The sequence below is a fragment of the Pseudopodoces humilis genome, chromosome 2, assembly GCF_049639895.1.
Source record: "Pseudopodoces humilis isolate 2021_Gansu_Grassland_sample_001 chromosome 2, ASM4963989v1, whole genome shotgun sequence".
In the NCBI taxonomy this organism is placed as follows: Eukaryota; Metazoa; Chordata; class Aves; order Passeriformes; family Paridae; genus Pseudopodoces; species Pseudopodoces humilis.
This window is the reverse complement of record NC_142201.1, coordinates 88298926-88547798: the sequence shown is the minus strand read 5'-3', so window position 1 is coordinate 88547798 and position 248873 is coordinate 88298926. Positions and strand designations below refer to the sequence as shown.

At 40.0% G+C, this 248873-nt stretch overlaps 3 protein-coding genes and 1 long non-coding RNA gene across 7 annotated transcripts; 2 read left to right on the top strand and 2 right to left on the bottom strand.

Annotated features, from left to right (window-relative positions):
- The first annotated feature begins 79561 nt into the window (after positions 1-79561).
- Positions 79562-91220, top strand: HAO2 (hydroxyacid oxidase 2). Its single transcript, XM_005523863.3, has 8 exons — positions 79562-79653; positions 81273-81423; positions 82200-82351; positions 83127-83410; positions 83789-84004; positions 85720-85878; positions 87558-87627; positions 89346-91220. Exons 2-8 carry the CDS (start codon positions 81293-81295, stop codon positions 89399-89401), a joined length of 1068 nt encoding a protein of 355 aa, XP_005523920.2. The 5' UTR covers positions 79562-79653; positions 81273-81292; the 3' UTR covers positions 89402-91220.
- A 2543-nt stretch (positions 91221-93763) lies between these two features.
- On the top strand, positions 93764-104093 carry LOC102101526 (3 beta-hydroxysteroid dehydrogenase/Delta 5-->4-isomerase-like). Of its 3 annotated transcripts, none has more exons than XM_088051516.1 (4): positions 93764-93862; positions 94158-94373; positions 99112-99276; positions 103102-104093. In XM_088051516.1, the coding sequence occupies exons 2-4, from the start codon at positions 94220-94222 to the stop codon at positions 103914-103916; spliced, it is 1134 nt and encodes a 377-aa protein (XP_087907642.1). In that variant the 5' UTR covers positions 93764-93862; positions 94158-94219; the 3' UTR covers positions 103917-104093. The 3 variants fall into 3 exon arrangements, with proteins under 3 accessions (XP_087907642.1, XP_087907641.1, XP_087907643.1); XM_088051515.1 differs by having other exon boundaries at positions 93800-93894; XM_088051517.1 differs by lacking the exon at positions 99112-99276 and having other exon boundaries at positions 93800-93894.
- An 11094-nt stretch (positions 104094-115187) lies between these two features.
- On the bottom strand, positions 115188-248662 carry MAN1A2 (mannosidase alpha class 1A member 2). Of its 2 annotated transcripts, none has more exons than XM_014253391.2 (13): positions 248079-248662; positions 219239-219494; positions 204398-204494; positions 188275-188393; positions 185844-185924; positions 162783-162877; positions 161247-161370; positions 160742-160835; positions 142740-142855; positions 136746-136965; positions 129650-129822; positions 122209-122324; positions 115188-119382 (listed from the first exon to the last, which is right to left on the bottom strand). In XM_014253391.2, the coding sequence occupies exons 1-13, from the start codon at positions 248384-248386 to the stop codon at positions 119211-119213; spliced, it is 1971 nt and encodes a 656-aa protein (XP_014108866.2). In that variant the 5' UTR covers positions 248387-248662; the 3' UTR covers positions 115188-119210. The 2 variants fall into 2 exon arrangements, with proteins under 2 accessions (XP_014108866.2, XP_005523918.1); XM_005523861.3 differs by having other exon boundaries at positions 119248-119733; positions 248079-248652.
- LOC148184912 (uncharacterized) lies at positions 234230-239696 on the bottom strand. The gene is made up of 3 exons (XR_015771846.1): positions 239641-239696; positions 235134-235377; positions 234230-234406 (listed from the first exon to the last, which is right to left on the bottom strand). It is a non-coding gene; the product is annotated as an uncharacterized LOC148184912 (long non-coding RNA).
- Positions 248663-248873: the final 211 nt, after the last annotated feature.

The window sequence follows — 248873 nt, the reverse complement described above, 5'->3', positions numbered from 1 at the left end:
ATACAAATTTTTTTCATAATTTGCATCATCACTATAAATATTTTTCTTAATTGGAGCTGAAAACTTCTATGTGTGATGTTCATCTTTGATGTTTTTATTGTTTCAGCAAATATGTGTCAGCCATTTTTGAGAACATAGCTAGGCAAAAATGATGTGAAGCTCGAAGTGGGAAACATCAGGGAAGATGCTGAAAAATTGACTATGTTTTGAGATTTTCTAATTTTAAGACCATAAAAATGATTGGACAAAACCTTGTGGCTGCTCCACTAATGTGAGACTGAAGATATGATCTGAGTGGCAATTCTGATGATGGAAAGGATGGGCAGCTCCCTACCCCCTGCCTCCCATATAGAACTGTTCTCTTTTGGAGACTAAAGGCAGCAGGTAGACCTGTCTTAAACTAATGCCATGCAGAGGGGGATGCTGGAAACAAATGGGTTATACCTTCAAAAAGTTGCAAAGAAAATTGATGGAATGTGATAAGAAAATGTTAAGACAATTTTTCACTTGCAAATAATTTAAACCAAAAACCCTTTCTGGTATGTTTACCAGGGAGAAATCTTTCAGCATCTAATAAATATCAGTATTATAATGTGGTTATAAATCAGTAACTTAAACATTGGTTTGAGTCAAAATGATGAAGGAAAAAGGCTGTGTAGAATTCAGCAATAAAAAGCTAAAGAATGAAGATGAAGTTAATACTACTGAAAAAGCATTAGTGTGCATTTTCAAGGTTATTAGAATTTGAGTTAATAAATGAAAAGGTGATGCTTTTTAGACTTGTAATACCTTTGACTTAGTATCACAGAGAATTCTGATAAACATCCATGAAATGGCTAAGGGCTGATCAGATGACAGGTCTTCAAAAGTACCTGTAATAGTAGAGTTTTAGGGTGACTTGTGCTTTTTCCTGCTTGATACTGCTGCTGGTAATCTGGAAATAGATTCTGAATAATTCAAGTTGAAATATGCTGCTGATAAAAATATTGACAGACTTGTAAATAAAACTAAAGCATCATGTTCATACAGATAATAGGAATCTATTAAAGCAAAGTATGTTTTAAAATCAAATTGAAACAGAAGTAAAAAGCTGAATTAAAGTTGGATTTTTTTCTTTAACCAGAACTGAGCCTGTGTTACTATTTTTAAGTCTTTAACCCAAATTTAAGCTGAACCAAAAAAAAAAAAAAAAACCACCACAAAATTTAAACAGTTCTTTAACACAAGAAGAGCCCACTGCTATGGCAGAAATCTAGCAGGGGCAGAAGAATAAGCATGGGATATTCTTGATGCAGGCAGAGAGGCAGAGTGGTATGAATGTGCAAGGCAGGTGAGATGAGGAAGAGGTTGGCTTGAGAATCCCAGAGAAGATGACATGACTTGCATCCTGAGAGATAGCCAAGTTAAGAGAGGAGAAGGATTCACTGCAAATATTTATTGTCCTCTGAAATCTCCTGCTGATGCCAAAACACCTCTGACCTCTCTCGTGTACTATTCCTAGAGACTTTCCCCCTACCCTTATTATTCCAATGCACATTATGAATCCATTCACGACTACTGAGATGTGAGGAATTTGCTACAGAGCCAAAATTAGGAAAATTTGATAAACCAGAACTTGGTTAAAATATCACCAGTGCAATTTGCTGATCTTAATACTACCAAACTGACTGTGGATTTAGAAACAAGAGTTTTAAACCAAATCTTTCAGATCAGTGTGCATCCCATGGGACATGGTGATTTTGCAAGAGATCTAGAGATTGTGTTGGACAAGTAAATCTATTTGCTAATGATGTCCTGTAGCTTATAGAGTCAAGTTTTTAGTACTGGGGTACCAGTCAGAATTCGCTAAGTCCACTTCGGATTTCCGTGCTTGAAAAGAGATATTGCAAAATCAGGGCACATGATAGCTGTAAAATTATTTAAGAAAAGACTAGGTACATGCATAGTTCAGTAATCAGTGAAGATGCAGGAAGTCCTAGAAGCAGAACAGGAAGCCTGTGATTCTTTTTCCAGGTAGGAAGACCTCTGTAGCTGGGTTACAGTCCACCAAACTTTTATTTTCATGAAACCTTCATGAGACAGTGCTTTCCACAGGAGTATGTAACATTCTGTGATGTGAACAGGGTTCTGGGGATCAGTTAGGGATGTGTGGAAGGTTTTTATGCACAGCCTTCTTGTCTTGCCTAACATAGAAATTAGAAGTTTGGGTTTTGGCAGCAGAGTGTAAAATGGATGAATTGTTCAAGAAGCTGAATAAATTTTGAAAACCTGGGTTTATTCCTTGCTACTGTGAAAAATCATGTGCACTAAAATTTTTTGTTCCTCACCTGAAAAAATATTAGAAATTCTCTACACTCCTATCTAAAAGCTATTTTTTTTGTTACTCTGTTTTCAATGTACCACATGCTAAAAACATGAAACAGTCTAAAATATTAGAACCTGTTAATTTAACGTGTAAGATTTATGTTTTATGCTTGATCTATTTGCACTTTATCTCCCATCTTTAAGACAGAGTAACAGTTATTCAGCATTGTCAAAATAATTGTCAAAATAATTTCACTTATACTTGAATCATTCACATCTTCTGGTTGAAAAAAAAACGTAGAAGGAAATTAAGGAAATTAGTAACTTTCTACTCAATGAAGGGATTATGACAGGAAATCCTATGTTAAGAAAGATTTGGACACCATTTTGGATCAAAAACGTATTTTAAAAAAATCAACAAAACTCAATAAAGCAAGACCTTTGCAGAAAAAGTAGCATACTATGATATAGCTAGAGACAGTATCATCATATTTATACAAGAGAGGGAAATTAATTAAATCACATCACAGGGTTGATGCTGTCATTTTTCAGTTTCTGAGTGATCATGTATTTTAATGTAGCTTGTGAGAGGGGTAATTATAATTGTTTTTATTGTTTGCTGCAGCATTGCTCAGATATTGTCTAAAACAGGATGCCTTTGTGCTGTGCATTACTCAAGTACGCACCAGATGACAGCCTCTGCTCCAAATAGCTCACAGTTGAAAAAAAAGTGAACACAGATCAAAGAGTGCATGACACACAAGAGTGGTAAATTAATTTGCAGAAATCAATATTCAAATATTGTTGTTTTTCAAGTGAAGGTTGTCGTTAGCAAGGTACTACTCGAATGAAAGAGCAAGGAAAGGGGATTTAGGCAAACTGGAGAAGGCAGAGAAAGGAGACCAGGGAGGTTGTGATGTGAAGAAGAGTGAGAGCAGAAGTTTGAACAGGCAGCCAAACAGCACAGGAAAGAGCCCAGGCAAACCCTTCACACTGTCATACGTAAAGAACTTCACTTGAGATGTGTAGATTAGTGTAGTTTAAAAAGCACATCTTCAAAATTCTTGAGAGCCTAGAGGTTAGCAGCAAGACTGGCTGAAGAGGGTGAAGCAATTACTCTTACCTGTTTCATTTTGTATTTTACACATGCTATGGAAGAATCTTTTGGCCATTTTTATACATCTGTCTGTTCAGTGAAGCTTTAGCAGGGTAGTCACTTGGAAGTGCCGAAGATATGGCAGAGAGCAGGAAGAAGAGTTGTACTGTCTCTTGTATGCTGAAACTGTTGGTGGTATCAAACCATTGCTGAGAGCTATATCCTCTGAAGTTACTGGAAAAACACTGTTGGTAGCCACTGAGAAATAAAAACACCTAGAATCTTCTGAAATCTGTAAACCTTTTCTCTATATTGGGGAAAAGAAATCTTTCCTACGTGTTCTTTTGTATTATCATCAGTTATGGTGACTGTGTTCTTTACATTCATTTTGAATCTGTGTTTCCTGTCATGAGCAGATTAAAAACAGAAGAGAGTGGAGTGAAAGTTTTCTATTGCAAACATCTGTTTCTGAAAAAGGATTGTATTTCCATGTCCTGGAACATCAAGGGGAAAAGCTTGCCTCCCCAGACACACACCTTTGGTTTGCAGCAATAAGGAGTTTATAGACAAGGTTGCTTTACTACAGTAAATAGAAAACCCATTTCTGCTATTATTTCCGGTGAGTAATACAGCCTGGATATCTGAGGAGACCTTCAATTGTTCCCAGCAGAGAACTATCTTATTCTATATCTTTAAAATGCTTAACAAATTTTTGCTCATAACATAAGCAATGCTTTTAATAACTCCTGTCTTTTGTATCTGAAACTGTTTTATATGCAAATATTGCTGTCCAGGTAAGTGTTCTTGGAGAGTGTCATTAGAAATGGTGAATGGACATACTTACCCCATGTAAGTCAAATGAAATCCACAGGAAAAAAATCAAAAACTAAAATGTCAACAGACTTCACAAAGAAAAAAGAAAAATGATGCTGATGTATCATCCTTATCTGTCTCCTTTTAAATAACACAAGGTTGAAAAGGAGAGAAAAGATGTAAGAAGCACTTGAGGCCAGATATACAGTACTTTCTTGTACTTTGTGGTATTCTTACATGAATTTAGCCCTGGAAAGGAGGAAATTTATTTGTTTAGAAGCTACCCTGAGAACTTCCTGTCTCCTGCATAAATGCCCTCCTTTTAAAGATACTAATACACATCAGTGAAAGTATCACCCAAAATATATTGCACTAGATTGATGTACTCCCTCACCCCATTGAACCCAGAGATCCGTTGCTTGCAAAACTGGAACAAATATGGGAAACAGTTTGATAGAATCATCATCTGGGCTGGTTCCCCATTTGTGATTGTCTCAGGCATCGAGGAGGCTTTTGCTGGTATGCAGCAGTGATTCTTCCTTTCCAAAGTGGAAGCACATCTTCAAGTAACAGTTTTACTTTGGGCAACATTATTAGTGAGGCTGGTCTTCTGCCTCCTAATAATTTCCCTCATCTGCCAAAATCTCCTTCATATATATACACAACTGATATTTCCGTTTTAATATGTCTGTGAACATATTAAAAACTCAAGGTGTCAAATTAATTAAATTAATTAATTAATAGTAATCCTAGAATTAATAGAAAAAAAATGAAGAAAATGTAAACCTTTAACGTTTCAAAACAAGATTGGCAAAGTTGAGAACTTGCTTGTTAGAAAATTCTTGTAAGCAAACATATTTGGAAAATTCAGGAATCAGTAGGAATTCACAGTCTGAACCTGTGCTTTTTAACTCTGGTTGTTCAGTTTAGTAAGAGAACTCACAGTTGGCCATTTACAGTGATTAATATGTAATTAATGTATAATGTAATTAATATGACATCTCTCTCACTTTCTCTAGAGGATATATTATAGTGTGAACATCTGCCTGTGACTTACGTGGCTGTCCCAGATACTCAGAAGACAACCTAGAAAGTATAAAGAAGTGAATCCTTCATCCTGCCTGTTGGAATAAGGATCCTTAAGATGTGAGAGTAGGGTACAAAGAGAGCTGTTCGTGAAATTTGCGTTTATATTGGGGGTCATCAGGCACCAGACACTTATGTAAATTGATGTCAACCCTATTATTTATTTTTATAAACAGTCCCAGTTTCTATTAAGTATACCATATTTCCAATATAAATTAGTCTAATTTTACTTTCCAGTTTTAAATTGTGTAACCTCATTGCGTTTTAAGCTAAAACACATTTTCGTTTAATAAATCTTCTCCTCTTATAATCAAAGAATGTTTTTATTTTTATTTCTTAAAGAAACAGCATGGACTTCCACCCCCCCCCAACTGTTGTAAAATAGGCTTTACACCTTTTAAATTACAATGTGACTCCTTAATCTTTTCAGCTTTTCAAGATCTTCTCTTCAGCTTAAGCACTAAAATGTGCTATTGCTCTTCTCATTATCATTCATCTGCTTCTACTCAACCATTTGCTAAAAACAAAATAAAAATAGAAGCTTTACTGAAAAAAATTGCAGATGATACACAGATTCATAGAACAATAAATAGCATTTGTGTATTTGAGAATAGGGTTAGTTGCTGCACCAAACTGAGCTCAATTTTTTTATCTAATCTTTATCAATTTCAGTGTCAGTGTTTTCCACAGTACCACAATTTGTAAGGGTGACAGGTATTTTAGTTTCCAGGTGTGTGACCTTCCCTATTTATGTGTTCAGACTCATTGCTTGAATGAGTTCCCCTTCCTGCCAAATAACCCAGCTGTGTATAACCAGCTCAGTGCAGTTTATCGTTCCACCAAGCTGTGTATCATCTGCAAACTTTATTAGCAGCACTTTCCTATTTTCTTCTTTGTGGTTAATAAAAATGCTAATTGCTAAACTTAGGCTTAACACCTATTGAACTGGTAATGATTTAACATCTAGTTAATGTACAATTCAATATACAGTTTACTGATTATTTTATGTTAATCAAAAAAATAAGACTATCATGAAGTACCAAAATAAAATCTTTCAAAAAAAATGTTGCTATGGCACAGCCAAGTGTATTTCTAGAAAGAATGAAGTACGTAAAATGCAGAGTTGTTATAATTATCTCTAAAAAGATCACTTGCATGTGATTATTTAATAACATTCCTAGACAAAGTTTTTCAAAGTTATTTTGTTTTCTATTTTGCCTTTTATATGCACTTTTGTGGCTATGCTCTGACTATTGTGTTCCCATCTGGAAAATGCAAACCACCTATGTTTTATGGGACACTTTGACTGGGTATGCAGCTGCTTTGTTTCATTAGAGCAATGAGAGGCTGCTGAAACAGGTTCTAGAACCCTTTGCTTTCTGCTCTCCAAATTCCTCCTGACTTGCCACTCCCACCATCAATAACTCTTCATACCCCCTTGTTTGCATTCCCTTATTTTGGCTTAATCCTGCGAATGTGACAAATTCCCCTGGCTCACATGATTCTTTTCCCCTTGTATGCCAAACTGGTACTTAATTCTGGTGGAGTGACTAGCTGTCGAGAGTTTGTTGGGGCTGACAGCAAAACCTCCCTGTTCTGCCACCTTCTTATCTTGTGCCCTAGACTCAGAGAGTGCACGTGTCCACTTTCCTCTTCATCACTCCTCCAGGGAGAGGGCTCTTGGTATCCCCTTTGATGCAGAAGACAAGCATGGTGCCTCCCACCTTCCCCTCAGCTTGACTAAAAAGAGGGCTTGGCATGATAGGTGCATTCCTTTCAGAGGCTTCATATGAATGGCCATACTTGCTGTTAGTTTTTGTAACTAAAAGTTGTTTTGTTGTTGTTGTTGTTTTTTCCCCCCATGCAGAGTTGTTCCCTTTTGGACTGGCCACCATCATCCATTGTTCTCCATGAAACAGAAACTGCCATTGCCCTCAGGGGAGATAGTGGCTGCCTATACTGTGAGGCATCATAAAACACAGACCCCATTGGGAACAATGGGGAAAAGCCTTCTCAACGTGGCCACCAGCTGAGGCCCACGCCGAGCACTGGGGAGCAGCAGCCACGCTGAGGGGAGGCAGTGGTCCACCAAGGAGCCTCTTGGCCCTGCCTGAGGGAAAATGAGATTACACACAACAGGAAAAATATCCAAACCAAACCAGCTTAATTACAAGAAGCAAGTGAAATAAGGTCTTTGTGCAAGGTTACAAAGAGTTGTACTTCTATGTGAGCTAGCAGAGCTCTTAGCCAGTTTTGTAGAGGAGGTTTTAGATCTTTTTGCTGCTTTTTCTTTTGGTTGCCTTGACTCCCCCTTAAAAACTAAGTGAACAAAACTCTTATTAGGCAAGAATTTTTGTCACAGAATAATAAGAATTTTGTCTATGAAAATATGATATTTTTCCACCCTCCCTCCCTTTTTTCCTGGGTAGCCTTCTTCCTCATAAACTCTTGGCTCTATGGAGTGTGTATTATTTTTTAACAAGATCGGAGATAAAGAAAGGTCTAATAATGTGTCGTTCATTTTCAATCTCTAAGTAAATCTACATATTCAAATACATCTTTCAAGTTACTGTAAAATTTATAACCAAACCATATGCATTGTGCTGCTAAGGAGAGCACTCTGTATTTTTTTCATGGAGAGTAAGCAATCAACAAAGCATGCCTGAGTCTGAAAATTCTGCCTAATTCTAGAGTATTTTATTACCTCTGAAACATGCATTTAGTGAGAGAAAATATTTTAAAAGATGAAAAAGGTAAGGGCAAACATCAACAATTTTGCCCAGGCCATTTTGTAGGAATGTTGTGATTATTTTTGAAAAGAATCATTGTGAGTCAGGGAAATAAATTAGAAAATAAAAAGGAATTCAAACTGTTCAGGTAATTAAAATCACAGCATATTCAACCAAGTCAAACAGTAATCCGTTAAAATATCTTGTACATAAGCCTCCAGATCTTCATTCTTGTACATTTACAGTTCCATAAGATGAACAGTCATTTGCTGCCATTATTCTTCATAGCAGAAAAATTCCTCTTCAGCAGAAATCTTAACCCTGCCACAGAGTGACACTTTATGATTATGCCTATGACTATTTCAGTATCCTTGTAATTCAGTTGATAAAGTTGATCTGTAAAGATTTAGTATATGATCTCTGCTCTGCAGAGTAGGTACATTAATTACTTTGAAGGTAGTGATTGATCTAGAATGAAGAAGCTGCAATCTCAACAGAAACAGTAAGTTACTGGTATTGTACACTAATTAATGTGACTTTGGGAGCTGAAAGGCAGACTTTTGGTTTTAAACCACCATGAATCCCACTCAGGGTGATAGGTGTGCTGGTCACCTTCCACACTGACTAAGAGAGTGTTTAAGAATGGCTTAAACAATGGAGTCTGCTGCTCATGTTAGAGCATTGAGTGCAGGACTGGAGGATCGATTAGAGTGATGGAAACAATGGAAAGTAGGAGGAAGCAGGAAGGGAGCAAACCAAAAAATCATGATACAAGAAATGAAGTGAATTCACAATGGTCTTGAAAGAAAGCCAAAGAAATGAGTTTTTTGAGCAGAGCCCTGACGGCAAGCAGATCTGGGATCATGAGCAAAGCAATACATTCTTGTTCAATCTTACTGTTATTTCAAGAAGTGGGACTTTTTTTTGTAGTAAAACAAGATTACTTCAAAGAAATACCTGGCTCTTGTAACCAATTTCTCATTCTAATGGAAACAGCCTGCAATCTCTTGCATACAGGCTAACTGCTCAGGCCATGGTGGAGTTAGACACTAAAACCAGAGAGGGGAAAAAATGAAGAAAAACAGGGAAAGAGACGGAGGGGAATTTTAGAAAAGGACATGGCAAAGTGGGAAAAAAATGAAAACTTGCAGGAAATTAACCCAAGGCACAGAGATATAAAAGAATGTAGTCAGGATTCAATCTTCAGCATGATAGTAAGTCAACCAAGAGATGCTAATTCTGGGGGAAAGAGTAAACCCTAAAGTGTACCCATGTTCAAATTTCTGATAAAACAGAGCCTGTCCACCCCTTTACCATTTCAGAAAAGCAGCCCTGTCTGACAAGCAGCCAGGCATCATGATGGAGGGCTAAAACACATGAAGCTGCTGCCCATTTGGAATACACTGTCTCCTTTCACATCTGCAGAGCATTTAGCTGCTTGCATCTGGTTGTGTTTGCGCAAATATAATTCCATATTCACTAATAATTCCCGAGGCTAAAGGCCCCTCTCCTGTAACCTTGTTAATATTCTCACAAGGCCTGGTGTGAACGCCTCACAGCATTTGGATTAGAATTCAGTCTGGTGGGTTTCCCCCCCGCCCCCCGTCTCTTACTCTTTCTCTCGTTCGTACTTTTCTGGCCTCCAGTTTCCTGGCCACCCACATGACGAGACACTCTCCCTCCCGCTCTCTCCCCATTCTCAGTTTCAAGGAATTTCCTTTTGTCAAAGGCGAAGTGTGATTGACATATTTTCCCCCTCTTAAGTGCAGTCTTCTTAATACTTGATTTAACTATGTCCTTATGGGGCTCGTATAATCATTACTTAGGTGAGAAAGAGACCCCCTGCTCCCTCACTAGCATCCAATCTTGGCCTTCAAGCACCAGACAACTGGCTACTTAGCTCTTTTTACATGGTTTTTATTCACTTTTTAAAGACATTTTTATTAATTTGGTGGTGATGAGGTGTTCCAGATTGACAGCATTGGAAACTGAAGTAATTTGTCCACAAAACAGGTACCACCAAAGCAGCAGAGCTACTGGCTCCATTACTGGTGTTCATGGGGATCCCCTTTCAGAGCACCTCACCAAAGTCAGAAAAATTGCCTTCTCCTCTGGAGAGAAGGCAATTCAATTTTCTAGTCAATACTCAACCATGATGCTAAGACTGATAAAAAACTGTGCTGTTGCTTACCCTGACCAGAATGAGCATTTTGCTGGTCTGCTTGTGGTTTCTGTGCTCTTTAACGTGAGAAATGGTTTCCTGTTGTTCTCCAGATTATTTTCTATGTGACCTGCTTAGCACATTGTGGACAAATGTCCACCCCAGGTAGAGTCCAAGGTGTGTTAGGGTGGGGACAAAGGGTTGAAGGAGAATGGGATTTGGGAATGTAGATGGGCTCCTGGCAGACTAAGAGGAAGGTGAATCCCCAGGCTGGTAGTTTGGAGTCCGTAATGTTTCCCTGGTTAATCTGTGTTGGGCACCCTGCTGCTGTGCTCTGTTTTCATCCATGTCTTGTATACAGGAAAGTAAAACTCTGTGTTACGATATCCGTGGGTTGGCTGTGGGAATGGAGAGGTTGCTCTGAGACTGAACCAAAAATTTTCAATACAATGTAGCAAGGGTTACTAATGAGTTTTTGAATTAAGATTGCAAGATTGCAAGATTTTAGCACACTTTTGAATTCGTGAGAGCCAACCAGAGATTTGTATTGAATTTAACAGTTAATAGTCCTGAAAACTGATTGTTTTAACCAACATATAAGGAAATGTTTATGAAAATGTATGTTGAAAATTTATGCCACACCATTGTAACACCTTGTTTTCAGTTTTGTGTGAACTTTGCTACATTAGAAATAACTACATTGAAATTTCCCATATCAGGGTTTAATCTCTCATCCTTCTTTTCCCCCTTCTGTTAAAAATGGAGGAAAAAATAAGCAGTAGAGAGTCCCTCTGATGTCAGGAATGAATTCTTGCCTGTTTCCACAAAAATTTTCCCATCTTTAGTCAAGTTGTAAGCCTCAGGAAGTCCCACTTCACACAAAGACATTAGAAATGCATGTTCTATGAAGGATTTCTGCCCGTTCTCAACCCCAGAGGTGGATGGCAATCTTCTCTCCCAATGGAGCAGTGGGGTACGTGTTGTGCCCATGCTGTCTCAAGGCAGAGGAGATGAACAATGCTACTCCCTCCACTGTGGTTTCAGTGTTTGTCTGACAGACCACGGGAGAGAAGGAGGAGGACAAGGAACCTTTCTGACAAGACTACAAAAGGTAGGGACCTGTGAATGAAGGCATTGGGACACAAAGCTGCTGAGCCAAATATCTTGATGTTCTGAGAAAAGGGTGGGGGGCTTACAGGCAGCACTGCAAGCATGATGAGGGAGAGGCATGGACCTTAGATACTGGTCTCCAGAAACAGAACATGAATTTCTACACATTGGAATTTCATAAATTAAATATAAGAGGGAAAAAACACCCCGAACTAGAACTAGAAAAGTAATGATTCAGGCTTCAGAGCAGTTTTTGGATGATATACAGTGTAAAACATGAGGCACCTATTGAACAATGAGTATAAAAGATGACCTTGAATACACAGAATCCTCAACAGAGATCCAATGGAAAATTGTTGTGTGGTTATATAAATGAACATGTAAAGTATGTAAGGTATTATGTAAGGTAGCTCACAGGTAGAGCTGAAATAAGTTCAGGCTTATTACTGATGATCCTTGATATCTGAGTGTTTGACTTTGCAACGTGAATAGTTTGTCAACATGTAATTATTCATACAGTACATTGACTTGGTATAGCCTGTAGGCAAGGAACCCACTGCTGCAAAGTGAGTTAGGTTCTTTATCTCATTAACAGCTTAAATTAAATTAATTAACAACTGTTTACCTTAGCTCTGGCTTCAAGTCATAAGGATTCAAAAGAACACATCCTTTGCAAAGCCAGATTCTGTGTATTCTGCAATGAGACAGGACCAAATGGTAATGATATAAAAAAAAAAAAAAATCCTTTCATTCTTGTCTTCCTTTCTTCACACAAACATGTGCAGCTGTGGCCCATATCTGCTGAAAATAGTCATCACCACAATATGGCAATGAATATTTTCAACCATTCTTTTAAGAAAGCTTTTATCTTTTCTTGGCTTCACAATGTCTCCAGGCAATCTATCTCCATTGTCAGGGCCTTGTTTTGTGAAGTATTGTTTCAAGAAGCATAGCCCAGGACTTTTTTTTTCTGGTATGTGCCTGGGAAGGAGTTAATTTGTAGATGGCTTAAGCAGAGTATCAGATCACAGTCCTCAGCCTTGCTGCTGCCATGTGCCAACTGCTTTCCTTGCCACAAAGACCTATGACCTGTTTTGCCCTGGATTTGCATGTATTTAGTTTGCAAACTGGCCAGAAACTCACATTAGGTACCTGACTACAGCTATTGGTGAAATACTGTGTTTATGAGTCAGGGGAATGTGCCAAATTCCATTGCTATAGAATAAATGTGTCAATGCTTCTAGAAGGTGATGTGAGAACTGTTGTTTCCAGCTCCAAGTCAGCTCTGCATTGCTGCAATGGTTTGCCCCTGATTCACGTTCTCACAGTTATTTACATAACTGCAATAGTCAGAGGTGTTTTTTAAATCAAAGCAGCAATTTCTACAGTTTACAGTAAGTGAATTGTTCATGGGCTGCAGAGCTTGGGAAGCAGAGTCTCTGAGTGTGCAGCAGAGCAGGCTGTGCCCCCAGACCAGCTCACACCACACAGGATTGCTGCTCTGCCTTTTCCTCTAAGAGATTTCTGTTGAACACCTTATACCACACACTGTTGTGCTGTGAGATGAATTCTCCACCCTTGTGTCCTGTTGGGCCAGTCTTTTGTCTAACATTAGGGAAAGCATGGCTCACCTTCCTACCCACTCAGCCTCATGGCTGTGGTGTGGTGTTTGGAGGGGTTCTCAGGCTTACAGGATTGCATTGTTAACAACAGTTCTTTAGGGGAAAAAACAGAAAAACAACTTCTGCAAACTGTCAGCCATCTTTGGCTTTCAGAATGACCCAATAGCTGAGGAGACAAGTGATCTGAAACCTGCTAGAATATTTATATACTCTGGTTTTGCTGAAGAATATCCTCTCTGGTCTCTGTTGTCAAAAAATGTCAGTGATAATATCTCTTCTTTTTAGTTCAAAGTAACAAATAATCCTGCATCTTCCTTGCAAGATTAAAATATCTTTAAATCTTTTTATTTTCTGTCTGTTTGAATTGCTGATGGAGTGTCTTGATGTGTCAGATGTTTTCCAGGTATATATGCAATAGTATATGTTACAGCTATATGTAAAATGGCGCTCTTCAGTATCCAAGAAAGGGTACAGAAATTCTGGAACTGGAAATTGGAAATGAGATGAGGCTAGTGGCAAGTAGCATCATGGTCCTGGAGAACAGGCCTGGAGGAGTCTATCAGCACCAGGGTTCAGTTTGGGGTATGAAATGCGGAAAGCACTTGAATCACTCCATTGTCATCAGGTAACTGTGAAGCCCACAGGTGAAGTACACCTCACTTCCTTTAATGGCCAGGCCAAGTATGAAATGGCAGGCTGCTGCTTCTGCTTGCAAATTAAGAAACAAAGACCTTTCTGTCCCATCATTCCTCCTTAAATAAAGAGCAAACATGAGGGATGCTGGGCCTTCTGTTTTTGAACCAGTAGTTTGACAACTACACTGTGAACACTGAGTAATAGCAAGGACAATTAAGCTGTGGAATAAGAGAGCAAGGGAATCCCAAACTCAGGATATCCTCTAGGAAGAGGGAACACTGGGATATGGCAACTGGTGTTTCTGTTGAGACGTGAGCTCCCTTCTGCATCTGATTTTGAGGATTGCCTGCAGACATGTAAGATGCTGCTGCGGGCTGAGGTGTGAGACAGGGTGCCTCCTTTAGGCTTTTCAGAGGCAGCTCCTGTTCCTATGGATGTTTTGGACAGTGAATGGCATTGTTCTGTGGGGCTGCAGCTCGCAACGTGAGGATTTATACACCATGTCAAATCCCTCTTGTCTTGACCCCTCCTGACTCCTGGACATCTGTAAGGGAACACCCCTGAGAGGGTATCTGTAAAGAGCTGTTTATTTTGCAGTGAAGGGTAATCTCATAATAACCAGGGAGTTCCTCCAAGTTCCTGGGAGTACCGAGTGAACTTTGCCCAGTGATGCTGGCTGAAATGTTGCAAACACCAGTACAATGGAGGCTCTGAAGAAAACAGAGGATCTCAGCACCCAGAGCCCATGTTTATTTTCTCCAGAGATGAAGAGAGGACTGCAGGTCAGCCAGAATTGTGCATTTTGACTGGTATTTATTGACTCAGAAGGCCTTGCTGACAGACAGACAGACAGTCAGGCAGGGAAGGGTTCCATTACAGTGACGTAGTTTCTTTCCCTCTTCTCCCTGGAGGCTCTCACTGCTGGCACTCTTTACACATTGCTGTGGCTTCTCCAGCTGGTGCTGGGACAAATGGCAGCTGCCTTTCACCTCACTGGTGCTGGAAGCCTGGCTGCCCCCAGGGAACACGACTGCCAGGCTCTCATCTATCAGAGATGTGGCAACTGCACAGAGATTGGTGCTCAGCCTTCCCTCTGAGACCTGGGTGATGGCTGGAGGTCTGGGTCAGATGCTGAAGGTGATCCCTGAGTGGCTACAGGGGGTCAGTGTATGGGGTCTGTCTGAAAGAGAAATATATTCCTGAGCTGTGTTCAGCCTTATTGCCATCTTCCATCCCTTGATGCCGTCACAGCTAATTAATAGTGCTGACTGCCCATCTCTAATATTGTGTTTTAAGAGATATTTGAGTCTTTTCTGTAAGTGACAGTAAGGCAGATCTACAGACAGCTATATGCAAGGATGCTGTGACATTGAGCAGCCTGTGTTCATGCCAAGGGTCATGGCTTTAATCCTTTTGATTCCTAGTATGGATCCCCTAAGTGTCCCTTTGGATTTAAGACCATGCTGGAGACTCATCTATTGCAAGCAGTACAGTTGCCTATGCTTTTAGCCATCAAGAGAAACTTTTTTTGATGAAAGTGTAAAATACTGTATTCTTCATCCTTTGTCAGAATTGAGAGGCAAAATGTGCATGTTTAAATAGCATGAATTGTTTCTCTTGTTCCCACAACCTCCATGGGTTTTTTTAAGATGAGTTATCATTTTGAGTCCATTAAACCAAAAGGTACAGCAGGCTGGGACAGGAGTGGTTGGGGCTGGAAGGGACCTTTAAGATCACATAATTTCAAACCCCCTGCCATGAGCAGGGACACTTCCCACTAGACCAGGTTGCTCAGAGCCCCATCCAACCTGGCCTTGAACACTTCCAGGGATGGGATGTCCACAGCTTCTCTGGGCAACTCATTCCAATGTTTCATCAACCTCACAGTACAGAATTTTTTTGCAGTTTCTAATCTAAACCAACTGTCTTGCAGGTTGAAGCTGTTTCATCTTGTCCTGTCACTCCAAGCCTTTCTAAAAAGTCCTTCTTCAGCTCTCTCGTAGCCCCTTCAAGTACTGGAAGGTGCTATAAGATCTCCCTGGAACCCTCTCTTCTCCAGGCTCAACAACACCAACCCCATCAGAACTGTTTGCATCAAAGCAGTGCCATATAGATCTGGTGAGAAGTTTTTTATTCACTTCAAAAGCGTCGTATCAGCAGCATAGACAAATGAATCACACTGATCTCTTGGTTAGTGAAACTTACATTATTAGGGATGCTACAAAGTGACAATGAGGGTGCCCTTTCAGATTCAATCTCTATGAATATGGTGCTTCTACAAATACAGATGCATATGAATGAGAACCCAAGCATCAGATAATTCAGGCCAGTTTTTAATTGCCAATGCAAGATTATGTGCAATAGTACAAGTTTTGTCTTAATAGTTTTTAATGATGAGGTATCTTCAGTGTTTGGATTCTGGATGTTTTTTCTGTAATTTGATTCATGCAGTGAGGCATGGTTGCAACACTTTCTGTTCTGTGACAGAATGCTTCTTACATCACCTAACATATATGGAATTCTTTTCAGGCTCTGCCTCATTAAAACACAATGCTTAGATCTCCTGCCTCTATAATGTACAGAGGCAGATCTAGGCATATTTTCACTTTGAAAAGATTTCCTCTCCTTTTCATTAATGACAGCTGTACAGCTGTCTAAAGACTGTGAAGATTTCCCTCTACACTGCTGTGTTTACTGTCTTTGTAATCTGTTTTGGAGAGCCACATGCTTTTGTTCCCCCAGTAAAGCTCCTTTAAGTAGAACCTTTTTTCCCTAGTGTGGCCTTCCCTAATGTGGCCCTCCCAGTAAACAGGAATAAAGAGGGTGAGGGGTTCAACATGTGTGTGGTGGATGCCAATGATGGGATGGTACTGCAAGGAAAAGGCTTTCCTGGCTATGTCTTAACCACTGAGAATGCCTCATGTCAAGGGGCTGAAAAAGTGCGTCTCTCTGTGAGGGTGCCTATGGAGCACCTTCAGGGTACTTAGAGGTTCACACCAACCTACAGGGCTAAGTATTGAAAGACCAAACCAGTCCCCAAGCATTTTATCATCTAGTCTTGCTGAGCTTTATGTCTAGCAGAGCAAAATGCATTACAAGTACTTGGTAGAGTTGTTAGCTCTCTAATGGCCTTCCATGCCTGAAGAGGGAGTAGCTTGACCATAGAGTTTCACCTGTGGACTGACTTACATAACTAGGATGTCCCAAGTTAATTGCTGTTTGAATAAGAGCACAGACATAGAAACAAAGCCTGATTTAAGAGCAAACTAGGTGATTAACAGTCTATTGACTATGACTATCACTCTGCAACATTTTTATTTCCTCTATCTTTAATCCACTGCTTTTCTCAACTTTTCCCATGAGGTGAAGTGTCTTTATGACAGTGGCTTTCAATTTGTGACCACAGAATTCTGGAAGTAAGGGGTCTGCTAAAGGGTGTGAGAAATAAAAGCAGTGTACATGCACTGTGCTGCAATTAATGAATGTGAAATATCTAAAGTAGATGTCTCTGTGCCCATTGGAATGGTCAGGAAAGTAAAATGAAAAGTTTTTCTCATGGAAAGAAGCAGGGTATTTGAATCCCAAGTTTATGGCAGTTTTGTAATCTGTAGATTCCTTTAGTTCTGCTTTGTTTCAAGAGAGGCATGATACTTTGTGCTTGGCACCTGGTACTTCACTGGTACTTTGTAGATTGATGCCACCTCCCAGGAGTGTTCTGTACATGCAGAGCGAAAGGATACACAGTGCAGGGGGTGTTCACATGTGATTGTAATAGGTTCCATGCTACAGAGATCTATACTGTATCTGTCTCAAAATTCTGTGTGAGGAAATCTTGGACATGACACCTATGCACAGGGAAGATGCTGGCACCGAAGAGTGAAAGTAATCTCTTTAATAAATGCAGGCACAGATGCAAACCTGTACTGGACTTGGAGGTGAAAAATTTTTGATCCTGTGCAAATGACTATAAATCAGTTACCTTTGATCTCTAATTCAGATCTTGTTTAGTCCCTTTCAAGGACACCCTTGTGTTCTTCTCCATTTCTTCTACCCTTGCCCGAAGTACTACCATAGCCCATTTGGCCACCGTGTTATCTTTGATCCTGGTTTTGCTCAGCACCTCAGTGTCCCTTTTCTTCAGAGCCTGTGGGGTTGCATCTGTTTGTGTCAGCTGTTTCTAAGAACAGATATTTTTTGCTGTTTATGTTTGCCCTCCAAAGCAAGTGACAGTCAGGCACAACGGATGCAGCAAAAGCTTGTACCCATCATTACTTGTAGTTTAGCTCTTAGCTTTTCCTTGCAAACCTCAGTCCACTCCACTTAGCTTGGCTGTCTTTGTCACTGCAGAAGGGGAAAAAGACTTTGGTTTTTTTGCCTTCTACCAGTGAGCCTGCAGCACAGAATGGTACTTACAATATAGAAAATCTACCCACATACTGCAGATCTGCTGTCTTATTGTCTTTGATCCATGGCTTAGGCCTAGGAAAAACTAACTTTGGCAGTGTGGCTAGAGGCAGATTAAATATATATATATATATATATTTTTTTCTTTTTTAAATAGCAGATCTCTGGGTTCTTTGACATTCTCCTTTTCATTTTTTTTTTCCCCAAAACATCTTGTGTTTTTCTGCAGACAAACAGAATTACATGACGTATTATGTATACCTAATTTATACATAACTTCTATACAATGCAATGCACATAACTGATTCTCCACAGAAATATATACTCACAATCCTGTAGTTTTATAAGTTTAGATACCTTAATGGATGCTGGATGTTGTGTATACACAAAATGAGCCTAAAATTTCATTAGCTGGAAGCTAATGAAATTTTGTTGAATATTTAGGGCATTTTGATATACATGAGGATGGAGGAAAAATGATTAATTGAGTATTATATTGTCTAAAGTAAGCAAGGGTGCACTTACCTAGTCTGGAGCAGAAATGAAATTTTTGTCAATGCCGCTTGAAAATATGTATTTAAATTGGAAGACCTTAGCTTTTGGATTCTGTTTTCTTTGCAGCATGGATCAGTTGTATTATGAACTGGGAGTTATGAAAAATTAAGTGGGAGAGGGTGCTTTTCTTTAAAGGCTTCACTGGTTCTACTTTTGTCAAGTTTTTTTTCTGTGTTTTGCCTATGTCCCTCTATTTCCATGTCTCTCCACTGCACCTGGAATGCCTGTTATTATCATGTACTGCAAACTTAATTTTCAGAAGCTCAGCACAAAACCAATAGCAGTTGCCTTTGGCCTCAGCTGGAATCCAGCACCTCTGAAAATCAGGCACTCCTGTTTTTCAGTTGGAAGAACTTATTCTCATCTCATTCAAATGCTTTGAATTTACAATTTAAAGAACTTCCAATCTATGTAGGTTTTAAAACACTGTGTACATGCTATGTTTGTACAGGAATCTGGCAGCCATTTCTAGGGAGCATTAAGCAACAAGATCTTGTAGTGAGCAGCAGAAATATTTTTTATTTAGAGATTACATAACTCTGACAAAATGTAAACCAGCCCCTGTGCTTCACTGTAGACCAGAACTTTCTCTTCCCAGATGGAGGGTGACCTTTAATTGTGTCAGTTCCACCCCACATCCTCAGAAAACAAGGACAGCTGCTTCACACATGAAGGGAAGCATGGACTGAAGCAACCATGCCGATCAAGGATAGATCAAGACTGAGGTAACCTTACAATAGCCACACAAATCTGTCTCTGCCCATCAGTCAGGTCTCCAAGAGCATCCAGGTAAAAATAATTGGTCTTAAATGTCTCAAAATGAATTAGCCCACACCTACCTGTGTCCTGTTAGCAGCCAGTGCTCTGGCAGTAGTGATGCAGCCAGCAAAGCTGCCTGTCACCGCTAATCCATGTGGGATGGATCAAGTAGTGTTTGATGCTAGCAGTACAAAGAGTGACACTGAGCTGGAGTGGGAGGACTGGGCAGACGGGGAGCTGATGGTGCCCTCGGGCTCAGTCTGCTGGAGGAGGAGTTCTCATGTGCACTTCATGTGACTGGGACTCATAGCAAAGAGAGAAACTGGAAACACACCGAGTGTTCTGTCCTGAGTTAATCAATCTGAACTCTTATACCCCTTATAAATAATTGTCCTAAAAAATCCACCACCAGCTATGTTCCCCTATCTTTCACTCCTTTTGTTCCAGACACTCTGCTAAACATTCAGGTTTTGATTCTCTTTCCCTGTTCCTTTAATGTCTTCATGGTGTGGAGGGGGTGGGTAGGCAGGAGGTGCTGGGACCCCTTCTGTGGAGCAGCTGTGATTGCTTGCCGAGGATGTGTGAGAGTTGGGAAAGATTGTGAGGTATGATTTTTTACTGTACGTTGAAAGGCTTTCTCCATCACCCTGAAGAAGGACCTGAGGAGTGGTGAAAAGGTATAGAGTTGTCAGCCCTGAAACAAAAGCATTTGCACAGTTGGGAAGTAACTGGACAGTGTCTGTGTCCTCTGATGAGCTGAGACAATTCCATTACCCACAGCTTGCCATAAATCAGTGAGTTCCCCTCTCTGAAATAAATACTCAGTGTGCTCCCTGCTATTCCTTAAAGTTCGGGGCTCTTGGTCAGAGAAATGACTTCAGTGCCATGGTGACGTGGAGTCATAGCAGTAAAGACTTTATCATTTCTTTAGACAAAGCTGCCACTGAAGGCAGTTGCTTGCTAAAACACAATTTTGAAACAGGAATTCACTCTGTGTTTATGTTAACTTTCTGTGAACAGTCAAGCTATTTACTTTTATTGACAAGAAAATCTGTAAAAAGTCAGTGTCAAAGATACATATGTGTGCATTTAAGTAAACTAGCTTAAAGTTCTCATGCATAAGCATTCAGTTTTGAAGTGCTTACACATTCCCTGAGCCAAAGGAATGGAAACAATACAATGTGATTTATCTGACCAATCAAACCTAACCCAGACAGCTGTGGTGCAGGCTCTCCTGCTGGCTGCTATTTTCATGCCGGCAGAAGAAGAGGGTAGATGCCTCACATGACTGTGTTTTTGTTGTGATCTTGGCATTCTGCTCTTCTTGCCGATGACTCAGAAGCCAGAAAAAGGACAACTTGCCTCGAAGGGTCAAATGGGAAAAGCCCAGGAAACCTGGTGCCCACCAAGCACCAGGCCTACCCACGGTATTCACTACGTTTGACCTTTCTGTGTTTGAATGTGAATATGTTGATAGGGAGCAGTTCACATGCTGTGCTGGTTATGAAATATCACCCCCCCATAAATGATCCAAAATCATTAAAGGAACTGTGGACAAATTCTATGTAGCACATTTGGACAAAATACACTGACATTTTGTGTCACAGTGTTGTTCTCATGTAACGTGGGGGAAGCATGAGATCGTCACTGAAGTAACAGCTTCAGGCTATACCTTGTATCGCTCCTGTTGTGTATTATCCCTGTGAACAACTCAGAAATAAAATACAAAGGTCTCATTAAAAAGAAAAAAAACAAAACACTAGCACCAAGAACAAACATCTAGATTGCTCAGGGACATGCCAAAACACCAGCAAACTTGCTGCCAAACCTGAAGATGTCTAAATTCCTTGCAGGGCTATTACATTGCCAGCAAAACTTGCAATCTTGAAAGTGCTGCTGAGCACTTTCAAGTTAAATCTTGACTGCATTAGGTAGCACAGGATGTAACCTGCAAGATCTCTAGAAGAAAAGCAGAGAGGTGTGAGCAGGATTTCCCTGCACACCCCTCAGGTCTCTATGACACTGCAGAAATCCATGCCTGGGATTGAGGCAGGTTATGTGCATGCTTGTGATGTGCTGGTGAACCCACCCGGCAGCATGGATTAGTTCATAGCTCCCTGTCCATGCTAGTTCTTGGCAGGTCTCTTACTTGTCTTTCTTCCATCTTAATCCATTACAGGCAATCTTTGCAAAGAACTTGGGAGAAAAGGTAATGGGAGGACAGGTCTGAATTTTCAAAGGGCACATTTTGACTGGGGCGTCACTTGGAACAAAATGACTCTCAGAATACAGTGCTCCTCAAATCAAATACTTAATTAGCTGTAGTAGCATGACCTGTTTACTGTCTAAAGTCAATTGTGAAACAAAAATCTCCTTATAAAAAGATAATTTTGAAATCAGAAAAATGGAGCATTTTTCCCTTTTCAAGCTAGAAGTCAAAGACAGATGGATATATAATGTGTGAATGCTACCATTTTTGGTTTGTTGCTGATCCCTCCCATGCTTTCAGGCGAAACCCCTGTGGCTTTCAAGGTGTCTATGGCTGTGAAAGGACCATTTTCTGAGGGGAGGCTCCTGGTGGGAGCTTTTGGTGGCCTCCACAAAGGCAGGAGCAGCAGACATCTGCTGCGCAGGTTTTATGTAGCTCTTGTTTGCAGCAGCCGTGTAAGCAGCGTGGTGCATCTCACACATTTTCTCAATCTGTATCCCAAACAGGTAGGATTGACAGCTGGAGAAAACCATATATTCTGGGTGCTAAATAGGTTATCCGCCATCCATAAGAAAGAAAAGCAGTGAGCTTTGCAGCCATGCCTCCCAGCCCTGCCCTTGGTTGTGACTTTGCCACTGGCAAGGCTGAGTGCCTGACCCCTGCTAACGTGCGGCGCCTTTAATAAGGAGAAGGAGGGAAGTAATTTTATACTCAGCATGCAAGTGATTCATGTTCTCAAAGGGGATAAAAATGTTATTAGGAAATTCTCCTGCCAAATGTGTGGCAAATGAAACCAATTTATTAATGCTGTGAAGCCAACGTGTGAAATTGGGATAAAAGGTGAGGTGCGGTCTCGCCCCTGCGCTTACTGCGGCAGAATGTGTGCCAGACAAAGGGCTCTTGTCCACAGGAAGGGGATGCTGCTGTTGTGACCACACACACTAGCAGCAAACAAACACAGCAAGTTCTCTTCAGCGCAGATGCATTTCAAAGTGTTGGGGTGAGAGATGCCAAGACATAAAGAGCAGACCTTGATCATGGGTGATCAAGCTCCTGCTTGGAACCTCCAAAATGTTGTCAGGGCATCTTTGAAAATGCTTTTATTCATTTCATAGTTCAGGGCTTCCCATTCATTTAGGGTTATTTATTTTATTATGTGTGAAGAAGTCTCAGTGTTCTCTGTGTCTCCAAAGACACGAAACAAAATCAGTCCCAGGCCCCAGAATACCCCTGACCTGAAATGAAGTCTGCACAAGCAACGCTTGGGTTTGGATCCAAGAGGCCCCAGACATGGCCCATGCTTTGATAATAATGTACTTTACATGGGACGACGATGAAGTGACCATAAGTTTATGAAATGCCTGTAAAGCAGGTGCTGTACTATTGACAAAAGCAAGGTGAAGGAGGTTTATAAAGTGACTCTTGAGAGGTCAACAGCCCTCTGCCTTGGTGCCCTTAAGCTGAAAAGCTTTGTGACTCTTCCTGCATCCCCCTGGTTTTTGCTCTCTCTCTCTGCCAACACCATGCTTGATGTGACTGAACGAGACTGAAACAGTATGGATGAAGCTAGTCTTAACTCCACTTCTTTTTACCTCATATGCAAATAGCATCATCTGCCTGTTTTCAGTGCCTGGAAAACATCAGCATCTGGACAAGGAACAGTCATCCAGAGACTGTCAGGACAAAGGAAATCTGTGGAGGAATTTCTGCCTTGGAAAGCTTATCTTCTCCAGAACAGTATTTGACTTCAAATTATCATGTAAGTAGTCATACACATTTCTTCTGGATTCCTTTCTGTTCCTGAGCATCCCCCAAAGCATAGAACTCCACTTTTTAAGCTGCAGGTATCTAAAAATCTGGACCTTATTTAATCAAATTCTGATTTCACTGGAGCAATCATCATCTCCAAGGTGGCTTGTTGTATGATTTCAGAGTCAGAAACAAGGCTGAGGAATGTTCTGATCAGTTTCTAGAGAGCTTTAACCCAGGCATCAGCTCTCTTAGCCCATCCAAGACCAACATTTCTGCTCACATTTCATTCAAGAAATCACTTGCCATATTATCTCCACACTCTGGCAGTGGGAGAGAAGGGTCAAGCTTTTAACAAAGAAGTGAAATGGATTCTGAATATTCCTGGACAAGAAATGTGAAGTCTTCCTGTTATTCTTTTATGCTAAAGAGGGACACTTAGGAATTTGCTGTAAGATTATAAGGCATAAAATTTAGCAGCTCTAGTCAAGCACATGTTGAGTATGAGTAACTGGATTTGACCTAGAAATAAAGTTTTTCAGATTTAACTGTTCTTAAAAAAATGAGGTTTGTTTTATTTTCATCCTATCTTCTCCCTCCCTCCCAAACTATCTTCTATTAATGAATCCTGTACTGGTAAATTTCTTCAGATATGGAATTTCTTCAAGCTTCTTTCAGCTTCCATTGTATGACTTTTCTGCCTGCCATCAAACCAGCAACCTCATTCCACAAGATCTTAACACTATTTGTATTTTGTCTAAAGAAGGGATAAATCAATTCGTTTCTGGCATAATATTAACATTTTATTAGCATAAGTCACAAAGCCGAGTGATCCAGGATCCAGATTAATTGTTGGGATTAATATAAAGTACCCACTGTCAGGTAAGTGTCTCCATCTGTCTGTGTTATGGCTGGATTTGAAAGGTGAAGTTTGAAGAATCAGTAGCTCAATTCCTCACCTTCATAACATCAGCTAACAGCACTCAGCTTTTCTGCCACTAAACAAGAGTCCTTCCAAGAGTGAGGTAACCACAGCTGATGCTCAGGACACAGTATTCTCAAGCAGAGTCCAAGGTCTCTAACACATAAAAACCCATAAATAAATAAAACCTACCACTGATTAGCAGAAAAAAAAATATTCAAGCTCCATATATGTTTCAGAGTTCCCAGATTCATGAGAGAGTCCAGTATCATACTCCTAATCCAAGCCTCACAGGGTTTTCACCTTCACAAGCTGCATTTTATTGTTGCAAGTTCTTAGTTCCAGTGTCTCTTAACTTTGTGAGTGAGCTTCTACATGCTCCATGTTTCAAGAACGTGTTTGAGACTCAAAGCTTAATTCCAGCATTTGTCCACCCTTTTTATGGAAGTGACCTCAGAAATACCTGGCTGTGGGCTCGCTCAGTTGTTAAAGCCAAGGAAAATCTTACGCGTTTGTTGCACTTTGAAATAAATTCAAGTATGCACTTGTCTGGAGTATGGATGTACTTAGTATGTTCTGTCTGATGAGTTGATTCCATGTGCTCTTTGGGCTCTTAAACAGCACTGAAAACCCAGTACATTCAATTCAGGTACTTTCTTAGAAGAACCTCCAGGGCAGGTAGAACCTGTAGACAACTTAAACAAAGGACACCTGTGCCTAGATTAAGGCAAGAGGAGCACCTGAAGCTGCATCTCAGAAGGTGAAGCCTGAGATGAATAGGCTGGTCAAACCATTCTCCAGCAGTCTGCCAATTGTATTCCCACCATTTTTTTTCTTCTCTCTCTCTCATTAGCACAAAAATATTACTACAATCCCTTCAACTATCTAGAAAGCCAGGAAATTGTCCCTCCCTGAAGAAGTCTGCTCCATGGGATCCATGGAGAACAGCGCACTGCATTTCAGGAGACCTAAGAGTTTGCAGTCTGGAGCTAATTCTGGAAAAGCATTCACTAAATAAAGACTATTATTTGTGCAGTTCTAGTTTGCAGACCTGTTATCTGAATTGGCTAATCCCTTGCTAAAATCTATCATGGGTCAGTGATTACAGAAAAATATAGTCTGACTATCACTAAGCAAAATAGAAGACAACTCTATTAATTATGGAACTAAGAGAACATGGATGGCAACTTGTGGTATTCATGTGGCATCCACCAGAATTTTGATGCCTAATAGTGACATCAAAGAACTGAACCTCTTTCTCTAATTGTCTTCAAGAGCGGCTTCCTGAGTGGATTCTCTGGGGTCAGTGAAGAGCTAATCTTGCTTTTCCACCTCCCCATCAGCAGGGAAACACTTGTAAGGGCTTTCCACTACAGGTAGTGACTGTCGTGTTGACTATCTGGAGTCAATATCTGTGAAATGTGTCTCTTGTGTCAGATACAGTTGAGACTGGCTAACCTGTTCAAGCAGCTTGGTGAGAAGAGAGAGAATAGAAAGGAAATTCTAAGCAAATGAACATCCCAGTCTTCCATTTTCCCCTTTGACAGCCCACATGTCTTTATAAGCCTTGCTTCCTCAGGAAGCAGTTTCATTTACTCTCTGAGCAGAAAAAGCATCCAACAGGCTTTTCTGCCACAGTTTGATAATTTTGTGTCCTGAATAGAGATTTAACAGTTAAAATGATGGAAAGGACAATTATCCAGTTTCTGATGTCACCTGTGCTGGTGTGGCTGTCCTTTGGAACTCTGTTGAAGTCACTGGGATTACTCTGTATTTCCACTGATGTGAGCAGATTAAAGCATAGGCTCATTTGTGCTGTAACTAACTGTTTTAGGGAAGCATAGGATTTTCCATGTTGTATTACAATACTTAATTGGGAGTTGTTTGTTATTGTAGCATTATTGTCATGTGGCCTAAGTGTTAGTGGGCAGAGTAGTTTGTCAGTGTAATTTTGTACTTCCTGAAATCCCAGATCCTTGGATGTCTCAGACACAGTGCTCCAGCCAGTAGCAGCATAGATGTGATTGAGCTGTAAGAAGCTCTTGGTATTGCCTTGCCACATAAGCTGTGATTTATAGCTGTGTATCTCATTGTTTGTATTTGTTGCTGTTTGCAGCTATACAGCATCAGTGCTCTTCACAGTGAGCCAGAGCTGTATTTGCTCTTGGATATCAACATTTCCACAGCAGCACTGTGAGATTTTGGCTGTGCCTAGTTAGCATATACGAGTATATTCATATGCACACCCTCTTGTGCCTGCTCCACTGCTCTGTGAATGTGTTTGATGATGGTCTTAGGATCATAGAATAGTTTGGGTTGGAAGGGACCTCTGGAGGTCATCTAGTTCCAATCTCCCAGCAAAGAGCAGGGATGCCTCCCACTAGGTCAGGTTGCTCAGAGTCCTGTACGACTTTGATCTTGAATGTTTCCAGGGATGGGGCACCCACTCCCACTCTGGGCAACCAGTTCCAGTGTTTCACTACCTTCATTGTAACTATTTTCTTTATTATAGCAAGTCTAAACTGACTCTCAGCTTAAAACCATTACCCCTTGTCCTAATCCATAGGCCCTACTAAAAAATTCAGCCCCATCTTTCTTATATACTCCCTTTAGGTACTGAAAGGTGCTATAAGGTCACCCACAACCTTCTCTTCTTGAGGCTGAACAACCCCAGCTCTCTCAGCCTTTCTCCATAGCAGAGGTGTTCCAACTTTTTTGACTATCTTTGTGTCCCTCCTTTGGACCAGCTCATAGTCCGATGTATGTAATATTTAAGCGTTACAGTGTTTATCACCACAAAGAAAGAATGTCCCAATAAAGAGCTACACTGACATTTCCCATTGCCTGGACTGCAGGACCCTGACTAAGAGATGGAGGTTGGAGTAGAACACGTAGTAAATATATGTCTTTACAATGGAGGGTGTCTCAACAGCCTGTGTAGTCACAGTTGGATTAATTTACCTAAAAATTGGAAAACACATTCTTGGAGAGTTCTCTTCTTAGTAGCTAAGTGGGGGGACAGTGAGGGCATGCTGGTTTTGGCTGAGGTAATTTCCATCACAGTGACTAATATGGGGCTGTGTTTTGGTTTTGTGCTGAACAAAAGGTTGATAATATAGAAACATTTTTGTTATTGCTGAGCAGGGCTTGCACAGCTCCAAGATTCCTTCTGCTTTCCAGACTGCCACGCTGGCAAGGAAGTTGGGGGTGCATGGCAAATTGTGAGGAAACAGCCAGGATAGGTGACCCAGACTGACCAAAGGGATATTCCAGATAATGTGACATCATGCTCAGTATATAAAATAGGGGGAGGAAGGAGGAAGGGTGGGATGTTTGGAGTGGCAACATTTGTCTTCCCCACATGTGATGGCCCCTGCTCTCCTGCAGAAGACTGAACAGAAGGCCTGTCATGGGAATCAGTGAATTGATTCCTTGTTTTGTTCTGTTTGTGTGTGCAGCTTTTGCTTTCCCTATTTAACTATTTCTATCTCAACTCATGTGTTTTCTCACTTTTACCCTTCCGATTGTCTCCCCAGTCCTGCTGGTGGGGGAGTGAGCAAGTGGCTGTGTGGGGCTTGGCTCCTGGTTGGAGTTAAACCATCACAGAGGGCCAGATGCTCCCTAGGGGCTGGAGACCTGGAAGCCAACAACAGTAACATTCCTGGCAGGCCAGTGGGTTTACCAGGCTAGGTTTACTTCCACCATGTCTAAATGATGTAAGAAGAGTTAGACCAGAGTCAGCTGCAACCAAGAATCCAGATCATCAGGCAATCTTGTGATGATGAGGCAAGTGCAAGCTGAAGACAGGAAGTCAATCCATGGGATGGAGTCCGTGATTGTGGGGAAGGTCTGTAGTGACAAGACACATCCAGGAACAACACCCAAAGCGTGGGGTTCAAAGTCAGGCACAGGCAAGGCTGTGGCTTCTCTGGAGACCAGTAGCCCTACAAAAAAGGTCAAGCAAGGGCTGTAGTTAGCTCAGGGCTGAACTGATAGGAACCTCCTGGGCCCATGGTCAGGGTGATGGGAGAGTTCCAGGTGTAAGGCTGGTCAGAGAAACTAAAGCAGGTCAGTGCAGTAAGGGCACTGACATCTTTAAACTGAAAATACTGTAGAAATAGTTAGAAATGTGGCTCGTTATTTAGATGAATTTTTCCTCAGTACTAAGTTCTCTTTAAGTATCCTTTCTATGTGCTTGAATTCTGATTGAATTATCCCATATGAAAAAACATTTTCTATCTAAATTGATTATGGTCTAGAGCTAATGTGAGCTCTAGAGCTTGCAGGAGCTCATAGAGGAGCTTTAACTGCAAGAGTCAATGCATTTCCAGGAAATATGGCTAGTGTGTGTTCATCAAGTTTTTTCTTAGTCTATTAGTGTCATTTTATGTGAAAGGGAGTCAAGGGCATGCTCTCTTAATGAAAAACAGATGTTGTGCTTTCAGTTTGGGGCAGTATTATATTATTATATTAACAAAAATACTCAGCTGAGAGCAAGTCTCCAAAAGATACTTGTTCTGCAAAGGAGAGAATTGTATCTTCGACTTCTCCAAAAGACCTGTAGGCCAAGAGATTTAGCTGCATTGTGGGAAATTGCCCACAGTACTTGATCCACACTTGGAGTCCTTATTTCACGTATTCCTAAGTATACTTCTAAGTAAGAACTTAGTCCAAAGATCTGTTGAATCTTTTCTGGAAATCCAGCAGTTCATGTGGCAAATGCCACTTTTTATGATTATTAATTGGAGCAGGGACTTAAATCTTGTTTTCACCACACTGGACAAGTGGCATATCTGCTAAATATGCAGAATCAGTCACTTGGAGTCAATAGGAGTAATGCTGACTTGCATTTTGGCCCACCAAAATTGTTTATTTGAAGTGGAATCCTGACAATAGAAGAAATCAAAATGAAGAAGGCTCATCTCAAGTTATTGGTCTTTACATAGGTAAAACTGAAATCTACAGTTCTGGTCAGGAAAATGTGTCTTCAGCAAAGAGTCCTACTATAAAATTGATATAATTGCTACTCTTAGTGATTGCCATCTTTCCTAGCACCAGACTACATGGTGTTAGAATCAATACTCCACAACTGAGTGGAAGGAAAGAATGCAAGATAATAAGAATAACATGTTTCTGTCTTGATAGGATGCTGAGCACTGTAAATCAGTGTGGAGTTCAGCCAGAAAGAGTCTTCAGCTCCTGCTGAGAGAGTCAGCAGCAGAGAGTTCCCGAAGTTTATATCCCTTTGCACAAAATTTGTGCAAATTCGAGCTCTTCCTCTCTGGTCTAATAAATTCTGAAATAGATCTTCATTCTCCATTCCTGGAACTTGTGATTTCAGTCTCTAGGGATTTGGCTTTTCTGTGTATTTTCCCCTTAAAATGTCTCTGGTTGAATGAAATAAAATTGTTTTTTTCTACAGTGTATTGGCAGAAGTAATAGAACATCAGTCATAGAATTCCAATATATTTTCAGCCAGTGTCTAAATTCCTGTTCAGATATGCTGAGAATGGACAGTCAAACCCTGGCTTTATGCTGGCCTTAACCAGCTTAATTAGCTAGTAGCACATTGTGTTCAGATGAATTGCATTACCTTACCCTGGGGTTAAATAGGGTATTTGGAGGGCAGTCTCTTTATGCTTTTGCTCTTGTTTTGACAGAGCATGCCCTTTGTGGTGAGCTCTTTGAGTGAAATTCCACAGTCCCCAGCAGGAATGTAAATACTAGTGGAAATTCTTAGGTGGTGAAAAGTGTTGTATCTCTAGCTGGCCAAAAGTCAGGTGAATAAATACAACTTCCATGGCAAAGATAACCCATAGTAAATGAACGGCATGGCTGAGTGCTATGGGGTCAATTTGTTTTTCTCTGTGTGTAGATGAGCTATCAAGTGGGATTCTGTACCTAGAAATAACTCACACTGGGATCCCTCTTAGACTTCTCATAGTTAGGTTTCTTCCTTTTAGTTTCATGTCCTATTTCCCTCCCTTTCAGGATGCAAATGGTGCATCCCGAAGAATTCTTGCTGAACTGTCACACAAAGGATATTCCTTAAATAGCAGGAAATGCAACTCAGATACATGGTTTGGAAAGGAACTGGTTGCTTCTGTTACATCCCACAGTTAGTGCTGTGTTGTAGGGGTGAGCTGTGTCACTGTGAAATTCTGTGTGAGGCTGACACAGAGTGCCACACCCTGCTGGAAGAAAGTAATTTTTTTTCTGCCTTTTTGAAGTGAATGGAATGCTATACACTGGCAGGAGAAAGGAAGCAGGTATTGCTGCTGCTGAAGCCTATCAGCTGGGAGGGAGGCAGTAACTCTGAAAGTGCAGCTTGTGGCAAATGACTGAATATGACCTTTTGGTGCAGGGCTATGGCTGAGTGAGCCCAGTGAGTGATGGCTGGGTAATCACTGGGTATATAAACAGACAACACTGAATAAAGGGATCAGATGTCCTCTGCAAACAGCACTGGTCATATGTATCTGGCACATGATCTGTGCCTGGTTCTGCTGTCCACACTTCAAAAAGGTGATGAAAAAATAATGAGTTTAGAAACTACTGCAGATACGACCCGCAAAGGGAGCCTTAGCAATGAGAAAGCAACCCAACAATGGCCTGTAGGTAACTATACAGACAAGATTTTGATTGAACAGCTCTGGCAAAGGCAGAAGTCACCAGGAGTCTGGAAGTTTATACATTGAGAGACAGATGAAACCAAACAGAAAATCAAATTTGGACACATGGTGAGGCCAAAGAGTTGCTGGAAAAAAAACCATCAGCAAATGCAGTGTATTCCTCTTTCCTAGAAGTGACTAAGTGAATTTACATTATGGCTGGCAGTTTGCCTGTGAGATGTCCTCCAGCTCAGAGAAGTTTCCAGGATTTATATAGGAATTCTGTGCCTTGTATTTCACCGGAAGTGAAAATAACCTCCTATTTTTCTCTTTTAGCCATAAAATCTATGTCTACCTTCTCACCTGCTTTTTTGGCCTGTGGGATTGCTTATTCTCCTTTGTGGTGGGCTTTGAGCACAATTCTGAAAACTGAGATAGTTTATATTCCTAATCTACAGGAAGGGTGGATTAAATTCACTGGGATCATTTTTCAAATTCTCATCATAAACAAAGAAGCTTGCCTATGCTTTTTTCATTTGTGTTATTGTATGAAAATGTCACGTTTAGCAAATAACTGGGATCTTACTGCTGCTGCTGATGCTTGTGTCTTCACCTCACTCCTCAGCTTCTTCGGGCCAAGTGCAGCTGTTGTGTTGGTGCTGACTGGCTGGGAAAATAATGATCTGGAACTCTGCAGCATATTGTGTGCAAGCAACGAATTTATTGCCAAGAGTATGTATAAAATAAATTACTGCCACAATCCTTTTAGAAATCCTCACTTTCCTTAGCTCCATGGCATCTCCTTGGACTGTGCTGCTGGGCTGGAGCTCTGGCAGGGACTGTGTGTACCTGGGCAGGAGGTTGTGATTTGGCACGTGGCAGTGGGAGGGTGGGAGAGGGAATCAGAAGGAGCTGGTGGAAAGGCTGGGGTTAATTTTATGCTTTGGGACCAAGGTAATTTTTCTGAGACAGGCACCTGGATAAGGAGAGCAGTACCAGGGTGAGGAAGAAGCAGGATAAAGACACATAGTAGGATTGGTTAAGAGGACCACATTGGGAGGAAAAAGAAGGACCATCATTCTTTTCCAGGCTCTGGATGGAAAACTGAGATTCATTCATTTTTGGTTTTTATTCACTTACCTAAGAACCATACTGTGAGGGGGTTTAATCTTTATATATATGATTAAAAAGGTTGACAGTTGAATATTTCTCTCTGATAAAACAACATAGATCTGTCTTATTTGAAAAAATTCTGTGTCCTGTTGTCTGCCATACATTGCCACTAGTGTGCCATATTTTTGTGTTTGTGATTTTCAGGAAGCTTTTAAAGAAAATGTATCATATGGTTGTGCACTTAAGGGTTGAACCGTAGTGTGCATCCACAGGAGAGCCTAATTAATGTAGGCAGCATAAAACCCAAGCACATTGGATTATTTCTGATTTGTGATTATCTGTCATTGCAGTGGCTAGCAGCGTTTTCATAATTTAATTTTTCTGTTTGTTGAATTGTACTGTTCAACCAAGTAGAGAACTCCCTAATCTAGAAGGCACTGACTGCTTTTTGCAATTCCCATGCTTGTGCACAATGGTGTTCCAGCCCAGACTCTGCTGAAATCCCTGGTCTGCCTTCATTTTCTCCTACTCTTATCATTCTATTTCTATGGCTTCCCTGAGTCCCAGCTGTCCAAACCAGCACATACCAAATTCTGCTGCCCATCTGTTCATCTACACAGAGAAGCGTGACCACATCCCCACAGCCTCAACCAATTTCATTCACTTCCTGCTGTCTTTGGATTCCAGATAAAGCTATTTTTTTTTAAAGAAACCTTCCCCTAATGTGTCCACTGACTGATGTTAGTGTGCATGCTTTCATTTAGAAGGAGGCTTTATCATAATGGTTGCATTGCTTTCTTAACAATGTTTGCCTAAATGGGTTTGTGAGTTGAGACCATGGGAAGAGCAGGCATTTCTTTGTGTTCCCATTAGGCATTCAGTGCTGGGTGGCTCCACATTTCAACTGTCACCTGGTTTCCCTAGGAAGTTCTTGTATTAAAAATGTGCATTTATCCATTGCTGTCAAAAGCCCCAGTCACTAATATGTCACTAAACCCTGCCATTTTTGGTGTTATATGAACACATGAAAATACAGCCTCTTTGCCCAGTTGTTTACAGTGTGAGAGCACCACACAACACATACCCCCGCAGCAAACACTTCTCTTGTTATTCCCTGGTATGGATGCCTGTAAAATTAACATCATCTGGAAGCAATGGATCATTTTACCTGGGCCACCAAACATGTGTTTGTTGCTAATAACTTTGGTTCTCTATTCAAGCATGTCCAAGCAAAATGAATGGCCTGGATTCAGAAGCCTTTGTATCCCACCTCCACTTTCCCCCACACATTATTCTGTAAGTCCCTGATCTATGGACTTTTGTTTTATAGCCCTGTGTAAAGTACCATGTGTTTTACAGAACAGAACAATAGTGACAGCCACATTTTCAATCAATATGGTTTGGGATTTGGATGTCTTTGGGTCACTGTATTATTTTCGGAACTGGCATATCTCAGCAATCAGCAAGTTACATATGTCTGGGCTCTGCTTTACCTGCAGGCTTCTTGAGTCCTGTGCCATGAGTCTGTCCCAAATTTAAACATGCATTTTCTAGAAAAGATAATCCCAGCAAAGTGGTAATATTTAGCTTCTTTTTTGCAGCCATGACATCCAAGCAATGAGTAAGCCCACCAGAATACCTGTCTGGCAAGGCACATGCCTGTTGTGCCGGTCTGTAAGCCAAAGCACTTCAGGTGATGACCAGTGAAAGCAGGACACCATTGCCTGGGAAACCAAATAAATAGAAACACACAGCCATCCATCACTGCCATCTGGAAAAGATTGGGCTGAACGTCTTCCTGTCAGGATCCGCTACAGTATTTATTTGTGTAGCTGAGCTTTGACTTTGGGGGATTTCAGCAAAATATTCCTTTCAGCAATGACTCAAAGAGATGATTTGAGTCTGATTATCAGGCTAGTGCTAATTCCTCTGTTCAGTTTTGCAGAATTACAGCTGTAGTCAATAGCTGTGTTTCTTGTTTTTTTCACAGGTATAGACTTTACATATATGGAAACAACATGTAAGAGATGATCTTATTTTGATATTGTGTACATGTGTTACCAAAGCAGCATGAATGACCTTGAGCTGGTGACAAGTACAGGTGCAAATGATACATGATAGATGGTTTTGTTCCTCTGGTGCCTGATAAGAAGAACAAAGTTTTGCTTAACACAAATAGTCTGGTGAGTTCTCCTAACACAGCTGAAAAATTGAGTTATTTTAAATGTTAAAAATAGAACCATCTGAATTTACCTAGTGTACGAGGAGCTTGTGGGTCAGGTAAGTAGTTCAGAGGATAAGGCTGTACTAAGGAAAGTATATTGCAATGTAGTAAAACAAACCTTGAAATGTACTAAAGCCATACTTAGTACTGGAAGGACAACATGAGGTGTACAAACTATACAGAGCAGAAGAGGGTAAGGAGGAAGTTTTATGGATTCATTTCTCTAAGTGAGGACACAAGAAAAGGAAATAAATTGAAATGGGCTTTTTTTTTTTTTTTCTAACCACAAGCCAGAAGGAGAATACAAGCAAAATCCTCTCAAACCAGAATATCACAGAATCATAGAGTCATAAAATCCTTAAGGTTGGAAAAGACCTCCAAGATCACTGAGTCCAACCTTTGACCAATTACCACTTAGTCAACTAAATCATAGCACTGGGTGCCATGCCAGCTGTTTCTGGAATACTTCCAGGGATGGTGCTGGGTACAGGACCAGTCACTGTCCTGCTCCTGCTGCCACACTATTCCTGACACAGGCCAGGTGCCATTGGCCTTTTTGGCCACCTGGGCACAGCTGGCTCATGTTCAGCTCTGTCACCAGCACCCCCAGGTCCTTTTCCTCTGGGCAGCTTCCCAGCCACTCTGTCCCCAGCCTGTGGTGCTGCCTGGGGTTGTTCTGAGTGAAAAGCAGGACCTGGCACTTGGCCTTATTGAACTTCACACAACTGGTCTCAGCCCATGGATCCAGCCTGTCCAGATCCCTCTGCAGAGCCCTCCTGCAGATCAACGCTCCAACCCAGCTTGGTGTCTCCTGCAAACTGACTGAGGGCCCTGGATCCCCTCCTCCAGATCACTGATAAAGTTTTTACTCAGGACTGGCCCCGTACTGAGCCCTGGGAACCCCCCTGGTGACCAGGTGGATGTAACTCCACACACCCCCACTCCCTGGGCCCGCCACACAGCCGGTTTTTAACCCAGCACAGAATGCACCTGCTCAGGCTGTGGGCTGCCAGCTTCTCCAGGAGAATGCTGTGGGAAGTGGTGTCAAAGGCTTTACTGAAGTCCAGCCCACAACATGCAGAGCATTTCCCTCACCCACTATTTGGGTCACCTGGTCATAAAGGAAGGTCAGTTTGGACAAGCAGAATACCACAATATGTCAAGGTTAGGGAGGAGCATAAGCTTTATGTATGCCGATACCTGTCAGAAATTCTCTTTAGTCAAAGAAGAGTAAAATAATTTTGTAAATTGAATAGAAAAATTAGTATTATTGTTCAGAAGAGAGGGAGTGTAGTCAGGGAAGGCACAATCTGGTATCTGCTTAGCCATCTGAGAGGGCTGGAGAGCACGTGAAAGGCACAGAACAGTCTGACACCAGGACTTGGGGTTCCGCCGACAGAGAACATGGAGTGAATTACTGAATTCACAAATACACTGAAGAGGTAGAAGAAAGAAAAGGAAAAAGTTAATTAAAAATAGAGAGGACAAAAGAAGAGGGAATTGCAGTGGGCATATTTTGTGGGAAAAGAGGCAGACGTTTAATTAACACATTCAGAGAAAGAGCTAATAGTCAAGAAAAGTCTAAAAATCAAGGTTAATAGCCAAGAACCGAATGCAGGAGTCCAACACTCTGCTCTGCAAAGCTGCAGTGAACGTACCTGAGAGTAAGAGCTACTATTAAGCTACTATTAAGGGAGAGTATGATGCTGAAAATTTCAGTCTGGCCAAAACCAATGCCGGAAATATATTCAGAATAGTTTTGGTCCAGAGAAACCAAACCTCAGAGCGTGCACAGACAAGGATCGTCCTTACCTTTCAGCTCTTCACTTGAAGTGCTGTTCTTCTCAGCTGAGTGAAGTATGTTTTGCCAAGTAGTTTGCAAGAGCAGTAATACATAGATGAAAAAATAAGCACTAAGTGAAGGTGAAATTATCTGCTTTCAGGGATCAAGCAATATGGTGTGTAGTTTCTGTACTATTTTACAGCAAGTCATGGGAAACGGTCTTAGGCCTGAGAGCTGAAGAGGAAAATTTCTCAATGACTGGCTTGCTTTCCAGTGAAGACGAGACTTTGGCATTCTGTAAATAAAATGTATAAACTCCTCTGTTCAGTGAAGTTTACATCAACACCACCACCACCAACAACAAATAGGAGAGTGGAAAATGAGGAGAAGAAATAAAATCAAAAATTCCCTAAGCTGCTGGACCATGGCTTTATGCTGTCGGAACAGTAGCTCTGGGATTTCTATGTATCACGGTGATACAGGTTCTTCCAATGCTTAGATATTTAGATGGACAGATGTTGCAGAGATGCTACAATAATCACACCTGCTTTCTATATCCAGCATCTTGCTTACTTAGGACTCACTCTAGAGATGTCAAACAGCATTGCTTCTGTGCTCCTCACATCTGCTCCCTTGGAGCAGGCAGTGGTTTTATTTTCTGCCTGGCTCTCTAGAGAAATCATGACGCACAGTTGTTTGGGGATGGCTGCATTGTGAGCATGTCCCCAGTGAGTTCAGCTCGCCTCTCTTCCTGCACGGTGGTGCCTTCCTTGGCTGCTTTACTGGCATGGAGTAGTGAGCTCAGAGTCCTGCCAACATGGAAAGCATGACTGAGTATTCTGAGAGCAGATGTCTTTTCATTTTTGATGCCTTATATTCTGTAACATAACTTGGAAAAAAGGGAGCATTGGTGTTTTCCTGAAATGGGAATGAACTTCTACTGTGCCTTTTCACCTTGTTTCACGCTGCTAATTCACACTATTTACCTGTGTGTCCTGTGACAGGACCAATATTTTGGTTTGTTTTGTTTCTTTTGCTAAAGGGATTGTGTATCTCGTCCTTTGTCCATAAAGATAGCATATTTGTATATTAAGAAGGCCTTAATATTAAGGCCTTATATTAAGAAATGTGAACAATCTTCTTGCATTTGAATTGTGGTTTCTGAACTTTCTGATGGACAATGAATGCCTGAAGCTAAAGGGGAGTTTTTTCTGTTGGCCTTTATAGGTAGGAAATAATACCACCATGTGTAGGACGTAAGGAGGGACGTAAGGAAGGACGTAAGGAAGGGAGGGAGGAAGGGAGGGAGGGAGGGAGGGAGGGAGGGAGGGAGGGAGGGAGGGAGGGAGGGAGGGAGGGAGGGAGGGAGGGAGGGAGGAGGAGGAAGGAAGGAAGGGAAGGAAGGAAGGAAGGAAGGAAGGAAGGAAGGAAGGAAGGAAGGAAGGAAGGAAGGAAGGAAGGAAGGAAGGAAGGAAGGAAGGAAGGAAGGAAGGAAGGAAGGAAGGAAGGAAGGAAGGGAAGGAAGGAAGGAAGGAAGGAAGGAAGGAAGGAAGGAAGGAAGGAAGGAAGGAAGGAAGGAAGGAAGGAAGGAAGGAAGGAAGGAAGGAAGGAAGGAAGGAAGGAAGGAAGGAAGGAAGGAAGGAAGGAAGGAAGGAAGGAAGGAAGGAAGGAAGGAAGGAAGGAAGGAAGGAAGGAAGGAAGGAAGGAAGGAAGGAAGGAAGGAAGGAAGGAAGGAAGGAAGGAAGGAAGGAAGGAAGGAAGGAAGGAAGGAAGGAAGGAAGGAAGGCTAGATTTTTCTTTGATGAAGCTGCAAAGAATATGAGTACATATGGAGAACATCTTATGAAAGTTTTTAGAGTCCAAATAAGACAAACTTCACTTCTTAAAGCAATGCCACAGAGCAATCCCTCATGTCCCATTTAGTACATCAGCCACAGTGCATCAGGCACCTTCAATTTATCACTCTGGCGTCTCTCAAGTACCTTCTGTTCAATCCCCTCCTTCAGCCTAGGCAGTTGTCTTTATTCTATCACATCTTTAAATGCAGGAAGACTAGGAAGGCAGAAGAAGGACAAAAAACACTGCAGCTTATATCATGCTACTGACAATTATTTTAAAGTGATAGAAAATGAAGGACGAAGCAGAGACTGAGTGAAAGCAAATGTAGAGCCCGTCATCAAAAAAAGGAGCAAGATTGATGCTAGTGAATGCTGTGGCTGTCTCAGATGGCATGCAGGCTACCAGCTGGACTGTTAGCTGTGATATAAATACTTTGTTGAGGTTTTATTTAAATATTCATGGTAACGTTTTGAAAACATTTTTCTCATTTCTGGAGTCACACTCTATGAACTGTAAAGTCACAGTAATGTACTTGTAGGCCAGGAATTGTTTAGAGTCAGGAGTAGAGCTGGTAGATATTTTTCAGTTGAAAACAATTTTTTGATGAAAAATGGCCTCTTTTGTGAAACCTTCGGTATTTAATGAAAAACAGAAAGCAAATATGTTCTTTGACTCTAAGTTAAGAGTAAATATCATCCCAAGGCAGTGTGAGCTCCACATGAAGGGGGAAATCAAAGAGTGGGAAAGTGCACACACTCCCCAGAGCTTCTTTCACTCAGAACCTGTCATTTCCTCCATAGGGGTGCTTAATTGAAACTGGTGCAGGATACGAATGTTGAATACAGAGGAAAATATCACTTGCAGGAGGAGGACTGCAGTTGTGTGCCTTATCAGAGAATATCAGCTAAGGGCTGATATTGTTGTCCTCAGATTCAGAGTCCATGGTCTACCTGTTTGAAAGATTTACCCATGCAACGATACTTTCTGGTAACTTTTCATTTTAGTGTTATTCATAGTCTTCCAGTGATTCTGAAATATTTATGGTCTGATGTGGGTTCACAGAGTGAGCCACAGCTAAGGCATTTTTCACTCTAAACATAATTACCTTCAAGTTGTCCTCATTTCCTAATGTGCCTAGTCTCTGCTCTGAGCTGGTAATAAGCTGGATTCGTCTTCATCATATAAGTATTTAAGTAGTAAATAATTTTGGAGTCATATGTCATTGAACATCCCTGTACTTAAACATATGTGAACTCTTGAGACTAAATTTAATCCCCAGCCTCTTCCTCTGCAGGGAGTGCCAGCTTTGTGTGCTACAAGGGAGCTCATTTATTGATTAACTTGGTGCTTCATTCCTTAAGCACATGGCACAAGACTGATGCTGTGACTTGTTGCATTTCACTGATGTACTTCTATAAACTGATGTCTTAATTACATTTCTTGTCAAGATAAAGGGTTACAGACCCCAGAGACAGATATTTTGAACAGGAACTCTGTGACTTGGGTTTTCTTATGGGAAGCTTATTCCAGATAAAGGTCCTTCTTTGGAGGAGCAATGAACAGAGGCCGTGGATCACCCAGGAATTCAGCTGGCAGCTCTGAGAGCTGTGAAATTGTCCTATCAGCAGTGTCATTGAAGGGAGTACCACACAGATCTTGAAACAGAGCTAAATGACTGGGAATTGCCTTTTAATATTTTCTCATGGTGCTTCACACCGGAATAAACTTTACGCTTTTCCCTTAAATCTGACTGGTCAGAGAGCACTGAGAGCCCTCTGTGTGCAGAAGTGAACATAGGGAGGGTGTGGTCCCTTAGGGGCCATCCTGTGCCCACTGTAGAAGGTTCTCACTGTTCTGCAGGACTGTGTCCCACTGAAAAGCAAGGAACCAGATACACTGTGTCTGGGAAGTCTTCCTTGGTAAGCTGTATTCACACCTCGTGTGCAAGCAAAAATCCTAGAAAAGATGTAGCAGCTTGCCATTGCCTTAATTTTTTTCTTGATTCCTAGATCAGTAGCACTTATGATGCTCCAGGCTGTTTCTTCTGCACCAAGGTAAGTGTTAGATAGACAGGGGAGGAATAGGGCCTTATAACAGATGTGCTATTACACATCTGTGCTCATGCTCCATGACAATTTTAGTTCAAATTGGCTTGAGTGTCATGTTATTTTAATTTTTTTTCCTTTTATTTATGCTGCAATTTGAAAGAAAAAAAAAGTATGTTGTTTATTTCTAAAGAAAGAACAGTTGCAAATAAATGACAAATCTTATCAATCAAGCGGGAATGATTGCTGAAGCTGAACATGCAGAATTTTTTTTTTAGTTCAAAGGCTCTCTCTGATTTGTTCATGACTGTCTGTAATTTTCACCTATGAGATATTTTCAAGTCTGACCACTGGTCACATTTTTTAAAACAGTGTGAGAAAAAAATGATTTAGTAATTCCTAAGTAGGAGGAAAAGTGCAAACCTCATGCTTTCTGGGTAAAAAGGGATGGAAATGTTCTTATGGTAAAATAGCTACAGACAAAAACTTCAAAATAGGCAATAAAAAGTGTCTTCACTGAAGAAAAAAGCTTGTGGAAGTCCTGGTGAAAACTGATTTGCTTTTGCCTGAATAACAAGCACTCAGGGATCACACTCAGCCTAGGCTCAGTTTGTTTTAAAGTGCTCTTGTGGTACTCTTAAAAACAAATGCCCACTGGAGCTTTTACTGTGTCCATGACGTTTCCTGTACATAAATTATTTTTGTGAACTGTTTGTCTGGCACATGCAGTGGTGGAGGGCACTGTGCATGTCTATTTGAAGGAGAGAAAATGGTATGGCAGAAGTAGGCCGGTTTCATTGGTGCTGTAGCATTATGATCGCTTTAATAGTTGCCTTGGCATTCTGAAAGATCAAAATGCTATGGAAATACAAATTATAATGTAGTTATATAAAATTAGAGCGGCAGTAAAAATGAGAGTGGGCTAGAGCCAGGAGAGGATACATGAGAAAACAGTTCCTAAAGTGAAACATGGATTAAAGGTTCATTTAAGCAGGTTGCTGTGTAGCTCTGGACTGACCACAAGCATGTTAAGGCAGCATTCAGCTCTTCTGTATAACATTTGCTGGTCCACAGGAAGAGTTTGTTGCATTAAGTAATTTATGGGGTGCTAAGAAGTTCCTTAAGCTATTATTAAAAACATACAAAATCTTCCCTGGTTAGGGCTCTTGTAACTCAGACTTCTAACTAAGCAGAACTGATAGGGCAGTCCTTTTGATGTTTAATGAGTTCTGAAGCAGATGTGAGATGTGATAGACAGGGGAGCCAGGGTGATTTAGTGCTCATGGAACAAAATGATGAGATCCCCTCCTGAAAAAGAAAATGTAGCTAAAAAGGACAGGTTTTCTGGTTTTTTGTTGTTTTTCAGGTTTTTTCTTCTTCTTCCCCCCTTCTTCCTTCGTGGTGCATGTGTTTTTGATTTCCTCACCCCGTGCCTCTCAGTGCTGGCTTGTTTCCATTCAAACACACACAGAACACTGAAAACTAATTAGCCCTGGATGCAGCCACAGGAAGTTAGCCTGCCAAGTCCCCTTTCCCCCACAATTCCTCAACTTTCTCAGCTTGCCTCAGGCCAAGGGCCTTGCACTGGGCCTCTCTGTGTAGGTTGCCAGGTCTAATTTTACAATTTCCCTTCACCTTATCAAGTGTGCCCCAGGCCCAACAAGGGGGAAAGGATCAGAGCCAATGTTGTGTTGTGGGCCTTTCTCCCCCACACCCAGTCCCCACCCACCTCTTTTCTTTTCTGCATCAGTTTTGGGAGTCTTGGTCGTATCTAGTTTCGGTGTTGACTTGTTAATCTGACCTTGGCTAATGCTTTTTAAAGGAACTAAAGGGAACTTCACCATCTTGTAAAACTTGAAAGTCCCTCCTCTCCAAGAACTTTTCTTGAAGGTTAACAAATTTTCCCGAGAGCCAGAGGAGTACAGGTGTCAACCATTTTCAGGCATCTCATTTCAAAGCAGAGCCCACCACAATCCCAATGCGAGAAGCCAGAGTCTGATTAGAGGAACGCAGCAGGCTGGATGCCAGCCTACAGCGGGCAGAGTCGTGACATGTGCAACTCAACTAGAAATTACCAGCCTGGCTGCAAAGTTACCAAGGGCTGGAAGCATATTGGGGTTCTCTTCTTGATTCTCATGCTTGGTTGCTGTGGGACATTTAGCAAAAGTCCACTTCAGCACTTTTGACATGCCTTTCTAAGCTGGTTATACCAGGACATAACCCCTACAGAGGGTACTTTGAGTTTTGTGGATGAAAGGCACTGGAATACGATGCCTATTATCAAACCACAGTGGAAAGAGCTGGAGAAGGAAAGACATCAGGGAACTGAAGCTCCCCTTCCTTCTTCTGCAGTATAGAGGAGTGGAAACTCCTGGCCCTGTTGGACTGTTGCCCATCCAATCCAGTGTCCAGAACCCAAAGTCTTCAGAGGAAGATTTGAGGATCCTGTGGTACAATAGCTGAGTAAAGAGAAGGGGATAGTTTGACCTTGTGTCCCAGTGCCATTCAGATCTCCAGGAGCTGGGCAGTGGCAGAAGCCCTCAAGTACAAAATGTTTGCTATTGTTGCCTGTGGCAGCTGTGGATGTTCTCGGTTTTTTCTCATTGTTGTTAGGTTTTGAGCTGTGCCCATTTCCTGAAGCAGTGAGTTCCACAGTGTAATTGTGTGTTGTGTTAACATCCTCTTTCCATTGATGGGCTCTGTGAATATATGGAGAAACTCACACAGCATCTGCTGGTGCAGCACCTGCTCTGTAGACAGAGAATTCCAGCAGGCATGGCTGAGAGAGGTGGGTCATCTGGGAACCAGCTCTAAATCAACTCAGAGTTTGAAAATAACCTGAAGAAAAACATTAAGTACAGTGCTAGGAACGGCTGCTGTAGGAAAGGAAGAATATCCTATTCTTATTTCATTATTCCCTGATGCAAGACTTGAGAAGAGTTTTGTAGTAAAGTTGCATTTTAAACACATTTACCATCTTGCCTTCAATTTCTATAAATGCTCTTCCTGTAGAGCAGGTGGTGGCTTCTGACACGGAACAATGTGTGGGGAACCATGCCTGCTGCCAGCCTCTTTTTACAGTCAGCAAAATGCCTGTTTTGCTGTTTTATTTAACATTTCATAACATTTGTAAGTGTTAGAGACAACCTGGTTACAGAGAAGTGACTTCACTGCACAGATACACTGTTCTGGAGTGGAGACCAAGCAGGACCACTAAAGTATTATGTTCTAGAGTCCAGTTTGGAGCATTCTTAAATGTGTGGTATGTAACATGTAAGTAGCCTGTAAAAATGAAAAGGACTACTCTGGTGACTGCTGTAATGCAAAGTTGACACAGCTTAGTGAGCTCAGGCAACCAAGATAATTTTTAAGGAAAAAAACCCTGTCTTCTTTGGGTACAGATAATTCTGCTCATCTGATGTCAGAGTTATCAGTGTACCATAAGTTGTGTCGGGCAGTCTATTTTTATCTCTGCATCTGCACCTGGCACAAGTGACCACCAGTGTGTCTGGCCTGTCCCTATTACAACACTGACAAACGTAAATTTGGCAGGGTAGTAGAACTAGCAGCTCACTAGCTGACCTATATGCTCTCCCTCTGGCTCCAAGTTTTAACACTTCTTGCAAGAAAACAGACTCTTAGTTTTTTGATCTCTGCCTGAGTGTCAGGACTCTTGGCCAAGATTATCACATCACTATTGGTTGCTCTGAAGGAATCTCTAAACCCCAGTGAGAAATAAACAGCAGGACCACGTGTGTCTTAAAAGAACAAAACAAAGAGCAAAGCACTTTCTATGCAAACATCCGTATTTTTTTTAGCAGGAGCAGAGAAGTGCAAAATGGAACACTTGATAAGGATTATTTCTGATTCTTGCTTTGAAGTTTTCTGAGAGGTATTGCTAGTTATAATGACCTATAATCCTGGAACCACAACACACCTGTGTTGTGTCTATCTTCTGAGATTGGATGCCTCTTGCTCAGCTCATTTTTCAGAATTCTTCACTTTTCCTGAAAGGCAAAAGAAGGGAAACAAAAGTCCAATGTGAGTATTTGTTCTTTCATATCTGTGACTTCAAAGAAGAGCTAATATTTTATGAGAGTTCTAGCAAAATGAGCCCATGTGTCTGGTCCTAGAGCTATGATTAGCAAGTAGAATAAGCTAAGAAATTTCTATCCGAACTTTAGTTTGTAAAACTAAAAAAGGGTTTTTAACTTAAAATGGAGGATTACTCAAAATAATCTTTATTTATTTAAGTTGTTCACTTTTTCTTCTTAAAACCTAAACAAAAAAATTTCAGAGAACCATTTCTGAGTTCTCTGTAGCTAGGATTTATAACATTTTGTCAGTTGTTAAAAAATGTGTGCCGTGCCTTGCCTTCCCTTTCTAGTTTGTCCTCTTTCTTAGTGACAGGCTTTTAAAAAGTTAATGTTTAATGTTCTCCTGTCAAATTTCTTCTTCAGAAATCTTCACATTTCTAAAGGTATTACTGCAAAAGCTGCAGTCTGTCCACTTTTGATAATTCTGTGAAGGAGAAATACAAGTGTAGCCATTGGTGATGCCTGAGCATGGTGAACAGCTTCAAGTGAGTGCACATGGTTGGGTTTGAGGAGAAGAAATTGCCAGATTTGAACTGTCAGCACAAAAATCAAATTTTAAAATGTATGAGGAACTGATCTCACATCTCTGACTTTGTGATCAACAATAGTCTCTCTCCAGTTAAATAGGCCTGAATATACAAGATCTTAATTATCTTTCTGTGTGGTCTTGTAAATTAGTCCAGGTTTCTTCAAGATTCTTCTTGTCTAATACAGAAGATCTCTGAAGACCTTTCCCTGGAAACTGCATTTGTGAATGTGTTTACAGAGACTCACCAGAATAAAATTTCAGCTACATTTTGCCATTAAAAGCAGTGTAGGAATGGTCTAGATCAGGACTCCAAGCCTAATGAACGCCCTCACCTGCTGCTACTGTGTCTTGGAAGATAAAAGGAACAGGAAGAAAGACAGACAAGTTTGATTGCTATCCCCCATGCTCTCCCCATCACCTTTGGTGATGTCTTCAGGCTGGGATGTTCAGAGCTTATTTTCTGGGTGTTGTTTGAGCATTGAAAATTAGCAGCCTTCTCAATTTCTCTGCCCTCTTTATCTTGTTCCTTTCCTCCACTCAATTTCTGTGCCATCTTTCCTTCACATGTCCTCAGGGTTTGATCCCCTTATACATCCTGCTGTTTAACACAGGGAAGGACAAAATTCATATTCCCCAAACTTATCAATTCCTTTCCCCCAAAATCAAGAAAATTAGATAAAAATAAGCATAAACCACTTTCAAATTGCTGTAGTTGGATGTATTTTCTTTTTTCTCACCCTCTCATTTTGGTTGTATACTAGGGCTGGTTGAGTTTTGAATTTTATTTGATTTGGGCACTTTCCCAAGGAACTTGGATTCTTTAAGTAAAAAATCAACATGTGCACAGAAAATAAGACTTGAAATGCAAAAGTACTGGTTTACGTGGTTTGGTTGATGCCTCTCCCTGCTTTTCAGATTTTTGTCTCTTACAGCATCTGTCTCACCAGCAGCCCTTTCCTGGTGCATGATTGTGGCAGAGCTTTAGGGAGTTATCACTTTAGGATTCCACACTAGAGAGGCACAGGGGCCTGAGTGACCCAACACAGGTAAAAGCCAACACTGGTCAATAGAACTGTCATTAATGATAATTCTGATATCTGATATCCCACTGTGGTACACAGGTGAATACATTCTATTTCAGGTACTTAATCAGTCACAAAAGAACAATTGCATGGTGTACAATGTGGCAGATAGGAATGAGTGAGAGAAAAATCTTTAAGCTGGTATATGAAAAACAAATAAATAAAACCAGTATCTCTCCAGAAAGTGAAATAAAAAGATTTATTGCTACTACTCTGCCAGTGGAAAACAGAGACCTCTCTAGTGCAGCTGACATCCTTAGAAAGTCTTTGATGTCGGTGTCATCTTGGGTTTCCATTTATGAGAAGCTATCTGTCTAACTCTCAAATATATCCATGCATATGAACATGGCTTTTTATTTTTGAATCACATGAAATAATTTAGTATAAACTAGAAAATAACTTCCAAATAACTTCCAAATGCCCTTTCTTGCCTGCACTCTTCTGAGAACATGTGGGGAAGATAGTACATACTTTTCTTACAAAGAAAATGAAAATGTCATTGTTTTCCCCAAATGAATTTGAAAAATTGATTTTGAAAAAATGTATCTTTGAGATCAACCCCTCCCATATCAATACATCAGAGGGGTAACCAGTCACCTCTGCAGTAACATTTATTAGTTTTTGTCATGTTGCATTGTTTAAAGATGAGGCAGCACACTCTGCAGAGGGCAGAACTTCCTCTCCTCTCCACTTTAATTGCATTTCTGTTCTCAGTATTACATAACTTTAAAGGCATGTTATAAATATTGTTCTGCATCACAGATCATGTCTATAATTTATACAGCAGTTTCACGTAGACATAGTCTCCTAAAGAACAAGTTAAACATGGGAAATTAAAATAAAAGAGGCCAATGTGCCCATTTGAAAGACATTTGGTGCTTTTTCCCCCCCAGAAGTTAATTTGATGTATTTTGCATGGCATTCATGGTAATTCTTCAAAGTCAGATTAGAAGGGTTTGATAATTTTGTTGGAGTGAGAAAAAGATTTTTAATGAAATTCCCCCCTCCCCATGTCCATAATTTCATGTAATTATTTTTGTTGTATTATTCCAAATTCAAGATGAAATCATGTCTGATTCCCACCCACAGTGAGGTAACCAGATTAACAATAGTGGAAAGCCACACTAAAAAAAGGCAGATGTGTGAGAACAACCAACTTCGTTCCTTGAGCTTTACATGTAGAGCAAGAAAGAGGGGTGCTACAGGTACAGACATTTGCTCTTTTCACAAGGTAAGGTACCAGCAAGGTAGAAGTTAAACTTCTATGGCAAAGAATAGCGTTGTAATCCAAAGACATCTTTCTCCTCATTACAAATTCTGCTCACTGGCAACCTTGCAATCCGGCCTTCATTTTCCCATTTGTTTATGAAAGTATAGCTATGCAAACTGTCACTTTTATCATTCAGTGTATGAATATGTTGCCATTTGTCTTCCAGTTGAACGTTTTTAAGTCTACCGTGGATGATTCACTGTAATTTTGAAAAGAAGTAAAAAATGGAAATATGTAAGTAACAAATTTATTTTCTAAAAATAGCCTTACCATTAGCATATCAAATGCTCAGACCATGCACTTTCCTGCGGAGTGGGAGTTCTGAAAAGCTTTATCCAGGAAGACAATTTTTTTGACATCTTAATTTCTAAAACACATTTCAATATCCCTGAATTATGTTTACTTTGGGGTTTTTGTTGGTTTTTTTTTTAACCATATTTAATTATTAAAATCAGTTTGTGTACTGCATAACAGGCTATGTTGTTCAAGTTCCTGTTCTCTCTTAGGCGTTGAGTTCCCTGGCCAGGCAACATCTTTCCATGATGTGCTCAAAATCTAGTGATTCCCAGGACAAACTTTCTCAGGAAAGGAGGAGAATGGGAGGTACACGTGGAGATGGGATGGATCTCATCAATGGTTTCAGTAATGTACAAAGCATAAGAAAACAATGATGGCTTTGTTGATGGCATAGAGCTGGGGACATCGTGAGCACAAAAAAGGTTGTGTTCTACACAGGAAAAAGCAAATGGCCAATAAAAGTTGGTGCATGGATAGGGGAGGGCAAGGTTGTTTCAGAGCAGGATAAAAATTGAGGGTTTACTTGATTGCAGGTTGGCTGTGAGTTGCCAGTGGGATATGAATGTGGAGAAAACATATGTTATCCTACAGTGTACTGAAGCATTTCTACCAGATGTTGGCTTTTAATATCATGATACAAGAGTTCGGTGAGAACACAGCTCATGCCTGGCAAAGCCTAAACTGGAAGTAAAATTGCAGAGGGTGTCTTGCTGGCAAGCATGGCTGTGAGTAGAAAGCCAGTCTTATGTGTGGACACCAAGATAATTTGTCTTTTTAACTGAGTTTTCAGAAGACCAGGAAGAAAATGCTAATATTATCTGTGCATAATCCAGGCTGAGCAGCCAGGGTACAGAAGAGCCATATAAACAGAGTGACCATCCTGGCACAAGAACAAATGGCTCTGAGCAAACATGTGCTGTGAATTGGAAGAGTGAGAAAAAGCATCAGTAGGAATAATGGAAACTGGAAGCTGAACAAACTCTAAGATGGAACTGGTAGATATTTTAAAAGGATTACATGATGTGATTGCCTGCTTTGGTGACTGGGGAGGTTCATTATGGTTCTACTTTCTGCTTCCTTTCAGCCAGTGTAACCCTTTCCTGGACATCAGCCCTTGGAAACAAAGGCTGAGAGTTCATGGTGTATCTGCCCACACATCAGTCGTGTGGGCTGTGCCAGAGGTCCCTTTGCACATCTGAAAGGATGGAGAACATCCTGTTGTGTTTCAGCTTCAGGCAGTCAGGCAGCATCTGCCCCAGGTTTGCCAGGAGCTGGGTAGAAAACTTCCATTTCATGTTCTCCATACGGCTGCTGCCTAGCAGATGACATCACCTAAATGCCCACAGTCCCAGCTCTCCCCTCGAAAAGCAGAGTGATAAGGGAAAAAAAAAAACCAAACCTCCTCCCTAATCCCCCTCATCCCTAAAAAAAGTGCAGAAGTCAAAAGTCTTAATGAATTTTGTCAACTGAGGAGCAGCAACCCATCCTCAGGCCTCGTAATTTGTTATGGATGCTTAATTACGGGGTTGGTTTTCTGTGTTTTTGTTTGGGTGGGAAGTCTGCAATTCCTCTTAAGGCCCTGTAATGTACTTTGTGACATGTGGTAATGCTGGGGAGAATAAAGACCAGGAAACATATGTGGCTAGACAGGCAGGGCCAGTCCTCCTCCTCCTGCCAAAGTAGGCTGCCTTCATATGTGTTTCTGGCAGGGAGCTGCATGACACCTCTGGTTCCCTCCCATGTCTTTCCAAGAGTAACAGAGATTTTCTTCTTTGCAAAGGAAAAATGAAATCATGACAAAAAGTAATAAAAGCCATCGTCCCAAGGCACTCAAAGGAGTTTAAGACAAGAGTTGGTGGGTTTCTAGCAGAGAATTATTTCTTTGCAGATTATTACTGGTAACTATATTTTATCATTTTGTATTTTATTTTGAAGCATTTAATTTCTTTAAGGTGGTGACCTTCAGCATGCTGAAAGCATAAGTGGATGATCTCACCCTGTTTCGTATGGTCCAGTCATCCTTATGCATGCTTCAAACACTATAAGCTGATCGTAAGCTATTTTGAGACCATATTTTACTAATTAAATTTTTGACTAATTAAATGTTGACTTTTCCCGTTAGCAGTGCTTGCCTGGGTGCACTCAGGGGAGCAGTGGTAGTTTCCCTGCAGTAGAGGAGCTGGCAGCAAGGTGGGTGGTGGTGTACTAGAGCTTTCCTGCAGTACAAATCTGGGAAAGATGGATATCCCAAGCCCTCAAAAGTGATCAGCCCATTCACTTTTAAATATTTATGGATGTATGATTCTTGCAATGGCATAAACTGTCTTTCCCTTCACTCTGTTTTGTGATGTCTCTAGTCATTAAATCCTCTCTGAGAAAACTACTTTTTATTTCTTTCTCTTTCCTCTGAAGGGTCTTCACCTCCCCAGCCTCTCAACATCTCTTTGTTCTTTCTCTTCTGACCTTTACAGAGCCCTATGGTCCTTAAAATCCTACTACACCAGAGAGTCCCCTGAGACCCCTGTCAGCCCTTCCTTGCACACAGCATGCACACAAGTTTTTGTAACTACTTTATTCTCTGTGGTCTCCCTACACACCCCTATTTTCCTTATGTCTCATCCTCCTCTTCCATGTTTTATGATCTCTTTGCCAGTGCTAAGTAGTCCCCAGTAACATATTCACCACTCTTTTAATAATTTCTAATGATTATAGTGTCGTGAAAGGCAGGACTTGCCTAAATAAGTGATAATTCAAAGATGAGACCCTAATTCCCTCTTTAAAAGTACAATCCAATTTGTCTTCCTCCCCTGCTTTGCCAAAACTACAAACCAGCCTGTCTTACATTTCATATATATGATCTCATGTCAGAGCAGAAGTTTTCTGGAAAATTTGAGACAAATTGGATGAGGCATTTTTGGACTTGTACAGAAACTGAAGCATTCTTTTAAATGGATTTTTTTTTTTCCACAATATTTTGGCATGTCATGACTCAAAAGCACGTGGGCTGGAAAATTCCAGATCTGCCAAAATCATGGGTTTTCTCCCCAGAGTCTGTGTTTTCAGGTTCTTCTTGGGTCCCAAAGAGTAAAAACAATCAAAGGGGCAGCTCTTTTTGGTTGGTTGTCCTTTTCCCTTCCCTGACTGAGCTGTGGTGTGTACCAAGGGACAGCCTTCCACATAATTACCCATCACCTCTCAATTCCAGAAACTGAGGGTTAGGGAAAGACCTAGGCCAAACTGAGCCAAGCACATGGGTGTTCAGTGTCAGCTTTTTTTATAGTTATTGAATGCTAGTTTTTGAATACTTTATCAATAGGTGGTTTTTCAGCTTGAATTCTGAGTCAATAGCACTGAATTTTGTTTTTTTTTTACTGACACAAATTTATTTGTTTCTCCCAGCAAAATAAAACATTTTTTCAAGATCCTTTTCTTTTTCTTCAATACTAAAGCAGAGGATTCATTTAAATTTCGTGAATTGCTTTTTAGTCTGTAGGCAAATTTCAAAACAAAATATTTTGTGGAAAAATCAAAATGTTTATCAAGAAAATATCAAAATTATTTCTTTCCTGTCTCGCCCCCGCCTCCTCACTCCCTACCACAAAATTTCTCTAGATTTGCTAAATTCAGTGTGGATTTATGAATAGTTTTGATTAACCCCAAATGATATTTTTCTGGGAAAATACATTAATTATTTGCACCAATGTATTTTGTAGCTCCATTTTACAATCTTATTCTCTGATGATCTCATCACTGACTATTGCCTATGACTACTTTGGTTAAAGTCTGAAGTTGAAATAAACCTATGGATGCCTTTAGAAACTTTGCTTGCTGATTTTAATGAGCCTGAAGAAGCCCACCCCAGCCAGCTATGACATATTTAAGTTCTTTTGTAGCTTCCCTTTTTTGGATACAGCATAGGTTGAATTCTCAGTGGATATGGAGGGGATTTACCCAAGCAGTTTTAAACACAGAGAAAGTGACTGGGAGCTGTGTATTTCCTCTGTCATAGTGCCGTCATCCAAAGATTCAGAGGGCTTTGTCTGCTGTAGTTGAGGATCTCAGCTGCTCTCTCCCTGTGCAAGCAGCAAGCTATTAGTATGGTTTTTATTCTTGCCAAGATCAGTTCCTACCAGAAGTAGAGGAAATGTTGCATGGAATGCTAAAAAATAAAACATAAAATACTATAAAATGTGCATTGTTTTATCTTTGGAGTGAGAACAGTGGAGAGGAAACTCTCCATCTTTTCTTTCTCCCTTTTCCTCCTCCTCTCTTGTATGAACCCTGGGATAACTCATGAGTGGCGTGGGTATGGTCTGCCACGAGTGCCAGAGCTTTGTGGAGAGTAAAGATGGAAGGAAGGCTTGCATTAATTTTTTATTACACACAATATTACAGTGTATTTTATTACAGTGTGACTATCAGGGCAGCACATGATCACAGCTGCCAACACAGATTTCATGTCCTACCCTGGTGTATAAATCAGGTCTTGCACTGGCCTTTTGCATAAGATTAATTTTATTCTAGAAAGAACTGACATTTCTTCCACAGAAAAATGAGCACTCCAACAGTCTAAATTAAATTAAGATTAAGAAAATACCATTCATGTCTGAAGAATGAAAAATAATGGTGAAAGACTAGAATTTAAAGTAAGTAGGCTTAATGGAAATTTAGTGAGGTAACGTACAAATCTAAAACCTCAGCAAGTTCAAGGCCTCAATAATTTGTGGCCTGTTTTCCTCTTGTTGCACGACTTCCCTTTGCAATACTGAAAACAACCCACACAGATCTGCAGTCCCTGTGTACATGGACAAGATGAGCCATAAATGTGCATCGTATGTGATTTAAGAACATCTTAAGCTCCCACCCAGGACATGTGGACTTCTACACAACCAGAAACTCTCTTCCAACTCTTGTATCTATGGCAAAATCTTGACCTTTACAGCTCAAAAAACTAAAAAAGATTCCCAGGTTCCCATTTAAATTGCCCCTTCCATGCACTGAAAATATTAAACCAATTTAATCTCCTTACAATTCCCAGTAGTGCCCTTTAAATCAGCTTTTCATTGGGAACTGAATACATACTTTCTGTAACATAAACTGAAATCTGGGAATTGTAAGCTGCCAGCAAAATATGAAGGTATGCTGCATTTGCTTAGATGTATATGATATGACAATATTTAATATGTATTAAATTTAACAGGTGCTATGATCTCCTGCGTAGATACACAATATTTAAAGGTGTACTCCAGAGAACTCTACATCCCCTGCTGGTTCTGCATTTCTGTCCTTTCCAGCATATTCTTATCTCTAATCTTACCTCCCATTTCTTACAATCCAGCTTCATTTTATTTAAGCAACATTATCCATATTTTTATCAGGTTCCTAAATTACAGGCAACACATGCAACCTTAGCTCTGGCTTCCCAGAGGTGTTAGTTGGGGTAATTGCAGACTGTTTAGCTAAGCTTTGAGTGAAACAGAATGGAACTTGGATGTCACATTTCTCACCCGGCCAGAAAAGCTGTTTCTCTCACATACTTACTGTTTGAAACTTATGTGGAGAAATTATTAGGGAAAGGGTGGATGGGAAAAAAGGATACTTTTATTTTTGTGCAAGGTCCTTAGACAGTGAAGAGTCATCCATTGCTACCTCCATCAGAGATGTAAAGCATGTCAATGTGTCCGCATTCTAAAATTTACACAGTCTAAAAATTACAGGTCTTTCTGGGAAGACATGGTTCTTGATTGCCTGTTACAGCACCCACACATTGATTTCACTGGTGCTGCAGGCTCTGTGTCCCAAACAGTGACCTTTAGTTTGTTTAATGTCTCACCCACTTGGGCATTAATAGAGACATCATCCCCACCCGCACACACACGTTCCATGTTTTCTGGACGCACGATACACACCCTCATTCACTCAGCACTCCCACATCCACCAGTCCTTCTGCAGCTCAAGGAAGTCACAGGGAGCTTTGCAGGCCAGTTTTCAGTGGGGATCTGCCAGCTGGTGAGAAGCAGGGTCTCTGAAAGTTTGTTTTCCCTTTTCTGTCAAAGGAGGATGTTGAAACATCGCTTACTAGGAACGCTATGTGAGAGGAAAATGTCATCATCTCAGTGAGCTACAAAGAACTATATTTTGCTCTCTGCCTGGCTCAGTATTTTTAAAAAGGGGCTACATTTTCCATTGATGATGCACTGTACACAGAAGGAAGGAGGCTTCTCAACACAAAAAGAGAGACACTTTTAGACATAAAGAAGCTGCATGAGGTTAAAAGCTGAAAATGAACCGATTAAAAACAGAAACGGTAAAATAAAAACTAAACCCCTGTAAACACAAGACACTGATGATGTTCCCAGAGATCTTAAAGCCCACAGTAACTCCTTCAATATTTGTAGCGTAGGCTTTTCCATAAGATAGGCCAAGGAATTGCACCATCATCAATAGAATGGTATCCTCTGCTTTATCTCTAAATTAGCTGTTAGAAATACATTCCAATTTTTATTTAAAGTGTCAGCTGATGAAGTGTTGCTTGGGTAAGTGCCTTAAATGGCTATTTTCATGGACAAGAATATAGATTATATTTATACTCTGAGATGATCTTCCTCCAGTTTCCAGTCGCTCAATTTCCTTTTGCTTTTATCTGTCTTTCACTGGGTATCTTTTCCCCATCACCACACTTCCAAGAATTGCATGACATTTAACTTCCACTTTTATAAATTGGCCAGGATGATGTTTTCTTGCTTCAGAGAAGACCATGTCACCTTGCTTGTATGAAAGATGATGGAAATCACTGAGTTTCCTTTCCAAACCTAACTTCCTACAATTCTGTGGTAAACAGAACTTCAGGTGATATCTTTCTATCAAGATGCAGTCTCATTCTGAAACACCAAAGTGTCTTTCTAAGTGATATCTTGAACACCAGACAGAACCTGTTCTTAAACCTACAAGCAAACAGGAATTAAGCACTTTTGAAATATGTTAGATCATGCTCCATGGTCAGAATGATACCTTAAAACAAGTACTCCCAAATACCTCCCACCCCACGTAGCTGTCCAGCAGAGGGCCTGGGTACAGCTATCACTTGTTGCCTTGAGAGGAGAAAAATGCTGATCTGAGAATGCACATTATATGAGGAGTGTGGAGGTGTATAAATTCTGTATGTTGGATGCATAACATGTTTCATCAGGATGCATGGATGCTTCAGGCCTCTGCAATCCTGCTGGGAAAGGTGTCACATATATTAACTACCAAAAAAGAAAAACCAAAAAAAGTTCAAGATTCCTTAATACTGGATCCAGCCAAGATAATTTCAGAATCATCAACAATATTGCTAGCCATCTGTGGAATAGACACACCTCTGTCAGGCAGAGGTGCACTGGTACAATCATGTTCCAGATTTAGGAAGCTTTTCTCTAGAAATATGAGTGTTCCATAAAAGTTTCTGTTAGCATTTTGTAATAAGGCACCAACCTCCATATATACAGCAGAAGTGCTAAACCTTCCAAGGGATTAGCTTAAGCTGAGCCAAAGTAACTCCATTTAGATTTTAAAAATCAATAGGGCATGTATTTTAAGGAATGTATGTTGTAAGATAGTTTGCAACTCTGGCATGAGAGGCCTGGTGCTTGAAAGCCAAGTCTGGTCCAGTTGAGATTGGGTGTGAAGCAGGTGCATGGCTGTGGAGTCAGTTAACTACTGATGAGATTTATTTAGGCACATGGTGGAGTTTCCAGTAGTTGGAGACTTTAAATCAAGCCTTTGAGCACATGGAAAGGTTGAGTATCAGGACTGGTGTAGAGAGAAATGTTTTAGATAATTTGTTTTGTCTTTACATTCTAGTAAAACCAACAAGAGAAAAGGATGACAGGAAATCGAGCTAGCCTCATTTGCTGGGAAAACATGTTTTGCACAGAATGAATAAACATCCTGTGGTTATGAAGTGGAAGAAGGAGAGAGAGTGAGGATAAAATGTGGAGCAAAATCTTGCTTTTTCTTTTATTATTTTGGTGGGGTATGCCTAGGCAGCATGGGGTGCCTACTGCATAAAACAAATAAAATTAAAGAAAGTATGGTATAAACAGCTGTGTCCAGTGTGGTGCATATCCCTGCAATGTGCAGAAATTAAATTTATGTTCTGTGATATAACTTGTTTCTGTCAGGTGGTTGCACTGGTTTTGGAGCTTGAGGAGATGTGTGGACATGGCACCCACAGCCCTGATGCCTGACAATTCCCTCTATGGTTAGCCCTGAAATCTGATTCTCACTGTTGCAGCATATCCACGTTGTGATGCTGCCCTGTCAAATATCTTGTCTCTAAATTCTACACATATTTTTTCACAGTGAATTTTTTATGCTGCAAATTATGCATCTTTCCATCCCAGAACTTGTTAGTTAATTGAAAAACAATTAGAATACCTTGGAGCTACACAGAAAATGGTGGCAAAATTGAGGGAGAAGCTGAGATTACTGGAAAAACAAATATCTATGGATTGAAAGCCTTCCTGAGACCCACAGTGAATATATTACTCTGTCATCTTGAGCAACATTTGGCACTTCAAGACCTACCAGTAATTGCCTGAACGAAAAATGGGAGTGCTGCATGCAGGGAACTCTAGGATATGGCCAGAGTGCTGGGGGAAAGACAGGAATTTTACTAAAGTGACTACTTCAGAAAAACCTTCCTAAGGCAGAAGAAAATGTCACATGAGAGGCTTATTAATTAAGAAATTGGATGTCACCAGAACAGGAAATGTAATGGAAACTGGTACACCACTTCTTAATTAAAAGTAAACAAACAAATGCATCTACAAGAAACCCATATGAGGAGAAAGTTTTGTGGTTGGTATTCTGTTACACCTATCAGGACCCACAGAAGGCATAGATGTAGCAAGTCACAATGTAAATCTAGAGACAAATTCCCTGTCTGAGGAGCACGGGTAACCAATTAAGAAACTTTACTGTATTGCCATTAATTATGAATGACTTGATGGCTGTTTTCTGGACTCACTTGCAACAGGGATATGTAGAAGAAATGTTTGTTAGCTGGTATTTTTGGTGTTCCCATTGTCTGCCTGACAACATATGTTAAAGTAGGAGTAAAAATTACAGAATCATCTTTGGTTGATCTTGAATATTACCTAGCACAGAGACTGCCAACAAGCTAAGAGGTTATTGGCAGAGTTACAAAAAACTGTAGGCTTCTACAGGATTTAAGATCAAAGTTGTAAACCTAAAGGGTTTAGAATTTTTTTTTCGGTGACTTTAGTAGCCTGTGGTTGAGTTATAGCATATCCTTTTCAAATCTTTTCAGTTTTGATGTAATGCATTTTTGTAATGGAAAATCCCTCATGTCTCCCAGTAAGTGATTTCATTGTTTAATTAAAAATCCTTTCCAATCCAAATTTGTAACTCTCATAGTCTTTTCTTGCTAAACTAAAGAGCTCTTTCTTATAAGATGCCTCTTCCCCAAATACAAATTTGTAGTTAAGGTCGAAATCTCATTTCAAAACATCTACTGGATAAGGTAGGTTTGCATTTCTTCCTCTCTCACTATACAGCAGATATTCGTGACCTCATATTAGTCATTAAATTATCTTTTGAATTTTTTTTGAATCCTTTCCAATTCTGACCATTCTGTCATGGGCATGGACACCAGAACCTAAATCATTGGTCCAATCACATTACTTTAGCTGTGGGTATGAATTGTTCAGCTGCCCATTTCTGTGCAGAAATTAGAAAGATGAGAGACACACAGTTGTGTAGGCAGCTCCAGGACGCAGTGCAGAAGTGCCTAATCTCCAGTCCTCCAGTGTGCCTCTGGGAAAAGCCATCCTCTTGTCAAAGATGGTAGAGGGAGCCTAGAGCTTCCCTAAGCTGAGGTTAGCCTTAGTAGGAAACCTCAGAGCTAAGAATTGCTTTGCCCATATTGTCACTACATGATTATCTAGCAGTGTGTAGACAGATTTTCTCAGGCAGCTGATTCAGACAGAACCAGATTTACTCTTTGGCCATGAACCAGGTTCCTGGTTCAAGAACTTTCCTGACAGTTTTCCATGTGGGATGTTATTCTGATTCATGTTTGGTCTGCAGCAATAATTCAGTCCCTCCATACAGTAATTTTATGCTTTTCTATCTTGTTTTCTTGGAAGATCTCAAAAATGCTATAAATATTCATTGATTTACATTCAGGATGATGCAAGGAAGAAAGTAAATATGACTGCCTTAATAAGATTCTTCTGAACCTTTTTTTAATATAACATGTGAGGTCAGTTTCCAAGAGGGAAATAGAGCCAGTTTCTCATGCAAACTACTGAGTCCATCATATCTCTCTACTTGATATTAGAACTATTGTGCTCTGCACTGAAAATTGTCTCCTCCTTTGTCTGTGCAAGTAGCCAACCCTATTGCTGTGGTACACAAATACTTGGCTATATGCTAGAAAGGAACCCCCAAGCATGTGTTGAATGTGGCCCCTTTTTTCAACAGCAGGGTTTTTTCCGCTCAGCATTCAAAAGAAGAAGAAAATGTGGAAATAACTTCCCCAGAAGCATAATGGAATATTCCTGCTTCATACATTTATCTTTCTGGACCAAGCCCCCTTGGCTTGCAAAGGAAAAACTTCAAAAGGAGAGGCTAGGGAGCTCTTTCTCAGTATGTTTGTCTAAGTTGTGGTCCTTCGTGCTATGAGAAACCTCTCAAGCAGCTTCAGCAAGAATCTTTCTGCTCCCTTCCACATCCTCCTTTATTCCCAGGTCCTCCTCCCCCTCCTCACTTTCTTTCATGTGGATCAAGGCCTGGAAAATGACAAGCCTCTTGATTAATAGATACAGAAAGTCTTCTTATGTAATTTATTTGCTTTCTGCACCTGACTAGAATCACTAGGTTTATCTGGAAAGGAAAATATATCGTCCTTCCTGACTCCGAGTGGCAGCAGAGAGAGCTGAGCATGTGATATCAAGCTGCGCATGGAAAGCAAACAAAACGCCATTTCTGTATTTTGTAAGCATCTCAGGTCATAAAAGTGTCAGCACGCTATATTTCTTGCTGGGATCCTCTCTGTTTTATTATCTGAGCCCTTTCCATTGTGTTAAATGTGCAAGGAGAGTCTCCAAAGCAGGCAACATCTGTTTCCCTGCCATGTTTTTGATTATCAGCTCCATATTCCTTGCAAGTCTCTCGCTCACATATTCCAATCAAACTCAATGGGGGCTTCAACAGTGAGGACATTTCCTTATCTCCCTTCCCCCAGACTCTCCATCCATCATTCTCACATGCTGGCTCACTAAATGCTGATGCAAGAGGCCTGTTCTTACACTTAGGTAACACACTCATGACCTCTCCAATTTGTTTTGTTTGCTTAAGTCTAATTGCAGTGAGGATGCCTGCCTCTTGGTCCTTGGTGGGGGAGAGGTCAGAGGAAGGAGGCAGGTGGGACATCTTACTGATTTTTGCTTTGGACTTTTGGAGAACTGTTTTCCAATGCAGTTTTAGATGTGTTTCCCAGTTTTCTTCCCTCAAGAGGGAGTTTCTTCCCCTCTTTCTCAGTTCCCAATTGCTAAATCAATCTCTCTGTCCTTTGCCAAGAAGAGATCTGTTTTACCATTTATGCAGGAATTTCAATCTGCAGATGGGGACTCTGCCAATAAGAATCAATTAAATCAATTGTCTTTTGCCTATGGTATAGCACTCACAGAATATATCCGTCACACTGAGATTTGGGAATGCAGAAATGTAAGTTACACGGAACTATGAGCTGTTTCTCCAGTGATCTTTTGTATTCATTTTCACAGGATCTGTTTGTGTCCTTGTGCAGAGCAGCATTGAACAGTCATAAGGTGATGCAACCAGTGCTGCAGTTAAGATAAAGAAATGACATTCTGTACAAGAGAATTGTATTTATTTATTTAAACTGTAGATTTCTACCACCACGGGTAACCCATCCATCCATCCATCCATCCATCCATCCATCCATCCATCCATCCATCCATCCATCCACAACAAAGCCATATTGTGAACCCCCATGGCAAAACATCCCAAAGTATCTCCTAGATCTAGGGGAGAGACTTGACTTCATACTTGCCTTGATTCTTGACAGCTCCTCTTGCAGCTTGATTAATAGGTGTGTGAAAGAGATCAAGGGTTCGACAGGCCAATAACAGCACCCAACTGACTCCATGATGAAAGGCAACGAGGACTGAATAAAGAAAAAAAACCAAAAGAAAGTGGCTCCTTGCAGAGTACCTGTCACTAAAGAGACCTGGAGGAAACAGAAGATAAGGGTGAGGAAAAGTGGGGAGAAGAGATGGATGGACATAGCTCAGGTAGAAGGCAGACATGGAAGACCTTAGTCTTTGTTGGTGGGCCCACAGAGCAAACTGTGAGTGCAAAGACAGACTGTTGTGAGAAATTGCAGTGCTCAGGCAGCTGCAAAACAGGAGTGTCCTAGAAAGGGGGTAGGAATTCCTGAGGAAATAAAAGGTGGGAGAGAAGAAAGGGAGCTGCAGTAAAGTGGGTTACTGGGAGAGTCAGAAGGTGCAGGGTATGAATAGCCTGAACGGAAATCATGGGCAGGGACAGAGAAATAAAAACAAGTGATCAGGAGGAGAAGGGAGCACTAGAAAATTGTGGTGGGGGGGAATCACGGAGTGCTGTGTAGGAAAAAGAGATAGGACAGGTGAGGAAAGAAGATAAAGAGTGTGAGTGAACATGGGCTGCCCGTGAAAGGCAGAAAGAGGAGGGGGAGCAGAGATCACAAACAGCAGAAACTTCCTGTCAGGGATCCAGGAACAGAACATACAATACCACAGCTAAGGCTACTCATCCACAGCCTTTGCTTATGTTTCATACACCCTTTATTTATTAGATTATTTCTTTTTTTTTTTATTATTATTATTTATATGAATGCTACCTTCCCTACATTCATGATCAGAAATGTGTTTACCTAATGTATTATTTCCTATTTTTCTAAACACCGTATATAATTTTTGTGTTATTTTAGTATTTACTGCATACTTATGTAAGATTGGAGCTAGCTAAAATTATTTCCTAGGCTGTCTTCTTAATTCCAATTCCACTACATGAAAGTGTGAATGGCCTCATTAGTTTTATTGGTATAATTTGCCATAATGTTTTTAATAAGTTCATTGGGAAATTTCTAGTATTAGATTGTCCTATTTAATACAGTATTTTTTTAGAGGCATAATATTCAGCTTTACTGTTTAACAAAATACACAGCAGCAAGTTTGCATTAATGAAATCAAATATTTCAGTTTGAAAGTGAATTGTCCCCTAGAGAAAGTGCCTAAAAAAAGCATTTCAGTGATCTTGAATTAAAATTTGAGATGGAAGGGGAAAGGAATGTCCTGCCCTGCTCCTTTAAAATGTCAGGATAGGAAAAACAGCATGAAAAACCTCAGACTGGATATCTGGGCACCAAAAAAACATTTGGGAGGACACCGCACTTCTAAAATGGGAGATGGGAGAGAAGGTGGCTGCATGTAAAACTTTCTTCAAGAAGAGGCTTTTGAGCATGAATTAGTTAAATTTGTGAAGGCATTCACTCTCATTGTAGAGGAAACCACATATCTAGACCTTATCAGGAACTGAATGAGATTATAGGGAAATGTGTATCCTGTTACTGTGAATTAGTGACTTTGGTTTTCATTCGTGGATATTTCAGATGTGCTCGCCAGGAAACACAATCCAATAAAAGGCAATGTTCTGTGCAGTGGTACAAGGAGAGTGGATTGCAAGACAGATTGACTCATGGCTTAGCTCTGCAATGGGTGTAAAAGCAAGAGCCAAGGTAAACTGCAACTCTAAGTGGAGTTTGGCCTCAGCTTGCTATGTGGTCTCCTACACAATATAAAGGTGCCACAAGTTTTTGCCCTGTCTCAAATTCATGTGCTTGACCTTCCCAGTTTTCTCCCCCATGCTTTGACAACTCTTCTGCCCTTTCTGCTGCGTTTGGGAACCTCTGTCTTACCCCTCCCTTCCACACAGCCCTTTTGCAATGCTCCTCCCCACCCAGGAATTTACAACCTTCCTGTACAACCTTCCTTCCTTCCTTCTTTGTTGTCCCTTCATCTTTCCATCCTTTATGGGTTTCTACATCAAGTTTGCACTGAGGGGCAGTAGAGCAGTGCTTTAACTGTGAGATGTCAGATCACCAGTTCTACTGTCTGGGCCTGGCTATTGATTAATATTTAGGGTAGATGCAGGCTATGATTTTTTTTGCAGGCAAGTTCCCATTCCATTTGAAAATGAAGTTTTTATTGAGTATGCATGATTGATAACAGCAGAAACAAATCTGGAAAACCTGACAAAAGCAATCATAATGTCGTTAAAAACAAAGAAAGTGTTCTTTGTGTCTAATTTCTATTCTGTTTAAAAATATTTCCTCAAAAGTCCTATGTGCCAGTCATTTGTGTTGCAGCATCACAACATCTGCAGTTTTACACTCCAGGCAAAATAATTCAGGCTGGGAGAAAAGTTCCGGCCATGTTTTGCAGTTGGGAGTGTGCCACCCTATGACCTGTGCCACTTTATGAGGGGCTCCTGGCAAACCTTCTCTGCTTGATCTTGCCCTCTGCTGCAGCTGCTTCCCCACAGTACATCATTTGACTTCCTAAATCCAGTGCTGTCTTTGAGCCTTGATGCTGTGCATCTGATCTCACCTGTCAAAGGATAAGTAGCAAGATCTACAGTATGGAAGCATGAAGAGAAAGTAGACTTTGTCTGACAGAAGCTTTTAAAATAGATTTCAGCAGTGTGTGAGATGAATAGGAAGAGGGAGAGCAGTAGGTGGAACAAATATGACATGAGAACTTGAACACAGAGCCAGATTCAAATGTGCTTTTCATGGCCCCCTGAGTAACCCCTGTTCCTGTCCTGAACTGCAGGAAGCCAGTCACACTGCCTCCTCCTATTTTGTCCCTTCTCCAGGTCACCAATGCAAGCATGTCACCTTCATATTCCTCCTGTCCTCACCTCCTCTGGCTTCCACCTGCCTGAGATCAGTGAGGCGAATCAGAGTAGCCTTCAAGCAGTTTCAGCTTTTAGGAGGCGCTTGCAGGCAGTCAGACTGGGAAATGCTAAGAGTGCTTTGCTGCTAAGGTTCCACAGAGCTAAGCTGCTTTGTCCTGTCTCTTTTGTTCGGTTGTGTCAGTCATGTTGCAACTCTAAACTCGGGCCTTTGGTTTTAGTAGCACAATTTAAAATGCTTTGTCAATTACAGGCAGTCTGAGAATTGTCTGGAAACTGGCTTACAATCTATAGCTCTCCAGAATTTTGCAGAACACATTGCACACTGAACAATAATGTTAATATTTTCTAGATCTTTCAGGTGTGAGGGTGAGGCTCAACTTTCTCATGTCTGCAGGCATGAGGGTACTTACCTCAGGGTGATAGGAAAAGAGAAAAGCCCCAAAATTAGAGAGTATGTCACTGGGTGACAAAATGAAATCCTACTTGGGAGAAGATAAAAACCAATACATATGGGGAAAATTATCTGAAACACATTATTCACCAAGGGAGCCATGGAAATACGTCGGCTAAGAAAAAGACCTAAGTTTCAGAGAAGTCCATAAATTAGACATGAGTTTCCAGTGTGTCAGCAATGGAGTTTGGGATGCATACACAAAGGGCACCACATGAGAGAACATGATAGTAAAACCCCTCTCTACATGCCTGGTGTGCCCACACCTGAAAGTTTCAGGGACTTTGAAGTCAGTGGAGTTGTGCCAATGAACACCAGCTGAGTGTCTCTGCCTGTTGGGTTTGGTTATAGTGGCATCATTAGAGATTGTTATTGACAAATTGGGTGAATCCAGTCAAAAGGAACAAAAGTTATGACTCAGATGGCAAGGCCCACATCTGTAAATGTGTGTATATATATAGATATATAGATATATATGAGTTATAGAGATATATATGTGTATAAATGATGAAGTAAACTCTATATAATTAATGTTTAAATGTTAGGGAAGGGTCATTTATTCAAATTCCAAACAGCTGGCTGGTTTGGCTGCAGCTATGATACACTCTAGGACACATTCCCTAAGGATGTTTGTGTAATAGTTGATCTTTACATAGATTTGCATAAGAACAAAGGTCTGTGAACAAACATGGGTATGGGAGCAGTGTTGGGGCAGTGCCCTTGGCATGCCTTTTGCAGTTGCAGTATGCCTGGAGCTCTGGGCTTTGTGTTTTTTCCAAGCCTAACACTAAGCAGAGCAGTAAAAGCAGCCTTTTGCTGAAGTGCCCAGCACATGAGTTGTGCCAAGAAGAAAGGTGTGGAGGCAGCAAGCTTTGGACAGTGGGGTGCTCTTTTTTTGCATTGAAATGGGCTAATCCTTGCCAACATGATACTCATTGAAATCCTGAAATCAGGGAAAGAAGTGAAACAAAGAGACTGGAGAGAAATTGATGAAATTTAATGCTAAAAAAAATAAAATTTAAAAAAAATCAGAAGTGAAAACAGTAAAAAGGAATGGGATGACACAAAGTGCAGGGAAATGTGCCAAACCATGCTGAATTGATCCTCATTGAAATCACAAGATTTAATTTCCTTTCACAAAATAAAGAATTTCATTTTGTGAAAGGAAGTGAAATCTCAAAGTCAGAGGAAAAAATGAAACAAACTGACCAGGATGGACTTAGAATGAAAGGAAATTCAATGGAGAGAAATACAAAAAAAATTCTCAAAAGAAGTGATTGTAATCAAATGTAAGGAGATGACATGAAATGCTCCTGTTTGGATGCCTTCTGTAACTGCAATGCCCATGGAGCTCTAGGCTTTGTGCTTTTCTCAAGGCTAAGCCTAATCCTAAGCCTAACCCTAAGCAGCCTTTGGTAAGGGTGAGGTTCCAAGCGCATGGGTGGTGCTGGATAGAAAGGTGTGGAAGGAGCAATGATGGGGCAGTGCTGTGCTCCCCTTTGCATGCCTTTTCTAGTTGCAGTGTCCCTGGAACTCTCAGTATTTGAGTTGCTAAATCCTAACAGTGAGCATTACCCTAACCCTAGGTGGAGCAGTGAAACCAGGCTTTTGGGGAGGTGAGGTGCCAAGCACATGGCTGGTGCCAAATAGAAAGCTATGGAAGGAGGGAAGCAGGTTGGGGCAGTGCCGTGCTCCCCTCGGCAGGCATTTCACAGTGTCAGTGTCCCTGGAACTCTGGGCTTTGCAGTTTTAAGTGTAACCCTAAGGGTAACCCTAAGCCTACGTGCATCATTAAATGACACCTTTTATTGAGGTGCCAAGCACATGGGTGATGCTGACCAGAAGGGTGTGGAAGAAGCAATACTGAGGCAGTGCCATTCTCCCCTTGGCATATTTTTATAGTTGCAGTGTCCCTGGACCACTAGGGTCTTTGCATTTCTCAAGCCTAACCCTATAAACTTGTTTTCTCTCCATATCTATCTAAGTTATATAGAAGTTTAGTTTAGATGTATACATCTCAGTATAGGTGTCTAAATTTTTGTTGCTTAGTGTACGACAGGCAAAGTTGCCCTGAAGTTTCAAACATTTTCCATTTAATTTTTAAAGATACACTGGCCTTTACAGCTAGTCAAGGTCATTTAATGCCATGTCCCTTGAAATGAAATCCTGAAGATGAAAGTTCCCTGTCATTCTGCATAAGACTATCCAGGACCTGATTCAGAGCTCTGGAATTCAGTGAAAATCTTTCCATTGACTTCAAAGTATTTTCAGTCGTTCCTAGATAAGAGCACAAATGTCACTTCTTTCTTTCTTTCCAATTGGGTTGTCTGAAACTGCACAGTGTATGATTGAATCCCTATGTCCCTTGCATATCTCGCATGCCAGCTCCCTTTAACACCTTCTGTGAAGCCCGTGATATTAAATGACACACTCAGTTGCTGTAGGCCTCTTCTTTCCAATCTGGACCCCAGCTGCCTGAGGTCTAACAGATCATTCTCAAAGGACAATGTGAAAGCAACATTTGATGTACCTACTCAGTTTAGCTAAACACCTCTAAAGAGTTGACTGTGGAAGTTGGAGATTTAATCTGAGGCACCGAAGCCTCAGCAGCAGACAAGTGATTACAAACTTACCTATTCATTTAGCTTAATAAGGGTAGATATTTTTTTGTTTTCAGTGATTATAATACAGAAGAGTCATGTGACTGAAGTGCCTACAGAGAATTTAATCACTTAAATTAAATTTAAGACCCAGATGACCCACATCACATACACAGATGAATGTGAATACATGACCAATTCTACAGAGAGGCATTTATACACAGAAAATGACAAACCTTATGAAGTCTGCACCCAAAAACCCCCATGTTAAAGACACGTAAGCTTCATAGGTGAAAACTCTTTGAGTTTCTGTCAGGTTTTGTTGCCACCAGATGATGCCAGAGGTCAATATAGGATTATTCATCTTTGTATGTGAGATGGGAAATAAAAATCCTGGAGTCTCTGATGCCCCTGAAGCTGTTCAGTTTCTCCACCACCTGACTGATGCAAACATCCTCCAGATAGTATTTAGCTCCTATTTAGGTCCTATTGTTAGTTAGTTCTTAGTTCTGGAAACACAAAGCCTGCTAGTTTCATTAACATTTGGTATCTTTATATCAAGAACTTGCAGGAAGTGGAATTATCTATCACAAATAAATGATGTAAATGTTTTTTTCAGGGGATTCAGTCCCATCCCTGAAGCTGGTCTAACCTGTGGATAGTTTCCCTAAATTCACAGACACTGTTTCTCTCTAACAGTGTACAATCCACCTTTTCTGTCAGCCTCCTCACTTGGACATTTCTATTGCATGTGACAGTGCAAAAAGACATCACTAACTAATGTTGATGCCTAATGAATGCAAAGAGCTGAAGTGGAGAAAACACATAGAAGAGGAGGCAAGGCTATTTGCCCTTGTCATGCCAGCTGATTGGAGATTGGAAAAAGAACAAAGTTGAGCAAGGCAGATGAGAGGTCAGTGTTCATAGGGGCAAAACAGCAGCATTCCTTATTAATAAAACCTGCAAATAAGAAAGCCCTCATATGTTGAAATGCAGTCCAAATACCACAAGCGCTGATGGAGAGGAAATGAGATGATGGGCAGGTGGAATGGAGGAGAGCACTTCTGGCAAATCAAACAATAACTCTCCGTGTTACCCAGACACAGATTTTGGACTCCAGCCTGCAGTTTGGGCACTCTCAGAAGCTTCTCTGAGCATGCCAGACAGGCCTGCTTTTGTGCTTCCATGTCAGTCCCAGACATGTGTAGGCAGGTGGAGTATTTACTCTGTCACAGCTTCATATGCTCTTTCCTGAACTAATCCACATCTCTTTGAGACATGCTTGATCCCTGCTGTGCCATAATTTTCACTGTCTTGATGAAACTGAGTGCCCAGTCTTCCAATGTGAAATCCTCTCTCAGAGGTAATAGGAATTATGAAATTATTATGAACTATGACCTGTGGTGAACCAGGAACACCCTCCATGACTGAGGACTTGGAGGTGGACATCAGACAAAATCATGTATAATCTTTTGCAGACCAGAGCAGAAGAGAAGAGAACAGACAGCAGTGGAATGCACTTAAGAGAAATAGATACACACATGAAAGAAAAAGGCCTTGATATTTAAAATATTTATTGTCTTAAAAGGCATGAAAACTGATACTAGCCATTAACTAATAGACGTTCTGCCTTTGTGATGCAGCTTACATCCCTAACTAAAACCACATCTCTCTTCTGACTTTGTCTGAAGCCAGGTGCACAGATGATTAAATTCTGGTCCAGCTGTAAGGAGAGTGTCTCCATCCTGTCCTCTCCTCTAAGCACACACCATCTGTGTGATACTTATTCATCTCCTTTTGCTGAGCTGACATACTGAGCCCATATTCTTCCAGCATCGGTTGTCCTCATATTGTCAAGCTGTGCAAATGGAAGGGATCTAAGCCTAAGGGAGTAACAGGCTCTGGGAGTAGGCTTCTGCTGTGTTAAAGCAGTATTAACTGCTCTGCTTTAACCTTGATGTTGTTCATATGTGTTTTCACAAAAGAGATTTGGGGCTCTCACTATCCATGTTGCCAGCATGACTTACACATCTGTATCCACTATATTGAAATGCTGTGCTGCTGTGAGTGCCCTCTGTGTGAATCAGAAAAGGGAAGAGGTTGGCTTTGTATCTCCAAGCATATGGATTCCTTGTAATGAGTGGAGGGTAGATTGCTTAAAGCATTTTTGTTTTATTTTCTGAACATAATTTTTGAGCCCCTGTTCCTGTGTCATAGACCTGCTTGTAGCAGGAAATGATAAACCCAGACCCTGCCTCTTTGGGGAAAGGATAGGTGGAGAAAAGAACTTCAAATACATGTATGTTTTTCATAAAAAGATAAGACAGCTACTTTAAGTGTGCTGTACATACCAGAGAATAGAAAGAGACTCCATTTATATATATATATATATACTTTTGTTTAGTTCTTCTTCTGCTGTAAGCCATGGAGCCTAACCAGATCAAATATATGCAATACCTTTGACCCACATGCAAATGTGATTCAGACCTGGATCCAGTTCTATCACCCAGGTTTTCCATTCTGGCAGATATGGAGCCACACAAGATTCATTCAAACTTCCATTTCAAGAAATTCCTCCAAAGCATGTCACTATTGACTGATCTTACCCTTTATTCTCTCTTCATTTCCTCTAAAATGCAAAAAGGCATTTTCTTCCTCATCTTTCACAAGGCATTAGGATCTGTTTTCTGTTGAAGATGGTGCCTTCTTGGTGTGATTCTGCCCTGTACTTCCCAAGTTTATTTCAGGGATGATGGACTTGGACTGCACAGGGCACAGCCATAAGGACTGAGGCCTCAAATGCATAAACTTTGAGAAGAGAGCAGGTAGAGAGCAGAGAAAATACTTGATGGATTCCACAGACAAAGAAGCTGATGGTAGAGATTCAACACTGCTTGTTGAATATGTCTGGTCAGGAAACAACATCATCCTTTACCTCTCATCACACACAACTGGTGTCTCTCCAAGGCACCAGAACAATGCTCAAGAACCCAGAAAGACGAGGATATCACCCACCAGTACTGAAGCAGTTTCAGTCTGATTAGAATCTAGGGTGTGCTAGGCCTAGACCAGGCCAGACAGACGTGCCAAAATTCCTAGGGATAAGGAGAAAAAAATTAGCATGTTGACAGGAAGGCGACTACTTGTCAATAGCATTCTGTCAACTGTCCTACACCATTATTTGGATGCCATAAATAGCATATTCTGCAGGACATTGTCCCTCCATAAAAATAGGATAGATAAAAATAGAAGCCCTAAGTGAAAGAACATCCAGAAAAGTGAAGTGCTAAAGGTGAGGTAGAGGAGAGTATAGAATTTATGAACAAGCCACTTCTTAGCCACAAAGTCCTTGCTTTCCTCAGCCACCTAAGAAAGTTTGTAGGGAATAACTATAGTTCAAGTACAACTACAAACATAGGACATTAAGGATAAAAATCGATCTTGATTTGATCTAAAATTTTTATTTTAGGGTCATTCTTGCAGTCTGACCTTAAATTGCTCTGAGAAAGGCTGTATATCCTCCTCTCTCCCACATGGAGCTGGGTGAAAAATGTGAAACCACTGCAAGCTAATTAAGAATAATGAGATATAATAACTTTATGTTGACATTATGAGTGAGATGATTTACTATACTTGAGATTATATTGCTTTTGTGAGGGAAAGAATTGGCCTTGCTGGAGAAAAAATAAGCAGGAGAGCAATGCAGTAGCCAACAAGTAAGCAACATTTCCCACCAACATCCAGACTAACAGGGCAATGGCCAAACTTCAGGCTTCAAAAACAGCACAGCTGAAAAATCCATTGAACATTTATAAAGCCCTCGAGACAGAGGAAGGGAAAGAAGATGAATGTACAGGACTGTCAGTGGGTTCTCTTTGCAAGCAGCTATGTTGTTCTGCTAGGTTAAAACCTGTTTACTCTGTAAGTTTTTTTACTCTCAAGAAATAATCCTTTTCATTGGGACACACACTTGGAGGATGGGATTGTCCTTGCTTCTGGAAGGAGCCGAGCGGGAAGTGCTGCAGGGAATCAAGGCACAGCAAGGAAGTTCTGGTGTCCTTCAGGCCAGCCTGAGGAACCCTTTCACAGGCACCTGCCCTTCACACAAACCTTGCCAAGGCTCTGGACCACCATGAAAAGGCATTGAAAGGGGCTGCTTTTAAAGCTTCTGCCATAGACTCTTCTGGTTAATAGGAGCCAGCAGAAATGACACTCATGAAATCTGTGTAAATGGTGAAAGAATGCTACATTTGAAAAATAATGATTCAACTTCATTGTAAGTATTCTATCTAAAGGAGACTTCTTTTCTCAACAGGCTGAGAAGACTGATAAGAAATTGATTCCTAGAGCAACCACATATATTATTTACAGCATATACTTCTCTTTGTTACAGAAATTCAATACTTTGTTATAGAAATTTCAGAAAAAGCAACCAGTATACAAAGCTTATTCCCTCCACTATACCTCAGTTAGCATAGTACTGCATCTTCCCCTGCTGCAGTAAAATAAAAGATAAGACCAACACTAAAGAGCTGGAAAAAGAGCTGGAAATTTAATTCACAGACAAATTAGCTGCATTGCATTTAATATTCCCAGTGAGGAAATGAAGAGAAATTTATTCTGTTCCTTCTCTCCACAAATTCACCAGAGGGAATGATAACCCTTAATTAAAGAAGACTGATTGCTTTTCTTTTTTTTCCCCCAAGCTTTCGTTTGCCCTAAAATAAAATGATGAGAAATAAATGGTGCATATAAAAAAAAAAACCTCACTGGAAATGCTGCAGTCATTCAAATTTCTCATTGTAGCAGATACTACATTCTAAAGAGCTCTTTAATAATCTAGCAGGAGAGGAGCTCAAATTGGACGAATTCATGCCCAGTGGAGCAAATACATTCAAGAAAACAAACAAAACCCAAGGAATTATTTCTGTTCATTCAGGGCTTATAATTATGAATGGTTTGAAAGTATACAGCCTTTTTTTTTTCTTTTTTTTCATAAAGACTATTTAAATATGAAGAAAACAGGAACATCTGGATGAAGAAGGAGATGGATTGTATGGATTGTAAAGCAGAAAGGAGCCTAGAACTATACTGATGACACCTTGGCATGGTCAGACAAAATTGAATAGGAAACACAGGCTGAACAGCAGAACTTATCTTAATGCAAGCTTAAGAAAGAACTGTTGTTGTGCCTAGAGAGCTGCAAGCTGTTAAAATATTTGTCAATGTTTAAGGAATGATATGTGAACTAAAACCTTTATTTGCAGCTTATGTTTATAAGGAATGTTAATATTTCCATTTATTTAAAAATGCAAAGCAGAGGAGTTGGAAAGTCTAGTTGGAGAGGAGACATCTCAATGCCTTCTATTGCACACTTAGACCACGAAGGAGCTCTGAAGAGTCTGATAGCTAGAGGGCCTTTGATAATGGGTTGGTAAGGTAGAGATGACTCTTGCATGGCTTGTTTCTCCTGACCTGAGTGTAGCTGTGGTCTACCTTAGACTGGTCACTCAAAGGACTAATGACACCATATTGACAGTCTTTGACCCATTTCCCACAGCATTGTACTGCAGGAGCTGTTACAGATCCTTTCCAACCCAAACAATTCTAGGATTCTGTGTAAGAAAGAGGTATATGAAAACTGTTTTCCTGTTTTGGTCAAGGATACTCTTAGCTCCAGTGCAGATCCTTGTGCAGCTTCTCTAGAGACATCTGTTCTGAAAAATATTTATTGCTGCTCTCTATTTTCTTTATTTCAATTAATTTTTTTTCATGAACCTCCTTTTTATACATTGGCTATTTAGAGTACTTAGCAGGCTTTGGTGAGGCACATATCAAGGCAGATTCTGTCTGCAGGGCCATCTTTGACAATCTGCTGCTGAACCTTTCAGAGACATCCAAGGAAAGCTCTCAGAGAAGACTTCTCTTTACACAAAGATTTTGACTCACTTGAAGTATATTCTATTTCTTCACATGTGAAGAATGAATTCTCTACTGAATGCTAATGATTTGTCAACAGCAGAATTTGCCCTCTGACACAAGCATGCCCTGGTCTTCTGGAGTTGTGCTGTTCACATTTCTAGGTTTAAAAGATACTACGAAGCATAAGAACTGTGTTTCCCTGGATGTCCCCCAGGACCTTTTTTAAAGGTTGGCTTCATAAATGTCACCTTTCAGTCTCCAGATCCCAAAGAGGTTCCAAATGGAAGGCTGTGAATACTAATTGAGGGTTTCCATCCTTGATTTATGGTAGGTATCATCTGACTCCAGCAGCTTGTAATATTTCACTTTGTCTAATTGAAACAAAATCTCATCCACAATTACTTTGATTTCAGACATATCTTCTGCTTTTTCCCCCATATTAAAACTTCCCCTTTTCTTCCTAGTGGAAAGCACTGCAAAATGGCTTAATTGTCTTTGATTTTTGCCTAATCACTAACTGTCTGTGCAGAGCCCCTAGCAAGACTTTTCTCCAGACATTTTTGATGAAGTACTAGTTCTGATTTCTTTAGCTAGTTCTTCTCAAACTCTTTTAGGATTTTTGCGTTTAATCTGCCTGACAACACTATTCTTTTCATTTTATTGGTTTGGATACAATAGACATCTTTTTGGAAATTGCCTTTTTACTGCTAATAAACTTGCTTACTTGGCTGTTCATATGTGCTGGCCTCCTTCAATCCATTCTCCGGCCTTTCTCAATAGGTCATACGCAGCGGTGTTATGCTTCCAGTCTGGTGTTCTTCAGAAGTTTCCATGCTGTTTGCTAGGATTTCTCTTTGCTGACCTTTCTAGACTCTTTTTAACAAGCTCCCTCATCCCTGCATAGCTTTTCTTGAAGCAGAGGACAATGGCACTGGCGTATTTGGCCTGCAGTGCTCCAGTAGAGCTGGTGAAGCTGAGCCCTCTGTGGTCACTGTCACAGAGTGGAGCTTCCATTAGAAGGGCTAGAGCCGCAGAGCTGAGGACTGCCTTTGCTCCTGTGGGCTCAGACCAGATGCTCCATGGAATAATTGCTGACAGAGCCCCAAAATGTCATCTCTCTTTCATCTGCTGGTATGACATTTGTCAATCTACAGGAGGGCTGTCGAAGTCTCCCATTGCTACTGTTTTTCCTGCTTCTCTGGTTTCTTGCAGTGTATTGAATTCAAGGCATTTTTCTATCCTGAGTCAGTAGCATTATCTATCATAACAATAATCTTCCGTTTTAGGCCTCGAATTTCAACCAGTACAGACTTCATGTAACTTGAGATGGTGAACTTGTAAATTTGTTTTGATGATGAGCTTTCGATGAGGTGAAGCAATGCTCTGCCTCCTGCACAGCTTACCTCTGTATTTTATATCCTGTGTTTAGGGTCCCTTTTCTCCAGGTTTCCAACATGTATGGTTGATCAGTGTCTGCATTTTGGATCAAACATTCTGCTTCCCTGTGTCCTTTTCAAGATTTCAAATGTTATGTAGAAATGAGTGTACCACAACTTTGTTTCTTTTATTGGCACCTTGTATAAAATTCATTATGTTTGTTTTCCTTTGCCTGCTGGATTACTTGCATCTTCTGGATTGTGATTTTTCTTGAGGACTCAGAACTTTCCCATTTTTTACCTCATAAAGATATTTATGTTGGGCCTGGCCTTTCCCACACCTATCAGCTGGCTCCAGCTAACCAGGGTTTTCCAGCCTGTTGGGGTATATTTTAATTTCAAAATTGCTGTCTGAGGCCTTCACTTTTGCTAAGAATGTCTGAGAATGTTTTCAATTTGCTGCAAGACCAAGCAATATCATGAAAGAGACTTTGGATGTTTTCAAATCAGCTGGACTTGATGAAATTCCTGCTAGGATACTGGGAAGATTGTCTGAAGCAATGCCAGCACTATTAGCTGCTATCTTTGAGGAACTGTGAGGTACAGAAATAAATGTGTTGCCTCTCACATTTTTTTCAATACTGAGGGGGCAAGGGAAGCAATAGTTGAGCCTCCAGAAGTCAACTACAAGGTGAGTGGCAACCAGGGTGAATTTATTAAGAACAAGTCATACCAAACCAATCTAATATGTTCCTTTGATGGGTCTTGTGGCTAGGGAAGAACAGCAAAAATATTATTTTAACTTTAAAGAGGCTTTGAATATTGTCTCATATGACCTTCTAAGGAGCAAGCTAAGGAAATATTGTCTGTGTACAGTTTTCAGGAGTTGAGAGCAATATTGACTGAAATATATATATATATATCAAATAGGCCTTGATATTCAGACTTAACTTGGTGATTGAGATCTTTATTGCTAACTTTTTAATTAATCAAATAACACAGGAAAAACATAGCACAGAATATATTTGAAGGGTTTGAAATGACTTTAAATGATCTTGACGACCTGGAGAAATAAGCTTTAAAAACTAGCATGCAGTTTTGTGAGGAAAAAAACATCTTCTGCCTTTAGCTTTCAATCACCAGCTGTTCATGAGCTGGACAGCAGCATTGCAGGCAGGAATCTGGAGGTTGCAGTGTGTCCCAAGCTGAAAGCTTCATGCAAAGCTACTGCAAAACAAAGAAACCCCTCAGTGGATCATTGCCGCAGGTCAGTGGGCAAACAGGGTCACACTGCCTCAACTCAGCTGCTCCCCCACTCTCAGAGTCAGTGCCAGCCAGAAGAATGCCTCTGCAGTGGGCTGGTGGGGATTGGGGCAGCAGCCTCTGATCCCAAATTGTGGCCTCTTGAGAGCAAATTCTCTTTCAAGAGAGACCAAAGCTCTGCTGGGAGTCCAGACATTAGCAATAGTAGACAAACCAACTTGAAATACACCAGTGGAGGTTTGCTTTCCTGAAGGCATCAGTTCTGGTGTTCCAGAGCCCTAGGCTCAGCTTAAGCACTAGTTCAGTCTCAAGGGTAAAGGCAGCCTCTCATTTGTATTTTTGAGTCCACAGTGTCGTTTACGCTGAGATTCATGAAAATCTCCTTTATTTTCTGCCCTTCCACCACCACGAAATCTCAAGGCTGAGCTGGATCTTTCACGATAGAGATTGTTCTTGGCACTGTTGCTCAAAGGCATCCTTTATACCATATCAGTTTTCTCTGTCTCTTTTTCTCTGAGGTGACTTCCTGGATGCATTAGGGTGTCTCTGTCATGTATTTGGGATGGAGTCTTTTTATGTCTTCTGCCACCTCTCAACATTTTTAGCAAAAAATGAGAGTTCTTTGCTAGGTGGTTGATCTCTGAGATTTGAGACTTCTATTGCCCTTACCCTGACTCTTATCTGAGTTGAAGAAGAGATGAGATGAACAAAACTGTTTCCTTGCTTCATCTCAGGATGGAATGGCACATCTGAAGAAATAAGGAACATACTGCTGAGTAATGAACACAAAAATACTATCTATCATCACAGCTGAATAAACAGTAGTATTGGCAAAATCTGCCTCCTTTGTTCCATATGAGGGCCAGGAGAGGACTCAGCTGGAAGATCATGTCCAGTTCCTGGTGCTTTAATTAAGGGAGGATGTTGAACAGCTGGAGAGTCAGAGGACAGAACTGGGGATGACCAGAAGTCTAGAAAACATGGCTTATGATGAAAAGCCAGAGGAATTGGATAACTTGGTTTAGAAAAGAGACAATAGAGGGGTGGTCCATTGCTGAACTTTAAATATTTTAAAAATAGACATAAAGAGAAAGGGACTGAATCTTTTTGTGTCCATTATGGATGGAAAATAACCGAAATTACAGGAAGGGAGAGCCAGATGAAGCATCTGTAAATTTCCCTTGTATAGTCAATCAATGAAACTGGTTTTCTTTGGAGGAAGTGGCATCTCCATGAGTGGAAAGAGAGTAGCTAATTCTGAATTCAGGAACAGGAGTGGACTAGATGGCTTCTCTTCTCCAGCCTACTTTTCTATTCTTCTGTGAATGTTATCCAGTGGCTGATGAAGACTTAGTCCTCACTGATTCCCAAATGGAAGAGAGGGACCACTCCTACTGCAAGTAGAAGCTATCAGACATTTTCCAGCTGATAAAATGGAAGTGGGACATCAAGAGCAGAGCGCTCTTCGATGCAGATAGGGGCAGGTCCTTCTTGTTCCTATTTTTACTGTCCTCTGTGGACTTGAATGAGCTACTACTTTCACTGCCAGCACCACGGTACTTTAAAAACAAGGTGAAGAAGGAAGGCCACAGCTACAAAAGCCTAACTGGCCCAGCAGGCCAAAATAATCTAGCTAAACCTACATAAGGGTATACCATGATCAATGTCATATCCAGCTGCCTCTGACTCCGTGGCTTCAGGAGGGACAGCTGTCCATGGAAATCAAGGGGAAAACCCCAAGCTGAGTCATGTCTGAGCGCCTCTGCTGCTCCACCCTGTGTGAGCTCAATGTCTTCAGAGACAGCTTTGGCAGCAGCTGGTGAGAACCAAAGGGTTTTCTGGGAAACAGCTTCTGTAGACCTTCCTCTAGATGTACTTGCTCACCTCACACTTTACCCTTATTTTTCATAATTGCTATAAGTTGTACTTATTTATGGAGTTCTTTGCCTGACACTAGTCTTAGATATTTACCTGAGGGGTGCTGTATGTTTTTGTACTGAGAATATGCAATCACTGCCCTCCCTCCTTCAGCATTTCCCAGCAATAGTTCAATGGCTCTGCATCTGCTCTCTGAAATCCATTTTTTGATGTTTTGTTATGGTGTGCTCAGCCTGTGACTCTGCTTGCACACACGTTCCCTGCTACCTGCAGGTCATCATTCCTCACATGACCCAACTGGGTCTCCTACATCAAACACTGATGTGATCTTTCTTCACAGTCTATTGGACTTATCCAAGCATTGGTGGTGTCAGAGTTTACAGCTCCAGGTCTTTTATGAAGAGAGGTAAGCAGGGGAATAGTGCATTATCTCTCTTCAATGACACAAAGCACTTTGGATCTTCCTCATCTGAAGAAATACAATGGAACAGACTTCCATGGCAGGACACAGAAGCATGCTCCCGAGTTCTTCTGGGTTTTTTTGGGGGGGAGGGAAAGGAGGAATGAAAAAATAAATTGTAAGGATGAGATGAAAGAAAGGATACCACAAAAAATTCTGAAGAATGCCGAGCACAAGTTCTCTTCTGGTTTTTGGAGGCAGAGTTTTTTGCAGAAAGAACAGCCAAATGCTTGGTAGTCTCCTAGAACACTAGAAAAACGTGTCACAGGCTGTCCCCTTCTGCCTCTTTCCTAAATTTATCCCCTTCTCTTGATCCTTCTACCCCTCTAAAACCCTGCCATCCCAGGACATCTTTGCCTGCTTTGCTCTCACCTGCTCCGTCTCTGACTTTGTTGCCTCTGCATATCCCTCCCTGTGTGTTCCTGGATGCTGCCCTGTAGGTCCATTTTTGAGCCATTATTTTTCTCCTTTTCCTCCCCTTCAGTGCTGTTTAAGGCTGTATCCAACTCTGGGTGGAACAAGGTGAGGGAGAGGGGGGCACAGCCAGCTCTCTGCCCTCTGCTCATATTTGGGGCTGAGCTCCTGTGGCAGAAGCGTGCTCTGCACCAGGCAAGTCTTCAGCAAAGATAACATCTGGATTTCAGACAAGCCCTGCAGACCATGTGCAAGTGGAAAGCAGTGATTTACAGCTAGGTCAGATCTGACAGGATTTTCATATGGCCACCAAGTACAGGCTGATGTCTCCAGGGATCAACCCCCGCTAATTTCGAGCCCCTGCATGAAGCACTGAACTGCAGTGAAACCACTGTAAGATATTTTCAGCGTGGGCCAACCATATTTTGCACTAACCTCATTCTTGGAAGTCGCTGACCAACTTTCAGTGAAATGTTCCCAAAATAAAATTCAGCCCAACACAGAGAGCAAGGATGGAAAATTTCAGCCTAGGATGATTAAAATATGAAGTTAGAAGCAACCGAAAAACAGATCTTATATTCAAAACTGTTAGGCAACATTAAATATAAGATTTGTTGCCCTCTCCACCTGTAACAGAGGGATGGCTATTTAAGTATTCAATTTGGGAAAAACTTTCTTGCATGACTGACATGCAAGGAGAAAGCATTTTCCTTCTGAACGTGAGGCATATGCCCAAGAAAGACATCTGATAAGGAGAAGCAGTGGTGACTGTATGCAAACTGTTAAGTGATCTGAATTATTTACCTTGCTTGGAGTTCACCAGATTCTTCACCAAAGTGTTTTAAAGTCCCAGACTTAACTGAGCACTAGTGGATGCATCAGGGAGAGAGATGTCAGCTTGACCCACGGTGATTTGCCATCTGTGAAAAGCAAACAAATACAACCAACTGGAGGAAGGAGCATTGTGACTGTAATAGGAACTGAAGCACAGATTTACAGAGGATTTTTGTGTTTGGGCCCACGAGTCTTTGACTATTTTAGCATTGAAAAGTAAGCAGCTGCAAGAACCCAGCACAGATCTGTGCAAAAATCAAGCTTTGGCTGCTGGCTGCTTGACATTCTACCTGCAAGGGTGGACCAGATGTGTAATTATTTCATACGCTACTTTCTTTAGTTTTCAAAAGAAGACAGATAGGTTTCCAGCAAAGTTTTTAGAGGGTCTTGTTAAGGTTTTTCCTGTACTCCAATGAAAAGGCTTCAGGATGTAAAAAATTGTCCACTTTTTTCAAGTATATACAGGGGTTATAATAAAGGATATCTCTGTGGCAAATTTTGACTTCCTCAGATTACAGCTTCACAACTGAATCAGGAGGTTTACTGCTATCAGAGAAAACACCACTTTTGGAACAAGAAGTCACTGCTACTTTGAATTGAGTCCATTTCTGAAAGAAGAAAATACATCTAGATGCAAAGTACAGCCTCTTAAAAGCCACAGCATAAACACAGAGATTTTTCTCCTCTCCTGATCCAAAATACAGTAGTCACAGACTATTTTTAATTCATGTAAAATTATGATAATCATGAAAGCATAAACTTCATGGTTTGTTGAATTGGCTACAATGTGCATCCCTAAAGTAGGGAAGTACTGAGATCAGCATAATGAGAAATATGACAGAGGACCCTGCAGACAGCTTGTAGGCTGAAACAAAGATCAGCCCAGACCAGATGTAACTACATTTATTGCTGTGCTGTGCACCAGAAAATGTTAAAAATAAAGCACAGGGAGTGAAGATTTCCAAACATATTAGCAGACCTCTGGTGATGTGATCCTAGTGGTTTTAAGGCCATAGTGCCTTGAAGGCCAGCAAATACTGGGCTCTTTTTATTGCTTTTATTGCATAGATTGATATATGTGACCCAAACCTGACATCTAGTGGAGGAAGAACGAGGGCAGGATTTTCCTTGCCTTCCCAGGGATGCACTGGGCTGTGAGCACCCAGAGAGAGCACTTTGCTCTTCTCCTCTGAAGTGACCCGAAGGCCGTCCGCCGCACGGCTCGTCCTGGCCAGGGAAGCAAACCAAGGGGCTTGTGGGCACTCCAGCTGATTGTGCACACCTTGTCTACTTCATGACACCTGAATCCACAGCTATCCATGCCAGAAGCCAGCTCCACAGTGCTGTCAGCAGGTAATGAGCTCTGAAGGCTGAATTTAAAGAAGTTTCAAAAGACAGTAGTAGAGATGGCCATGTCTGGTTGAATTTGGGCAGGGTCTTGTGAATGCATCTAAGAGAAAGAATAGGTGATCACTACAGCTGCACAGATGGCATCACTGACTTACAATTTCTGCTGTCACAAATGTCAAGTCTGCACTCCTGGACCAGACCAGTCGGTTCAATGCTAGGTTATGAGGCTGCAGCTCTGATTAGATTCCAGCTTTTTCCCAGTGCAGTAGTTCATTCACTGCCCCACCTGGGCTGCTGGAGATGGGAGGTTAACAATACTTTGGGGAAGTTTCAACAAGTTTCTGCCTCGTCCTCTTCACCTGCCACCGTAATATCTCATTTCTCAGTTAGCAATAATCAAAACTTCAGGCTCTCATACTTGCATGGAAATGCTGAAGGCGTGAACCCTAATGGCTAAAAAAAGCCAAATGCCAAATAAAACTGTCCAGTGCTTATTTTTAATATCTTGCAAATTTAAATAAATATCTTAAATTTGTTAGTACCTCAGTCCTGATGAGAGCCCTTACAGGCCATTTAAAATGGCAGAAGACAAAGGGTGTTTTAGTTGTTTATACACTGCAGGAAGCAAAACACATCTCCCAGGTGCTAGTAAAGAGTCCAGGCTTTGTAGCTGGGAGTTGTAACTATTCATACTGTCTGTGAATCATCATTTGGGAGGATGAGGCAGAGATTTATTAAAACCTCTGACATACTGTTGCTTGCCTTACTGAATCCACAGCCATCAGTCACTGCCAAAGAGCTCAGCTACAGGGCTCTGTCCCAAGCAATCGCAACACTGATGAGGTGATGCATGGTTTTAGAAGGGATTTTTAATCTCCTGATAGCAAAACAAAGTTAGTGTTATACAAACAGTACAAAGTTTACCACAGGATTGAGCTTTAATCTCTGGTGGTTGCTTATTGACTGCAGAAGAAGCAGAAGCTACTCAGTGAAAAGACTTCCTCAAAATCCTGTTTGCAGGCAAACTTGAAGGAGAAGCTCTCACCCCCTGCAGCTTTCCCTGAAACCCAAAGTAAGTCTAAACTGAGGTCTGAATTGGAAGACAGGACTAGATCTGGGTTGTTTAAAATTCCTCTTTATTCTGACGCAAGAAGATTTGGTTTATCTTATTGTGCTTGATAATTCTGACCTTTCTAAAAGTTAGAAAAGCAGAAGTTGTGATAGATGGTTTAAAGAATGTCAGTGTATATACGAAGACTTGTGCTATCAGCACAATTCTTGAAGTCAGAGAAAGCAGGCGTGGGATACTTGCACGCCCTGCTACCTAATGCCTGGAGGAGCAGATGGAACAATACAGAAGAAATCAGTTGCATTTCCTCTTCCTCTTCCAATGAGTTCCTCATCTTGGGCTCTTTACTAGTAGAGAATTGTGAGTCCTAATTTTCAAATGCAGTACAGGTACTTCAGTCAGTGAGAAGCAGTTTGACAGGTTGTTTCTGTGTACATAACCTGCATGTTTATCTGTGCCAAAAGTGACCAACATGGGACATATGGGGCTGATTTTGGAGAAGCTTGAGACCCTTTCTAATCTGCTGTGGGAGGTTAATCCTGAAAATTAGGATATTTACTTCTTCCTGTACACTTTTTTAGAGAAGTCAGACTGAGTCACAGCTGTTTTAAAATTTCATGTTTCCACATACCTATTTTAATCAGGACTGCAGAAGTAATTGCAACAAACAATTTAGAAAATTGACTTTGTCTGTGTTTTGTACATGTTTCTGCACACACGGGCTTGGTTTGCTAAAACATCAATTTGCATAGCTTTCAGTTCTTGCTACTTCAAAAGTATGTAAGTGCAGGCATTTTCTGGGCAGCACTTATGTTGGTTTGATTAGACATCTGGGTCACACCACTTCCATTCCCTGAAAGGCTGAGTTAGTTCTCAGAAACATGTTTCATATTGTGGAATTTGTTTTTCTCCAGTGTTTTCTCATGATTTGTCCAAATTCTGTATGTTCCTTTTATGGTATATATCAGTGCTCCAGCATGTAATGCAAACACCAAGAAGATATTTGTTACAGAAGAGAAAGGAAGATCTGTAGAAAATGCTTTGTTTTTGCTACAGCACTGGCCTTGACAGAGACTTGCTCTCAGGGTCTGGACATAGTTTTACAGTGTGTTCATGCTGGAGCAGGTTAGATGCAGAATCTGTATTTACTGGTTTCCAGATTTCATGATCTTGAATTCTGTCACTGGGCTCCATAACTAATTGTTCAGTCATGGAGTCGTCCTTAGGGGTAATCTAACAAATGATGTTCTGGGACAACCCTTGAGCAGAATTAGTGTAACAAATAACACAGCCTGTTTTAAGATGGAACTTATGACCAAATTACACAATTGAAATAGCAGAGGATCTAAAATGTTCTCTTCAGGCTGCTGTTTAAAACACAATGAAGAGAGGCACAGAGATCCAAGCTTCCTCCTACTCTTATGGCTGCATCTGCAAGTTTTCCTCATACTGGGGTAGAGGATTCATAGACCAATGTGCAAGGTAGACTGAGACAACTATCAGCAGCTCTTCTGTAAAACAGATGGCTCCAAGTTTTGCATTCAGTGACATTAGAGCCAATGGAAGGGAGAATGAACAGTTCAGGGATCTAATTTCTGCTCCATGTTATTCTTCTCTTCAAGGTTCCCTACACTCTTCAGCAATGGCTATGGTGTGTCTTTCTGACTTCGAAGCTTATGCTAAGAAGTATTTACCCAAGATTGCTTGGGATTATTTTGCAGCTGGAGCAGATGACTGTACCACACGAGATGAGAACATCCTGGCATATAAAAGGTAATGTGAGAGGGAAATGAAGGGGGTTGTACCGGGATCATTCAAACTGGTTTTATGCAAGTGTTTGGACTTGACAAGCAAGGGCACCTAAAACCTTGTCCTTTCCAGGGGGGGTCCCCAAGCTAAATGCAAAACCTGAGCGACATGGGCTGTATGCTCTGGTACCAGACTGAGTATGGCATGGGTTGTATGAGGCTTCAGGGATGCTGAGGGTACAGGCAGGTGCTAGGGCTGGGTAGGGTACAGGGTGCTGTGGTGTGTGTGGCATTACAGGAAAGGGCATGAGTAGCTCTAATAGAATGAGATGGAGCTCCTGGTGAACAGCAGGAAGCCTTTGTACAAGTAGGGTGGGATTTAGGGAAGGTGCTGCAAAGCCTGAGGGCAGGAACACTGTACAGGGAGGACAGACACACAAATGGTGGAGTGGAAGGACCCAGCCTGGCTGCAAGTAGAAGGAACCCAGGGGAGGACAGTGGGAGAACAAGACACAGTGAGCCTAGGTGGTAGATGCAGAAATTATGTACTGTGGCCGGTAAAGCAGGATTAATGCAAACTTGAAGTGACTGAACTGCTGGCTGAATTGACCTCTAAAAGCAAACAGAAAGGACAAAGAGCCTTTGCTATATTTTCATTTATTATAATTCTATTATTTGCTGTTTTCTTCATTGGCTCAGATTCCTGCTTTGCAATTGGTGAATGAAGACCTGGAACTTCCATGAAACGTCAGAAAACTCACTGAACATCTACTGTCCTGAAGGGTTTTCTTTGCCTTACAGAATTCGTTTCCGGCCACGTGTTCTGCGGGATGTATCTGTGATGGACATTAGGACTAAAATCCTGGGTTCTGAAATCAGCTTTCCTGTAGGAATTGCCCCTACAGGCTTCCACCAGCTAGCATGGCCTGATGGAGAGAAAAGCACAGCCAGAGGTACTCTTCTGCTCTGGTGCTATGTAGCAAAAAGGGGGTTGTAGAAAAGCCTCAAGAAGCTGTTAAGATGACCTGAAGTGTGACTGAGAAAAATCTTTGTTGGCTTGAGGGGGTAAACTCCATTCCCCCTTTCTGACACCCTGCATAGGAAGCTGTATAGATGGTGCTCTTCTTCTCCAGCTACAGCCTTACAAAATCAGCCCCATGGAGTCTGCTGCAAACTGAAAACAAGGGCAGTGGACACATTTCTGACTCATGCCAAAAACCACATAATGTTTTCAGTCCTGGGGGCTCTAGATGGGTTGTAAAAGTGGTGGATGGGGCTCAGACTGTGAATTCCTTGTTACTGGTTAAGAAATGTCTCCCTTGGAGAAAAAGATATCTCCTTTTCACAAATCCCATGGTGAGTTTGGAGACCTGACCCCTAGAAATGTTTTTTCCTCTGTGTACACTGAGTAGATTTAACAGTACATTCCTGAGAGGACTCAGTCATAAAGATAAAATTCATGTTTTTTCTAAAAACATAGCTGCAAAATGAAAGCACAGATCAGTTAATTACCTCTTCCTTTTCTGCTTTCTTAACCATGGGCTAACAAGAGTGCATGGTAAATACAGTCATTGCTAATCCCGGGGCGTAGCTGCCCTGTGTTTTGTAGGACGCTCTTGAAATCGGGGGTTGGGGTGGTCTCTGCAAACAGTGCATGGTTTTGTATCTGACATCTGGCAAGACCCTTCAAATGCCTTTGTTTCTGATTCCTTTCCAATGCCTCCCAAGCGGCCAGGGCAATGAACACCTGCTACATTGCCAGCACCTACTCCACCTGCACGCTGGAGGAGATCTCCGCGGCCGCGCCCGGCGGGCTCCGCTGGTTCCAGCTCTACATCCACCGCAACAGGGCAGCTTCCCAGCAGCTGGTCCAACGGGCGGAGGCCTTGGGCTTCCAGGGCCTCGTCCTCACCGCGGATCTGCCCTACACAGGCAAGAGACGCGACGATGTCCGCAATGGTTTCCGCCTTCCTCCCCACATGAAAGTGAAGAACTTGGAACGAGCCTTTGAGGTTTGTAAAATGAGCCTGTCCTTTCATTCCCTGCCCTGGCATGTACCACATGAGACAAAAACCACTGCGTAACTGCTGCCTTGGCATTTGCTCTGCCGGGGCGTATCTTCTCCCCTGCTGGTTCTGCAGCATCCTGGCTTGACCTCCTGCCAGGCTGGGTTCTGTCTTCAAAATCCCCATCCAGCTGCCCTAGAGACACTGATCTCCACCTCCATTGTAATTATTCTCCTCCAGAGACATGTGACATTTCTGGAGCTGATGAACGTGTCTGTTGGCAAGTTTGATCAATCTGTTCTAGGGCAAGGAAAGACACCAAGGGACCTGTGCATTGTTGCAGCTTGGATGAGTTTTCCTTTTGTTGTTTCATTCTGGCTGTAGGGAGATGACTGGTCTGAGTACGGACTGCCACCCAACAGCTTGGATCCTTCGGTCACATGGAATGACATCTACTGGCTGCGGAGCCTGACACGCCTGCCCATCATCATCAAAGGCATCTTGACAAGAGAAGATGCAGAGATGGCAGTGAGACATGGAGTTCAGGGAATTATTGTGTCCAATCATGGTGGAAGGCAACTGGATGAAGGACCTGCCACTGTAAGTGGGAAAATGGATGTCCCACATTTTCCCTGTTTACAGGTTTGATAACCTGGGTGTCTCTATGCCCAGGTTTGTGTGTACACTTCTGGTGTACCTGAGTTTGCCCAGTGGCCATGGATGTGTGCAGATGTACTTTAGCTTTGAACTGGTGAGCTCCATGCCTTGGCATGGGTAAACACACTGAAGTGTTTTTTCAGCTTCTTGAGAGGGTTCTGGAAGTACCACAGAAGCCACATAAGTGCAGATAAGCTACTGGCCTAAGTCAGGAAGAGTTCCTGCCCGTGTCTCCATCAGCTGGTGCAGCACACTCAAACTCTATACACTGCAGCAAAAAGAAAACAAAGCTCTGGAACCAAAATTGTACAAATGACAGCATAATGTATTCTCATTGTTCACATCTGTCAAAACATGCAAAACAACGCAGCTAGATTTAGTGAGAGGTCTGCTTGCGTATTTACAGGCTCAAGTCTAAATGGGAATTTATTGACTTACATGAGCCAGAAAAAGGATAACTTATCTGGAGAAAAATTCCCCTGCTTTTTAATTTGTAAAAAGAAATCATGCATTGTTTGGACATGTGTGTATTTCACTGGCTTAATTTGGCTTCTGTCAGTTTTTCCAATTGCTCTTATTTTACGGTTCTGCATTGCACAGTATCTTATGAACTTTCTTTTCTCAGTTTTCTTTTGTTAAATATAAATAGGTACCAGGGAATTCTCTTCTATTGTACATCAAGGCTGACAATAATGAATAAAAAAAAATTAATGAACTCAATGCTAAAGGCATAATAACAGAAATGGCATCCACATTAAACTGTTCTTCTGCCTTAGAAGTTGTTTTACATACACAGACAAGGCAGTAGGTACATAGTTGGGCTCTGCAATTCTTCTGGTGCCAAGCCTGCCTCTTGCTGAGCTAGTCCTAGAAAATTTCAGCCTGAAAGTTTTCAGTTTGAAATTCAGGAAAAAAAAATATTAAAAGAAGGCAAAAAGGTATAAGACACTGCAGAAAAGAGCCTTTTTTGATTTGCTCTGAAAGAGAGTTAATGATGTCCAGTGAAATGTCCTGCCCCTGGTTGTACTGCCTTAGGGGCCCGAGCCAGCATCTCTGTGTGGTGCTGCCCTGCAATGACATCTGAAGCTCTACTCCATGCTAAACTCTACAGAAAAGACCTTAGGGAATCAGGAGACCTAACCTGGAGGAAATAATTGACTGTACCACATAGCAAATGAAACCCTTCGAAGATGCTTTAGAGGGAGGCACTCAACAAGTGGTCACCAGGATTAAGTTGAAATGTGAGGTTAGGTAGCATGAGCAGTAGAAGTTTGATATCAGCCTTTTTGCAAACAGATGTATTATTCATCATTGTCTCAAATTAAAGTAAAATATTGATGACAATTATTCCCATTGAAATTTATATTTATAAACTTCCATAAATCTAGTGAAAATGTTACTTTTTCACTAATGAAAAGTGATATCAAAGAATACCAGTATAAGCAAAGCTCTGGAAAATGGCAGTATCTGGAAAGCAGAACAGGCAGCTGTACATTATTCTGCAGCTCCTGGCACTGAGCTGTTTGTGATGCATCGTCACGTTTCATTTTGAGAAGGTATCCTACTAAAGCACTGCATCCCTGCCTGTCTCTTTGGAATATAGCCTTCTCTTGGAACCAAAAGCTGCCCTCAAGGTGAGACTGGCTTCTTTTTTTCAGATTGATGCTTTGGTTGAGGTTGTGGAGGCAGTCCGAGGCAGAGTTGAAGTTTACGTAGATGGTGGAATACGAAAAGGAAGCGACGTGTTAAAAGCGCTGGCACTGGGAGCAAAATGTGTCTTTATTGGAAGGCCAGCTTTATGGGGCCTGGCTTACAAGGTGAGTAAGGAGCTCTGAGTTCATATGCCTGCTTCTCACACTCTCCAGAAGTCCTGCAACTGAAGTCACAGAGTTTTCACTAGTGGAGACTTATTTTTAAATTTTATTTTGCTGAATTTGAAGTGGAATAACCCCAAATTGAATGAAACCCTGACATTTCCTCTGATTTTAAAAAACACTGAATTTCACAATTTCCTGGGATTTTGAAGGTGATAGCATTGTTTCCTGGGATCTGATTTCTTGTTGTTGCAGTTTGGTGCTAAAATACTTTAGGACTCAGGATCATCAGTGCTTTTGAAAATTTGAGCTAGGCTTATTTGCCAGAAAGATGAGTCTGACAATTTAATTTTCTTTCAGCAAATACTTGGGAACAATGTATGGTTTTGGTAGAACAGACTCACAGCAGTGCTCTGAATTCTTCAGATATAAATACAGAACTCCATCCCACGGATGGCTGAAACATTTTGACAAGGCTGAGCAAAACAGTGTCCTGGAGGTACCTGGGCTTTCCACTGCTATTTCAGTTCCAGCTTTGCTGCTTCTCAACCCTGGGCATATTTCTATGATCCAGAGTCATGAATTAAACCTCTGATGCAGGAGGTAAACTTAAGATAACTAAAATTAAAATATAATTATACCAGTTGGGGTTTCTTGCTAATTTTTTTTTTTCTTTTTACATTCTGGATGAAATATTTAAAAACTTTTCTCTAGAAGAAAAGATACTTTCCTTAATGGTCTAGACACATTTACTTTCTCTTAAATGGCACTCTTGTCCAGTGGTGTAATTGCTGTGGGTTCCAGTAGCAAGGCTTTGAGAAAGAAATCACCTGAATCTCCTGAAAAAACCTGCAAAAATTGGCAGTACTGCTTCTTTTGCCAGTAAACATCAAAAAAGGGCCTAAGATGAAAAAGATGCTCCTGCTAGTTGCCTGCACTTTTTCCACAATGGAAACAGAAAGGAGATGGGCTTTTGGGGGGTTTAATTGTGCTTTGGTATTATATTCCATAGAGTATTCCTAAAGATGTACCTCAGTAGCATTACCAAAGTATACAACAGAGGAAGGACATAAACAAGTGCTAACATTGTCTGCACCCAAAGCATTCATTATTGCAAGACATAAAAAGAAAACTAAATAGAAAAAAAAATTTAATCCTCCAGTATTTTATACTGGATCAAAAGATCAAAATAGAAGATCGAAATCTTCTATACATTATATTGGCTTTTGAGCTTCTTGGTGTCACACAGATAAAAACACATAGTCTATTGTTTTTAAAGATTCAGTCCAGTATTTGAGTAAACTACAGTTTCTGAAGTGGTAACATATGTAAAGCTCTCATTACTTCATTAAAACCTGTCAGCATTGACATTTTAAATAGCAAGCCCATTGGCGGGGGAAAACTGAAAGCTAAAAAAAAAACAAACCGTCTACAAAATGTCAGAAGTGAAAAACAGCTTTGTTTTCTTTCCCTGTTCAGTTGTATCCCAAAAGGAAAAGCATCTAAATTAATCTGAGATGAACTGAGCACATCCATCATATCATTTTAATCATTCATCTCCATGAGAGACTGGAATTGGCATGGATTTGAGGGACTATCCCAGATGTCAGGGTGCAGGCATCTTGCAGTACTGCTCTGTGCCAGAGCTCCTCTTCCCCTGACTGCTTTCTCTGTTGGTGCAGGGTGAAGAAGGTCTTCAGGATGTCTTGAGAATTCTGCAGGATGAGTTTCGCTTGTCTATGGCCTTAGCTGGTAAGGATTTTGTTTGTAATGGGTGTTGCAGATGTTTCTGCATGCAAGCCCTGTATGATCAGGAGTGTGATGGATGAGTCACAAAAAGGGAATCCACAGGAGCTGTGATGGTTCCAGTTGCTATACTTGAGATTACCTGCTTCCTGTGAAACAACTTGTCATTCCAGGTGTCACAGCAATGAAGATTTTATGGAGGGAGTAGGTTAGAGCAGCTTTGTGACCCAAGTAAAGATATGCAAAACTGCTAAGTACAGCCAAGCAAAACTTGGAATTTCTGTTCTCCTCGGACTGGCAGCATATGTGTTTCAGTATTTAATTATTATTTATCAAGGTAAAATGCAACTAATTTTTTTTTTCTGCATGAAGATTTCATTAAAAATGTATGCAGAATTTTTCTCTGTGTGTTAGAGAATAGTCTGTAGGTGATTACACATTTTAAAAGCCTTTCTGTCTTCTCCCAGCTTTTGCTCTCACTCTGAGTTTCTCGTTCCTGCTCGAGCTGTAGCTGCCCTTTTAGAACCCCTCACCAAACAGCAGATTTGCAGAGCCCAGTGCAAGCTCCAGTTTTACTCTTGAAAAAGAGGGCTGTGGGTGCTGGAACAGGCTCCCCAGGACAGTGGTCAAAGCACCAAGCCTGACAGAGTTCCAGAAGCATTTGGACAATGCTCTCAGAAACATGGTGTGATCTTTGGGGTGTCCTGTGCAGGGCCAGGAGTTGGACTTGATGATCCTTGTGGGCTCCTTCCAGAAGGATGCAGAATATTCTATATATTATGACATGTAGACCTCAAGTGGATAGCAACACTGACTGGGAGACTGGAACTGAAATGCCGCTGGCCATCGGGTGGTTTTATGGGTTACTTTTTTCAACCAGTAAAGATTCCTGGGGTTTTTCCCCAGCAGACTTCTACAGTTCTCTTCATGCAAAAGGGCACAGGATTCAGCAAGAGTGGCAGGTTGGGATCCTTTTGCTGAGGCTGTGCAATTCATTGAATCATACAATCTTTTAGGTTGGAAAAGACCTTTAGGATCATCAAGTCCAGCTGTTAATCCTGCACTTCCTATTCTGCCATGAAACCATGTCCTTTAGTGCCATATCTATGTGTCTTTTAAACACATCTAGAGCTGGTGGCTCAACCACTTCCTTGGCAGCCTATTCCAGTGCTTGATAACAATTTCTGTGAAGAAATTCTTCCTAATATCCAATGTAAACCTCACCTGAACAGAGGATTCAAGGTGCATCCTCAGCAGTGCCCAGTACAGGGGACAATCACTGGCCTGGTCCTGCTGCCCACACCAATGCTGGCACGGGCCAGGATGCCTGAATCACACCTGGGCACACAACTGGCTCATTTATGTTCAGCCAGCTGTCAACCAGCACAACCCATACTTGTCCAAATGAAATGGCAATGTAAATCTTCACCTCTGGCCATTTGGCACACAGCAACCCTTGTCTTTTCTCTGTGTTTTTCTGCTGACTTGACTGGATCAGATTGCACACTGCTCAGCTTGATATAAAAATAGTTTTTTCATGTTTCTAACTTTTCTTGTGGGGGGCTGAACCTCGAGGCTGAAGATGCCACTGAGGAGTGGAGAGATTGAAGTACCAATCTTTCCCAACCTGGCTTGTACAAGACTGTGTTTCAGAGCAGGGGGGCTTCCAAGCTTCATCCACATCATTCATCCTTTCTCTCTCACCAATGTTTCATTTATTGCAGGCTGTGCCAGTGTCTCAGAGATTGGCCAACACCTGGTTCAGTTCTCAAAGCTGTGATCAGCCTCCTGCCATGCTCACCAAACAGAGACACTTGAAGCTAAGGTTCCAACCAGAGTGAAGATGAAAAAGGAGATGCAATAAGTATCTGATAAGGCCTTCTGGAAACTTCTGAAGAGATTAGGAAAGGCTCTGTGTTAGCAAAGGCTGTGCTCTGCTTTTACTGAGACCAATGAATTCCTTAGCAGTTCGTGTAATTGTTACTTGCCTAAATACATTTGCTGTAAATTGGCTGTTCCACAGCATTACCTATGTTGGGTCTTCCTCCAAAGTTCTGCTACATTGGACAGCCAGACATGGAAAATCCTGTGCCTTGCTTTTTCCACTTGTCCTGCCAAGTCTCACTGCAGCCCAATCTGCACACCTCTCTTGCTCTGGGACAGTGTGTGTTGTGGCTGCTATCTTCCACAGATCTGCCTTCTCCTGGGTGTATTCATAGCAGACATAGAAACAGGATGAATCAGCTACCAGGCTCCCCAGCTACCCTTCGAAGGCGGGGGCAGTTCTCACACACTGCTCCTAAATGCAGTGAAGGAGTGGAGCAGAGCACCACTCATGGGGCAGAGCCAGCTCTCAGTGGTGCAAACCTCCTGCCTCACCCCACTTTGGAGCTGGCAGATATCCTGATACCCATTTCCCTGGCATGGGCAGGGGGAGCCACGCTACCTAAAGGTGACCTCTTGCAAAAAGCCTACTTTAAATCGGCCCAAAGGAGGCAGGAGGAAGAAGCTAACCCTGTTAGCTCACTGTGCAGACTTTAATTTCTCTCACAGATAACAGTGTCTGCAGTGATCTTCCAGAGGCCTTCACACGGAGGCCTGCCTCTGTTCCAGGGACAATGAACCTTGTGGGCAGACTGACAGCCGGCAGATAAGACTTGGGAATTGCACCACATAGCGTGCATTGATGGATTTCAAGGATGCACAAGAAGAGAATGAGACAACTGGGAATGCTCAGTCCTACGAAGGCTGAAGGCAAGGGGAGGGGAGATCACATCACTGCCTTTTACTACTCCTTTGGAGAAGATCCAGGACAACTTCTTGGATGTGTGCAGTAAAAGGGTGAAAGGCATTGGGCACAAGTTGCAATGAGGAGAATTCCAAGCAGAAATCAGTGGAGGAAGAAATCACCATGAGGGCAGTCAGACGCTGCAACACAGGGTTTGTGAAACCTCCATTTTTAGAGATATTCAGAGCTTGCCTGGGTAAGGTCCAGAGAAACCTCTCTGACGCTGCTGTGAGAAGAGGTTGGCACAGAGACTGACTTTAATCTGAATTGTAGGAGGATATCACAGAATCGTAAAATAAGAGCTGCACGTGAGATCTGTACCCTGCTGCTGCCGTGTCCAACTACATGGAGCTGCAGAGACAGCACATGCAACTCTGTGACAGGCTGCAAGAAAGCATTTTCTGAGTGAAAAACAAAGATATTTGTTGAGTGAAATTAAAGTGAGAAGTCTCAGGGTTCAATCAGGATGGGAGTCTATTTTTTAGAAGCCCAGTTTTTCCAAGACATTGAAAGTTTTCTATCATTTGGATTAGGCCTAAGCCAATGCATACCAAAGTTTCATGTCCACTGTCTGCACCCAGTTCTGCTTTAGGTACTCACTTGTTGCATCTCTGATACACATACAAGCAAGGTTACATGTTACAAAAAAACTCTCCTCAAAGACTGTAAACATGTAGATTAAGGACTAATCAAACCCTGCTGCTTCCCAGCATCCCTGGAGGATGGGACAAAGAATCAGTCTACTTACAAGGGTAGTTTATCTACAAAATGGATCCAAATATAAACATTTTTCTTTGGCATATGATGCAAATTTCTCCAGCCCTTAAATATATGAGTCATTCATCAATTTCAGCTGAGAAATAAAGTTCTTCCAAAAACTAAAGGAAAAAGGAGACTGAATGTTTGTTTCTAGTTAATTACTGAAATCATGTGCTGTCTAATATAGCAAAGACTACTACAAGAAGGCCTTTTTGATCTTGGAGATAATGTCAGAAATGTTTGCAGTCACCTTCTCCGTCCTACTGGAAGAATTTTGGTATTACTTAAATAGGAGATATTTTCTTTGTCAGGTTTGAGGACACAGAAACACTGAGACCTCTTAAGGTAGTTTCCTACATACCTTGATTGACGTGATTGAAGGGTCTTGCAACTCTTCTCCACTGTGAGAAGTTGTATTTATTCAGAGACCAGCACAGGGCAGTTGTCCAGAAGTTAATTATTTAAATATTTTTTTCCTTCTTGTCAATGTATAACTAGAAAAGAGGGAAATGTTTCCAGCATTCTACAGCAAAGTATCACATTGTGGAGGCTTCATTTGACAAAGAAGTCGAAGAGAAGGAAGACATCAACATAGTTAAAAAATGTCTGTGCCTTGACACAGAATGCATAGTTGGTAAACTTTTCAAATGCTGCTCAATTATGTTTTAGTCTGCAGCAACTCTTGCCTGTGCAACAGCTCTGGATTGCTCCTGGTGGTCGGGTGGACTTTGGCCCTGTTGCTCCTTGGCACCGTTCTGGGTGTACAGCCCACTCCAGCATCTGCCTCCGTGCCCTTTGGGAGCACCAGAGCTGCTCTTGTCTGCACAGGAGGAGCTGCCACGCCACCCAGCAGCCCCAGCAGCAATGTCAGCAAGAAACAAGAGGTGAAAATGCTGTCTCTAGGTGAGACTGCAGGAAGCACCAGTAGGTCTGAGCTGGAATTGAGCAAATTGCTGCTGTCTGATCACTGACACTCACACACTGCAGTTCAGATGAAGGCTGCTGTGCAGGGATGTATAAAATTCCCTCAAAGGGAGCCAAGCATTTGTCTGAGTAGTCCCTAAGAGGACAAAGCACAGCAGCAGTAAATCTCCCTGCAGTCCCCTATGAGGCACTCATATTCTCATATAAACATTACCCTTGCTAAGCTTGGTCATTCTGATAGGCAAGCTTGGTGTACAAGACTGTTTTCTATCCTAAGAGTCTGTGTGGCTGGTTTTATAATGCCTCTTTAAAGCATTTTATTTCCTTTTTGAAAGCAAAATGGAAGCCCTCTTACAGAGAATGCCGCCTGGTGCAGCAGGATTTGGCCAGTTATTTTTCCTTGCAAAGTGCACAAAATTAATTTGCAGCAGCTTCTGATAAGAATATACAATGTCAAGGTCCTGACTGTGAAAAGCCAAGGAAAGAAGCACTGATAACAATTTTTTTAAGCTTTGTTGGGGTACAGAACAGATTTTCAAGGACGCTGGGAATGAAACATTTGCCAAAGCTTCGTCATCTGTGTCAGCTAGAAACATTTCTCCTCCAACAGAAATGGTTTTTCTTTCCTCCTGTCACTTGCAAGCTCAGTTTTGCTCTAAAAAACTAACAGTGTGGGGATGCTTCTTCTACAGTTTTTCTCCAGGGTTCTCTTTAATGAGTGAACAAAACACATGATAGAATAAAAAAAGCACTTAGTGGCACGAATGGAAACAAAGCATTTTTAGAGATCCATTTCAGCTATGCCCCAAATCAGGAATCCCTTTTCCAGTGATTTCAGCCTAATTAGTTGTGTTGCTGGACTTCTTTGTAACTTCCTCATTGCTCAAGGCAGCTCCCTATTTATTACCCTGCTTCAGCAGGGATGCCAGCCTATCCCTGTGTGTGTGAGAGAGAGAGAAAATAGAGCTGCAGCCAGCCAGCATGTCCTGACAGACCCAGGAGGGCAGTGCTGGCATCAGGAGGTTCAGGCTAATGCCTTACCCTGGTCTCACACCACAATAGAGTTTTGCTAGAACGGGAGTGAAACCCCAGGGAGAAACACCTGGGTATTTTCCCTGTGCATTGGAGATGTAAAGTAGTAATGACACAGATCACTGCAGCACAAACAGCCTTATTTTAAATAGGTACTCTTGCACAAGACATTTCCAGGGGTGAATCTTTCCCTCCTGCAGCTTGAATTTAACTTTGATGGTACATTAAACAATTTCATCACTTCAAATGCCTGCAGTATACTGAACAAATACAAAATCCCCAGGGTTAGTTTCTGATCTTGCACAGAGAGAGTGAGAAACCCACATTATAATGGGGGAGCCCAGTATCCAGAAAATATACAGCAGCAGACTGAGGTTTGAGGAGTACATTCCTCAAACCACTCTAAATAGCTTGTCCTGCTATTTACATTTAATTTAAATCTTCTCTACCTTCAATATTGGCACAATATTGGCACTGTATTACACAAGCCAGTGCAGCTAGAGAGAATTATGAGCATGAGGGTTTATTTTCTGGGGATTTAGGGCTGCAGAACCACATCTAGGCTCAGACCTCACTGCATCCAGAGCCTTCCTCTTTGGTGGGAGTGGTGTGGAAGCATCACATTCTTTTGCAGCACAGGAGGCACTCAAGAGGGAGGGGAGCAAAGTGACCGAGGTGGTGCCCTGCAGGATATAAATACAGGCAAATCTCCCCCACAGTCCTCTGAGCGCTAGAGAGGTGGGACCGAGACCCGAGGCAGACTTTGTGGGGTTTGTTTGGCATTGAAGCTGATTTTGAGCATTTTCAGATTTGTTAATTGAATTGGTTTGTAATGATTTGTAAGAATGTTTTCTTTGCATGGAAAAAATATGTAGACTACTTCTGAATAGGAATAGCTGGGAAAAGTAAGACACGCTTAAAAAAATGGTTTGATGTAGGGATTAAAGTTTGTTTTTCAGTAGTCTCTCCTTCTGGTAACACCCTTTGATTTGTAAAGTCTCCAGAGGTTGATGTCATATGTTCATTCCCTCAGGCAGGAGGAGAACCAAGCTCAAGAGACAGCGAGTTCACCACTCACAGGAGCAAGCCAGAGCAATGTCCCTGGCTGGGGTGAGCTGCCTGGTGACAGGAGCAGGAGGATTCCTTGGCCAGAGGATTGTGCGCTTGCTGCTGGAAGAAGAGGAGGCGCTGGCTGAGATCCGCCTGCTGGACAAAGCCTTCAGCCATGAAACCCTCAGGAGGTTTGATAGTAAGTGCCATTTCATGAGGACTGTGTGTTGCATCTGTAGGTGTTGCTGTCCCACATGGGTAGCTTGGAAACCTTTGCCCCTCATCCAAACCAGCTTTGCAGACAGAGGCTTTATGCCAAGGAAGCTTTGCTTTATCCACCCCCTCCCTCCAGCACAGAAATCAGATGTAAAATGTGAAAACAAGAGGGGTTTTTGTCAGGCCCTGAGGCTTCTGTATACTGTTCATGCAGTAAACAGGCTGCCTTCAACCTGACTTCTCTTACAACAAAACCCACAGAGCAAAATTAGTGCAAAAATCTCACATTTCTTCTTGGGGAAAAGGAAAATTTAAGTGTTGCTATACTGGGTGGGAGGGCAGAGATATCCAAAGCATGCTGTGCTGGGCTCTGGTATGTCAGACAGTGAAGGCAGTGAAATGTTGTGGGTGCAAATTCTAATGGTTTTCTTCAACCTGAGATAATTGTGGTAAATTCTGGCTGAAGTGGTGGTGAGGTATTTTAAAAACGGCTTTTGTTAATAACATTATTGCAGTTTCCTGTTTAAGCAAATGCTAAACAGAAGAGATAGAACCCATTTTCAAAGTGCAGGGCAGAACTCTGGCTTCTTGAATGGATTTGAGACAGCACAAATGGGTGATGTGCCTAGTGTCAGAAACAGTCTGTGGCAGGGAAAGCAGCTCAGAGTGTTTTATTTTAGATGTCCTATTTATTGAGATACTGAACACATCAATAAAAAGGCACATAGGGGGCCTAAATTCAGTCAGGTTCGTAAGTCCTTACATTATATTTACTTGACAGTAACTTCCTCCATCACATCTTCACTGCAAGACTCCTCTTCCTCTATGCAGGAAACTATATGGGAACCCTTAAGGAATATCTCCATTTGATTTGCTGAAGAGCCTCAATCACTCTATAGAGCATTTAAGTGTCATCAAGGAGTAGAAAAAGTGCACAATAAACCTGGTACAAATTGCACAAGCCTTTATCATGGCTTTACACAATTCAAACTTCTTCTCCATTCAATCTGACTCAGCATTTCACTGAGGATTTCTAAATGCCCCTGAGCCTTGCAGCAGCCCCTCCTGCTCTGGTTTCCAGAGAGTTCCCATAGAAACAACCCCAAAACCTGCAGCTACAGTAGAGGCTGAAGCAGCAGGAGTGTGTCTGGTTTAGCACTGATGCAGCAGTGCAGAGGCATCTACACTGCTTTGGGCCAGGAGAGCATTGTGGGGGTAATGGAGCATCCTGGGGAGTGAAAACAATTGTTTGTGTGGGCACAATCTTGGCTGAGCTGCAGAGAAAGTTTCGATGTTTTATTTTTTTGTTAATAGGCAAGCTCTATGCCCTCTTTCCATATCCTCCCTTCTTCCTCTACGGAGCACTGCCCACACACCTCCTTTCCTGTTCTTTTAACATTCCTTCTGCCTATCTGAGCAGCACAGGAGGTAGGGAAAAATCTGTTCCCAAAGCCTTTTGTTCCCCATAAACAGGCAGTAGGGACCATAGGCTGACATTCCAGATGTGTTTAAACAGATTTGAATCCCTGCACTTTGACTGGCAGCTCCTCTGTCTGTATCAGCCCTTGTGACTACATCTCTTCTAGTGTTCTCCCAGTCCCTGTGCTCAGGACTACACAAACTATTTCCCTGTCATTCCCTTTCAAGCCCTCCTCCATCACAGTGACTCCTATTCCAAGTGTGAGGCTGCTACAAAACCTCTGTGTGGGGCGGGAGTCTTCTGACCTGCATTATTTTTACTACAGGGACTTGCTAGCAGATGTTATCTGGATTTTTGGAACAGCCAGGAGCAGAGCTGAGTGGGTTTTTTCCTCACTAATCTCTTGAGCACCTTGCACTTGCAATATCTTTGCAGAGTCAGGGCTGTGGGTAGTAAGACAGAAAAGCACATGCAAGTCACAGGCCTTTGTGCCAGAAGGCACTCAGGGGCACTCCTCTTTTGTCCAAACAACTTTCCTGCTGAGAGCTTGACCATCACACTCAGTCTGTGCAGGACAGTGGCATTTGTGGTCTTCCACAGCCCCAGGGAGTCTGGGATGATCCAGTCAATGTCGAGTGCTGAGAGTTGGAGTCTACCCCATTACGTTGTGTGGCTGAGAATGGACGTCACACTGCACATGGTGCTTTGGTGCCCTGGGTTTCTTACCTCCATGACAGATTTATCTTCCTTTCCTGTGCTTCCACTTACACAACATTTTTGTTGATCACTATTGCACTTCTGGAAAAATCAAAACTCCTATGTTGTTCTCAAGTTTAGGGCAAATAGTTCAACTCTTCTGCTGGGTCAAAAACTGCTCACAAGGGGACACTGAATTTTATTGAGAAATCATTGCATTTTCAAGCAAAAACTACCCCATAGAAAGCAGGGAGCTCACTTACAACTCAGAAGACACAGAAACCACAGGTGAAGAAGAACAAGCTTCCTCAGTGAGTAGGTACTTTGTCATAATCACTTTATGCAAAAATGGAGAGCTGACTTCAGTTTATTCTGTTCCTCCCCCTCCGACCTACCCACATGTGTTCTTTTGGTGCCTGGGCAGTGGTTTGTGTAGATGAAAATCAAGTTTCTCTTTGCTGGCTGTCTCAGACTGAAACCACTGTCTGTCAGTCATTTCTTTAGTCTTTTCTTCCAAGCTCTCCTGTAGTTTTCACCCAGAGCAAAACAAGATCAATCTGCTGATTCCCGACATGCAGCTGATGTTGCTAAAGTGAGCAAGGCCCATATTGTACTTACCATGGCAACTTCTGCTGGCTAAAATGGAATAGAGGAGCAGATTTCCTGACTCATATCACACTCACACAAACTGCAAGCCCAAACAAGGCACAAAGCAGCTGGACAGCAGATTTCTTGTGATCAGCTTTAAAAGGGACAGGTTTCTTCTGTACTTTTCCTGAAAGCTTTGATTTGCAGGTGTAAAACCTCCATTTTCCTAACCCCTTGCTGGGCACTGTGATAACTTTGAAGGGGTCACATGTCAGAATTTATGTTGTGAAAACTATTTCTGTCTGTTCTTGAGATTATTACAATGCCACAAAGCCTTATTCATGGAGAACATCAACCTAAGGGCGGTACAAAGACTAATATTTATTAGAGCAAATCTAACTACCAGGTGCTTAACAAAAGGCCCAGCCCTAGCCTGATACTTTTGCATCCATGGAAATAGAGGTCAGAGTGAAGCTTCTGGAGACAAAGTCCTAGGAAATGAATGCAGTCTGTAAAATACAGGAGCAGAAGCGAGCATGTGGCAATGACTGTGCTGGGAGGGCAACAACTCTAGGTTTAGTAAGAGTTTTGCAGATGTTTCACAAATCTTAAATCTCAGACCAACTGTTTGTGGTGGAGGGAAAAGCAACCCTTAAGCCTGTTGCATCAGAATAATTAAGTTGATACAGGGTAACATTCTTAGCATGCTATAGAGAAAATGAGATAAAACCATTTTAAAAATATATTCCCACTCAGTTCCAGATCTAACAGCTGTCTCTCTCTGTGTTTCATACTAAAGATGTGGGATAAAATGCTGCCTGCTTTGGAGCTGGTGACAAAGCACTAGGATACACGAGATTGCTGTCATGGCTGAAGCTAAAAGCTGGACAAATTAATCAGGTTCTTCTCTTATCTTAGAAGGTGCATTTGATTATGCTGGAAGAAGATGGAGGCTGTGCCTGTGCTGCAGGGTCCCTGCCCAGCAGCTGTGCCTGGGGAGCCATCTAGTGCAGCCACAGCAGAGGCTCCCAGAGCACTGGCTGCAATGGCACCACCTCCTTACAAGATGTGGGTCATGCTGAGAAAGTCCCCTGCTCTCCCGTGGCATTGCTGCAGCCAGGCCAGCTGATTTCCCTGGAGAGCAGCACTGCCTTGGACTGGAGGTTTTTCCAAGTGATTGTCTGGTGCTGGCTCATGTTTGTGTAGCTCTGGGCTGCAGAAAGAATCCTTCTGCCCAGAACAGCTTAGGGAAGGATGGCTCTGAGACCTGGAGCTCCTCTGGGGTCACACACTGCAGCTTCTGTGGAGGGAGAGGGCTTAAAAAGTAGGATTTAAACAAGCTGGGTTGAGGTAGCTCAGGAGAACAGTCTCGAGAGTTCAGATATGAACTGGAAAGATGTACAGGCTAAAAATGACCCCACAGCACAGACACTGAAATGGAGCCAGAGCTGGAGCTGGAAGAGGCACTGTAAGTCCTGGCCAAGGTACAAGGAAAAGATGTCAGAATGGTATGTAATTTATTGGAAGAGCTGCAGTACAGGCAAGGTAGAGGGGCAGAAAGTAGGTATGAACACAACTCTGTGCTCATATGCTCTGGGTGGAGAGAGATCATTCATCAGCTTGAAGACAGGAACATGCAGTGCTTGGGTGGACACAGCTATAGCCAGCCAGTCACCAGAACAGCTAAAGCTACTCCTCTGTGAACTTTAACACAGTCACAACTCAAGGAAGAGTTCTAGCAGTGGAAAAGATTTAAAAAAATAAAATAGAAAGAAACATGTTGAATATTGGCTCCAGATCTGTGGTAGGTAATGCAAAATAAACCTCTATAGCACTGGAGTTAGCATTTGACAATAGAGTCCTGGGGAAATGCCTTCTGTTTCACAGCCTTAAAATATTCTTGCTGCTCCTGGACAGTCAGCACCTGCCAGGCTGGGTCAGCCCTTCACCACTCCTTCCAGTGCTCCTCTTAGGGTGCCTGTAGGGTCTTGTGCTCTGTTTTCTGCTGCCCCTGCAGAGTTCAAGGGTAAGACTGAGGTGAAGATCCTGGAAGGGGACATCCGAGATGTCACATTCCTGCACCGTGCCTGCCAGGGGGTCTCCCTCGTCATCCACACGGCTTCCCTCATCGACACCCTGGGCCTCATCGAGAAGAAGCTGCTCTGGGAAGTCAATGTAACAGGTGAAGCACCTTTCTCAAACCCACATCTATGTCCTGATCTCTGGCTGCTCAGAAAGGGACCACCTGACCCGTGTTTGTTTTGAGCCAGGTTATCTGGGTTGTTCTGCATCTTTTACAGACATACCCAGGGGTGCAATCCCGTGTCTGTGCAGCCCCAAGAAGTTCTGGGCTTCTCCACACCCAGTCCTCCACTTCAGGGCAGTGCAGGACCCCTCATTCTTGTCCACACTTATGTATGCCCATGCTGAGCTCTGCACAGGCTCTGCCTTCAGTGGTGATAGTCATAACCCATGCTCAGTGGAACTTTCTGAAGCAATTCCCCTCTGAAATCCCAATGCTCACCTCAGAAATTGCTTCTTATTCTCCCACCCCACATGGCATCCCTGCCTGTGTACATTTTTTTCAAATTTTACAAAAACTGCAGACTTTGGCTGCAGTTACAGAAATGTTGTATTGATAACATCCCAGAGCCTGTGGCTCTCTCCTTCTTCTTTTTCTCCTTTTCCTTCCTTTGCCATTAAGTCTGCAAGAAGGCAGGTGAGAGGAACGAGTGCTCTCCCACCTTGAGCTTATAATTTAAAATTCCCCAACAAACTCAGAGCTATGGGAGGAAGGGGTTTCAGTGACTCAGTGGTGGGATTTCCCCTTTCGATAAGGAACCCCCATTCTTCAGGAAAGATCAGATGAAGGAAGAATGTGTAGATTTAGGAATAGCCCATGTAGCATCATATACCAGGGATTTAAATGTATTTCCTAAAAGGAATAACATCCCCTGTCTGTGATGCCAAAATCCTCAGTGCCATTCAGAGGACTGGTACTGCCTAACCTGCATGCACACTGGCCTCCCTGACTGTGCTGCTTCAACAGCTTGGGGGAGATTCAGGGAAGATGTTCTTACTTACATGAACAGCTTTCCCAGTTCTTTGTTCCTCTCTGCCTCAGACACAGGGCTTCTTCACAGAAAAATAAGTAACATACCTGTACAGGCATCACTTCCACAAATATTGGCTGCTGACCAGCATTCAGAGGAAGAGAGAATTCTTGGCAGTTGAGTTGTTTCTCACGTGTACCTTAAAAACAGTGGGATCACATTTTAGGTGTTTTAGTGTGGCTCATTGCCTGTGCCATTAACTTCCAGACCCTTTCATTTCTGCTCAATCAAAGCCACAAATTGTCAGTGATCAAAACACAGAGCCCAGTGGGCAGCCTCTTAGGCCCCTGTCAGGAGGGAAGAGCAGAAAGGCAAGTTCCTGGAAACCTGTGCATTGGGTAATATGAAAATATACATGGTTGGTAGTTCAGAAAGAGGATTTGTAAAGCTCTGGCCTTATGACCGTACTTCTTCTACAATCTGGTTTTTCACAGCAGAATGTGCTTCTTAAACACATTTTTTCCACAAGGAAAAATGAAAAAGAGCAATTAAAAAAAAAAGTATATTAAAAAAAAATGAAAATCAAACTACTATTAAAATGTCCCAAACCCAGAAAGCTCTTTAGCTCTGACTCCCCAGTACTCACCCTCTTGCTAACTGTTTGCCATGGGTGAAAAAAGCCCACTGGGCCAGTGAGGATTAGCTGATTACATCTGCTAGAATGAAAAACCCTCCACAGTCCTGCTCCCAGAGCCAGCTGGCCACAAGGTCAGTCAGTGAATGCTGCTGTCCTCTCTTCCTTGTTTCCTTCCATTTCCATTCTGATGCTCTTCTGGTTTTCTGACCAGCCAGGGCACTGCAATGTGCTTCACAGGCTTGCAGGGTGAAAGTCTTGTTTCTCCTAGAAAACAGAACTTGTGTAACATAAATGTTTCGAGAATCAGATGTGGATGTTCACAAACCAGGACTGAAGTGAACAAGTTAAACTTGCCTTGATGCAGGGCTTTCCTCCATTGCCACACAATATCTCAGAGCAAAAATATCTTTTCAGGAAGGAAGGGAAGCAAACTTTTAAAAGGAATGGAATTGAGAAAATAATTATTTATAATCTAAACAAAATACGTTCTGTGAACCTCAGCCAGAAGAGCAAGAAAACCATGGGGACCCACTCACTGAATAAAGCATCTAATACAGTACTAATTTACTTTATTATATGAAATGTGAAAGATACTCAGATTCCCATTACTGTAGGAATCTAAACTTTTACATAAAATTCTGATTTGCAAATAAACAACATTTTATTTGGGTGAAATTCATCTTGAACAGATACCAACTGTCAAGATAATTTTATGTTTGCTTTTTTCTAAAACTTGCTATCTCATTTGACTTCATCAAGACCTTCTGCAGTTGATTACTTTCCCTCATTTTCTAAACAGTATTGACACAGGAATTAAGCTATTATTTTTAAAATAATATAATAAGTTATTTTTTTCCAGATGACCCTGGCTTGTATGTCATCTAAACAGGGTGACTTGCATGAACTCATTTTTCACATTAGTTTATTCCTGTCTGCATAATGTTTTTTCAGTGCACTTCCTTAATGTTTCTGAAAGCCTCACCCAGATTTGTTTTCCATTTGTTTCAATTTCTTTCTTTTACTTGTTCATGTTTGAAAAGAGGAATTTTGGTGCCCTAACAATATTCTTCCTATTTTTCACTAATTAATGAGTCCATATTTTGCTGCCAGTATTCCTGGCTCTTCTGAACCTCCTTAATTCATTATATTCGTTTCAGTCAGACTAACCTGGTCTGCATTGTGCTGCCTTCAGTTGTTGCTGTAACAGACTGAGCAGACTTGGAACATTTCTATGTGCCTCACTGCTGGTGTTTGATTTTATCCCCTGGATTTTAGGCGACACTCTTCTGATATCACATCAGTCATTTTAGTTTAATGTTCCTTTGCCAAAGATGTTTACAAATGTCTTTGAGCTGTGTCTTCTCTTCCGAAGTCACTGGCCTTTTTACATTTAATTTCTCTCATTACACCATACACAACAAATAAGGCAATTTCTGCCTCAAAGCTGGGTAGAAAAATAAGATTCTAATTGCAACTATAACAACACAACTTATTAAAGTATTTATTTCCCCCTTCAGTGTGCTTTCCTCATTTAACCTTCTTGGCTATTTAAAAGACTTTGAACAGCTGACCTCTGCTGCCCCCAAAGAAAGCATTAAAGGATTTTAAATGTAAGAAATCCTGTACTTCTGCAAGGAAAAGCCAGAATAAGCCAGAAATGGAGGCATACACACACAAGCCTCTCTTTTCTTACTTCACTTTATGATCTTTGACTACATGTTATCATGCCTTGCTTCACCATGTTTCTTTTCAAGCCCTTCTCTTTAGTCAGTCGAACACTGGATAGATTTGCACTGGGTGTGAGTGCACTGATTTTGGAGCAAACCTTCAGGTCCCATACTAATTCTGTCCCTTCTTAGCAAACCATCCGAGAGCAACCTCAAGCCTGAAAAACATGGGCTTCACCACAGAGCATGGATGACACCTAAGGAGAGGGGCAGCTTCTGATGGTCCTCTGCCTTAAAGCCAACTCAATCCAACCAAGAGACACAAGTCCCTGAATCTGTGGTCAGTACCCATGCTGAGCTAAGGAGGGGCAAAAATTTGATTCCTGCCATAAAAACACTGCCACAACATGCAATTAGGACCAAATATTCACCCTTGTTTAATTCTGAAAGGTGCACTGATACTACTTAAAAACAGATTCAGAGCAGGTTCTGTGTCATTGAATATACTGCCCTGCTCAGGACAGGATTCTTCCAACTGCAGGGAGGGAGATCTGGCTAAGCTCAGGCCAGAGATGCTGTTTCTGATCTGAAACGCCCACTTTTTCCTGGTTAGGGGGTCCTAGACTGCCTTTCATGTTTGTTTTCTGAAGGTACTCAGCTGCTGCTGGAGGCGTGTGTCCGCTGTAACGTCCAGCACTTCATATACACCAGCACCATCGAAGTGACGGGCCCAAACTGCAAAGGTGACCCCATTTTCAATGGTGATGAAGATACAGCTTATGAGAGCACACCCAAATTTCCTTATGCCCAAAGCAAGAGACTGGCAGAGGATTCCGTGCTGAAAGCAGACGGCCAGGTGCTGAAGGATGGTGGCACGCTGATGACCTGTGCCCTGAGGTCCATGTACATTTTTGGGGAAGGCTGCCCGTTTCTCCAGGGCCATCTGGATAAGTGCCTGTTGAACAAGAACGTCTACCTGCGCTTCTCCAGGAAGGAGGCTCTGGTGAACCCCGTGTACGTGGGGAACATCGCCTGGGCACACGTGCAGGCAGCCAAAGCCCTCCGAGCCCCGCAGAAAGCCAAGCACATCAGGGGCAAGTTCTACTACATCTCAGATGACACTCCTCACATGAGCTACGCTGATCTGAATTACGAGCTGACCAAGGACCTGGGGTTTGGAATTGAGCCCCAGCTGCCCATGCCTCTGACAGTGCTCTATTACTTCTCGCTGCTGCTGGAGATCGTGAGCTTCTTGCTCCGGCCCTTTGTCAGATACATCCCCTCCACCAACCGGCACCTGGTCACACTGCTGAACACCCCGTTCACCTTTTCTTACAGGAAAGCACAGCAGGATTTTGGCTACGTGCCCCGCTACACGTGGGAAGAGGCCAAGAAGAGCACTGGTGAGTGGATTGCCTCTGTGATCCCCCAGAGAAGGGTGTGCTTGCAAAGCAGCACTGCCTAAGCCTGAAGAGGAGCTGAAACCCAACTAAACAAGTAGGGCCTTGAGCCAGAGGAGAGCTGGGGGAAAAGCAGCAGCATCAGCAAACTAGAAAGCATTTAAATGAATACTTTGTGTAAAAGTCCACTGAAACCCCTCACCCTCAACTTCATAATAAATAAAAGTGAAATGTTCATTTGTTTTTTGAGTGCAGGCTGATGAGGGTAACTGTACTGCACGGTCCACACCCACATCTACATCTCTGCAGCACAAAGACTTATTTTAGTAAGATTCCACACAATCCACGGTGTGAACACTTCAGCCCTTCTTTCACTCCACACCACCTCCAATGCTTCTGTAAAACAGAACTTGTCCTAGAAGTATGATTACACTTTACAAATGTGCACCACTCAGCTATGCCCTATTCACTCAGTGTTTGCCAACCTCACCAAACAGGCATCAGGCAAAAGCCACCTGATGGCAAAGGCTGTAACAAATCTTGTTCACTTTTCCAAGGGTATTGTGAATTTCATGTTCACCTGACAGTCAAACTTTGAGCACTATAAGCATCATGAGATCAAAAGTACAATAGAAGTGGTATACAGTTTTAGTTAGGACAGCGTGTGGAGGAAGAAAAGGGACAGATTTGGTCAGGTGAATACTTCTTTCTACACCCTCATTTTGCAATAAATCTGGTGGGTGTCCAGGAGAACGACTCCAAGAAAATTAAAGGGAGAAAAATATTGCAGGACGGCCTTGGTCACTGAGGGGTTCCCACTGCAGAGTCAATATATTTGTGAACAATGAGAAAAAATAAAGAATGCTGAAAAAAATCCTGCTGTTACCACGCTTCAGCTGGGAACAAAGGCTAACTTTAGGTGATAGGTACAGATGTGCTGTCCCTGTGCTTCTTTGATGGCCACATTATCTTCTGCAGAATGTGTAATGTGACTTCTGGGCAAAAATACAGATCTTGTCTGAGCAATCAGATGTGATCCAGCTTTTGTTTCTTAAACGTACATCTCACTTGCTGAAAGCAATTCTAAAAGAGGGGCATTTCTCTGTTCTGTTTTGGATGGTGTGAACAGAAACATTTTACCTGACTCACTACTAATGTAAATAAATCACATTACCAGGTATGCTGACAGCTTGAAGTCTGTGCTGAGTTTAATTATTCAGTGCCCTAGATGTTAGATAGTCCCAGTGCAAAAAATACTTTGTGCTTTAGTAACACCTTTGGTTAACTATGAAAGATCTGAAGTAGCAGAATAGCAGACACCAGAACTGTCAGTCGTATTCTGGGGACACAGACCCTCCCCAAGGGTATGGGCTTTGGTTTCCATCTGCTTGTGAGGAGATTACTTAATCCCTCCCTCCCTTCAGAGGTGTGATGATTCACCTTTTCTGCCATGGTGACATTATCAAACACCCTGAAGGAACACAGGGCAACTTCTGGAAGCTTGGGAAAAGAAGGAAGGGCCACAACTATTTTGGGTGCAGCTGCTTTGGGCCCTGGCAGAGCATCAGCCTCACCTCTCCCTGCAGCTGGTACACTGCACGTAGATCTCTGTGCTTTCTTCTGCTCCATCCCCTTCCATGGACACTGCTCCTCTTCCCTCCCCTGCATGCACACTCTTATTTTATTTATTCTGCTCTCTGAACACCCTTAGACAAGCAAGAATGTGTTTAACACAGTAACACCCATAGTTTTTCTAGGCTAATGATATTTCATCCTAATGCTCAGTGAGTGCCAAGCAATGGGTGCAGCCACAGCTGCTCTGTCACTGGAGCAGGAATAGGAAGGGCAATCCAGGCACGGGGAATTAGAGCAGGAAATGGAGAACAACAGCAGCAAAGCCGCTATTTAATAGGGGGAGACACTTCACACATCAAAGAGCTGGGGTATTAAAACACATACCAGAAAACTGGGACATCTTGCCACAAGTTTAACAGAGGTTAATCCTAAAATATCCAGAGATGTTGCCAGAGAGAATAAAGGACAATTTTTCTTCCACACTTCAGTGACTTGTTTCCCAAGTGCAAGCTCCCATTGCCAGAGCTTTCTTTGCCATTTCTGCCTTCACAGGAAGACAGTGGGATCTTTTCATCTCTCCAAGAGCCTTGCTCTCAACAGTCAGATTTCTAAGTTCCAAATTCCTCCTTTGTTGAACTTCCTCCCTTGTGTCTTGCTACCACATCTCTTCTTTAATCCCCATGACAAGCCATTCCTGCTTACAGGAAGCCTATTCCCCACTTCTGTCCCTCCCTGAGCACCCTTGGGTTGGCATCTGTGTTGTCTTTTGCTTCAGGTGGCTGCCCAAAATAGTGGAGTGCCTGCAATAAAACATCCTGGAAGCCCAAGGGAGTGGCTACCTGAAACATTTATCCTGCTGATCAGAAGCACCAGAGCTGTTGTGTGCTGTTAACCAGTAACAAACACAAGCCAATAAGGATATTCCAAGGATATTCCAAGAGGGAGAACAGGCAGACTTACTGCAGAGGGTTGATTTTCTGCAAGTTTGCACTCCAGTTTACTTTGCAGTAGCTTGTTTCTACACTCTTATTCTTGGCCAGCAAAATGGCTACAAAATGTACTTGATCAGGATGAGCCTTATTATTTTTACATCAGCTGACCAGGACCATTCTTCTGATTTAATTGTCTGGCAATCAATAAAGTAAACTATTGGTTATCAATGAAGCTCCACTGTCAACAGGATCACAGTCAGTAAGAAGAACTTTCTCACTTACTTACGTTTTATAACTTTACTTTTTACTTCTGTATAAACAATGGAAAAGAAAAAAAACCCAAAATATTAAGGCTACTTTGCTGGAAAGGTGTTTATTTACCCTTCAGACATGCAGAAAAGGAAGAAATAGCAAATATATATCAGTGGTACTTACATGCTACAGGCAACTTGATGACTTCTGGCTCCAGCAGGAACAAAATCCTACATGTATAAAGACCACCATTTGACATTAAATATTTTGTCACTGAAGTGGAGCTGAGTTTTGCTTGTTAAAAGGGACCAAGAAATATAATAATGCACATTTTGAATAGATTTAGGAATAAGGAAGAAGGAACAGAAGCAGAAGTGGCTATCATGTCAATACCAGAAATCGATGCCTGGAATTGGTATCATTAATATAGGATACAGGCAATGAAAGTTAATACCAGTATGTTTCTGTAAAAAAATCCATTTTATCAGAGAAGCATGACACTGGTATTCTGAGTGTGTTGCAGACATCAAATAATGATAGAATTTTTTTACATTATGAAGTTAAATTAATGAATACAGATTAAATTATAAAAATCACAGAATTAATGTTAACTGTCTCAATTATGATCCTTAAAATTGCTTTTTTTAAAAAAAGTGTTGGCTTAATTCATAGGTTTTGTGCAGAATAACAGTGTGAAAAGTTATGTACAGCCCCTCTTATGTAGGAAACCAAAAGTAACAATTGTTTCTTGACTGAAAAATCTGTCACTTTTATATGTAGATATAAGAGAATATAGTGGCTGTAAAGCTCATTTGGGAAGTGGGAATACAGTTGGGTACATTCCAGAAGAACAATTTCACCACTCCTTGTCATGACCCCTGTAGTTCCATGGAATATTCTCCCTCCTGAAAGCTTTCCACCTGCATCTCCATCTCAGTTTGAAGAACACTGGATAACTGTAGCTTCTGTATGGCTGTGCAATTTCTTACTCAGACCAATGATTGATATTCCTAGGCATTCCTCATTCACATAACTAAACTTGTCTCATTTCTTAAATAAGATATGTCTCTCCAGTGCTGGCAGCAAGCACTGAATATTAAGTTGTTAAGGACTAATCTGCAAAAGGGAAAAGAACATTAATCAAAAATAAAGATTCATTAAATCTCCAGCTTGATCTTGTAACAGGTGCCACTCAAAATGCTTAACATGCATTGTGAAAGACCATTGAGATAGAGATTGGGATTTTTTTCTGACAAAAATGTGGAAAGACAACCTAGAAAGTTCAAAGAAAACAAAATACATGTGGGCAAAAATTGCTCTGAAGATACTGATATACTCAGTAATTGTCTCATCCTTTCTTTTTTTCTTTTTTTTTTTAACAAAAAAAATTTACAGGAATGAAGCATCTTCACCTTCTCTATTTTCTTTTTCAAATATTCTTGCACCTCAGAATTTTCAATGTGTTGATTTCATTAGAAGCTGGTTATATACTTTTCTGACAATCCCACATGCAATTTTAGTTAGACATTTAGGTTTAATTTATCTAGATCAAAAGCACACTGGATTTTTTACATGCACTTGGCCTCTCTGCATGCTTTATTTGCAAGTGCTGATGACATAAGGAATGCTGTACACTCACCACTAAGTCCAAGAAAATTCACTTTCGGGGGTGGTCTCTTTTGGTCCATCTTGGAATTGATGTCTCTTGTCTACAGGGCTCATGAAATAAATTCTGGCACACAGGTATTGCCACAGCAATGGTTTCTCTGGCCAGCCACGAGGAATAATTGAGATAATAATCGAGGAAGAATCGAGAGATGAGAACAGTTTGATCCCGATCACGGCACGGTGGGTTCTGCCTGTACAGGGAGGTTGAGGCGGCTGTTCTGCAGTGCTCAGCTTTTCCTGCTTCTGCAGGAACTTCCCCTCAGCCCCCTCAAATGTACTGGTTATGTATTTGCAGAGAGGAAGCAGTTACTTTTACAGTGGTCTCATATAATTTGAACTCTCTGCTCCTGGCATTGCTATAAATGAGGGAAAGGAACAACTTCACAGCAGGAGCTGGATCGCCTCTTGCAACAAGCTCTGCGATTAACTGGGAACTGAGCGGGTCCTCCTGCAGGCCACAGATCCCAGCTGGAATCTCCTGCCCGCCAGGGCCTCTGTGCCTCGTCTTGGGCTGCGGGAGCAGCCGGGAGCTCTGGAAGCCAAGCTGGGCATCAGGTGCTGGTGGCAGAGGGCAAAGCTCCCTGATGTGGTGGAAAGGCGGGTGGGAAGTGGCCAAGGATGCGTCTGGGAGAGGTCCCAGGGTAAGGTCCAGATCCGCACTCAGATCTCGCCATCCTTGCCCTTGGAAAGGTGTTTTGGGCAAGGGATGTGCGGGAGCGGCCGCTGGGTGGGGTGAGTGCAGTGTCAGCCCGGGACTTTCCCTGCGAGTCCCCTCCCCGCAGCTCCTGGGCGAGGACACGGCGGGCAGACAGGGATCGGAGCTCAGGATCGGCACTTGCTCCTCGGTGGCATCCTTTTCTGGGAAAGGGAGGAGTGTATGACCAGCTGTGCGGTAGGACTGCTTCACACAGTCTGGAACTGCTGGCTCTGCTGGTCTGTGCCTCTTACTGCCACAAGATGGTATCTGCAGCGATGGTTTCCCCTCGCTCGCTCTGCAAAGCCCAACTTAACATTCCGACTGCAGGCTCTCTGTCTTCACCAAGTCTGCACTTTTATCACAAAAAACACAGTGCTGGTCGCTGCCTGCTTCTGGGTACGGGGAATCCAGACAAACAGAGACAAATGATCAACTCTGATACATGGCAGAAGTAAGTATTCATCCCACTTCCTCTCCTGCTAACATTCTTGGGTACTTTGCAACCCTCTTTGCAATTCCTCTTACGAGTCAAAATTTCACAATGTCGCTTTAAGGGAATGGCTTGATACATGTATTTCAATAAAAGGTCTCAGGTTCATCCTCTGAACACTGCTCCAGTGGGAGTGATGCCACGCTTAGCTGTGACAACACAAGAACTACAGCACAGCTGAGATAGTGTCTGGAAGAAGCTTCCAAAATCAGAGTGTCACTGTCTAGCTTTTTGTTCCTGTCTGAGAACAAATTGGTTAATACACTGGAAGTCTGCTGGGTCTCTCTGTACACGCAGATAAGTAATACAGGATTAAAAAAATCCCTCGAGTTTCTCCCTTGCTTCCTCCCTCCAGCACTCCTGCAGCAAGTGATGGGAGAACCACAGGTGATAGAGTCAAGGTCAAGTGTATGATTCCCATTCATTATTCACTTTGATGTGGAAAAACTATTCTGTCCCTTTAAAGATCAGTGCAAAAATCCAAAAGCAATTGTGGGACTCACATTTATATCACAGGGACATTTTACTTGGGTGTCCTGTTTTTGAGTGTTTTGTATTCGGTTATTGTGAGCCATCTCAGTAAAACCAGGATGTTGCCAACTGTTTGAAGCAGAGCAGTCTTTAGCATAAATTGTGTGGAATGTCTATGGAACAAAGATCCACGTCTGCTTCATATTTAAGTTGTAAAATGCTGTGTTTTCAGAAAAGCAAGCCGCCCTTAAGTATTTGTAGCAATGCTCAGGGTGAGCTTAATGCAGCAGTGCCCACTTTTGATCATTTCATGATGGTGGAACTTCTGCCCAATTGGAAAATGAGCCAAGTTTTATTTTTCCTTTATTTTTAAGAGTGGATCTCACCATTCTGTGAAAAAAAAAAGAAAAAAAAAGAAAAAAAAAAAGCCAGTCCTTGGAAATATTAACCTATGAGTGACACAAAACCTCAAGATTAGAAAAAAACTGCAGACATGGAAAAAGATCCTTAAACTCATTATTTAGAAGCAATCTCATCATTCTTGCAGCCTGTCTCATCAGTTTTTGAAAAATCAGGCTTGTCAAGCAGCTGAAGTACAGCCTTTTCTCAACAGGAGCCAGTTAAAATCTCGTGGTGCCCACAGAGGTTACAGACCCTCTACATCAGGCGATTATTTTCCCTCCAGGAAGAAGGCTCCTCACAGTCACAGTTCATGTCCCACATCACAAATGCATTTCCATCCTTCGTATTGATTTTCTGATCTATTCAGGGCAGACTGCTGTGGCCCCTGTGCCTGGCTGGCTCTTCTCAGCCTCACTGACTCCTCAAACCAGGAACTTTGCACAACCTGGCAAGTTACGCACACAGAGGTGGGCAAAGGTTGCTCAGCATTTTGGAGACGCTGCAGGTGTTTGACATTTGACCCTTAATGTTCAAAGGTCACCATTCTGGAAGTCAGTCTGATACTATTATTGAAAACAAATCATGACTTCCAGATTCTGAGCTGACCAGCACCAGAGCACACCCAGCCACATCCTTGCTCTTTCTCAACAGCCTGAGCTGGCAAAAAGTTTCTACTGCAGGGCTAAAAAAAGGATGTGGGCAGAGCATCTTCCTGATGCAGCTAACCAGCATCTGGCACTGAACATAACCTGTTCAGAGGGAACATCTCCAGGGCTACACACTGTGTTCTGGGAAGGGGTGGATGTGCTTTACCCATAGACTTCAATTAAGAAATAGCATGAGCAGGATCTGGAAGAAATTTGAGGCAATATATTGAAAGATTTTCTTAGGGGACACACTTGAAAAAGCAGCATTTGTGTATTATTTAAGCTAATAAAAAAATCAATGTAACGATGTAACCTGGATGTGGCAGTGAATTTTTCAGTGTTGTCAGTGAACTCATCAAAGCCTGCTTCAGTGAAGCAATTAATTCCACAAGTTGATGGCTGGTGTGTATTCAGAGATTTGGAGGATTTTTTTCTTACAGAAAATTTCCACTTCAGTTGCAAAATATCTAACGAGAACCTGAAAACCTAACCTTGCTGTGATACAAGTTGAATCACAGTGTGGGAGCATGGCATCAGCTTTAGCAGGCTGTAGTACTGGTCTGACATAAATGGTTGATCAAGTTACACTGGTTTTAAGATTTGAGCACACTAACAGCAAGAATCTATAGATTCTTGACATTATGTGCCTGGCTAAAGTGTACAAAATGCATGACCATGTATCAGTGCAGAGCTAAGAGAACACTTGCAAAAATGCCAGAGAACTGTCAGGAAAAGGGGGAAAGCCCTTGATGTGAACATTTATTAGCGGAGAAATAGCCCACAGGCATAAAGCACCTCAAGTAATAACGGGACGTGTACCCAAACAAAGGACAAGATGAGCCTTCTAGAACTGGGGGCAAAAAGAACTTAAATGCATACAAACAGAGAGTATCTTCAGAGATTCTCTCTTGAGGGTACTGATGATCTTCACTTACTTTGCTGTGTAAGAATCACTGCACAAAGGACTATTTGCAGGCTGTAGCACTCCTTTGTTTTAATAATATTCTTAGTTACTTGGGTTTTGTTCAGTAAAAATCTTTAGATCAAAAGAGACTGGTGTCCCCATGTTGTTAACATTGTGCTCCAACACACTGCAATCTGTTTCTGATTTCTCCACAGCAAATCCAGTGGTGAAAGGTCATTCGATAACCATGTTAGAAAACTTAATAGGAAGTATTTTGGTGAATTTCTATTCATCATTACTCAAACAGCATAGCAAATGTGAATGAATAACTCCCATCCATGAAGTTATGAAAAGCTTTTTACTTCCTGATTCAATGGCATTTTACATTTGTCCTGCCTTAGAAACAGATAACAGAGCAAAGGAAAGAGCTTTTGTAAATTCAGCCCTAGACTTAAGAGATCCCACAGGAGCTCTGGAATGCAGGACAGAAAAGGACCTCCTACATCCTCGATTCAGGTACATGAAACTGCAGGCAAGCACAAAATATCATCCTTTTATTCAGCAGATAAACATATTTTCTACTCATTGTCAGAAATTATTTAGGCATTGCAGGTATCAATTTGTGTGGGGCTTTTGTGCAAGGTTTGTCCTCCAGGAAAAACAGGTTTTTTTCTCTCCCAGGCTGACCAACCACTTCATGTGTTGTGGACAGCAGTTATCCCCTCTGTCAAGCTTCCCCTTTGCCAGGCTGAACTCCTCTCACCTCTCCTGATGCCAACTCTCCATTCCCTGGTAAGCCTCAATACTCCTGTCTCCACTGAGACAAGCTCTCCTGAATACAGGTGACCAGAACCACATCTCAGAGCTGCTCACCCATCTCTGCATAGCACTGGCACTCTTTTTGTTTCATCAGAAATACCCTTCCAGTGCATGGATGCCTTGCCAGCACCATGAGGCTCTTTGGCAGAGCCTGTTCTGCTCCCTGACAGCCGCTATTGATTTCAAGAAGTGACTGAACTGATTCCAAAGAACAGCCCGCCCTCCATGGACGTCAAGGCCTATTAAATACCAAGATAACCACTTATGGCTTAGGAAGCTGCAGATCACTTCAGGGTACATTTGTGAAGTATCAAAATTCACTTTCCTGCTCTTCTGTTGGAATTTGCTCTTGATCAGGGTTGAGTCAAAATACGAGGTCATACAGACCTTAGTTTTGACTCAGCACAACCATTTTTATTTTCACTTGCTTTTTTCACCCTGCATTGGTGATCTGTGTATTATGGCTGACTGTATGTTCCGTCTTCTCTGTTACTGATTTCAGATTGATAACATCCCAGATTATAGTTTTTTTAGATATAGGTTTTGCTCCTCATCCCAGGAGGAACAACTTTGCATTTTGACTTTTTAAATTTCTCTTCTGCTGTTCCAGGCCTCAGCATTATCTGACCCTTCATTCTCTGTATTGACAACTCTTTCTAGATTTTTCTACAAACAAATTCTTCTTACCATTACAGACAGACATCATACCTGTCACCTGTGACTACTCGTACAATGGAAACCATCTAAGAAGGCAAACAGTGACACTGTTGGTACACATGAACACACAGTGCTTTTTCCTTCCTCCCCAAATTCTTCCCTGAGTTTTTACCTGCAAATAAGTTTGGTTATATGACTGACTGCTCTTTCTCAAACCATTTCTCATGGGAGTTGGCTCAGCCTGAAATACTGTCAAAAAGACTCTTGCTCTTCATATTAAAAAAAAAACCACACCATCACCAGCCTTCACACATCCCACACGTGAACCAGCACAAGAGAGAGTTATGCTTCCTTTCCAAAGCCCATAGAAAGCCTAAGACTTTGCACTGAGAGAAGCCAGCTCCCAGAGCTACAAGACAAAGGCTAAAAATAACCCATTAAAGGATTAATTTTGGGATTTTTAAATACAGCTAATTAATATGCATAGGAAAGGCACATGGTCTCCAGGAAGGAGCACACACGATCACAGAGTCTGCAAGGGAAGGGGGGGCGGGTGACATGCAGGCAGAATGCCAACGGAGAGATAAAAGAGGATAGTCCCTATACATATCCCTTGGGCAGAGAACACGCAAGAGAACGTGTTTCACACAAGGTGGAAGCAGAGGGGTCAAGCATTTCACTGTTCAAGGAGCAGAGACGAGGCAGTGCAACCACAAAGGACAGCACACACCTTGCTACACCAAGTGAATTCCAGTGAGGTGGCTCAGGGCTGAGGACACCTCAGGGAGATCAGTGGATGCAAAAGCTGCTGCTTCGGAAGTGACGCTGCAGTCAGAAGCTGGGTACAGCGTGAACATGCCCAAGCAAAAAGCTATGGAGCAACAGCTGGAAGAAAAACTGGATCTCAAGGTGGATAGCATGGCAGTACAGCAGGGGCCACGTGTTGCACTCAATTATGGCACTTTGGAGGCAATTTCCTCTTATGATCATTACATCCTGAGCTTGAAGCACCCTGGGAAGCTTGGGCATTGGATATAAAGCAGGACACAAGGGCTGGCAGTCATGGTACATCACGAAAACAAGGTACCATGTATGAGCAACATGAGTGACGTCAGACAGAAAGGATTACCTACAGTTAATGTGAATCAGAAAGCAAATCTGGTTATTCACAGGCTGCACTACAAAAAATAGAGCTATAGCAGCAGTTCCAGGGAATTTCAAGGTGCAGGAGGAAAACAAGCTGAAGCCATTTTGCCATACCAGTTTCCCTGTGAATAACACTTAAACATTGGAAACTTTTTCCATTTCAGCAGAGGAATGGTTGGACAGATTTTATTGCCCAACTCACTGGCTACTTAAGACTCAAGAAAAGCTAGGGCTTTAACCTGGTGGCTTAATTATTTAGTACCACTGCTTGTCTGCCTGTCCCTTTACCCTCATCTAAAAGGATCTTTGAACCTTTTAGCTTTCACTAACTTTAACTTTCACTCAGTTTGATAAATGGGGGAGAAATCTCAAACTTTTGTGAGTTTTGGTGGTTTTCACAATGGCACCCAGGAACAGCCTCAAAGTGTTGTGCATGAAGCTGCATCTTGAGAGCCATCTGAGCACAACCTGAGGGACCTGTTAGAAGCGAGGATGGGGTACAGGGGTTTAATTTTGCAACAGGGGGTCTCGATACATGTTTAAGTTGACAAAGTCCTAAGTAGAGCTGCAGGGGAAAGAAAAGTTGCAGCACCACCAAGGCATTGGAATAGGATCAGCTTCACAGTCCAGTGCTACAGGATGCTGCCTTTGGAGGCAAAGGACAAAAACCACACTCTTTTCACTTAAAGACATTCTTTATTCAATCTTTTTTATATACAATATTATTTTTTATCTGTAAAAAGTACATATGCAGGATTCCAGGTCAGAGGCAGAAGATTTCCACATCAGAAGATAGACTTTTGCCCTTTTATTATTTTGGAGGAAAAAAATAATCTGTCAGTTTTAGACAAAGCAAGAATAAAGGCAGAATGCAAATCCAACTTCCACCAAGCGATTAGGATTAAAGGCAACAATTCACCGTAACAGGTCAGGCTGTCTCCTCCGACTTTGGTGGTTCCCAACTTTCCTGGGCAATTACAGAGCAGTTTGTTAGAAGGCGCTGACAGCTGAAGCAGCTCGTGCTTATCATCTCTGCTACAGTTGTATGCACACAACTTGCAAAAGAGCCTGGCTTTTCTCTTTGTATGGCAACTCAAATCCTTGAGTCAGAAGACTTTTCTCAATAGTCAAGGAGTGAGAGGGATGTCTTAATCAGGGTGAACCGATCTCCCAACTACAGTATGGATCGAGAGCTTGCTTTCATTTTTCTCTGGTATCAAGAAGCCTGTTTCTTATTTGTCCCCTTATAAACATGGGTTTGGCTTAGTAGCATGAATACCAAGAGGGCTTTGCTTAGGGGGCGCACCTATAACCTTAAAGGATGGCATTACAGGGAGTGTGTAATTATTATCACCTTTCAGAACCCAGGAAACATTCAAATCTTGTAAAATGCTGTGGGGAAATATGTCAGTGTTTGGGAGCTAGAACATGGCGATTCACAAATTTGCAGCAGGGAGCTGAAGGAACAGCTAAAGTGTGACTGGCACACAAACTACTTGCTCCTCCTTCTACTCCATGGCACTTGCTATATTCTATACTTTCCTTGAACATTCAGTTGGAAGGACTATATTGTGCAGCAAAATTAAGACTCAGAATATCATTCAAGGGTTTTGTTTTTATTTAGAGGACAAAGCTAAGAAGTTGACTTCTTGACTGCAGGACACGCACAGCTCCAGGGTTGTTAATGGAAGCTGCAGAAATCTGGCCTCTTTGAAAAGTCAAGCTCTAATTGTCAGGAAAAAAAAATTTACTGCTGGCAGATCTTGACCAACAGGCAGATTTGAGGCTTGCATTAGGAAAAGAACCATACATCCTTGTTTTGACTGCATGCAAACAGGAAATAGACAATTCTGGGATTTCCAGGCTCTTGCCCAAATCCAGTGTGTCAAAAATGCACATGATTTTCTGTTTTTTATTTCATTCTGTAAGGGGGGAGGGTATTGCAGAATTTGTAAAATGGGACAGCTACCTAGAGAAAATGAGGATTGTTTTGTTAGAGAGTACAGTGCAAGACTCAGAAACAGCTAGGACTAAAAAGTCATTTTTGTGCTTAAATTTACACTTGTATCTTCAAGAAAGTACGACAGCAGCAACAGAATGAAAATGGCAACATTCTACTGTACCTTACGTACCCAGAGGGAAAACAGTCTGAACTTTGGGTTGCACATAATGCCATTTTGCAGATCAGAACCTACTTTCCTGTGAAGGACTCAGAATGAGGGCACATCACTTCAGTCAGAAATTTCAGTATCTCTGGTGCTTGGTAATTAAGCACCTACCTTGTCCAGAACCCATTACCTCCAAACTCTGCTTGATCTAGGAAATATCAGGATGAAATTAATGAAAGACAGAGCAATTAGTCCTTAAGATGCATTATTTTTGTTAGACTCTGCACATCATTAGCTTCTGGAGGAAAAGGACAGGTGGTATTTTAGAGTTATAGAGTATAAACTGACTGTTGTTGGGGTGGCTGGAAAATGAGATACAAGTGTCCTTTATTTGGTACCTGCCGCTTATCTACACAAGGAAGAAATAGCAGTACTGTACATCTGCTTTGAGAACACCACCATCCCATAACATGAAATGGCTTAATCCTCAATTCAGGCATTCTTGTGGCAGTAAGTTAACCCACTGGGATTCACAGACAAGTTAAATTTGAAGGGTTCCTCTTTAATTGACAAGAGGGGGATAGAGGAGGAGAAGCAATAATAAGAAGTTTGCTGTTTCTGGGACTCCAGAATTCTGTCCTTGATCTTTTTGTGAACAGACTGGCAGCCATTCTACACCTCTGTTTATCAGGAAGAGTACAGGGATGGGTCTATGGGGCAAAAAGTGCTTTTATTATTTTTTCTTTTCTTCTTTTCTACCTTTTTTTTTTTTTTTTTTTAACAAGGGGGTCTGCTTTTCCTCTGTCTCCTATATACCCAGAGACATGTCGGAGAACAAGGCAGTCAACTGCACTTTTAAACTAATAACAGTTCTCATAGGATCAGAAAAACAATTTGAAAACACAGCATATCTGAACTTGGGAAAATGAAAAATTACTAGTTCTTCAGTAAGTCACTGAATAATAATTAGAAAAATAAATTAACGTGGGGCCAGAAAGAAGAATCCATTTATTAAGCTACTTCTAATTTTAAATAAACAATAACTGAAATCAGTATTATTTACTATATCAATTACTTTATATGTTCTCAAATTATTTTTAGCATATTGCTGAAAATTACTGTAACAAAGTAACTGCTATTAAGGTACAAACATTGAAACTGAAATTTCCCAAGCTCCATGTTTTTTTCCTCTTAAACTCAAGTAACTGTCTGGAAAAAAAGCATCTGATAGCATTTTTACTTAGATCATATGATGATTTCTATGTCTAAGTGACACAGAAAAATGAAGAATAATTTTGTGTGGAAACTCTACAGTCAGGCGTATAATAGTATGACAGGGACAAAAGTCTTTTTTATATAAAACTTCATATAAAAACATTTATGAGGAGGGAAAATAGTATTCACTTCCTTTAAATCTGATGCTGTACCACTGTAGCTCACTGAAGAGTTCTTCCACTTCAGTACAAAAACATCATCAAGATTTTTTAAAGACTCAACCTGTGCATTAATTAGGAGGGAAACCAGTACCTAAAGGACCTAAAGGCTGTTTTTCACCAAAGGTGCCAGTCACCATGGCAAAAAGATTTGAGAGCTATATGGGGGGATAAAAAAGAATAATTTGAGCTGTAAGGGTTCTAAACAATAGTAAAAAGAGATTGAAAAAGACAAAACTGAAAGGATGAAAAATCTGGAAAGAAAAAACTTTTTAGCAAATAAATGAAGACTGAAAAAGACACCATTTAAATGATACTATCCAGTCCAACCATGAAGTACTTGAAAAAATCCCATGCAGATAGCAGCATCATAAATTAGTGAAAGAAGAGACTCTTCAGTTTCTTTTTCCAGTCACATGTGAGAGACGTTAGTTTGTTTCCAAAGCTCATGTTGGATTTGTACTGGAGCACCCAGAAAAGCAAGTTTTGTTACATAAATCAAAGGCAGTTTTAAGCTTCTGTCAGACACATATATACCTGCAAAGAAGGTTCTCTGACTATAATCCAAAGAATGAAATGTAACAGATTGTGTACAAAAATACAGAGCATCAAACTCTCACTGCTTAGCTCAAGGGGAGCTTTTTTTAGTTCCATATACTGTAGCCTCCTATATAAATCACAAAACAGTTGTGCTCACATTGTCATCTCTGTTTATTTAGCTAAGGGAACCAGTACTAAGAAGAGAATGTTTTTTTTCATGTGACGTAATTTGTGAGGAAGGGAAACTTAGACTCCTTCCTACTCCTGTGATATGCTCCAGACTCTGAGCTTGCCAAATGAGCTAAGCCCACTCTGCTGACAGTGAACTACAATCCAAATGCTTACTAATTGTTTTTTTCTTTTTGGATATAAGCATTATTTTTAAAAGGGAAAATGAGGAGGCAATAATTTTTGTACTTTAGAGTTTAGATGTAACAGATTAGAGGCTCTGAGAATGGCTGCCAGTCTGGACAAGCTCCTTAGAAAATTCAGACAGGTACAGAAAGAAATTCAAATCCTGATGCTGCTGGTGCAGTGGTGGTGCTTTTTGTTGTTGCTTTGTTCATGCCATCATTAAAAAGAAAAAAAAAAAAAAAAGAAAGAAAAATAAAAGAAAACCTAGGTATTTGGAACCCACCCAATCTGAAGAGGTGACTGTGTGTTGTTCCTTGCAACAGCAAGTAAGTTCCTCTCCCTAGATGGGAAAGCCTCTTCTTCCTCATGCTGCTGCATTAATATTATCTGTAGATTCCATGTCTTGCCAGGGTTCAAAGCGCATGAAGTCTCTGTCCTGCAAAAATCACACTGTGTGTTTTGGTCATGTATAAAACAGAACTTTTAACTTATTTATATGTTGAAGAGCTTCGTTTCCCATGCCAATACTTGCTTGACTCCAGGGTCTAGGTTTACCAAGTGTCTGTCTGTCTCCCCTCCTGCTAAAGTCTCAAGTGGTCCATGTAAACAAAACAGAGCTGAGAACAGTCTCTCTTCCTCTTAATAGAGCTGTTTTTATCGATATGCAGGATTTCCTGACAGTGTGGTGTTGGCTAAATGTAAAACAGGCAGAGGATGAGCTTCTGTGTTAAAAACCCAGTTGTCTAATGGTAGCAGATCATCGTTGGAGAAAAGCAGATACAAATACCTGGATACCAAGACAGAGATGAAAAACATGGGGATTAAAGCAGAGCACAGGCAGGCAGGGGCAACAGAGCAGCTGCAGGCCCCACAGTTCAGCAGCTACAGCTATAAACAAATTACTTACTTCTAATTTTTGTACAGCACACACACAACCTTCCCTATTATGATGAAGTCATTTTTATTATGATCAAACCCTTCAATGAAAAGTTGTTACAAAGACAGCATTTTAGTCTTTCCGATAAACTTTTGTTTTTTGAGTCTTCCTTCAAAGACTTGCAGTGCAAAACAAACATCAAGACACCAACCACAAGTATTTGAGGGACAGGAAAGCAGAGAAGTTGCCAAAAAGCTTTTCTTAATGGAGTAAATCCACTTGGAAATAACTAATCCTCTTTAATCCAACCAAAGATTTCATGGCAGCACAAGGGAAATTACTAAACCATGGCAGGTATCTGATTTGTCATCACCATTATGGAAGCTGGTTCAGCTTCTGGTGAGAGGAAATGGGACAACAGATTGTGCAGAGGGTTTTTCACAGATGTTGCACATTATAATACAATGCACAGGACATGAAGCATGTAACAAAATAAGGGTTACTGGACATACACAAAAAAAAGGTATTTGTTGCTCCTTCTTTCTCAGTGCGCACTTTTGAATGTGGCTGTGCTACAGCTCTGTAGGACACAGTGGTAATAGGAATCTGTCCAGGTTTCCTAACACAACTGCTGAAACTCTAAATAGACATTTCCCTTGTTACAGAAAACCTGGCTGTGTGAGTGCAAGCACAACAGCGTGGGGGTACAGGATCTCTCAGCTCCCACTCGCTTTCCTGCCATCCAGAAAAAGACATTTGACAAGGAAAGCGTGTCATTCCCATTAGTGGACTCTGCCATGTCCAGAATGTGCACACTTGTTCTGCTGTTCCTTTGCTCTCTCTCTATCTGGGAGTGTGTCTGCTGCTTTCAGCTGTGTGTCACTGCCTGATCAATCCTTCTGCTGCCTTTATTTGCTAGCTCTATCCACAATCCAGTCAGTGAAGCCCTATTTTTTCTTTCCTTCCTCATCTATTTACTGTTTACAGCTAAGAATTTCTTGCAGAGATGATTCAGTTTTGTCACACGTATCTCATCTCCTTCTCCGCACTCTTCATCTGTCTTTAAAGCATCATGCCCTTCCTTTCCTCAATACTTCTGCCTCACTCTCTCCTGCTGCAGCTCTCCATGTTCTTTCTCACCACAGCAGCAATATTTCATCTTACTCAAACTCACCTTTCTCATTTGATTCACACTTTTCCTTTGAATAACTTAGCAACCTATTTCTCCGTCTTGGTCCTTCCCACTCAACAGGTACCTTCATGCCAGGTACTGCTCAAAACTCTCAAATTTGCTGTGTATCTCTGATAAACTGAAGTATCCAAGAGCAACAAAGCGTATTTGGGATAGTTACCAAATTTGAATTTGAGAGGAATGAATATGCAGAAGTAATCATCAATAGCAGAAAAGATTACAGCAGACATTGCTTAAGACATATTTTATGCCCTCTTCTGAGGAACATCTTAATTTTCCTCATGACTTCACACCTAACCCTTCTGTCTTTATTTTCACTTGGGCTATCTTGCTTGACCTTATGTTCCCTGCTTTATCTCAGTGTGAAACCAGTTTCTGGTCTGGGCTATGCCAATTGCATCAATGTCAAAAACATCTAATATCCAGCTCTTCAATAAACCTTTGTTTTGTTAAACAAGCAGGAAATGCTGCTAACCAAACGTCAGTAAAAATTTCCGAGTTCTTTCCTAGAACTGCCACTGTCTGCAATGCTTGCACTGTAGTATATCCAGTTACTGAATGATGCATCGGTGAATTTTCAGATCTCCCTGTGATAATTTAAGATGCAGACAGGATTCTGGTTATAAATCGAAAGTCAGCCTTGCCACCACAGAAGTCCCTTAGGAGCAAATTTCATTCTCTCATTTGGCTTTTTTAGGCAGATCAATCATATACCATCAGCTCCTGGAGAGGTACTGTTTCTCTGACCTGACCTGTTTGAAACTGCTGCCTCTCTCTTTGGGACCACTGCTTTTAGTCTCCAGAAAATGAACTTGAAGGATTAAGTGAAATAAAATTAAAGAAGACAACAGAGGAGGTAGCAGTGGCTGACTTTCTTTTTAAAATGGTAACACGAGGCAACAAAGTACTGTGATTACATAGAGGAATTTGGTAAGGAGCCAGCAGGATAGAATAGCCACACTATCCCCTTACACATGTACTTGGAGCCCCTTTTTCCTGGTGAGACATGCTGTGCTGCCTGAATTAGGCACAAGAACTGCCATTTTCAGGACCTGCTTTCTCCCTGTTCCATTTTGTGTTCCTAATACTCAAAATCAGTCTTTGTCTCCATTAGCTACCTGTGGAGCCACTACATTCTTCTAGAATTTAGATGTGAGCTTTTACAGAAAGTTGCAGGAGTGAAAAAGACTTACTTCAAAGTTTCAGCAAGGAAAAAGCTCTGCTGTACATCATCGTATGTAGGAGACGAGGAATAGACATCCTTGACACCAGAAAAGCCACCACTAACTCGGCAATACTTTTCAATTGCCTGCAAAAAGGAAGGGAAAAGACACAGAATTTAACTGTAGAACAAAATTTGGAAACTACAAAGCATCAAGCTTGGTCAACAAAGAAGGTGGTTCTTTTTGTGCTGCATTTTTCTGCTGTGAATCTCGTTGTTGAAGGATGCTACGGACATTAACAGTTTATGCTGAAAAAAAAAGAGACTGGACACATACAGAAGTAGCATCCTTCCAGGGTTATTAATGACACCACATTTGGCAAACTGCTACGTGCTAAGAAAGTATTCTGGGGAAAAACACTTTCTTTCCTGGGTATTTACTGTTGGCTGATATTGATGACATGACAAGGACTCTGTAGACTTTTTCTCTGAGCTCATGCAGTTCCTCATCAGTGACACTGAGTAGAACATCCATCAGTCAAATCAGTGCAATAAGTACTGTGATGTGCACAGGAAGGTAACAAACAACTCTGGATTTTGGAGCTGGAAGAGTCTGAAGAGCTACAGGAATTCTTTGAATGGTAGCTAGTCACAGAGACTTACTGAAAGTAGAAATAAAACACTCATCTTTATGGACTGTTGGTTTCATCCTGTAAACTCTTCTAGCTGCTGCTTTCTTCCCTCATCTCCTTCTCCTACATATGCTATTCTCTGTTTCCCCTTTACACAGCTGAAACTCAAGTTAGCTTGCGTGCTGGACTGCAGCAAAGCTCTTTACCTTTAAAGTATGGAGTTTAAATCCATACACATTCTACGAAGGAAGGGGCCAATGGATTCTCCCCACCTCCCCCAGCTCCAACACAGTACTGTAAAAAGCACAATGGAAGAGGAGGGAACTGGAAAGAAAGCGTTAGTAGCTCGGAGCACCTCTCGCCTACACTTTCATTATTCCACTCGCACACACGACCCTACAGCACACAAGGATATCAGCCATTAAAACTGGCTCCGAAGAAACAACTCTGAAATGATTCACAGGTTATTTGTGCTTCCCTGCTGCTTTGACTGTGCTTCCTCAGCAGACACCAACTCTTTTAATAGATTCATGCAGGGACAGAAAAGAAGCAGGGGTGAAGGAAAATGTTTGTCTCGGGATGTCTGTCATTACCAATGACTGAACGTAGCTACCTGTAGCTCAGTAATCTATGATTCAGCCCGATAGCCTTGTCTGAAGCTCCTCTCCACATGGTGCTTTAGACCCAGATTTTTGTTAATTTTGATTTTTGCTAGTTATACTCAGCAGAAGCTGAGGGGAGTCAAGGCAGGGGAGCAAATAAGTTTTGAATTATGCCCTTTTTATGCAAAGAAAACAGATTCAATCAAAACTCTTCAAGGACCTCAATATCGCCTTTGCATACTAGAAATACTGGGAGACAAAGAGGAATTTTCCACTGGACAAATGGACTAAGAATGTCAACAGATGCTGTCACTGAAATCAGGAGAAAAAGCACAAAGTTGATCAGGATACCCAGGACAGTAAGTCACAGCACAGCAGGTACTACAGCTGACCTCCTCCTAGAATACAGTCTTACCCTGTGGAAATCTGAGCTGTTCGTGGACCAAAGAATAATCCAGACTGTACAAAGTTCTTTCAAATTTCTGAAAAGCTGGGTTTTTAGAAAAGCAAGTGGAGAGACTGACAAAAGGATGTTACTGGAATGGCTGTGGCTCTAGAGCCTGAACTTATGCCAAGAAAAGTACAGTCCTTCTTGGCAAAATCTAATTTTGCTTGCTGTAATTCCTTATCTCAAGCACAGCTTTCTCTAAGTTTGGATGGCAACACTCCATTTTTTATTGGGACTCGAGTTGAAAAGGAGAAAGTATTTGGATGAATTATTTTCAGATTTGATTACCACTGCAGGCTAGGCTGTACTGAGACTACTCTCATGCTAACATCTGGGTTGACCAGATTTTCTACAGTGAAGAGAAAGGTGTATGTCACACATCTAACCCAATGGCACCAAATGCATGATAATCTCTTTCTCTGCACATATTGCACAACAAAAGTGATGCTACCTGCTACGCGGCAGCCAAACAACCGTATCAACAAAACAAACAACCCCAACACCACTCTCTCCACACAAAATCAAACCTAGCCATTCAACCAACCAACAAAAAGGAAAGAAAAAAATTAATTGCTTAGCTTCTGAAGAAATAATGCACATGCTGTTTACATTTGCATATTCCTCCCCAGAACTCCTACAGCCACCAGGTAAGTGTTATATGAATAAACAAGAGCCAAAGCACTTTTGCTTTATAGGTAGAAAATGAAGTGCCTGCTCTTGCCACTATCCGCTTTTACAATAATACAGAACATGACTTTGTGTCTCCTCTGAAGCATGAAGATGGAGGAGGAAGCCCCAGTGGTTACAACTCCTGCCAGAATTCCCAGCATACAATCTGATCAGGACAGAGTTTCTCTGGTCAACCAGTCAGCTGATGCTATGTGCCACAGCCTGTACAGGAGAAACCTGCTAGTGACCGTGGCAAAATGAAAACAAGGAATAAATGGTACCACTGTTAGGACACCATCTCCTTCCTCCAGAAGAATTAAATCCCCAAGTCAGTGTAAGAGACAAAACTTGCTTATTTTGGAAATTTGCTAATGGATAGCACTGAGAGTCTGCTCTATGCTGTAGAGATCTCATACTTGGTAACTACATGCAACTCTGGTGAAGCCAGCAGGCCTACAAGCCGGGAGAAAGAGAATATATGATCTATAAAAACTTTTTTTTTTTCCTTACGGTTACCAAGTAACCTTATGTCCTCAGGAATTTCTCCTTGGGAAGGCAGACTCTTGTTCAGAATAGGCAAAGGATTTACCCTAGCTGATCATAGTTCTACATAATACAGGTAGTAATGAACTACACAGGAAAAAAGCCCCTGAAAGATTGCTTTACAGCTATTCATCCAAATAGAAAATTTTAAAACATGAACAAATAATTTGTCCTTGATTCAGAGCTGTACAGAACTTCAGGACACTGGGTGAAAAGCTTGGTGCCACAGACAAGCTGCTTAAGTGCCACTTGAAATTTTTAGAGTTCTGTCTTCACACAGATCTCAGAGTACTTGGTGTAGTGACATCTGATTTGCCACCCAGATTCACTCCAGAGTTGAAGACCAGTCTCTCTGACAAAACAATGCTAAATTTACTGCACCCTAGAATATAGGGAAGCTCCAAGATGACTGGAAAGGTATTAAGGTAATACTGCTACCATTACGAGGCATTGGCAGACTGAATAATTTTAGGATGGCACATCTAATCTTGGTTCCAATCAATTACAGAAAGACATGAATATATGTATACGTACATGTGTATGTGTATGTATATGTATATAAGAATTGGAGGATAACTGACACCAATCAGCATGGCTTTATAGAAAACTATCTTGGTCACAAGCTTGATTTCATTCTTTGAAAGCTACAAATTTGACAAATAAAGGTAACTGTAGAGCTGTAATAAACTTAAAAGCTTCTAAGGCAATTGGCGTGGTATTTAAGATGTTATGGGAAGACAAGGCAGCACTATACCATATCAATATAATTCAATTTAAAACTGACTGACAGTGCTCTAAGAAAGAACTGGCAATGCAAAATCATCACAAAATAGAGCTGCTTCTCACAGAGATCCACAAGGAGCAGTCTGAAGTTTTATCAATCATTCCAATACTGCTGCTGGCTAAAATGACAAACATAAATAACAGCAGACAGTGTAATCTACTGGTATCTGGGTGCCAAACAAAATGAGTTTCATAAAACCACACGCATAATCCCAAATCTAGTCATCAAGACTGTGTAACTGCAGACCCAGGCTAGCCTGGAAGGTAGAGACAACCTTTGGAATGCAGAGACAATTCAAAAATTTCCATAGCTTTGTAAGACAATTCATTCTAAGTTCCTGCTAGGACATTGTGGCGGATACACACAGGGACAGCAAAGGGAGACAGCAGCTGGGACACAGTGTTATTTTTGCACAGGCTAATTTTTTTTTTTGGCTGAACTCAAAACCGGAGTATGCAATTCTAAAATTATGTTTTTCAGAAGGATGATGAACTAATGTAGGTGCAGGCATTTGGAGAAAATGTTTTACAGTGAGAGACAATGCAATTTGTTTAGCATCTTCAGTAGAGTCAACACTAAGCTTACTATAATTTATGAAAATTCTTTGGAAAGAAAACACAGGGAAAGGACATTTTAAAATGGCATAAGAAGTCATAGGAAAACCCAGTGGTTGAGAGCTGAAACTAGGCAAATTCAAGTGGGAAATAAAACATGTTTTTTTTAACAGGAAGAATAAATAAATAATGGAACAAACTACCAGAAGTAGTAGGCTTTCTAGTTTCCTTTATTCAAATACAGAATAGAAGAGGAGAATATTCAACAGTATACTCCCGCCAAATACACGTGTCTCAACTCAAAAGTGACACAAAGTGAAATTTCAGTGCCAGGGAGGTCAACACGAACCTAAGTTCTTTGGAAATAAAATATGATGTGCCTCTAGATTGGATCCCAGCTCCCTCAGTTTCTCTGAGGGTGTTTCTTGTGGCATATGTGACTTTTCTTGACTGTGCCAAGAACATGCCCATAAAAACTGTGCCAGTTTCTTCACCAGCTGTCATACTCACAGCTTCTAACCCATGAAACTGTGAAACCATATTTCTTTTACCTCCAACCTATGTCTGGCTCTTTTCTGTCTACTAATCTTCACTAAACAGAATCACAGAATGGTTTGGGTTGGAAAGGACCTCAAAGATCATCTAGTTCCAACCTCAATGCCAAGGGTAGGGATGCCACCCACTAGAACAGGATGCTCAGGGCTCCATCCAACCTGACCTTGAACATGTACATCCACAGCTTCTCTGGGCAACCATTTCCAGTGCCTCACTCATCATCACTGTGCCTATATAAGCCACCATCTTGCTTTCTTTAATAAGCCCCCTTTATGTACTGGAATGCTGCAATGAGGTCTCCCTGGAGCCTGCCCTTCCCCAGGCTGAACAAACCCAGCTCTCTCAGCCTGTCTTTGCAGGAGAGGTGCTCCCACCCTTGGATCATATTTGTACCCCTTCCTGGAGCCTGCTCTAACAGGTCCATGTCTTTCTTGTGCTGAGGACCCCAGATTTGGGTGCAGCTGAGGTCTCATGAGGGCAGAGAGCTATAGGTCTTTCCACCCCACCTTACTATCAATCTTCAACTTGCCTGAAGTTAGCCTGAGCTTCAGGTCTTGTCTATTTATTTTCATTGTTAGTAGAAGCTCTGACGAGCTCCACAGCCTCTGTGGTGCAATCCTACTTAGTGAGATACACAAGTCCACAACTCTTAATTGAACCCTTAATTCACACAGCTCAGATTAGTAATTGACTTTATATGCCTATTGTGAAGTGGTGGCTCTTATTACTTTCAAATAATTAGCCTGAGAAGGATTTTAGTAATTTTCTGTATTTACCCTGAGTATCTTGCATGCATATTTCTGTAATACTTCAGCCAGCCCCCCAGCACACCATCATCCAATTTGGCTGGCCCAATACAATTGAGATGAATGTCGTCTCTAGTGCTAAGTACAGTATTAGGGAGAATTAGCCTTTTTTTCATCAGGAAAGAGACAGAGACCCTGTGACAGGGATTTATGATCACTGAGGGAATGTAAGCTTGAACTTCCTGTTTTTTCCCCACAGACACTGGATTTGGAGAAATGTAACAAAACAGGCCTTGGACAAAGCATAGGATTTGCACTAAAGTGCATCAGTTTTGTCAAAAATTATAGATAATAAATCCAAGTATGTTTCAGAGATCAGAAGGCAAAAGGAAGACAAATTCAGATAGTGTTGTACAATAGCAGTAAGCCAACTGCTCTGCGTGTCACGCCAGATTCTTCTCTATTTATAAATGATGGAATAAACACAGCCAGAGCTGTGTGTGAGAGGGAAGAAGAAAAAGTAGTGAGTAGGTGTGAGGAATAAACACAAGAACTTATTATCTACATGCAATGAAAATCCTGGGGAACAAAAAGCTTGAAGCTTCTGTGTCAGTATGACAGTGGGCTAAGAAAATTCCTAATTGTGGGAAGAAGGGGTTTGCAAAACCATTTATGAAGAAGTCAAGAATATTTTATGGCTATGTTCAATAAAGAAATCTACTATCAAGGAAACAAGCAGAAGAAGGCAGTCTGCAAGGACAGAGGCAATTAAGCACATGGGCTGCTTGATTTACAACTTCAATGGAGGTTGACAGAAGGATAAAACAAAATCCTACCCCACATACAGAGAAAATTGGAGGCAGGGGAGGAGGAAGGGAGGGTTTGTTTTGAAAGCATTAACAGGGACCAAGACAATGCAAGCAAATGAAGAAAGCCGAACAAAATGCAATTAAAAGACGTGCTTTGCAGTGTGCTTAAGAGACTGATCCTGGCCTGAAAATCTTTACATTTGTAAATTCTTTAACCTATTACAAAGGACCCCACCTCAGCTTGGATCATCCAGCCATTGCTTTTGAAAGGAGCTGGTGTTAGACCAGCAATAATTTGAAAGATCTACACAGGCAAGGAGTAGGTTATTAACTTGGTCATATTAGAAATATGCATAGCTTAGGCAGCAGGGATGATGAGACTCAATGTTTGATGCTTTGGAGACAGTAGCAATGCATTCTGGAAAACAAATGCTACAAATGTGGAACTCATCTCCAGAGTAACATAATTCAGGTTGGAACAAAACAAACTAAAGAGCAAAACCACACTAAGATACAACTGTAAAATACCTGGCCCCTTCTAGGTGTTGCAACTGTGCTGAGGGATGGATAGTAATGAGCTTGGCTAAATATTCTGAATACAGGCATCTCAACAGATCTCTTCCCACCCTTTTTCTTGATTCCTTGCTTCTGGAGCAAAACTGAGTTTCAGCCACTGAATAAACTTACCCAGTCTCCTGGTTTGTCTCCTCCTTTGCTTTTCCCTCATCTCCTTTGGCTGTAGTCAAAATATTTCATTACTGTCTTATTATCTTTAATGTTTATTCTCATTTCTGAAACTGGCTTTGAGCTGTTTCCAAAGACTGATGGTGCAATAGCAGGGAAGTAGAGAAACTCTCAGGGGCTGTGCAGTACTGACAACAGTAGGAGTCATGACTAGGGGTGTCTATTTCCACACCTAAAATTCATGAACTGTATGATGCTGAATACACCTCTTACCTGACTCAGCAGATGCAAAATAGCAATAACTGTGTGCACCCTCATAAGTACCCCAGTTTACAGGTGCCTGTGAAAATCAATTATGACTCCAAGTGTTTTGGTACCATGAGACTGAAGTGGCTTCAAAGGGGAGATACACTAAATTAAATTACTGACAGATGATGAATAGTTACCTGTGTTGCCTCCCAGCCCCACTGCCTGTACTTGGGATCGTGGGTGATTCTCCACATATACCAGTAGGTCTCAATCACCTCTGGCCTTAGGATGTAATACTTCTCATTCTGCCGTACAGCCACCGCCTCCACGCCACCATCAAATTTGAATGCTTCTGGGCCCAGCTTTAATGCTGCAGAGAAAACACAACCAAAAACAAAGTAAAAATAAGAAAAACTTCCATACCAATCTTTGCAGGAAGGATGGGTAGGAGACTACATGCCAAGCTTGTGAAAAAAACCAGAACCTAGCTAGTCCTTAAGCAGTCTCATAAATATTTCCTACTGTTGAGGTCTATAATTTTTCTTATGAATAATTTATCAAATTCCTGTGAGAAAACTACCTATTTTGACAGGACTATAGTAATACTCTTGAAAACTAATGAAACACTAAGAATATAAACACACTAACACATTCAATTATAGGATAAAATTGAAGTGACTGACATCAGTTCTTTATAAGAAAAAGAAAAAAGAAAAAAAAGGGTCAACACAGGTTTCAATGTCCTTTGATCCCACCCAGCACAGAAGGAAAAGATCTTGGAACTAAACCAAATAGCATCATGCCAAATAATCTGTATCTGTATCCAAACTGTTGGTTTAAGGGTGTGCTGTCAGGCCACTGTAACTGATGTGCTGTGATCTTCAAGTACAGGGTTTACAACTGGACAATGAAGCCTTAAGTACACCTGAAAATAAATCTCTGAACTAAAAGACTCACTGTTAAAGCCCTTAAAGGAACCTGTAAAGGCCAGCACCTAGCAGACTATTTGTATAAGAACAACACGCCTGTAGAAAAACTGTCTATAATATGAAGTTGCAATTACACATATTTTGTATTAGACAGCTGCACGCTGTTCCTCAAATTTAACATTAATAATGTACTCTTATCTACAGCTGCACCCCACCATTTGTTTTGACAGAGAATTTTTAAGGCGCTGAACTCTGAAGCTGCACTTGAGCTTTAAAAATTATCAAAGCAATTAATCATGTAATTCCTATGGGCCAGAGGTTCAAATTAAACATGGTTTCAGAGATCTAAAAGGGGAACCTTAAAATACTATAATGAAAAATACAAGCAACTCTCAGTGCATGCCCCAGCAGAAAATCTCCAAAAGAAGTTCCCTCATCTTTTTGTTTCAAGGGACTATGGCTCTGGATGCCAAAAGAAAAAGAATCACTCTGCTTCAGTCACATGAATAGTAAGGGAAATTCCATCAAGAAATGTTTACTGCACTTCTTTCAAAATGGGTCACTTTGTTGGTTTCACTTACAAAATTAAATAAATTTCACTATAAAATGGAGGAGATTAGAAACAGAGTTCTACCTATCCAAAATTCTGAATATAAGAATAGTCATAACACGACCAGATTCTGTCTTCTCCAGTATCACATCTCCAACAATAGCCAAAATGAGACATTGACAGAGAAGTACCCATCAAATATATGAGATACCTTTTTCCATCTTTTCTATCAGCCTCTACTGTTTTTGAGGTCAAGACTTCTCCCAAACTAGACGTATTTTTTAGGTGGTCAGTAATTCTTAATAGATTAATTTCCCAAGTACTTATCAGGTGTGTCTTTAAATCTGTGTAAGCCTTGAGCATCCAAAACAATCTCTGCTAAGGAGTTCCACATCTCTAATACCTATTTGATGCAGAACCACTCTCCAATCCCTATGTGATTTTGCAAATCTGCTGAATCCTACCTAGAAGGTCCCTTTTCCACCCTGAATAACACTATCGAATTCAGTTGTGCCTTGAATGGAAACTGTTCCATGCCTTTAGTTAAACTTCTTGCCCTTCTCTGCAACTCTTCCAATTCTACTATATCCTTTGTAAAATGAGAGAGGACCAGCAAATACAGGAAAAAAAAAAAAGTGCAGATGAGATTAATACAGTGACATAATAACATTTTCTATTTTGCTCTTTCTCATTTTGTTTCTCCTGAGTACTACTGAGTTGACATTTTCATAATCTCAAAAGCAATTTCCTGAATTGCAATGGTCAGTTAACACTCATCATTTAATATGTGTGGTTGGAAATAATTTTTTCATAGGTGCCTCACTTTACATTTAACTACACTGGATTTAATTTAGCAATTTATTATGCAGTTACTCAACTTCATAAGGCCCTTGTGTAGTGCTTTTTATTTTTTGCTATTATCAGCACACTTACCTTACTGTTCCTGCCCTTTTCTGATCATTTATATATGTGTTTTATTTATACATATTACATATTAAAATATGAAATGTAAGTATACCATACACTTACAATGTGTATAAATAGAGTATATATTTTACACACTTATACACGTATGTGTAAATATATATGAAATATATCAGAGTACTGCTGGTTAACCAGCACTTATTCATTGCAAGAATGGACTATTTACCTCAATTCTGTTTTCTATGTTATTCCCATTTTCTTCCTCCATGCAGGTATGTGCTGCTTAGACTGTAACTGTTTAATGTCCCTAATGGGCCTCAGTAAAACACCTGTTAAAAAAGCCTTCTGGAAGTCAGGGAAATGTGACAGCTATGTTAGTCTTACCCACCAAAGAAGCTGGATTTCAGGCAGTTCTGGCGATCCACCACCACTGTGATGTCTTCTCTTGCTTTGGAACCTACTCGTGCATTACATCTTTAATTATTAACTCACACCTACTCCTAATGGTATTGGGCACTACAAGAAATTAAACTACCCAAGGATGGGTGAACTCTGCATATTGTGATGATTTCACTGAATTCCTATCTGAAACCAAGGATGTAAAATTAATCACAGCACTTCTGCTAATAGCTGACTAAAGAAAGGAAGCTATTATGGGCACCAGTACCTTTCAGGGGCCCTTCTTCTAAGCCAAAAACCATCTAAGGCCATTTTACAATGCTACAGTCACAGAATAATCCAAATATTTTCATATTAATAGCGCTAGTAGACTATAGTCTAGGCAGGGAGAGCAGATGAAAAACAATTTCATACCATTGCAAAACTGCAAAGCTGAGCAAGCACCATTTTAAAAGATTTTAACTGACCTAAAGTTGACTTCAATGGGAGCTGTATTTAGCACTGCCAAAAAAAAGGGCAAATCTGTCCTTTTAGATAAACACATTTCTAATTTTAGAAATACTTCTGAAAATATTATATGTTTTGTATGTTCCTTTAAGACTACAAACAATCTAGCAATAAATTTCCTGAAACTAAGAAAGAATTCATAATTATATTACTTGCTAGGCTTGAACTCATACAAAATCAGAGGAAGAGAAAACCCAAGATACTTCTGTTTGAGACTCTGAACTACTCCATCAACACACATTGGTATTTCATACATCTCACAAAAACATGTTATTATTCTCGTTTCTTCAGCCTTGCCTGTTTAGCTGCTTACTGAGAGTCTTGGGACAGAGACAGCATCTACTCATACCCTTGCATATGTCTCAACTGAAAGCTTAGTCATCTGGCTTATTCTGCACTAGAATTGTCACACATAAAAATCAGCTAAAGCTGTACCGCAATTCTGAGGACAGCTCTTGTCAAGAAACTTTAAAGCAGTGCAAAAAAATTTCATCCTAAAATAAGCTCTCTGTAGTCTGTCAATATACACTATCAGCTAATGGTTTGGAAAAGTCTTATGCATAAGGGATGGTATAATGTACTAAAAATACTGTGTGCTATAGATCAGCACACAATGCTGTATATACAGATAATTGTGCCTATTTATCTAACCTCTAAAATTCCTATGAAAGTTGATTATTCAGACTGTTTTGTTAGTGAATTTCAATTTCATTTGACTTCTTTTTTGTTGCCATCTACGGATTTCACATTTGCCAATTATTTTATGCCTGTGCCATGTTTCTCAGTGGTGCATGTTAAGCACAAAAAACAAAGAACTAACCCCCAGAAACTGCAAGACCTCAAGATGTGCAGTACTCACACAAGCTTAAATATTGAGAAACCTTGCACCATGAAGCTCTATTTTTGTAGCATTACCAGTGCCCACTGACTGCATTATGATTTCTTGTGCTGGTAAATGGGCATACAGATCAGAACATGCCTCCTCTATCTTTGTTTTTTTCAATCTTCTCTCCAAACTGAGAACACACTGGACTACAGAAAAATCCTGAAATCTCCTGTCATAGGATGGAAAATTTAGGACAGCTGCAGCATTAATCTATTGATAGTTTATGGTACAAAAAATAGCAGAGTAGGTAGGAAGCAGAGCCATGCTTCCTAGATTACACATTGTAAGACTATTCTGATTACAGTTTTCTCATTGACCATCAATAAGCCTTTTCAAACTATTGGTATTTCTAAGGGGTGCCACATGCATTCACAATTTCCTGAAGAGGGGAAGAGCCTTGGAGGGGGCTCTCATGCTGCCACATTCAATAGATCCTGGAAACACAAATCCCTTGATCAGAGGCAGACCAGAGCCATGACTACAGCCCCTGCCTTCACCTTCCAAAGACCACCAGCTTCCTCCAGCTGCTGAATTAGAAAGACATCCTTTCAGGAGTGCTACAGACTGATCCTCAGCTCAAGCAGAATCTAACAAGGATTTTCACAGAGCCATGGCAATGGCCCAAGCTTCTCACAACATACTTAGTCACTTCTCCAGCCTCTGACTCTGGAGTCTAAGGTTTTCTCTCAGATATTCCTGGAGAACATTGATAGATGACTCAGATTATCAGCAAAACTATGTCCCTGCATAAATTTCTCAATTACATGGCAGTGATGCCAGTTGCTACTGGGACATAATCCCCAAGAAAATACATCAGGAATACTTTCAGCTTCTCTGTACTAGTCAGCACTGAAATAACCAGCTTTCTGAAATACCAATTTTTTTTTTTAACAGGCTTTCAAACCTGCAATATGTGCAACAGGCTGATGACAGTTGGCAATAGAATGCCCTTATTTTCCAGAAATGCTTTTATTCTGTGAAATCGTGTTTCAGTTTTGCTGAGACTCAAGCTCAGCTATGGAAATTTAGGTTGCCTTATAAAGTAGTATTTTCATACTAAAATATTACATCACCAGGTACCTACTGTGGTTTATTATGAGCAGCCGTGGGATGATACAGGAAAGGGCAGCTCTGCTGGTTTATCTAAAGAAAGAGTTCCCCTGCACACAGTCTCTGCATCCTTCTCTCTCCTCTGAGGATGCCAAATGGAACTAGTTATCCCAAGTCTATAGGAAAAAGAAATCAGGCAATCCCCTTTGCCTGCTAAACCTTAAACCATCCTGAACCAGGATGACTGACTGCCCTCCTAAAGATGCTTTTTCTGCCATCAGCCAGTTCTGCCATTAAAGTGTACAATTATGCTCAAATCCTGCTGTTAAAACATAACAAAGTAGTTAACATTTTGCACGTATAAGTACTTAATTTTCTTTGAAAAATCAGTCCAGAAAATTAAAACCAAAACATCCAAACACAAACAATCTACATTCCTGGGACTGCATGACTGAACAAAAGAAAACAAGGGCATTGCAAATTTATTGCTGTCTGTGCAGCTCTCAGTCTTTCTTGCTCATGTGTTCTTATACAGTCATTAAATATGTAATCAAAACTTTTATCTCCCCCATCTTTTGACTTATTTAGGGTACAGAATAAACATCTGAGGGAATAAAATTAGGTCTGCTCAAACAACTGTGAATTTAACATTGCTTGTTTTTAAATGTCAAATTAAACATTTAAATGCAATTTTTCAGAATGCAACAATAGCTGCTATGTCATACCTTTTTTTCTTAATCATACTCGTATTTTTTTCTTTTCCTTTTTTCAAAGCTGTTGCTATCCAAATAAAATTATAGGTTGTGTGACTGAATTATTTAAAAAGACAGGCAACTATACAATGATACAGTGTAATCCTGTGAATAAATACATGAATTCTCATCTTAAAACTGCTTAAATGTTAGTTACCATTATTTCTACTAGGAAGGAATTTCAGAAGCTCACTTCTTTGATAGCTATGCAAAACCATTTCCAATTTCCAGCCTACATTTATTCACAGTGAGCTTAAAAATCTTGCTCTTGTTACAACTGTGTTTTTTTATATCTTAAAATAACTATTTCTCCTCAATGTTTACCCCTTGAGATGGCAATAAATTTGTTCCTTTCTTTGGTATTATTTTTCTAGCCTGAGCAGGCCAATTTCTCATATTTTCCCCACTGCAAGATAAAAGCTCAGTCCCTCTATTCATTCTGTTGGTCCTTCTCTGCATTTGTTCTACTTGAAATTCAGATTTATACAGAGTATTCTGGGTGACAAATTACACATCTTCTAAGGCAGTCTTAATATTATCTAATCTCTACTGAAAATTCTTCATCTGATACAGACCAAAACATTTTTCAACTCCCAGTTCAGACAAGAGCTCCTGACTTTTTGTAGTATACTTATTTCTAATAGTCCAGTTCTCAAGATCTTCCTGCTTACTATTCTGAGACTGTTCCATTTTAATTATGTCTTACAACTATATGGCCACCCTAAGCATAATCACTACACTTCAAGCATCAAGGTCACGACTAAAGATGTAGAATAATCCTGGTCCAAAAGACTGACTTTGGGAGGCTTGCAGACCAACATTGAAGTGTAATGCTGGCTCCTCACTAGTCAGGCCTTTGGCCTTCTCATAGTCTGCACAGTAGTCTTCATCCTCTCTTTAATTGTCCTTACTCAGAATAAACTATTAATAAAACCAGTAAAAGGTCTATTTACAAATTTTTCCCTCAACTGCATGAACAGTATACATGAAATTAAAAACTTCCCTATATATCTGTGAGGACAAGTGTTCACTCAAATTTCTTCCTCCCCATACCCATATCATCTATCTTAGCTGACTGATCCAGAACTGAGGATAAACATGCATGAAGAAACCGTGAAGTCTGGGTTTAAATTTACTCACAATGATGCAGAGCAGAAGTAAATACATAGATGTTAAAAATTCATACTGGTATAAAACCAGTGTGTGTTAGACAAGGTTCATAATAAATCCTAAAAATAATTACAACAGTTGGTGTACTCCAACTATTGAAATAATTAGATTAAAAATAAGCCTTACCTGTCCTGTCATATGACTCATGACATGTATGTGCAATTTCAGCTCCGAGCTGCAAATAATGTCCAGCTTTATCATCTCTGGAACCATCTGCTCCAAGGGCAAACATTCCACCTGCAAAACAGGTCAGATGGCCCATCTTTCTTTCAAGATGCCCATTCTTCCACTCCCCAATGAAGGTCAGTCCTCCATTGGACTTTCTGATGAGATGCTTTTCTATGGCCTACAAAGAGATTAAGAGAACTTTCAAATGCTGTTTCACATTCAAGTGTTACTTATTAAAACATTCCTTTATCAAGTGAAGTCTGGTTTTCTAAACAAAAATAATTTTCTTTTTTCAAATTCACTTCTGAGCACTACAGGAATAGACAGCTATAAGAATATCATTTCAAAGCACAAAAAAAAATACCCTACTAAAAATGCTAATGACATCTAACATAGGAAAATCACAGCATAGACAACATTGTACTTTTACTTGAGAATTCAGCTCAATTGTCTGTTAGCTCTGGGAAGTACCTATTTACTGCTCTGTGCACTCTGTGTGTACTCAGAAAACACATCCATGTTGGAAACTTTTGGTCAGCAACATATGCAAACCTGTACCCTCAGCAACAGGAATGTTCCAGCCACCATCTGGCTTCTCCATAACAGCCTTCTGATTGCACATTCTCAAATGATGGGTGTTAGAGCAGCTATCCACAAAAAACTTTATTATTTTATACATGAGGCAGCTGCTGCTTTCTTTTTGCACATTTGTAGCAATATATGTTGTTGCTTGTGACTTATAAATGGTATCTTTCTCTTAGAAGCTGGCCTAACTTCCCAAAGTTTGCAAACTAGATGGAACATTTGCTTTAAGCCTCTTTCAGAGAGGATCACAACCCCCACCAAGCTACTGCAGTATTTACTAGATGTCTAGCATTAGACTGTGAGAAAGTAATGAAAGAGAAGTGCTGGTCTGCACTCTTGTTGGGCTAATTCCTTCACCAATACCACTGACGGATCTGAGGTTTGTGCTAATGGCAGGATCCAAAGAGAAGAAGGCAGAAATAACTGACAGAGCAGAAACCAGTAAGTCTGACAGCTGCCAGGGTGGTTGTCTAACCATCATGCAAATTGGCATTGACGACTGTCTTCTGCTGCTAAGCAGCCTGATGTGGTTAACTGTACAAGCCTCATTTGGTCTGAAAGTACTAGTACTTTCTAGAAATATTGGATCTGCTGGAAACTGCCACTAGGAAGGATATTAAGATCTGGAACATTAATTCTGTTGATTCCATTATTTTAGACTGTGACAAAACTGACATTTTTTGACCATATGGTACAAAAAAGTTGTGTTTTGTTTGAAGGAAAGCCATTTTAACTATGAAGAGTAGGAAGGCACTAAGGCATATGGATTGTCTATTTCCTAGAGGAAAGCATTTTTTTCCAAATGTTAAGTGACATTTCCTTTCAAATTGTATCTTCCCATAATTTCATAACTGTTGAGGAGTAAATGGTTGCAGAAGCATTTCCAGTGGGACAAAATTGCTGTGGTTAACATCAGGAGAGCCAACAAAGGCCAAATTTATATACTTTTCCATGAGCTACTCCTCTGCTCCAGACTTGCTTTCATGGTTTGACTGAAGAGCATGTTCTAGATGCAACATGGTCCTCTTCTGAGCAGAAAAACACATCTTCTGAACTTGAAAAAACTTCCTAGTAGAAGGGGTAGTTTTTGAAATCTGAAAATCAATCTCTACCAGCTACTTATTAGGTTAGATCCTGAGAGTCACAATGGAATCATCTCAAGAACATAAATGCAGCTCTCTCAAAATACTTTATTGTTCAACCACCCGCTGCCTGCCAACTGGAAAAAAATGATAATTTTTACAGTAATTAACAAGGGACAGCTGGGCATTGTTGGGAGCACTGCCCACCAGATCAGAAAAGTTTGTGCAGGTTGGGATAGATGTGGTGTTTATATCCTGGGCTGGATGGCTGAGGCCACAGCACTCCAACAAAAACTGCAAAGCAATGACATCCAGCTGGACTACAAGGACTATACATGTACCAGAGTGGATGTATAAACCCCAGCTCCCAAAGAGAAGATTTAGCTCACATCAACTAAGAGATTAACTAATGGAAGGAGCTTCCTTAGTCTGTGAAATGCTGGAACAACAGGGGTAGTTGAGGTCACGTGGTTAATTCAGCCTAGGGAAGAGACTGAGGGGAGACCTCACTGCAGTCTTCAACATCCTCACAAGGGGCAGCGGAAGGAAAAGCAGTGATCCCTTCTCTCTCGAGACCAGTGTCAAGACCCATGAGAATTGCCTGAAGCTGCGTCATGGGGGGGTTTAAGCTGGATATCAGGAAAAGGTTCTTCACCCAGCAGATGGCTGGGCACTCAAACAGGCTCCACAGGGAAATGGTCACAGCACCAAACCTGACAGAGTTCAGGAATTGCTTTGACAACACTCTCAGGCACATGGTCTGACTCATGGGGTGTCTTGTGCAAGGCCAGGAACTGGACTCAATGATTCCTGAGTGTCCCTTGCTATTCAAGACATTCTGTGATTCTACGCAAAACCTGAATGTTCTCTGAAGTTCATGTGATTTTTGTGACTACAAAAAATAGCATTTTCCAAGCTGTATTGCAGCAGTACTTGCTATGTTGTGACAGTCAAGCACACTGCTGAATCCTTCTTTTAGCTACCTAATGTTGTGCAGTAAGAAAGAGCGAGGATCAAATTTAGGAGCCTAACAGATTAGATTACTCAAGGCAGCTGATCAAAGGAAGCTTACCTATCCTGCCAGATGATGTGTGAAGGAAAAGAAGACATTTGAAACCAGACTAGCTGGAAGGCCCATATGATGATGTTGAAATCAAAGTTAAGAGGCACATCCTCAATTTTTATCACCACAAAAAAATTCCCAACAGATTTCACAATTTCAGGTTTTTTCATAGCTGTGGATTTCCATACTAGGATGCAGCAATGAAGTGTCCTTTGCAGTGGAAGACTGCACCCATGTTATATACAGAAGGGTTATAGATACACAACTTGTTTGTACTCATGTTAGGAATATGCGGTGACCTGGATAAGGATTCATATGCCATGGATTGGAAACCATGACATCTGAAGAACAGATGCTGCATTTTTCTTTCCTGTGATAGCTACAAGGAATGAGATATCACTGTCTCCTGCAAGACTTAGGAGTGAGGTTATGTTGCCCATCTTCCACTCACCCTGCTGTAATAAGATAAGGGAGTGAAGTGTGGCTGGACAGAGACATTCTTTTAGACAGGTGGGTGCTGAGAACATTTCCAACTCTGTGCTGTGAGTGGGAGGAATGCATGCTACACCTTTCCTCTTCTGCTTGCATAAATGATGCAAAGAGCTTCTGCTCCACATTTTGAAAAACAAAGAACAAGAAGTGTTAGCTACAGAGGAAGACCTACATTATAGCCAAGAACAAAATAATGGTAAGGGAATGGCCTCTTAAAAATATTTTAAATAAAATTTGAATTTCAATTATGCAAAGCAAATCCTACTTAATGACTCTTTGCCTACGTCTTTCAATGTCAAGTAGGACCTGGGAAAGACACAAACCCTGAAACAGAGTATGTTCCACAGCACAAAAATCAGTACAATTCATGCAGACTCAAATGTATAGGGTGGATTTAGCTGAGAAAAAGGGGAAGGAACCCTCTGATGCTTGGACTGCAGGTCATATCACACATGAAGCAGGAGCAGCTCAGCTCTTCCTTCTTCCTATAAACAGTGTTTTCACCTGGTCACAAATTTGCCTTGCTCTGTCTGCATTCAGAGATGTGCCCATACAAAATGTTTGCAAGATGGTTTACAGTGAAGAGGATGAATAGGAGAGTTTATTTCCTCTAATTTTGAAGTGCTCACAGTTTAAGAATCAAGAGTAAAATATTTCAACAGTAACCACAATGGAAGCTAGATATCAACTGCTAAACATCTTTAAACCCACAGGACCCCATAAATTGTATTTTAACCTATTAAAAATATACAACTAATGTCTTGAACTATTAATGTAGAATTTAACAAACCCTGGAAAGCTGAGGAAGTTCAAAAGGACTGGGAAATAGCCAATGCTTTATCAGTAGTTTAAAAAGTTAATAAAACAATATAAAATTAACGATGTATATAAATATAAAATAAATGTTTTGATGGATAGGTGTATGCTGATACTAGGAATATTAGGGTTTTCAATAATTTCTTGGCATTTTACAAAATATTAGTCCTAAACAAATTCAAGACAGCACATATGGAGTGGATTAAAAACTGGCTTGCTAGAACAGTTCAAAGTAAAAAAAAATTTTAAAAAATGTGAAAAAATAAAAAAAGTCCTTATCCCAGGAAGATTCTGCATAGATACTTTATTCAACACTGGGCAGCATTTCTAACAATGATCTCCAAGAAAAATGCTAGGAAAAAAAAATTGCAGATGACACAAAATTTTATTGAACTACAGATAAAGATAAAGTCAGTTCTGTAAAATCACTGAGAGCAGGTGACAAAATGGGTTTTGCCTGAACAACGTGTTGCAATAGAGATAAGTGTAAGGTCAAACACTGAGGAATTGGGAATGTAAATCACAGTGGTAGGAAAGTGGTAAATCAAAAAGATTATAACCAGCTTCAGAATAAAACAACTGGAAAGTGGATGATGGTTTGAGGCAAAGGTTAAGAGTGCAAACAGAGCTCCTGGCTGAATGAAGAGGATAAAACCAAGAAGGGATCAGTTAGAAGAAGAATCACATTAGAAGAACCATTACATTGCTGTCTCCATACTTAAGACACTAGAAAATGCATAGAAAAAGCTTAAGAAATAATTAAAAATCTGTTTTATATTGTGACACCAAAAAAAAAAAAAAAAAAAAAAAAAAAAAGCATTTTTCCTTCCAGAGAGAATGTCTATTGTACATTTGATAGTAACCACCTATATGGTGCAGATAACTCTTTAAAGCAATGTAGAGAAGGAACAAGCCAAAGCAGCTGGAAGTCAAATATAATCAAATTCAGGTCAGGAATAAGACATATTACAGCTTCAAAGTAATTTTGTACTAGAACTTTCATGATATATCTTTTAAAATCTGAATTCTGAGAATTCCAAGACCAGGTGTTTTGCTTTAGAAGACCGACTGCACTAAAACTAAGCTTTAAAAACTTATATTGAAAGCAATGGGGAATGCACAGAGCCTGGAACACATCAGCACTGGGACAAGACTACACAGTCCCTGCTGCTGCTGGTACCACAGCTCATGTGACTCAAACCAGCTCAGTTACTCTCTATGCGCCTAAACTGTAGCAGAGGAACGGTGGAACAGCGGGCACCACTATGAGAGGCTGCTGAGAGATGATGGGGAAACTAGGAAATTAAGAGCTGGGCAGCAAAAAGCTCAGAAAGGCCCCCACCCCAAATCCCACAGAGCCATCCTGCAGTACTGCCCTGCTTGGGCAAGCACTTCTTGGTGTGTGACAGGGAGTAAGACCACAGCACAAAAGAACCATAGAAACAGGAATAGATATGAACTACATTTTTACAAGGTAAATATGGAATATAATATGTAAATACCTTAGAAAATAATGCAAAGAATAAAATAAATTGGGACTTCAGGTCCTAGAATGATGAATTCTCTACACCAGAAAAAAGTGGCTTGGTTGTTCTGCACACATCTCAAGGTTGCTAGATCTCCTTCTAATAAATTAGAGCTCGCGCTTTTACATTGTACCATTTGGGACAAGCTGATTATTTTTAGCACAATAATCTGCATCACATGTATTCCACAATAATACTTTTTAAACTACTCAGAGTGAAAGCTAGTATTATTCATCACTTGATTTCTTAAAACTTACATAATCAAAACAAGTCCTGTGGTTGGTGGTAGGTTTTCTGCCTAGGTGGTTTTTCAAAAATTTAATCTAATTTCCTTGAAATCATTAAAGATGGTTCCACTGTATTGGAAAACTCAATGAATTATAATCACCTCAATTGCATCGTCGTACATTTTCCTTGCCTCCGTGTCCGTCTTGTCTGACATAAGCCAGGCTTTCAATAAATATTCATAAAAACTGTCTCCCAGCCCGCCCACGGATGTGTGATCTGTAGAAGGGAAAGAGGGAAGAAAACAAAACAAAACAAAAAAAAAGGTTGAAGTTGTTATGTAATAGCACCTTAAATTTATTCAAAACATAAACTTATGTTTTTAAGGTCTACTGCTGTAGAATTATAAGCATTTTTAGCCTGTTTAGCAGGACAAAGCTGCACTGCACTCTTTCCCCTCCAAACTTACATCACAGGCATAGAACCTCCTGTATGTGTTACCTATTTGTCATTCTGCATAGGCTGTCCCTCATATAAAAAATGTCCTTTAACCTCTGTTTTCACTTCATTCCAAAGAACCTAGCTGTTTTGTTGCTAGGGTTTGGGGGGTTTAAGGTATATGTGAAAAAAACATGGAGAAAACCTCCTAAGACCTCTGTATCCAGGATGTAAAAGGGTTCATGGCTGGCTACAAACTGCCATCCATGAACTACAAAGAATCCAATCTTTCCAACAGATTTTTATTTCTAATGGGGTAGTTACTCAACAGACTAATGAATTCCTCAAACTAAATGTTCTTATTGAAATTATTTTAGTCAAAAGGGAAGCAAGCTGCCTTGGCAGTATACAACACAAGCCCTGCTCTGTTCCACTGTGCCTGAGCACCTATGCAGAGCTGTGCCATGTGCCACAGGGTAATGCTGCTTCACTGCTAGAATCCACCAACACATAAACTGAACCTCCTAACACACAGATTTCTCTTTTGCCCCATCCCCCACCCTTTTTGTTTTTTCCTTTTGTAGAGAGGTTGCCTTTCACAAATAGTTTCACTGCTCTTCTGTGGTGACAGACCACTTGAGCACTATCAATGTTTCTCTTCGGCTGAACTATCATACTTTCCCACAAAAAGGCTACTGATGGTCTGGCAGTCTTGGAGCTCCTGTTCCAACCAGGGTAAGCACTCACCCAGTACACCCTTCATTCAAAAGGCAGCACGCTGTGAGATTTAATAAGTGACTCCAACCAGAATACACATAACCTTCTCTTTCCTAATGTTACAGCCCTCAAAACAGTGGCACCAGAACAGTCTTAGACTCCTGAAGATAGGCAAGGGAAATGTTTAACACCAATATCGTCACAATGCCAGAAATCCACTGCCCTAAGCATGGCTGGTTGAGTCATGCAAGTACCCTTTCAGTAGGTGAAGAAAGGATATGACACTTGCTTTTACAAAATACCTCAAGAAAGTGGTATTATTCACAGTTTTTCTGGAATAAAGGTGCAAAAGAGAGGTTGAACTCTCCTTCTGTTCTTCTTTCTTCCAAGCACCACCCTACCACAGCATGTCTGCTTGTCTCTGAAGATGTGAGTAGGAGGTTAGAGCTGGTAGATGCTGCTATCCTAACTCTTCTAGCTGCCTCTTGGCTCCTCTGCTACTTAAAAATGGATTTCTAAACAAAGGAAGGAGCAAGTAGAGAGCCTGTAGCTTTCCCATTTAGTTTCAAGCTGTGAATTTGAAGCAAATTACTTCATGCCCTTCTCTTATACCTCAGAATCTCCTCGATTGCCTTTTCACACCCAGTTACTCAGTGATTATGAGTTTTCACAAGCTTTCTCACTCTGAGCTGCAAGAGGACATTCAGGTCATAAGTCACTTTCTTAACACAAACGCAAGGGCTAGAAATTATTCCTTCAATTTACAATTACATTCTTAAGTAGACACAAGAAACAACGGTCTGTGGTTTTCAAGAAAAAAAAAACAAAAAATCCACAAACTATCCCAAGACTTCAAAGCTACAACTCATGCCAGCACTGCTCAGAGACTGACTTCACAAGAGACACTTTAAAACTACTTCTGTTAAGCTGCTGCCTCATCCGCAGCTGAGCTCTGTCAGTTGAATCAGGGGTGATCCTCAGCCAGATTTCCTTGACAGATGCACTCAGGTCCCAACAAGGACAGGCTGTTGAACCCTCAGCAGCATTCTTGTAGTAGCTCCAGCTGGGTTTGGGGCAGGAAAGAGCAGGAAGATGAGTGCAAAAGGTTTATTTCCTAAACAGAGAAATCCACATTCCAGGTGCCAAAAGTCAATTATCAGCAATATGTCCCATTCCATGTCTGCTTCTCCAGGCAGTCATTTGAGAACTGTCCTTCTCTTCTGTCAGCAGCTCTTCTCCTTCCCATTGCTTCTCATCTTAGACAAGGGTATAGGGAACACAGGCACCAGAAGCATCAGGGGACATAGGATTCAGAGCAATCCCCTAGACAACCCTTTCTTCATGCAGGGCTGCTCAAGCCTCTCAGATTCAGATCCTCCTCCAATTCAGCAAATAGAGAAGCACATGGTAAAGCAGTAAAACCTTTCAAGGACCTTGCAACTCCCAGCAACAACATTTTCCTTGCTCCTTTTATGCACACCTCACTCCAGCTCTGACCACCCCAGAGTTTTCAAGGCTCCTCTCTCATTCAGTAGTGGGCTACTCCACTCCCCAGCTGATGCCTTTCAGAGCTGGACCAGAGGGAAGACCTATCAAAAAAGGCAAACAGATCCTGTTCCTTCTCTTCAGCAGCAAGAAAGGCACATATGAAATCTTTCTGGTGGGAACATATGATGGTATTTCAGGGGAGCTGGCTGCATCAAGATGCAGCTGTCTTTATGTCCCTGTCCCCTCCCCACCCACAAAAATAGACAGAAGAGGATGGAAATGAAAAGGACGCCAATGCAGCAGCTGAACTGAGGTTTGAATGCACTAAGCTTTCCAACTTCTGCAGTTGCATTAACTGCATCCTGGCAAGGTCTTCTTCAGGTTTTCTGCTAATGTCTGAAGGTGTTGCTAAAGCAGAATTTGCTGCATTTTATAAGAACTATAGGTAGAAATGACTTAAAACACAGTTTGTGACAGACTGCGGGGTCTTTGAAAATTTGCTCTCACCTAGAGTGGAAATGCTAAGGAAATATTTTCCAAGATTCCTTAGCAAATACATAACCGGTGAAAACTGTGGATTTGGGTCATCACATATCATTCTCTCCTAAAAACAAAGCTCCCTATCCAAACTTATCAGAAGGTCCATGGTGGTTATCACTTTCTCCTGCTATTTCAGCTATAGCTCAGATGGATTCAAAGATTTAAGTCAGCTCAACTCAGAATGTGCTGCTCAGAAAAATGTTTTTCACATAAAATTTATTGACGTTTTCACACTGGCCCTAACCTTTCATGTCAATCCAGAGTACTAAAAGGAAATAACTTGTGATTTGAATAACTAAACTTGCAACCCAGCATCTTGACACTGGGTACTCCTCAGTAAACAACTGTCAAGATAAGCATTAAGTACAAGCATTTTGAAAATTTTAAAATTGATTCATTCTTTCACATATTTGATCTATAAGAATCATTTAATTAGCTCTTTGTCATGTAAAGGTTTTTATTTTGAAGAAGTGTTTTACAGTGAAATCCTGAAGCAGAATTCATTCCAGATTAAGATAAATATAGCAAAAAGAACAGAAGTATGATAGCACAACAAATGTGGCTGAAGCCACATGTTCTGTTCAATGTATACATTTTTAGAACGTTCAGTCCTTCAAATCAAGACAAATTTGGGTAATTTCTTCATTCGCATTTTTTCAAATGTAGGCCCAGATGACTGGGCAAACATAAAAGGATTCCAGTCAAGGATTGCTTCAGAATTCTTTTCAAACTGAAAGACACAGTAGCTGCAGTTGGAAAGAATACCTTCAACTTTTGCAACCAAAAGCAATTACAAGAAACCCTTGTTTTTTCTGGTTTGTCACACTTGAAAGCATATTGTGTGCAAACCTGTGCAGTTAGTCTGTAAGGATTCTTCTTGCCAAAAAGAGACAAATAAAACCTTAATAGAAAGACAATGGTATTTCAAGTTCATAGCAACATTTTTGCTCAGCTACTACAAAGGATTTACATCCTGTTAAATATTGGCATTTTTTTCTTAATAAACAGCACTCAACTGTAAACAAAAAACCCTCAGTGAAACCAATCAATCTCAGAGCAATACGTTAATACGTTTTTAACATATTGATAAAATATCTATAATTATTAACAGATTGTGTCTCAGCTAATATTCCAAAAACCAGATCTACCTCTTTCCTACAGACTGAGGGGGAACCTTCTTTTAAAACCTCACACCATCATTATCTAATATTCCTAAAGATATTTTTACTACGAAAGATCTTACTGGTATCAAGCAATCCACAAGCTCACTGCTGACATAGTCTCCCAAGACAAGAGGCAGGACAGCACTAAACCACAGCACCAGGCTGGAGGTCAGACAGTCTCACTGAAATGCCACTGGATCTCAGCCCAAGAGAGGAGGGAGGGTCTGCAGAGCTCTGATGATTTGTTCTCTCTAAATGAAACTGTTTCTTTACAAATCTGGGGAGACAAACTTTTTTTTCCACAAACAGCTCTTCAAGGCATGGGCAACAAGGTTCTCACTACTCAGTGACAGGTGAGGCACTGAGATGGATCTGGCTCTAATTTTTGGGGATGGTTGTAGATAACAGGGATAACAAGGATTCTCACTTGTGATACCCAGACCTACCTAATATCTGTAAATAACTTCCTCCACAGCAAGCCAATTTCCACATGACCAGCAGTGGTTCCCAAGAATACAGTTATGGCCACAGACTGCAAGTTACCAACGTGTGCCACTTCCTTTTGTTTACAGGAAAGTTTGGTTCCTGAGCAATAGCATGTTTCCCACAACTGACAGCCCCCTAAAGATAACATTAATAATGAAGCCTGCTCTAATGAAGGTCTACCTGCTCTCTAGAGCAAACTTAAGATGTGCAAATTATTTTTAAGCAGATGGCTTTAAGTAGTTAACAGCAGCTTAATGAGGCAAATTAAAAACAGTTCATGATTTGCTAAACCCTCTCTGCTTTGTGCCTTAATTGTTCAATTGCCATTTCTTGGCAAGGAGCAAGAGTAAAGAGAGAAGCCAGGCATTGTATTAAAGGCAGCACGTCACGCCTGAACCGATGCTGTAGTCCCAGCACCTGAGGGTGAGGTTTCCTGCTAGAGAGGAGCAGACCAGACTGGGAGGGAGCCACTGCCCCTCCCTGACCCCAGGGCACATCCACCCTTGGCAGAAAGCTTCTGCATCGCTTACTGCACACGGAATAAAAAAGATGAAATACAATACTGAGCAGAGGTATGTTTAGCATGCACAGGGTGCCCTGCTGGAAAGTGAGACGGTGAGATAACGCTGGAGCAGTGCAGAGGCACAAGCAGGTGGAGATGAGGATCAACTATGCCCACAGTATTTTTAATTCACAGATTGTAACTACAACACTGATTCAATATTTTAAACTAGAAACAGAGAGAGAACAACCAAGCAAAAGATTACTAATTTGGCTATTTGTAAACTCAAATCTCAGAACTGCAATTGTTACTTTTGACTTTGAAATAAAGCAGAACTCACTAAAGCCTGTGCTATACTCAGTCAGCCAAGATAAACAAACCACTGATTCATTTCAACCAAGAGCAGTAGCACAAACCTACTTTGCAACAAAAGAAGGAAGCAATAAAAAGGGAGCCTGATCTTCCTAAAGGATCACAAACTGACAAAGTGCTATTGTAACGTGTCAGAGAAGGAGTTCAAGAGTGGCAAAGTTAAGTGACCAGGAGGGGGTAGCAAAGTGATTAAGCTAACACCGACTTTCATTAAGAAAGCCACATACCCCATCACCATTAGTTGTTCTGGCCTGCACCAACTGGCCTTACACAGCAGAAGCCCTCTTTCTCTGTGCAGGAAACTTTCAAAGAATTGTTTTTCTGTTTGTCTTCAGGCTGGCTCTGATTAAATTTCAGTTCAATCTTTACTTCATGTAGTTGGACTTACTGCTCCTCAGCTGCTCTAAATAGGTGCAAGCTCCTCTTCTAATCCTTTAATCCAGAAAGCTGAGGCCCTAGAAATTGCAGCTGCTGCAATTCACAGCAGAAATTCAACCTCAGGATGTCATAAGCCATAGTGGTTGGCTTAAAAGTGCAAACACTTTTAAATTAACTGCAGCAGAGGCAGACCTGATAAAGAAGGTGGAGGTGCAATTTTTAGTCAAATATAAACTATGTACCACTAAGGAACATATTAACAGCATGAGAATTATTCTGAAAACATGCAGGGTCTCATATAACAGCACCAAATTTGAAGAATATAAACTAAGCATTTATCAGTTGGGAGGTAGCTGAACAGACACTGCTTCCCATTCTACTGTCTGGTGCCACAACAGAATCCAGCAACACGAAACACCTTGCTCAGCTCCCCCCAATCTGGGGGTGCGTGATCACACCTGCTCAGCACACACAGCTCTGGAGAATGGAGCAGCTGAGCTCTAAATACTCCGGATGGAGAAACTAGATGTGAATATTTTAACAAGGCTTGGAAAAATATGGGTGGTTCTCGAGCTCCTTAACTGTACTCTGAAAAAACAAATTTTAATCTGAGTAGAATCACATTCCATTTCTAGTTTCATTTAGAGATGACTAAAGCGTTTTTGTCAAAGTTGTTTAAAGAAACCCCAACAGAACGGCTTAAGGCAGATAGAATATTCCAACTGGAAGAACTGAAGTCTGGCAGCTGCAAGAAACTCTAAACACAATCACTTAATGGAAAGTATTAAGCAATCTTAATTGCAAGTGCTACCAGTTTCTCATATAATAAAATTAAGCAAAATTACTTCCTAGAACTGTAGGGACTATCAAACTAAAGATTAAAAATGGTTAAATTTGCACAATTCAAGTGTGTCCAAAGACAAGACAAATACTTTGAAACAGACCAGCAAGTATAACTAGCCAACTAATACACATATTTAGGTAACTAATGTTCTTACAATCAAAACACTTCTCCAGACTGAATGTAATTTATGATTCTGTAATGTCAAAGGAGTATCCTAATTCGGTATCTTACAACAGACTGTACTTTCACTCTCAGGAATTCACAGCTGGAACAAATGCTTTCTTTTTTTTTCTTTGTATTCAAACTTTCCTGAAACATCAAAACATTCCAGCTATTATTTATAATTCTGGAAAGATTTAGGTCATCTCTCAGAAGACATGTTCAGGAATTAAACACCAATCAACTAAATACATCAAATCCACATGCTAAAATTAGAAACACATTAAATCCTTATATCAGTGTGTTTACTGAGAAGTGGCCTTTTATCACCAGAAGTTGTCTTTTCAAGGTTATTACACACACCCACAAGAGCCACCCAAATGAAGCACACCTGTCTCTCAGCCAAGTCTGGAGTCACTGTAAATCCCAACTGTGTGGGCAGCTTTAACAAAGCTGCTGGGATTTGCAGAGGATTGATGGGAAATCACGTGCATGTTTGTTTCTGATGACTTTTTTTTTACTTGACAAGGTGGCTGTGAAAAGCAGTTGAAAGGGGTAGCATCACCTGCTGCAAACAATACTGCTGTAGGTATGTGCCCAAAACCCAAAGAGTCCCTTTTGAATAAGAGTTCATATCTTGACATATATATTGAGGGGGATTGACAAGCTCTTAAGGTGATTATACCCTTTAGTTTATTCAGCATAATCTTCCTTAAAGATCTCAATTCTCCTTTTGAAGATTATAAACAAGAACATGAGAGATGGAAACCTTCATTAGATTAATTCTAGTCCAACACTCATCTGGACCAAATCAGCTGGCAAAACCACTGTCAAAAACTTCACCCGCCAACTTGTATTGAGACACAGCAGTTTATATATTTACATACATACATATATAAAAATATACTTATATATACACATATACATACATATATATCTATATCTATCTATCTATATATATATCTCCCATGTGGAAGCTGACAGTCAAAAGTGATACTGAGAAACAAGGACAGACACTTCCTGTTTTTGATGTACTTTTGGATTACACCACATGCAATACAATTCCAGGCTACTCCGACTTTTTTTCTCCTAAACTTCAGTCTATGTAGTTCTTATTTTTCTGCTCCTTACAGATGCCTGAAATGGCACATGCAGCCACCTAAAGTTTTGATCACTCTTTAAGTGCTGGGAAATTGTGCTAATTGTAAGACTTGTTCAGTCCATGTTATGTGACTGAGACTGAGTTACCTGACCATATGTGGACTGCATTTATCACCACCCCTCTCTTACTTGACTATATGTGTCATATAGGACCACATCTGCAAGATCACAGAGATCCTCAAGGACAGTCCAACTCCCAGTGGAACTTCAGGATTAAAAGAAGCCATTGGTAAGACATATTTAATGTTCACTGAATAGAACTACAGACGCTCTCTTCTCAGTGTCACCAAACTGGAAATGTTTCCCACATGACCACCAGCAGGTACATCTCCACACAAAACTCAGAATATGAAGTCTCACATACTGAAGACAGAGCAAAAAGAAACTGATGTCAGATGTGACAACAGATGTGTCATCCAAATCTATCAATCATCTAGAGAGCATCAATAGAAACACTTAAGTGCACAGCCTCCAACGTTACAGAGAAGGAATAAAATAAAACCAAGGAAGTTTAATAAGGCTGTAACAAATTTGTAACTGGACTTTGATGGGCTTCCCTTTAGTAAGAAGCTAGTAAACCAAGAATGGGTCAAAAATGCAGCTTTAGGCATAAAATTTTCAAAGAAATAATGAGATTCCACAAGAAATCAAACACTAAAAACTCACAGAGCATGTGTCAAAGGATTAGCTTTTACTCCCCAATAATTTTAAGTTAGTGTCTTCAAAGCCACCAGTGTAAACTCTCAAAAATATCAGGCAGTACCCTAAACATGTCAGACTTCATTAATACAGATGAATTTACTGAATTCACAGTGAGAAAGATAAATGGAAAAGCTGCTGTGGGACAAATCACAAATTCTAGATATTGATGCATTCCCTACCAAGATCATGCTCTAAAGTATAGCTTAGTGGTACAGCAAAATAAAATATTCATCTCTTTGCCTAGCTATGTATGCAAGCATTCTCATAACCCAAAGTTATACCATATCCAAATCCTTTCTTTAGGAATTATTTATAGACAATCCTTTTCAAATGCATAATTCGTATACATGTGTAACCTTCCAATAACACTAGACTCTTTAACACACTAAACAGAGCTTTTATTTGTTCACCTTTTTCAGCATCTTGCTCAGCAGACCAGTAAAACATCTTAACCTTGTAGTCTTCTAAAAGCATATTCCTTGTAATGCACAGTTCTGTTCTATTTCATTAAAATAAAGTTTTTACAGATTATATTGCTCTTGGCTTCTAATGAATAAACAAATTTCAATGCAGCTCTTTCTTGGAACACAACTAATTACATTTTTATAAGGTTGTAAAGGAAAAGGGCAGGGGGAATTCCCCAGCAGAGATTACACAGATTATTTTCTATGCAAAACACATGCATGTTCCTGAGGACAGAACAACACAAAATGAACTAGAGAGTAAAATTAAGGACACCTGCCAAGACAGCAAAAAATATTAAACTGCAAAGAACCACCTCCATCTCCTCATATGCAACAGCATGCCTACTGTTAGAAGTCTAGAAAAAATGCTGTAATTTTATTTTTTCATAATGTAATAAACTGAAAGCAGATTTCAAATAGAAAAACCTACGTAAATAAATGCTTACACCAATGTCCAAACTAACTATCACATAGATCACGTATCTCCAGTTCTCTAAATGATGTTCCAAACATGAATTAAAAAAAGAAATTTACTTGCTAAATCAAATAAATGTGCAAAAATGCAGTCAGGTTGGGAACTACTCTGCAAGTACTTTTACAACATGCAATTATTTTAATTCTGCACCATTTCTATTTAAGAGAGAGAAAATCTTTTCCTTATGCTGAAGGGGAAAAATAATAATCTGCGAGTTAAAGTAGTAGAAATTATTATTCACAAGTCCAAATAGAAAGTAGTTATCTGATAAGTTTTGGAAAACACTTTGGAATATACAGGCTTACTTGACCCAATTCCCTTTGCTTCCTTTTAGGTTATGAATGTTTTGCCAGAACTTGACATTACATTTCACGGTTTTATTTTTCTTGACTCAAGGCATTGCTTGTTTCTTTAAAGGAGGTACAGGTATTAATAGACATAATTTAAGATACTTCTTGTGCTAAGCAAGGCATGTAGTAAAAAAATAAGGGTAGGAGAGAGAATGTAGAATATCTTCATAGTTAAAGAAGATTATGAGCAGCTTCATCTGGCAAAGACAGGTTTTCCAATACTAGCATATTTTCACTATCTCTACACTATCAATCTGCTAATTTATGCTACTATTATATATTTATCTGAAATATGTATCTGTAGTATTTCTTTAATCTTTTGAAAGACTACTTCATTCTTTCAGTATTATTCACTTCACCTTGCCATCTGCAAGGGTTTTCATCTCCCAGAGGCAGGTGTAAAGACTGAAAGGGTTTCTTGCTTAATTTAAAAATGAAAGGCCTGATAACTGATAAATAAATCAGGATCTGTATTTCTATCTCTGTAGCACCCTTGAAAGCTTGCATTCAAGAGAGCCACTCTCCCTATGGATCAGATAGAGCTCACACTGTCAGGGCAATACCCTTCAGCTGACATGCTGATTTTTCTCAATGTTTGCATTCTCACAAGGGGATATGCAGAGAGCGACAGCACCTTCCTCATCAAAAAGGGTCTGCAGATCATAGGGGCTGGGAGAGCTGGATGGCAGAGCTCAGAGGCTGATGGTGGTTCACAGCGCCCTAGGTTTATGTGCCAGCAACTGAGAACACCTGTGTTTGTTTTTCCCAGTGAATTTAATCCTGAGTGCACGTGTAGTTCATTTGCAAACTCTCGGCTGGACAACAGGAGACCTGCATCTGAAAAGACCCAAGCTTTGTGCCAATGGCTGCAAGCACAGGTATTGGACTGAGAGCCTCTGCTAATATTTGAAGGGTCCATGAGCATGAGGACACTTGTGAAGGGTGCAAGCCCATGCATCTATTTGCCATGAACATAAAGAGGAGGATCAAAACCTGCCTATCTGTGGGTGTGTTGCAGGTGAGTTGTGGCAGGACTACACAGGGGTGCTGCAAAGGCAGGGCTGTCGGTGGCTCTCTGTGTGGGCAGCTGCATCAGTGTCCTCTTAATGGATGCGTGCACCTCTAGAATATGTTCTGATTGCAAATAGGAACTTCATCAGTTCCCATTTCAAGCAGTCACATCCATCAGACAGGGATGGAGACACTTGGACCTGACTGGGCTTCAAGAGCTGGGAAGGAGGAATTCCCAGGTCTTGGAGTCTACTGAATGCAGCAGTTTTCTTACCATCTTTAACCATGTTATATAAATTTACATCAAATTTATTTTCACTGTTCCCTTAAATTCTGAAAAATAGACAGATGGTGCTATGTATTTGATACAATATCATATCACAAGTGAAAATAGATAGGATGCATTGCTCATGGTTTGTCTATTATCTGCAAGAGTCTAAATGAAGCAGTTTGGTTAATCACCTAGCTCAGCCCAAGGGCATTAGCCTCAAACCAGCTGTACAGGCAGGCATAAAAAACCTGGAATATTTGCCCAGTATTTCCACTGACTTAATGACAGTAATTTAATTTTTTCTCCCGATGTTTGAAAATTGCACCATTTTAAAAGAAGTATAAATCTAATACAAATAAATTAAATCCACAAATGCCTTCTCCAAATAGCATTTTAAAATTAAAAGTGCTTGGTTTAATTTTAGCACTTATTGTTGAAAATCAAAGACCACCTAAAAAATTTGCAATATGCACATCCATAAAGATATTTGCTTAAGTTTATTTAAAAGCCAGTCTACAGCACAACCAACTGGGATATAGAGGATGTAAGCTCCTCTCATTCAGCCACCCAGGCTGTGCCTCTACCTACTCTGTAGTAACAGGTGCAGGAAGCTGCAAGAGAAAGTGAAAACATCACCAGAGGGGGCTAAGGTAGTCTAAAAGGCTAAATACCTGTGTGAATCTTCTTATTGTCTTTAAAGGATAGCTATCACCTTCACATGGAAGACATCATTTAAATTTAGTGCATTTAATACTCTAATCACATGTGATCAATATCACACTGTCAGTGAGTCCTTATAAAGATGACGACAGTGTCCCCCACTGGGCTTTTAACTTGGACTGCTTGCAAGTCTGAGTACAGGGCTTGTTTTCTGTAAGGAGACATAAATAAAGCAGCAGAGAATAGACTGCAGCCTGAATGTTCATCACATCAGCATTTGGTGGTTACAAACTCGGTGCTGCTACATTCCTAATAGCAATGCTCAGCTCATGCACTGTAAACTCACATGCTAGCTTACTTCCCAGAAACTTGTTAATGTGCCCACATATCACTAAGGTGTATTAAACATATAAGATTAACACAGAATGATGTTTCTGCTTATTTTCTTGCATATGGAAGCCATATTTGGTGCAAACCCCAACTTCAGTTAAACTGACAACTCTCTTAGTAACCAATCCATAGGTAGCCATGATGCAGGAAATGAGATTTGAAGTTAAGAGTAATTAGAGTTCCCCTTCAATAACAATATTACTTGCAAGAAATGCTGGAACCATTAGAAATTAAGTGGTTTATTTTCAGTGTTGGAAAGTAAAAAGGAAGAATGCCCAATTTACAGAAATGTGCAAACATGATGTGCATGCCCTGACTTTGCAATAACATGCAGATTTGGCATTTCTTTCGTTACTGCTCTTCTGGTTGGTATTCTCATCTAACATGTTTGCAAATGCAAATTAAATTTTTTCAACATATTTTAATTTTTTAAGAAATCGCTTTTCTTCAGTACAAATCAATTTCCATAATTTGGAAATCCCTGCTTTTTAATCAACTTTCTGTTACATCTGCTTAGGAGGCTTCTCTTGAAAGCTCTGTTACTGCTTTGGAAAATAATCTAAATTCAAAGTTTTGATGCTCACACCAATCCAAGTACTCATCATGTGTAAACGAAAAGCTAACAAAGTCAACTGAAGGTTAATGTGAGAGGCTAGAAAATCCTTCCTGCCAGCTATTTTCCTTTCAGTCTTAAAGAAACTGAAACCCCAAAGAAGAAATACTGTAAAAAACTTGTTCCTACTGGGCCATCACCTTAGCCCATAAGTAAAAATGGAATCTGTCAACATTCCTGTGGGCAATATAGCCTTCTAGCAAATGCCCCACTGAGCTGACAAATCCTGAGCTGAACCCATTCAAAAGCTGTCTGTCATGACCCCCATACTGTAATAACACCTGAACATTATAAGCTTAAACCCAAATATTTAGCCATCATTTTCCTCCTCCTGAGTATAATAAACCCCCTTGCTGCTACACAGCGTGAAGCGTCCAGTTGTATCACAAAGCATTTGCATTGGAAAGGACAGGGATTTAGCAATGACCAGTAAACCATTCACCCAGCAGTTTTAGGATTGGGGTTTACAGCATCCAAGTGGAAAGAAATGATGGGATGGAGCAGTAGTCCTGCCTGCTGTGGCTTCAGACTCTGGCTGCTGCTGCTGCTTCACTGAGGTGGGCAGAAAAAGAAAGAAGTAATCTGTCACCAGAACCCTACTTCAAGGGCTATGTCAAGTGCATTAAATGCAAATGAAAATTTATATTAATTAAATTGTAATCACTTCAAAGGCATGGCTATAGATTAATGCCACACTGACATAATGATTTGACTCATCCAACTTGCTAAGAACCTGGAAGCAATGGTCACATCCTTCTTGATGAAATCATTATTACTAATTGACTGGTAAGTTACTTCACTGATTATAACTTTTCAAGCATTTGTAACAGAAACATTGACTGGTTTGAATGAAAGTTCATGTTTTTGTAAGCTCCAGCAGACGAACAAGTGAAAAAGATGGTCTGCACATCTCAGGGCAATGTCCCCAGCACATCATTCCTAGCAGTGAAACTGCAGAACATGCAATTTATACTGAGATCAAAAGGCCTTCACTCTGATAAATCAAACCCGAACAGAAATGACTCACTGGACCCTGCACCCTCACATCAGAAGGATGTCAACAAGGTTGCAGCATATCACATATCCCTTCTCCTAACCCAAGATGAGCACAGACCACATTTTGAGCATACATTTAAATGAGGCAAACCAGACAAGACACAGCAACATGGCCTAAGATCTTTGGAGGCTAAGACAGAAATATTCTGAGGCACAGAAAAACCTCATAACAACTGCTGATCCCCAAAAGGCCTGAAAGACCTTCACAAAAGCTAGCTCATCACCATTCAAGAACCCTGGGTATGTGAAGAGGACTGGGGGCCCAATGTACCTTTGGTTAAAACCCCCAAAATTGGGGTGTGCCTAATCTCCTACCTAGTGCAAACAGCTCTGAGAAAGTATGAAAATACTCTATCAAGTATCAAGGTAGAAAGTATCAAGAATTTTCCACAAGGTTCTTTTTGCAAATAGAAATGGATCCAGTTCACAGCCACACCAAAGCCACAGAAAATGATGCTTCCCTTTTCTTCCACAATCTTGCAACAAGAATTTCCTTTAAATATTCAAGTTTACCTATCAAATTGTTGGAAGAAAATTAAACAAAACAGGAATACTTTTAGAAGGGTATACTTTTTCTTTTATTCAAATAATGCATTTTTTTCTTTAAAAAATAAATTAAAAGGCAAAGACAAAATATAACTGCTGAGAAAACTTGACCTAAATGAATTCTTCCACTATATATTTTGTTTAATACTAAGAATAAACTGGTAGTTATAGCATTAATTGGTCTGACTGCTAAGTTCACGTCACCACTGATGTTTTTATTACTTTGAATAAAGGTACTTACCACTAGAATGAAGGGTACAGAAATAGAAAATAAACCCACCACTAGTGCAGATATATCCCATAGCTCTTCAGCAGTGCATTTAGGTATGTAGTTATGCTGATTTATTTTATCTGTTTCACACCCCTCATGGCTTACTTGGAATACTGTACAGATTAACAAAAAAACTAACTAGAATTGAACTAAAAAATGTCTGAGCAGAGAAAAAAATGTTGAAAGGAAGAAAGAAAGAAAGAAAAAAAGAAAGGAAAGCAACACTAGAAAGGTCAGTGAAGAGTTACTTGTATCTAGGCAAATAAAGTGTTCCAAAATAATTCTCAGAAACTATGTGCAGAAAGTACTTTGTACAAGATACGATGCATCAAACTAAAGGTCACAGCAAAGATGAAAAGGGCAGCTTTCCCAGAAGCTGGAAAAAGAAAAGTTATGCTTTGATACTCTTTCCATTGTCTCAGTCTTTCCAGTACAAAGGTATATAACAAGCCAAATACAATGCTCTTTGAAATTACCTTCTGAGTGGAACATAAAAGCCTTTCCTGCCCCTAATACCAACCATGGGACTCAAGCCAGTAATACTGTAGGGGACTTGGGCAGGAGTCCTCTAGTGAATTGGGATGTTGTGTGTAAAGGCATCACCCTTACTCAACTCACTTATGAGTAGCTGACCACGTGCTCCTTTACTGTAACTTCTTAATTTTTTCTACCAGGGATACAACAGAGACATTTTCTCATCATTCAATCCAGGTTTGTGAAAGGAAATGCAGAATTATGGCTTCTTGCTATCTAGTCCCTACAAAATCAGTATTAGGTTTACAAATGCTGTTTGTCCTAGTTTCAGCTGGGATAGCATTAATTTTTTACAGTAGCTGGGAGGGGGCATGGCCAGACCCTAATGTTATTCAATACCATCTCAGGTCATTGCCAGAGGCAGGGAAAATGACTCCTCTCAGGAGAAGGGCATCCCTTCCGGTCAGAGAGAAGAAAGTGGTTGGAAAGAACAGGTGTTCTATGTAAATAGTTTCTTTGTCTTATACTTTTTGTTATTAATATTGTCACAGTTAATTTTCTTATCTAACTGTTGCGTCCAATAAATCGTTCTTATCTCAACCGGTGATCTTTGCCTTTTGTGCTTCCATCAGGAGGCAGGCAGAAAGGAGTGGGCAGTGGGTGTGGTTTTAGCTAAACTACTAAATTGGAGACTACCATCCTAAACCATGACATTGTTGCACTGGGAAAATCCTAGAAATATTACCAGAACATCTGAATATGCATTTGGAACCTTATATGCTCAAAAAAAAAACCCCAAACCCCAACCACTAAATTCCAGGAAACAAATTTATGACTCATGATCAGCATAAAAATAGTAAAGGCTCTATAAATTTGTATTTCTTTTTATCCTCAGAACATATTTCTTTTTATTACTTTTTAGAACTATTTTATTTATTTCTTTTTATCCTCAGATTAGTTTGTAATCCTAAACTTGAGTCCCAAATGTATTATCTTGTAAAATCCATTCAATAGTATGCTTGAGCTCCACCAAACTTCTGCAAAGTTAAACTTCTCACTGTATGTTTATTTTTAGTGATGAGGAATATTTTATTCCCAAGAGATACTAATTCTGTGCATTGCTACTACAAGAAAGCTGGAGAGGGACTCTTTCCAAGGGCATGTAGTGACAGGACAAGGGGATATGGATTTAAACTGAGAGTAGGTTTAAATTAGATATTAAAAAGAAATTCTTTACTTTGGGAGTAGTGAGGCACTGGAACAGGTTGCCCAGAGAAGCTGAGTATGCCCAGTCCCTGGAAGTGTTCAAGGCCAGGTTAGAAGCTTTGAGCAACCTTATCCAGCGGAAGGTGTCCCTGCCCACATCAGGGTGGGTTGGAACTAGCTGATCTTTACTGCCCTTCCAACCAAAGCCATTCCATGACTCTATGAAATAGCCTCTAAAGAATCCTGGTGATACATCACATTAGACTATTTTGATAAAACCAGCACAAACAGATGGATAAGAATAATTAAAAAAAAAAAAAATTCTTTCAAATCAACAATATAAAATTGTCCTTTTAATAAATAATGCCTGAGTATCTGTATTTGCATATTTCCTTATTTCTGAATGTGTTGTTACATTTATCGGAAGAATTTGTCCCATCAATCCATTTGCTCATCTCAGACAGTGTCATGATTCACTCAAAGATATAAAATGCTTTGGAGAGAATTTTGGCTTTAATCATGGGATTAGATTAGTATTTCACAATGACTGCAATGACAGCTGTATTCATCTCTCTCACATACCAGATTCAAAGTCAGAAGCAGATTCTCAGTTTGCAAGCCAGAACATGCTCTGCTGGATATTTACAGCCAACCACTGAAATCCCCAAAACCTATCAATGATGTCAAACAGGACAGAAATAGATCATCTTGCTTGTTTTTCCTAAATAGACCTGCATTTATACAAGAAATAGAAACCTTGAAGAGAAAAATTCTCTTTTATCACTGCCACTATGAAAGCAAAAAACCACTCAACTTTTTTTGAAAGAACCACTTCAAGAAAGGAATCGTGTTTGTGTCGCTTGCTTGATGTTTTATCTCTCCTCTTACATTGTCAGCAACAGTATCAGCTTTTTCTTTTCATTCCAAAGCTTTTTTTTTTCCCCCACATCTACAAGGAGGTTCATCATGACATTTCACATGCCACTAAGTAGATGAATTATGTTTGTAGATGTCAGTGCCTAACACAATTTAACCACCACAAACATGCATTAATGCAGGTCACCTTACAATAATCCACTTACCAGATGGTTTGCAGAACAAAACCAGGAACAGAATCAAAATGAGGAAATACTTTCAGCCTTATTCTTTATCACTGAAGATTTTATTGACTGATAAACGTAAGGATAGGCATCAGATAAAATAGGGAGCTGTTTTCAGAAAGTACCCTATAAAGTGAGCACTGTGACTTCAGACAGCAACAGGCAAAGATTCATTTCAGGAGATTTCAAATTCAAGAAATCCTTCTGTGTTTAATGTTTTCAAGCAATGCTGTTTGTGCCCTACAGAATAAATTTTCTGATCTCCTAACTCAGCAACAAAGTAAGAAGTAGACTTCTAATTAGGAATTAATAAAATAAGAATACTTACGCTGACCCCACCGGCCTGTTCTTGGATTCAAATAATTTGGATAAAGTCCATTAGGACGATCCATTTTTTGAAGTAACTTCCGAATGTGCATGACCTAAATTAAATCAAGAATCAGGTTCACCGCTAACAACGTTCGTCTGCCCTCTGCACATAGTTAAATCTAATCTTTTTTATTTTTCTTTCATTTTTTGTAGCAAATTTTATTAACCTGAACTACAAGCTTTTTTGAGGGCTTTCTTCAGATTTGTATGTTTTTGGTTTTAAAGGACTGCTCACACAAACATGCTTAAAAATAATGATTTTTAAATGTACTCTGAAACAAATAAGAAAACCTGTGTCGTCATATAGTTCTACTCAAAAAAGACATCTATTTGGTAACAGAAATACAAGCATGAAAATATTTACCTGCTACTAAGAATGGAAGTAGAATTCAATATAGAAAGTACTTCCCCTTCAATGCAATTTATGATAAGAAGTATGACAAGAATATTGATTTGAGACTCACCTTGTTGTAATATACAGGGTCCCCTGTCAAATAGCTGAGATGGACAAATTCCATGTGCAGAGTACCAAACTCAGCAAGGATGCTGCTGCCAGCAGAAGCCCAGCCCCAGTTTCGACCAACACCACTGAATTCCAACAAGTACGCATAAAGAAAGGGAAAAAACAACATAAAATTCAGAATTTCTGTGCCCAGCCAAACTACCGAAGCAAATTAAACAAATAACAACAACTTTAACCCACACTTAAGATTACAGGAGTTGTGATTTGATTGATCAGTTGGTTCAATGGTTGGGTCTTTTTAGAACACAGATACCATAACCTCATCATCAGAAAGTCCTATGCTTAAATAATATAATACCATGATGTCACACAAATATGGTGACTTAACACTGGGCTCAATCACAGCTGTTCTTTATTCCCTGCATGTTCCTAGGAACAAGAATCAAGATAAGACAAGTTCTGAAGGTGGCAGCGTTTGCTGCCTTGTCCTGCTGATCTGCTGTGTTCCCTTTACTTGTGTGGGATGTGCTTCCCTATCTTGTGTCTACATAGGAATACAGGATGTTTATTGTAGGCACAATACATTAGTTCCTCAGGCTCACCTAAAGAATCAGCAGAAACTGTCCCATACCTCCTACCTTTTGCACTCTAAGTAACACCATCTTGCTAAATCCTAACTCCTAAATGACCTCTGGTTTAATCTAATCTGGGAGTTTACATCACCTTTCAGGATTGTGTCTTTTATTTTCTGTACTTAACTACATACATCTGAAGATTACTTCTACTTCCTCTCCTAAGAGATTTCAGTTATGTGTAACTGAAATCTTTTCAGAAGTGTACACACAATCTAGATATAAATCCCAATTCAGCTACTGTTTAAGGACATAGTGAAAATGTAAAGAATGCCTTGCATCAAAAATGCTCTCTTAAAATCTGAGGGAAATACTAGCACTGAGCAAACAATACAACATAAATTAGGCAAGGCAGCTGTCTTCCATGGGGAAATGCAGACCATCTAAGTTCAGTCTGATCTAAACAGTCATCTAAAGGAGCTTCTCCATCTGCACAGACCACAGCTGAATTCAGCAAGCCAGACTTTATACCCAAGCTAAAATGTAAAATCAAGTAGTAACTTCACAGTTCTATCATCTTCTCAAATGCTGGGAATCTTCATACAGAAAACCCAGTAAGTTCAACCATGTCCTGCAAACAATTTTGTTTTTTAATAGATTTTGTAATGACTAAAGAAACAATTATTAAGCTCTAGAGCAACACACAGAATAATACATTCAGTGTGGTCCAATGGCAAATTGAATGGTTATTGCATAATAATAAAAAAAAAAAACAGGATCAAAATTTATTGCAGTTAATGAATTAGAATGTGCTGAACTCTATCAAAATTATTTTAACATGCCAGGAATGACAATTTGTCTGCATTTTCTACAGTTCCACTACTAAGAAAAACTAATGTATGCCATTATTAATTTTAAGTTGGAGGGAGGGGGAGGAACACACTTCACAAAAGAAAACTCATTACCTTTTCAGATTCACCATTGCCCATGGTATACCCGTAGGTGTGTTGAAGGCTGGAAGAAGTTTTCCTGCCAGTTGCACTGCTTTGATCTTGAAAACCTAAGATAGTGGGATCAATTGCAAATAGTTACAAAGCCTGACTTATCTCCAAGAACTGTAAAGACTGAAATTTCCTTGCCCCACCTACCTCTTTGTATTAAAAAAGCTTTACGTTGTATAAAACATATTAACTTACAATTTTTTGCCACTTGTTCACTTTATAACTTTCAGTTAGATGTGAGCAGGAAAAGCAAACTTGTCATTTTGATTTCTTTCCTTCCAAGCTCTCCAGCAACAGTTCTTAGATTCCTATTACAGAAGAATATCAGGTCTCCTCCCACCTCCCTCCACCAGTATTAGGAATTTCAAGTGCTTTTTAAAACAGTCGTTTAAATCACACCTTGTATTTTCCAGTTAAAAACCAAGACATAACTCTCCTACCCAAATATTTTAATTTTTACAAACTTCCAATGTCTTTTTGAGATTAGTGAAGACAGAGTTCCTATTCTTTTATGAACATGGTCTATGCAAAACCAGACATGCAGTTTCCTCTAGTTTTTCCTTCATCGACAATGCATATGAAAAATAATTACAGGGTTAATCTTCCCTCTCTAGTCTGATCCCTCACAGAAATTACTGACAGGACGAAATCTCAGTCATTTTAGTCATATTTCAGAACACAAATCTGTAATAGCCTCACTCAGAGCCCAATGTTTATTAGACAGACAAGCAATTGGGAGAAAGTTCCTTCTAAGCCTACCTGCAGCATCTTTTCCAAAGGCATATTTGGTGTATCCCCATGGCATGAATCTGCTTTTATCAGTTAGTTGCTAGCATACATTTTAATTAATGCACTTTTAGTATTCACTACATTTCTAGACAAGTACCTCCTTAATCTGGAGATATCATTATTTTCCGGTTTGATGCACCATACAAACCAGTTACAAAAAGAGCTACCACATCCCAGAATAACTTAGGCAATACAGACATAGTACAGAAACATCATCTCTTTGGTGATCAGCAATAGCACACAAAGAAATCTAATGAAGATGCATAAGGGCAGTTTCACATAGGGGAAAATGTCCTTCACGAAGAGAGTGGTCACAGCACCAAGCCTGTCAGAGCTCAAGGAACGTGTGGATGATGCTCTTAGTCATATGGTTCAGTTTTAGCTAGTCCTAAGAGAAGCAGGGGGTTGAATTCCCCAATGCTTAAAGGTCCTTCTAACTTAAGATATTCTACAATTCTATTGTCAACTACCTGACCAATAATCTGTAATCAAAATGAATAAAATCTTTAAGGAGGACTGCAGGGGTTGATTTGTAACATCTGTGGGAAGAAACTTAAGAGATGCTCACTAGAGAAGCAAGCTGAAAAATAAGCAATCAAGAATATCCTTATTTTTCATATGAAGGTGGGGAAAAAATCAATATCTTAATGTTTGAGGAGTTGACTAGTGAGACATGAAATAAACCAGAAGAGAGTATTAAAGATGACATCTAATTGTATTTGATGCAGTGGAGTATGGAGAGATGAAGGTGAATCTGAAAGCAATGAGCCAGAATAAAGAACTTTTAGAGAGGTTCTCCATATGAATTGTAAGATGGGATATGTCCAAACTAAAAAAGGATATACCTGAGAATATGATTTGACAGAACTGTGCAGCAACAGAGGTAATACAGCTTGAATGATTTTTAGCAAAGAAACTGACAAGAAACAGTCTTTGAGAAAACATGCAGAAATTTAGCAGTGAAATTCATATAACACTTTGACCTCGAATAAAAGACCAATTCAGAACAGGAAAGCATAGTCTAACAGGTGTAATACAGATGGAATCTATGGTAACTGGGGAAAAAAGAAACCCTTAAGAGAACTAAAACCTCAGTCTTGGCCCAGTTGCATAAGAACTACCTCATTTGCATCTATAAATAAGTGTCAAAAATTCATGTTGAACTTGAATTCATGTTTTAGAATTTTAAGTAGTAGATGGGTGAAGACCAGACAGAACTACCTACTGGGAGTCATCTGGAGGGACTCCTTCTACAGTGCAGGCAAGCTTCAACACCTAATCAAAACAAGAATGATGACTTCCAGTGAAATAGTTTGGAAAGACCTTTGTAACATGAATTTGTTTATCTTTAGCTTTAATATCTTGCACCCTCTGGAAGTGCTATGCAGTATCATATTGTTCATTAATAAAAGATACTGAAACCTTAGGGTAAGAATATTCAATGGAAGAACATCCTTAGAAACATCCTCGCTCAAGAATATTCTTAATGACTATTTACATTGCTATCCAGCTTTTAATCAGTTTGAAATGTATCTGAGGAAGGAGTTATTAGCTAGCGTATATGAAGTAGAGGTTGAGCTGATCTAAATGTGAATGATTCTAGACAAGACAGTTAAAGGAAGGCAATCACTGAGAGCCATTTCACCACCAGCAGGAACTGCTAATTCAGACAACCATGCTGTTAGTAGTACCTGCCCAAACTGACTGTGATTAAAGGCACTTTCCTGTCACCTCCATTGGGCTGAGGACTCTTGAGCACCACTGATCTACCATCAGAAGGGTACAACACTCCCTGTCTACATGCCTCTCATCCAAAACTGAATGTACAGAAACAAAAAACTGGTTGAAGGCCTTTACTTTCTATTACTGCTATCTCAGTCCAATCTCACTGCTACTTCTGCACAAAAAAAACACTGAGCTTTGGCACAGTGTTTACCTATGCAGGCTGGAGTAAGAACCAGGAGACAGCTGCATAGGATTTTATCAGAGCCAAGTGACCATATGAGCATTTTTGGAGAGAGGGAAGGAAAAGAAATGTAGAAAGCAGTGGTGAGTGAGGTGCCATTTATGAGAAACTGTAAATGTGTCCAGAGAGTTCTGCTGAGCTCATTAACGTGCCTTCTTCAGCAAGTTTCAAACTTACCATAAGAACAACAGTAAAAGCCTCAGGCTCTAGCTTATAAATAATGTGCTGGTATCAGACAACACCATTACTTATCATGTAATATTTTTACTTTAATTTTTTTTTTTTTAAGTGGGTTGAACTCATAGATTCTATTTCAGCCCTGGCAGTTCCCTGTTGACAGGCAATGCATTTCAAAAATACATAGGCAAGAAGAACAGAAAAGAACAAAATGAATGGGTGACTTAAAAATAGAGCTCATTAGGAAACAGTACAAGAATTGGGGTTATTTAGTCTACACAAAAGATGTTCAAGAGAGGACAAGATAACGACTTTTCAGTCATTAAAAGGCTAACACAAGTAAAAGGAAATTATATTTTTTCCATGGATATGGAGAACAGAAAATAACACCAAAATGGACCAAGGAAAGGTAAGTTAGTTATTAGGAAAAACTTGAAGATAAGAACAACTACTACTGCAGCATGACTCTGATTGCTGCAAAGCCAGCACTACAGCTTTTAAAAATGCTCTGTACAATACATACAAAGACTTAGATGATTTAACTTTGACAAGGAACAGAAGAATAACAGAATTACTCAGCTGCCTTACCACTCTTCCAGCCATGTTGCTGCATTTTATTTGCACGACAAGGTTTTGGTAGTGGGGGGCCACAAGTGCAGCTTCTATGAGAAGCTGCCAGAAGCTTCCCCATGTCTGGCTGAGCCAATGCCAGCTGGCTCTAGGACAGATCAACCACGGGTCAAGGCTGAGCCCATCAGTGATGGTGGCAGAGCCTCTGGGATAACATAGTTAAGAATGGGGTAAAAAAAAAGCAACCACAGAACAGCTGCCAGAGGAGTGAGAATAAGTCACAGAATCAACCCTGCAGACACCAAGGTCAGTGTAGGAGGGAAAGGAGGTGCTCCAGGCATCAGAGAAGAGATTCCCCTGCAGACCATGGAAGAGCAGAGTTCCACCTGCAGCCCATGGAAGAGCCCCAAATCAGAGCAGGTGGATCCCCAGAGGAGACTGTGACCCCGCAGGAAGCCTACACTAGAGCAGGGTCCTGGCAGTCTTTCATTGCTTTTTTTTTCTCTCCCCTGTCCAGCTGAGGAGGGGAGTGGCAGAGCAGTTTTGATGGGCACCTCCCATCCAGCCAGGGTCAACCCACCACAGCTCCCAAATATGAGATGGCGTGTGCACATTTTGTACATGTAAGAAGAAAATCTTTTGCCTCTCAGGTATGGTATATGTAGACACACACAGCACCTTTCATGAATAACAGAGATCATCTATCCCGAAGTTTCTTTGCTAGCACAAAGCTGCAAGTATAAACTGATCAGAATCTTTCTTAAAGACATCATAACAGCAGTAGCAAGATATCCTACTTTGAAGATGCAAAAATACTTTTCTACATAAACGGGTATTAATCCCAAGGTAGCTGTTCTGCCCATCCTCAAAATACAGACATTCTTCAGAAAAGTTTTAGAAGGCACTGTAGACTTGGAAAAGTGCTTCCATTTTACATGGCAAAATATAATACATTAAAGCCATCAATTTACATGGCCTTTACTAGGCTAATGCTTCTTTCTGCAAATACTGTAAAGCAATGGAGGAATTTTTCCCCCTTTCAAAAACAAATCAAGCTGTTTACAGCTAGAAGGAAAGAGAGTGAAAATTGGCAGAAAAAGCAAAATCTAAACCCCAAATCGGATAAGTGGATCCCTCATTAAGATGAAAACAGCAATCAGTATTTACAAACTAGTATGTACAGCAGACCAGCTGTGAGGGCCTGAATAATTTTCTTCCATTAAATTGATGCTTAACATATCAAACCTGCCACCTAACCCACAATATGAGAGCTTGCTCCTGAGCCTATTAATCCAAGCAAGACCTTTAAACCATTCACAAGAAAAGGCCTTAAAGATTTCAGCAATTCTTCAAAAGCCTTGTTGATGTATCCAGTGACTGCCTAGATGCATGGCTACAGCCCTCAGAAAACAGTATTATGCTAATACTGCTCTTAGGTGTTCCCTTCCAGCACTACGAATGGCAAACAGCACCAAATAGCCTCTGTTCCTAACTCTGAGAGCAATGATAGATGTTTTCTACAAATAAGGATTCTCTTTCATTTATCTGCAAAGAGCAGCCTTTGAATCATTCTTATTAAAACGTAACAAATACCAGACTTCTCTCTAATCTGATGGTTATTAACTAGTGAGAATCTATGGCCACGTAATGTGGCTGGATCTGTAGGCTTGATAGCCCTGGATCATTGAAAAACACATCAGACAAAACAGACACACTGCACAAGTTCACAGAAATGTAGTACACCATCAGTACTACTATAGGTATCAAATCCTGAACACATTTCCTTTGAACACTAAGGATGAAGACGATGGGAGAGATGTATCTAATTACTAAATGTAGATTGAAAAACCAGAGCTCTTGACAGCAATACCAGACTCAGACCCTTGAAGAAACTATGTGGTATTCCTTGACCCAATCAGGAATAGATATCTTTCTACTTTCAGAGTTCAATCTGCAGCAGTCAGCTCCTCACTGCCTTGTGGTGGCTAAACACTCATTTAAAGGTCAACTTCTTAGAGAGGACTCTCTGCATGAGCAGAGATTAAGGCTCATGGTGAAAACCAAGCAGCATTATCACCAAATGAAGAAAACCAGAAGTAGCTTATTAAACATTGTGGGTTTGATGATTGTTTATACATAAGTCTTACTGCATAGGAAAAAGATATCTGCATGCCAGATGAATAGCTCTAAGTTCCTAGATGAATAGCTCTTGACTTCCAACACGCTTTGCCCCTGTAAAGTTTGGGGGCTCCCAGGTTTTACACTGTTCCTAGGGCATACTGCCCTGAAAGTGGAGGCCATTTTGCCACTGAGAAACAGAGAAACATTTCCCTCTTTACACATCTGCTTCTAGTAATTTTCATGGATGTAATTACAAAGTCATCTTGTGAGTTGAGGGAGGTGCAATAAGATTCTGGTAACATTTCAGGTATTATAGTATGAAATGAGAGTGGGAGAACACTTGAGGTGTATTTCATAGATGTTTGTTAGTGATGATTGAAGTGGTACGCCACTTCAAGAATTGGTCCTGGAGAATGTAAATCATATTCATGTGAAATTTAGCAAGGCAGTTACAAACTATACTACCTATAGAGGTGAAATGGTGTAGAAATACATAAATTCAACAACACCTCATCAGCACTGTAGGTTTCTTGAGCTGTAGCAGATGTTCAAGGAGGGAAAATTTGCAGATACTGTAAAGACAATGCCATAGCTGAGGTACTATTGCTGTCCTTGGTGAGCTGCAATGATTACCAAAGTACTTGATAGTACACTTAGCATTTCCGAAGGACTGAAACTTTAAACAAGAGAAGACTTATTCTGCAAAGGGAATGCTCTATGAATTTATATTACTTTGTGACAGAAAAAAAAATCCATATGGAAGTGAAAAATCTAAACCCATCCCAGTGGTCTAAGATCAGAGTCAAAAAGCCAAGAATCAACTTGAATCCAGACCATGGAGACAACTTAAGATGGCTATGATGACAATTTGTTCTACTTCCTTTACTTCCTCCCTTCAGATATTTGCACACAATGATGGGGCCTCTCCTGAGCCTTTTTCCTCCTGTCTGAACAGTCCCAGCTCTTTCAGCATTCCCTCAAATGAGAGATAATCTAGTCCCTTAACTATCTTTGTCAATCCTTTGCTGGACTCTCCAGTATGTTCATGTCTCTTGCACTATGGAGCAACAAAGGGTAAGAACCACCTCCCTTGACCTGTTGGTAAATTTCCCAATGCACACCAGGATACCATTCACTTTCTTTACTGCAAGAGTGCATTGCTGCACATGGTCAACTTGCTGTCCACCACTTTTCTGCAGAGCTGGGTGGTCCTCACATATAAGGGTGCATGGGTTTGTTCCTCCCCAGGTGCACTTTGTCCTTGCCCTCACTGAACTGAATGACGTTCCTGTCAAGCTCATTTCTCCATCCTACTGAGGTTCCTCTGAAGTTGCTCCTCCTGGTTTGGTGTCATCAGCAAATTTGCTGAAAGTGCCACCTGTCTCATCATCCACATCATTCCTGAAAACATTGAACAGGATTGGACCTGGGGTGCACCACTAGTTGCTGTCCTCAAACTGTGTTTTGCATGGCTGATTAACACCCTCTGAACTTGTCTGCTGAGACGGTTTTCAATCCACCTCACTATCTGCTCATTCAGCCCATACTTCACCAGCTTCTTCATGAGGATCTTAACAAAATACAGTCAGTTCATCATAGGTCATCAGGGTTGGTTGAACATTGAGTTCCCCAATCACCTTGTTGTTCATGGGCTGGGGAATAGTTTTCTAAATTAGTTGCTCCATCATCTTTCCACGGATAGAGGTAAGACTGGCCAGGCTGTAGCTCCCTGGACATTTCTGCTTGCCCTTTCTGAAGGTAGGAGTGATCTAGGGGTGATGCCATCATACTCATCTTGTACATTAGCTTTGGTGCCCAATGATACTCACTTAAACATCTGGCTGCAAAGCTACTACAGCTCTGCAAGGCATCCAGCATGCAGGCAGTTTACACAGGCACAGGGAAAGAAACTCTGCTTAATTCTAACAGTCTCCAAAATTTTAAAACACTGCCAAATTCACCCTCATGGAAGTCCAGGACTGGTTACATCTGCTGCTGTGAAGTACTCCCATGCTATGAGAATTCTGGTCTCTCAAGAGCAACAGGATAAAGCAGATAGTACTTAAGCCATTAATATTACATAACTTGATGGTTTGCTCATCTCACAAGGCAATAAATGCTTCATGGAATATTCCTTCTTTGTGAAAAAAGAAACTCCCTTAGTTTTCAAAACATGTAGACTAGGTTGACATTTTCCTTAACCAGGAAAATCACAAACAAGACTTCTACAAACACTTTTTATTAAAGAAAATCACACTGGATTACTCCCTGAAAGATACACTTTTGCTGACAATTTTAAAGAACAGTAGGAAGGCAAGGAAGGGTGTCCAGTTTCAGATGATGCAGGAAATTAGGTGATGTAACACCTAACCTAAACTTCATGGCTACACAAACTTGGCTCTCCTTAGTTTCTCTGCTTAAGGATCCAGAAATTCAGCTTGTAAAAAATTTTCTAATGCAGTGTATCACAATTATCACAGCTTCCAAGGTAAAAGCTGCAACTGTGCTCTGCCCTCTACTTCTGAAACCAAAAGCTCAAGTAAAGCCCACAGGAGTGGACAGGTCCATTCAGGCACCCAAGCTGCTTCTTTCCTAGAGGCTCTAGACTGTTTTGAGATGAAAATGCAGGCTGTGATTTTTTTGAATAAGGAACACAGGGACAAAGACTATCAAAAGAAATGGAAGAAACTATCCCATCACAATAATCTAGAAGAACTATCCTAGTGGTGCTTCCTAAGTTAAGAGTTGTACTGAAAAGTATTAAAATGCCTATCTGATCATATTGTTCAGCTGCCATCTACAAATGAGTTGTAAACAGACAAAAATACTTGACCTCCATCAGTTAATTGCAGATAAGACAGATATTGTTGGGTTGACTACAATTTCCCCTATTTACATTTTACAAATTAGCAATTATATATTCAAATGCTTCTTCTTAGATAAAAGATAAATACTCTTGTGATTCTCTACCATCAGCAGGGAAAGATTTGCAAACAGAATTCTTAAGTGATACTATCTTTATCTTCTTCAAAAGTTTTCCAAAGCTGGTTTCCCGGACAAGAGACATGAGGAATCCAGTTACTGTTGACTGAGGCATCTCAGGATGTAATGAAATATTCATAGGTTTCACACTACTGATATTTTTGAAAAACCTATATAAGAAAGTCTGTGCATATATTAGCTTATTAGAAATATTCAACATTTTTGCTTTAGAAGATCTGAACATAAAAATTTGGCATGCACCGGACAACCAGCTAATCATATTTGAACTACCTGGCACTGGCTAATAATACTTCAATTAAACTGCATAATTTCCATTTACTTCCATAGCTGTATTAGATTCCTTGGCACAGGTTTCATGCATTTCTCAGTAGAAATGTTACATGTTTCTCAATTCTTAAAGGGCCTTCAAATCCAAGGCACTTTACACCAGTCAGTCAGAATCACAGATGACTTCAAATTCAGAATAAATGTGATGAAAATATGGCATATAAATGCCTCCTCACTCTGATAATTCCAGAAGATGTAGCACACTGCTTCACATGCCATCTAATTGAGCCAAAAACCATGGCAGTCATGAGTTAATTTTCTCTTCTGCTATTATTATCAAGAGTAGTATGCAATTTTTGTTCTTCATCTTCCTGCTTTTCATATCTCTGGCTTCTTCACTCTAAGTTTACCTGCACAAGCAGTATTAACCTGCCAGTTTAATTACCTTTGTAAAAGAACAAAGCAACAATCTCGAATTTGCAAAGCACACAAACCACAATCACTCATGCTAAGCATAATCTCTTCTTTCCATGGGAGCTACTACAGTAGCAGAAGGAACCAGATGTGAGAGCATGGACAATGTCTGGCTTCTCGTTTAAATGTTCCCCCACTAGTAGCTGGCACAGAGAAAGACTGATTTAAACTGTGGAATAAAGGAATGGAGAAAGAGAAAGGAGAAAAATTAATTTGAATGGCCATCAGGAAATTGAAGAAAAGAGCCATCAAGGGACAGAAGATCAGCATAGAGCTTTGCCAGTGGGGAAGCAGAAGTGGTAAAGGACAGGGCTTTCAGTCCTCCACCTCCTACAAGGTAAAGTGTCAGGGAGAAGTTGGTAAAAGAAGGGAGCATAAATAGGCAGTGAAGGGAAGAAACAAAGGCATCAAGAGGAAGGACAGGGAACAAATGGAGATCTAAAGAAGGTAAGACATAAAACGGATGGACTGCCAAGAGTACAGCTGTAAGGAACAGGATTATGAGAAACATCTTACGGAATCTGACAGGGGAAGAACACTTTCTCATCTCCAAAACATATTCCTAGGAAATAGAATTGACTCCAATATATATCAGTCTTTCAACATGCCTTTGTAGGCAAACACATCCAGGCAAAGCAAATGGTATCAATGCATCTTGTGGGGTGTTGTTTTTTGGTTGTTTTTTTCTATAAATCAATAATGTTTGGTATTTTGGTACTACCAGCTGTTCTACAGAGTTGAGTTACAGACTGCATTTTGTGCCTGAATTTCACAACCCTACTGATGATCCACTCACTCTGTGGTTTTTAAGAAAAATCTGTGTTACAAACCTTAAGAAATGGTTCTGAAGTCAAATAATTAAGCTGCTTCTACTAAGCTAACAAGTTTTATCAGAATTATTTTTGTGCAACAGAAGTAACCTACTTCATGTGATTATTAATCTCTCTTGACACTGGTTTTCTTTTTGGTAACACCTTTTTCTATCACCTTCTCCACTCATGACAAGTATCTCCTTTGTTTCTCACGTACTTTTCTATGCCATGAAATGTATTTCCTATATATTTTTCTTTGTCTTTCAGCTCTGTGCTTCAATTGTCTCAATTTCTACTTTCTTTCTCAGTTATTCCTGTCTCCCATTTCTCTTGAATGTGCTGCCAAGCTTTCCATTTTAAATTTCATCTTGATTTCCCTTTAGTCTTTGCCAGAAATGACTCAGACCCTTTTAGACTGTATTTGCCTTTAAAAAGAAAAGTTAAACAGAGATTAAATTACATATTGTTTTACACTGTGTGCAGTCATTATACACACAGCCTCCCTTCTCCCACTGGTACAGTGTGACAGATTATAATGCAAAAATCACAGTCTAGGGGAAAAAAAAAGTAAAAATCACACAGCTTTTACCTCTACAAAAACATATCCCTGACACAATGACAGATGCAAAGCACATTACATTGCACCTGATTAAAGTAAATAGTGTTTGGTTGTTGTTGTTTTTTGGGGGTTTTGGGTTTTGTTTGGTTTTTTTGGTTTATGGGGTTTTTTATTAACTTGTTTTTCCAATTTTTTATGGGCTTTTCCCAATCAACAGATATGTAGCATATCTACACTTTATCTATCTATATATATGTATGTGGACTGAGTTCTGACAGAAAATTAGCTGGCAAAAAAAACCTATGAGCAATGAATTAGTAAGCACTGTAATCTTCAGAGTTGCATAAATTTTGCAAGGCACTTGAAAAACCAGACATTTGTTTTGACAAAATGGTGAAATAAATATCCAGACTCCTGCAGCATAATTTATAGTTCTCAGGACCAGAACTATAAGATAAAAATGTTGTTCCTTTATGCCACGCAAACTAAAATAGAAAAGGTTCAAGAGCAACAATTTGATCATCTGCATAAAATATGAAGTGTCAATATACCTTTCTACTTAGATCAATAAGCAGTACTTCAATGAAAGATTCCTTTCAGAGAGATATCTGGTCTGCATCCTGTACCACATCCTGGCTATTCATGTGTCCAGGAGGCACAACTACCAGTCCTCTAACTCTTCACAACTTTCTACTGCTTCTATAAATCCTCCTAAGAACATGATTACCAAGAAGCTTGCTGCACAACAACAGCAGTCTTATAAGTCTTATTAGTGACTTCAATGGAAATAAATTTCTCCTCATATCTTAAGTTTCTATTTATAAACCCAAATGCTTATAGGTCTTTTGCCACAGGGTTTCATACCAAAGGTTCAATCTGAGCAGCTTGCCTTTTTTGAGTTTCACATACTCTTCCAAAGCCACAACTACTTGGAACATGATCCCTTATCCTGTCCCCATGTTGGTCTGTTCAACATGGGTTGTTCATTTTTCTTGTAACTTCCAGTCTGCACCTACACCTTTGGCAACACTGAAATGGATTTAATTTACGCAGGCCTAGTTGAACAATTTAATTAAATATCTCAGGAGTTTTCTACTTATTTGCCATCTTAACAAGAGCAAAACTGCACTCAGATATAAACTCTTAAGACTTTATTGTCAAGTCACTACTGTACTGATGATCTCTTATTTTCCATTATGTAAATTTCTGGGATAGGCAGAAGAAGTGAAAACAGACTATCTGGCTCACAATTACCTAGGTCACCTTAAAAGACCTTTTCCTAAAATGCACATAGTTGCATTATTTTGATATAGGCACTTATCTTCAATCTTGTGTTTTGAATTGAAAAAAAAAAATAAAAAATCACAGAATATGCTGTGTTTGAAGGCTAGAGAACTTCTTGGTCATTCCTTTAAAAATTTGTTTCTTGACTATCCAATTCATAAATGGTAACAGAATGTTACTGCAGACAGCATCCTCTTGATTCTTAACAGATAAGAAGAGTTCACCATTTTTATCATGTGGTAGGTGCACACATCTAGAGGCAACATTTTTTTGGTTAATATTTTTCCTAGATTCTAGTGGCTTTGCTTAGCAGTTATTGTAGCATTCCTGGCATTTTTTTTTCTCTCACCATATCTGTTCTCAGCTAGCATGCAAATTCCTTTTCAAGACAAAAACATAAGAGTTAGTACTGAATGAGAACAAGTTCCAAAAGGCAAAGACAGCCAAAGATGCTCAATTTTAAGGAGTATCATGTCCAGAGTTGTATTTTAGTTATGTTTCAAAGTGAAAAAAAATTCTGCTGGAAGAACTGTGTTTTCAGTTGACAAAAGACAATGCCATACTTCCTTTCTGGATCAGATAAAGCGTGAAAATCCTCAGGAGGAAAGAACAGGAAAACTCTGTGGTAAAAGCTAAAGTGTTACTGTGTCAAGAGTAATGCAAAAAAAAATGAATGTCTGGAAAAACAACAGGAAGCATACTGTGCTTGGTGTCACTGGTGCCTATCAGTATGTTTCTTAAACTACTGAAGAGGGACAGAAAAACTAACAGATCTGATCAAGAGGAGATACATAAGAATAGTTACAATTACCTATTCCTTCTTAGTTTTTACAGCCCTCCACAGGAAGATGACCAAAGAATGAGTTTTAGGAGTAGCTATCACTGCACAGCTATTATACTTTCTAGTGCTAAAACAGATTGTCCTTTATTTCCCCCAGTTTAAAGCATATTACACTAACAGGAAAAAGCTATTTCCAATCAGAGTGGAAGAAATGAATCCAGAATTAAGTCAGTTTTCTCTGCCTCAGGTGTCGTGCAGCACCAAGATGCAGCAATAAACTGGGTTAAGTGTTCTTTGCCAGTCAAGAAAATGATTACTACAAGCCCGGTAAACAGAAACTGCACAAGCGTTGCAATCTGCACTGCAGTGAGCAGTGGCAACGCCCAATATGAGACAATGCTTTAAAAGTCAAAGAAAAATAGAGGGTTTTTTTGAGGCTGTGTCCTGTTAAGAGACCAGTGAGCTGTCACAACTATTTATGAATAAGCAGCTCATCTCCTGGCAACAAGCTCAAATCTCATCTTCATTGAACAGGACATACACAATGCTGTTAACTCTTCTGAGATTTTCACCCTTTGAAAACTTAATTTAGATAAGCCTTAAAGTTTTAATTTAGGTAATTTCATCAGTACATGTAAGAATTCTGTGAAACCAGTAGACATGGTATTGGCTTACTTATTGAAAACCTGTATTTTATATATTTAGGTTGATTGTTGGGGATATCCATTGACATATATAACATAATTTGCCTAACTAGTATTGCTGAATGGAGGATATGCTGCCTGTCAGATTCCTGGAAAGGATTAGTTTGATTATCTGTTGATAGAGTATCAAGTACTTAACATCCCTTGTGTTCTACTTTAAATGAGATTTGAGGCTGGATTTATCCACACAAACGATATTACTATTTTGCTCAGAGAGAGATGTAATTTTGATGGTGTTTAAAAAGATGAAAAAGACAGTCATGTAAATGAACTCCTTTATATCTAAAGCTGACAAAAGTAACCACAGTAAACTATTAAACTTTTTTTTTACATTGCAAATACGGTAAATAACTTTGTTCAACAAAAACGAAAAATAAGCTACCCTTTTTACCGTATTAATAAATCAGCAGCAGACAAGAACACTTTGTCATAATGGTCTAAGTGTCCTCCTGCTGCTATCACACAAGAGGCATTAGAATAATATTCACTTTGTTTTCCTTACTTGACACTGTTCTTCAAACACAGCCATGTACACTGTGCAACAAGCGACCCTCTATCCATCTCCGGGCTTTTGTCATTCCATGCAGTACTGCTAGCAGGAATATTTTATTTCCAACTGTCAGTCATGCCACAAGTTTTAATGATTTGTGAAGCTTCACTTCATGAAAAAAAGCAAGCAGTCAATGGGTCATTTGTGCACTCTCTCCTCAGACAAATGCTGTTCGGACCAGAGAATTCTTAGTTACTCTAAAGGCAAGATGGGGTCATTCCTGCATACCCTACAAATCTCTTATGTGCTGCAGTCCGCAAACACATGCAAGAACTGGAAACAACATTCAAATTCTGCTGCAAACAGCTGCAGATGAACTTCTGTGGGGAGCAATTCTGAAGCCATGGACTCAACATTTGGTTTTGTTACAGACTTTCTATCAAATACTAGCCAGAAGAGTTAAACCCAAGTTTTAAGAGACCACTGTGGCATCTTGCTTCAGAAAATGTGCTGAATTGTCAGAAGCTTTAGGGACTCTAATCTGTGAGGGCCACAGGCACTCAGAGTGCTAATTGCCAAGAAAAGGTAATGTCATACTGTTGATCACTGAAGCGCTCCAAATCCAGTAACTATCTCCAATATTTTTATCCTCAAGTCTATCCACTTTGCAACTACAAATGCCTGAAATGAGCATGACAACACACACTCTCACAACAGTGTAAACCCTCATGACATTAATGGGACATATGTCCAATACAATTCCACAGAAAAGATGGGGAACAGGAAGTTCATCCTGGGTGCTCATAAAGACAGGTGTTACACACACACACACTCACACCTGCCAACTCTCCTGCACAGCATGTATGGGTGATAACGAACTAGCTCTTCCCCTGTGATGTCCCCTCTGGCTGAGGTTGCATTTTGTGCATTTGCAGGACACAGCACTACCTCCCAAGCACCCTGGAATGTGGTGACCATCTCAGACACAGAACAGAGGAGTGCTGGTAGCATGATACTACAGTCAGCAACACACAGCAACAAACTAGAGGAAGTTTTAGCTCAAAACAACCAGCTTGGCAGATGCATTCTAGAGGTTATGATGCAAATTTTTTAAAAATCACAGAGTAAGCACATCAAAACAAGCAATGACTTCTTAAGGATCAGAAAATAAAACAGGCTTACTCTCTGAAACGAGCATTAAAGAATTTTGTTTGTCTGTATAGATGTGGGCTTTATTTACATGTTTTTGTACTATTTCTTCTTTACTGTTCAGAAAGATGGGGAAGTCCACACATTAAAAGGATCCATCTTAATTTGGATAAAATCTAGGTAGCTGAAAGTCTACAGTGAAACAAAACAGATCCATGTAACATCATGTTCCTCTGACTCTTAGTCTCAGTAACCTACACCTCTTCAGCCTCCTGACAATGACATGCATTTTGCATCCTGCCCTCTCCTACTTGGAGACATAGCTCCAGGAAGTGCCTGCATATGTTTGCCCCAGGTATTCTCTTTCAGTGTTAAGAGGATTTTATTTCCTGCTCTCCATATGAACAGTATCTCAATACATATCTTAACACATATTATGAGAAAACAGAAAATACTGCATGCTGGGAACAAACATGGGAAATACCAAAATCCCTAACGCAGGCTGAAACTGCTATTTGAGGGAGTTTACCAACTCCCACAGGTGATGCCAAGCCCCAGAAGGGGTCAATAGTCATGAGGGCTCACCACCACAGCTAGTCACCAATTAGCCATACATTGTGACAGACCCAGGCTGGGCTGTAGCCATGGGGAAGGGGCAGACTTGATATACAGAAGGTAGAAGACTCCCTTCTCTCTTGGAGAGATGCTGACAACTCTGTAAGTATCAGTGGATAATTTTCTGCTTGGCTAGGGCTTGCTGTGTAAGAAATAAGTATGCCAAGCCCCTCTGGAAAGACAAACTTTTTTAAACCAAGAAGTGGTCCCCAGCATGGAGAAGAAATAGTACTCCAGGATTATTAACCTTTAGGGAAGATGTCACAGTATCCAGAGACAGCAAAAATGCCTGTGACTGGGATCACTGTGAAGAGATTACTATTCTTGTAGATTTGCTCAAAAAATTGGACTTTATCTATTTCTCAAGAAGTTGGACAGACATTTGGCAGGCAATCACATTCATTCTAGCAGTGGGTATCATCAATGCTGGAGGCTATTGGGCAGGAGCCATAGAGGAGCAGTGACAGCAATTCATCAAATACAGCTGTAAAAAAATCGGATTTTGAACACAGCAATAATCTGGTACAAGACTGTTCTTTATCTTACTTAGGCTTTATTACTCTAGTGATCACTCCCCATGTTTAATTACAGGGTGATGCTGCGCGTACGCAACACTTGGGCTCTGCAGATGTCTGTCCCTCCCTCCTTGAACAAATTCCCATTTGGAGAGAGTAGAAAGTTCATTTACAGTGTGTTCACAAAGACTTGGAAGTGATAATACTGCTCATGGCAGGGTTCAGTATCTATCACTGCTGCCTTTTGGATGGGTTTCAGAAATGAGGAACAATGGATCCTGCAAGATGCTCTAGGAATCTCCATCTGCCTTTATGACCCCAAAGAAGTTCACACACCCAATATGAAGGAGTGAAGCTGGCTTCTTCTGGCTTTGTCATCTGTGAAATCTTCCTCATACTGACTGCTCCTTCACTAGCCAGGTCTGGGAACAGCACAGCAGTAATTACAACTCTTGGACCACTCGATGCAGCACACCAAAAGAAAATCCAACTTCTGTTAAAGATTCCAGTGTGATATCCTACATCAGGTTGCAACAGACCTTTTACTGTTTTAGTCCTTAAGGACATTGTAACTCTTGGTCTCCAGGTAGTCTACTCTTAGAAATTCTACATACAGACACAATGATCATGGATCTATTTCATAAATTCTTCTGCAGCTTATTGCTGTGGTCTGCTGGCAAGCTTCATTCTTTCAGCATTAACACAGAGAGATCAGCCAACTCATTTCTGCTTTGTGCCATTCATTCTTACTGTTTGCCTGCTTGTTGCTCTTTTGCACCAGGAGTTGAAAGCATTGTGGACAGGCAATGATTTTACAAAGCAATGCTCCTATCCTCCCTCAGAAATCAGTATCAGCTACCCCAATGCCCAAAACGATACAGATCCACAGATGTGACTGAAAGCAGTGGAAGAACTTACAATCACTCATACACCAAATGAAGATCAGTTAGATAATTTGTGTTGAAAAAAAGAATTTAAAAATTCCAACATCCATATTGAAGAAAAAAATCCCATGTTACCCAGAGAAAAACCAAGCACCAAACATGACTGAACTTGAACTAGACAGACACCATAGGAGATCAAAGAATTCCAGAGGCACATCCTCAGAAACCAGCCATACACTGTGGGTTCATTTCCAAGTAACCTCCCTGGAAAACCATAGAAAACTGTATGATCCAATCTAATAAGACTACAAATTGCAATAGCAATATAAGTAGCTTTATCCTGCTCTAATCTCCTTGTATACATGTTACTCTTTCATTAAGCATTTCTATCTTGATGCTGTTAAATAAAATAGAGTGATATCAAGATACTTGATTTTATTAGTGCTGGATACTAAGTAAAAGAAAATCACAAAGAACACAAAACATTCTTATACAGAAAGTCTAGGGAATTAACTTAGAATAAACAAAGAAGTCTACTGTTCTGGGGAAAATGCTAAACAATGCCTTGCCAGGCATCCCTGAAAACTATAAAAAACACATGGATTCATAGGATTCATAAAGACAAAAATTAAATTTGTGCCAGAATGATGCAGAAAAGCAAGAAAATCTCTTAATGTAGCCACATTAAAAAAAAAAAAAAAGGTTTTTGTTCTGTTGTTGTTGTTTTGTTTGGGGATTTTATTGATGGTTTCTGTTAGTTTGTTTTTTTAAATCATGTAGGGCTGGTTTTCATCCTAAGATGCCATACTCAATGTTTGCTCCCAACTAGGCATACGGAACATTTAATTTCTACTTATTTCTGTTACATTATCAGCTGTATCATAGTGTTGTCCCCCACCCCCACCCCACAAGCATAATGAAGATTGTATGTAGTTCGTAAAGAAATTAAAGGATTGTTGCAGGGATTACTGAGAAACAGTCTGGCTCAATTTAGATAAGAATTCATTATATATTTCACCAACAATATGTTGTTTTGGACTGTTAATTCTATTTGACAGATGCTAAGGGGAAAGCACAGTGGTGCCTCTCAACTCACAAGGTAGAAAACTGGTAGTTCACACACTTTAACTACAATTCTGTTTGATCAAAATGTAAAATATAAATGTTACCCATTCTATCACAACCTGGGGTAGAAAGCAGTGCCTAGTTTTCATAGTATATGTCCCAGTCACTCACAATTCTACTAAGCAACTCTCAAACTCTATACCTCAAAAATATTTAATTAGTGGCTCCTTACTGAATATAGGAACAATGAATTATGCATTTCTTCTTTAGCTATTTAGGTACTTAAGAGATTATACCTATTAGCATACAAAATGAGTGAACACTTTGCATTGGTTGCTTACTGGAACTGGGGGAAATCTCTGACATACAGTAAAATACAAGAGAGTCTGCCTGGAGAGGCTGAACTCTTGTCAAGGTCTTTCCAAACTTGATAATTCCATTATTTTATGACACATAGCACTCCCAGGAGAGATCATGCTTTTTTCCTTCATTTTTTATTGAGCCTCTTATTGTTTCACAGAATTGGTCAGATTAGAAGGGACCACAGGGGATTATCTGGTCCACCCTTCCCTTTATTTAGTTTGGCAGTGTAATTTCAAAAGAAATACACTAAACCCCCCACTTATACTGAGGACCCTAATACCATTTGCAGCTCTGAGGTCCCAATAAAAGAAGATTGTGGACTTGTTGGAGCAGGTCCAGAGGATGGTCACAAAAATGATCCAAGGGCTGAAGCACATCTCCTTTGAAGGCAAGCTAAGAGCTGAGGTTGTTCAGCCTGGAGAAGAGAAGGCTCCAGAGGGACCTTACAAGCACCTTCCAGCACCTATAGCGGGCCCTAGCTTCCAAGAGAGATCAAGAGGACTTTCTACTATGGCCTTTAATGACAGGAGGAGGGACAACTGTTTTAAAACTGAAAGAGGGTAGGTTTAGAGTGGATATTATCACAGAACTGTTTAGGTTAGAAGAGACCCTTAAAGATCATCCTGTTCCAACCCCTGCCATGGGCAGGGACATATTCCACCAGATCAGGCAGCTCAAACCCCTCTTAGGGCCCTATCAGGAAGGTATATGTTATAATGAGGGTAACAAGGTTGTACTGCCCAGGGAAGCTGTGAACACATCATCCCTGGCAGTGTTCAAGGCCAGATCAGAGAGGGCTCTGAGTAACGTGGCTGTTGAAAGCTGTCCCTTCCTATGGCATGGGGCTTGTTCTAGATGATCTTTAAAGGTCCCTTCCAACCCAAACCATTCTATGATTCTGTATTTCACTGTTTTAACGTATATTCATTATATATTCCAATAATGTCCCCTGGAGAAAAGCCATTGCCTCCAAGAATTTCAAAATCAATGACAGATTGAGACCTCATTTCTCTGTGGGAAATGAGACAAAGGCACACTATTTTAGCTGATAACACACCTAGCCAGACACCAGATGGCCTGTCCACAACCAGCCAGGAGAAACATACTGTACAGAGGATTTAAACAAGGCCCCCCCCGACTACACACCTACAACCTCTGCCACCAGAGAGGTATCAGTGTTGTTTCAACTTCAGAAGACTGAAACAGAATACATGGGCAAATTTTCCTCTGTGTCAAGGTTTGCAGTTCTATCTTGATTATCTTTTACTCAAAAGGCATGCTGAGATTGGAAAAATGGAGAAAGATAGTGACCTTTCACACATCAGGAGAATTGCCTGTTAGACAGGAAAACAATTTTGTCTCCCTACTTTAGCAGAAAGGTACAGTGAGGCAAGACAACCATGACACTTGCAGCAAAATGCATCCTTCTCAAGCTTTAGCTTTACATGCTCATCACTCATGAAAGTCCAGCAGAAATTCCCACATGTGAAAGGCTGAGCTGTTAAAAAATTTACACACGTCAGTGTTTCACAAAGAAAGGCCTGTGACTCAACACTGGACAGGACAAGCCCTACAGCATTTTCAGCCAAGCTGTCAGCTGCTAAAAACAGCAACTTTATTTTTGGTTGTATGGGAGACATATTTCATTATTCACCCATTCACTGCAGTGAGTAAGAGGGAACCCTTACTGATAAAAGGACAGGAATACTCACAATCTTAATACAAAAGGCTTAAAATCCTACCATTAGCTATAATCAGCATTATTAAAACCATGATCTCAGTTGATGCTCCTCCAAGTAACAGTAGTAACATGACAGTTTAAATACAGCATGGAAGCCACAGAGTCGTGCCACTAGACATGCTAAATAAACTTTAAAACCTGACATGTTTTCAATAAAAGCATTTAAAAGGACTATTTAATCTAAATTAATAATCTGCCATACCTGAAAACTATGATCAATAGCTACCATTATGAATCAATCAGATAAAATCCTATCAAGGACAGTTACCCTCTCCCCACAAAGGGCAGATAAACCACAATGACTATAAAATTCTCCAGACGTGGCCATTTACAAATTATTAAAGTTCCACAGCTGATGTTGAGTCTTGGACACTGTTTTATGGTTGTCTCTACAGATCTTTATCAACACTAAGTGACAGGAGTCAAAATGAAGTAAGAACAGCTTTTGTAAATATCACCAAACAGCAGTAACTCCTGTTGCAGACCTAAGCAGAATCTGTATTTATTAAAAGGAGAAAAATGGAATTAATTCAAAGCAGCAGTTCATTGTACTAGACCTTACTTTAAATACATCAAACAAGACATGCAGAAGTATGGAAAATCAGTATGAAAACCTTTTAAAACCAATCTAGCAAGTCTTTTAGAAGAGGGAGGCTTGGAGGTAGGAAGATAGTAGCTGGAGTATCAACAAGGTGTGGTAAGTGAATATGATCAAGTAAATGATGGCTTGATGAACAAAGAAAGGATACCTACCAAGAGACAGTAAGGTGTCTCTTAAAGGTGCAATGTTCACAACCTGATCAGGCAGAACACCCAAATGGCTGGGAACAGGCTTGTCTGTCTTAGCAAGGCCAGAAAGTGTCTCCTCACATGTCTGGATGCAGTGAATAAAGAAATCAAGCATGCCCCAATCCTGAGCTAAGGAATATGTTCCCTTCTTAGGGAAGAGAGAGGACCAGATTGGAAGTCACATCTCAAGCAACCTGTTTCCAACTCCAAGGAGCTCCCAGACACAGGTGTCTCTCCTGGGCTCAGTTGCTGAAGAGCCTCAAAATTCCTTGCTTGTCATATCCACAGTGACAAATTGAAGAGAAACCCCATCCAACTTGGCAAATGGAGCAGTCTCTCAAGATACCCAAAGCAATCCTAGCTGCCACACTATTTTGAAAGAAATGCAGTCTGAGCACTTTTTTTAGCAGTTCTTTAGGAAAATAAAGATGATACATATGGACATTTGACGGGAATAATCCTGTATCACAAGTCATACAGCATTTGAAGTCTGTTGGAGAGAATGATGCCATAAAAATTTTGAAAACAAAAGACTCAGCCTAGCCAACATTTAGGAAAGAAAGGGTAGATGCTTTCTAAGAAGGAAAGAAAATAAAGCTATTTAAGCAAAGGAGCTTGTTCTGACTCTACCAAGAAGTTAGAAGCAAATTTAAGAAGGAATACTCTGCTTTACAAATGCAGGCAAAAAATACATTTTGGCAGTGTTTGGCTGCACCCATCTGCATACTGGGGCAAAAGAAGTTCCTTTTAAGGGGTTTGTGCAAAAGTGCAGTATCAACCTATACAAATAATCCAGCTATGAATGTATCATCCTTGCTTCTTCTCTGAGGTTTTTCATAACCACAGTAGATGTCTCCAAGGATGCATGTTCCAGTTTGAAGAAAGTGAAGCAGGGACACTGGATGAAAAATAAACCACCCATTTCTTTCAACATATACACAGGAATTTTGCTTTGCCACTGAGCTCTTCTTCCTAAGAGAAGATGCTCACAAAAGAGAAAATTCACAGATGCCAGGATGATGCCAAAGAAAGAGACAACAAATTATGCGTTTTCTCTGGGTTGCCTTTAGGACTGCAGTCTTAAAATCCCTGAGAACTTGTTGGTATGTATGTGGTGCTTCCCTAAACAAAGGAAGAAAATATTTAAGAACACCTGAAAGTCTTAAGCCACAAAATATGTCTGGTAGTGGGCTACAGAAGGGTCGTGAAAAATAAAGGACAAAACCAAAGAATCAAAGACACAGGCAATAGATTAAAGACAGGTAGCTCCTAAGACATGGGAAGTGCTGGGGGTCAAGCTCTAGTCTTGTTGAAGTATGTGAAGTAAGAGGTCACAGCACTGTGACTACTGGACTAAGGAAGTCCATTGTTGCAAGTCTTTGAGGACATGCATCCTGTCAATCTAAGCATGTCTCTGTATCTTTTTTAACAGAAGTTTCAGAAGTTGTATAAAATTGGCTTGTTATTTCTCAGTTTGTCACTGAGAAAATGGTAAGAAGACTGAGTAGCACTTGGATGAAGCAATCCTACAGCCTCGCAGGAAAAGTGACAAAGATACTATTTCTACCTTCATGAAGTTGCAGAGTATCAAAACAAGTTATTGTTGGCATGAGAAGGTTGACATTTCACTTGACATTTCAAGCTGATGCTTATTTGAGTGGATAACTTCTGAAAACATCTTGATAAAAGAAGCATTTCTAAACTGTAACCAAGTGTCCTAAATGGCACAAGATCTACTCAGAAACAAATTTTAAAGATTCCATACACTTAAGAATTATGTTATTTTGGACAACTGACTGCTGTGAGATTAGTTTGCAAGCTACTGAGAAGTCAAGATTTTAGAAAAGCCTTCATATGCCACATTTGCCGGAACACACTGAATTTTAGACACCTTCCAATCTCCTTACCTCTTGTCCTGAAAGGTAGTATGCTGCTAGAAGACCGCCAATGAAGCGAATATTGACCTCAAAAACAGACACTTCAGAATTCTAGAACAGAAAGAAAGCATTAATAAATAATTAACCAACTCCTTAATCAAGGAAGAAAAAGAATTGTCAAGGCAGAAGAAAGTACATATCCTAAGGCAATCCACATGCAAGGGTCTGTACTGTTGCAGTGTCTAGATCCAAACTGAAATTCTCGTGCACATCTTTGTGACACCAAATGACAATTCTAGTTACAGCTTCAATCGATTTTATTAAAATCAAATTAGTTTTTCTCCTGCCCTCTAACCATTTTATCACCACAAAGTGCAATTACAGTAATTTGAGGCTGGTGGGAAAGAAGGCAAGGACTGTACATTTCTAAAATTCAGCATCTTCTCTCTTATGCTTCAGCATAACACCAAACCTTCAAGGTTTAAAAGATAAAACAAAATAATAATTAGAAAATTCCCATAATGCACTTTTGTAACCTGAATTACTAAAATCAAATTCAGAGCTCTATTTTAACATAATTTTTGTCTCGGAATAGCCTTTATGTTATGACAAGTAGTACTGCAGGACTACTGAGAAACTCAAAAGAATAAACCATTTTATTGCCTTCTTCCACACTATTATCCTTAGGTTAAATTCAACAGTATCTTTTGACTCATTTAACCCCCCAAAAATTAAGAGGAACCAGATAGTTTTAACAACTGACTCCCTCTGTGCCCCATTCACTTAATTTTCCACATGCACGCCATCTGTCTCCCCCATAAACTTCTCTTCAACCTATATTCTGACACAGAAATGTAGTTTTATTAAGAGATTTTGAGATAGGTAAGACTTTTCCTTTTATCCTGAAAAGTCACTGCAACATGCAGTGAACAAGCTGACTCACCAATCTGCACACAGCTGAAATGACATTTACAGGTACGTCTTTCCTTTCGTGCTATTTTTATGGCACCTGCAGTGCTTGGATCAAAACTAAATGTATTTTGCACATATTACATATTTCAGAAAGATTATGTAAATAAGGATTTCTTCAAACAGCACTGATTGGAAGTCTGAAATACTCCCAAATGCTTTTAGTAAAAGGCCTTCTCTTTTCACATAGAGCTGATACAAGAAAAATAACACCAATACAGCATGATTCCACTTAATACCTATTAAAGTCATGAATCACACATGCAGTGGGACAGTGTAAAGTATAACCAATGATTTCCATTTCCCAGTAGAAGAATCCAAGAGGATCAAATTTATGTATTTATTTATAAGTTCCAAATCATATAAGAAAATTACTCAAGTTTGGTGTATACACAAGACAACTCATTAACCTTCAGAAATGGTTTTTGATACATAGGAAGATGTAATTGAACCCCAGAGGGTCATGTAAATTTCTTCCATCCAAATCCTAGATTAATATTGCAAATTTATATTGAAATTGCCTTAGATCAGACAAAAGTTATGGAAGCAATTTAGTTCACCCTCATAATGGTATCATTATGTCTGCACTGTCTGATATATTTAGGATCTTCAGTTTTAGACAGAATAATTATCTGGCACTAACTGAAAAAGCAGAGTAAAGTTTCTTTGATGTTTGCCAGACAGTCAAGGTATAAATCAAAAGGAAAAAGCCCAAACAAATAAGTTTTGAAAAGTAGGTTAAAATACAGAAACAGTAAGCATTTGCTGAATTCTGAGTACAATATTTCATTATGTGCATTTACTGAATGAAAAATTATTTTTGGAACCATAGGGCAAATCCAAAGACTGAAATACAAATTCCATCACAGAATCTGTGACAGTCCCAAATTTAGTACTAAGAACACTAATCAATAAGACTAAAATAGAGCCATTTCTTCCATTTAATGCTTCCAAACTCCCAAGAATGTCAGATGCTGTATGACCAACTGGGAAATTCTTGTGATAGATTAAGAGCCTGTAGGAAACCTCAGGAATTCAAGTGACATACTTTATGTTAAAACTCTTAAGAAATGGAAGAAGAGACAAGATTATATTCTTAAATAATTGTTACACCATAGTCTTGGGGAAAATTGTCTTTCAGTTATTTGCAACAACTATCAGCCAGTAAAACCTTGTCTTTCTGTCTTCATTTCTGAGGCCTGGCTGTTTCTTACAAAACACTTCCCCTTACTTCTGTTATCCAATTACAATTTGCACTTTGAAAATACAATATATCTAAGTATCTTTACTTACACTTCTAAGTGTGAAAGGGTCAGGGTATATATTTTTTTCCTAAAACAAAGTTAGATATACAGAGAATGTCACTAAAGTTTACATCTGACACTTAGATCCGTAAGTTTTATTAAGCTTCATCTGAAAGATCTCTTCTGTCTCCCCCCAAAATGAGCACTGTGAAAAGGATTAGAGAAATATTAGGGTAGGCTCTACTCACCACACTGAAATCAAGATTTTTGTCAATCCATTCTTGTCCTTCTCTGAATTCATCGTGAAGGCCCATGATATATAGAGTATCCAATGCATCTACTATGGTAGCACCCATTTGTGAGTTTCCTACGTGCAAAAAAGAAGGGTTTCTATTACAAGTGACTATTTCACTACTTTTCTTAAACATCACAAATATGAGAAAATAACCCAAGCACTAGCAAAGCAAAGTTACTACAAAGGTGTCAGCACAAAGAATAATCAAAACTAACAAGGAATTAGCAGGTACATAAGAGGATTCCCACTTCTCTTTTAAAGTATCAATCCTCTGGCACAATTTGGCTTCTGGAGAGAAAAGAATACTAAAGATGGAAAAAAGATCCCTTTTCATCTGCTTTCCTAACTTGAACTTGAGCAACTGTACTTTGACCCAAAAAAAACCAACCAAAAAACACTCAAAAAAACCCCAAAAAACCAAAAACCCACAAAAAACCAAAAGGACAGAAAGACATTCAGCTTCCTAGCAATTCTAGGACAGAAGCATTACTAAGGGGGGGAAAAAATGCATATGCAAGATATAGTAATCAGTACTTGCAGTAATGCCTTGCATTTCCCAACATTTACTTCTGAAATATTCAAAGTTTTGCAATTATGGATGCTAGCTAATGATTGAAAAGCACGGACTGATGAGCAGGGAAGCGCTGGCCTGGCGAGGCTGCCAAAGCCGCAGTCCCAAGATGTTCCCCTCAGCGTCTGCAGGGACACACGCTATGCGCCACTAATGGATTTCTCAACTGTCACCGCTTCAAGTGGAGCATTGAAAGCCAAATAAAAATCAATGGTGCTTTAAGCTAAAATGCCATTCACTTGAAACAGCAGCAATTTAGAGCTGATTGATGAGTGACTCATCGGTCTGTGCAAGAGATGAGAGGTGGTGAGCCATGGCCCATGATAGCCCTGGCCTCCTGGGGCCATCCCAACCCAAGCTGCTGCCCTCCATAGGCACAAATCTTGGTTTCTAGAGGAAAGCAAAAATTATCACGGGTTATCTGTTTTCATGGAGTGCATAAAACTTCCTGTGCACCAACAAAATAGCCAAATTTCACTGCTCATACCTGTAATCTATAAACCAGTGCAATAACTCTGATTAGCAATTTAATGACACTAGTGTCCTAACAAGTAAATTTTAGGGTTCTTTTAATGTGCTTTCCACCCATAATGGGAATCTCTACAACACAGTGTTCCTGTTTGGTAGTTTTTATTCATCCATTTCTGCTTTTCACATGGTTAGAGCTATATTTTTTTCCCCTCAACAGTAAGTGAATGAAGCCATCACCCCCACTGGGTTCTTTCGCACATCTAAACGACTTAACTCCATTTTCAGGGACTTCTTTCCCCAAATAACAAAAATTAAACACAACAGTATCCATGACAAAGTAACCAACAACTAATTTTTAAAGAATAGCCATGCATCTGTTTCTTTTAATTTCAATTAGATTTGGAAAGCCTAAAGTTGGTGGTGTTTGTTAAGGAAATTCAAGTACATATTGGGACATGCTGCCTTTTGCAAGATTAATTAAAAGACAAATCCTTTGACAAATTGTCCACCAGCCATACCTATAACTCTCAGGAAATGAATTCACTGTGGTGCTTTAGTACTGTAAGGTTTAATGCCTTCAGCCAAATTCCACTGCTTGTGCTAAAGTGGAGCCACAGCACTGCACTGCACTTAACTTTGCACCTTTTCAAAAGCATAATGTCACAGTTATCTAATTTATCACTTCAAAAATATGCAAATAAGACCATGACACAAGGATTACCTTCAGTACTAGCTGACAAAGTATTTTTTAACAAAGTTGGAATGTGTTATCTTCCAAGATCTTCCAAGACAAGATACAATGCTTCCACAACACACTCAAAGTAATTTCTGTTCCTTTATTTAAACCACATTGATAAAACTTTCATATACACAAAGTCTTTGAATGAAGAGGGATACCTAAGTCTTGGGAAATCCTGAAAGTTCCTCTTGCAATAGTTTCAAAAAGTAAAAACGTTTCAACTTAAACACAGTGGTAATCACATCAGTAAGCTCTTGTATTCTTTAACTGGCATGGGATGTGGAGAACACATTGCATGGAAATGAACTGGTGTGTCATTGCTGGCCACCCTACCTCCCACACCTACTCCAAAGAACTTCAGACACCATGGTACAATCTGCCACAGTTTTCTAGATCTCAGATCCAGTGTCCACAACATGGGAGAGTAATATGTTGGGAGCAAGACTTTGGATCAAAACTAAATGTATTTTGTACTTGCCAGATCTCAAGAAAGTATCTTCAAAAACACAAATTTAAACAATCTTTTTCACATGGTTCTCTGCACAGAACTATGGCAAAAGGGCCAAGGAAATGAAAAAGCACATAACTTTTGCCATCTCACAAATCCAATAGATGAATTCAGAGAGAACAGAACAGAGCCCTCTCCAGAGCTAAGCAAAAATGTTCATAGTTTCCCCAGTGCATCCCATAATGATTGATCAATACAACTTCGCCAAGTGCAGACAAGAAATTTTCTTTCACTATCACTGTATCAAAAGTGAGCCCTCAACCCCATATAAGAGATCTCACCTAAACCAGTGGTCCCCAAAAGGAATTGCCCACAACCCGTTTCACACCAGATCCTTCAACATTGTTTGCATCCACAGAAACAAACAGAGCTCAATAAAACCAACTTGTTAGGCATTTTTGTCCCTAAGAGTCAATTAAAGGCATAGGCTCACACTCTGAAATTTTTGTCTGGGCTGTACTCTAAAATTTTGTTCAAGCCCTCCCTCTGTCTGCCTTTACATTCCTTTCTTTCACCTTTTATGTTTATCTTTCCTAGAACCATGAGTGTCCGACAAAACTACTAAGAAAAGCCCCTTCTCTCACGTGCCTCTTCCCTAAGCAGTGATGGGCACTTGTTCCTGAGGCACAGATCAGTATGGTTATAATTTCTAGATTCCATGTGACAGCCCAACTGTTTTTTATCCCAATCTCCTAAGGATAGTATACACATCCCAACCTATAATAAATTATTAGTTTTTCTTTTTTCATATAAGCAGGCTTTTTCAACCAAACTTGAGTTATTTTAATTTTTTCTACACATGAATACTTCTTCCATGAGGAAGACTTGGAGGAACAATCTTTGCATTTTCAAATCCTTTTGGCTGAACTCATTTCCAAAAGGTCAAGAGATGACAAGTCTAAATTTTGGAACAGATTGTCTGCCTAGTCTTCTTCCTTTAGTGTCAATCAGGTAACTGGAAGCAAGTTAATTCCCTCCTCGTGGGTTTTGAGGCGGAAGAGTCCAAAATGCAGAATTCATACTCAGAAGTCTTGTGCCTACAAGAATACAGGGCAGAACTGAACATAATGCAACACTCAGGACAATACTCATGTAACACCTTGGCTGCTCCATACTACAACATAAGTACAACTTAAAACCATTTGTGCCTACGTTATGTTTGGTCAGAGAGTAAAATTAATTCATTGCTCTCAGCATCTTTCTTCAGGGACAATGTAGAAAGGATGTCATTCTTAATTTATTCTTAAGTAAGAGCTTCCACTGAATCTGTATCTACAACTTGACCAAAACAAGCAGTGACATTGTAATAGCTGTCTTCATCTTAAAATGTACTGCACTACCAGCAAGGCAAAGTAGAGTAGGCAAAGTAGAAATGCATAGGCAGTGGTACTTCCCCCTACTGATACAGACAGAAACCATTCATCTAAAGTCACAAAGTGAAATAATTTTCCATTCATAATAGAGAACATTCTTTTTTTTCCTTTCACGGCCATGGCAAGATCCATAAATTTTGCCTTAAAGGACAAGGGGATAACCTTCCTGGAATTAAACTGCAGAAGGTATCATTTGAAGCACCATAAAGTAACCCTAAATAATGAGATAACAGTTTAAAGTATACACTTCTTGCTACCACCTCAAGCAGTCTATTATTGCTCCACAAATAGAGGGAGCAGATGTCTCATTGTGGTGAAAAAAGGCTATAAAACAATTAAACTATAATAGAAAATAACACTTCTGCTAGCTGAAGGCACTCCTCCCAGGGTCTGCCTCTGTTCAATACAAAAGCTCAGCTAGTCATGTCACATAAGATAACAACCAATTCCAAAAAGGCTCAGTTTTACAAATGTCAGATTAGGAAGTTTCCTCTCCATATAATTATAGTTCTGGTTGATTGAGCTCCAAATTTAATGAAGTTTGCCTAATGAATGCAATGCTCATTCTTCTAAATAAAACAGAACATCCATCATGAGCTAATGGAAAGAATTTAGCAGTGAAATAGCTGAACTATTAAGAAAATCATGCATACTCTCATTAAGCAAGAGTATTATTCCGAAGGACTGCAAAATGGTAATTCAGATTTGCAGTTAGGTAGACTTCAGTTTCCTGAGATAAGCCAAAAAATTCCTTCACTTGATACCACATAAATCTAGTTTGAAATTTTTAGCAAATCATATGACTAAGTGTAAATATCAGGGCCTCTGAAAGAAAAATGGTCTTATCTAGAATTCTTTCAGTATGCCAACACACTAGATGAAGAACTGGCTTATTAGTACCATTTGAAAGTCTCACAAGAGACTATCAAAGTACAAGGGAGACAGATTGTTGTCAAGTGTTCCACGACAAAAGGAATATGAAGAAAATAAATAGCCCATTTTCATTATACCATAAGAAAAAGAGTAGAGATTTAGAATGTCTAATATCAGCTCGGGGTTGCTTAGTGTATTTATTACATGGAAGCAGAAGAGACTATAAGCAGCGAGGTACTAGAGAAAATATGTGAATAGATCAACTATGCATAGATCAATTATGAACAGAAAATATTAAAGATACAAGACATAGACAAGTTAAATAAGGAACAAGATGACAAATTAAAACTCTGGACCAACAAACTGAAGTAATACACTAAGCTGAAAGGTAATCATCAAATAGGTGCTTCACAGAAACTGGTTATTTAACATCTTACCCATACCTCCTCCTTACTTCAACATGTATACAACACACACAAATCTCATTACCTCTCCCGAAAAATACTTCCATAGGGGCTTTCATTGGCCTGAGTGGAGGTTTGAGCAGGGATACTGAGTCTGCATGGGAGTGAGTTAATTTTCTTCACAGCAGTTTGTATGCTGCTGTGGGGTTTGGATGTGTGACTAAACCAGTGTTGGAAACACACCAGAATTTTTACTATTGCTTCCACAGCATCAAGGCTTTCTCTTTCCCACTCCCCTACACCCTCACAGTGAATAAGCCAGGGGAAGGCAAAAGGTTGGAGAGAGAATTTCCCTCTTACCCTTTCTCCCTCAGCCTGTGCTCCAACACCTCTGTGCCACAAGTGTGTGTGTGTCTTATAACACACTTGGCAGTTACCCAGAGACTTGCTAGAGGAGTAACAAACCTGAAGGAAGTCCAGCCTACACAAATGGATCTCTCATTACCAAAATGTATGCTGCTGCTACGAAGCCAAGGAAACCAGCCTAAGTGGAAAACTACTAAGGCTGCTCTGCTTCCAAGGAAGTCATAGAAATAGGCCTAATTAGGTGCATATAACCATTCCTACTCTTCTACCTCAAGCAGGGACTGAGAAGGAAGCATTTTACTTTTCCTTGGAAAAGACAGCAGATGACACATCCAAAAGCAGGATGCCCATCAGTCCATTTACAATCAAGGTAGGGTTTTCATATCTCCTAAACCAGTGACAAAATCACACAGGAATCTAATAAGGACTCTTATCCTCCTTTGCAAGAGCAGCCTGCAGACATGATCTGCAGCTACATTTTGAAGAAAGCTAGGGGAACTGGCAAGATTGAGGAAGAAGCTGCATAAAGTAAAAGCATTTGGGCCATTACTGAAGACAACTGTCGCTATACCACACAAAGAGCAAGTATCCCTGTGTTAAGACATCCCTGCAATCAAAATAAGTTATTTTACACTCTAGAAAGTAGACTTATCTTCCTAAGCAATAAAAAGCTGGAATCCATAGTTAGCTGTGTGCAAAGACTAGAGATCTAGATGCAAGAAAATAGCTTTCACTCTCAAAACACCTTCCCATGGCCAATGGGATGATCACACTGATTGACAGGACCATAAGATACAAACAGAAATAGTGCCAGAAATAGTATTGGTCTCAGCCTGTCTCATATCCTAATCTTTTTTTCTGCAGGGCCCTGGCCAGACATCACTTAGTGGAAGCTGAACCTACACCTAGTGGTGCAGAACATGCTTGATTACTGGTGTAGCTACTTGGGGATGGAGGCAGGATCAGCTTGCAAAAGCAATGCAAGAGGACCAAAGCCTCAAGGGATAATTTGATTAATAAGATAAATTTCCACTAAAGCAGGTGACCTCAGCTTCAGACTGGTCCAGCACTACTGACAGGACACCCTACCATTGGGGTGTACACAAGCATAGATCCTCCCTTCTCCTCCCTTTGTAAAGGAAATGTAAAGCCTCCCCAAGGAGGAATATATACTCTCTCACACTTTGCAGCTAAAACTTTAGTTATTTTTCACTTAGGCAGTTGCTTTAATTCCTAGCAACTGAGTGAAAATGCTTCCTTGATAAACTCAGCCTGACATTAAATACAGAGTTACTACAATCTTAAAGAAAATAAATATTCTTGTTATTGACATTCCTGTCTGCCCAGATTCATAATGGCTGAAAAATACATACTGGGAAAGACTGCGCTGTATAGTTAAAAATATACCAATTTCTTCTCCAAAACATTTAAGTAATTCAAGTTTTCAGACTGTAGCAACAGGATTTCTTGATGTGATAGACAATTAGAGACATGGTATGAAAATATGTAAGATGAAAATTAAAAGCAAACAATTATCAACAGTTTTCTGTATCTCTAACGAGGGTCTGGCAATAAAGCTACCACTACTGAAGCATACCACTTGCAAAATATCTTAATGACTCACAAGGAACAAGATAATGTTTAAGAAAATTAATTAAACTTTTGAGCAAGGGAGTTTAATTTCACTGAGAAAACAAGTGCTTCAAAATTAGTCAATGAAACTATACATTTCATACAAAACTGCAGTATATGATTTCAGCCCAGTCATAAAATGCAATGAATAAGCCTGTAAGTATCCATGAAGAAACCAATTGCCTTTAACATTTTAGACTAATTAAAAAAGCAGAACAAAAAACTAACCATACTGATTGCTTAGTTCTGTTAAATTGCTGATAATAGGCAAGATGAAAAGGTCTTAATGTTTTGTACCAGACAATAAAGCATTTTAGCATATAAATAACATTAAATGATCAATTTTAATGCTTTCCTTAATTTCATAACTGAGGAAGTAACAGGAGTAGAACACTGAATTGTATGCTAGATTTTGAACCTATTAAAAACCAGACCTGCTGGTATTTGTTAATAATCAACAAACTGGTGCTTAAATACCTATACTCTTAAGACTCAGATTTTAAAACTCTGCCTAAGAATCTATACTGCAATAAACCTTCCTCTTGACTGCTCTTCCCTTGATTGCTTTACTTTGCTTCCTAACTCTTACATGGCCCTTCAAATTAATTCAAAATTCATGCAAGCAAGAGCTGAATGCAGTCCCCCTACTACAAAGCCTGAATATCCTCAGACCATTTCAATTTTCTACATTTCTATCCAATTTCCTCCATATTTTTTGTTCTTTTATTTTTAAGCACAAAGACCAAACTGAATTACTGTACACAGGAGGAGGACTGTATGCAGACCATAACACAGATTAATGCTGGAATTTTGATCTGAGTTAGTGGAAGGTTAAGACCTGCTGACAACTGAAAAGCCACAATGTCAGGAGAGAAAGGTTAGGATGAATTTCAGAGTAAGAAAACAAGGAGGGAGAGAAGATGGCATTGTGTACAAAGGAGGCCATGGAAGTGTATCAGAAAGAAAGCAAGAGTAACATGAAAAAAGTGAATGGTGATGGCAAATCTGCTGCACACACAAAGCAGTCAACCAAAACTAACCAAAAATACAGATCTAAATTAAGTCCATTTTGAGAAAACAACAAGTGGAAGACTGAAGGAAAAAGTGTCTGTGAATGATGGCCTGGAAGTATGAAGAACCTAAACACTGGCAGCAATCAGTTAAACATAGTGGCAAGCAAAGCAAGAATATTTGAGAGTAAATAAGAGAACAAGATCGTATCTGAACTTGAGTATAGTTGTATGACCTGATGCATGAAGCAAGCTAAGTACAGATCTTCCAAGACAAGATACAATATCTCACAGATAACTGTAAGCTAAATTACTTTGTCAGCTAGGCAGTAGGAAAAGCATATTAAAAAAAAAACCCTCCTAAGAGCCATCATGGCACACAAGCTTTTCAGTCTTTATATCTGGGCCACTTCCACATGTTTTGGTCCAAACCACATTCTAAATTTTCTTTGGGACAGCATAAGAAGAGCAGATTTTCAGTGGTATAGCTGCAGAACTTCACCAGAAGGTTGCAAAACTTGAGTGAACAGTATCAGTGTATTAGGCACAAGCACAGTGCTCCACTCACATGGTTGAACTGTTCATGAATTCCAGCTGCCTTGTACATCTGCTGGCTTCAGATGACAGCAAAGCATACCCACACCTGACTCCTTCACTGTACATGTGCCCATGGAGCTGTCCTCAGCAGATTTAGTTTTAGAGCTCAGAATGCTAATTCTTACTCAGTTGTCATGCCCATCCATATTTTAACACACTCCAAAACAGGACTGCATACCCTTAACTTCATTTCCTTTATTATACCCTCTGCTCTCAATTCCAAAGGATAGAAAAAAAGTCTAAATTCATCAATAGCATTCCCACAACCTAAATAATTCACAGATCAAAATAAATGTTAAGTCCAAAGATTTCCAACAAGAAACTTTTTTTTTTTTTTTTCTCAGAGCTAACCATCTGGTTTATACAAGAAGAACAGGAGAGAATGCTATTGGACAGAATCAAAATTCTCAGTCTGAGTCTCAGCCCTGAACTCTAATACAACTTAATTTTTTCATTACCATTTCATGCAGATGTTTACCTCACTATCCTACAAAGCAGGTTACAGAAATGAGGTGTGTTTATCTAATTCCACTTTGCATTTGTGCATCTTTTGTTCATTTTGTGGGATTTTCTGGTTAAAGCAGAATTTTCAATCTTCTGAACAGGATTTTATATAATTGCTTCAGACACTTAAAAAGTGACTGAGTACAACTGCCCTAAATGTGTTGTACACGAACTAATACAAACTGTGTGAGAAAAATTCAGTAGGAATATTGTATTATTAAAAACAACAAGACAACAGCTGCTCATGATGAATTTTCTCAATATGCATAGGCACACTTATGACAGTTTGATGAAATATCAGTGACATTCAAAAAACATTCTTTGCTAAGCAGTTGTTTTTATCTACAGCACCAGTACTGTAAAATACTTAAGAGGGAGCACACAGATTGTATCCTGTCTGCACAAATTTGCAAGTTTCAGAGAACAACTATATTCTGAATAAGCACGATACACATTGCAGTGAAGCAAAGCAGTGTTAACAAATCACTATTTGCCCAATTGGCCACATCAGCCAGAAGACAGCTTTAAATGATATAAACAGAGGAAAAGTCAGAAATTTTGTAGCAGAAGTTTTGTTCTTAGCAACAAAGTCTTTTTAAGAAGCAAACTTGCATACGGACAGGGAACATAACACAGAAGGGATGTGAGTCCACCCCTAACAAAAGCTCTTAAAGAAACTGACCTGCCACAGAGTAAAAGAGAACTGTTCTCATGCAGATGAATAATGGTTTAAAAGATAGGAAATGGATAAGTGTAAACAACCATCAGTGTGAGGTAAAATCACCAGTGGGATCCTACTGAGATGATTGCTCAGGCAAAAGCTTAAATAGGAAATAACTGAAAATATTTATAACATTAGATTTATAAAATATATCATTGGATACAGTGGATGAGGATTTCCAAAAGGAATGTTAGTGCAGAAAATCTACCCTGTACTGTTTGTAGACTCAACAAGGAGCCTAAAAGACAGAACATACAATTATTAGGAAAAGAACAGCAAGCAAAACAGAAAAAGGAACAAGGTTTTAGTCTTCCTCTCAAAGACCAAAAAAGACCCCAAAATCACTACCTTAAAAATATACAAAGAAAGAAGATAACAACATATCAGGTATGAAAAAATGTAAGTAAAAGAAATTAGTTTACAGGCCAAGACCCTCCATGCAGAACAGGAGCACTACTGAGGGTATTTGCAGTCGTACACACTCATGAATGGCAAGCAAGAGATAAATAATGGATTTTTTTTTTTTTCCCCCAACAACAAAATTAGTAATCCAGGACAGTGAGCAGACTTCAAATCTAAAAAGTTTTCAACACAGTATCAAATCTAACGATGGAACCACTTGTAATGGGTTATGTTGCTCTTAAGGTTGCCCAGACTCCAAAGCAGTTTGGACAAAATCAAGGAAAAATAAACAAGAAGTGATTAAATAAAACTTGCTGCCTCTGACCACAGAAGCACTGACACTACACAAACTTCTGTAAGGCTGTGGAGTACTCTGAGACAAGCTCATTGTGAGCTTTTCCTGTTCTTACATGACTTCCCTCAGTACCAGCTATGAGCAATTTTTGAAGACTGAGTAACAATCATGTTTGATGTGTCATCTGACCTGAAGGAACTTTTCTTGTGATATTAGAACACTGTTCTAGTTTCAAATAAAGCTAGCAACTCAAGAGTTATCTTTCTCAAAATTTTATCTTTCCAAAATTTGTGTCACTGGTCAAAAAAATATACATTCAATGTACATGTAAGATTCAACATTATCTCTCTGTAGTCACTCATTACTGAGTTTGCAGAGGACACAGATGCATAGGCCTGTCTTAAGGCCATTTCCATTTATTTTAAAATTGACTTGAACCTGAAATACAGAGATTAGGCTGAAATTTGCATTGTGAAATTACCTCTTTCCTAGTTAGCATGAATGGATTTTCTTTCCCCTTCTATTTGTCACAGAAAAAGGCAATAATGAGTAGATTACTTGTACATGTAAAGTTAAAAGATAAGAACGACTGCTCATTAAAGGAGGGGTTTTTTTTTAATCAAGATAACATACAGTCAAGAACACTTTTATTTACATATATACCTCATATTACTTTTTTGTGCTCATTTATCCTTCTACATGATTCAGAGGCTGAACACATGCACAGAAAAAAAGAATGTGGAGCAGAAGCTGTGTTTTCCACCTGTCTTTTTATTAGGATTTTACAGTGAGAAGATACCAGAACTTTTCCGTCATATTTTCAAAAGATCTTTACACAATCTTTAACGTGTATCATCTATTTTCTTGCCAGCGGAAGTGTTTGTCTCCATACTGTTTATGAACAGGTATTTTTCCAGCTAAAAACCAACCAACCAAAACAGAAAATACAAAAGGCTTACTAAATCAGACACCCTTGACACTCAATGTGAACTTCAAAAGTAAATTACAGCTAATCAGGTGGCAGCAGATGATCGTGTCAGAGCAGCTCATGCAGCCCAATAACTGCTACAAGGACAGATAACAAAAATGTCTTATAAATTAACGAATATTTCCAAAGGTAAGTAAAAATTAAAAACCTGTTACAGCATTTTCTTGTAGCGCTGACAAGAAATATTCCACCTCTCACTTCAAGAACCACAAAGTGGATAAAGAAATCGTACTGCTCTCCCAAGCTGTACTGTACTTGTCAAAAGTATTGGAAAGGAAGGCTCCTTTGCCTGACTCAGCTCCTGCTTGCAACAGCCTCCCATCCTTGCAGTCTGACAGATGCATTTTCTTTGGGAGTTTTGCTGCTCCTGCTACCTGGCACAGGGAGAAATGCACTGTCACATCTCCATTGCTTAGCAACACAAGGAGCTGCCACAGGAGCTTCCTACATTGCTGGGGCCCTGGGCAGTCACCTCAGCAACTTTCTCCTGTGGCACGAGGGTTCATCAGTGGCACTGGCAGCAAAAGGATGAGGCTGGCTGTGCACACCCAATGATGTACTACAAACCAAGCAGTCCACTGGAATATTCGAGAATATTCAGCACACAAGCTGCCCCACCTCAATCCTTGAGTTATTCTCTTGGTTGTATCTTGCTCACCAATAACACTTAAAATGCCAGACAAAAAATCCTCATAAAAGAGAGGACAGATTTATTTGGTCAAGTTTTAAGGAAGAGATTAAGGCACTGCATTGCAGCCTTGGGGCTCTAACACAAACGTAACCACAATGTGACTGCACTGACAATTCTCTCTTCCCCTCTAGAAGACAGGATCCCAAGAGTGCCGGCAGGCAGCTCAGGTTAAATTGACTGTTTGTGTGGCACCTGAGATGAGAGAACAGGAGAGGCATGGAAGCACTATCAATGCATGAGACAGCTCTAGTGTGACAAAATAATGACTTTATTAAATCTTTGTGCATGAGAATGGGTATGTCTGTATGCAAGAGTCTACAACTTTAAAATGTTGTATCACTCTTTAAGATCTTTCCACACCCTTCAAAGCATATCTACACATATAACTGTTTATGGATTATGTACATTACCAGATGATCTTCACATATAGCAGCTCATCTCTAGATACAATACATCTAAATGTAAGGTTTAGAAATGCACTGCTAGTAATATGGGAAGTTTTCAATTTTGCAAGTGTTGTATCAGTACTTTGCCACGTACTTATTACTTGACAAACTGCATATCTTCACTTTATTTTTAGATAATTAAAATTAGCTAAACCAAAAAACAACCCCAAAACACAAAATAAAACACTTCACAAATGTCAGAACTCTCATTTCAGAAAGCATCAGGTTAGATGACAGCCCACAATTTCAAGCTTTGCTGAGGACAGTGTTACAAATCGCCCAAGCATTGTCAATTTTCTTTATATTTTTCTTTAAAGTGGTTCAGGTTCTCAAATAAACATATTTTAGAAAAACAGAGATTGAAGACTCATGCAAAGTAGCTACGCAATTTAGCTCACAATAAAGTATCCTTACAGCTTATGCTATGGTAATTAATTCATAAGATGCTAGAGTAAAAGATACACCACAAACACACATAGTTTAAAACTCTGAAGCATATCTGGACTGAATAATTTTAATTGTGTTTTCACGAGATTTTCACCTATGGGACATCAAACAAGTACAGAGACAAATCATCTTCAAACAGCATGTTTCAGGTGGTTACTCTCATCCTCAAAAGCAAATCCAGTCAGATTTCATTAGCGGAAGAGAAACTGACAATACCATCAACTATTCCAGTTTGTGCTAAATTCAGAAACCCTCCTGAAGCAAGCTCAGTGTTTGTTGTGCTTGCTCATTATCTTACATGCATCATTTTCCATCAGCCTTTTCTCTTCACCCTTTGTGTTCTAATGAGAACCTGACCAAGATCCCTCACAAACCCCCTCTGCAACAATGCCCTGTGGCTGCCATCAAATTTTTTCACCAATTTAAGCAGTCCAACAAAAAAGGTCAACTTTTTTTTTTCGGCTTAGCTGCAACAACCATCAGCAGAGCTGCAAATAAAAATTTAAACTGGAAAGAAAATTTAAATCTCTCGTTGCACTTTCTCCTTGACTTTTATATTTTGTTTTACAGGGTAGGAATAAACACCAGCCTTTTCAAAAGGAGTTTTCACCCCGTTTCACCAACAGAGAACCTATTAAGGTTTGCTTCATGTATCACCTAAATATAAGTATCTTTAAAAGCTCACCCACTCCCAGTCACACTTTCCCAAAGCAGTACCATACTACTAATGCTGCGACCCTGCTGTTGAAGAGGTGCTATTCAAGATTACAAGTACCACCCAACTACACAGTTTGAAAGATGGTAATTTTAGCAGACTCTCCTTGACAATTTACAGTCAGACATCTCAAAAGGACTGGCAAGAGTTTCTTGCTGCAGACCAACTAATGCAAACCTAGCATGTTTTGTCATAGATGTCAAAGTAATAATTGAGGAAACCCACAAACATTCTTGCTGGCATGCTTCAGTGAGGCATAGAGCATCTTGCTTTAAAGTTTGTATTTTTAATTACTGCAAAACTAAGATTTATAAGAGCAGAGCAGGTCACCTCCTCTCCCCTTCTCTGACCCCAGACTGAAACCTGCTAGATCCTCCTATGTTAGAAACACTGGTGTTCTCCTTGGCATAGATATAGATATACACCGCTTTAGACAAAAGTGGAGTCCAGCGGGGAAGACTAATGACTTATTTGTCTTCTAAATTGAATCGTGTTTAACCTCACTTGGGAGTTATCAGCAAACCTGATTTCCCAAAGATTCATGCAAAGGGCTGCCGTTCAACCAGTGATACCATCTCCTTGCAGGATCTCACAGACGTGCTAGGAATTGAAATGGAAGCACAGTAGATTGCAGTAATGGCTGAAAATAGTTTGGATCAAATCATCTTTGAGATGAATAATAAAAACAGATTTTGCTGAGCATCTTTTTATTAAAACTAGCATGAGGTTTCAAAAAAAATTAAGCAACCCTTCTATAATGGCAAATACTGCTGGGATTTGAGTCAATAGGGGTAATAGAGATTGGTAAAGAACTAGGAATAAAAATACAGCCTAGACAGTCCTTGATACAAAGACCAATTTACACACACACACATCCCCCCCATCAACCATTCACCAAATGAACAATAGCTGATTCTATTTTAGACTTGATCTATGCTGAAGATTATGTGTTTCAGAAAAGTTCTTCATATGAAATAGCCTTGAATAGAGCAATCATGACATGATTTGGCTAAAAACTAAATGGCACAAAATAGCATCTGGATTTTAAAAGGACAGACATGTAGGGCATTGGCTGCTAGAGTCAGCTGGAACAAGAGGAGCAGAAACTTTAACAGGGACAAGGCCTGCAATTTCTTTCAGAAAGCAATGCCAAAATTTTAAAAAATAAGCATTCCAAAGAATAATCATTCCAAGGGCAAAAAGCAGAAATCCTCTAGACTCATTAGGAGCCATGTTTGAAGGAAGCAGAGGAGGAATGAAAAGACTACAGTGAAATTGTAATTCATAACTGCTTCAAAATATGATGTCAGTCACATTAAAAACAAACATCGTAAAAATGTCTTGCTGACACATGAAGGAAAAAAAACTTACTTCATAGAGTCTGGGTTACAAACCAAGGCTAATCTAGAATAACACATGGCAAATTAAGCAATAGAATTGCAAGCAGCAAAGACTAAATGATCATAAAGGTGAATATTAAAGAATTTTTCCTGTCAAATCCAATTTCATCAGCTGGAAAAAATATAAAGGAAAGCCATCAATTAATCATAACACTAAACTAAATCACAGTAAGCTTCAGAAGAGATTTTCTTAGTGAAACTTAAGTCAGTGCCTATGTACAAGATAACAAAGTATTAAGAATACTAAACAATGCTGTCCTGGTACCTAATGCCCTTCTGTCATGAGAGAAGCCTTTTGCTCCAGTGTTCCCTTCAGCTCACACCCTCTCCTTGCACTGTGCATGGTGAGGCATTGGCACAGGCTGCCAAGAGAAGCTGGGGGTGCCCCATCCCTGTCAGTGTTCAATACCAGGCTGGATGGGGCTCCCAGCAACCTGGCCTCATGAAGGTGCCCCAGTCCACGGCAGGCAGGTTGGACTAGATCATCCTTAAAAGGTTTTCTCCAGCTCAAACTGTTCCATGAGCCTCATGGAATTAAACACAAAGATCTAGATAAGATGAGATGTTTTTTTTTAAAAAAAAACCAACACATTTCTATTCATTGCATATCAAAATATAACCAAAAAATAACCATCATTGCATCAGGATTTTCATTTATATACACACACACACAAAGCATCAGTCACATAGACACAGCTTAGCCTCTGCAGCAGTAAGAACACACTACTCCCAAAAGGACAGGTTAATAAAGTAATTCAATGAAATATCACTGAAATAATACATGTCTGTCACTCACACTTCAAAAGATTTTTTTATTAAAATAGAGTTTGCTAGAAAGTTTTGGTAGACTTTCAAAGAAGATGCATGGACAGAAATATATTAAAAAAATAAAAATCACAAACAAACCAGAAAATATAGCCTACCAAATATGTTGGTGGAATGTCCTTTCCGGGCAATTGGTTTGAGCTCATTATGTCCCCATCCATATTGCCTATAATTGTCCCAGGCATGCTTCATCATCTGAAAAACAGAAAAAAAACAGGATTTGATTACATTATAAAACTACTCTCTATGAATACAATATTTTACTCTTTATTTGAGACTTCATCTTTCACAGACATCCCAGCACACTGACTAATTACTTTGTCACTGCTGCTGTTACAGAAATCAGATTTTACAGCATGAATAAATTTGGAAAATAATCAAGTCTGTTTGACTTGAGCTATGGAGCCTAATGCTCTATGCTAGGTAATTTTCTTTCTTTTCCTTTAATATACGCACAGACATTTAAGAATATAAGCATAAGGAATGCATTTAAGTGTAAGGAATTGCTGTAAAACACTGGCTAATGTCTTAAGATGTTAACTAGAAGAAAAATATATCTACTGATACCTGAAGCATAAAAAGGATTTATTTACACTAATACATCCAAGTAGGACTCAACAATTTTGCAAAAGGCATAACAGATTTCTCATTAGCAACACCTACTTGACAAAGATGTACTGTCATATAGCCTCTACCAAAAGAAATGCCAAAAGCTTTGCTTTTTAGAAAGCATAATGAACAAAGCAATATAATGTTTTTATTATTTATTACACAAAACATTTAGCTTTTTAATAGAGATTCCTACCACATAGTAAGAAAATTGCATCTAAAAACCCAAAAGGTCATGCTGACTAGTTGTGCACATCAGCCACTAAGAAATGCTTTTATTGATTTGCTAAAATTCTTCAAACTCCTCAACTGTTGGAAATACAGCAGACACCAAACTGCAAAGTGAACGCAGTTTTAAATAAATAAATATTATTAGTACCTAAACAGATAAAAGCAAGTAATAGGAAGAAATTAGATATCAAAAGACACTGGCTGCCCCAGACACAAGAAAAGTAAGGAAAAACCTTTAGAAAAACAGCCAGGTGTATGTATCCACAACATTATACATATTTTTATATTTCATTTTAAAAACGGTATTTACATAGTGATAATATAAACAAAACCGCAAGAAAATGTACAGGACTTAAAATCATGATTTTCACAAGTTTGATAAATACTTTCTAAGAGAAGAAACTATGAGAATGTAACTAAAAGAACAATACCAACTGTTTAAGAAACTCAAGCAAGGCAATCTTTTTTCACTATGACTGACATTACTGTAATTCTCTTATTTTAATCAGAGAGTCACTGTAATCAGAAAATGTGAAGGAACAAGAAGATGCTGGCTAAAAAATGAGGTGCAGCCAGCTGCCTTACCAGCACTACCTCACATCTCTCCTCTTACTACCTCTCAGATTCCTCCTCCTACCAAATTCAAGATTTACTGGAAGTCAGCACCCAAGAAGCCCAAATCTTTCAAACTGCATCTAAACTGCCTGCTGAGACATGGAAAACAAAGTCTCTGTTCTCCCTACAACCATCAAGAGATCCCTTTCCAAACCACAAAGCCGTAATTCCTCTAAATGTAAACTCCCTCCAAATTCCCCATGGCTCAATTAACTCATGCCTAGACAGTAAATTTGAAACCCACACACAGGCCCAAGAAGCTGGGGAGCACTTCTGTGTTAAACTGGCATCAACTTAAGCTAACAGCTGCCCCCCTCAAGATGCCAAAGTTCCACTCCTACTGCTTGTCATTCAAAGTCAGCTCACATGTTGCTTTTAGTATTTACACTAATTTTGACACCTGATTAGGTCATAATACTCTAGAATTTCTTTCAATGTCATGAATTATTAAGTTTTTACACACATGTAAGAAATAGTAGATGCAAATACATTAAAAGAGGAGAGAAAAGCCATTTCCGTAGCATTCACAAACTCCTTAGTGTTTACACAGCACTTATCAAACTGGCCAATTCATAGCTATTGGAACATCAAGATGAGTTAAGTAAAGGGATCCTCTCTTGACAGGTAAGAAAACTACAGCATGACAAACCCAATAAAAACCTGCTCACAGGCAGTAACCAACCACACAAGTTCCTCTGAAGCTTTTGCTAATGTTATCCAGAACAAACCTACAAATTTCCATTGTAGGTAAAATTGTTCATTAACTTAATATCATAAAATTGAGAGTCACAGCATAGTTCAGATGGGAAGGAACCTCAGGATGCCTCTCCTGCTCAACAGCCTGCTCAAAGCATGATCACTATGTAAGGCTTGATCCACTCAGGGTAGTCTTAAGGACTGGGGACAGCCAAGGCTTCTGTGAAGGGTCTTGCTCTAACCTGCAACCTGCCAGTCCTAAAAACACTACTTGGGAAAACAGACTTAAAGGTTTAGAAAGAACTAGAGGATCGACCTAAAGACTGACCAGTGAACTCTCTTTGTTTGAAAACAGATAGATGACTAAACAACCATGTTTAGTTAGACGATGACATGGCAGATCCAACCAACTGCCTTGCACATCATGGAAACTGGGCTTCTGAGGTCTTTGGATGCCCCAAATAAATATTTCATGAAGGAGAATCAAATAGCCACTGACATTCTAGCTTTGTAAAAATCTGATGGTATAGGCAAATACCAGAACAGTTCAAAACTAGCTAAATCCAGGAGAAGAACAACAACTTGTTTCCTCAAGCAGAGTGTTAACTGGAATATTTCACTGTCCTAATTTGCTGTGCTTCTGGGGGAAAGGTACATATTTTATTACAGAGTATTTAGTTCTGAAGAAACCCCAAAAAAGCATGCAAATTACAAAGGGCTAAAACAGAATATATAAAACACAAGATGTTTCTATACATATAATTTATCCTAAGAAAATCTTATTAAGACAGAAACTGCAAAGGAGTACGTTTCAATGGATGCAGGAATTAATGCAGAAGTAACTTAAGAATACACTAGTGAGACCTGAAAGCCTCTTGAACACAACAGACTGACACAGTTGACTGCATCAGCTAAGGCTGAGATAAGAAATCGTATTTTGAGGAGACAGCTACTTTGATAACCACAAACACGTCTGTCCTGCCCCTCTGCCTGCCCCAAACACCAGGAATATAGTGTTTTAAGTCCTCCAGAACCATTTATTGCACTAGGTAGCCAAGTGATTTTTTTCCAGATGAACACGGACCATTACTCTGGCACACCACTCACTGCTTTCCTCCACCACAAAGCAAGCAGACTCCACGATACCATGATAGCAGAGAACTGCACATTACATGCAAGTGAGAAGTCCCACAGGTCTTGCATACAGTATTAAGTTTTGTAAGGATGAAATGTCAAGAGATCTTGTAACAACATGGAGATTTCTGTTACTACCAGAACAGGTAGCATGTTATACTATAGACAGAACATCTATACTATTGGGAGCAGCTGTGCACACAAAAGCTTTGGAGAGACACGAGAAGACAGATGCCTCTGACAGCTACAAAATTTAACTAAGGATGGCAGTTTGGCTCAGAAAGTACAAACAACATGAATGCCTGATTGGAAAAACGAAATTATTTCTCTAGGTACGCTGGGTAGTGATTGCATAGCAAAAGTTGGAAATGCTGAAGAATAGCTGCAGGGATAGACAGGCTTTTCCTAAAACAAAACTCTGTCTTTAAGGGAAGATGAAAGTCTCAGAACTGACTGGAACATCAGCACTACAGATAATAGCAAGAAGGTAAAACTATTTGGAAAAAATTTCACCCAGCCCTTAAAGCACTCAAGAGAGGCACCTTAGGGTCAGTAGAATGAAAATGACAATCATGGATCAATAACTGTGAAAAATGCAAGACACACATTTCAATAGTTGAAATTTCCATACCTGAGAGCAATTTGTCACAGGAAAGGATTGGAGCTTGGGCATATCATATATAGATCTTGCAATCTGTCCACCAGAGAACAAGCAGTTTTGGCAATGGACTTGCTACTGACACCATCAATTAGAGATCTTGCTCTTGAAAGCAAAATCATTCATAGGGTATTGGTCTGTTGTGAATCTTGAAAATGTTTATTATGGGATGCAATGGAAATAACAACCAGCAAGATGCTGCTGCAAATACAACTTGGTAATTCTACAAAAAGACTAACTTGGAGTCTGCTGCAAGACAGACAGAAAGGTAAGAAGCAGAACATGCCAATTAAAACTGTTTTGTGGCAGGTACACCGTTATGTAGTTGGTTTTGCTGGCTTTAGAACATGCACATGGGATCTAATCCTCTACAGTTACTGGGAAATCAGATTTTTACACAAAATTTTTATAAAGACAGAATGGCAATAATGTCTTCTGGCAAACAATAAAAGGAGGTTACAGTTGTTGAAAAGACATTTGTTAGGAAGCTCTACCACTACAGCAGCATGTCAGAAACTGTAACTGAAGCTAAGGACTGGTTCAAATAACCCTTTCCAGGACAGGCAACTAGCAAACAGAAGGTGGGAGTCCTGAGAAACAGTAAAATAACCAATTTTCTGGCAAATTGCTGTATTTACTGGTTCCTGACATTCCATCAGGAACATGCATAACAGAACAGCAAATAGGTTTTGCTTTCAAAGCCATGTATTCTGCTTTAGGGTACAAATTCGAGAGATTTATATAAACCACCTTCAAACTCTGTTTTAAAATTAACCAAGGACTTGCTAGACAGAATTACTGCACAATTGGCAGATTAAAAATTAATAACCATTTTCCTACTGTCTGCAAAGAATACTTTCTGGACATTAATTTAAAAAATTATATTTTCCTTGTATATTCAGATTTTTGATGAAACTTAGAAGACTCATGAATTTATTTTATTTTTCCAGGAGATCTATCTTAAGAAAAATTATTTCACGCATCAGTTAATGCCTCTGTCATGCGTTTTTTTAACACTGTCACTGAAAAAGTCCATTTGGAATATGTTCCTAACACACAGAACACTGTGTTTTCTTTTACTGTCAAATCTGGTAGCAAATCCATTACTAAAACAAAAACACTTATCAAATGGATATGAAGTGGGAAACTCTTTTTGCTGGCATGAAATACTTGAAGCCTTAGATGCCTAATGAAATTACATAGGAAAATCCTTCAGACTGGTGAAAACTGGAACAGTAGATGTAAAGAGCCTAAATCCAGAGAGCTTGCAGTGGTGAACCTTGCTCAAGAATGTTCAAGAAAACCAAATATTTTTAATGCAGAATGGTGCAGGTATTTTTGACCTTGTGTATCATCATGATTTCAAGAGAATATGGTATTCACGAGATTGACTGGTGCTGTGTTGTTCGAAAAAGTAGAGCTTCTCGGATCATCTTTGTAAACAACCACAACTGCACATCAGCCAGGAGAGAGAAGTTCCTATACTTCCTTTCTTCCAGTCTTGACCTTTTAGGCACAGTCTAAGTATGTCCATCAGCTTAGCCCTGCACCTCTGCCAGTTTTACCCTATCCTTTTTGAAGCTGAAAGACTAGAACTACATGAAGCTTACAAGATGCAGAGGCACCTAAACTTCACAGGCTACCCTAAGAACCTCATCTGTTTTCTTCTCCTTCTCTGAAATACTGAATATCTGCTCACTGTCTGCTGTTAAGCACTACAGTGACATTTCCAAGGAACTATAAAAAACACAATTTCTCATTCTCAAGTGTACTAAGTCACCTCACAGCTTTTCATACTTAGCATGAATTTGGAATCTCTCCATCTCCAGCCCCAATATGCATCATTTTACATTTAGCTGAGAAATAAAAAAGGAGATTATCACTCAGTCCCATAAGGTTTTTCTGCAATTTGCTGCTTTGTTGGCAGCAAAGTTGTCATACCACTACTCATCCATTTTCAAACTCTAAATAATTCATTTGTATAATTTAGAGCATGGATCCCCAGCACATGTCCTCTGTGGCCTCCAGCACAATTTACTCTCCATTTCTTGACTTCTAACCAGTTTCTCCAGGCAAACACACAAACTATGCTCCATCCTATGGCTTCTTAGTTCAACACCTATTAGCAGTGAACTTTGCCAAATATTTTTTTTAAAACTATGTATCCAACCATCTCTCACTTGTTCGTTGACTCTTCTGGGGATCTTGTATGGCTTTGGACACCATGGTATGAATAAAAATAGAGCAGGACATCTTACATATCTGTATGCTCAGTGATTCTACTCCCTGTTCTGGTTTCAGGTAATCTGCAGTTCATTCAGCAGGCACAGGGTTCTGCCCTTGAATCCCTTTCAAAAACTGACGCTTTGTTAGCCACTATTCCGCTGGTAACAAAGCAGAAAATAAGAATAGATGCCAGCAATGCAAATCAGGAACCCAAAACTCAGAGCAAACTAATTTGAGTGAACTGTAGGGAGTTTCAGGTAGTTCAGTATTGTATGCAGATGGTCGCTCTCTTAATGGAATGAACTGCGAGAGGTTACTCATCAACTACCAGTAGCTCACACTGTGTATCAATGACATCATTACTAACAATACTTGAGAGCTAACACCATCGGGCAAACTGCATGTTAAGAACACATTGGCATATACTCTATGGAGCTGCTCCAGAAAACACAGAAGAGAAATTATGCAAAGACGACTAACAAGAACGTAACAGGATGCTCTGGCTTTCCAGTCAAAGTCTCCATAGCTGAAAACACCTATTGTCACTTGTATAATGGATCATGTTTAATTTAGAAAAGAGATCTCTTCAATCTAGCTGTAATTCATGAATTTTGATACCGGCATTTCTGTCTTACAGGAATAAATGGCATATAAAATACAAAATTAAAAATAAAAATAGTAAGGCCAATTAGATTTCATGGAGCCTTTTGATTTACCCAGTACTGAAGATAAGAAATTTATGTGGAGTTTTGCTCATTTCTGTTTGGCTGGTAGTATCAGGTAAGTGAAATATTTCTGTATTTCTTTGATTTTAATTTGCATTTATGAGTTTTAAATACTGCAAATGTGCTAATTCATTGCTGAAAGACAGGTTCTTCTCACAATGGTCTGGAAAAAAGACATCTTTAATAATGAACACCTTCCTGAATTTTTAACATGCTTCCAATACTGCATGAGTGCTGGAGAATTCTGTAATTTCTACAACTTGACTCAATTGCTTCATTTTTAAAATACCCTCAAACAAAAACTTGCATTCTTCATGAATTTAAGTTACCAATCAAATCTACATATCCAGGATGTGCAACTGAAATATTGCAAATGAAGCTCCACTCTAGAAGTTTTATTTCCATTCTTCTATTCTAGTAATATAAATACACCGAGCTTCAAAGCTTCTCACAGACATAAATGATTGATTTAACAAATGTAAAATGAGTTCTTTATAAAATCTTTCCAACAAGCTGGGGCACAACTTTGTTCCAAGCCACTCCTAACATGCCTGTACTGGCCAAAGTGCCAACTTTGAACAATATTCATTCTAATATATAAATGGAAAATTAGTTTACCAACACATGCAATCAAAAATATTTTATCCTTAATTTACAGATTTCACTACTTCAGTAAAATTAAGATAAACTTTAAAAGAGTGTAGTAAAGTTAATTGAAAGCCAACCTACCTGTTCTCAACTTGTCATATTACATTGGAAAACCCAGAACACAGAGAATCCAAATAGTGTGCAAACAAAACTAACTAATAAACAATGTGTGTGTATATACGTGTATACATACAAAGAGATTTTTATATGCATACACATGTCAAATGTGTATGTATGCCTTTTATACAAACATTCACAATGCAGGGAGTGTTACCTTAAATACTGAAAAAGTTAGGTCATGATACTTATGTCTTTCAGTTTCAGGAAATAACTGATGGGATGTAAGTTGGGAGCAGTGAGCTACAAAATACAATGCAAAACCCCTAACACACATGGATTATTACAAACTGATGTTGCAATCAGCTAGAAGTTCAAGTAAATTTGACCACGGAAACAAAGACTGAGAAGTGTCAGCAATAATGAAATTGTTCTGAATTGGTTTTAGATATTGAAAAAAGGTACCCCAGTCACAGAAGGCAGCCTATTTGGCTAGATTAATTATTACTGCAATTAGAAACAATACATGTGATTAGCACTGAAAGTTGCATGAATAGTAACTATGAAAAGAGGACTTAGGCAGCATGGAAAGATCTCTGGATGATTAAGTAATTCTTCTACACAGTTCTTTTCACAATAAGCACACAAAATAGAACTCAGGTAAAGGGACACTATTTTTAGCCCAATTTCTTAAAAGAATGAGGTTTATGCAATCTTGCTCTCTGTACATCCATCATTTGACACATACATTTACAGTGGCCTTTTAATCCATTTTACAATTTCACACTTGATTTTAAAGAGCTGGAGGAAATACTCTACTTTTTGTGAGGAAAAGAAAATTTATCTGTGGCTAGATAAGGCAAACAGGCACAAATTGGTACCCTCAGTGAGACAACGGCAGTTATAATTCAACCCTTTATTCATTCAGGGGGGCAGCACTTAGCACACCAGTAGCTCTAAAGAAGGTACAGAACACAGTGCAATTCATGCAGTCAAAGAGGAAGGTAAGAGGATATTCACAACAACAAGTGCATGATGAGCAGTGAATGGTATAAGGGGATGTAGGTCAAAAATCCATAGGAATCCATTAGTTTTACTGCTTATGAAACAGCCTGTTACCTCTCAATGGTATTAGCAACCTCTTGAGTACCATCCAGAGACCACGAGGAAAACACATTTTAATCACTTGTCTTCTTGGCACATATCTGTAAGTACTTCTGACATTGCCTCCACTGATATTAAATAAATTAACTTCCTACCTTCCCTTCAAACAGGCAATATATTACAACTCTAATTGCAAAGAAGGATAAATGGAAAGTTTTGCTGATGGAAGTTCACTGGCAAAAGAATTTGTCAGAACATTCCCAGCTTCCCAGATAGACTTGTTTCCCCACTTGTGCAAAGCATCCAAATTTAACTCCTTCTACAGGTGTCATATGTCACAAATGAACTTCAAGTTGGACTAGATGACCTTTAAAGGTCCCTTCCAACCCAAACTATTCTATTATTCAATGACCTTTAACTCTGGCTCCTCTGCTTCCTGGATGTCCATTTCATAACAACTTTTGCTTAAATGTCTTTTCCAACTTTTTGGTTTGTTTTTTTTAACAGAAAGCTGTGACATGCAGGAACAGAACCAGAATTCTGCTGTGTTGAGAACAGCTTATCAGAATAAGCTGTTCCTTGCCATCCCATCTCATCAAACATAAGAGCTTTGAAACTGCACAAGCAAGAATGGTACGGCCAGCAGCTTGAGTCACTTCATAACTCTACCTTACCTCTGTGGACACCACACCTCCTTTTAGCTAAATTTTAAAAAAGTGAATTTACAATTAGCACTGTGCAATTACACAATTGCATATCACAATAAATACAGAAGAAGTAATAGAACAGAAGCTCTAGAGAACTCAGATTTCCCAATCTATCTGAAACCTACAGCATTACTATTTAGCTGTTAAGTTTACCATGTACACTTCTGTAACATTCTGGAGAAGCTCTCTTCCAGCTGACGGACTTAGTCAACAAACATCATCCTACCTCAGAATAGCTGAGGTTGGAAGGAATCTCTAGAGGGTGTCTGGTCCCGCCTCTTTGCTCAAGTAGGGTAATCTGAAACAAGCTGTCCATGTCCATTCCCAGTCATTTTATGTATATTTCCAAGGAGGGAGACTCCATAATCTCTATAGACAACCAGCTCCAGTGCTTGATCACCCTCACAATAAACAATGTTTAATGATGTTTGGATGGAGCTTCCTGTATTTCAGTTTGTGCCACTGCCTTCATGCCTGCCATTGGGAATAACTGAAAAGAGCCTGGCTCTGTCTTCCTCACATCCTCCCTCCAGGTACTTTGTAAGATTCCCTCCCTTGTCCAGCCCAGCTGCCTCATCTTTCACTCAGATGAGGGACGTTCCTTCTAGTCCACAAAGCATCTTTGTGGTCTCTCAGCGCACCCTCTCCAATATGCTCGTGTCTCTTTCTCACTGGGGAGTCCAACACTGAACAAAGGACTCCAGGCGTGGCCTCACCAGTGCTGAGTAGAGAGAAGGATCACCTGCATGGGATTAGGACCATTACTGGATGAAATACACTATTTTAACAAGTATCCTAAATGAGTGCTGGCAGTAAGATAATACTGTAACATCTTAGGTTGAAATTAGAGAAAACATGAACCCTGAACAGTGTGAAAAGAATTATAAAATTTTCCTTATTTGACTGGGTAAAAGTTACCTTCCCAGGGAAACAAAACTCACTGTAGACCACAGAGCACTATGTAATGATTACATTTAAACTGAAAGGAAAAAAAAAATACTCTGAACGCCTTTAAAGAATACAATAATGGAAATTAAGTGCCCAAATTCCAAGTGTTCGAGCCATTTATAGCTAATTTAACTTAGCTGTAAGAAAGGAGGCAAAAGACAGGATTTGTTCTTAATTTCTCTGCATTAACCACAATGAAAAAATACATCTTAAAGCCTTGCTGTAAAATTATACAAGTTGCACTTATGATCTTAAAAAAAATAAATTTCTATTTTCAATATTTTTCTTTTACATAGTACAAAAATCCAAAATATGAATACAAAGCAAAAGTGTAGCAGCGAGAAGAATTTTCAATGTGTTTGTTCTTAAAGTACCAGTTAATTAAACACCGCAGCATATTTTAATAGCCTGAACAGCAAGATAATACGCCAGAGAAGTGCTATAAAACATGTATGGTAAGCAAGTGGAAAACCTTTACTTCGCAGAGTTGTCACCATGCATCTTAAATAATCATCCAGCTCATAAATGCTCCTTATTGAAATAATTAATAGCTTCTTAGAAGAATATAGACAGATTATACAATTTTGCAAATTAAACTTGAGAATAGTGTTACACCAAATATCAGAACCAAATTACACACAAAAACAAAACCAGTAAGATGAAGATTCTGCTTCCAATTGTATTTCATGACCTTAAGAACCCTCCCTCTCTGTGCTCAGCAAACATTCCTATTACATAAAGCTTTCAAATGTTTTCCAAAGCTCTCTTAAGAGCATTACACAAATTTTTTTCTACTTTTATATGCATTTTTTTCTAAAATCAAAATATGCCTTTCTAAAATATTAAACTACTGCCAAACCACTTCTTATACAGAGATGTTAAAAAAACAGCCTTCATCAAGTTACTATTTGGAAAGGAAATCTGGTAATATATTTTCTGCAAAAATAATAGAAAGCGGATCCTCATTTGAAAATTTTCCAGCCTTTCCCCCGAATTTGAGGACTCATGTGCATTAGATACAGCCCCCACCATTCCACCCAATTCTATATAGTTTTTCACCATTTGATAAGAGGTGAAATAGGCTGTATAATTTATTACACTTAAGACATTTATTCTGTGAATTTGAACAGTTTAAAGCTGTTCTTTAAGAGTGAAGTTCCTCAAATATGTATCAGGACAATTCACAGTAAACCAAAGCAGGTCAAATGCTTTCTGGAGACCACCTGGAATTCTCAAGTTAGATATGCAGCCTTCAAAGAATCAGCAGTAGCTTCCCTGGGCTATTTTTCAGGCAATCATGTCTTACATGTCAAAAATTATATAGATATATATCAGTTGTGGACCTACATTAGCGATATTGTCTCCTGGAACAACTTTTTTTTTTTTTTTTTTTCTGCTAAGTCTCTATCTACAAAGACTATTTGTATTAGTTTACACTAGTTATATAAAATAGTGAGGGAGGAACTCGGTGATGAACGTATTTCACAATGCACTTCATATCTCTTAAATCACTGCAGACTTCTCTGAGGCATCTGATGCTGTCAAAAACAGGTTTCAGACAAAATATTATTCATTTGACACTATTAATATATGCTTTGTCTCAGTCACATTGTTCCATCAATGGTTCCTCAGCATTACCATTTGTCCACTCTCCCTAGCAGACCTCCTACTCCAAGTGTTCTGTGCCTTCACACATCTAGCTGTACAAGTGACTATCTCCTGCCCTGCATGAAACAAAAATTAGTAATTCTGGAGATCACCTGGCTGCTACAGTACTAACATGACTGAGTCAATGAAGGCAATTCATGTAACAAAGAATTTTCAGTCATGTTCCCGTGATCCTGGGCTGTTACAAGTGCGCACACAAGTGAAAACTGCTCAAGACAAAGGCATTATTATCCTAAGGGAAGGATTTACCCACTTAAAACATAGTGCATAAAAACCTATGGTCTAGTAATGAAAAGCTACACTTCAGAAACCATAATAGTAGTAATCAACAAGTTATGCAATAGAAAAACAGCTTGTCAGTGTGACTCACGCGTAGGCTGATCATTAAAAAAAGGAGTAAGTGTTTTACAGCACAAGGTGTGTGGCAACTGCAGCTACGGATCACCACCTGGTGATTGTTACTCACAAACTACCCTGAATTCCTTGTAATTTGCTATACCTTCAGGTTTAGAACAGCAAGAATGGTCCAAATTTTACTACTTTTTCATGAAACCAAGAAAATTGCCATTCTATACTAACCTAGAGCTTATCTCAGTCTACATTCTGACCAAACAACCTCAGAAATACAAATACTAATTTACACCCCGCCCCCCTCCAATTCTAGGTCTATAAGAACTTTGGTTGATTATTTCTTCCAGCTAGCTCTTCACTGTTAGCTGTGCTCAGTAATTTTGCATTACTTGGTGTCCTGGGGTGACTTTATGATACTGGTATCCCCAATCGTCTGGTTTATGTTATATATTAAGTTCTGCACCTTTAAGACTGGCTTTGAGAGCAAGAGAGGGGGAAGAAGAAGCGCGCAGTTTGTGTTAAAGAAAAACATCACTCCCCCACATCTCGCTCCTGGACTGTGGTGTCTGCAGCACGGACAGACAGCGGGACAGAGCTTCTCTCTGGCTTTTAGATAATTTTAGCTAGCTGAGGCAGAGGAGTTCCCTGGACCTTTGTTTGTTTTTTTCCCAATTTTCTTGGATCTGTGCAAGCCTGCTCTGGACTGAACACCCAGCCAAACCCCGGGAGCTCACGCCTGTGGCCCACCGGGGCCTGGGCCTCGGCACTTTCCAGCGCCGGAGGGACTGATAAGAACCTGAGCGAGCCGAGCTACACCACATGAAAAGGACTTTTCTTCCTAGACTTGCCATCCCATCGAACAGCAAGAGGTTTTATTATTTAATATTACTCAATTTCTGTTAAATAAACAGCTTTTTCCACTTCTCTCTAAGGAATTTTTTTTCTTTTCCCGGACCAGTTAGTGGGGAGGGGCATTTCCCTGGGGAAATCCCCATTTGGAGTTTTCCTTCCTAATTTGCCCTAAACTAAGACACTTGGTAAACTCGATTTTATTCTATGCATTAAATCCATATCAAAGGTATTTTGCTACAGTAATCTGTAGTAAAAATTAAGAAGTGTTGACAAATGTGCCGTTCACTATTCACCCAAGAAAAACATTTAGAAAAGCAAAATGCTCTGTATATTCTCACTCAAAATGTTTGCAGACAAATCAGTAGAGCCTTTTCAAATTCACAATTCAATGCTGTCCTTTGGGAAGCAGCCCTAACCAAGCAGGGTCAAGGAAGCCCAATATTCCAGACACAACTCCCTAGGCAAAAGTACTCCTGCAGTAATCACTATCAGGCTCATCTCCAGGGAAGGATTTGCCACTTCAGATATTCAGATTGTGCAGGGCTCTATATGGAGTAACTACTACAAATAGTGATACAGCTCCACACTGCATCACTCGTATATAATAAGCAGTTACCCATTACTTGGTAAGAGTGGATTCCATCTAGACATCATTCATATTCAAAGTAAAATCCCAGCTTGGGTGATCTACCCACAGAATGGCACGTAATTCAGCTACAACTCCTTCCTATGACAAGGACAGGTGCACGACTGATTTCTGTTTGATTTTATAAGGTAACTAAACTCAGATTACAATTTAAAACTAGATTTACTGGATGTAAACACTACGTGCTATTATCCTGGACATTCTTTAGTAACAGTCTGTGCTTGTCTCCATCTAGCCTGAACCATTCCTGCTTTGCTAAACTGATTTTTTGACATAAAACTAACCTAAGTGCAGGAAAGAAAAAAAACAATAAGGCTGTAGAAGGTTTCTGCCATACCAGTTAGAAGTACAAACTCAGAGAAACGTCTGGCAATAGCAATAGGAAACTGGCATTGCCAGGACATAAAGGGGCAACGAATCTCACAGCCAACCAGTAGTGGACAGGATAAGATCACCAACAGCAATTTCCATAGCAGAAGTTGCCACAAAACCAAAAGCCTAAGCAAAGATCTTAGTTTGCCTCATTTACTGTAAAATACTCAATCCACTTAAATTTACTCAATTTCTTAGGCCCATTTAAAATGTGTTTTGATAAGTATGTGATAATTTGGTGATTTTCAAGTATTAGCAGCAGGTCTTCTTTTCCCTTATCTTTTTGATATTATGTTTCAACATCTAAAAATATCCCGTGACACAGTAACACATCCCATTCTTTGAAACGAAATGCACAAAGTCATGCTCTACTTTAAAGATGTTCTTGTTACTGTTCCATGTGTTAATAACAAACTCACTTTGAATCCATACCACAAAGCTGAAAAAATTCCTTAAACTATTTTTTAAGTTGTTATCCAGTGAGATATTAACACTCCAACACCAGGAAAAAGAAAAATGCAATAACGCTGATGCTCATTAATACTTTTGCACTTTGTCTACTAAACAATTTGTAGACCTGTTTTTCTTTTTTAACATATATCATAGCAACTAAATGCCATATAAATAACTGCTGCTAGACACAAGAATGGGTAGGATCACATCATCATCATCATCATCATCTTTATCTTTACCTCTTTAACTTTGTTCCTCTTCTCTCGGATATCTGGGTCTGCTGGTTCTCCACTGTGTATCCCTATCAGGTTTGGTAAAGGAACAGGGGGCAGTGGCTTGCTGTCTTTCTTTTTCAATTCTTGCACGACTTTGTTCTTTTCTGTCTGAATCTCAGCTTGAATCTCATCCCGCGATTTCTTCAATTTCTCTTTAGCCTCTTCCAGAGCCTTTTCATGATCTGCTCGGATCTTATTTCTCAGACGTTCCTCTTCTTCTCTAGAGACACAAATGCTAGTCAGCATTTCATTACTAAAAACATATTGCTTACAAACTGATGCTTCAACAGAAGCCACATCCTAAGTTGGCTTACTCCAAGCAATTCTAATGATTCAGACAAGTTTACTGATTTATGTTAGTGCACAATCCTACACTGCTTTTGCCAGGAAGCCCAAAGGAACACCACACACATCCACGACAATATTGTGGGAAAGTTTATCATGGGAATTTTTTAGATTGTCTTAGTGCCTTTGCTTGTCCACTCAAGCATTTAGAGAGCTGTACTTCAACTACAGGATGTGTGCAGAGGCATATCTAGCAATAATGCATTTGAATTTTTTTTTCAAGAAATCAGAAGGGCTCTTCCTCACAATAAATAACTTGTACACAACTTGATCAGATCTGAAGTAACCACTACCAAAAAAAAAAAAAATTACAGCCACTTCATTTATTAACAATCCCCACCACAGCATGTTTTCCCTTCAATTCACAACTCACTGTTTCAATCAGTACAGTCCCTAAACTATCAGTCATAAAAGCAGATTTAATTATAAAGCCATTTAGGAGCATAAGAGCTTTAACTAAAACATGATTTTAAAATTCACTGTCAACAAGACCATCATCATCTTGGTTTTAAGCAGTATCTTACAGTGTGATCTTTAATGATCAGTTAAAGTTTTAAGATTTGCACATAGAACATAGAGTGCTATTCTAAAGCTTGGTTTAAATAAGAAGTTATTCTAACAACAGACAAAAATGGCCCGTTCCAGTCCTAAAATATTTCAAGGCATTAGAAAGACACACATCAGACTCTCAATATAGCACCACCTTTTCAAGCTTCTTTAAAAAACAGAGTTGCTCAATGACTAATATAAGCCAAAAAAAAAAGTTGTAGGCATTTAAAACAAGAATTACGTAAAAAAAATGCATTGTTACACAAAGAGTACTTTATTAGCCCTTACATTTTTCCAAAGTGCTATTAGGTTTGCATTTAAAATAAATTATAGCAGCATTATTACTTTCAATATATCAGTACTAGGAATACAAAGCAACGTTTTAATAGATGCACTGATGAAAGCGCTTTCAAACTGAAGTTCTTCAGCCACTTTTCTCAATATGATTCACACCACATCCATATTTCTTGCAAACAATAAGAAAACAAAGCACTGAGCTCCTCAATTTGACTGCCAAATCCAAGCTCATTAATACCATCTAACGGTATCAGTGCCTCTCTCCCTTAACTGAGAGGCAAAGAAAAACTTTCAAAGCAGCAAAACACTATTCTAAAAAGAGAAAATAAGTAATACCATTTAGGGTAAATTTTATTTCTACTATGACCCACTTATATCAGAAATAACTTCCTTGTATTCCTGCAAAAGCTACTCACACGCCATCGTGGCAGCAATATCATGCTCAAATATCAATAGCAAAAGCAGACAAAAATTTCTACCACTTGTAAGATTTTTTTGCAAGGCTAGCAGAGGGCTCTGCATAAGATGAAACTAGAGAGAATGAGAATGAGGTCGCCAGAACAAGACATCATTCCCACAGTCATGTTCTCCCCAAGAGACAGCATGATGTCAAGGAGCCAAAGGGGTGCTTGACAGAGAATGAGAAATCTGAAGTGTTACTGAACGGTTAAGAATTAAAATACTTCAGTGTGGGAATAATGTATTTTGCAGGTACATTTCTCATATTCAAAACTCAGTATCTGGAGGCAAGTGACAGTCTACATTCTCACTAAATTCACTAATATTTTGCAGATAGACATTGAAATTCTTTTTGCAGAGGACCAACCATCCTTGAAATAACTGCATTTTTATGAGTGAAAAGGTAACAACGTATCTCAGACCTTAATAAAAAGCTGGTCATGGTATATTTACATCAACCTAATTGCTTTATTGACAAATAGAAATAAGTTTGGTAAAACACATGGTTAACTTGCAAGTCCCCAAATACAATCCCCCTGTGTGAAAAAGAATTATGAAGTTTGAGTAGCTACAGTGAGTGTGATTCACTGAAATGAGTCACTGCTGATGTTCTTTGTGCACCTTCACAGTTTTGTACCATCAGTATCAAGTGCCAGGAAGATTTTGCTTTTACCTTTTTTAAAGTTTTCCGTTACAGGTGCTGCATGCAACAACCAACTTCATCTGTTTCTAGATTCAAACTGCACGAAACAGGCATAAATTGGAAAATAAGTTTTGAACTCACATCTGTTTACACTTCAAGAATCACTGTATAAACATACAAAAGCTGTTGATTTCTAGAGCACTATAATCCAATTAGAGTCATTAAGAAAGTTTGAATGGCACAGTCTCCTTTCCTTCAGTCACTCAGAAGAAAATACACAGACTCAATAGAGATGAAAAATCCCAATGCTAACTGTACGATCAGCTCAAAGCTTTCTTCCAGGAAGTGACATTTTGAGATAAACATAAGAAAACAGTAAGATGAAGATAAAGGTCAACAGGTATTTGAGGGAGTTTACAGGAGATAGTACAAGAGCTTCTTTTGCAGACACATATTCTCTGTGCAATTACCAATGATGGACAGCATGAGCTACACGATACGTCATATTCTACATGCCAGCTGAAGACATATTTTACAAAATATATTCAAATATAAGACCCTGATAGAAGAAAAATCACACCCCTAAATAATGATGGTGGCGGAGTCACCATCCCTGGATGTGTTTAAAAAAAGACTAGATGTGGCACTCGGTGCCATGGTTCAGTTGAGGTGTTAGGGCTGGGTTGGACTTGATGATCTTGGAGGTCTCTTCCAATTGAGTGATTCTGTGATAACAATACCATGTTTCTTCTGACTTCTTAAGCAACAAGAATTAAGTGAAAATACACAATAAAGTTTAGAGAATGAGAAGACTGATTATGTGTAAGCAGCTGACCCTGCTCAAGTCACCTACAAGCTCCCTGGCCAGCAGAGGAAAGAGTAAGCAACAATTTAATACATGCAGAGAGCACTATATTAAAATACTCATAATTAGATATCTCAGAAAGATCAATTTAAAAATATAAGATTGGATAGAATCCCAGCATAAACACGTATATCAAAACCTGTCAAACTGTTTCCGTATCCCACCCCCGCTTCCAAGCAACATAAGCAAACTCTTGAAATTTAAAGTATTTTGAGTAAATCTCATCTAACAGAAAGCTACTTTCTTGTAGTCATCCTAAAAGCTTACTCAAAAGTCTCAAGAGAGGTTCAAGTACTGTGAAACTACAGCAGTAGCTACTTTAAAACAAGCAATGTTATTAAAATAACCTGTGATTAGACTGTTTTTGCCAAGAAGAACCATAAATAGCTCTAATAATTAGAATCTGAAACTAGAAACAGGTGCAAATTTTTAAACAATCACTGCAATGAGCTATTCCAGCTGCCTATGTAGGAACACTGTACCCTCTCAGAGTGTCCAAGAGCTGCCTAAATATCATTCAGAGAAGTCCACAAATTATAACACTTGACATCCAAATCACCAACTGGAACTTAATGCGCTTTAATTATGCACATCATAGCGAGTCTTCTGAACAGCTACCAAGCCTCACTTGTCAAGACAATGACTTTTAACCAAAGTCTCTCCTATCTGCTGTGACACAACAGGCTCTTTAGAAGGCAAACCACAAAATAACACTGTAAAAATTTGTTCAAATTTCTTTGTGAGATTCCAGATTAAAAAAACAGAAATAAAAATTAGAATAAAGAAAAGCAAGCATGCTACCAGCCACTTTCTTGCTACTAAAAAGTAGGCCCCTGGCTTACTATACCAAAAGGACACAGAGTTTATTATCATTTAGATTTTCAGCAGATGGATAGAGGACTGTTAGAGGACACAAATATTTGCGTAAGCCTACAATTCAGAAGTAACCTTCTGTGTGGAAATTGTGAACTTTTACCCTTTGGTCAAGCTTGATTTTCAACTACAGGCTACTTTCAGAGACGGTAAAACAAAAAAAAAAAAACAAACAAAAAAAAAAAAGAGGCACTAATTAAAAAAGTTTGAGTATCAGTGTCTAAAACACATTTCCCACGTTTAACTGCAAGACTTTACTCCAGTCTTTCAGCATACACGGTTTTATAATATCCCCACCCATCACAACCCCATTACATTCTCTCAGTATAGGTGAACATATACACATATATAGGTGAGTATATACATGCACGGCATATAAGAGGCATGGAGATACATATACTGCCCCTCACGTAATTGGAGTCTGAAGGAGGAAGAACTGGAAGAACAGAGCAGTTGTGCTGGGTTTTGTTTTTGATGGATCACCCTTCCTATAAGGATGGCACTACTCTCTACTGTCTAGCATGTACAGAAAAAGAGGCTCGATTATTTTTTTCTAATGTTTGGTTTTCATCATGGCCATCCTAAAAAAGTTACCACTTTCTCCCAGTTTTCTGCGCTGCTCTGAGAAATCAGAAGTGCGCTCATGAAGGAGTTCCAGAGCTGTATGTGTCTGTGACAGCTGAAGAAGGAAGCTCCACCGTTCACAGGGAGGCTGTTACTTAGCAAGAGTTTTCTCTCTCAAGGCAAGTTAGGGTTGTATTTATTTCACTGAATGATTTTTCTTCAGGTAATGAACTTAGTCAGAGATCACGGGTTAGAAAGGAATATTTTTACTGCAAAATTAATGAATCCTTACAGGCATGAAGGTAATTTTAGTGTATCAAAAACACTGTCAAAGTATTGCTATAAAGATTTTCCAAATAGACTTTAAGAAGAAACTTATGCCTGCTTTCAACAGAATGTTTTATCCCCAAATCATCTATGTGACAGTGTCCAAAGCACTGTTTCTAAATATATTTTCACCTTTTTTTAAAATAACCTTGCAGATGGACACAGCCTAAAACTCTAGCACAGGCAGAGTAGACAGATGATAACTTAGTAGAAAATATTTTTGTTATTTAAAAAAATTACAACCAAACTGTCCTTTGTTGATGTTCTAAACTACTTTAGAACATTATTTAGAACTTTAAGAACATTATGCTTTTAGTTATCTGCAGGGCATCCTCCTACCTGCTCACTGTGTTACAAAAAACAGCAGTACCTATATGTGCTATATACACACACTATACAGTTTCTTGTGCATGTATGTGGTGGCCTGGGAACAAAATGCTGAAATGCAGAATATTCCCCATTTCAGCCCTTCTTCCCCAAGGGAGTTCGTAACAGTTCATTATGACATCAGAAAAGAACATATCTAATACACTTTGAAAAATCATTGTTAAACAACTTTTCCATACACAAAAAAAACCTGTGGAAAGGAATCTGGGAATCCTGGTCAATGGTAAGTTGAATATAAGTCAGCAGTGCCCTGGCAGCCAGGAAAGCCAACATTGTCCTGGGAGGCATCAGGCACAGCATGACCAGCAGGGCAAGGGAGGGGATTGTCCTGCTCTGCAGTGGTGCAGCCACACCTCGAGGTGCTACAATATAAGAAAGACACTGAACTATTAGACAGCTATTAGTCCAAAGGAGAGCCATCCCCTGATGGTGAATGGGCTGGAGAGGAATCCATTTGAGGACTGGCTGAGGTCACTTGGTCTGTTCAGCCTGAAGGAGACTGAGGGAGGACCTCACTGCAGTCTGAAACTTCCCCACGAGAGGAAGAAGAGGGGCAGGCACTGATCTCTTCTTTGTGGTGACCTGTGACAGGACCCAAGGAAATGCCCTGAAGTTGTGTCAGGGGAGGTTTAGGTTGGACATTAGAAGGTTCTTCACCCAGAGGGTGGTTGGGCACTGACAGACTCCCCAGGGCAGTGGTCACAGCACCAAGCATGACAGAGCTCAAGACAACACTCAGGCACACAGTGTGACTCTTGGGGTTGTCCCCTCAGTACTAGGAGTGACTTGATGATCCTTGTGGGTCCTTTCCAACCCAAGATACTCTACAATTCTGTGATTTATTGCTCAGAAAATTACCCCAAAAATCAGATTCCTTGAGTGGTTTCTTTCAGGCAAAGATGACAATAGAATTTATTTCTAGCAAGTGGTAAGAGGTTTGCATATAACATGAGCACTGTTCCTCAAACAGAAGGAACATGAGACAATCCTTATTCAACTCCCATCCCTCTCCATCTAGTTTTAGCTTTTTTTCCCCTTGCTGTGACACTTCCTCTTGACCTCCATCTTCCTACCTTCCTTTACTATTATTTGTATCAACTTAGGCTTCACTAGCTTGCTTGCTTGGTCTTCAGCAAGGGCATGGCCACCACTCTGGATGCCATTCCTCCTCACTGTAATCATTCAACTTATTTGGACAATGCTAGGGAGAAGAGAGAATTCACTGACACAAGTATTCTCCTTGAATAATAAATACTCCCACAAAGTCTATGCAGACCTTCTCCAAATAAAATTTCCTTCCACTCCTCTGCAATAAATGATGCCACTAATTGATCTTGTTTGCAGCCAAATCTCAGACCAAGAATCTGGGCTTTCAGCCATCTTCATCATTGCCCTCAAGACTTCTCATCTCCACGATAAAAGTTCATAGATCCTGTTTCAGATCTGGTCTTGTTTGAACCAAAACCTTAGCCGCTGACATTTCTTTGTAGATATCTGTGTCACCTTCAAGGCAAATAAACTGTAACTTAATTTTTAATTTTCCTTCCATATCTTTTGTTTAGCAATGGAAACTTCTCCAGATTGGCAGTATCTGAGCATTCTTCCCATTTTCTAGAACCTAGCTACACCTAATTTATCTGCTTAGTTTCCAAGTATTTTAAATTCAGTCTTTCTTAACGCATACCATTAAAAGCCTTCAGAACTTGATCATGCTCCTTTCATCCAGCAGTTCTACCAGGAAGACATGCCACTTAACTACTAACATCCTTAGACTGTCTTTCTGTATTTTTCCCCTGCAACTCTAATTCATTATGTCTACTTCCATAAGCCCAGTATGTTAAATTCACAGATTTTGATGCTGGTCATTAGAGGCCACGCCTGTTTGTTACTCCTTTACTGTCTCTACCTAATTGTTTTCCTTTGTCTTGTAATTTAGGTATGGGCCTTGGAAACAGCTCTAGAATGAGGACAAGCAAAATCCTGGGGGAAATATATTTAGAGATAATTTCAAAAACACAGTCTGAATGGGCACACAGAACTTGCAGAAGCAAGTGCAGAGTTGAAGCACATCCCTTATTCATGATGTCCTCTACAAAATGAAAAGACACTGAGTATTCCTTGGTATCTCATATAGTATTTGGGAACATAGCCAGGACCTTCATGAACCTTCATACACTAATAATTTATTAATAAAGAATGGTAACATAAAAGACAACTCATAGGGTTTCTTTACAACCATAATAAAAAGAACAAAACATACCTTCCAGTTAAGAACAAAACAGTACAGCTAACACTATCAAATGCGGAACATGTAGAGCCTTTGAAGGAAGAAGGAAAAAAAAATAGATATGCAGGTAAAGGATTATACTTTGGGAATTATTTGCTTCCTATGTTATGAATATTTACATGAACAGAATTGGTAAAACTTATTTTGAGAATCTGTCAAGTGGTGTGACCATTAACAAAGGCGTTTGGTCCTCACCTGTCTCCAGCAGCTATGTAATACCAAAAACCAACTTAAAAAAGGACGAGGGTGCCAAGCTCAGGAAGAACTGCTATAGCTGGCACAGTCAGCTCAAGCTTTGCTAGGGAAGAAAAGTGATTGTTTTCTACAAACACTCCTACACTTGCACTTACCAGGCATTTGTCAATGCTAAGAAGGGTCACTAGACACTGTGTAAACATTTTAAGCTTCCATGAAATTTCTTTGTTTTGTAGTTACAGTATCAGCTGAAACAGATTTTCAGAAGAACCAGATCAACTATTTCAGGAAGAAAAATAATACTTTTTAAGACTACAACAGAAATGAATGCAGCTTTCACTAGTGGTGAGAAAACAGAATTACATGTTTTCAACTAGATATAAGCAAACTCATTCAGTTTTTAGTGTCTTAATGTCATTCAGCTACAAAACCACTTCAATAGAAAAAGCAATAGTTGCACAAAGTACAACAATGTAGAGTTTTCAATCACTACAACTCTATCAAACACATCTCTTTTGCATCTCTTCTGCTCCTCGAGAGTAAAAAAGAATACAACTACATTTGCCTCAAGGCACTAACACAATCAAAAATAAGCATTATTTCAGATTTTTTGATGATTAAAGGAACTTGAGTTAACATCTGCAGCTAATTACTTCTACACAGTATATTAAGCCTCTGCAGAACACGGTCTTAAATCTGTCAAAGTACTTACAATGCTCATATAGAGGAGAGGAAAGATATATTTCAGGAATCAATCTTATGCCTAAAAAAGGACTCTGAGAAGTCTACTAAAAGTTCTGGAAATTTAGGATCTCTCCTGTTTCCTCAAGAAAACTGAATGAGAAGAATGGTGGTACCTTGTCCTGTGTAAAACTATTTTAAATAGCTTCCTGTATCTTAGCACCATACTGATTGAAGCATCAGATCTTCCTTTCCAACTAGTACCCAAATGAGACAGACTTTATTTTTTTAAAAGTAATAAAGATGAAAGAACTTTGCAAGAAATGAGAGTGAAAAATTCATATAGACTACAGGAGTAAGAAAAAGAAAAATAAATCAGTAGTGAAGAAAGAATTGGGTAGGATCAAAAATTCTCCATTTGGAAATGTAAGGTTTATTTTGATGTGGATTTCAATACACCAAAAACCAGCAGGATTATTTTAATTTAGGATTAATTTTAGAAGCCCATTACAATTAACAATGTCAAGCCACAGTATTTTCTACTACAAATCACTCTAAGTCACTGGAAACACTGCTGTTATACAAATTTAAACATGTATATAGCAATGTATTTACACTCTACTCACTACAGTCAAGTCCAAGACAGCATGGACTAACATCTTGCATACTGTATTATTTATTGACACAATGAACCGTTTGATGAAGGCAGAATAATACACAGCTGGTCCTGTGACACTGAGGAAGTAATGAACTGAGTTCTCCTGCAAGACCAATGCATCATCTCTGCTTCTTATTAAAGAAGGAATTTTTATAAATAAGTACATTTACATACAGGACAAGGCAGTCCCACCAATGTTGATGGCACAGATCAGATACGGAAGCATATGCTCAAGCAGAGTTAAAAGGAATCAGAGTACTCCCACATACAGCACTAAGCCCTTAAATATTATTTCTAGTCTACTACTATTGCCCAAAACTAAGTTCCCAATAGGAAAAAAAACCCAAATATTTAAACGCATCAACACAAGCCATAAAGGAAAATAAAAGTGATACATTCTATGGTATGGCATACATCACAAAAGTTGCTGCAGAGTCTGAAGCATTGCTGTATTTTCCATATCACTCAAAACTCATCTTTTGCAGAGGTCATCATGCTACAATCTTCGCAGGCATTACTATTTTTTCTTTATTCTATATAAAACTGAGTATTTGTAAACTCAAGTTTTTCACTATAATAAAAAAAGCTGCTTTGATAGAAGTTTTTCTGGGAGAAAGTTGCTAACTTAGCTATCAAACATTAAACATAAATTAGCTAGACTTAGCTAATTTTAGGTTTAAAAAAATAGATTCAAACACCTAAAACCCAAGAATATCACTGGTTTCTGCTACACCTTAATTTTCACCCTTTCAAGCACATGCAGACCCACAAGTTACATGTGCAACTACTGCTCAATACAATGTTTTAATATTCTTTGGACTGAAGTTTTTGATTTTTCAGAAACATAATTCTTAAATATTTTTTTACCTAAGGAAAATGAATCATGGGTTCCATTTTGTACACTAGCAGAAACTGTTTCAGTGTATGCTCTACAGAAGCTTGAATTACATGTTCAGCACTACAGTACTGACTTGCTACTCCTTCACCCTCTGTACCACCCACATTGCCTAAGAGTTGTGCCAAGACAAGATGCTGGGTTCAAAATCTCAGATTTGTACAGGACTTTTGGGAGGATATGGGGACAAACACAAGAACAAAGTGACAACAAAAGAACTTCAATCGTACATGTGCGTAATACAGTATCCTGCTCTCCTTTTCTGCTCTTCCTTGACTCCAGAATTATAAATGTCTCCTTTTACACATGATACTACCAGAGGAAAAGAAAAAGTTTCTGGAGGCATAGCAGAAAATCTTCAGGAGTAATGGAAAGGACCCAAATAACACCCTTCAGAAACTGAAGTTCTGAGTAGGAGCTTTAGCCAGTTGAAAAAATTTATTTTGGTCTTGCATATGTACATCTTAAAGCAAAGGAATTTTTAGCGCATCTATTGATGTGCATGTGCCCTTGCAGGTTGTTCAGCCCAGTAAGAGAAGAGTATTTGTTTGCCTAATAAGATATGAAGAGTTTACAAACATTTCACCTGACATGCAGAAATAGCAATATATGAGAATCTTTAAGCAAAAGAGAAACTGGATTTTGCTTGAGTTTGAAAACTTTATTTAGTTTCAAATAACAACCAGAAAAAGTTAGACACCAACTGTGAGCAGCAATATCTTACGGACTTACAGAAGTATCAAATAAGCAACCTTAAGAACAAAACCTGTTCAAGACAATAGAAAATAGGCTGACAAAAGACATTTGTCATACAGAATTGTGGTTGGGCATAAGGGTGTACTTTCTGTGAAAATTAAGAAGCCACAATCACTAAAAATTATGACAATCATTTTAATATTCTTGAGCTTCAAAATGGAAATCCTGGAGCTTTTCATCATTAAGAGAATCCACCATTTGAGCTAGTAGCAGGAGGCTGTCATCCTCTATCTGTGTAAACAAGAGAGGAAGAGAAAATACCTTGACAGGGGGTTTCACACATATCAGCTCACAGCAAAAAAATAAAAGAGACTCCAGTTACAGTTGCACATTATATTTAAGCTGATTAATACCTAGCTACTGACAAGTGAAATGTCCCAACAGCAATAAGGCAAGGATCTTCTGGAAACTGAGGACTATTGGATAAAAACATGGTGAGATAAATGATAACTGGACAGTGGAAACACCTAGAGCACAGATCAATACTGCATGCACAAGCCTCGGCAGGCTAAGCTTTGGGAAGCTCTTCTTTGACAAACTCAGAGGGGACCCATCTGCAGACCCAGCTTCCAGCTGGACAAGTGACAACACTGTCTTCACTGCATACCCTGAGATTGAGAAGTTAACCTGTGTGGTAAGGAGATATCCTTGGGTAAGTAAGAGTCGCACACCATCAGTATGGGTCCCCACTGCTGATCATCAGCCAGATAAAGCCCAGAACACAGCTTCCCTGGCATTGTCACAGCCAGTCACACATGGCTGCAAAACTAGCACTTCTGTAGAAATAAGTCAACTGGCACATAAGGATGCTTGGGTGTCCATACATGCTGCTGATTCAGTAGGTTAAAGACTGATTGTGTATGACTGCAGCATTACTGGAATGATCAACTGTAACAGCTGAAATACTGGTATACGGATAAAGGATGTTATAACCCTATATTCCTTATATTGGTCACCGTCTTTGTGCAAATCATTCTTTTCTCAGGGTTTTAGTGGCCCTGTAAAAGCAAGCTCACTTACTCCTTATGCTGGTACTCAGGAGACTGGGCAACAAGCCATTCAGCCAGTGGTGAGCTGAGCCAGCTGAAAAATTATGGATCATTTCAGGCCAAATCAGGTCTCCTAACTGGCTGACTGCCCAAACACTGATGCTGGGGCTAGAATATAGTCGAGATTAAATGTCTGGGGACACAGCAGAACAGGAAATAAGCTTCAAAGTGTTTCAGACCTGCATGTTCAGGGGTGTTAAACTAAAGCCCAAGGTTATTAGTTTCTGGTATCCCACTCAGCCAGTGTCTGCCTCTTCTTACACCTGAGACAACAATAAACTTTTTCTACTTAGGAAGAAAGGAAAGGAAACCAGAAAGCACTATTTTGGAGTTATCCTATCCTCATCTATTTTGCTGCAAGTGCAACTTCCATCTCCAGCTTTGAAAGAAATAAACTGCTGCGCCTCAACACCACCACCAAGGGCTTCTGCTAGCCCTGGCTCAATCTCACTCCTCCCCTCCAGGTTCCCATTCCTCATCAGGTACTTCCTTCCCTTTTCCCACCCCTATACTGGGAAAATGAGAACTATATTAACTGAAAGAATAGCCTCATCCTGATGTCTGTGTTCAAAATGGGTATTGCAGTAAGTAAGATCGCTCCCTCCTTTGACACTGAGTCTCCTTGGTAGCCTCATCTCCAGCAGTAAGCACCAAAACTCTCACCAACAGAAGAAAAACAGCTGGAGAAAGTTAGCAATTTAAAGCAATAGCAATGATATTAGTATGGTCTTAGTCTGAATTCTTAATTGTTCAAATACCAAATAAGTTGACAGCAAAAAAACATAAAGTGAGAATGGCTGTTACAAAGTAAAAGTAGAAAGTGACATATAATACAGACTCAGAGATGGCAAACTTTCAGGTAAGCAGATGGTACCAGGCTTCTCTGCATGGGAAACCCTCTGGCAGGTCCTACAGAGCTCTAAGGAAGTGACTACCCTCACACAGATGTTCTGTCGACTCAAGCTACCACATTTCCATAATGCTATTTTAATCACCCAGTCAAAGCTGCCTTGCACATCCCAGAAGCAACACTGCTTTAAATATCTGATTGGAAGCTCGCACACATTGCTCAGATTTATCTTCCTCCTGTACCAATAATTGTTACTGTATGCCTGTATAGTAAATTGACACCTGTCTATCAATGTGTTAAAAATCAGAATAATCCTCAACATACATGGTGCCATAAGCCCTGCACTGAAATGTTGTATGGCAGAGCTTGAAGAGAAAGAGAAGGACTATCCTGGGATCTCCCACAGGAATGTGAGACAAGCTCTTTGTTATGGGGAATCAACGCTACAAGGGGTGTGCAGCTCTGTCCAACTGCACAGGCCTAGAACAATTTCTCCTGACTTGTTCCTCTCGCCACCAGGACACCACTATGCACAACCCTGCTGGCTCACACAGCATCAGTGCTACTCAATTCACCTCACTGTGACACAGCAGCAGCACTGGATTTGTCTGAAAGACACAGATCCTTGCAGTGCAAGACTGGCAGGATCATTCCCGTCCGTCTTTCTACATGGCAGCAATTTAAAATGTAGTCCTGCTCTGCAGAAACTGGATCAATTACAGGGCCGTAACAGTAACAAAATAAAAAAAAATTTAGCTTGAACTGAGTCTCCGAATATCAATAGTTTCCAGAAGGTACTATGTGACATGTCATGAGAAAAGCTCTGACATGACAGGATCTGAAGGTAATGTTCTGCTGTTAAACACAGTTGTCCTAGTTTCAGGGGGGAAATATATACACACGCACATACATACATACCATGTAACACATATGCTGTGATTCAAAAAGTTTTTCTTATAAAACGATACAGACTGCAGTGTGGATATACCTAACAGTAATGCTGCATTAATTAAAACAGAAATGTAAGTGCTTCTCCCATTCAGCACCACTGGGACTAGTCAGAAGAAAAGAATACCAAAGCTTTATACCTCTCCACTTAGCTAATCAGCCAAAACAGTAACTAAAGAAAGAGCAACAAAATACCTGGAAATCATGACGTACAGTCTAATCTGCACTGCTTCCACAGAGCAAAACTCTATCTCATTACTCCCAGAGTTCTTTAATCCTGTCAGTAAAGCACAGGATAAGAGACAACTATATGACAAATTATTTAGCCTTCCAGGTGCTTTTAATAAGTTTCCACATGACAATAATCCCCACTGCTAATAAAATACACAATTTTGATTCAGGAGACAGATAAATGGATGTTGGTTTTTTTTTCCCTTTTCAAAAAGGTCAGAAAAGTAACACTAGATTAGTAACTCCCCATCCAAAAAAACCTAACAATGCAAGGCTCAGACTACTCAATACATCTATGAATATGGAAAGCAAGTATTTGCATGTCACATTAGAACACAGTCCTCATCACAGAAAGGTTGAGGAGGAAAGGGGTTTCCGGACCTCTCATCTGATCCAACCCCACTGCTCAAACAGGGTCACCTAGAGCTGGTTGCCCAGGATCATGTCCAGATAGCTTCTGAATATCTTCAAGACTATGGATATCATTGCCACAAATTATGCAGGAGTTTGCTCATTTGCTCCACTCCGTGAGTAAACTGCACAAAATATGAATGATAAGCTTCACTCTGCAAAATGTACCTTCCCAACTGAGTAAACAACACTGTTGACAGCCATCTCAGTTAGCAAAATCCAGGATGTAGTCTAAGGAATCATTGACCGTAAACAAGGTAAGGATATCAGCATCATGACAGTAAACCTAACAGAATGCAAAAAGTACGAGAGAAAAAACTATGATGTGTAAACTACTCTTAATACATTACAAATAATTCAGCCAAAGATGACTTGGCATTCTTTGGGAGTTGTTGAGCAAATCTTTGTTCATGTATATCTGCAATCGAAATATTGTCAGGACACAAGAAGTGAAACAAAATACAGTAAATGAGCAATGTTTCAGCAGTATGTACATTTAGAACCACCATGTGTGCTTTGCACAAGCCTATCATAATATTAACAGATTAAGCTAATGCAATGAAACACTGCTACCAGTGCTATTTCCAGTATCAGTGAAATACTTTAATACTAACATGATTTGCAAGCTACAGGCTTTAGATGTATGCAGCAGCAGATGAGCTGGACACAAGCTACTCTTGACATGACCAAAACAGAAAACACATAGAAGTACCAAAACATTAACCTAAAACAATGGGAGAGCTGGGGGTATAAAATGTCTCAGCAATTTGCTCTTTGAGTTGTCTTCATCAACAGAATCTCAGGTTTTTCACAGAACTTTAGAAACGGTACACAGCACACAGTGTTGTCTTCCTCTTTCCATCTGCAGAACAAAATAACATATGCATCCAGCATGTAAAGTCTAGTTTCTTCCTTCTCTACCACTACTACATACAACTTCCTGAATTCCCAACAACAAAATGCAGTTCATGGATAGTCGTAGTCACGTGTTTGATTCCTTGAAGGTTAAATTAAAATTTGTTTCATTACTTAAAATTATTATGGCAACATTCTTACCTCTTTTATGAAAAAGAGTTCATTTCACTAACAAATATATCCACACTATAACAGCACGTAATTAAGAAAGAGATGACTCAAGCAGGATAACACTGTCGATTTGACTAATAAAAGTTTTGGATGGAAAAAGACTCACAACCCTTTCCTTCACTTCACTGGCTGTAGGCAAATAAGTCATGTTTATTTTGAGTTCAGATCTAATAGTTTCAAATACACTGGTCCAGAGTAAACAAGCATGCAGTCCCAAGATCCCCAAACAAAGAATTCTACTCTTTTACAACCCAAAAGTCCAGTGTGAGCTTGGACTGAGCTCCACCAAAAATAAACTGATACCTTGTAAGAGGATTCTCTCACTGCTGTAAGCCACAAAAGGCAAGAAAAAGAGTGTAATTGATGAGATATTAACTTGATCACGAGAAAAATATTGACTCAGAGGCATAAAAGCTGAGAAGAAAGTGGAGTTGGAATATGTTGTCTCAGCAAGATCAAGAATCAATCCACTCCAAGATCAAAGGAGGCTGGTATTTTCCTACCTTATACCTTCCAGGCCAGCAGGGACTCCTTGAGCTGGTAAGCACATTAATCCACAGTAAATTGCCTAACTGGCTAGGCTCTCTGCATGAGCCAGTAAATAACTGCTGTGTATCTCCTGCTTGAAGAACTTCTGTGCGTCGTAGATGATGCCAAACACTCACCCATGGCAATTTTAAAGACATATTCTATTTCTCAAGACTAATGGTGTGGCAAAAGGTCATATCCTTTTTCTTCTCCAATGTCCTGCATGGAAGATAATATTAGCTGGAAGTTCTTTCCAACCCTAAAGTAAAGATACCACAAAATTAAGCATGCAGACTAGGAAGTGGAAGATTTATTCCCTCCCCTATAAATATTATATCACCATCAGTCATTACCATTTTGGATTCCAGAAATAAGATATGGGGCAAAATAAATAACACTAAACATGGTATTTAAGATGGTTGTCAAAGTCTAATATAACTTCCTTTTTTGAGGATTAGTTTTATGGAAGCCTTCACTCATTCCTTCTTCCCAGAGGTGGTTGTTCAGTCATCATCAACAAGTTAAAAGAAGAGGCAGTATTACCAATCCATCACCATAACACATTTCAGGACCATACCTAGCCTTTGTGGGAAAAAGGCCAGGGCAAAAGCTGTGATGTGAAAAACAGCATGGTTTTCCTGGTTTAGGGCAAATCTAGGGAGGAAATCCCCAAAGGGGTCTCACTAGAAAGCAAATTCAAGTGGCCCCTCCCCCAGTCAGTTTGGGAGACAAAAATCTCCTTTGAGAAAAGTGGAAAAAAACCTGTTTATTTAACAAGCAAAGTACTCAAGAACATGGAGAAATGGATAATATTAAACAATGGAACCTCTCATTGTTCTGAGAAGACAGCAAATTCAGAGAGGGTCCTTCTCGTGGGGTGTAGCTCAGTTTGCTGGAAAACACCATGTCATGGGTCCCAGTGGGCCACAGGTGTCAGCTCCTAGTGTTTTTCTGGGTTTTCAGTCCAGAGCAGGGCTGATCAGTTCCAAGGAAAAGAAAACCCACTGTCAGCGGAAGTCCTCAGCTTGCAAAAAAACTAACTAAAAGCAAAGGAGAGCTCTCTCTCCCACTGTCCATGCTGCAGACAATACCACCTGTGAGAGAGAAAGCCGAAACTGTTATCCCTATGTTTTTGAATACAGCCGCCTCAGACATTGCACCATTCCTCCTTCTCCCCCTCTTCACTCTCAGATCTAGTTTTAAAGGTGCAAAGCTTATTTCTGGGCTAAACAGATGAATGGGGATACAATTCAGCTTCATAAAGTCATCCCAGGATTCTGGTATAAAGGAATACAAGAAAAAATTCTGGGTTACACTTCAATCCAACTCTTCCTATCCTTTCCTCCCTTCCCAGCTTTTCCGTCTCTAGAGAGCACAGAAGATGATGCTGCTGTTTTAGAAGTTCTGGACTAGAGAGCCACTGCATAGCCTTTGCTGATTCGCTGCCCTGTTTTATTTCAACTGTTGAGCACTGAACTGAAAGCAGTAGGGTCAAATTGCTAAAAATAAGTGAGCAGCTCTATAAAAAAGAAAGGTAGAGCAGAAATTGAAAATAAAATACAAAACCAAAAACCATCTGCCACAAATGTGTTTTGAATGGTTTGATGTAAATATAAGAGTTTCTAAATCTCAAAAGACATTCTATTTTAAGCATTACTGAATACACTTTAAAGCTGGAAAGAGCAAGGTTGTGATGGAGTTCAAGGCCATTTTTTCAAGATAGCTTGGAAGAACTCTACTTACAGTCTGTACAGGTTCCAGGATTTTTTCTTAAAAGAATTCAGATACAGAAAAATGAATTTGTTAAGTATCATATTTAAGGAGTACTTAATTTTTTTTATGCTTCAATGAATTTTCTAGTTACTAAAATGCTAGACAATATTACACAGCTTGCTTTTTTTTCTAAAAAATGCCATACTGATCCATGAAGTTTCAAAATAAATTTGCTAGAGAACCAAAGAACAGCAAGTAATTAACAATTGACTCAAAAGTTACACACATTGCTTTGGAGTTTGGCCTTTTGCTAGTCGTTTTACTTGTTACTGTACAAAAGGAAGTTCCATAGATGTTTCCTTGGATTTTTTTTTCCCCTTTTAAACTCAAAAGGTACTTTAAGTTTTCCCAGGATCACCATCCCAACCAGATTCTAGAGATTGAAATTTTTTTTTACAAAATTAAATATCTTAATGGACTAAACCACAATCTTGTGATGGGTATTGATCAGGTGGCTTGGGTCAGTATCTGAACCTCCCAGCCCAAGTAAAGGTGGCATTTTCTTTGCACTGCCTCAAGTTTCTCCTGCAAGTGTTCCCCTGCAGGTTACGTTACCACTTGAAATGTCACATATTTCATTGAGCATAATGATTCAGGCATCTTGCCAAATTGACACGAATATGTCAAGCCTCATTTTTCTTTGTAATAGCAGTAGATTGGATGATCCACTGTAGTGTGATGGCCAGATGCTATTCCAAGAAAATTATGTCTGAAGAGGGGAGACAGGGTGTCAAGCAAATGACAATGCATAACTGCAATAGAAAATCCATCTGAATAAAATTAGTGCTCAAGTGATTTATGGAAATGAAAACAAACATATCAAAAGACCACAGATGTATAAAACCCAGACCAAACTAAGGACCAGGGGTCCTTGTGGAGTATTTATAACACAGTCACAAAAATTCCATTGTTTAACCAAAAGACACAAGAACAAATTCACCATTAGGCATTTGGCTTAGTGAGTCAATAAACTGTTCCCAGTGCCTACTCTGGCCAGTAAGCAGCTGTCAAACACTGCAATGCCAACAAGGGGCTAAGTAAAAGCCAGTCAGAAAGAACAACAAAAAAACACTGGTGGAAGAGAACCTGCAATCTTTTTCACATTAAGAAATACCAAGAATGATGGAGTGATGGCAGGGTTTATTGTTTGGCTAGGGATTTGAGTGGATTTTAGTCTTGTTTTCACAAAAGAGCTTCCTTTGGTTACCGATAAAACTCTCAATTATTTCCAATCATCATGTTCATCAATGCCACTTCAAGAAAACACTGAACCATTTTCATATAGAAGTTATTCATAAAAACTGCCAGTACAGTATCAGTCATCTCCTTAGCCACTGGCTTTGAAGTTTCACATTCAAGTACTTAAATGATGGCAGTGACAACTGATTATCCACCTCACTGGGCAGTTCGCAGACATCACAGATACCTTGGTATCCTCCCATAGGTATCAGACCCTCAAAATGACAAAGCTCCCAGACATGATACATAACTAAAAAAAAATTAGTTATCATTATTAGTGTGACAGCTACTGAAGAGCAGTTAAGTTCCCTTCCAGTATCTGGGATTTGAAAAAGTAACTCATTTCATGTAAAAACAGGTGTAACAGTAAAACTCTTTGAACTTTTCACTGCATGGATCTGGAGCAATATAACAAGTGTAGATTTAACAATTAGCAGATCCAGCTTAACTGTTTTTAAGTATCTAAATCAGAACAGTTCAGAGTAACAACCAGTTAAAATAATGTGAGACAGTGATAAAACTGAAGTTGAAGTTTTGTTTAATTGCTTGCATTATTCCACATTTGTTCTGATTTTTTTTCTATTTATTTGAAAATGGCAGTATTACAGACCCATTAATATTTTGTCATGGATTCCACTGTCTGAAGGTGGAATTATTCACAAATTAGAAATCTGAATTTCCATTATACTCGTTATAACATCAGAACTCCACAATGCAAAGAGCCTCTTACACCTCTGCAATATTTTCTTCTCCAGAACTCTGTGCATTCCAATTCAGAATTCACTACATGTGTTACTTAATCACTTGGAGAACACTTTCCACTCAAATAGAAGTCACTGACAGCAGAACAGATGCCTTTAGGAAACTAAGGCTGTGTGATTACAGTACTGGAAAAAAAGACACATGCTTGCATGATCTGCAATTATTAAGTTTAGAATTAAATAGTCATCAGTGTTTCCAAGATAAAACTGATTAACAGATTTAAAAGGTCACTAGAAACAGTTCTGAGTCAAGCTAGATCATGCTATCATTTTTTCATGACAAAATACTTTCTTTCTGTGAAAAAAAAAATAAACTGTATCTTAACCAGGAAAATAAATAACTTCCCTCTTCTCTAAGCATCTTTCCCACTACTGCAAGCCAAGAGAGAGGAAGGTCTTTTTTCAAGTTTTGTTTTTAAAGAGTACAGCAAATTTTATTTCATAAAAGTAATAAAAACAAACAGGAAGTTTGTGGTCCAGAAAGTCAGCTCTGGATTATGATTCTCTAAATATACTGTAGAAAGAATGCAAGTATTCTGGAGCAAAAGCAGATCTTGCATTGAGAGAACAGCAAACAGCCCTCAAAATGCAATACACTGGTAAAGACAGCAACATACCCAGAAAAATGTACTGAGGAAACAGCACATGGCTGTAAGCTATTCTTACTAGTCAACAAACTTAAACCAGGAATAGAACCCAGTATATTTACCACAGGTTTGTTTATCCAGCAGGACAGTCAAAGCAAGAAGATATGACCTTCCCATTCCCACCAAAGGATTTAAGAGATATGTTGCTCCCATAAATGGTATGTTTTTCCCACCCTTTGTAAGTACATTCAGGCTGATCCAATAAAAAGTAAATTGGATTAGTTTGATTTACAGCCGATGGTCACCTGCTCTTAAGTGGCCTGATGGTACACTTCAGCCTTAAAACGTGTCAGCAGGTCAGAGAGAGATATGATAACAAATTACTGAAAATACTTACACAGCTTGTCTGTGCAAGCTTCAAATGCCTTGCTGGCCTGCAAATGGTGCTAAAACTCAGCTGACATGAATGCCATCATGCAAAAGACTTCCAGCCGGGTACTAGCATACAGAAAAAGCTGGGGTATCTCTTTATGAAGACAGGCTGAGAGAGCTGGGGTTGATTCAGCCTGGAGAGAGCTCCATGGAGACCTTCTACCAGCCTTCTAGTACCAAAAGGGGTCCTACAAAAAAGCTGGAGAGGGACTTTTTACAAGGGCATGTAGTGATAGAATAAGGGAGAACGGCCTTAAACTGAAAAAGGTTTAGATTAGATAGATTAGGAAGAAATTCTTTACTGTGAGCGTGATGAGACACTGGAATGAGCTGTCCAGAACACCTATGGATGCCCCATCCCTGGAAGTGTTCAGGGCCAGGCTGTATGGGGTTTTGAGCAACCTGGTCTAGCAGAAGGTGTCCCTGCTTTTGGCAGGGGAGCTAATAATTGAAGTTTTTTCAGTTATCTTCCAACCCAAACCTTTCTAGGATTCTGTGAAAATTGACAGTTCTGCATGCTGGTGCTAACAGACACAAAGTAATCTCATTGAGGAGCTCTTAGAGCTTTATATAGCAAGAAAATACTTTTGTCACATGTACTTCCTTAAAACTGTAATTTTGCTCATGCCATACTGATCAGATTACATAATGTTAAGCCTAGTGAAAACCTCAAACTTGCTGTCTCAAATAGAATCACAGAAAATAGCTAGCTGGTCACTGGAAGCTGCAATGGCAGTGCTACTGCAAGAAGCTGAGGAAGCACTACCAAAATCCTTTGGTGGCTTAAGAGTTAACTAACAAGTAACAGAGCACATCAAACACTAATGAAACTGATGCTGAATACAATATGCAAGGTAATCCAGTTCATAGGTGTGCATCATAAGAATATTTAAAAGAACAAAGGCAGCAAGACAGAATGACAAATATGATTCAATGTTTGGGCAAATAAAACCTCTGGGAAGCAGAACTAACACAGCCCTGTATTTCAAACATGAATGGCCTTTAGCTTTCTGTCCCAATGTTTTCTACTACCTCAGTAAACACACCCCATTGCTACTGCTACCCCACAAAACCCAGGTTTTCCTTCCCACAGCATTCATTTCCAACCACCCTTCTCTAACAAGTGAAGAACAGAAGACTCATGCTGTGGCTGGCTCAAAATTACACTTGTGCAGACTGACTAGCAGCAGCAGAAGTATCACAAACTACTCTTGGGCTCTGTGATCGTTCCTTCAGCACTGCTCCCAATTATGGTTTTTCCCTCAGCATCAGGACACACACAAGACACAGAAATGTACTTAGTGTAACAGATCACCCTTTGCTACTGATTGACCAGGGAAGGGTCAGTGAGAGCTACAATGTGTCAATAGCATGCCCACATAAACTCTGTTGGCTTCGGAGACAAGGCTAAAAAGACCCTTCAAAAGCAGTCTTTAGATAAAAAAAGCGTATTACAGGTTACTTACTAACCTAGATCTGCAGCTTGCTTTTTTTTTTTTTCTTTTTAAATCTTAGAAATGCCAGTGTACCTGGTTAGTTACTCCAAAAAAACAAAAATGGAAGGAATGGAAGCTACCAGGGAAATTTATCTCCCTTTACTATTTATCATTTACTATTTGTAGAGCTCAGAAAAAATACAGAACCTCTACATCCTTGAGTATGAAGTTATATAATTTGCTCTATACAGGGCACTAGATTAGACAAAAGGAACCAAAAGCCTACATATTCTATGAGCAAACGTATGACAAGAACTTAGTCACAAAAACTTCCCCCCCCCCATGAATATATGTATTCACTCTAAATAAAACAGTTACAGGCATACAGGACTGTATGTCTGTAACAAATACATATTTGGAGCTCTCAGATTTTTTTATTTGTGGTTTGAGGTGGTAGGAAAAAGGCATTTCTTTTTTCCCTTTCTTGCCCCTTACTGGCTTATTGGCCTATCAGACACCCCTCTCCCCACAGTTTACTTGCAACAAACTCTACATTTCGGTAAAAAAGTGACAATCTAGTGAGAAAAAAGTGGCAATTACTAAATTAAGACAGATGACAGCACTCACTTAAGCCTGCTTCTGAAAAGGAAAAGAACAAATCCCACAAGCTATACTCAAACATGTGTCCCCAAGTTCCTACTCTGTTAGCCTAAAAAACTACTTGAGAAACAGCTGCCTACCCATGAGACCAGACTTTCTCAACATTGAGAGCTGCAATAATTAAAAGTGAAGGATGGTGGAATAAAAGCACTGACCATGTTTAGAATTTTACAGGCTTCCTGGACATAAGAAGAAAAGCATTACAAAATTTCACTTCTTTGGCCACATTCAGCCTTGGTTCAATTGTTATGAAAACATACACATACCACACAAAAAACATACATAAAACTAATTATAAGTTTGGTAATATTTGTTGTAAGGAAGAAAAAACCTGTAACTCAGAACTAGCCTAGTGGGATTAAGATGTTTGTATTTACTACAGGAAACTGAAAGGATCAGAAGATGGGGGAACTCTTGTAGTGCAGTATGCCCACAACTAGCCATGCTGCTTACTATTGCCTGCACTGCTACCGTCATCAAGCAACCCACATTTATGCTAAAGTTCTTCTGAGATTTTAATCTACAAAACTCCAAATGAACCAAATTGCTATTGCCTCCCACCCACTAGCTGGCCTAAATCCAGCCAGCAGGCTTTCGGCAGTTTTCCCACGCCTGATTGTTTTCCAGCATGTAGACAAAGTGTGGATCACGCAGAAAAACAGTAAGTTCAAACTTCTTTGTTTTTTACTGGAAAGGGTAAGAACTGGAGAACACCAGCACTCAACTCCTCTCTTTCATAATACAGGAAATACTTTGACTAACTGGAGTACAGCAAGAGAACATGAAGAAAGCAGCTCTCTACATATGATGTAGGCTGTTCAGCAGATGGGGGGGGGGAGGAGGGAGGACATCTAAACAGATGGTCTAGAATATGCATTTTGTATTTCAAAGTTGAAAGCATTTCTCAGCCTACAACATAAAGTGCTAATTTCAGCAGACCCTTAGATATAATGCAAGAGGGCACCTCTCCTACTGCCCAGTACAACTTCAGGAAAAACCCCAATTAAACTTAAGGTTATAATGTGGGCACTCCAGAAGACATCAAACTCCCATAATTCTTCAAGCACCAGCATCATTCTCAAGTCTCTTCTCAACACAGGCTCCAGAGAAAAGAATAACATGTGGCTCCTAAAAGCTCTAGCTGAGAAAAGTCTTCAAATAAAGAGGGTCAGTATTCTTGCAAAAGCTTCAGCAGCTGAAGACTATCACCAGACACCTCAACTTCACCCTAACCATTCGACATGTTCCTGAAGCCTGACTTGAAACACACTATCCTGCCCTCACTGGCTCCAGAGGTGTCACCATGAGGACTTGCATTTCCTGAATGTGGCACTCCACAAAATCCTTGCTTCTAGATCAAGCATCTCAGCTTAAAATCAGTGCCCACAATTCAGAGTGACTGTGGGGAGTCTGCTCTGAAGACAGGCTCAATCTCATGCACTGAAAAATTGAGTAGAGTAGGAGCTGGGATGCAGGCACTAGAGTGGCTCCTGATTTTTCAAAGGAAAAAACAGGTTCCCTGAATCACAATAGCAAATACTCTTAATTTCATTAATGAACTGTGCCTCAAGTAAAGTTGGAAAGGAAGAGCAAAGAGTTTTATGCACTTTTATATCCGATGGCATGGCAGAGGATGACAGAAGACAGTGATCCCACTGAGTAATAGAAGCTAAATTATCTCCTCTGCCCACTTTTACTATAGCTAATTAAGTCATATAGATGAGAGAAGATAAAGGGATTCAAAAGAAGCATACTAAGCTTTTCAAGTTTCTTTAAAAAAAATGTAGACATCAGAAGAGATTAAAACCAAAAGCACCTCAGAATAGTTTTTACTTTCACCTCCTAAGAGTAGAGACAGCAGCTGCTACTACCAGAGACAACCACATACTGAGCAACAGAAGAGCACTTTTAGACTATTGCCATACAGCTGCTGGCCCACAACTCATATCAGACTGCAGAGCTTCCATCTTTGCATAACACAGCAATCAGTATTCCTAAGCATTCCAGAAACAGAGTCAAAAGCATGATTTAAATGGATTTATACTCACTGCCACACAAAGGCCAAGGACATTGAGGTGGGCACTTGTATTAGCAGCAGCGGCTGTCAACCTGATGACTTGAGGGTTGGTGAGCTGTTTTTTTTAAACACAAGACAGAACTGTTGACTTGAAGTGATACACAGGAATTCAGCAGCTGAAGCTACATCTTCACAAGTTCTGAAGGATTGAACTGTTTGCCCAGCAGCAGTCCAAATGCTGCTACAAAGTAGCTATGAGTTCATAAAATTACATTTTTCGTTGCCTCTAAGATTAATGTACTTTCACCACAGAAATGGCTTTAGCTTTTGTCAAGTAATACAGCGAGCAGCTGCTTTGACACATCATTAAAGAAACAAGTCTTCTCAATTTTCATATTGCAGATAATCTTATTTTTAAAAACTCTGAGAAATCAAGGAGATTACAGGGTATTTACATTCTCACTCATTTGCATGAGATGCAAAGAAGCTATAAGAATGTTTTGGTTTACTTCCAGAGCTATCTTTTAGATCTAGTATTGAAGAATGAAATACCACACATGCTTGAAAAGTAACTGGATAGTAAGAAACACCTTAAGTATCTTTGTGCAGCAAGAGATGCAGAATTTTGGGAAAAATTACAGATATCTAAAATCATGTAACAAATTTTGGGTGCTACATAAGTTTGTTTGGCAAGATGTGCCTGCAAAACCATGCAGCTCTCATTCCAGAATCTGTGCAATATCCTATTGGAAATGGAAAGAAATACATCTTCAGGAAGTGAAATTGATTTTTTAAAACTGTATGTATGCATGTATCTTCCTAAGTCCTGGACTAATCCTTTCTCCTCTCAAAGACAAAAATTTCTGGTACACCTTCCCAACATTATTCCCCAAGCACTACCCTGTAGGAAGAGCTTACAGATGAAATGAACAGCTGAAAGTGAGTATTACCTTGCAATACAGCCCATCCATTTCCCAAACACAAATTGCAGTTTTAGTCCAGATTTTAACCATCTTCTTAGAAGAAATGTGTTTTTCTCTGGAGATAGGCAACAACATTGCAATTCTTGAATAAATATTTAAGACCATCAGGAAGGGAGTAGGGCTTCCCCCCCTCCTCATTTTTCTGCCTGGAAGGGTAAAAGAGGGACAGGAGCAGTAAAGAAAACAATTTAATAGAAGATGTAAAGTTAATGTCAGCAAGGGGTAACCACTGTAACAATAAAAATAAAAGCACTCAAGAATGTCAAGGGTGCCCAGGGGAAGAGGTGGGAAAGCAAGGCAAGGAATACAGAGAAAGTCCAGTGGGAATCATTGTTTGCACACCCAACACTAAAGTATGGTTGTTACGATGATTTTCTACCTACACCACTGCATTTTTCTAGAAGACAGAAATAGAAATATTTTCCAGTAGCCTACAAGATTTGAGTAAGGCAAAATGAGCATTAAAATATTACAGCCTATATACCAAGGGAGCAGTATAATAAGATGTGTGTTTTATCATTTGATAGACATCAATACCAGCATTCACAGAAGAAACACTTTCCTTTTTAGTGACTAAATCAAATCATCTGTCATTTCATAATCAAGTGTATACTACATATGAATGACCTTTGATCCAATTAGTTCTGAAGCCCCTCAATTTCTCGAAATACAGCTTGTCAATCCATCCTCACATCTCACATCTTAGACTGCATCCTCCTTCATATATTAGGATTACATTAATTTTTCTTGACCTTTTGTACCATAACTCCTCTGCCTCACCCAAAAAACAACACTTACAAAGTAGCTGATACTTGACTTTGCCCCTTGATAGTAAGCAGAACAAATTTTTCCATCCCAAACTGAGACAATAAGTAATCTAGAGCTCACCACTGAAGATCCTACACTTTCTCAAAATACCATCTGTCAATGTCCCTGCAATCCAGGAACAAGAACTCAGTGAGGAAAATGGCAGCATGTATTTTCCATTATGGTAAACAACCACATCAGCCCCAAGCTGATGGCAAATAGCCCACTGGTAAAACTGCGGTAATCAGCCAAAGAAGTTGCTTCAAAAGTAAAGCACATACCCTTGCTTCACAACGAATATTGTGACATTCACACAGGGGTCTTACAAGCAGGTTAAGCAGGCAGGCATTTTGAGTAGTTAAGATATGCTTGGTTTGCAAAGCTAAAACAACAGGAATAATAACTATTCCTGCTCAAATAACAGCTCAAAAAATGAACATGACAGGGAAATTTTGGATGGAGGGCAGGTGTGAGGTGTCATAGCAATACAGGAACCACAGAACAGCTAACTGATAACCAGGATAATCACCTTGTTTAAGAATGGGTCCCAAACAGCCAAAATGCATTTAGCTCTGACAGTTGTAAGCTACTGCTTATCTACATGTGACACACAAAGAAGTATGTACTTCATTCCTAAAACTGTGGCCTCAGTGACTAAAAGAGGGAACCTGGAAAGGATTCATATGAACTATCACTATCAACAGACTCCTTTTTTCTACAGCCCATCTACTGGGCAACAAAAGGTACAACAGCCACAGTTGGAGTTCTGAACATTTCTGAACTCTTCTTTTTGTTTCATCTGCCCTATATTTTAGAAACTGATTTGACTGCATGTGTCACAGGGACTGGGGAAGCTAAGAAATAAGATCTCACACACACAAAAAAAAAATAAACACACACAGTGAAAGACAAGAACTTCAAAGGCATATTAGACACTGTCTAAACCTATGTTTAATGCAGCGTTTAACCACACCAGCAATTAACATAATAGACAAAATAAGTCCTTGCTGAATATTAAGCACCCATGCCTTTTCAGATAGGGAGAAAGGGCTCATGCTGAGTGTCCCAAGACATCCAACAGCGAGGATGCCTTAAGGAAAAATATCGTAGTATTCAAGTATTCTTTATAACTCTTAACAGAAAAATAAAAAGAAGTAGATTAAACCCTCTCCTTTTAATCTCATACAAATAACCTTTAAATAATTCTTATGCCAGTAAGATACATTTTAAGATGTTTTCAAAGGAACACTATCAGCCTAAGTAACCTTTCTTTAAAATTCCCTGTATTACTAATTTGAGTATGGAAATGCAGGTATTTTATCACCCATCATCATATTTTAACACATCTTTGACAGCGAAGAGAGATCTGTCAGCTTCATTAAGATCCAGGCAGCAGGGTAGGATTTAGGCAACTGAAGTATGTTAGAAGCAAATATATTGTGTAATCATTTTTTAAGGTTTTTTTACCTCCGTTTTCAATGCTTAACTTCACATGATCCAGTCCTGAACATTTAGAGGCTTGTACCACACAAAGCTTTAGGTGGCCCCAAAAAGCTGTTGATACAGCATATCTACCCTTGATACTCTTATTTTATATTTTATCTGTGATTTCTTTATGCTGGCAAATACAATTAAGGAAACTCAGCCACCGGCACCTTCAGTCGTCTGGATTAACATTAGAGCAAGTGATTTTAAGGGCCAGAAAAAGGCAATTGTGCCACCTGCACTAGTTCTGTGCCCTGCACGTCATAGGCTGACAGCCTCTGGATCACAGCATGAAGTCTTTTTCAGATCAAAGTTCTTGTGCACTATTCAGCAACAAGCAGCTGTTTTGAGTAAGCACATAATAGCTACAGAAGAGATGCGGCAGTTTTTCAGTCACTTACGCTGTCTCCACAAATACCATAACTTAACCCCCTTCTTTCCATGGCTGATGCATGGAACTGGCTAGGGTGAGAAAATAAATCAGTCGCTGGAGGACACCTCGTATTTGCCCTCCCAGCTCTCGCTCGCCAGAAGGCTAAATTCACCCTGAGGAAGGCAACATGGAGCCACAGCTACATATGGCAGCTGGAGGACATAAGGCTACCGCTCAGAAGTTGATACACGTCGGGGAGACACGAGGATATCGGTGAGAGGGAGGGACAGCAGTGCGGGAAAGACCTAATTCAAGGGATCTCCCTGTCACCCAGTCCCGCTCCCTTGCCGGCGAGCGAGGCACCCACCTGTGCCGGTGCTCGTCGTGCCCTTGCCCGTGGATAAGGAAGCCGCCGAGGTTCTTGCCCCCTTTGCTGGTGTCCACGTGGGGAATGAGCACATCCTCCAAGCCCAGGTCAAAGCGCTTATGCTTCGAGGAGTCGGGGAGGAAGAAGAACGCCCCGAAGCACAGGGTGATGAAGGCACTAAGAATAAGGAGCAGGATAAATTTTTCGGAGAGTCTCAAGGTAGCCCTGTGGTGCGGGAAGGCGGAGGCCCCCAGGTTCAGCGGGGGCAGCCTCCGCCCGGAGAGCGGCAGCAGGGCGGGAGTGGTCATCCTTCCGCTAGCGACCCCCCGGCGGGGCACGGCTCATCCCCTCAGCCCCTGCGGAGGGCGGCCCCGGCCCGCCTCGGGGGCTGCGGGCGGCTGCACCATCATCATCCTCCCCGCGGGCGCCGGGGGAAGGGAGGGCAGGGGGGAGGCCGGGCCGCCCCGACGGCCCCCGCCCCCACGGGGGTTCGGGCGGGGGCGCGGTCGCCCCGCTACCTGCGCGCCCCCTTCCCTCGCCGCGGGACCAGCCGGGCCCGAGCGAGCGACTCCGGTCAGCGACGCTCCCCGAGCTCCGCGGCCGCGGGGCTGCGGGACGAGCGGCAGCGGGGAGCCGGGAGCCCGGCCTGGCGCGCGGCGTCGCTCCACCCACGTCCCCTTGTCCGGGCCGGGCAGAGGCGCATCCCCCTGGCCGCGCCGGGGCCCCGCTGAGAACGACACCGGGAGCGGCCGCCGCGCCGGTCCCGCTCCGGACCCCCTGCCCGCCCTCACGGCG

Coding starts and splice junctions, on each gene's coding strand:
- HAO2 (XM_005523863.3), top strand. CDS start 81,293: ATGGCTATGGTGTGTCTTTCTGACTTCGAAGCTTATGCTAAGAAGTAT. Junction 81,424..82,199: donor AACATCCTGGCATATAAAAG/GTAATGTGAGAG, acceptor TTTGCCTTACAG/AATTCGTTTCCGGCCACGTG. Junction 85,879..87,557: donor TATGGGGCCTGGCTTACAAG/GTGAGTAAGGAG, acceptor CTGTTGGTGCAG/GGTGAAGAAGGTCTTCAGGA.
- LOC102101526 (XM_088051516.1), top strand. CDS start 94,220: ATGTCCCTGGCTGGGGTGAGCTGCCTGGTGACAGGAGCAGGAGGATTC. Junction 94,374..99,111: donor AACCCTCAGGAGGTTTGATA/GTAAGTGCCATT, acceptor CTGCCCCTGCAG/AGTTCAAGGGTAAGACTGAG. Junction 99,277..103,101: donor CTGGGAAGTCAATGTAACAG/GTGAAGCACCTT, acceptor TGTTTTCTGAAG/GTACTCAGCTGCTGCTGGAG.
- MAN1A2 (XM_014253391.2), bottom strand. CDS start 248,386: ATGACCACTCCCGCCCTGCTGCCGCTCTCCGGGCGGAGGCTGCCCCCG. Junction 204,495..219,238: donor AGAGGAACAAAGTTAAAGAG/GTAAAGATAAAG, acceptor TCTGTTTTTCAG/ATGATGAAGCATGCCTGGGA. Junction 119,383..122,208: donor TTCCTTGCTGAAACTTTGAA/GTAAGTCTTTTT, acceptor TGATTTTTGCAG/GACAGAGACTTCATGCGCTT.